This window comes from Xenopus tropicalis, chromosome 3 (assembly GCF_000004195.4).
Source record: "Xenopus tropicalis strain Nigerian chromosome 3, UCB_Xtro_10.0, whole genome shotgun sequence".
In the NCBI taxonomy this organism is placed as follows: domain Eukaryota; kingdom Metazoa; phylum Chordata; class Amphibia; order Anura; family Pipidae; genus Xenopus; species Xenopus tropicalis.
Genome location: NC_030679.2, coordinates 132,479,334 through 132,767,691, shown reverse-complemented (window position 1 = coordinate 132,767,691; position 288,358 = coordinate 132,479,334). Strand labels below are relative to the sequence as shown.

At 43.3% G+C, this 288,358-nt stretch overlaps 7 protein-coding genes, 1 long non-coding RNA gene and 2 other non-coding genes across 14 annotated transcripts; 4 read left to right on the top strand and 6 right to left on the bottom strand.

Annotated features, from left to right (window-relative positions):
• The first annotated feature begins 38,478 nt into the window (after positions 1 to 38,478).
• Positions 38,479 to 38,551, top strand: trnak-uuu. The gene has a single exon. It is a non-coding gene; the product is annotated as a tRNA-Lys (tRNA).
• Positions 38,552 to 39,175: 624 nt separating this feature from the next.
• Positions 39,176 to 39,248, top strand: trnam-cau. The gene has a single exon. It is a non-coding gene; the product is annotated as a tRNA-Met (tRNA).
• A 15,124-nt stretch (positions 39,249 to 54,372) lies between these two features.
• Positions 54,373 to 101,455, top strand: notch3 (notch 3). Its single transcript, XM_018092518.2, has 34 exons — positions 54,373 to 54,520; positions 70,720 to 70,801; positions 81,230 to 81,372; positions 81,857 to 82,192; positions 82,321 to 82,443; positions 82,779 to 83,012; positions 83,213 to 83,368; positions 83,507 to 83,692; positions 83,829 to 83,942; positions 84,062 to 84,175; positions 84,527 to 84,760; positions 85,623 to 85,733; positions 85,995 to 86,202; positions 86,425 to 86,573; positions 86,933 to 87,046; positions 87,248 to 87,367; positions 87,458 to 87,610; positions 87,701 to 87,929; positions 89,086 to 89,287; positions 89,794 to 89,947; positions 90,035 to 90,219; positions 90,311 to 90,443; positions 90,557 to 90,808; positions 91,638 to 91,750; positions 91,843 to 92,402; positions 92,546 to 92,878; positions 93,388 to 93,536; positions 93,661 to 93,868; positions 94,172 to 94,256; positions 94,495 to 94,657; positions 95,450 to 95,748; positions 96,252 to 96,399; positions 96,518 to 96,615; positions 96,822 to 101,455. Exons 1-34 carry the CDS (start codon positions 54,451 to 54,453, stop codon positions 98,103 to 98,105), a joined length of 7,242 nt encoding a protein of 2,413 aa, XP_017948007.1. The 5' UTR covers positions 54,373 to 54,450; the 3' UTR covers positions 98,106 to 101,455.
• Positions 101,456 to 111,159: 9,704 nt separating this feature from the next.
• camsap3 (calmodulin regulated spectrin associated protein family member 3) lies at positions 111,160 to 170,907 on the top strand. Of its 4 annotated transcripts, none has more exons than XM_031899325.1 (19): positions 111,160 to 111,665; positions 141,405 to 141,658; positions 152,066 to 152,194; positions 152,730 to 152,813; positions 153,383 to 153,415; positions 157,021 to 157,068; positions 160,540 to 160,678; positions 160,772 to 160,911; positions 162,014 to 162,089; positions 162,167 to 162,218; positions 162,319 to 162,356; positions 162,445 to 162,517; positions 162,617 to 164,435; positions 164,694 to 164,827; positions 165,780 to 166,015; positions 166,108 to 166,210; positions 167,750 to 167,868; positions 167,993 to 168,111; positions 168,551 to 170,907. In XM_031899325.1, exons 1-19 carry the CDS (start codon positions 111,569 to 111,571, stop codon positions 168,851 to 168,853), a joined length of 3,996 nt encoding a protein of 1,331 aa, XP_031755185.1. In that variant the 5' UTR covers positions 111,160 to 111,568; the 3' UTR covers positions 168,854 to 170,907. The 4 variants fall into 4 exon arrangements, with proteins under 4 accessions (XP_031755185.1, XP_002941532.2, XP_017948006.1 ...); XM_002941486.5 differs by having other exon boundaries at positions 111,164 to 111,665; positions 162,316 to 162,356; XM_018092517.2 differs by lacking the exon at positions 157,021 to 157,068 and having other exon boundaries at positions 111,166 to 111,665; positions 162,316 to 162,356.
• Positions 170,908 to 171,095: 188 nt separating this feature from the next.
• Positions 171,096 to 182,228, bottom strand: xab2 (XPA binding protein 2). Its single transcript, NM_001142132.1, is given in 19 exon segments — positions 171,096 to 171,228; positions 171,728 to 171,834; positions 171,925 to 172,027; positions 172,243 to 172,423; positions 172,817 to 172,939; positions 173,286 to 173,476; positions 173,561 to 173,723; positions 174,312 to 174,425; positions 175,767 to 175,898; positions 176,299 to 176,430; positions 176,576 to 176,695; positions 178,307 to 178,458; positions 178,546 to 178,690; positions 178,798 to 178,962; positions 179,054 to 179,188; positions 179,462 to 179,659; positions 179,824 to 179,947; positions 180,033 to 180,181; positions 182,168 to 182,228. Coding segments are annotated over 19 exon segments (2,520 nt in total). The 5' UTR covers positions 182,192 to 182,228; the 3' UTR covers positions 171,096 to 171,166.
• Positions 182,229 to 184,648: 2,420 nt separating this feature from the next.
• Positions 184,649 to 196,758, bottom strand: pcp2 (Purkinje cell protein 2). Of its 2 annotated transcripts, none has more exons than XM_004912506.3 (4): positions 196,658 to 196,758; positions 192,746 to 192,872; positions 191,665 to 191,825; positions 184,649 to 184,959 (listed from the first exon to the last, which is right to left on the bottom strand). In XM_004912506.3, the coding sequence occupies exons 1-4, from the start codon at positions 196,724 to 196,726 to the stop codon at positions 184,822 to 184,824; spliced, it is 495 nt and encodes a 164-aa protein (XP_004912563.1). In that variant the 5' UTR covers positions 196,727 to 196,758; the 3' UTR covers positions 184,649 to 184,821. The 2 variants fall into 2 exon arrangements, with proteins under 2 accessions (XP_004912563.1, XP_004912564.1); XM_004912507.3 differs by lacking the exon at positions 184,649 to 184,959 and adding an exon at positions 184,970 to 185,344.
• Positions 196,759 to 202,323: 5,565 nt separating this feature from the next.
• stxbp2 (syntaxin binding protein 2) lies at positions 202,324 to 227,971 on the bottom strand. Its single transcript, NM_001005703.1, has 19 exons — positions 227,918 to 227,971; positions 222,892 to 222,941; positions 220,143 to 220,224; positions 217,415 to 217,491; positions 216,206 to 216,284; positions 213,835 to 213,938; positions 213,011 to 213,159; positions 212,161 to 212,245; positions 211,822 to 211,952; positions 211,248 to 211,355; positions 211,101 to 211,158; positions 208,399 to 208,464; positions 208,189 to 208,269; positions 206,081 to 206,219; positions 205,163 to 205,269; positions 203,952 to 204,050; positions 203,665 to 203,753; positions 203,408 to 203,565; positions 202,324 to 202,617 (listed from the first exon to the last, which is right to left on the bottom strand). The coding sequence occupies exons 1-19, from the start codon at positions 227,952 to 227,954 to the stop codon at positions 202,538 to 202,540; spliced, it is 1,779 nt and encodes a 592-aa protein (NP_001005703.1). The 5' UTR covers positions 227,955 to 227,971; the 3' UTR covers positions 202,324 to 202,537.
• Positions 227,972 to 231,444: 3,473 nt separating this feature from the next.
• pet100 (PET100 homolog) lies at positions 231,445 to 241,090 on the bottom strand. The gene is made up of 4 exons (XM_002941484.4): positions 240,995 to 241,090; positions 235,692 to 235,778; positions 233,258 to 233,290; positions 231,445 to 231,747 (listed from the first exon to the last, which is right to left on the bottom strand). Exons 1-4 carry the CDS (start codon positions 241,019 to 241,021, stop codon positions 231,658 to 231,660), a joined length of 237 nt encoding a protein of 78 aa, XP_002941530.1. The 5' UTR covers positions 241,022 to 241,090; the 3' UTR covers positions 231,445 to 231,657.
• Positions 241,091 to 252,063: 10,973 nt separating this feature from the next.
• LOC116409563 lies at positions 252,064 to 258,589 on the bottom strand. Its single transcript, XM_031898239.1, has 6 exons — positions 258,333 to 258,589; positions 256,530 to 257,138; positions 254,751 to 254,909; positions 253,688 to 253,765; positions 252,987 to 253,145; positions 252,064 to 252,077 (listed from the first exon to the last, which is right to left on the bottom strand). Exons 1-6 carry the CDS (start codon positions 258,370 to 258,372, stop codon positions 252,064 to 252,066), a joined length of 1,059 nt encoding a protein of 352 aa, XP_031754099.1. The 5' UTR covers positions 258,373 to 258,589.
• Positions 258,590 to 273,352: 14,763 nt separating this feature from the next.
• Positions 273,353 to 275,365, bottom strand: LOC116409500. Its single transcript, XR_004221881.1, has 2 exons — positions 275,220 to 275,365; positions 273,353 to 273,851 (listed from the first exon to the last, which is right to left on the bottom strand). It is a non-coding gene; the product is annotated as an uncharacterized LOC116409500 (long non-coding RNA).
• Positions 275,366 to 288,358: the final 12,993 nt, after the last annotated feature.

Below are 288,358 nucleotides of genomic sequence, written 5' to 3'. Positions count from 1 at the left end.
TATGGATCTCATTTAGAAGGAATTCTCCCCAAAACGACTTTGGCTTGAATATTGCAATAAAATGAATCCTAAAAATGTCCTTTCTGCACTGTTATAAACAAAGTCGTAGCAACGTCTCGTAGCAACGTCTGCTGAGTCCATTCTGCACTGAGCGGCGGCGCCGGCTTCTGCTACATTGTTTCAAGAGTCGCAGCCAGCGGTGCAGAAAGTACAGCTTTCATTCGCATTAACAAATAACATTAAAACCACTGACATTCTTTTAAAATTCATGTTTAGTGGAAAGTTGCTTAGATCCTATTATTATTTTATCCTATTACATAAAAACAGAAGGCGTTGGTGGAGTTCCTGTTTATTAATAATAATTGGTAACTGATCCCTAGAACTGTTATATGAGAGTCCCACTCCCCCTAGCTAATAGTCAGCAGTGCGAATGGCAGGCAGAAAGATAGAAGAAAAGGGGCATTAGGGGGGGCAAATTATACTGATGGAAATATATTATATATATATACATTATAAGGCTGATGTCCCATGGAGAGATTTAGTCGCCTGCGATAGCAGAACAGTGCTGTGAAATTTGTGACCACGCCCATTGTTTGTGACCACACCCCTAAATACCACTCCCATTTTACAAAAATTGGCAAATCATATAAAGTTTGAACACATTTCTGGGGATTTTTGGGTTTTGTTTTATGTGTTATTACAGTTTTGCTAATGAAGGTGAAATTGCCCTTTAAGCTGCAAGTCTCAGTTCCCCTAAGGGACCTGTTTAGCTTATTAGTTACAATTGTATCTCAGTGCAGGGGGGGCTTTTTACCTTTCTGGGCTCTCTGCCAAAAGCTACTTATCTAATTAAGTTTGAGAAACATTGTATCTTTTTTAGCATTCAGTGCAGGAGATCAAAGGGAAATGAGGGACTTTTCAGTAAGAATCCGGAACTGCGGGCTGAGCTGTTAAAATTGAGAGAGTTGGGAGGTATGGCAGATATCTATTGAGGGCGACTAAAGGTCCCGATACATGTGAAGATTCTCTCGCTTAGCGAGATCGCCAAGTGAGCGGATCTTCACCCGATATCCCCACCTACGGGTGGGCGATATCGGGGAACGTGTAGGCTAATTCGATCGTTTCTCCCTGGTGCCAAACGATCAAATTATATTGGCGGCAATGGGGCAGTCGGTTCGGGGATGGCATCAATCCGCCAATGCTTTCCCCGATCCGACTGAATCTTTTAACCTGCCCGATCGATATCTGCCCAATTTCAGGCCAGATATCGGTTGGGTATGGCCGTCATTTCTGCCCCTACACAGGCCAATAAGCTGCCGAATCAGTCTAAGGGACTGATATCGGCAGCTACAATCGGCCCGTGTATGGGGACCTTTAGTCTCTCCATGGTACAGCCGACTGGGTCCTATGTTCTTCCCCTTCATTCTGACCCAACTAGGGTTGCTACTTGGCCGGGAATTTCCAGCCCAGGGCAGGACCAGCTTTACAAAATTACCAGCAATGTACTTGCTGGTAAACTTGTAATTACTTCATGACATGCTCCGGCCCCTCAATGTGATGATCAATAACCCCACCCACTCTGTCAAAACTCCACCCACTGTGTCACAACCCCACCTACTCTGTGTCACAACCCCACCTACTCTGTGTCACAACCCCACCTACTCTGTCACAACTCCACCCACTGTGTCACAACCCCACCTACTCTGTGTCACAACTCCACCTACTCTGTCACAACTCCACCCACTGTGTCACAACCCCACCTACTCTGTGTCACAACCCCACCTACTCTGTGTCACAACCCCACCTACTCTGTCACAACTCCACCCACTGTGTCACAACCCCACCTACTCTGTGTCACAACTCCACCTACTCTGTCACAACTCCACCCACTGTGTCACAACCCCACCTACTCTGTGTCACAACCCCACCTACTCTGTGTCACAAACCCACCTACTCTGTGCCACAACTCCACCCACTGTGTCACAACCCCACCTACTCTGTGTCACAACTCCACCTACTTGACGTTACGGCCCGCCCCCTTGCAAACATGCCCTCAGCCAGGCCAGTATATTTACTCGTGCTCCTTATTCTACATCTTCTGAAGATTTGGGGTGACATTTCTATGCATTTCAATGGAGCAGGATTTGGTTGCAAATGAATAACCGCGGGTGACAGTCCTATTACTGTGGGTGATTGGGCTAAATCTCAGTGACCCCCACTAAATATAGATGAGTTGACATGTCTGGTTTTATCTAATGAAATATTAATTGTGGGATCACACAACAGTCTGTAACCCACCCTCTTGCCATGATGTCCCCAGGGTGTGACAAATCACCCGAAATACCTTTTAATCCAGAAGGATGGGGATGTAGAGAAACCTGTGTGTGAGGGAAAGGACTCGGCATCAGGACAGCCGGATCATTTCTAATCCTATTACTTATACAATAGGATCCCATCTAATCCTGTTATGCTGCTTGCCGGTAAATCTCAAATCCCCTATCTTTTGTAGGTAAGAGAGGCCGCCACCAAGCCCCTCACTCCTTTCCTGCTGTGACTGCTGTTGCCAAGCAACCACCTTGAGGTATGGGGGAGTTATCCCACGGCGTAGGAAGGGGACCCATGTACATAAATGGGTGATGGAGGGTCACTAAAGTCCAACAGACAGTTAAGTTTGTATTATACGGTAGCACTGAAGGAAGCCAAACCATTCCCCAAGGAGATTATAACACAATAGGAGGGCTAAGTAGTAATATAGAAAAGTCATGCAGCCTAATAAGGGTGAAGACACATGGAGCAACTAGTAGCAGCTACTTGTCATGGCTACAGAAATAGACAACAGACAATTTACTGATAATTGTCTCTACATGTGTTTTAGCAGAGGCAATTCTCAGTCTATGGCAGGGGGTTTTCTGGCATTTAGTAGCTGTGACAAGTAGCTGCTACTAGTAGCCCAGTCTGTCTTCACCCTAAGGGCTCTGGTACACGAGGAGATTAGTCGCCCGCGAGCAGGGAGTTTTGCCGCGGGCGACTAGTCTCCCCGTGTGCCAGAGCCCTAAAACAATGACAACTTGAAATGAAAAAACAGCTTTTTTTTTATATTTTTTTGTTGTTTTATTTTTTTTTTTTTTAAAAAGTGTTAAATGTACATCTAGGTCAGTTCATAAATATATATGTTTAAATTGAGCCTTTATTGAACACAATAGAGTGGGCGTGGCTTTGCTCAGGCAGCTGGGTAAAGATGGCTGCACACAGCAATAATCATTATTATAATATGTGGCTTTTAATGAAGGTGCATAGTGAATACAACAAGCAGGATGGAAGTATTGTGCATAGAACTGACACTTTATTGGTCCTACAATGTGCTCTGGGGTTATTCTACATCAACTTGCCACTTTGTGTCGTAATTTCAGCAGGGCTATATGAGAAATGACCACTGTATTTATACTACCTGGAGTTCTAGGGTAATTATACATGGGATGGGTGCTGTATCAGCCATGTATTCTGGGATGTATTAATATTTTGGACCCCCCCCCCCCCATTTTTCATTTAAGAGGCCCAAACATCCCAATAAATAGTGAGTGTCTGTAGCATATTATAGCAGCCCCTCTGGCCTTTGCCACAATTCCACAGATTGCCAGTCTGGGCATATGGTTCTTTCTCTTTGGGCTCCTCCTGGTGCCATGGTTGGATATGGTGGGGAGCTTGGACGATAAGGCCCATTAAGAAGCTCTGTGCCCTAAGAGGGTCAACTCCTTAGGGAAATTAGGCAATGGGACCCCATTAATGAGGTGCAGTCAGTGGACAGCAAGTCTTGTAATAGCACCTTCTAAGGAATGAGGGGAGCTAAAAAGAGCAGTTTGTGTTCCACTGAGGAGATTCAGTGTTTGGTATTTCCCCAGGTGGAAGGGACATGATTCCTGAAAAATCCAGAGACACCTGGAGACCTGTTGTGTGTGAGTAACACCTCACGAGATCTTAATGTGTGTGTGTGTGGTGCTACTATACCCAGTGTCGGACTGGGACCCCAGGGGCCACCAGAAAACCTAGACCATGGGCCCACTCTCCAAATTATTTTTCCTTCAAACCTCTTTATTCTCCAAGTCTCTTTTATTTACATGCTAGAATCTTTTCTTCCATCTATTTCTCCTCTTTGCTCCCATTCAGAAATAGTAGATTTCCCCTTGTAAGCAAGGAGAGGCATCGCAAAGCAAAACCTTTATGGCTGAATAAAAGTGTTAGTGTCGAGGTTGGTAAGAAAAGATGTGCTTTTAAAGCATCCAAGTTAGCTGGGACAGCAGAAACTTTCATCAGGTACAAGGAAGCAAATAAAGCAGCAAAAAAGCTATCAGGCAAGCTAAAATAGAGATGGAAAGGGATATTGCTGCTAGGAGTAAAAAGAATCCAAAATTATTTTTTAATTATGTGAATAGTAAAAAAATGAAGCAAGAAGGGGTGGGAACTTTATTATCACGGGGGGGTACGTTGGTTGATGAGAACGGGGAAAAAGCAGAAATTTTGAACTCTTATTTTTCATCTGTCTATACATCTGTCTATACATCTGAGGAGCCAGATAATGAAGGCTTCCCTTGTAATATGCCCAGTGCTAGTAATTTAGCTACTGACGCGTGGGTCACTCGGGAGGAAATTCAAAAGAGACTTGAACATGTAAAGGTAAACAAAGGTCCAGGGCCGGATGGGATCATCCCAGGGTATTAAATGAGCTGAGCACTGTGATTGCCAAACCTCTTCACTTAATTTTTCAGGATTCATTGAGGTCTGGTGTGGTGCCGAGAGACTGGCGGATTGCTAATGTGGTGCCGATATTTAAAAAGGGATCCTGTTCTCAGCCTGAAAACTATAGGCCTGTTAGTCTGACATCAGAAGTAGGAAAACTTTTGGAAGGGGTAATAAGGGATAGGATACTTGAATACATTGCAGTTCACAATACTATTAGTTTGTGCCAGCATGGTTTTATGCGTAACAGATCTTGCCAGACTAATTTAGTCGCCTTTTATGAGGAGGTGAGTAGGAACCTTGATGCTGGAATGGCAGTTGATGTCATCTACTTGGACTTTGCTAAAGCGTTTGATACAGTACCTCACAGAAGGTTAATGATCAAATTAAGGAATATTGGCCTAGAACATAATATTTGTAATTGGATAGAGAACTGGCTGAAGGATAGAGTACAAAGAGTGGTGGTAAATGGAACATTTTCTAATTGGGCCAGTGTGGTTAGTGGAGTACCGCAGGGGTCAGTCCTTGGTCCTTTGCTTTTTAACTTGTTTATTAATGACCTGGAGGTGGGCATAGACAGTACTGTTTCTATTTTTGCTGATGACACAAAATTGTGCAAAACTATAAGTTCCATGCAGGATGCTGCCGCTTTGCAGAGCGATTTGATTAAATTGGAAAACTGGGCAGCAAACTGGAAAATGAGGTTCAATGTTGACAAGTGCAAAGTTATGCATTTTGGTAGAAATAATATAAACGCAAACTATCTACTGAATGGGAGTGTGTTGGGGGCATCCTTAATGGAGAAGGATCTGGGGGTTTTTGTTAATAACAAGTTGTCTAATTCCAGGCAGTGTCATTCTGTGGCTACTAAAGCAAATAAAGTGCTGTCTTGTATAAAAAGGGCATTGACTCAAGGGATGAGAACATAATTTTGCCTCTTTATAGGTCCCTGGTAAGGCCTCACCTTGAGTATGGGGGGCAGTTTTGGGCTCCAGTCCTTAAGAAGGATATTAATGAGCTGGAGAGAGTACAGAGACTGCAACTAAACTGGTAAAGGGGATGGAAGGGTTAAACTATGAGATTAGACTGTCAGGGTTGGGGTTGTTTTCTCTGGAAAAGAGGCGCTTGCGAGGGGACATGATTACTCTGTACAAGTACATTAGAGGGGATTATAGGCAGATGGGGATGTTCTTTTTTCCCATAAAAACAATCAGCGCACCAGAGGTCACCCCTTTAGATTAGAGGAACGGAGCTTCCATTTGAAGCAGCGTAGGGGGTTCCTCACGGTGAGGGCAGTGAGGGGGTTGGGGAATGCCCTTCCTAGTGATGGGGTAATGGCAGATTCTGTTAATGCCTATAAGAGGGGCCTAGATGAGTTCTTGAACAATCAGAATATCCAAGGCTATTGTGATACTAATATCTACAGTTAGTATTACTGGTTGTATATATAGTTTATGTATGTGAGTGTATAGATTGGTAGGTGTGGGTTGTGTGTGCTGGGTTTACTTGGAAGGGTTGAACTTGATGGACTCTGGTCTTTTTTCAACCCTATGTAACTATGTAACTATGGAATGACAATACAGTAGGACAAATGGTCGGGAGTAGGAAGTCCCACTTACACCTGGGTCCACCGGGAATTTTCCTGGCATCCTGGTGGGCCAGTTGGACACTGACTATACCAAATAGATTATATTGCTTTAGGACGTACCTTGCTCTTGTTTTATCATTTATCCCAGAGCTGTCCAACTGGAGGCCCATGGGCCGGATGTGGCCCTGCATTGGATTTTTATGGCCCCCAGACTGCTCAGAGCCTCCAAAGACTTTACTGTATGACATCATAATTTTAATCTAATCTAGCCCTTGAACATTCTGTATGAGATATAATTGGCCCGCTACATCTAATAAATTGGACAGCACTGATGTATTCCATTCAGAACCACTAGGGCCTTCCATTGTTTTAAGCAGCTGTGTGTTGAGCATTACGGTTCAACCACATTCCACCCTTCCTCCACCTATTGTCAGGTCTCATCTTAGAGAGTCATAAATGTAACAGTGTTCAACTGCGAGGCAGCTGGATTAAGGTAATACAGCCAAGAAAGGGTTACATACAGGCCCAGACTGGCAATCTGTGGGTTCTGGCAAATGCCAGAGGGGCTGCTGTAAGATGCCATAGACAGTCATTATGTATTGGGTCTGTAGAGGGTTGTTTTGGCCTTGAAATGCCAGGGCCTAATTTGAATCCCAGTTCAGGCCTGGTTACATATACAGGTACGGGATCCCTTATCTGGAAACCCATTATCCAGAAAGCTTAGAATTACGGAAAGCCTGTCTCCCATAGACTCCATTTTAATCAAATAATTCAGAATTTTAAAACTGATTTCCTTTTTCTCTGTAGTAATAAAACAGTAGCTTGTAATTGATCCCAACTAAGATATAATTACCCCTTATTGGGGGCAGAACAGCCCTATTGGGTTTATTTAATGGTTAAATGATTCCCTTTTCTCTGTAATAATAAAACAGTACCTGTACTTGATCCCAACTAAGATATAATTACCCCTTATTGGGGGCAGAACAGCCCTATTGGGTTTATTTAATGGTTAAATGATTCCCTTTTCTCTGTAATAATAAAACAGTACCTGTACTTGATCCCAACTAAGATATAATTACCCCTTATTGGGGGCAGAACAGCCCTATTGGGTTTATTTAATGGTTAAATGATTCCCTTTTCTCTGTAATAATAAAACAGTACCTGTACTTGATCCCAACTAAGATATAATTACCCCTTATTGGGGCAGAACAGCCCTATTGGGTTTATTTAATGGTTAAATGATTCCCTTTTCTCTGTAATAATAAAACAGTACCTGTACTTGATCCCAACTAAGATATAATTACCCCTTATTGGGGCAGAACAATCCTATTGGGTTTAATTAATGTTTTATTGATTTTTTTAGTAGACTTATGGTAAAGGACGGAAAGACCCCTTATCTGGAATACCCTTGGTCCCAAGCATTCTGGATAAGGGGTCCTATACCTTTACATGAAAATGGAACTGCATTTATCCTGCTGGGATTTCTGGGAGGTGCTACATGGAGCGAATCCTGCGATTATCCTGCTGTGTGTTCTGGGGTATTTTACGTAGGAATGGGATGGATACTATGAAGCAGTCTGTGTAGAAAATCTCTTCAGCCTACCTAGTCCCTATACTTATCATAAAGCAGGATCATTTGGAGGTTTATTGGTATCCTCTATGTTTTAAAAAGTTTTGTGCAATGGGCACTCAGAATAAATACAGACTGCAATATTTATAGTGACCACATGGTGTCCGTATTGCTGCAGAACATAAACTTTCTGTAGTTATAAAATATAGCCACAGGGTGTCACCCTCACTCTAGCTTCATATCTATATCCCAACGAATAGGTTTGGGGATGGACACGCATTCTGCCTATTGTTTCAATGGAGACATTTCTCTCATTCATTTGAATGGAAACTGCCTGTTACCAGCATCACGTGTGCCATGGGGTGAAAAGAAAATATTATATTGCCCTTTAAAAGGACCAGTTACTATAAATTGAAAATATGTTTATATGAAAAAGCTTTTATTCTATAGTTCTGTAAAGGCAAAAGTATTATTTTATGTTCTTCCTGTGTCTGTGTGGGTTTCCTCTGGGTACTCTGGTTTCTTCCCACACTCCAAAAACATACAGGTTAACTGGCTTCGGACTAAACTGACCTTTGTGTGTGAATGTGATAGGGACATTAGATTGTAAGCTCCTCTGGGGCAGGGACTGATGGGAATGTGATAGGGACATTAGATTGTAAGCTCCTCTGGGGCAGGGGCTGATGGGAATGTGATAGGGACCTTAGATTGTAAGCTCCGCTGGGGCAGGGACTGATGGGAATGTGATAGGGACATTAGATTGTAAGCTCCTCTGGGGCAGGGGCTGATGGGAATGTGATAGGGACCTTAGATTGTAAGCTCCTCTGGGGCAGGGACTGATGGGAATGTGATAGGGACCTTAGATTGTAAGCTCCACTGGGGCAGGGACTGATGGGAATGTGATAGGGACATTAGATTGTAAGCTCCTCTGGGGCAGGGACTGATGGGAATGTGATAGGGACATTAGATTGTAAGCTCCTCTGGGGCAGGGACTGATGGGAATGTGATAGGGACCTTAGATTGTAAGCTCCTCTGGGGCAGGGACTGATGGGAATGTGATAGGGACATTAGATTGTAAGCTCACTGGGGCAGGGACTGATGGGAATGTGATAGGGACCTTAGACTGTAAGCTCCACTGGGGCAGGGACTGATGGGAATGTGATAGGGACCTTAGACTGTAAGCTCCACTGGGGCAGGGACTGATGGGAATGATAAAAATAATCTCTGTAAAGCGCTGCGGAAATGTGTTGGTGCTATATAAATGATATGAAATAAACTGGAGCTGTATCTTCCTGGTTAAATTGAAATTAATAATAAAATTTTTCAATTTCAGAGCTATTTAATTTTTTAATTACTGTAAATATAATTTTGTAACAACGTCGCCACCTGTCGGTCAGTTCCTGTAACTGTACAGACAGAGAGATATACCTTCAGAAGGGAAACAGAGAAAGGTTCTGATGTTGTTCTGCTCAGGAAGGAGATGGGAAAGGGGCATCTGAGGCTTCTGATCACTTTCCTGAGCAGAACAACATCACAACGCTTCTCTGTTTCCTCCTGAAGGTATATCTCTCTGACTGTACAGTTACAGGAACTGACCAACAGGTGGCGACGTTGTTACAAAATTTGTTATATTTGCAGTAAAAACTTAAATAGTTCTGAAACTAAAAAAAAAAATAAAATAATGTCAATTACAAAAGTGCTTAGAAGAGCACCCTAAACAATTTGACATTTTCTATGGTGCAATTATCCTAAAACCATTGTATTCTGCAGGGCTTATATGACATATGCTGTGGTTTAACGTGAATGCACGGCAGCTTAGTCAGCCATACAGACTCTATTTGAGCCTTTGAAGCAAATACGCCGCTTGTACCACTGACCTGTAACAGCACCTTGTGTTAAAATTCAGAGAAACCCGTTCTTCATTATTTGGTATCGCCGGTCACAGTTCGTGCAGTCAAGACATGGGTAGTGGGTCTGAATGGCGTATTTATATTTGCTGTGTGAAACAAAAGAGTACGGGGAGATGCCTTTGAACTGTACTAAGGGGAGAGCCTTGTAGGAATGCGGAAGTAGGTGAGAAGGGAAATGGAGACAGGGGCAGAATAATATTAGCTTGATAAATACAGTGCTACACAACACACTAAAATATCATTTTTGGCCAACTTCCCCTTTAAAATTGTCTTCCTTGAGTAGGGTCGGACTGGGGGCACAGGGCCCACCGGAGCTTCTGCTTCAGGGGCACCTCACAATGGCCCCCACTGCTGCCTTATTTTACATATGAAAAAACCCAACGCGTTTTGACCCCCATTCAAAAGGAGGTGGGTCTTCGTCAGGGGCACATATAAAAAATATAAAAATATAAATATAAAATATATATAAATAAAATATAAATATAAAAATATAAAAAATCGTTTTGAATGGGGGTCAAAACGCGTTGGGTTTTTTGATATGTAAAATAAAGCTGTAACTTTTTATCATTTGGATGTGCCCTGCTCCTCTCTTATGTCTTGTTTTTTTGGGGGAATCTTAAAGGGGACCCCTGCAGTGAGCACCCACCTTATTGTATTGATTCTGTAGGTGTGCAGCATTACATACTTGAATTCCCACTGCTGCCTTCACACACCTCCCCGCAGGGCCCCCCCCACCCGTCCGCCCCCCCCCCCCCCCCCCGAGTGCACGTAAATGAAGCTTGCCTGCAGCGCACCGGGGTGGAACACTGGAGGATCGGTGGAGCGCCCTGAGGAGATTGGGTCTGGGCAGTCGGGGCCCACCGGGTTTTTTCCTGGCGGCCCAGTCCCACCCTGTCCTTGAGGAAAGTATCAATAATGTATCTTACCTGCCAGTTGTCCCTAATTAGGCATTATAGTTGTAGTTTTAAAAGGGTTAAACTTGGCGGGAAGGGGGTGGGGTTTGGGAAGATTAGGGAGTGGTCACGACGGAGTAGAGGTGTGGCCTAATATGTGCTCCTTTTCCTTACGGGAATGTGGTGTGTTGGTGAAACACCCTGAGAAACTGCAAAGTATATATCTGCAAACATTTTGGAATCCTGACATGTTATATGAATGGCCTATCCTTAGCAACTTTTCAATTGGTCTACATTTTAAATTGTTCTTGAATTATTTGCCTTCCTCTCTTTTCCCGTTTTCAAAAGGGGGTCACTGACCCCGGCAGCCAAAAACTATTGCTGTGGGAGGCTACGATTTTGTTGTTATTGTTACTTTTTATTACTTATCCTGCTATTGAGGCCCTCCTCTGTTCATATTCCTGTCAAACCACTGCCTGGTTGCTAGGTTAAATTGATTGGACCCTAGCAACCAGATATCTGCTGAAATTCCAAACTGGAGAGCTGCTGAACAAAAAACAAAGTAATTAAAAAACTGCAAATAATACAAAATGAAGGCCAATTGCAAAGTCTCAGAATAAGAAAAATACAAGGGGCTCCTGGAATATCTGAGGGCAGACGGATCTGTAAATTGTGATATCACTAATATCTAAAGGCCGGTCCTTTTGTGTAGTCACATGTGTAGTCAGATTTTCTCTGATCCAGTAAAAGTGGCCTTTATTGGCTGACAATTTCATCCCAGATGCAATAAAGGGGCGGTGCCTTTTCCTGGCTATTGGTTTCATATTTTCCTATGGGGTGAACCACATGGACTACAAATTACAGCCTCAACTGTCCCTTGTAAACAATAAAGTTTATTTTATCCTGCAAGTGAACCGCAATCTATTCATGTTACGGGGCCCTTTACCAGACAAAACAAGGAGACGTGTGTTGATCTCCTTCGTGCTGCATTCAGTTTGCTTTTCTCCACCTTCCACCGGATGAGCTTAAAAACATATATAAATGGTTGAAATAATAAAAACATAGGGAGTGAGTGCAGGGTGGAACCTGAAGTACCAGTCTGTTACTAACCGTCAGCAGTTGATCAGGTGGAATTGTGGTTGAACATTGTGATTTTAACATTGTTTTCCCTGTGTGGAAATTCCGGTGATTTTTGACAATCTTATGCTTAATTGAGAACTGACTCAACTTTCGGCAAGCGTGCCTTCCCCTTTATGTGCCTTCCCCTGTATAGGCCTTCCCTTGTGTGTGTCTTCCCTTGTGTGTGCCTTCCCTTGCGTGTGCCTTCCCTTGCGTGTGCCTTGCCCTGCGTGTGCCTTCCCCTGCGTGTGCCTTCCCCTGCGTGTGCCTTCCCCTGCGTGTGCCTTGCCCTGCGTGTGCCTTCCCCTGCGTGTGCCTTGCCCTGCGTGTGCCTTGCCCTGCGTGTGCCTTGCCCTGCGTGTGCCTTCCCCTGCGTGTGCCTTCCCCTGCGTGTGCCTTCCCCTGCGTGTGCCTTCCCCTGCGTGTGCCTTCCCTTGCGTGTGCCTTCCCCTGCGTGTGCCTTCCCCTGTGTGTGCCCACCCTGCGTGCCTTCCCCTGCATATGCCTTCCCCTGTATGTGCCTTCCCCTGTATGTGTCCAACCTTAGTGCCTTCCCCTGTATGTGCCTTCCCCTGTGTGTGCCCACCCTGCGTGCCTTCCCCTGTATGTGCCTTCCCCTGCATATGCCTTCCCCTGTATATGCCCACCCTGTGTCCCATTACAATCAGTGGGAATCAGCGAGGTTATGGCACATGAGGGTGTCTTACTTCACCAATTGTATCCTTAGTTTCCCTTACAGCATTTCCATTGTTGCACAAGGATACGATTATTCCTTCAGGTTGAAGATAGAAATGATAGTTTTCAGGAGAACATTCTACTCATGTGCCTAAGCTTGGTGGTTCCCATTGATTATAGTGGGTAACAATCTGTGGCAATTCCTGTTTTTTTTCTTAAGGGGCTCAAAGCAGGGGATAGGGGTGCCCCACCCAAAAATCACCTATAATGAAATTGGAGAGTGGAGCCCTGAAGCTAGGTTTGGGGGCACCAACGATCCGACTAAATTTTTCAACCTGCCCAATCAATATCTGCCCGATTTCAGGCACTGTATTACAGCAGAAACATGGTGGAGCAATGGTACCATGCAGCTATGGGCTTTTGCTTTCGGGTCAAGCTAAACTGCGCCTAGTGCTTGGGTGTGATTGTGCTAGGATTAGATTGTAAGCTTTGCAGGGACTGATGGGAGCCATCCACTTAATGTAAAACACTATAGAATGTATAGGGGCCATATATACAACAAGGATAATAATACATAACAATGCTGCTATGGGCTAAGAGCTGGTCTAAGGGAGGAGAATAGAAGGCATCTGACCCGGGCCCCCAGCATCAGAGGGAATAAAAAAGAAGGGTGTTGCTGGGAGTTGTAGAATAATAACTCTCTGATTGCTGCCAATTGTAGCGGGCATCTCTGTAAATTTGCCCTCCCTTTGCTGCGTCTGTAGCCACTGCCCATAGAGCGCAAATAGTGAACTTGGGGTCTGCCCAGCGCCATTGAACGGCTTCAAGCATGACCCTATAGAATCTTGATGGGATGCTGGGAGTTGTAGTTGATCAGCAATGGTGGAAAAACATTTGATCATTTTATAAGAACGTGAATCTAGCAAGGAGGGAGAGTAAAAAATGAGTAGTAAAAAAAAATGTAGGGACGGGGCGAGTGGGAAGTGAGGGACATATGGAAAGTGACAGCAAAGGGGGAGAGGGACTGGGAGAGGTTAAAGTCACATTAAGTCACATTTTTCCCCAGATGGAATGTTCTCACAGAGGAGTCCATGAGGGTAAACGCCAAGTTTAGATGGGCAGATAAACAGCTTGGCTGCAGCCCAGAAGCCTCTAACCTCTCCCCCACTGAGTCTCCTACACAACCCCTTCACTGCCAGCCTGCAGGCCCCTCTCAGCACCACATCATGGGGAGTCATATGGCTGAGATGTGGGGGGGGCCCTGGGACATGTCAATTACAGTAACCAACATATCCCTCTGATGGTCACTAATTCTTTTATTGGGTTGGGGGGGGGCAGAGACAAATACCATGTGTGTCTGTCACCATCTTGCCTTACTATATACTCTGCCCCACAGTCACAGCTTCTTGCCAAAATCCAGATAATTTTGTGGTTGTTTTCTCCATATAAAGTTGCTTCTCTGTGGGCCCCACAAAGGGCCGTCGCTGCTCACATCCCATCTCTATTTAGAAAAGAAAATATTTTGCCTTGCATATATCGTATTTTATTTCCAGCCCATAAGGGGTGACACGGAGAGCAAAGAATTATGGGACAGCGCCCCCAGCCTCTGACTAATAAAACAAATACACGGGGGGAACATAAAAATAGGTCCAGGCCAGTGTGCGTGGAGCTTGGAAACAGTTCCAGGGATGCACCTCTGCTTAGGAGTATTTGTAAGGGTGGGTCTCCCATTTGTTCCCATTTATTTATAAGTACATACACTCACGGACACACGTGTGCGCTCCTTTCCGTGGAGACGGCCAGCACTCAGAGCTCTGCCATTGCTTTTCTTTTGGTTCATATTAGTTTACTATTCCTTTATGTTTACTGTGAAATGATTGCTTTTTTCTTTAGGTGCTGTGTTTTTAATCCTAAAGGAGAACTAAACCCTAAAAACCAGTATAGCTAGAAATGCTATTGTTTATATACTGAACTTATTGCACCAGCCTAACGGTTCAGACTCTGTATAAGAGTAATGATCGAGGTAGAGTCAGACTGGGCCAGCAGGGCACCGTGGAAAAACCTGGTGGGCCCCACTTACCCAGACCTGAACCCCGCTGCTGCTGCTGCTGCTTCCTCCTGCCGTTGCTCCCCCATTGCCCTCCCTCTCCCAATCTCAATGAAATATAAGGCACACATGTAAGGGGAAAGAGACTGGTGGTGGGTGAGTGGGTTGTCGGAGACCCCTGAAGGGGTGTGGGCCCCTGAAGTAGCAACCCCAGTGGGCCTCTCACACCCCAGTCTGACCCTGGACCCAGGCCTTCAGAGATGTGCCCCTGAGCACCCCATCTTGGATTTTGTTAGGAGTGTCAGTGACACCGTATATGCTCAGTATGCTCTGGGCAACAGATTTTAGGGGTTGACATGAATCATCAAGGTGAAAACAAAAAAAACCCAGGCCTTTTAGAAACTGATGCTACGGGGCTGATTTTGGAGCTGCCAGGTAATGAGCATCTGAATTAATTACTAATCAAGCTTATATTGTGATATTTATATTTTATATATACAGTATAGTGTGCCATTTATATTCTATATATACAGTATAGTGTGCCATTTATACTCTATATATACAGTATAGTGTGCCATTTATATTCTATATATACAGTATAGTGTGCCATTTATACTCTATATATACAGTATAGTGTGACATTTATATTCTATATATACAGTATAGTGTGCCATTTATATTCTATATATACAGTATAGTGTGCCATTTATATTCTATATATACAGTATAGTGTGCCATTTATATTCTATATATACAGTATATTGTGCCATTTATATTCTATATATACAGTATAGTGTGCCATTTATATTCTATATATACAGTATAGTGTGCCATTTATATTCTATATATACAGTATAGTGTGACATTTATATTCTATATATACAGTATAGTGTGACATTTATATTCTATATATACAGTATATTGTGAGTGGGGCCCTAAGCTCAGGTAAGTGACAGCAGCACAGAGTATGTGCAGGGAATCAGCAAAAAAGAAGATGGGGGCTTCTGGGGCATCTTTGGGGGCACAGATCTTCCCTGCTAAAGGGCTGTGGTTGCCTTGGGCTGGCAGTGGTGGATTTGTGATCCAGGCGCCCCGAGGCCGCCCCCGTTGTTCGCCCCCCCCCCCCCCACGCGCAGCAGGGAGCGCAAGTGCGCATGCGCATACATTTCATCTCCCATATGTAGCAGTGGAGAGAGGTCCCCATTGCTCCGTGTGGGAGCAAAATTTTAAAATTTAGTAGGCTTCTCCACACATCCGGGCCTGTGGGCTGGTACAGATGCCCAAAACATAAAGTTCAGCATTTTTATTCCACTTCTTTGTCAGGTTTTAGTTCTCTTTTAAAATATCCAAAAAGTAAACACACAGCCCTCTTACTCCCATATGTAACAAAATGCACTGTTTGCCCAGGAGCAGTAACCCATAGCAACCAATAAGATGTTTGCTTTTAAACAGGTGACCAGTAAATTCTACCTGGTAATTGGTTGCTATGGGTTACTGCCTCTGGGCAAACATAATTTATATTACATAACCCCCCTTAATCTGATAAAAAGCAGTAGTGCCAGTTTCTGGGGGTATTAAAGGGATTCTCTCATGATTTTTATGATATACTTTTTATTTCTAAATGACACTGTTTGCATAGCAAATAATTCACTCTACCATACAACTTTTATTCTTGACCCAACAAATGTATTTTTAGTTGTAATATTGGTGTGTAGGCGCCATCTCAGTGCATTGTGCCTGAGTCTGAGCTTTCAGCCAGCGCTACACATTAGAACTGCTTTCAGCTAACCTATTGTTTCTCCTACTCCCATGTAACTGGAGGAGTCCCAAGCCGGACTTGGATTTCTTACTATTGAGTGCTATTCTGATACCTACTGGGAGCTTCTATCTTGCTCCCTTCCCATTGTTCTGCTGATCGGCTGCTGGGAGAGGGGGGGATATCACTCCAATTTGCAGCGCAGCAGTAAAGTGTGACTGAAGTTTATCAGAGCACAGGTCACATGGCTGTGGCACCCTGGGAAATGAAGAATATGGCTAGCCCCATGTGAAATTTCAAAATGAAATAGAAAAAAATCAGTTTGTGTTTTTGAAAAACAGATTACAATGCAGGATTCTGCTGGAGAAGCTCTATTAACTGATGGGTTTTGTAAAAAATATGTTTTTCCCATGACTTTTCTTTAAGGAAAAGTGTTTTTCTGTGGTTCATTTTCAAAGAATGCTCCACCTAGTGGTAGGATACAGAATCCGCTTAAGGTGAATGTGTATCTACCTTGCAGAAAAGTGTTCAACTTTATACATGTAGTGGCCTGTGTATAGGGTTGCCACATTTTTCCTGGGGAATATAGGCAGACTAGGTATTAAAATGGACAGAAGGGGTGGGGAAGTGGGCAGGTAGGGTGGGGAAATGGGTGGGGCAGAGGGTGGCCTCTATATATAAAAGACTGTGATCTGCCACGTAAGAGAGTCAGGGAAAGGAGGGATTTTAGGTAGGTTTGCCACCCCTCCAAATTTACCGGCAGCTATATTGGCGGTAAATTTGTAATACCAGCCCGAGCTAGTGATTTGGCCAAATACCGGCTGGCCTACCGGAGTATTTGTCATACCCTGTGTAGGAGGGCAGGATTATATTCAAATGATATCATACACAGAAACCTATGGTGTCCATGAGCAAACTTGGGGGGGGGGGGGGGGTCTTAGAAACTCTTAAAGGGCCACATTCAGTTAGACAGACCTTCTATGGAAAATTATTTTTCTTAAATTTTAATCCTGCTGCAATCAATGTAGCTGTGCTATTGGTTAGTGGCAGATTGCAAGCAATAGTAAATGCACCCTAAAGTGATTTATTGCTGCTCAAGTGGAGTTAGGTGCCTCCGCCCAAAGCCAAAAATTGGTGCTTCTCTGCACGTTTGTGCTTGCTACCCCCACCTCCCTATGTTTTCACCTGCTCAGTAGATGGGAGCCAGGTAAATGATGCAAATTAGCACCGTACAGCAGTGACCACTGACCAGCCAATGCCCCCCCTCTTCCCCAGGCCCTCCCATGGCCACAAGGTGTGCTGTATGGTAGTTACACCACTGTTTGGCTCAGTGTCTGCTGTATGGCAGTTACACCACTGTTTGGCCCAGTGTCTGCTGTATGGCAGTTACACCACTGTTTGGCTCAGTGTCTGCTGTATGATAGTTACACCACTGTTTGGCCCAGTGTCTGCTGTATGGTAGTTACACCACTGTTTTGCTCAGAATCTGCTGTATGGTAGTTACACCACTGTTTGGCTCAGCGTCTGCTGTATGGTAGTTACACCACTGTTTGGCTCAGCGTCTGCTGTATGGTAGTTACACTACTGTTTGGCCCAGTGTCTGCTGTATGGTAGTTACACCACTGTTTGGCCCAGTGTCTGCTGTATGGTAGTTACACCACTGTTTTGCTCAGAATCTGCTGTATGGTAGTTACACCACTGTTTGGCTCAGCGTCTGCTGTATGGTAGTTACACCACTGTTTGGCTCAGTGTCTGCTGTATGGTAGTTACACCACTGTTTTGCTCAGAATCTGCTGTATGGTAGTTACACCACTGTTTGGCTCAGCGTCTGCTGTATGGTAGTTACACCACTGTTTGGCTCAGCGTCTGCTGTATGGTAGTTACACCACTGTTTGGCTCAGTGTCTGCTGTATGGCAGTTACACCACTGTTTGTCTCAGTGTCTGCTGTATGGTAGTTACACCACTGTTTGGCCCAGTGTCTGCTGTATGGTAGTTACACCACTGTTTTGCTCAGAATCTGCTGTATGGTAGTTACACCACTGTTTGGCTCAGCGTCTGCTGTATGATAGTTACACCACTGTTTGGCTCAGCGTCTGCTGTATGGTAGTTACACCACTGTTTGCCTCAGTGTCTGCTGTATGGTAGTTACACCACTGTTTGGCTCAGTGTCTGCTGTATGGTAGTTACACCACTGTTTGGCTCAGTGTCTGCTGTATGGTAGTTACACCACTGTTTGGCTCAGTGTCTGCTGTATGGTAGTTACACCACTGTTTGGCTCAGTGTAGGCCTACAGCTCCCAGCATCCCATGCAGTTAGTTCAGCAGTTGGGCAGCCAAACATTGCGCATTCCTGTTACACACGAGGGCAGGTCTGGCTCAGGTGATTTGCTGCTAGGGGTCACAGGGAGCTGCCATGGGAATAGAAGCAGTGCGGTTTGTACTTTGGGTGTAATGCCTCTCTATAAGTCCCGTGTTGGTGAAGCACCTGCTACTGACTTAGTGCATAAATCCAGCATTTAATAAGCTTTCCTTCAAGCTTTTGTTCTCCTCCTTTTTCTCTTTCTGCTCACACACACACTCCTGAGTCAGAAGGTATCGAATGCCAGGGCAGGTAGTGCCTCTTGTAGGATATTTACCCTTTCCTGCCTTGGAGTCTCTATTCAGCCGCACACGTTTATCAGCCACAGACAAGGCTACCCCTGTCATCATTTGTCACCCTGAGTGCTCCAAGCCTTTGTTCCTATATCTCCCATTTCTTCCCCACGGCATTAATGCTGATAGGCACCGATACCAGGGCCAGGGAACAATGCACTCACGCCTGGGAAACTCTGCCCAGGGCAGGCTGCATGGGAAACTGTGCACCCAGGGGTTGGGCCTCTTCCCCGACACCATCTTGCCTTACTGTACATAGTTCCATACACTGTCCCCAAGTTATTGCCCAACACCATCTTGCCTTACTGTACACAATTCCATACACTGTCCCCAAGTTATTGCCCCAACACCATCTTGCCTTACTGTAGACAATTCCATACACTGTCCCCAAGTTATTGCCCCAACACCATCTTGCCTTACTGTACACAGTTCCATACACTGTCCCCAAGTTATTGCTCCAACACCATCTTGCCTTACTGTACACAGTCCTACAGTTCCATGCACTGGCCCCAAGTTATTGCCCCAGCACCATCTTGCCTTACTGTACACAATTCCATACACTGGCCCCAAGTTATTGCCCCAGCACCATCTTGCCTTACTGTACACAATTCCATACACTGTCCCCAAGTTATTGCCCCAACACCATCTTGCCTTACTGTACACAGTTCCATACACTGTCCCCAAGTTATTGCCCCAGCACCATCTTGCCTTACTGTACACAGTTCCATACATTGTCCCCAAGTTATTGCCCCAACACCATCTTGCCTTACTGTACACAGTTCCATACACTGTCCCCAAGTTATTGCCCCAGCACCATCTTGCCTTACTGTACACAATTCCATACACTGTCCCCAAGTTATTGCCCCAGCACCATCTTGCCTTACTGTACACAGTTCCATACATTGTCCCCAAGTTATTGCCCCAGCACCATCTTGCCTTACTGTACACAGTTCCATACACTGTCCCCAAGTTATTGCCCCAGCACCATCTTGCCTTACTGTACACAATTCCATACACTGTCCCCAAGTTATTGCCCCAACACCATCTTGCCTTACTGTACACAGTTCCATACACTGTCCCCAAGTTATTGCCCCAGCACCATCTTGCCTTACTGTACACAGTTCCATACATTGTCCCCAAGTTATTGCCCCAACACCATCTTGCCTTACTGTACACAGTTCCATACACTGTCCCCAAGTTATTGCCCCAACACCATCTTGCCTTACTGTACACAGTTCCATACATTGTCCCCAAGTTATTGCCCCAACACCATCTTGCCTTACTGTACACAGTTCCATACATTGTCCCCAAGTTATTGCCCCAACACCATCTTGCCTTACTGTACACAGTTCCATACATTGTCCCCAAGTTATTGCCCCAACACCATCTTGCCTTACTGTACACAGTCCCACAGTTCCATACACTGTCCCCAAGTTATTGCCCCAACACCATCTTGCCTTACTGTACACAATTCCATACACTGTCCCCAAGTTAGTGCCCCAACACCATCTTGCCTTACTGTACACAATTCCATACACTGTCCCCAAGTTATTGCCCCAACACCATCTTGCCTTACTGTACACAGTCCCATGGTTCCATACACTGCCCCCAGTTATTACCCCAATACCATCTTGCCTTACTGTTCACAGTCCCACAGTTCCATACACTGCCCCACAAGTTATTGCCCCAACACCATCTTGCCTTACTGTACACAGTCCCACAGTTCCATACACTGCCCCCAGTTATTGCCCTAATACCATCTTGCCTAACTGTTCACAGTCCCACAGTTCCATACACTGCCCCCCAAGTTATTGCCCCAACACCATCTTGCCTTACTGTACACAGTCCCACGGTTCCATACACTGCCACCAGTTATTGCCCCAATACCATCTTGCCTTACTGTTCACCATTGCGACTTTGCAGCCTCTCCCCCATTTACATCTTTCCTTACTATACACACTATGATCCAGTTTAGCTGCTATCCCACAGTTACTGCCCCTTTCTCTAACACCAGCCACACTACCCTGACACCAAGGTTCCTAGGGTGCCCAAATGCACCCGTGCTAATCATTACTGCATCTTGCATTGCCTGTGGAAGCCTATATCAGTCTGCAGGCTGGGTATGTTCCTTGCCCAAGCAGTTGGTTCCTTAGCCCTGCTGATAAGCCTGACCATATTATGGCTATATATTCTCTTGCTGTACATCTTAGTGTTACTGGCCCACTACCTAAACCAATGACTCCGTGGCCAGAACCCTATGCCAGCCAACCATGCAAATAGTCTGTACCATTGGTGCTAAACCTTTTGTGCTGGGTTCAGGGATTTATTACCACTGTTCTCATCCATTCCATATGCTGTGTGAATCCCATAGCCACATTGTGGCATTCCCATGCCTGCTTGGTCTGTTTGCAGTCATCTGCCCTCAGCCCAAGAGGGACCAGTTTGGCTGCCTCTGGTTTAGGGGAAGCAAACACACATATTTTGGGAGAAGATCAGAACATCCTGACCCACAGAATTGCTCCTAAACTGGTTTTCATTAAATGGAACAACATAGCTTATGGCACACAGTAGGGGACATCTGTGTTTTAGGCACAAACCCTTGTGCTTCATAAGACCAGCAATTATCATAGAGTTTGATTGGAAGCAGTTCATGGATTTCAAAGACATTATAATTATGTTTGAGAACAGTGTCTGACTGGGGGTATCCAGGGCCCACTGGGGCAGCCACCTCAGGGGCCCCCCATCCCAGTTAGGACCTTTTCATCTACGCCCAACGGTAGGGGAAGCACTCACAGTTCCCTGGCACATTGGGTATTTTCCCAGTCCAACCCTGCTTGGTAACTCCAAATCATAACACTAAGGGGGTCACAACTCTTATGGAGTCTGTCCAGACAAGGTAAATCTGGGTGCTCAGTGGAGCTCAGACTAGGGTTGCCAACTCTGCTGGCTTTTTTCTCCAGACAGGGGGCAGGCGGTGATGGCACAGTGGGGGGGGGGCAGTGATGGCAAAGTGGGGGGGGCAGTGATAGCACAGTGGGGGGCAGTGATGGCATAGTGGGGGGCAGTGATGGCACGGGGGTGGGGCTATGATGTTCCAATCTGCTATTGGCCTTCCAAAAACCGGCCAGTCCTATTCAGACTCCGACAGGTGGCAACCGTAGCTTAGGGTCATTCTGCGTCATGGGACAGGCAGAATGCCAAACCTGATTTAGCCCAGCACATTGGGGGCCATCGATAGAGGAATAAATCCACATAGCGATATAGTCCTCAGCAGGCTCATACAAGGGTCAGTAAAGGTGGCCATACACAGGCTGATTTCAGCTGCCAATATCGGTCCTTTAGACCAGTTCGGCAGCTTATCTGCCCATGTATGGACACCATCATCAGGCCTCCCCAACCAACATCTGCCCTGAAATTGGGCAGATCTCGATCGGCCAGGTTTGATTTTTCCATTGGATCGGGGACCGCATTGGCTCGTTGATGCAGTCCCCAAACTGACGGCACCTATGCCTGCCATTTTAATTAGCTCAATATCACCCACCCATAGATGGGCGTATCGCCACTCACTTTGCGACCTTGCCTGGGGCCAAACGATCAAATTAGAAAGATGGGTATAGGCCAGGGCCTTCCAGGTTTTTTCCCGGTGCCTTTCCGGCCAAGTCCAACCCTGTAAATGAGCCCTTTTATCTTTTAGAAGGGCATTTAGTGGTGTCATCTGTTATAAATAATGCTTTGTGACATGACTCACTGCTCATAATAGCAAATAAGGTAACCCCTACTTTATAATATAAGGATATTACCTGTCAACTCAGAGTTCCATAACTTGCATAACTCTGCCTTTGATCTAGTGCATTGATGTGGCCATGAAACCCCCTGGTGACATCAAATATACTTATATATTACAACAGAGGGTACATTATTCGCTTTATATTTACTATATAGGAAACAAAGCAATAGGGGGTACCCCAGATCACTCTACTCTAAAGCTGCAGGTGAAATCAAGCCTTGCTGTCACAACCTGTTGTGGGATCAAGCATGACACTCCCTCTTTTTGCTCATTCCCTCCATTTCTCTTTCTCTCCCCCAGGGACTGTCACTTCTGTTGATTGAGCGGATTAATATATTGAACTGTTTATTTTTCCCACTGTTGGAACTAAGCTGTGTGATTAATGGCAGAGAGAGAGAGCAGGGGAGGCAGCAGAGCACCCAGTAACAAATAACAAAATAGGAAGATATGGTAAAGAGAAAAAAAAATTTGATTTTAAGATGATAAGAAATGTGTTAAAATGGTTGAAATTCCCTTATGCGTGAATGGAAATGGAGAATATGCAGGTGAAATCTGCTTCCACTTCAGTTAATTTCAAAGCTTCTTTCATATTTTCTTTGGTTAAAATAGATTTTGATATTAACTCAGGCAGAAATGTAAAATTCCTGAAATCCATGGAATTCTGGTGCAGGTTTACAGCAAGTGGATACTGACGTTAATATGAAATCACATCAAATCCTGCATAATCACACAGCCTGAGATTAGTCATGTAAATGTGTAACGTAGCCCCGGCGCTGCCCCAGGCACTGGCCCTCCCCCTGCTAAACAGCTCACAAGGCAATCCAAGGAGAGAAGGGTTTGTAGATTGTAAGCTCTTTTGGGCAGGGCTCTCTTCACCTCTTGTATCGGTTATTGATTGCTTTATATGTTACTCTGTATGTCCAATGTCTGTAACCCACTTATTGTACAGCGCTGCGGGATATGTTGGCGCTTTATAAATAAATGTTAATAATAATAATACCCGGTTAGGACTGGGATTCAGAATAGCCCTGGCGTTTCAAGTACACAGAGGCCCAAACAGCCCCTCCAGCCCAATAAATAGTGTCTGTCTATGGCATCTTACGGCAGTCCCTCTGGCATTTGCCAGAACCCACAGATTGCCACTCTGGGCCTGAAGGTACACCCTCAGCTTGACCACCAGATTTAGCTGCTGGGCTGGTCAAATTATTTTTATTGCTTTTTACTATAGACACCACTCCACCCTAGGAACATATATGGAAATAGGAACCAGAATTTCAGCACAGACAGAAGCAGTCCAGGTGCTCTATATACTGTTACACTGGGCATGATACCTCATTCACTGCCCCCTGAGTAGCTATATACAGATAGAAGTAGGGTTGCCACATGGCCGGAATATTATTCATCCCCCAGTGATTGTAATCATGTACCTTTTACCCCGGGCTGCTGCTATTAGGAGAAAACTGCACCAGCCGGGGTAACTGCAAGAGAGCGGTCCAATTCCTCCTCTTATCTATCTATGTGCAGTAGAGTAAAAAAGCTGGCTTTTTTTGTTTAAGTTCAACTTTTCACTTTACTGCACATGCGCACGTGGTGCAAAGACAGAAGAAGGAAGAGGGTTGCTCTCTCACAGCTGCCCCGGGCTGGTGCGGTTTTCTCCTAACAGGAGCACCAGCCCGGGGTATAAGGTAAGTGATTACAATCACTGGGGGGGGGGGGGCTAACGCTTAACACCCCCAGTGATTTTTACCTTTCCTTCTCCCTTAAAGACTCTGTCCATTCATTGGCTGAAGGGGCCTAACATGTATGTGTACCTTGGCTTGTTTGTGTGCTCGTGTCATCCCAGAGGGTGGCCCTTACAGCTTAAAATTGTAGTTTTCCATTTAGTTCTCTAAATGCAGGGATTTGTAAATGAACTGTTTTACATGATGTACTTTTTTTAGTTTTCCTTTAAGAAGGGAGCAATCCAACATTGGAGCTATGTACAATTCTGCCCCATGAGCCACCCTGATTCCGCTCCCCCTCTTCTCAAGTACTTACCATTCCTGTGCCGGGGAAGGTCCAAGGGAGGCCAGCACTTTGCCCCCCCCCCTGTGATTATTGCCTGGACCTTGCTAGTGCACACTCGGGTCAGTTGATGACTGAAAAGCCAAAAACCATACTAAATATGGCTATGACTACGTGTTGAAAGACACGAAACACGTCAGGATTATTGTGAATAAAGCTATTTCTTAACCATCTTCACCCGTGTCTGAAGTGAGTACCCATCGAGAAATTGTGCTTGTGAATATTGAATATATTGTCAATAAAGAGCTTGTGTTCCACCTTGATGGACACCCTTGGGCATCCATAAATATTTCAAAACTTGGCCAGACATGAGAATGATCTGCATAGTACTGATCCACAAGCACATCACATTGCTAAGAAGGATTGTAGGCACCCATGCAGTGCCGGGTCAGGTACCAAATCCCTCAGCAGATAATGCAGTTCATGACCCCTCATGACCCCAGTTTTGGTAGTACAGTCCAAAACGGCTTAAGGGGAAGGACTTTGCAAAACGTGGGTGTGGTTTCATACGGATTGGGTGCCTGTCCGGGTGTAAAGGTGGCCATACACGGGCCGATTGTAGCTGCCGATATTGGTCCCTTAGACCGATTCGGCAGCTTATCGGGCCATGTAGGGGCACAAACGACAAGCCTGCACGACCGACATCTGGCCTGAAAACCGACTGCGCCTATTACCGGCATTCTAATTTGATCGTTTCCCCCAGGGCCAAATGACCAAATTAGCCTAAATTCACCCAATATCGTGGATCTTAACGTGTATGGCCACCTTAACTGGATGGGGTTGAGTAGATCAGGGTGGGGGCATATGATACAACACCGTCATTTGGACATAATCAGCTCTAGGATAATTACAAATGGCATACTCATACAATGATATATCTATTTTTAGTGTTTAACAATGCAAAAGAGATCAAAATACACTGCCTAGGGCAGCTCCCTAGACCAGCAGATAGGCATTGCTCAGGAACACAGCATTGCACATGATTGCCACAGAAAGGTATTTATCACAATGCAGAGGTAAGGAATATCTTTGTACATTGCTTCATCTGGATCCCTCCCTCCTCCTCTAATCTCGGCTCCTCAATACATCTAGCACTGTTTACTTACCCTTAAGTGCTTTTGCTCTTTGTTATCTTTAAGACAGGAGCGGCTATCCTGTAAACAAATAGCAGGTGCCTGTTAACTCATTGACTCCCGCTGGCTGGTGGACAGCAGCTGTTTGTGGACTACATTTCCCACCAGCCCCTGGGCATCAGGCTGCAGTGTGCTTCATCGTTCATTAGTGGTGATAGTAGGTCCCCCCTGCTGTTAAGCAGGAAGTATCTCTTGCCTAAAATAAACCCTTTTGCCCCCCCCAGGTCTCCAAAGTAAAGGTGGCCACACCTGGCGATTTTCGATCTTTCGTGTGACCATCGGTTGCACGAAAGATCATTCCAATTGGCCACTAACGTTCAGGGCTGAAAAGGCAGATATGGAGGTAGAAACAATAGGATTTCTACCTCCTTCTGCCGATTCAGCTCTGAAGGCAGATTTTGCTCAGGCGCCTTCTATGGCGCCCAATCAAAATCTTTTAACCCACCAGATCGGCGAGTCGTCCGATATCAGCAGCCTCCTGCGATAACGGTCACCTCGTTGACTTGCCATACATGCACCCAATATCATACGAAACGAGGTTTCGTACAATATTATCGGTACGTGTATGGCCAGTTTTAGTCTTTCTCTGTGACCGGGGGATCTGCTGCCCCTATGGGGGTAAACGATCGGATCTCAATGAGAGGTATACAGGCTGGGGGGATGAGAACTGCATCAACAAGCCAACATTGTCATCGAACTGAAAGAAGACACAAACCTGCCCAGTCGACATCTGGCTGATTTCTGACCAGATCAGTCAGGTAGGACCGTTGGGGGGCCCCATACACGGGCAGATAGGCTGGCAAAATGGTCTGAAGGGGCCAAAATGACAATTTATATTTGCCTGTGTATGGCAACCTTTAGGTTATGATATGTTACACTAGCTTCCCTAGCCCTGAGAAGGTGGACTGCTGGTTAGACCAGGGCCATTATCAGGGGGTACTGGGGGTGGGCAGAGGGGGGCTTGCAGTTTAGTGGGAGGGGTCTGAGTGGAGTTTGGGCACAATAGGGAATGATCAGAGGCATGGATATCACCATGGTATAAAAATTATTGGGACAATAATTCAGAGCCCACACACAGTTCGAAAATTGTATCATACCATTATATCAGTGCGTGTAGGACCAGCTTCATACCCCCAGAACACATTGCACCATAAATACAGTACAATGTCAATTTAATCTATAATATCCCATATCACCACAGTACGTTACAAGAATTAAAAAAAATATAGAGCTGATACCATTTATAATACATCCCAGTACACAAGCCCAGTGCTGATTTGATATACTGAACCCCAGAACACATTGAACAATTAAAACAGTACCAGTTTAATACCTTCCGTGACACATGGCAGGATAAACAAAGGACCAATTCCACGTATAAAAATGGTTTTCTGCCTATGTTCAGACTAGAAGTAATAGGCAGATACAGCAGCTTTGATGTGTCGGGCCTGTTGCACAGCAGCCGCATTGCCTTCTTGTAGCAACAGACAGTCACTAGGGGGCATATCAGGGACATCGTTAGTGACGTCCCATCATCAGTGCCCTTTGACCTGATGCTGATATTCAGTAGCAACACAGACACTATGGAATTCCAGCTTTATCCCAACAACCAAGTTTCTCACGGATAAAAAGACCCTTAAGCCCATACTGCACACATCTGTGGTTCCTAAGCAATTTCCATGCAATCCATCAGGGCCATTTTTCCACTGCAAAGCATTTCCCTTTAAAGCTCAAATTCAATGGCACTGTCATTGTGGGACCGTTGCATTTCAGTTGCAGTGGGAGGTTAATTGCTGATAAATAGGGGGGGGTCTCACAATAAATGCTGTGGGAGCTGTAGTTCATATAGCTAAAGTGCTATAGATAATACAGCTTGAATTAATACAAATTATGGAGCCCCACAAAACTGATTTTTTTTATTTTCCGGGGGTCCTACTACTATTAAAGATGGCCATCCCTGTGATTACAGAATCAAATGGATCTTCAAATCCTCCTTTTAAATACACAACCTACTACACTGAAAGGAATCACTTGGCAACTATATCTTTGGGGTGAATCTATTGGATCTAGTGGCATAACTAGTGTACTTCGGCCCCCCCACAAATAAATCTTCAGAGGGGCTGCCCACCCGCCACTCCCTGTCTGACCATATCTTCCCTCCCCAGCCGCTCTACTACTTGTAAACGGGACGGGAAGACTTTATAGACATTAACTATAGAAGAAGACCTTGCGGTTTGGACCCCTGATCCCCCTATGACTGCAGGGTCTGATTCCTTTATAGTTATGCCATTTTTTTCATCTTTCTCCTCCCTTGGAAAACAAGTTGTGCATGGCTTTAGCACCCAGTAGCCACAATCAGGTACCCATAACAGCGGAAGCAGATGTGACCCCTGGCAGTGCCATTGATGGAAGGTTAGTGGCCAAGCACCACTGAGTATTGTGTGCAGGCCTGGACTGGGATACAAAATAGGTATTTTAAGTACACAGAGGCCCAAACAGCCCCCCACAGGTCCAATAAATAGTGACTGTCTATGGCATCTTGCAACAGCCCCTCTGGCATTTGCCAAAACCTACTAATGGCCAGTCTGGGCCTGACTGTGTGTCTCTTGTGAGACCGATGTAGATGGTATTTCACAAGTTGCTAGTAAGTGTCAGGGTGACACACTCTCAGCAACATTTTCTGAGAGCCACTGGGCAACACCATGAGAAAATTCTACACTTATGTGCCACGTGAACCACATGAGAAAAAAGACATGCCTGTTGGGGACACACAGACAAAGGACAAACAGCCTCTTCCAAAAAATGCAGCCACAGTGTTTACAGATACCACTTGGTTACCATCGGCGTCTGTAGCTACGCCCCATCGAAAAGCAATGGAGCACGTTTTATTCATCTGCATGTTGTCCATCAGTGCATGATAAACACACACACAGGGCGGACGGAGGAGTGAAAGGCATCCATGTGTACGTGGCCTGACACGCAGGCACTGAGCGTAGGGAAAATACGCTTGCACCTATGTTTTTTTCCCAGTTCTAAGGGTGTGATTGAATGTATGTGCGTGTGTGTGTGTGCAAAGACATTGATGGGGTCAGCCCCACAGAGTTCCCTTCCATGTCACTGTCCCCAGCCATTTCTTCCTCCCTCTCCTCCCTGCCTTTGTCCTTTCTCTCCCCTCCCTTGCACTCATACATGCATGGCCAGCGAGCCCATCTGCTGGAGTCCAGGCTCTGCCGCACACTCCTCCCTCCCATTGTGAAACTTTCCTGGGCTGAGCCCTGTTCTCCCAGGGAATGATCTCTCTATATAACCATGCTTGGTGTGGGACGTGAGTGAGAGAGGAATCTGTGAGAGCCCTGAGCCAAGGAACAGCTACTCTCGCCTCGCTATGCGCTCTCTCTGCCCAATTAGTCGGTAATGCTGCTTGTCTGTCTGCGAGCTTATTTACATAATGGTTACTCTCATTAAGCCAGAGGTTTACAATCACATAGACATGCACAGGCAGTTGCTCTTCATTAGTGCTGGGAAGATAACCAGGGAACTGTACAATTGCCACCCCCGTGACTGGTGCGGGGGCCCCCCTCTTCCCCAGTCGTGGGGTCTGCTGTTTGGTAGTTACACCCGGGTGAACACAGAAACTCCTTACCCTTGCTGGAATAAAACCAGGGTCAGACTGGACCAGTGGGGCCCATGAAGGCCAGGGTCCACCAAGTTTATTCATGGTGTCCTGCCGGCTGAGCCTGACCCTGGTTCTGTTCCCAGACCCGATCCCCACAAGCACTCCCACTGATTCCCCCCCCCCAATTGCACCAACGATAAGTGGTTGGGCTGGCAGCAGGGGCCCCTTCAAGGAGACGTAAAGGTGTAAACTAAGTAAGCTTTATCAGAAAGGTCTATGTAATTACAGCCATAAGCACTCACAGAAACGCTGCACTGAGTCCTCTTTCAAAAGAAGCACAGGATTTCTTGTCTTCCTTTGTGTAAACATGATCTTCGGTATCTGACTTCCTCTCCTTTAGGGCTCCTTCATTGCACTTGCACCAATCTGCTCTCTCCGCCTCACTTTTTTGCTCCCTCTCCCATAAGAATTAATAAGTATTCACTCCCCCTCCCATAAGAATGTGTGATCTGAGCTACCAGCAGCAAAAGCTGCAGCACAGAAGCTACTGAGACCAAGCTAACATTTTACAGAGTGGATGTCAAAATAAAACAATTTTGTACTGAACAGTATATATCCATAAAAAGGAAGAATGAAAACGAAAGAAAAAAGGAGAGAAGTGATCCCAAAAATAGACAGAACAAAAAAATTAACTTGATGGTTTTCTTGTGGTTAAGTCCAGTTATCTTTGAAATTTACAGAATGATGTTGCCTTTGAGGTCCCGTATTATAAATGAAATTTAGAAAGGTTAGCATCTGTGGGTTTATGTATAAACCAAATAAAAATTCGCAATGACTCTTATGTGCCTTGACTGTTATTTCAATAATCAGCCTAAGATGCCAATGTGGATAAAGTTTCTGCAGTCAGGAAAGAATAAATATACCAGGGTTCCCATAGCTTCCTGAATTTATCATACTTATCTGTAAGTACACTAGTTAGCCTTTCATTAACCATAATCCAGTTCATTTGGCAGCTGCTATCTTAAACAAATGGAGGGAGCTTCTAGGGCTGTTTACTCAGGTATGGAAATGCTTTCTGCAGAATAAATATAGCGTTCTAGGTGGCACTAATGTGGCTAATCTTTTGGCAGTAAAATGCCAAAATGCTTTTCCGTCTCCTTTAAGGGGTTTGGGGGGCTGCAGCGGGGGCCCCTGGGGTGGAAGCCCCGGTGGGCCCTGCACACCCCAGTCTGACCCTGAATAGAACCCAAACCCCAGTACTGCAAGGCAGCAGTGGGATGATCGTACCACTCTGATCATCAATAAGAAGAAGAAATGCAAAAATCGAAAATATACACAAGATACAAGTCTCATAAGAGATTTATTTACTGGTTGCCAAGGTAACTGACCTTGGGAGCCAAATTCCAGGCTTGGGAAAAGTGGACAAGAGAGAACTAATAACCAACATCCATAACAAACATGAGTACCAACTGCAAAGCTGGTAAGATTGCTTCAGGGTCAGACTGGGCCAATGGGACACCAGGAGAAAACCCAATGGGCCCTGCTGACCCAAACCCACTCCCCACCTAAAACCATGGGGGCTTCCCCTGACCTTCCCCCTGATCTTGGCCACAAGGGAGAATACAAGGACTGATGGACCTCATGACTGGGGTAGGGGGCCCTGAAGTAGCAGCCATATGGGCCTTGAACCCTCAGTCCGATTTCTTTCATCTATAGTGAATGTCTGCATTGAACCAAACTACAGTTTTGAAGCCATTGCAGACTGTAACCATAGCCATGATATTGCACTACAACTGGCAGCAACCACTGACGGCCTATGGCTGCTAGCGGGGTGTAGGAGCTGTAGTATAGCAACCGCTGGAGGGTGGCAGATAGGACTCGCCTACAAGCAACACGAACAATACGCAATGATAATTACACAACTGCCCTTTTAGAAAAAGAGACTTTTTGACAAAGGGCAATTCTGATACTGGTGCTGGCGGGCCCCAGGAAAAAAAATGGATTCCACCCCTCTCACTGTTTTCCATGTAGCTTTTCCCTGCAGCTTATCCATGTTATATAGGAGATGACTTTGGATTGTGTGCATAGGGATGAAGCAAATAGCTCAGAGCTGATGTTCCGTACAATGTGCCAACACACCTACATAACTGAGCGCTCAGTGTGCACGGAACTACACGGCTTAGTTGATTCAGAGTAAAAACGTATGCACTGCATTGTACAACAGTTCTTTCTTATTAGGATCTCGTTAACTCCAAGCTGACCAGTGTTGGAGTGGCCCCACTAAGGTACCAGGAAAACTCTCAATGGTCCCAGGTACCAGGAGGAACTCCATCCAAAACCTGGTATTTTTTGTTGTTGTTGCTTAATAAGAGAAAATGTACAGGTATGGGACCTCTTATCCAGAATGCTCGGGACCTGGGGTTTTCCGGATAAGGGATCTTTCCCTAATTTGGATCTCTAGTCTGCTAAAAAAATTATTTAAATAATGAATAAACCCAATTGGATTAATTAGATCTTAGTTGGGATTAAATACAAGGTACTGTATTATTAAGGAAATCATTTAAAGAAATTAGAATTATTTGCTTATAATGGAGTCTATGGAACACGGCCATTCCGTAATTTGGAACTTTCTGGATAATGGGTTTCGGGATAACGGATCCCACAAGGTCACAAATCTAAGCAACTTTCCAATAGGCATTCATTGCACATTTTTAGTTTGTCACTGACATTTGTACAGATTAAAAGTATTATCTTTCTGCCCCGTTGACATTCTCTGCACTTTTGGCTCTGACTCTTGAAACAATATAGTGGAAGCCAGCTGATTAACAAACCTGGAGGAGAGGCACAAACTGCACAATGCAGTCAGATCATATTCTGGCCCAAATAAACCCTTTCTCTCCACCCCTTACACAATTTCATGCCCATGGCAGTTTTGTTGTTTCTGCCCATGCAGTCAGCATGAAAACCAGAAGAAGCCTCCGGGCATAAAGTGACCCAGCAGGGACTATTTATAAAGCATCACACTTTGGCACATATTGATTTCTCATGAAACATCCATGGAGATAATAGTGAATGATTTTCAGTGATCACAATGTCATGTCCCATGTGTGATTTCTTGTGAATTCCAGTGTAACTTCCAAAACAGTTTCTTGCATAGTAAAAGGAAATGTCATTCTAGGCAACTTTCCAACAGGCCTGGATTTGTAGGCAAGCCACAAAGGCCCAGTCCTAAGGCATAGGGTTGCCATTTGGCTGGTATTTTAATGGCAGCAAAACACCTGCTAAGGCCGGGGCTGGTATTACAAATTTTCCACCAATAAGTTCAGCCTCTGGCCTGCCCCCGATCCGCCCAGTGTGTGCCTCAAACTCACCTTTTCTCTGCCTTTTCCCTTTTCCAGATTCTCTACAGCAGTGATCCCCAACATGTTACTCACCAATCCCTTGGATGTTGCTCCCAGTGGCCTCAAAGCAAGTAGTTATTTTTGAATTCCTTGGGGGCAAGTTTTGGTTGAATTAAAACAAGAGTTACTACCAAATAAAGCCCCCTGTAAGCTGAGCATAGAGGCCCCTAATAGCCAATCGTAGCCCTTATTTGGCACCTCCATGAACTTTTATGGTGCTTGTGTTGCTCTCCAAGTCTTTTCACATTTGACTGTGGCTCCCGAGTAAGAAAGGTTGGGGATCCCTGCCCTACGGGATGTCTGTGATGTCATGGCCACACCCTCTGCATCATTGCCCTGCCCCTTTGATGTCACAGGCCTCCCCTTTTGTCAAAGCTGGCCAGTAGGTTAGTTGTAAAAAGGTGACAACCCTACTTGGGCTGCAAAAATTGGGGGGGCAGCATGGCACTCGCTGGCCAAATCTCCTCTAGGCACTGGGCAGAAAATTTTCACATCCGCCTTTTTGAATCTCCTGCCTTCCCAGTGCCTGAAGGGATTGCACCAGACCAGTGGTGAGGAGAGGACAATGCAAGCAGTTGGTGGGTGAGGGGAGGTGCAAGCGGCGGGGGAAGGGGGTGCGAGTGGTGGTGGGGGGTGCGAGCGCCAAAGGGGCCTAGAGGCACAAAATCGTTAAACCCAGCCCAACTTTCAAATGTACATTCATTACACATTTCCAAGAGCTATACTGTATATCAATACCATTGCTACTGAAAGCTGTCTGGCGGCTTCCATTTTCTGATACAATGTTGCAGAAGCAGCTGATGAAAACCGCAACATTGTTGCAAAAGAAGGACCCACACACACTGCCTTACTACAGCAATTATACATACAAATAACTTTCTAACCACTGGAAGCGTGCAATGAATGTATATTGGAAAGCTGTTTAGAACGACATTGTCTTTCATGATACCCAAAAACTGCTTTAGGTTGCAGTTTCCCTTTAATTATATTTACTGCATCAAAGGTAAATATGGTGGCAAATTCCACACAGGTAATAAAATGTTTTTCAGCCCATGGCCATGCCTGTTATTACTGCAGGGGCGGCAGAAGATGTTTTTGGCCAGGGGGACCAGGAGAGGATTTGCGATGAAATGTTTGGCCATGCCCACCTTTTGTGGCCAAAGAGAGCCCCCCCGAGCCGCCCGCCCCTCCACCTCCATATCTACAAGTCCATGGAAATTTAGCCAAAACTGGGGGGGGGGGCCCTGGGGCACCCCTGGCCCCCCAGTTCCGACGGCTATGTATTACTGTGACAGTCCCTCTGTAGAAGACATTACGCCAGTAACCCCGTAGCATTTGTTCCTATTCTCTCTATTATGTGTGCTGTAGAACGACTAAGCTCCACCAGGGCAGGGACTGCCATGAATGATGTCGAATCTCTGTAAAACACTGCATAAATGTGTCGGCGCTATATAAATACCAGGTAATAATAATAATCTGCGTCTTGCTGATGACGAATAACAACATTAAATAGCGATGTGACCTCATGTCTGCATTCTTTAATTGCCCAACTTTCATTTACATTCAAAGCAAATAAAAGAGTGCGTGGGTGGGGGAGGTTGGATTATAATAAAGTCTGCTGTTACAGGGACAACGGCTTTGCTATTATATATTCTTTAGCTTTGTCTCATAGAAATGTTAAAGGGGAACTAAGCAACTTTCCACTGTACATACAGCAAACATTTTTAGTTGTTCGTTTAAGTGCTATAAATTGTTGTTTAATTGCATATTAAAAGTTAACTTTTAATATGTTATAGAAAGGCCAGCTCTAAACAACTTTTTAACTGGACTTCATTATTTATTTTTTATAGTTTATATATATTATTATTTGCCTTCTTCTTCTGACTCCTTCCAGCTTTCAAATGGGGGGCATTGACCAAAGCAGCCAAAAAATGTTTGCTCTTACAATTTTACTGTTATTGTTATTTTTTATTACTCGTCTTACTATTCAGGTCGTCTTCTGTTCATATTCCAGTCTCTCATTCAAACCACTCCATGGTTGCTAAGGTAATTGGCACCCTAGCAACCTTATAGCTGCTAAAATTCCAAACTGGAGAGTTGCTTAACAAAAAGTAAAAAAACTAAAAATAATGAAAAACGAAGCCCAGTTGCAAATTGTCTTGGAATATTATTCTCTACATCATACTAAAGGTTAACTTTCCTCCTCAATGCTGGTCGTGGCTCCTCAAACAGAGGGGAACCGAAGTCTTGTCTAAAGGCAAGATGGCTCCTGCTATGTTATTTCAACAGTCAGAAGCAATTCAGTATAAAATAACTTTATATTTACAATGTACATTTTGCAATGAATATATATTGGAAAGTTGCTTAACAACAAAATGGGGTAAAGTCCCCTTTTATGGGGTGAATGTATAAATACTGTGTTATTGTGTTATTGCGTTTACAGTTATAATCTTGCCTAAACTACCACAGTTTGCTTGCTTGTCTCCCATAGCTTTCCTATGGTGTTATAACCACCCATACTTTCTTATTAAGAAGCCTGTAGGGGCATGATCCATCAGCATTAGATGTGTTATCCGATGCCAGTGGGATCATGGTCAGCTTAAAAAAAGCCATAAAGTGCACTCTCAATTCCAGGCAGAACTCCCTAGGTGTTCTCATTGCCTGTATAGCCTGTATTCTGTGCCCACCAAACAGTTCTTACTGCTGATGTGCGTCCATTCTAGGCCTTTCTGAAGTTGCCGTTTCTACTGTACAGTTATGTCCCAGTTTAGTCCACTGATCCTCTGGGTCCACTGGGCAGCAACCCTTCCAACTGAATAGAATCAACAAAACATGGGCAACTAAATTCAACACCTATCCATGCTCATAAACCTGGCCAGTGATGCCCCATTACAACCAGAACATGCCCATGACCCACCAAAATTCCATGTGTCACTCATGCTTCATGGACTTCAAAAAAGAACTTTGCATCTCTCTGGGCCTTTTGCCATGGGGCTCCTAATCAAACTCCCCCTTGCTCCCACCCAGATTGGGTGTGACAAAGAGAGATCTGGGCTTTGGGAGGGATGAGCCCAACTGCATAGGGTATGAGCCCTAAACATAAACAGGGGAAAAAAAGCTAGCTGTTGGCTGGAAAATATTCTGGGATTTTTAGTTCAGAAGAGCTGGGTCCCCCAGTGCTGCCCTAAAATAAATATATATTTCTGGGCAGATGAAGTGCCTTTACTGGGATACTGAGCCTCTTTCCCCCACAATCACTTTATTTGTCTGCAAGATAAGAAAACAGAGAATAAACTTATCTCCAAGGCTGTGGATTTTCCCAGTAACAGATGCTGATGGGACAGGCAACCCATTCTGGCTCTTGAGCCGGGAAGACTTCTCAAGGTCAGACACCAGCCACAATAAAAACAGCTCCCCCGTCACAAAAATACCCAGCATCATGGGCACGTGCGATAGGAGGAACAGGCACAGATAAAGTGTATGTGCGCCCTCAGCCTGAGAATGCTCTGGGCTCACAGCTGACACAGATGAGGTCAGGCTCCTAATGCAACATACACAGACTGCTTTGTGGCAGGTAAAAAGGGCCTTTGCTCTGTGCCCCAAGTCCCTTAGGCCCCCCTTGGGTCCCTTGCATCAATGGGTGCAGTTTATGGATACAGGTACCTTTATTAATAGTGTCAATGCCTACTCAATTTTGCATTTTGTTTTACTTGCAATTGTAAATTACATCTGTTATACTGCCTAACACTGAGTAAACTGAATAATACTGATTAACACATTTTACCTGTATGAAAGCGAAGAGGTGAAAATTATTCGGGCCTGAAACAGCTTTGCTCAGCATTTATGGACTAAAAGTGCTCAGTCCTTCACTTTCCCATGCTTTTCATTCAAGTCAATGGGGCCATAGGAGGAGTTCATAAGTACTCTTCAGCCAGCTGAATCCTGTTGGCCCAAAGAGCAATATAAAGCCAATATAAAGTCCAACTCCATCTACCTGCTGTTGCTTTGGGATCTGCTGACAGATGGGATTCTGATCTGATTGTGCAGAGAGTTCCTCACTGATTATTATTCCTCCTTCTTAGAGCTTGTACTAAACGTTCTGGTGCGAAGTTTGAACGCAGGAACTCAGAAGAAAAGCAAAAAGAACCCACTGCCATTTTATAACAGACATACATCGAATCAGTTACTGGGCCCTACAGCAAAACTTTTTTTTTAGTTTTTTTAGTTTTAGTCTCCCTCATAAGCTTTTGGGCAGTTTCATTATTTACTCCCACACTTGCTCTATAAATCTCATGGATTACATTAACTACCCTCCCATTCACTAATCAAATGAACAGCTGAGATTGAGTTGCAATAAAATATGCATCTCCTTTACCAGCCCTTGGGTAGCAGCCTATATCATTGTACTTCATTGTGCATCCAAATGGGGTTCTAACAAAGACCATAGCATCACACACAGCTAATGTCAGTAGGGTTGCCACCCAGCTGGTATTTGACTGAGCTAGCCAGCAATTTGCCAGCTAGGTCCAGGGCTGGGTCCAGCCCTGTTTCCCCATTCCACCTGCCCATTTCCCAACCCATCAACCCATTCCCTTGCCTAGTCCACCCATTTTCCCACCCCCAAGTCACATCACTGCCCACCTCCCAACCAAAAGACCAGTATTAAATGCAAAAAAGTTGACAACCCTACCTATAATTCCTCCCTTTCCGACTCTCTCTGTGGCAGATCAATCCCTTTTATATAGAAGCCAGTCTCTGTCCTAGTCATTTCCTCATCCCACCTGGACATTTTCCCACACCTTCCACCCATTACCATTCCCTATCCACCCACTACCCCTCCCTATCCACCCATTCCCCTGCCTAGCCCACCCATTTCCCTGCCCCCAAGTGACATCTCTGCCCACCCTCTAACCTAAAAGCCGTTATTAAATGCCAAAAAGCTGGCAACCCTAAATGTCAACCATTATGCTATAGGTTAGTTGTGCTCTAGAGAAGATGTTATCGCTATTATGGCACTCAATGCATTCAATCTTAGTGGTGATGAAACTATTTAATGTTTATGGTACTGGGCCCAAAGAGCCCTGTGAGCTGTGCATCAGCATCTAACAGATTTGCCCTGGGGTGTTTGCATTGCTAAGTCATGTTAAAAAGAACTTCTTTATTATTTTATTGAGCAGTGAACACTGGATTTACATACAGTAGAAATGTGTATTTTAAGTACCGTGATCTTGCTTACTTTTCCTTTATTTGGGCTTTTTACTTTCCCACGCTACTTGAAAATATACCTTTCTTGGAGGTACAAGAATGTTCTTAACGTCTCTTGCCACCCCGTGCCATACATTCTTGCTGCCTGCTGTTTGGACACTGGGTTGCTCTGATACCTTGTCAGCCACTAATGTTCCTCCCAACAAATGGATACTATTGCAGGTTTATCTCCTAATGCACACAAGTGCAATAACAAAAAGGTGACAACCCCCCCCATGACTGGGTGGTGTCTGTAACCCAATAGGAGACCGAAAGTAATGCTAGGAGAGCCTGGATAGCTCAGTCGGTAGAGCATCAGACTTTTAATCTGAGGGTCCAGGGTTCAAGTCCCTGTTCAGGCGACCCTGTTATTCTTATGTCTGCATGTGTTGATTTGGGCAACAGCTATAATAATGTCACAGAGTGAAAAGTTTTGGAAGAGCTGAATGTGCGGCCAGTGGTGTAACTAGCGGGGGCCAGGCACCAACATTGGGCTGTTGTACCTAAGGCCCACTGGGTACTTAAGTCAAGGGCCCACCACCCAGCCGCCACTCCTGCCTACCTCCTTTCACCATGCAACTACTTACACTCCAATCAGGCCTCACCTCTAGGAAATATTAAACATGGGCATGTGTTTCACAGTGGAACGTATCTTTAATTTAGTTTGAATCTTCCTGAACTTGGCGGATTTGCAGGCCGGCAGCAAGACCCAACAGGATCAGGGCCCACCAGGATTTTACCCAGTTTCCAAGTGGGCCAGCCTGACCCTGCTGGGGGTGCCCCCACCTTGTAGATGCACGCCCTTCTACTTCCAGATGCTGGCACACAAACAATCCGCTGCAATCTATAGTGGCTTCGACAGGCCCCACCCTTACTTTTAGAGATAAAAATATTTTAAAAGCCCCCCTCATTCTGTTGATGCTATTAGTTGCTACATTTTGTAGTGGATGTATGCAGGAGAGCTCCGGGTTATTTACTAACAACCAGCCTCGTTAGCGCAGTAGGTAGCGCGTCAGTCTCATAATCTGAAGGTCGTGAGTTCGATCCTCACACGGGGCAATGCATTTTGGAAGGCTTTCAACTTCTAACGGGTTTGGCAAGAAAATCATAAAAATCTAGATAAAGGTTCTATGATATTATGCTTGGGCCCTCAAATGCCAGGCATGATTGGATGCTTCCTTTATTCAATCCATAATCCAATCATAATATCTTCGGAGCCACTGATGTTCCTCCCAACAAATCCATCCAGATCTGGGCCATCATCCTTATCTCCTAATGCCCAAATGTGCATTTATGTTGCAGCATCGCACTAATTACAGGGTTACTTGTATATATTCTAATTGGATGAATGAGCCGTACCTGTACTGTACCAATAGCTGCCATAAAGATCTACTGTACTGAGCTTTACTGTGTATAACAAAGCCAGTAGCTGGGGTACAGCTATTAGCTGTTTGCCAGACTGTTATTCCCGTTCTGCAAGCTGCAAAGGAATAAAGTAAATGAGCGATATTGATTGTTAATAAATATTTACCTAGAGCTTAAGCACATATTTATCTCAGTACATATTTAATTGTTGGATGCATAATCTCAGTGCAAACATGCTTCTAATTGCAGAATGCCAGCATTACTATCTCAAAGCAAAGCCTGACATAAATGATGAGAGCCGCATTAATACCACTTAGCAATATAATCATTAACATAAAGCCAAATATATTTGGTGCACCTACCCCTTGCAGCCAATCAGCATCTAGCTTTGCTGCTGCCAATTTGGCCCATTAAGGGAAAACTATACCCCAGAACAATGTAGGTCTCTATAATAACATCTATCTCATAAAACAGCTCATACATAAACCCTGCTTCATACAAATAAACCATTTTCATAAAAATATACTTTTTAGTAGTCATTGGGTAATCATAAACATTTTAAGTACTAAGGGCCACCCCCTGGGATCATGCCATTTACAGGGCACACAAACAAACCAAGGGCACATATAGGGGCATATTTATTATGCTGTGTAAAACATATTCGCAGAAAAAAATGGCGTAAAAAGCTGTGTAAAATAAATGGAAAAGATCGCCGTCCGAACGCCAGATTTCACACGGAAAGAAAAAACGCGTAAAACAATTACGCCGATTTTACGCCTGTTTTTACACAGCGAAGCATTGCGATATGTGGTGAATTTTCTTGCCGTTTTTTACACAGCATAATAAATATGCCCCATACTGTACATGTTAGGTCACATCAGCCAATGAATGGACAGAGTTCTGTCTTTTGCTCCCACACTACTTTCTGTTACAGTTAGAGCTGCATTATTTCCTGTCAGGTGATCCCTGAGGGAGCACACAGCCCATCACTAAATGGCGGCTCAAGGGAAAGGATGTAAAAGGGCAATATTTACTGATATATATTCCAGTTTGGCAAGATTCTTTAATAGGTCACTTAATATGATATAAACTTTCTGTTGCCCAATCAATATCTGCCCAAAAGTTAACTTGTTGACATGGTCCTCGTTGTCAAAGGCCTGCACACTGTTGTTCTGACCCAATTGTTTAGCCCTCTGGACAAATGTTCAGATCAGCCCAATATCATCCACCTTACGGTGGGCATATTGGGGAAAGATTTGCTCGTTTGGTGACCTTGTTGGTAAATGACCCCCGTGGACTTTTGCACTGTTGACAATGAGTCAAGCTTTACTAGAAACAGTTTCTATGATTATTATTGACATAATGCTAATGGCACATGGAGCAGATTTCAAATGGCTGTAAATTTCGAAAATTACCACCCGACCACCACCTTCCATATATCTGAATGGGAAGCAACATTACTACATGAACAGACAATGTGGGCAAAAAGGAGTAGAAACCCCCACAGCATGGCTCAACAGACTTCTGCTTGCATTTGTATCTGATTATAATGAATTAAAATATAAAAACAAACAGAGCATGAGAAAAGCTGCTATTCCTCAGGCCTTAGGCTAATGTCACACACCGGGTGACTTCCCAGCACTGATTAAACACACAGAAGTTGCCCAAGTGTGACATCTCGTAAAGCACTTGCTCATTCTCTCCTGTTAGGAGTAGACAGGCCCAGACTGGCAACCTGGAGACTCTGACAAATGGCTAGAGCTGCTATAAGCCACAGGCTGGTGTTTTATATTAGGTCTACGCAGGGATTCCAGACATAAGAATTAAGGCCTGTGGCACACCACGTGTTTAGCACTGCGCAAGAACCAAGAAGACCGAAACACCATTTCCTCCAGATGTCTCTTTTTTAAATAATTGGGAAAAGTTCCAACTACAAAGATGCTGGTGATGTCTTGCAGCCATTACTTGGCAACACTTGATTGGAATTTCACCACCATTCACCAATATTTGCCGTAGGCAGGCCTTTTCCTAATGAGATGAATAGGAAGTAATGTCAGATGGAAAGGGTGGTTTGACCTCTGTGGTACTCCTTAATAGCACCACAGGGACCAAAGACTCCAGTGTGTCAATGGCCTAGGGCAGGGATCCCCAACCTTTCTTACTCATGAGCCACAGTCAAATGTAAAAAGACTTGAAGAGAAACACAAGCACCATAAAAGTTAATGGAGGTGCCAAATAAGGGCTGTGATTGGCTATTAGGGGCCTCTATGCACACTATCAGCTTACATTGGCTTTATTTGGTAGCAAATCTTGTTTTTATTCAACCAAAACTTGCCCCCAAGTCAGGAATTCAAAAATAACTACCTGCTTTGAGGCCACTGAGAGCAACATCCAAGGGGGTTGGCGAGCAACATGTTGCCCCCGAGCCACTGGTTGGGGATCACTGGCCTAGGGCTACCCTCAAGCTAATAGTACATGTGGTGTTGTGGCAATGTATGGTCCTTCAGCTCTTAGTGAAGCCATATGCCGGCATCAACAACTGTAAGGCTGAGGGTTGACAACACTGATATTAAAGGAGACATATCATATAAAAATTAAGAATGTACCAGTGAATTACACTCTTTTAGATATAGAAGGATTGTGCTTAAAAAAGTTGTGTTTCAGACAGATTTATTGAAGAATTCCACCAAAACCCCATTAGTCCCGTCCATCTGTTCCACTTCCTGCTGGCTGAGATTCTCTGGATGTGCAGGGGAGCCGGCGGCTCTCAGTACAGACACTGTAGGATAGGAACCAATCAGCAGCTAGGCTGACCTGATTGGGAACTGAAGCCTGTTTTTGCTTGTGTGACTGCAGGGCTGTGATTGGCTATCCCCCTCCTACTGTGCTTCTGGCAGGGACTGTTAGGACACGCCCACCCTTCATTTGAAACAAGGACAGAGAAGTGATAGGATCTATAGGGAGCTCCAATAAAGGGGCAATTTTATATACAGGATTCATTTTTAGCCCAAAATGAAACCAGCACCATATATTATCCCTAATTGCCTACAAAATTTGTTTTTTTTTCCATTAATCCAATATATCCAATTAAGTGTTCCTGTCACCTTCTCGTCCTACTGTCTCCATTTTTCTCTGTTCTACTAGCTAGCCCCCACTTATCTCACTCATCATATTTTGGCCCCAGGACAATCCCCCCTCTTATTTAAATAGTTATTCATCCCTCCAACTGGACATGCTGTTTGCTAACCTTGGCCGTGCATAGATTTTTCTACTGGCTCTGATTATAAGTCCCTGAGAACACTGATTTCTGGGCTTTCGTAGTCTTCTTAGTGACATCTGTTAGTATGTGTAATAATAATGTAATAATGCACCAGTGCTCCCAAAATATTTCTGCAGAAAGCAGCAGATCTCAAGTGCAGATACGCGGCTGTTTATTACTCGCGAGCAGTACCTTTATGTTACATACCGTATATCATGTGCTTTGGGAACGGAAAATTCTGTTTTGGGAAATTCCGAAGCAGATGCCTGGGAACGGACAGTATTGACGTGAAAGCCTTGTGTGACCAGAATTGGGGGCACTGAAGCACACATGAGAAAGTAAGATGCTACCGGGGCCAAAGGGGCATATGGAAAAAGAAGTCAGAGGAAGTTATTTGTTGCCTATTTATAAAGTGCCAGGCATGTTTCTTAAAACTGAATGAGAAAGTAAACAACTGCCTGCAATCAAAGATACCAGTGGGGTAGCCATAGTGGGAGCAGACCCCATAGTTCTGAGGGGGAAAGCTGGAAAATAGGGGTCCCATTAAAAATAGGGGAGCATGGACCCCTACAGCACAATAGTAATTTATAGCAACCAATCAACAATTAGCTTATTGTCTTACTGCCATTTCCAACTTATTGGCATTGGCACCACAAGATCAAAAAGTCTTGGATCTCCATGCGATTGGATACACAAGCATGAAAACTGAAAACAGACCCCTCTGGGGCCATGGTGTCTGCTTCCAGTGTCCATGCTTGGGATGCCAATCATGGAAATCCAAGAAGTCAACCGGAATTGGTACTGGTCAAGATACTGGCAGTAAACTCACATCAGCACAGTAAGATATTTTATCTGGTCAATAATGCATTTAGAAGAAACAAAGGGAAAGTTTTGTTCTCCCTTAAGGTTAGCTTGAGGTGAGGATATTCCTACCCTGCAACCAAATAAGACCCCTAGATGTGTATCAGCCATGATCCTCTGTACCACAGCTTTCCATGTAGTGGGTCAGTTACAAAGTCCCTACATGTTGGGGGGGGGGGGGCAGATTATTATGCAGAGAGATGCAGCACTGTTCTACATATGGGTCTGTATGTGCATGAGTGCCTGAGTTTCTGTGTTTTTGCTAAGCTTTACATTTTCTTAAAGGTACTCAGGACTTCCAAACTACTTGTTGTGTCCCTTACTGTAGTAAGTACGCACACTCATGCCCACATAAATCAAGTGCTCACACAAAAGACGCTATAAATGTCTTGCTGTACAATTCAGGCTAATTACTGACCAAGCAATGTCAGCCGGCTTGAAGGACAATCCTAAAAAAAAGGCAAAAATGTGCTGTCAGCGAGATGAGATCTTGAAAGCCTGTCTGTGGGATCATCTGTCACAGCTCTCCTGGCAACAGATACTTGGAAGAAAAAGAATAGGTAGAAATGGACAAGGGGAGTCTGAGCTGCCCTTGAAAGAGCAGACTTGGACCACATAAAAATGATCTGATGCAGCTGTGGGCCCCAATTAGCACAAAATTTTTATTTTGGCAACTGTTGCCAAAGGGTTGGATTTTTTCAAATTGTCGCAAAACAAAAATGGACACCCATATGTAATAAAAGGCAGTAAGTTTGCCTAGGAGCAGTAACCCATAGAAACCAATAAGCAGATAACATTTTCTGGTCGCCTGTTTAAGGGCCAACACACGAGGGGCTATTAGTCGCCGTGACTTTTAAAAAAAATCTGCGCAGTAAGAACTTGCAAGCGATTAGTCGCAGTGACTTCTATTCTATCCTATGGCAGAAAAGTTGCTGCGATTAGTCGGCGCAAAAGACTTATTTAAAAGTTGCTGTAACTAATTGCCTCGTGTGCATTCACCCTAAAAGCTAACATCTTATTGGTTGCTATAGGTTATTGCTCCTGAGCAAATATAGTGCCTTTTATAACATAACTCCCTAAAACTTTAAGACACACGCAGGAGAGCCTTCCAGCAGATCTGGTGCAGTCAAATGCAGTAAACAGCCACAAACAAACCGTGGGATAACTGCAAAGCTATTTTAAGGGCTTTACGCATTTAATGAACTTTCTAAATAGACCAACTGGTTATGTTCGACTTTTAAATTCTGTTTTTCTATGTTTGTCATTCTGTTGATGATTGCTGGAATTTTCAGTCATTCTTTGGTTTTAAATGGCATCTTTACTTCCAACTCGGTGGATTATTTAAAAGCTCCCAGCAAGCATTTAGCACGGGAGAGGGTACATATACTTGACTGTTCTATCTCAGACAAGGGACTGTAATTTTGCCTAGAGGCCCCCGGCACTTCCCTGGTGGATAGAGGGTTATAAGGCCACTGTAATAAAGGTCGACCCTAAACATGCTAGCAACAGGCAGGGGTGCCCACCCCAACTTACTATAATGTCCCAGACTGAAAACTCATTGTATGTCCAGAATACAGTTCTACAGCACACGTCCTGGTGAGGCTCTTGCAAATTCCCTTTGTGCCCATTTATTAAAGAGGCCCTTGTTTTCAAGCTTTCCCAGGCTGCAGGTTTTCTAGATACCCACTCACCCAAATATTTTATTCAAATCTCTATTGTCTTCTTCGCTTCTCCATTCACTGTTTCCTACACTGTTCCCCTTTGGCCCTTACAGTTCTTTATTTTTTTCCCCTTTATCTGCTTTCTTTCGTTTTATTCTTTTCCATACATAAAGACAAGAGCCCCTCTGCACTCACCCATAATCAATATATATATATAGGACATTAAGGGGCACATTTATCAAAGTATAACAGGTCCGATTACAAAAAATTTGTATATTTTCTAAAGTTTACAACTTTTGCGTATTTTCTGCAATATTTTCTTAAATTTCCACTACTTTTTAGTACTTTGCGACAATTTTCGCAACAAAATCATATTTGTCGCAACGAGTACGAAAGTTTCGGATTTATTCAAGGTTCAATAACGTGACTTTCCTTGGGCCAGGTTGGAGCTGCAGAGTGCCACTGAGCCCTATGGGAGGCTTTCCTTGGGCCAGGTTGGAGCTGCAGAGTGCCATTGAGCCCTATGGGAGACTTTCCTTGGGCCAGGTTGGAGCTGCAGAGTGCCATTGAGCCCTATGGGTGACTTTCCTTGGGCCAGGTTGGAGCTGCAGAGTGCCATTGAGCCCTATGGGAGGCTTTCCTTGGGCCGGGTTGGAGCTGCAGAGTGCCATTGAGCCCTATGGGAGACTTTCCTTGGGCCTGGTTGGAACTGCAGAGTGCCATTGAGCCCTATGGGAGACTTTCCTTGGGCCGGGTTGGAGCTGCAGTGTGCCATTGAGCCCTATGGGAGACTTTCCTTGGGCCAGGTTGGAGCTGCAGAGTGCCATTGAGCCCTATGGGAGACTTTCCTTGGGCCGGGTTGGAGCTGCAGAGTGCCATTGAGCCCTATGGGAGACTTTCCTTGGGCCAGGTTGGAGCTGCAGAGTGCCACTGAGTCCTATGGGAGGTTTCCAAAATCATGCACTGAACGTTCAGAAAGGTTTCCCTGCCGTTTACGATCATTCGGATACGAAAATTTTGTGACTATTGGATCAGCATTTGCAAACGATCGTTTCAATACGAAAATTTTGGAACTTTCGGAAATCTTCGTATTCAAATGGAATTTTCATGACTTTTGCAATCATCAGAAATTATTGGATTTCATGATTCAGATTCGTACTTTAATGAATCTGGCCCTAAGATATTCTGTGCATTAAGCTACCAAGAAATGCCCTTCCGTTTAAACAAAACAGGGATTGTTTGTTCATATAATATTATATATTCAAGCTGGCCAACTGCGTCACAGTCATCCCCAGTCTGCCCAGTTCTACACTCACTTTCATCTGATTCATTTTAAGAATTATACTGCTTCATTATACATTCTACAAAGTTTACCTACCACGTGTTTGCTTTCCAAGGTTTAAACTCCCTTTTTTTGACCACCACTGGGATCACCTGACTGAAGCTGGGGAATGATGGAAGCTTGTTCTGCTGTATTAGTCCTTGTGAAAGTAAGCATAGGACTGGCCAGACCGGGGATGACTTTAACGTAGTTGGCCAGCTGAAATATATTTCAATATATGGTCAAACAATTGTACAAAATGTCCTTGATAATGGGTGAGTGTAGAGGACTCTTTTTTCTCTATGAACTTTATGGTCACAGCCTTAATGCACCCCCCACCCAATGGTTTAAAATTTAGTGGTGAGCAAAACTATCCCTCTTTCCATACATTCCCCTGCCAACCTTTACAGCATCCACTGTAGGCCAATGGTTCCATTACTGTGGTGCTGCTACTCAATGGCGGTGGCTCAGCCTAAAGGACAGTTCCTTAAGATTTGAGGAGAAAGCCTATTTGAAGATCTATATAAACCTGAAGGTCAGTTAGGGTGATATCTGGGGAGAAAATGTATTTGCTGTCCTAGATATTTATTAAACTGTGACTGAATAACTGACAATCCAATGTTTTCATATATCTGTGAACTTTTTATGAGCTGAGGAGGTGGGCTTGAACCATAAAAGTCTGATAAACATGGCTGTAGGGACATTTTATCACATTTACTTTAAAGATTTGTCTCTTTATCCATAAGTCAAATAGTCTCTTTACACCACATTGATCTGAACACATCTAGAGTCTTGTGGCTGGTTTTTAAGACCCCATTTGCAAAAGAAAACCAACAAACATGAGAGTATTCACCGAGGGCTACTTCAATGCTTCAAATAAAGCGTATCAAGATGCACTCGAGAAACCTAATACGTCTAGCTTAGAGGGGGGATATATTTCTAAAACCTGTAAATTCATCAAAGGCCCCCATAAAGTTGAGGAGGGTGTATATTTCAGGGGAAGCAGAATTACAGAACAGGAGGTCATGCCCTGAAGATCTTAGGTGGGAAGGTCAGAGGTAATTTTAGAAAGGACTATTTCACTGAAGGATAACGGATGCTTGCAGCTCTCTTTCAACAGGGGTAATATAAACCTGAAGTGTATGAGGCTGCAAAAGGACTGCTTAGGATAAGTATAGCATATGGGTGTAGGGTAAAACTGCTTAGGATTAGTATGCTGTATGGCTATAGGCTGAAATTCTAATGGGCAGAGATCCTCTCCTCTCATCCTTCAGGCATCTCTTATTTAACTGCCAGTCTCTCATCAATATCTAAATCAGGGGTCCCCAACCTTTCTTACTTGGGAGCCACAGCCAATTATAAAAAGGCTTGGGGAGCAACACAAGCATCATAAAAATTCATGGAGGTTCCAAATAAGGGCTGTGATTGGCTATTTTGCTAACCTCAATGCAGACTAAGCTTACAGGAGATCTATACAACCAAAACTTGCCACCAAGCCAGGAATTCAAAAATTAGCACCTGATTTGGGAACACTGGTAGCAACATCCAAGTGGTTGGTGAGCAACATGTTCACTAGCTACTGGTTGGGGATCACTAATCACCTCATGGTGAACCACCCCTTTAGGAATTCTAATATGTCTTTTCTACAGGACTAAATTTTACCTGCAAACAGAGCATGCATGGGGCGCATATTACAGCATTAGATTTTTAAAAAAAGTAAGAGAACAAGTTTGAAATATGTGCAACAGTGTTTGGAATATGTTAAGTAAGGTTATAGGCATGGTTATAGACCCTGTTTTGGTTATGTATTGCAAACTGTAAGAAATCATGCTTGGGATAGGCAAAATATTGGGCTGTAGGTTAAAACAGTAAGTAAAAAGCTTGGAATATGTAAAGTATACTAAATACATGCTTGGGATAGGCATACTATAGGAGTATAGATGATAGAGGCTATAAGCTAGACCTTTAGAGAGTGCTTAGGATATGCATAAGGTAATTCTTTAAAGGAACAGTAACACCAAACATGAAAGTGTTTTAAAGTACATAAAATATAATGTAGTGTTGCCTGTAATAAAACTGGTGTGTTTGCTTCCAAATCACTACTGTAGTTTATATAAATAAGCTGCTGTGCTATCTGCAGATAGCAGATGTAGATAAGCTATGTATAATACAATGGTGTTCTACAGAGCTTATAATTTATCCATATTTGACCTATGCCATTTAAGGTAGCACCATGCGGTGTAGCGTTGGCTTGTTGACCCGGGCCTCACCCCAAAAGCCAGTATTCCTGTTGTGATCCAATCATTTCACTCTAGGGGGCATATCAGGAAAAGATCTGTTTATTTGGTGTCCTCACAAATTGAGAGGATTTTATATTATATAATATATATGCCATATATATAATGTTATATTATATAATATATATTATATATGCCATATTATATTTTATGTATGGGCAGCTTTAGCCCTATTTCAACTGCCTCCATTGCTACACAGTACCTTGTTTAATTTTATATTATATAATATATAATATATATGCCATGTTATATTTAATGTATGGGCAGCTTTAGCCCTATTTCAATTGCCTCCATTGCTACACAGTACCTTGTTTATATAATCTATAGTAGTGTTTTTGAAGAAAACAGATCAGTTTTACCAGTGCAGGGATAGAGTATATTATATTTTATTTACTGTAAAACACTTTCGTTTGAGTTACTGTTCCTTTAAACAAAAGCATGCTTAGAATAGGCACAGTATACAAATATAGGCTAAAACGTTAAGACAGCATGTTTGGGATATATTGGCTTAAACTACCTAAACTAGATCATTTAGGAACGCAGTGCAATGTGCAAAATTTGGACGCAAATCGCTACATTTTTTTACCCATCATGCACCCTAAAGGGGCGCACAGGAACTCCCTGCAAGTTGTAGGAAAGTGCATATGGGAACAAATAACGTTTTTATATAGCATTGTGCCTAATTTTGCATCCTTTTTAGCAATAAGCACTAAGTAAATGAATATGGGTATTCTAAGAGGCAACAGAGTTAATCAGCCTTTGCTAGCAGCACTATTATATGATATTTTGAACTCACATTTTTGCTGGGATCTGTGATGCTTTCCTGCTACGCTGCCATTCTCTGCCATATATAAGTGCAGCAAACTGAGAGAGTGCTTGAAGCAATTTTTCCTGTAAACAAGCAAATGTTTATATGCAGTGCACTCTCTGCGATGCAATTATTTGCTCTGCCACAATTAGATGTACCAACAACACATCTGCCCATTTATCATACATGACTCAAAACCTATCCTGGCCAATGTTCCACATATGTTCATTGGCTTCTGGGTGCCTGCGTGTGGCTACTGTTTTAGAGAGCATATTTTGTAGAAGCAGTTACCTCTCTCAAAGATAATCATATCAGAACCCCCAGTCAATAAAGAGTCAAGCAGAGAGCTTTCATGGTTGATCCTTTTGGACTGGAAGTTAGATCAAACAGGAGGAACATCTCCCTGTTGTTTATGGGTTTTGCTCTAATCTCTTTAGTAGAGAATATCTACAAACCCCCCATGCTGTAGGGTTAGTAACGGCTCTGAGGCATAATGCACTGGTTTTTATGCCGCCATGTACACAAAAGGCTACTCAGAATCAGCATGAGCAAGGCTGCAGAGCACAGGAAGGGGTCTGTGTCATTTTCACTCTGATTCCAGTTTAACCATTATATTCTAATCTACTGGCACATAGCATTGGGAACTGAAGCAATTTTAATAATTCTGAGTTTGGCACAAAGCATGGAGGCATTATAAAAATGCTCTTTGTTGCACAAATTCACAAACCCTTCATTTAACTCAAACGTCTGTGTATGTGATCCCCTTGGGAGATTCTGTCTGATTAATAACTTGCTAAAAATTGCATTGGCACAGTCCTCTCCTAACTGGTGTCTAGGCCCCTGACCAAATCATAATTAACGGCTTATAAAGACCATATAGAAGAATCACACACATGCAGTCATGGCTACCATCATCAACCTTGAGGCCCTATACTACTAAGCTAGCAGCCCCCCCGGGTGCAGGGAATTGCCCCCAATGGGAAAAAAATTATCTGCCCTAGCCCAAAGTCATGTCAGACTCCATCCATGATCTGCCCAGTCACTCCCCAAATATGCGAAATTCTGCCCAAGATCATCACAGCTCTGCACCTTCCGCAACCCATCAATCAAGCTTTTGCATCTGATTCTTGGGGCTACTTTTGCCACAGGGCCCCCTTGTACCCCCCTCATTGCAGCATATGGTCCTTATCTGACCAGTCTCAATAGGTCCCCATTGTAAACTGAACATTTCTCCAAGGGCCAAACAATTAGTTCATCCCAATGTGTAAAGATCGGATAATAAGGTACACCTCACTATAGTGTCAGCACATCTTACCAGGTTGGAAAATCATGCAGCTTTCTAGATGCAATATGAACTACAACTCTTAGCTCAGTCAGTCAGGGTATGCTGGGAGTTTTATTTGCATAACATCTAAAGGACTTTACATTGCTGATTCCTGCTGCAGATTATTTGTATTATCTGACGACCTGGTCAGCTTCAACGTGGACCTTGGCACTCTTGTATTTGCCTTTTTGTTCCACACAAATCCTAAATGTCTTTTTTTATATGTATACTTTTTTTTTTTACTTCTTTTCTAGGCAAAGCCAGCGTTAATTAAGGTTAAGAAAAAAAAACAGCTCATGCATGCCTATGTGAGTTACTAGCATTGTCCCATTTGTGTTTCCTTTCAATAGAACAATCAGGGAGGCAAAGGGCAAAGATTTCTCAGCCAGAAGGGAGTGAGCGCTGCAAGTGAAACTCCGCCACTGCCGATTTCTTCCCTACTTTCTGCTAAAATCGGCACATGAGAAGATTTGCAAAGGGGCTCTCTAAACTATGACTTCCCGCCGACAAAAACAAATGTTCCCAAGACTGATCCATTAATATAACCGGCTTTCTGACCCACATGCACCAAAAAATATATAATATTTTTCTAGAATGTATGTATGTATGTATGTATATTTTTATTTATAAAGCGCTACTTATGTACGCAGCACTGTACAGTAGAATACATTAATACAAACAGGGGGTTAAAAAGATAATAGATAAATACAAAGTATAACAATAAATACAAATAAATACAAGATACAGTTGCAATAAGTTAAGAGTCAAAGACACAAGAGGATGGAGGTCCCTGCCCCGTAGAGCTTACAATCTATATAGAAACTGCAAAGAAATAAGAAAAGTGGGACAGGAATCTCACAGGGGTGGTTTTCGGACCGAGCAAAGAGGACATTTGCTTTCTGCCCAAACCAAGCTCAAAAATGTCCTTGATAAAATGACATATACCAGCCCCACACAAAAGAAGATTCAGCAATAATCCATTTAATGCCAGAACATCAGACAGATCTGTGTTTATTTTATGGTCTTCACTTGGGCACGTAAAAGTTGCCCACTGCTTAAGCGGCCATGCAAATGTAATATAGTTTACATATGAATTAATATTGCACCGAGTTCCCAGTAACAGAAAGTGAACTCGCTGAATCATTAAGGAGGCGGGAGGTGCTGTGTCCCAGTTGGAGTTTGGAGCTATTAAGCTGCAACAGTGTCATGTATCCCTGCAGCCCTGCTCATGAATTGTATATTGTTTGGAGTTCACTTTGAAATCTACCTACTTGGAAAATGCTGCAAAACATTAAAGGGTGATTAAAGTATCTCATGAGGGGAAGCAGTAGCAGGCAGAAAGAATTGCAGGGGAATAAATGGCTGTGCAGGCATAAATACACTACAACGCCAATGGGCGCACCCACAAGCATAAATAAGTGCTGGGGTTCTCATGAGAGGAGGGTAGCATGAGGGTAGTTAGCAGGTGGAAATGGGCATTAGCAAGAAGGAATGTCCTAGGGGGATAGACACCAGTGAAGTCATACGGAGAATGAACATTAGTAAGAAAAGAGGCAGCTCAGCAGGGAATGGACTCTACTTAGGGGCACATTGTGCAAAGGGGAATGGACACTAGTAGTGAGGGGAAGCTGATGAGGGGCAAATAGGTACTAGTGAGAGCTGATGTGGAGTGGGAAATGAGCACTGGGTTGGTTGAAGTATGGTGGGTAGTGGTGCAGAGTTAGAACAAGTGTACACTAATAGGCACATACATTGCTGTGGGGATTGGCAGGGTGAATGAAGGGGGGTGATGGTGAGATGGCAAAGGGGCATAGTATTGGCTTCTTGGGGGAATAGCAGATTAACACTGACAGTAGTGAATGAGATATGGTGAAAAGGGAAAAGCACATTAGTGAGGGGGATAGGATTGACAGTAATGAGTTGGATGATGATGAGGAGGCAAAGGGTACTTTTTTGCTGGGGCTGCTAAGGGTAAGCAATAGTACAGACTGGACGTTGGTGAGGGGGAAGTGCTGCTGAAGGGGAATTTGACACAAGTGGGGGTGATTCTGAGGTGGGGAATGGCCACTTTATTGGCTACTGAGGGTAAGCAGTGGTAAAGGCTGGACGTTGTTGAGAGGAAAGTGCTGCTGAAGGGGAATTTGACACAAGTGGGGGTGATTCTGAGGTGGGGAATGGCCACTTTATTGGCTACTGAGGGTAAGCAGTGGTAAAGGCTGGACGTTGTTGAGAGGAAAGTGCTGCTGAAGGGGAATTTGGCACAAGTGGGGGTGATTCTGAGGTGGGGAATGGCCACTTTATTGGCTACGGAGGGTAAGCAGTGGTAAAGGCTGGACGTTGTTGAGAGGAAAGTGCTGCTGAAGGGGAATTTGGCACAAGTGGGGGTGATTCTGAGGTGGGGAATGGCCACTTTATTGGCTACGGAGGGTAAGCAGTGGTACAGGCTGGACGTTGTTGAGGGGGAGGTGCTGCTGAAGGGGAATTTGGCACAGGTGTTGGCTCCCGGGAGTCAGCAATGGTACAGAATGGACGATGGTGAGGGGAAATACTGCTGAGAGGGGATTTGTTGCCAGTGGGAATAATTTTGTGGTGGGAAATGGGCACTGTATTGGTTGCTGAGGGAGGTGAGCAATGGTGCAGAGGAAACAGGTCCCTAAAAAATGGAGCCATCATTGAGCTACAGCAGATGGGACAATTGTGAACAATAGTGAGCGGGAAGCAGCCAATGCACATACAAACAGCAGTGACCGAGAGAGAAAAGCGAGGGAAAGTTGTAATGGAGAGCAGCACATCACACGCTGCAGGACACATTATAACATGGCTCCCATGGGAGGCCCGGATCTGCTAGTGGACAATAGGTCACAGGCACAGGGCCTTATTCATTCCAGCCAGAACAAATAACTTGCCCCACGTGGTGTCTGTGCTGGAATCCACTCTGGGACTTGCCTCGGTTGCTAGGGAATTGTAGCCCCGCCTATACACTGCCGTCTCATTCCGAGCTGGCTCCTCAGTTTTGATTGGAAGAGTGAATGTCGGATTTGTCAATCATGTCCTTATCTCCCCCCTTCAATCATTCTTAGAGTGATACAGTGCATGAAATGGGGGCGTGGCAAGCATTCTCTGGGCGGAGGGCGCTTCTCAATCACTTCGGAGGCAGAGGGCGTGGCTTCATCTGCTTTAACAGAGCTTGTAGGGGGCGCTAAGCCCCACCCATCACAATTTCTATTGGACGTTGCTTCCACGATGGGTGTGACCAAACCTCCGCTTGCTTCCAGCAGCACTAACCATCTTCAGTGTATCTAAAGCAGCCGGGCCGAGTGGAGTTCCGGGATTGGATTGCACGGGTCCCGGGGGAGGAGAGCATCATGGGCCGGCCGGGGCTGTGTGAACTTATCTGGGTTACCGCTGTACTACTCAGTCGGAAAGGAATTCATGGTATGTCCCTTCTTCACTGCAGAAAAATGCCGATATGTCTGAATCCAGCGCAGGGATGTTCAACCTGCCACCGGGCTACTGCTTAGAGCGGGCTACTGGGGGATTCTGGGAGTTGCAGTTTAACAATGGCATGGGATCGGTGGGGGGATCAGCTTGCTTTTTGGTGTGCACTATGTATTACACTTGATTCTGATATATATAAATGGAGCTGTACCTTGCCCAGAGCATAGTGCAGGAACACGATAGTTACGATGTCATGCAATGTTTATTAAATACCATGTTCATTAACGGCAGCTCTTTCCTACTTACATAAAATAATGTTCATTAATAGCAGCTCATTCCTGCACTGTAAATAAAATAGGCTCAGTAATAGCAGCTTTATTAGTGCCTGTATAAACCCTGTGTAATTAAATGTGTGCTGCTTTAAGAATCCTATCCTCTATCTATCTGTATCTCTGTATCCAATTCTGGATTTATATAATCAATTTCCAGCATAGGTGTTAGAAATTGTGTAGCCATGTATGCATAGTAAATGGCTGGGGTAATTAAATCACACCGTATGGTGACAGCTAAATTGATGGGGATCCAGGCGTGGGAGAGATGCTTTGAATGTAAATACATGTACTTCCTATGTAACACTGGGATTGGGTGTCTCTTTGTATATATAAGAGTTTGGGATTTCTTATTAGGAGTTTTGTTTCTGTTGTAGGGGGTGGCTATAAATGAACTGAATTCAGGGAAATCTTATCACTTCTAAACTGTTTTAATTACAGGTAATTATCTCAACTTTGCCGTGATTTGACTGTATTGGTTGATTGCTAGCATGACTGTGTGTGCGCGGTGTGCGGAGTCGCAGTTAGCAGATTCCATGCATACTGATGGAGGTTACATTGTGTTGGCTGGGGGCTTGGGATGCTCTTGTTTCCTGTTGTCATGGCGTTCCGATTGGACGGTGCAAAGATCAACATTTATACTTTTAAGTATTCATAGTACCCCCTTGTTAAGCAAAATAGTTGCAACATTACAGCCATCCTTGTTCTTGTGCAGAGAGGCATGTAAGTGTAACCGGCAGCGAGGCCGCTGATCCCACACCTTCTTCCCATTCCCGGCAGCATTATTCCTTACCAATAACCACCTGTCTGCACAGACCATATTCTATGGATCCCAAAATTATATATTTGTATATATATATACACTGAAACAGTATAACTAAAGAGTGCTTTGGGACTCTCCGCTGGGTTTTTATGTTCAACTGTGAAATTCTTTGTGTACAGTTGGTACATGTTGTTATGCTGAAAAGCAGTGGGCAGAGTCAGCCCTAAGTTGGCGCAACGAGGGAAGTGGTTACTCATCTCATATCAAACATTTCCTGTTAAATATTTTGATAAGGAACTCAAAAGTTGCTGGAATGGGGTTTTTTCTTTTGTCAATTATATAAACGCTGTCAAAATTTGAATTTTAAATATACTTTATTGCGATGCAGGGCTGTCCCCAGTAGTGGCATGTGCTGGGAAAAACTGAAAGTTGTTATTGTTATAAATCATAATATCAGTATACATTATATACCACAGTACCTATACCACTATGCCACATTCCCTTCCCTGGGGCTATTATCCCTCCACTACTACTTTAAGCACCATCTCTCCCTACTATACCTGCTATCCCACAGCCCCAGTCCCTTCCCTGAGGCTATTATCCCCCCACTGCTACTATAGGCACCATCTCTCCCTACTATACCTGCTATCCCACAGCCCCAGTCCCTTCCCAGAGGCTATTATCCCCCCACTGCTACTATAGGCACCATCTCTCCCTACTATACCTGCTATCCCACAGCCCCAGTCCCTTCCCAGAGGCTATTATCCCCCCACTGCTACTATAGGCACCATCTCTCCCTACTATACCTGCTATCCCACAGCCCCAGTCCCTTCCCTGAGGCTATTATCCCCCCACTGCTACTATAGGCACCATCTCTCCCTACTATACCTGCTATCCCACAGCCCCAGTCCCTTCCCAGAGGCTTTTATCCCCCCACTGCTACTATAGGCACCATCTCTCCCTACTATACCTGCTATCCCACAGCCCCAGTCCCTTCCCAGAGGCTATTATCCCCCCCACTGCTACTATAGGCACCATCTCTCCCTACTATACCTGCTCTCCCACAGCCACAGTCCCTTCCCAGAGGCTATTATCCCACTGCTACTATAGGCACCATCTCTCCCTACTATACCTGCTATCCCACAGCCCCAGTCCCTTCCCAGAGGCTATTATCCCACTGCTACTATAGGCACCATCTCTCCCTACTATACCTGCTATCCCACAGCCCCAGTCCCTTCCCAGAGGCTATTATCCCCCCACTGCTACTATAGGCACCATCTCCTCTTACTATACCTGCTATCCCACAGCCGCAATCTGTTTTATAGAGCTAAACAATAATGTTTAGTGAAGTTGTCATGTTCCACACAAGTTTTATGAGGAATTTAAATCCTTACACATGATTTACTAACATGGTAAAATTGATGCAGGGCAGCTAGCAAGACCTTCCTGTTGGGTTCTGCTTATCTATGTGGGACGTTGATAAAAAGACTATTTAGAAGAGTCTGTAGGTGAATAAGAGGCTACTCTGTGAGATTGCAGGATCAGGTTTTATGTAGAAACCCACAGACTGCATGTTGGCTGTTGGTGTAAAACATCCCCTTTGTACCCTGCATTCCAAAAATAATCCTGACTACCTGTTGAGTTTAGATATGTAGTTTTCCCCCCTGGATTTTCCTAGACAGATCTGCAGCTAATCTGTAGCCACTACAATTATTTCACATGGCAGGACTGGCCAAAATAAGGCCCAGGGGTCGGATGCACCCATTCCCACAATGCTCTCCTGCCCCTTTGTTCCTCCCAGCAATTGGGCAAATGCTTTAATTACTATCCTGCATATCTAATCAGTATTATTTGCTAGAGTAATCTCATTGTCCTGCAGGCTGCTATAATGCTAAATGGACTTTCATTAAAAGGGGCAATTGTTCTACGCCTTTAATAACCTATTAACATTGTAAAAATTACCCCCTTTCCCTTGTTGTAATGCTCTCCTGTTTTTTTTTTATTTATTAGAGAAAGCTTGGAGTAGTGCCTCCAAATTGTGGTCCTCATTTTAAGTATAATTCCCATCATTCTCTGCCATATATAATATAATATGTATATGTATTTTTTTTTTTTTTATAAATGTGGGTATGAATTTAAATTGATGAATCTTTTCTACTTTTAAAGTAGACTCTGTTTATTTGTTAGTAAATAAAAGCCCTGCCACTCACTGTGCCGGTGTGCAACTCCCAGCAACCTTAGCAAGGGTGTTGCAATTACTGCCGTACAGGATTTAGTATGCACAGTGCCTATTACATGGGATTACTCCTTTGCCCGCACTGCTGGGTTTTTTTTTTTCTCTAACAATCCTTTTTCCAAATTTTCCCACCCATCCCCCTCCAGCTCTCCCCCTCCTCCCCCCCCAGGGCAGAGAGAAGGAGTGAGGGGGGGAGGAGAGAGAGAGGAGGAAGAGAGAGACTTTTCTTGTGTGATAACAATTGGGATAAGAGAGTAGGGGGAGGGGGGAGACACTCTACAAACTGCCCCCACAAATCTGTCTGCTGCCTCCTGCAGCTCCCCTCTCTGTCTCTCTCAGCTGCTGCTTGTCTCCCTCTCTCTTGTGCTGTCTCTTCTTTTCCCCCAGCCCATTGTGTTTGCCCCTTTTACGCAGTCCGTTGCACCCTTGTTCTCCCCCCCCCCCTCTCTCTGCCAGTCTTGCACTTTGGCTCCTGGCTCCCCCCACATGCCCACTCATTCACTGGTTCTGTCAGTCTCTCTTGCTTGGTGCCTGATGATTTTCCATACTTTGCTGCCAGTCTAGTAAACTTGGCAGTCTATTTGCTACCCCCTGCGCACTCTCTGTGCCAGTCACTCCCACTCATTTCTGCATTTTGCACTCTGGCAGTCTCTCTCACTCTTCATATGGCTGTCTGTCTCTTCTGTTTGCTTGAAATCTCTTACTTCTGTTCCCAACTCTATGTCTGTTTGCTTGCCTCTTTATTATTTTCTCTTTTTCGTACAAGGTACCTAATGTCCATTAAACTTTGCACACTCTTGGCCCCTTTTTGCCAGTCTTCCCCTCTTTCCATCATTTTACTTTGGCAGTCTCTTTCCATTGCTCATTGGCATTCCTCTGCCAACCTTCTTCTCAGCCTTTGTCTGCTACACTGTAGCTCTTGTTTGTCAGCTCTCTCTGCTAGTCTGTCTCTCTTGGTACCTTGCTGCCACCATGCTCATTGCCTCTCTACTCCTCTGTCCCTCCACTTCTCATCTTGATATGCCAGTCTTTCTCTTGCCATTTCTGCCATTCTCTGAATGCCGGCTGATTGTGTGACTCTTGCCTCCTTGCATTCTCTTTTTGCCACTTTCATACATTTTCAACTCGGTGTTGTTTCCCTATTGAGCTTTCTCTCTCTCTCTGCTATCCTTTTCTCCCTAGATCTCTCTCTCTGCCAGTGTCTCCCCCTCATGCTATCCTTTATTTACTCCCCCTCACATTCATATCCTCTCTCCCTAGCTGCTCTATACCTCCTGCCAGTGTCTTCCCCTGCCAGCTTATTTTCTTTCAGTGTTTCCCCTCCCTTCTTGTCTATTTCTACTTTATTTCTTATTTCTTCCCTCTCTCCATGCCAAACTATCCCCTTCTTACAAAAGACAAAATTCTGCCAGATATGTCCATAGCCTGTGCGAGTGAATTTTCTCTCATCCCATTGTTCTTTCTCAACAACTTCCCTTACTTTTCCTGCCCTGTGCATAAGTTGCCCTTTCTTTTCATTTACATTATTCTCCTCCTCTTCTCTAGCCCAGTGAGTGCCCATCTTGCCAGCCATCTTTCTGCTTGGCTGGTTCATTATTCCTCTGATTGCCTGGTTGGCTCTGTGTTTGTCCTGCTTGGATGGTTCTACTCTATCAACCTACCCGCCTGCTCCTCATGAACTTCTTTTATTTGTACATTGTCTATATAACCCAGTATAAATTTCCATCTGGTTGCCTATATCTGTTTAGCAGGCAACTGCTGCCTGTGTCCAGTTACAATTTAGCCTCCTTGCTTTTTACTACATTCCCAGCAACCAGTATGAGAAGCAGATATAGTGTACTTTCTATGGGGTAGCGACAATATTAATAATTCTGGAATCCAGAAAGCCAACCTGCCACATGACCCCCTTTTTCTCCTTCTGCCTATACCTTCCTCTTGGGTATGAAGAGGTAAATTTAATGAACCCCTGGTGGTGGTGGTTATCTTTAATACTATATTTGCAACTTGGCCATCTGTCCATTACTTGTTCCAACATATGTTATCGAAGCAGCCTAGACCATAACCGGGTGTCCATCACCCTTCCAGGTATCCTTGACCTGCTGCTACCGATAAACCCTGACAACTTAGGACTGTGAATGGACTTGTAGTTCAAAAACTTCTGGTCTACCTCTGGTCATCTGTGCCTTGACTTGTCTTTCACTTGTCTACAACTGTAGGTGAGAAGATGGGATCTGTGGATGAGATGATGGGAACTGTAGTCCAAACAAAGCTGAAGGGTTGCAGTTTAGGGTTTCCTAATTGAGGCCATTGTTGTCCAACTGAAGGCCCATGATAAAGATGGCATCATCCAAGAGAGTTGGTTTTTGCTCAATTATATCACCAGCCAATGAGAGAGCTCCTGGGTGTGTCTGCGTTTCTATTGGTTGGCATGTATGGAGATTCCTTGTATGAATTTTGCTTGGAAGATGTTCTTAAATCTTTTTCCCATCAGATGGATGAGTGAGGCAGGGAGGCACTGAAAATTCAAACCACATTGATGCAGAGGAGAAGAATCATGGTGACTCAAGCCCAGTTTGAATCGGGTCCAACTGTTCTGTTTTTTTTAATCCAGACAAGTCGCTTTACCTCAGGCGTGGGCAATAACGTCTCTAAACAAATTAATTATACTTTGTGACATGCAAAGTATCAATCTGATTGCATAAAGCATTTTTCCTGTGTGTAGGGGTGTTGTTTGTGTAGGGCCAGGGAGCAACATATAAGCTTGGCTTGCGCTGTGTGTTAGAAGAAAATGGTATATGTGATCTATCTATCTATATTTAATTTTATTTAAACTGACAGTTCTAATAAAGACAATATCTAGACACAATGTAAATTACTTTGACCCTTTGCACTTAGAGCACCCCCTTTCTTTTGTGCTCAGTGTCCAGCCTCTCCGTGGCCTTTTTTTTTTTCCTTTTCTGTGACCTTTTTGTTCTCTGCCCCTCCCTGCTGTGCTGTTGCTGCTTTCAGTTGCACATTGTGACCTCATTCCATTGTGACGTTGCTGCTGTATACTTGGCTGTTCTCAGACCCTGTTACTCTAGGACCTGCCTATTGCCTTATAGCATTATAACCTGTGTAGTTATTGCTCAATGCCCTGCACGTGTAGCAAAGTATAACTCTCACAAAATGTCCTTGAGCCAATCTTCTTCTTCATCAAATGTAGGGCAGTTGGGATCTAAGCTCTTTGTTGTGTTTTTTGTGTCTTTTTTTTCTTTGTCAATTAGCTCCCCCCCCCCCTTGCTATTCAAACTAAGCTGTTTTGATGAACCCAAAGGAATAAATATATTTTGTGTCTGGGGAACAACAAAAAGGGAGTGTGGAGCAGCAAGGCAGCTGGGGTGGTGGAGAATAGAGCAGCTGGGGGGGGAGGAGCAACAAGGCCCCAGTATGGGGTACACACTGTTATCAAGCTGTTGGGGGCACCTAGATATTCTACTGTAATAGGGTAGGATGAGTGGCAGGCTGTGGGTATGTAGCAGTGTTTGGACAAATAGAAGGCCCAGTTGAGCTGACGGACTCCCAGGGTGGCAGGATATAGGGTATAGACAGTGAGTAAAATAGGAGGCCTGGTCAGATAAACATATCTCAGAGTGGGAGGGCATTTATGTATACAGACATGGGAAAGAGTGACAAGCTGCTTAGGAGTATTTGCTGTATGTTACCTAATTTTGGGGATCCCAAAACTTTGCTTTACCCATTAGCCACATTCAAATGTAAATAGAGTTGGGGAGCAGCACAAGCATGAAAAATGTTCCTAGGGGTGCCAAATAAGGGCCATGGCTATTTGCTAGCCCCTGTGTGGACTGTCAGCCTAAATGATGTCTCTGTTTGGCAGTACACCAGTTTTTATGCAGCCAAAACTTGCCTCCAAGCCCATAAATAAAAAAAAAAAAAATAAGCCTCTCCTTTAAGGCCACTGGGAGCAACTGCCAAGGGCTGAGTTAGCAACATGTTGCTCACGAGCCACTGGTAGGGGATCACTGACCAATTAAATTAAGGGGATCAGTTTCTCTTGCCAATTTGCTACCCCAGTGTATCTATTTAATGTGATAGAAATAAAAAATAAGACTTTGCATTATCATAATAAACCATGTAAAGGCTATGTCTGCTTGAGGATGCTGGGCTTTGTAGTTCCTGGTCACTAGGGGGCTGAAAGCATGACATCCCTAACCCTGTGGGCATTGTACAGTTTATTGCATTCTGTAAGCAGAGGCTGGTGGCCCTGGTTAGTTGTGCTGAAAGCCAGGAATGCTGCCATATTTAATGTCTTTGGCTGTAAACTGAGCTCTGTGAAGGGTGTAGGTGCAAATTTTCAGGGAACCATAATGGCGTTCTGGGGTTGGGTAACTGGGGCAAATGTACCACTTATCCTGTTAATGTGGTGTAACCTCTGTGATCTTTTGCCCTCCATTCCATGTCCTGTTCTGACCTTCACCTGCTTCTTTCCACTTTTCTTTCTTTGGTCTGAATGCCTCTACTTACAGTTTATTGCACTTTCTGCCATCTTTGTACATTCTCTCTCAAACCCTACATTGAATTGAAATTTCCACCTTTTTTTCTCAAATTGGGTTTGTTCATTATCTAAATACATTCAGTAATATTTTCATTTGCTCCATAGTGTAAATGACAGTTTGTTTTTTTCTGGAAACCAAAACACCAAGGACCATTAAACGTGGAGAAGCTCACACTCCTGATTATGGGTTGCTAGGGGTATTTGCAGGTAACTGTGTGCAGGACCACTTGGGAGGTGCCTCTGGTGGTCCTTTCTACAACACTCCGTATGAAACAATAAATTACATTATGGCACCACTATCAGGGGATCAAAATTTCTAATGTGCCATAACCAGGGAAGAGGGAGGCCGGAACCTGAAGCCACTGTAGAAAAGGTTACCCCTTCTTTGATTTTGGGCAACTGGAATTTTATACTTAATGTGTTGTAAGATGTATAGATTTTCAAACTAGAATTGACTCATGTTTCCAGAAAGTCCTACGTTTCAATGTAATAATTGCTTCATTGGCACTCATTCATAGGCATCTTCCTATAGAAAGCTGGTATTTACTGGGGCCATCTAAAGGCAAGTAAAAGACTTTTAGCAATGAAAGGAACATACAACCAGGAAAAACCCTTCCTTTGTAAAGTTCAGATAGGGGAGGCTGTGTGAGGAACAGAGTGTGGTGGGAACCTATAGGCCAGAAGTTGAGATTAGAAAGTGTTGGATACTGGTTATAGTAAGGCAAGGTTTGCCCAGTCTGTAGCACCTCAACTACTGTTGAAGTCCTGGTATTCACTGACTGCAGGCTAGTGGGCCATAGCTGGATTCCTTTTATGCTACTTAATTAAACTACTAAATGTTCTCTTGCCCTGGCCCCACCACAGCTAAAGATGGCCTGAGAACTAGGAGAAAGAGTTTTCAAAAATCATGTAAGATAGAGTAATATGATTTTTTTGGCAGGCATGGAGTTAATTTAATGCTGGGGACTATTCCCTTATTAATTCCACTCCCTCATTCCCTCCCCCCCAATAGTCTGATGGGGAACAATACACACGTCCCTTTTTCTATGGGAATCTTCCCCTCCCCTATAAAAGCCTGTCTGGGAAAGAAGGAGAAGGGGGAGCGAGGGACTCGAATTTCTCAGGGAGCAGAGGACGGGTTTTATATATGGCTTTTTTTTTTTTTTCTTTAAAGTCCCCTTTCTGGCATTTTAATGAGGGACTTGGGTATAGGGCTAAAGGGCTACTAGAAAAGAAAGGCCCCTATTGAATAAGATGTAAGAGAGAGAAAAAAAATTCTCAAGATGGAAAAGGAATTTTCTAATGCTGTGTGTCTGAGATGCGACAAAGGCAGCAAAAGAAAAATACTATACGGGGCCAAACCCTAGCACCCATCTATAAGGGAATTAGTGCCCCATAAAGACGACCGAAATGAGGTGGTTCTAAAGCCTTGGGCAGTGGCTCTTAAAGCCACGGGAAAAAAATGATACATGGATGCTCTTTAGGTTACCACCCCCCCCCCCCCAAGAAAAGTTTGCACTATTTTTGTAAAATGATATGGAAGCCCTAAATATCAGGGATGGAAAATCTAATGCAAAGTTTTGGAATCTGGAGAGCTAGAAACCTCAACGTGCTCCACTAGCCTTTCACAATTCTTTATTAAAACTTCTTCCACATTTTGGATGCTTTCACCTTTAGAGGGTGCCAGCCTTGTTGTAGCTGGGCGTATGTGCCCAAAGAAAATAAGCAGTCTGCTGGAAGTGGGTGTTTGGCAAACAGCCATTAAGGCTGCAATCTTGGCAGCCAGCCATATACACTGTATATTTGTACATTGCATTTCTCTGCTTCTCCCATTACCTTTTTTCAGATTGTTTGCTTTCCTCTCTCTGCTTGTTTTTCCTCTATTTACACATAGCACCCTGCTCTGTACTCCTGTTATTATCAGAATGTTTACTTTTTGGGCACATATCGTCAAGTTGCTTTATATGGAACCAAAAACTATTGAAACAGGTTGATGTGCTAGTCCCTATGTATGCATAGAAAAACTGTCCATTGCGTTGGGTTTCTATTCCAATTCGTCAGTTGGCAGAAAATGAGGCCACCAGTAAAGAAGTTGTGTATATGGATCTTTCATTAGCCATCTACTAAATTGTCTGCCCTCATTATTTCTACTGTCCTGGTTCTGTCACTCACTCTGGCCCCATCCCATTTCTCCTCCATTCACTGCCTATATAACATTCCTATACACTAAGCGCTCTGTTGTCATTCACTCACTCACGCTCTGTCCAACCCTTGCTCTTTTTGCAGACACATATGCCTTGGCCTTCAACCCCTGTCTCTTTGCACCTCCTCTTGCAAGCTATTTAATTATGCGCTTTTCTTGCTCTTTCACATTTTCCCAAAAGCTCTTTTAGCTGCATCTGTCCTCCCAATGCTGTGTGCCCACTCTCCTAAAACCCCCTAATTTATTTTCTGTATCTGGCATACACACGCAGTCATTTTGTTTGTCTTGTTTCTTTCTCGGGCCCCATTTGCTGTTTTACATTATTAAATCCTTGTGCTCCTCACTTTGGTCTGTTTGTTGGAATGCCATTGAAGTTTATTAGGTACAGTTCTAATAAGTGCAATATTTGCATTTATACATACCAGGTTGACCTGTATATTGCAAGTCTAAAGGAAGCATTTTCAACAGACAGTGTAACATCATAAATTAAACGATAAATGGATTGTGCTGTCCTGTTTAAATTCAAGGGCAAACTAAACCACCTCTCCCAATCATATGTATAAACGCAAATGTGCTGAGTTAGCGTACTCTCTGCCGACACCTGTATTCTTTACTTTAAACATTTGTACAAATTAGATATACTTATTGTACAGCACTGCGGAATATGTTGGTGCTTTATAAATACACGTTAATAATAATAATAATAATAATATCTGCCCTTTTGGTGGCTTGGAGATTCCCTTGCTTCCAATGCTTAGTGAAGCGTTCCTGTTGCTGGAGCAACAGGCTGTAATAGTAGCCGCTTTGGGTCCAGTTCTGTATGATTAGGCAGAGTGTCCCCCTCCCCCCTCCAACCACTTTGTCATGGTATTGCTGTTAGGCAGTCTCTATGTTGGGCTCAGGTCAAGGGCCTCCCGGCATTGTATGGGAGAGGGAATGACTCAATCAGCTTATTCAACATCTCTCTTGCCCCCACTCACACTGGAGATCTTTTCTACTTATCCTCATGTTACTTCCATCTCTTTAGTCTTGCGTTCTGGCTTTGTTTTCCCCTTTTATTCTTCTGTGCCAGGGACGTCAGAACCACAAGAGTTCCTAGATTCTGGGTGCCAGGCCTTAAGGCCCTTGTATTCTAGCTGGAGGTGACCTGCTGAGATACCCAACTTTTTGCTCACATCTACTAAGTAGTTGCGCTGTAGCTTTACAAGCTTTAGTAGGGAAAATGCATGTAACATTTTAGGAGCCCATCAGGTTCATTAGAGTCCTTCTAAGCACTAGTGTATGCAGCATTTTTATGGGTATTGGTCTTATGTGACCTTTGTGCTAGGCTCTAGGTTCAGCTAGTCTGGATGTGGCCTGCCAAAAGTTTAAGGTCTCTAAACTGAAGAACTCCATTGACCTCTTCAGATAGGATTATCATTTTAATATTATCTGGCCTGCAGACAAGCGGTCTAGTAAATAGTCTGCCCATTATATGAAAACGGTTGGACACCACTGTTCTACATGATGATGCCATGAAGTAATAGGATTGTGATAATAAACTTTTAGCCTACAGCTACACAGTTGGCCTCCCCCCCCAGCAACAAAATCTCTAATGTAAATAGATTGATGGCCTTGGGCATGAGTTACGCAAATGATCTTTACTGTGCAGGCTGCCTCTCACCATTGTTCCATTGTTATTAGATGCCTCCCTGCTAGTAACTTGGCCAGTGTAGCCTGTAGCTCAGGGCTACACTATGGCAGACAGTCAACTCTGGATCATATCACTAATGCCAATTAATCTCCCATAGTTGCTTTGGGCAGTTTAGTAATAGCATTTGGACATTTTTCAATAGATGATGGTTCTGAAGAGATCGTAGACTGCACAAACTAACCATTCGGTGGCATCTTTGAATCTCCAGCTTGGCTGCTGAGGTGATTGTAGATAAGCCACAGGCTGTCTATTTTTGATTAATGGTCATGATTGACAGTCACTGAGCATTTAGGAGCTGCAAACTTGTTTGTGGCGGCTAATTGCAGCGATTTATCGTTGTACATTAATATGCGAGTTGCCACTACTAATTGCATGTCGTGGTACGATTAGTCGCTGAGACTTTTTAAAAATTAAATTAATTTGATCAAAAAAAATTTTGTTGGGTCTTCCATTGCTGATGTTGTTAGCCCCTAATTAGTCATGCATTAGATTGGGTTGTTTTGTGTGACCTTGTGTGAACCTACCCCTAAGGAGGCAAGCTGTAGCACCATTCAGTAGCCCTGAGGGCAGTCGAAATGCCTTGCAACTGTGGGTGCAGTCACGTGTCCAGTGATTATTGTTCAAAACACATTTTTGAGTGATGTTGTCTCGCAATTTCCTGCATAGAAATGAATAGGTGTTGATTCTATACGTTTTGTTGATTGCCCTGATATGGTTCCAGTGATAGAACATTCTGAATATCTTTGTGTGCTAGTGTCTAAAGGTGGCTATACGTGGTTGGACAGTTTGGGACATTTTGTCTGACTTGCCTCAGCATTCTTATGTGTATGGGCATTTTGGTGTTAGTTTTAATGGTGCAGTTTGTTTTTACCATCTGTCCAGTTGCAGTTGGTCACTCTGGATAGATTATACAGTTTGCAGGTGTCTTCAAGAAAGGAAAGCACTTGCTTCAACCACTTTCTATTACTGTTAAAAGGAGTCATTTTTAGGGCACATGTAAGAAAGTATAACAAAAACATGCAGTTCCAAGTTTTTGAACAGTTGTTTGAGTGAGAGCATTTTCTTTTACTTTTGAGTTTGATACAGCTCCTGGCTTTTGTCTTTGAGAGAAAAACAAAACAAAAAAAAGATAAATGCCACGTGTGCAATTGCCCCTTCAAATGTGTATTTGTGATTGTTACAAACAGCCGTTTGTGCATTGCGTTTGGCGTTCCTTTAAGTAACTGGACACTTGCCTGTTGGACTGAATATAGAATCTGGGGTTCCTGCTGTTCTTGGAAGGCCAACCTTTGTAGAGATCCCTCTGGTTATATTAACGCAACCTCTTTTTTTAACAAGCACACAATAGGGCTTACGCTCTCATTGTGCCATTTCAATAGCAGGTATGTGTATAGGATTTCAGGTTAACACAAACCACAGAACTAAACCGCCTGTAATATTTTGTATCCCCGTAAATAATCCGAGGAGGTGTGACATTCCCACGGTTCCCCACCCTAAAACACAACAGCAAACCTTACTACCTTATTATCCCATTAACCCTGTCCCAGCTTGGGTTAGTAATTTTCTGATTAATTTGTCAAACCGATTTGTCAAGTTTTTTTTTTTCCCTCCAAAATAGGCAAGTTTCCATATCAAATATAGACGGATATAACTGTAGAAATATATTTTTACAAATGTTACAATTCTCTTTTGTTGTTGCTTCTCATGAAACCAAGGCTACCAGCCTAAAGCCTGTGATGGGTAACCGCAGAAGTGCAACGTAAAGTAGATTATCCCCTCAGGCTGAACGTTCATTCTAAGCAATCATGACTACTCTCATTCCAATCAGTTACCACATGGAAGCTGTTAAATCATGTTCCTCATGTAGAATGTCCTATGACAGTATGCTTTACGGAACCTTAAAGTGAATATAAAAGCTCATTAGTGGGAAGATTGGGCAATCGAAACTTACACAGACCTGCACTCTGCAATGCTGGTTTTTCTAAGCAAAGGGAATAAAATACCTGCAGCTTTATGCTATAGAAGCAGGTGCAGCTCTTAGAAGAAGAATACAATAGAACTCAGTACTTTGTTTTTACTTATCCTGCTATGGTTTGCTGGCACCTTAAAGAATAGGGCATGTATGGTAAGGAGGGGCTATGCTGGGTGGGTTGCTTAGAATGTTATTTCTAAACCCGGAAGCCAAGTACAGGTATGGTATCCCTTATCTGGAAACCCGTTATCCAGGCCCCTCGTTTCTGCCCCTACACTGGCCGATAAGCTGCCGAATCGGTCCAAGGAACTGATGTCGGAAGCTACAATCGGCCCGTGTATGGGGACCTTAAGCAAATAATTCTAATTTTTAAATATGATTTCCTTTTTCTCTGTAATTATAAAACAGTACCTTGTACTTGATTCTATCTAAGATATAATTAATCCTTATTGGAGGCAGAACAAGCCTATTCGGTTTATTCAATATTTAAATGATTTTTAGTAGAATTAGTTACGGAGATCCAAATTACGGAAAGATCCCTTATCTGGAAAACCCCAGGTCCCGAGCATTCTGGATAACAGGCCCCATACCTGTACCACAGTGTGTGGCTTGGATGAAGAATGTGACCACAATCAAATGTAAAAAGTGTTGGGGAGCAACACAAGCACGGAAAAAGTTCTTAGGGGTGCAAATAATAATAATTGGCTATTTGGTAGCCTCTATGTGGACTGGCAGCATATAGAAGGCTCTGTTTTTCTTTACATTGGGTTTTATGCAATCAACTCTTGCCTCCAAGCCAGGAATTCAAAAATGAGCACCTACTTTGAGGCCACTGGGAGCAACATGTTGCTCACGAACCACTGGTTGGGGATCACTGGTCTACAGGGTCCAGCTGAGCAAATTTACACACTAGATATGCTGCAAATTTCTGTTTTCTACCTCCATTTTGAAGGAAGGGTGGTACTTGGACCTCTAAAGGTCCCCATACACTACATCGCCAAGCGAGCGGATCTTTACCCGATATCCCCACCTACGGGTGGGCGATATCGGGTAGCAAGTTGCTTTAAAAAAAAAAATACTTTTGCAGCCATGGGGCAGTCGGTTCGGGGACGGCATCAACGAGCCGATGCAGTCCCCGATCCGACTGGATTTTCTAACCTGGCCGATCGATATCTGGACAATTTCAGGCCAGATATCGGTCGGCCAGGCCGCTCGTTTCTGCCCATACACGGGCCGATTAGCTGCCGAATCGGTCCAAGGGACCGATATCGGCAGCTTCTATCGGCCCGTGTATGGGGGCCTTGAGTTTAAGGCACAGTAATTAGAATCCTGGCACATTTGGTGATTGTCTATGCCAGGGGCATTTGAGTAGCAATCAACAGATATTCATTGGGATAACACAGCTGCTTTGTTTACATTTGTGCTGTAAGATAGCTGAGCAATTTAGCAGAGTGGAAGAGATAACCAGTGTAAACAAAATCCATTCAGTACTAACCGGAACTGCTCTTAAGCTCAAATCTGTAACCTGCTGATGCTTATTGATTCTTTATTCATGCCCTGTGACGTAGTATACAGCTATTATAATAATCACTTCCTGGTTGTCATGTGACTTAAGTTACATTTTTTCCTGTCAGGAGCAGCAGGCCGGACATGTTGAAATGACTGTCAGGGCGTGGCTTTTTTATGTGGGCAATACACCCACATATAATATGTTTTGTTATGTAGGTTTTTTTTTTTTATCACAACAACACAGAAAAGCATGATAGTGACAATATATTCTCAATATATACTACATAACTTAAGTCTGCTAAAAATCATTCAAATATTGAATAAACCCAATAGGTTTGTTTTGCCCCCAAGAAAGATTAATTGTATCTTAGTTGGGATCAAGTACAAGGTTTTATTATTACCGAGAAAAAGGAAATCATTTTTAAAAATTAGAATTATTTCCTTATAATGGAGTCTATGGGAGATGGGCTTTCTGTAATTTGGAACATTCTGGATAACGGGTTTTCACAGTATCGCCACATGCTCAAAACATCCTCAAAACATTCAAATGTGCATTTTTTGGGCCAATGTGAACAAGTGGTTTCAGTTCATGTCCATGACAGGAGGCACAGTGGGGGTATTAGTGGTTTCTCTGCTTGTGGAGGAACGCTATGTGTGTCTTTAAATTAAGGTGCATTGTTTTAATCGACAATTCTTCATTCGCGCCTGATAAGCTGTTCCTTTTGTAATAATTAAACAATGCCCTGTAATTAAGGTTCACTAACTGCATAAATCTGTCTTGACGGCAAAACAATGGATTCAATTTTGTGAATTTTGAATGCATTTTATTGGATTATAGGCATGGTGTTTTAAATTATTACACAAGACATATTTTTAGAGGCAATATTATTGGGCAACTTGATTTCTCAGTAAGGCATTTTCTCCTTGTTTTTCCAGGTTTTCAGTGTCTGGATTCCTACAGACCATGCCAAAATGGAGGCCGATGTACAATGTATTCCAATGGAGAAGCTGCCTGTGTGTAAGTAAATTCTATGCAGATGAAAGATAGATACATTTTAGACCAAACTCGGTCAGTAACCCCCCCAGATGTCTCCAAACATTTCAGGCTCACAATTTACCATTACATATTTGGATAAACCCCACTCCCCCCATCCTATTGGATGTGTTTTTAGAATGCCCAATGTACCTCTTGCTTTCAGGCGTGAGGGCAATACTTTTTTCTATATTATGTGTACCAGCTACACTGTATCTTGTTATATTGTGTCTCGTATCTTCTTATTGTATTTATGATGCAGAACATAGCACTAATCTTGCCATGGCTGTATTCCAGTACTCATTTATGTACATGTATGTGCAAAAGAGGATAGCATTGGTGCTATATATATATAATATATATATATATATATATATATATATATATATATATATATATATATATATATATATATATATATATATATATATATATATATATATATATATATATATATATATATATATATATATATATATATATTGTGTATTTATATGTATATTTATGTGACAACTGCTAGTTTTTTTTGGCAGACTCGACATGTGAGGCTAATTAGTTGTGAAGACTGACACTAAAAATTGACTTTGCATATAGTACAGAGATCCTATAAAGGTTGTACCAGTTAGCCTGGCACCCCAGGCACTTTTGCATATAAGCAGCAGACTGACACTGCCTGTGCGCCAGCTTATTCGCTGGATATGTATATCAGAAGGTGAAGTGCTTTACAATATTTCAAAGGAAAATTACGTAGCACAGGTATGGGATCTCTTATCCCAAAACTTGATATACAGAACTCTTCGATTTACTATCACACATGGACTCCAAATACAAGGATGGGACCCATTATCCAGAATGCTTGGGACCTGGGGTTTTCCAGATAAGGTGTCTTTCTGTAATTTAGATCTCCTAAGTCTTTTAACATTAAATTAACCCAATAGGATTGGTTTGCCTCCAAAAAGAATTAATTATAACTTAGTTGGGATCAAGTACGGTTTTATTACAGAGAAAAAGTACAGAGAAAAAGTACAGAGAAAAAGTACAGAGAAAAAGTACAGAGAAAAAGTACAGAGAAAAAGTACAGAGAAAAAGTACAGAGAAAAAGTACAGAGAAAAAGTACAGAGAAAAAGTACAGAGAAAAATATGAATTATTTGATTCTGTGGGAGATGAGCTTTCCAGATAACGGTTTTCCGGATAATGTATCCCATACCTATAATTTTATATAATAAATGTTTTTAAATGATTTCTTTTTTCTCTGTATCAATAAAATGGTGCATTGTAATTGATCCTAATTAAGATAGCATTCACTTATATTGGTGGAAAAACAATACTGTTGGGTTTAGTAGACTTAAGGTATGCTGATCCAAAGTACGAAAAAAACCCCCAAAAAAACAGGTCCTGAGCACTATCGATAATTGGTCCCTTTCTCTAGTATTTTGTGTAGAAGGGAATTTGCTAGTGCTGCTGGAGCCCGCTCTGTACCTGTATTTATGGTGCCGGAGAAACTGGCACCACTGCAGCGTCCTCTGTTACCTGTATTTATTGAGGGAAAAGTTGGCACACAGCCTTCTCCCATTATACCTATAGATGTGTACAGGATGGGCGCTTCTCACACCTCGGGGCACAACGCTGAGCAAAACAGGTTGGAGTCTCAGGGTGTGAGAATGGGAAGGGGGGGGTGGTTGAGGCGGCAGGAGGGAGCGTCTAACAGGTGCAGGCAAAGCGAAAGCTGAGACTTGAGTGTGTGTGTGTGAGAGACTGAGACAGAGCACTGTATACACACACACGCATGTAGGTATGTAACCCCAAGCCTGGCTCTGTGATTTTTCACAAGCTGATGTTTTCGGTATGTGGACAAACAAAATCATTATAAGTGACGCCTGTGAAAACATATTATGTAAGTGTGGTAACAAATGTCGAATATGTTAAAAATGGTGTTTTTGGCATGTGGCTAGATTTTTTTTTAACACAATTATGTATCAACACCCTCACAAACTGGGCAGAAGAACTGACTCTGGATCCAGAAACATGTATGTCCTCTTCCAATTCATAGGTGGTCTACACATGCGTACCCCAAACCTTGGACCCCGCCCTGTGTACCCTCTAACTCTATTTGGTCACAGAACTCCAGGGGGACCTCTTAAAGCCAGTAGAGGGGTACATCAGCCTTTACATGTTGCATTAGGAACACTGGGGTTAAATCTACACGTCGGCAGCTTGGAGCACACAGGTTAATACACCCTGCCGTGGGAATAAGCTACACACTGAACTTGCCAGACTGGTCTGATCGGTGGCTAAGGGTGCGGAAGAAAGTGTGAGGGGGGGTCTGAGTGCTGTTTTCCAGCCAAGCCACTGACATCGTATGAGTGTAATCGTTCAGTACACCCCTATTTGTGGGGCAGCCCCCCCGTCTTTCTCTGGGTAACTGACAAATACTTGGGTCACTTGATGCCACACGGTTTCTAGAAATTCAGGGGAAATTCTTTCTTTTCTGTGTGTGCAGCCATTAAGTAGGCTGCTTTTAGGGTAGGGCTCTATTTATTCTTGGCCCCCCGCCTCGGAGTGGGGGGTCCCCATATACAAATGTCCAAATGCCTTCTAACTGCGTGCTAGATATTTTTGTGTATCTAAGTTAGGAATCTCTTTTAACCCATAGCCCTGCAACTGTTGCTAAACTGTAACTTTCAACCTTCCACTGTTGGCCTACTGAGAGATGCATCATTACAGCTTGGAAAAGCCAAGCACGTACTGCACCAGTTTTAACATTTTCTCAAAAAAAATTTTCTGGCCATACTTGGGCAGATTTAAATTCTAAGTCAGTCGTTGGCTAATCTGCTTGTGTATGGGTCCTCCCTGACTTTCACCCCAACAGATATCGGCTTGAAAATTGACCAGACTGCATTGGCTGGTTAATGTGCTCCTCTTTCAGTTGCCTTTGTTATAATCTGATCATTGGCCTGAGGGTCAAGTCATTGGATTAGCCCGATATGGCCTAGCACATAGGTGGCCATATAGGACAGAGATCTGCTCGTGGTCATACTGGCCTGCCAGTGTACCAGAGGATCCCCTGGTGGGCCCAGCAGCCCCTTCTTATTTATACCATAGGTCTCTATGTTCTACTGAAAAAGAAAGTGGTCCGCAACCAGATCAAGTACTTTGTTGCCATCTTTGTATGACATCATAATTGTATTATAAGCCACCCTCGCCGTTGTAGATATTTGTCCTACTTAACAGAAATAGAAATTGGGAACCTTGCCAAACCAGTAAGTTTTACTATTTATTTATTAGAAAAGAAATGGGATGCATATTGTCCCTTTAACTCTGTCCCCACCAGTGTACAAAGTAAATAATCCTATATGAGTCAATTATTTACTCTTTTGCAGATTAACAGGCATGGAAAAGCAGTCTCTGGATAATATTCCTTTAAAAATAAACCCTGGCTAACTGGATAATCAGGGAAATGGGAACAGATTGCCTAATGACGGATTGTAGGGTCTGGTTTAAATTGGCACATTTCTAGTGATTCATCCTCGTCCTGTCCCACGCTGGCCTCCCTGGCTGCTTAATGTTCCAATGACAGAACAGCCCTCTGTCGGCCATTTTAAAAGGATGTTTATAATTGAATTTGGGATTCTTTTCTCTTTTTTAAAAAAAAAAATACTCCATCCGGATATCTCTGGTCCCTTGAGAGGTATCAAGGAGTGAGGGGCGAAACTAAAATATTTATCCCCTACTTGTAGAATTATGCTTGGGCCCAGCTGTCTCACGAGGGGGGAGCGGGGACGCTGTAGAGAGGGGATCGTGGGAAATTGGAAACGAGCAGAAACATCTGGTTTTCATCTGGACTCATTTATCCACCTGTCCTTGCCAGTCTGGAGTCTGTCAGAAATCCAGGCTGGGTCCTTTAGTCTTGGTTTCTCTTGTTCTGCTTGGGCTCATTGTTCTGGATTATTAGCTGGCTGACCAACGCAACCTCCACACAGCTGCCCAGATTTCTCAAGCTTTATCCCTGCTTTCTGAATGTAATCGGCGACATATAAATAACATATAATAAATTCATTTGGTGGGGTGCCACGGAATGCGCTGGTCTCTGTGCGGCCATGCAGTGCTCATCTGACCGAATAAGCCTGCAGCGTGGGGATTATTTGTCCTTCTAATATAGTTTTTTTTTTTTTTTATCCTGATCTTTGGACACCCACGAGGGTAGAGGTCGGCTGAGTAAGTCAGAAACTCAGGGTAAGCATACAAGGAATGCGCTTGACGTCCAGAATTGCACACCTAGAAAGGGACTAACTTGTAGGCTATGTACACACAGGTGGCTGAATATCTTGCACGTGCTGCAAAACGGAACACATATTTTCATAATCTCTCTGAATGTGTTAGCATTGCATTTGCAACGGTGCGACACATAAATCATCAAGGGACATATGCCCATGGCCATTGTAAGCTCCCCCCATGGTACAGGGCATTGCATTGATGGGTTTCCTGCAGCCTGGGTTTAGCCTCAGTCCATATTATATTGTAGGTATAGGCTCTGTGTTCTCTCCATGTTCATGGTTCCAGCATCATGGGGCCTAGGTGCAGTGGTTCCATTGCGATATCATTCGCTCCAAATGTGTTTGGAGATGGAGGCATGTGACGGCACAGGCCTCACTGCAAACAAGGCACAGACAAATAAACACGCCTGCAGCTAAATGTATATAACTTAATACCTACTTGCCCTCCTGTATATTATACCATAGAGCAACATGTGTTCACCTGATTTAGCTCTGGTTCTGCATTAGTTCCACACAAGGCCATGGCATTTCATAGTATTCTCCCTCTAATAATTATGAAACATGAGAGGTTAGGCTTGGGGACCATTGTGATCGCTCCTGCCTGGGGTTCTGGGTTCTGAAAGTGCAGAGCATCCTGGGTCCTCCCGACCTGATGTTTCATTGGTTCCAGGGTTTCAGAGCATACGGCTCTCATTATCCCTCTCTTAGTCCTGTTCTGATCTGTAGCAGATTGAAACGTGAGATATTTGGCATGGATTCCTGTAGTGAACCCATCCGTGTGTGATTTTCACTTTTGGGCCAGGAAAGGGTTACAGTGTGCGCTCATAACATTTCCCAGCTGTTCCATGTCTGTCTCTTTCTGCCAGTCTGTCTCTCCATCACCCCTCCCTCTCTCTCTTGTTTACTTTTTTCTCTCCTTTTTTCACACATTTTATTTCCCTCTTGGTTTATTCTTCAGTGAGTGATACATAACCCAGTGCTATAAAGCTATAGGATAAGAACTATAGGGTAATCCCTGGCAAATCTACTGGGGCGCCCCTCTCTGCAGTAACAATTCATTATATCTTACATTTTCAATTATCTTACATTTTCCCTAAACTTTAGAAGCTGAGCTTGCAATTAATTTTTCTGTCCCCTTATTTCCCATTTACTGGCAATGTTACATAGGTCTCTGTTTTTCCTACACGGCCTCAGCTCCTATTACATATCATTAACTGCAATGTTAAAGGTGCTATACATCTTTAAATTAACATTTAGTATGATCGTGAGAGTGCTATTCTGAGGCAGTTTTCAATTGGTCCTTATTTTTTATTTGCAATTTTTGAATTATTTAGCTTTTTGTTCAGCAGCTCTTCAGATTGGAATTTTAGCAGCTATTTTGTTGCTAGAGTCTAATTTAACCTAGCAACCAGGCAGTGGTTTGAAAGTGAGACAGGGCATGAATGGAGGAGGACCTAAATAGAAAGGTAAGTAATAAAAACTAACAACAAAAATAAAGCCTTGCAGAAGATTATCTTTTGGCTGTTGGGGTCAGTGACCCCTATTTGAAGGCTGGATAAAGTGAGAAGAGGAAGGCAAATAATGATAAAACTCTAAAAATTTAAAAAATGAAGACCAATTAAAAAGTTGCTAAGAGTAGGCCATTCTGTAACATATTAAAAGTTATGCTGAAGTTGAACCACCCCTTTATAATCTGCAAGAGGCACTAGTTGTGCCCCTGCTGGAGTGACTGTTACTGCCCATGGCCTAAAATATAATTTGAGAATTTGAGTTCAGCTACCAGTAGGACATTTAGGAGAGAAACACCTATAACCCAGTACGGTATGTGGCAGGTGGCTTTATAACAAGGTAAATCTCTTCTCACCCCACCTCCCAGTACATCTGGCCATGCATTGGCATTCTGCCGTTTTTTGTGATTGACACTAATGCTTTCATATTGACTGGCGTGGATACCTATGTTTTTTAGCCCATTGTTATTGTCACTTCACCCCCTCTGAGAATTTGACCCCACGTAGTTTCATTCCTTCTTCTGCTAAAAAAAATAATAAATTCTTATCTTCTGTCCCCTATGGAATCCTTGTGAAAGGCCCTGCAGTGCTTTAGATAATGACTAGTTACAATACAATGAGCCCTAGCTCCTCCATTCTGGATCCAACAGCCTTTCATATTATTTGAAGGCTGTGCAGCTAAGATATTAAGAGATCCCATTGTGTGATAGCAGCACGTCTATCAAGTCATGTGACCTGACAGTTCTGTATGTATACGGCCTACCTTTCCTATATATTTGGGGAGGTCACTGACCCTGGCAACAGAAGAAAAATATCTGTTGCACTGTAATGCCACAATTTTATTATTGTTACTTATTACTTATATTCAGACATCCTCCTGTTCATCTTATTGTCTGACAGTCAAACTGATCCCTGGTTTCTTGGGTAAATTGGACCCTAGCAACCAGATGGCTGTTAAAAAAAATAAATTAATGAAAACTCTACAGTAGTCTAGCCCTGAGCCAAAAAACCAACTCCTCTGGTTTATGCTTGTTAACCCTTAGTATAACTGTATTGTTCTCTCCTGTGATAGTGGTGGGTACATTTATGGTTTAGGGGCCCCATATTGTATGTCCTTCCACTGTTTAGATTAATGGAATCACAATTTTAGATTTTGAATTATTTTTCTTAAAAATTTCTGAAGAATCAAGAATTGTAGCTGTCACCCCAGCCTTGAGTCACATCATATACTGATGTTTATCAGAGGCTAATTGTGAATTCCAATACCGTCCCTAGATCCTTATCTGGTGCAGCTGTGTCCCAAATCAGCAAGAAAACGTATTATTTTTGGCGTTTTTTTTTTCTTTTTCTGACTTTGAAGTCAGCCTGCTCCTGTGTTAAGACTTGTTTATACAGATAACTTTTGTTTTTGTCACCGTAAGGTTTTTCACAGTAATATGGGTGCAGTTTGGCCTGGCACTGTACTCCACAGCATTGGCTTTTTCTGTTCATCAGCTAGCTTCTACTACATTGTTTCAAAAGTCAGAACCACCATGGCAGGGAACAGAAATGGACGGATGCTGCTTTTGAATGTGTTGGTATATAAGAGTTAGACAGTGGCCCAGAATGACGCTGCTGTTTGTTTTTCTCCATATACGATCCCCATGTAAAATCATGGCATGCTTCTGGGCACGGTCTGCTCGCTTCTGAGCTTTATTATTCCTTGCACTGGGTTTGCCCATGACAACATTGTGTCTGTGACAGTCAGCAGGGGATTATCTGCGTAAAAGGAAATCTTATCTCCTCTCCTGTGCGTTCCGTACGGGTAGAATGTCGGCGTGTGCGGCCAGACCTCGACAATATAGAGCTTTCCCACAGCTCGGATATCTGTTTCAAGGTAACTTTAAGCCATCTGCATCCTCAGCAACTCCACAACAGGGCCGCTTTCCCAAGCAGCCTCGAGTCAGTGCAGATGGGTTAGCCCTCATGGCTATGGCACCACCTCCAATCCCTGGTATCTTAGTTGTTATTGAGCCATACATCCCAGCACTCACTTAAAGGCATACTTTTTTTGCAAAAAATAAAGTGTATCTTAAACTATTCTTTTTATTTCTTTCCACTTTTTATGGTTGCATGGAGGAATCTGTTTTCTGATACTCCTCAGATTTGGTTAGTCAATTGATAAAATATTTTGAGGAGGATTCCATGTTTATTTGCATCCATAGTGATCAGTTCTGTGCATGGCTATTGCTGGCCCCAGACACAGACTCACAGGGGCAGATTAATTGAGTCCTTGGCTTTGGGCTGTGCCCCTCTGGTCCTCTGACCCTTGCTCCTCCCCTGTCATTGCCACACCCCCATTTCACAGCCATGGGCCTGAATGGTAGGCCTAATGGTAATCTGCTTGATGCATACTGATTTACTGGCAAATATTAAATTTAACTAAAACCACTGCATCCCATCCAGCTCCCCCGGCAGGATTACCTATGGACTGCCCATGCAGTAGGGAGATGGGACTTGTCCGACCGAATCCTGGCCACTTAGCGGGTACCCGACTCAATGTAGGACCCTAGGTGGCCAATTGGCAGGCTAATTGTAGGCTGTGTGGTTTTCTCCTAGTTAGTTACATCATTAGTACTGGGGACCTTAAGGTGGCCATACATGTAGCAATTGTTGATCCTTCCCACCCTCCACTGATGTTCAGGTCTGAATCGTCCGATATGGACGATTGAAATTCTTACCTCCTTCTGCCGATTCAGCCCTGAACGTAGATTTTGCTCGGGTGCCTTCAATGGCGCCCGATCAAAATCTTTTAAACTGGGCGATCGGCGAGTTGACCGTTATCTGCAGCCTTTCGCGATATCCGTCGCCTCGTCAAGCCGCCACACACGCACTGAATGAAACGAGGTTTCATACAATACTATCGGTGCATGTATGGCTGGCTTTAAGCCCTGCACAGTACAGAGGCGGTGGTGAAACCACAAAGAAGACCCAGAAGATGGTATGGAGGCGACACAAGGGCTGCAATACTTGGAAATGCCTAAGGCAACCCTGTATTTTCATTCCTGCTGTCCTAGTGTTTCCTTTTATTCATTTGTGTCACAACAATGTTGGATTGTTTCCATTGTATGTAGGTCTAGATGTGTCCGTGCCTCCCTTCCAGCTAGTTAGCTGCCTCCTAAACTGCGGAGAAGCCTTGTCGGACTGGTATTTCTTTTCCTGGCTGTGTTTTTATAACTACAACTCCCTTCTTTACTCCTCCTTGTCTGTGTATCTTATTTAGAAATAAGTTTCATAACTTGGCTAGTTCTTTTTGTCACGCTTGGCTTAAAAAGGAATATTTCCAATACCAGTCATATTTGAGTGTTTATTTCTACAGACAAACAAAGAGCTGGACCGTTTTAACTTGTCCTGTCCGTTATGCTGGGATGTTCATTTATTTAAAATGTAATGCCTCGGGGCCTCGCTCTCTTTCTGGATAAAATGTTTTGTCTGGGTTTTGCCACTTATACCTATGAAATGAAACTGCCACGCTGCTTGCCTCCAGCCTGCTTCATAGCCTTCAACAGCACATCTGCTGTTACAATATTATGTATGGAAAATCCCTCATTTTCTAATAGAGATGAGTGGAGCTGTGATTCCTTGTACATCTAATGGGATAGGATCTTGCTCCATATAGTGAAAACTCCATCTGATGCTTTCAGTCACATGGTATGGTGTGCATCAGCCCACATGAGCCCCATAGGAATGTATTAAAGGGGTAGATATATCCTATTTTTGTTTTATAGGATTTGTGTGAAATTTTGGGGGTGGTGCCTTCCTTGTATTCTTAAGAAGTGAATGAATGGCTGATCTGTGTGCGCTGTTGTGCATATTTTTTCAGCATCATACAGTTTTTTCATGGATGATGAACTGACACTTTTAATAGGATACATTTTGCTTTTCATATATATATATATATTTAAGAGGGTGTTAGTGCTAGAACAGTGGTGAACCTTGGGACTTGTGCATTGTACACTCCCTGTGCTCTAGAACAGTGGTGGACCTTAGTGCTTGTACATTCTTCAGTGGTGAACTTGGTTGCTAGAACAGTGATAGGCCTATACATACATACAGGTAGAGAACCTGTTATCCAGAATGCTCGAGACCAGAGGTTTTTCCAGATTGTTCTGTAATTTGGATCACTTATATCTCAAGTCTGCTAAAAATTCATTTCAATATTAAATAAACCCAATAGGATTGTTTTGCCTCAAATAAATGGTGTCTGTGGGAGATGGCCTTCCTGTAATTCTGAGCATTCTGGATAATGGTTTTGTAGATAACAAAACCCATACCTGTATGTGTAGTATATGTAATGGGTATAGATGTATAGTGTGTGTGTGTGTGTGTGTGTGTGTATATATATATAAGTCCAAATATCGGCACTCGCCAAACTAGTAGCCAATGTCCGGGTGCTAACCATAAATTCATGTACAGTCTCTAAGAAAGCACTCACGGTAAAATATAAAAATAGAATAATTTATTAAACAAAAAAGTCTACGCATTTCGATCCATATAGGATCGTCATCATATATATAATATATATAAATATGCAGTGGTGAGTAGTGTAATGTATGTATAAAATCCATTTTTAATGTGTTTGATTTTTAGCTGTCTCACGTCATGGATTGGGGAGCTGTGCCAATTCAAAGACCCCTGTGTTCCCTCACCCTGTATTAATGGGGGGGCCTGCCAGAGCTCCATCCGAGGCGGCACTGTACAGTATGAATGCAGCTGTGCCAAGGGATTTAGAGGTGAGTGATAACTGGCAAATTTACCTGGTAGATGCCACTATTAATACCCACGCTCCACTAAACACAAGCTTGTAGGAAACCCAGTATTCACATTGCTCAGAGCCAGTGTTGGATTATTTTATATGGATATATAATGTCATTTCTGTTGCATATCTCGCTTTTGTTTTATTTCCAGCCTAATTATTTGTGTGTTTTCTCTGGTGTCATTATTGTTCCCATAACCCTCTCTGTTGCCCCCAAAGCGATCAGTCTGTTGTGAGTGAACATTCTGTGAAACAGATTGGTGGTGTGACTAGATGACCAAGTGCATGCCCTAATGTGGGGGTTTAGGGTGGGTAACGTGTAAATCTAGTGGCCCTTTAAGGTATCTATAGAATAATATTCCTGCTTCTTTACCTGCTAACACAGTAAGCTCGTCTTCATTATGTTTCCCACAGTCATGTTGCCTGCACCCCCTCACCTCTCCCCTCTGTCTCATCATTAGGACAAGATTGTTCCCTCATTGATGCTTGTGCTTCAAACCCCTGTGAGAATGGTGCACGCTGCACTAACTGGAATGGCCGCTATAATTGCACTTGCCCTCCCGGCTATCAGGGCCGCAGCTGCCGTGTGGATATAGATGAATGTCGCACCCCTGGGCTCTGCCAAAATGGAGGACAGTGCGTTAATACCCCTGGTTCCTTCCGCTGCCGCTGCCCCAGTGGTTACACTGGGCAGTTCTGTGAAGCTATTTATGTGCCTTGTGCCCCATCCCAGTGCCAAAATGGGGGAACCTGCAGACAGACTGGAGACCTGACCTACCAGTGTGCCTGCTTGCCTGGTGAGTGAGAGTAGCCGGGACCAATTAGATAGGAAGTACTAAATCCCCCCAATGTGGCTTTACTGAGCCCTGAATGGGACAGGCCTTTAAGATCAGATCTTATCCTCTCAATCGCTGATTTTTTGCAGGTTTTGAAGGACCTAACTGTGAGATAAACGTAGATGATTGCCCAGGACACAAGTGTATGAATGGTGGCACATGTGTGGATGGCGTGAACACCTACAACTGCCAGTGTGCCCCAGAATGGACAGGTAAGTGGTAAATATAACTTTGTAAGGAGCCAAATGTTGCTTCCAGCTTTGTCAAGGCTTCAGTTGGCCCATTGACTAGCCATGCTCTGATTGGTTGGTTGTTATCCTCTGATTGGCTAAATGTAGTTTCTAGACATGTACATTTAAAGTCGGCTTCCAACATATGAGAAACACCGTACTGAAAGTGCTTAAAGTAGATTAAAAGATCTATTTGGAACCATTCAATGCATGGTGGTCATCTTTTTTCAGTTGACCAGTATTCCCTGCTAAGCAAATGCTTAATATAGCCGTGGTGGTGTACTAAGAATATGACATATTTTCTGTCCTTGCAACAGGTCAGTACTGCACAGAGGATGTCGATGAATGCCAGCTTCAGCCCAACGCCTGTCACAATGGAGGCACCTGCTTTAACACCCAGGGGGGCCACACTTGTGTTTGTGTAAATGGCTGGACAGGGGAGAGCTGCAGCGAGAATATTGATGACTGTGCTACAGCTGTGTGCTTCAATGGAGCCACCTGCCATGATCGAGTGGCCTCCTTCTACTGCGAGTGTCCCATGGGCAAAACAGGTGGGTGCTGTAGGAATGACATGGTGGGGACCACACAGCATGGCCTTTTTATAGAGTTGCCCTTCATAGGAATATTCTAAGCAAATACCACATTAACTACGTTATGGGGGTAATGTCATAATAGTCACAGTTTGTACCAAGTCTGTTAACCCATACCAACCATTCAGATGTTTGATCATCTTTCCAACTCTGTTTGATAGGTCTTCTGTGTCATCTGGAAGATGCGTGTGTCAGTAACCCTTGCCACAAGGATGCCATGTGTGATACCAACCCCGTGAATGGGCGAGCTATCTGCACCTGCCCACCTGGATTCACGGGCGGAGCCTGTGATCAGGATGTGGATGAGTGCTCTATAGGTAAATATTAGAAATAGTCTTTTTGTATGTCTTTGTGTTTTTAATGACTTAATTACCACCTTAAGTTGTATTGTGTTGCCAAATTAAAGTAAGCAGAATGAGATTTTTTTTTTTTTTAAATGTTGATTTTGTCCCTAGGTGCTAACCCCTGTGAACACTTTGGACGCTGTGTTAACACTCAGGGCTCCTTCCAGTGTCAGTGTGGGCGGGGCTATACAGGTCCTCGTTGTGAGACCGATGTAAATGAGTGCCTTTCCACCCCGTGTCAAAATGACGCCACCTGTTTAGATCGGATTGGAGAATTTACTTGTATCTGCATGGCTGGTGAGACCTCAGTCCTCTTGTTTTATTGTTATTGTACCAATACATAGGAATCTAGCAAATACAGGTGTGCTGAGTGTTACTGAAGAAAGCAGAGTATTTATGACCTGTATGTAAATATCCTTCTCACCCCTTTCAGGATTCACTGGAACCTTCTGTGAATTAAATATCAATGAGTGTGAGAGCAGCCCATGTGTAAATGGGGGAGTCTGCAAGGATGTGGTTAATGGATTCACTTGCAGCTGTCCAGCCGGTGAGTAGTGGAAAAGAAATGCCAGGCCACAAACTTGAATTGGAATGACTGGCCGTTGGTCAGACAGGGTAATAATGATATACTATACATGAAATAATCCATTGTCTCCTCCCTGGTAGGATTCACCGGCTCCATGTGTCAGATCGATATAGATGAGTGCGCCAGTACGCCATGCAAGAACGGAGCTAAATGCGTGGATAGACCCAATGGGTACGAGTGTCGTTGTGCCGAGGGTGAGTTCTGCGCTCAAGGTTATCTCACTGTAGGTAACCTTACTCCAGGGGTCTATCTCTGATGTTGTATCCTGTTCTCTCTCACGCTCTCTGGATGTTTCTTACTATGTTCAGGGAGGTAAGTCTTTTTCTGTCTTTTTTCCGACCTTGCCTGCCCTTTCCATCTTTCGCTCAATTCCTGCTTTTCTTCTTCCTCTGATGCCCTGGATGTACCCTGCTGTCCTTTGCTTTGGCAATGCCACCTGCCTGCACCACGAGTCCTTGCTTGATTGCTCCCCTTCAGCCATTATCCCCTGCATTCCTGCTGATACTTTTCTCTGTTAAACTCATTTACCTTCTGATCTCCTATAGGTTTTGAGGGGCCACTTTGTGACCGTAATATTGACGACTGCTCCCCTGATCCCTGTCACCATGGAAAATGTCGGGATGGCATTGCCAGTTTCACGTGCACGTGCGAACCAGGGTACACAGGCTACCGGTGTGAAAATCAGATAAACGAGTGCCACAGCAACCCATGTATGCATGGAGGAAAGTGTATTGACCTTGTCAACAAGTACCTCTGTTACTGTCAACAAGGAACCTCTGGTAAGCACATCTAGAGGGACATGATGTGGATTTGGGGCTGTTCAGGAGACATATAATGGTAGCTGACAGTCATTCTTCGAATGTTAGTGTATAGCAAGGTGAAGAATGGATGAAACTACAACTAACTATTATGGTTTAATGTCCATTTAAGGGAGTTGCTTTCTAAGTAGAACACATCTACTGCTATGTGGGCAGGAACTTAATCCAGAACTGAATTACTTGGTTAATTTTACCATTTTAAATTGCCACGTAGAACCCTGTTTAACTGGAGTCTAATAATGATAGTTCATGTCAATCATTTCTAGAAAGGGGATCAGCATATTAAGACATGGGCGTTTCTAGACACTTTTTTAGAAGCACCGTCAATGCTGAGGCTTATTGTGGCTCCCTTTCCACTGACTGATAATAAAAAGACACTGCCCACACCCTGCTCATGGTCACTTGGATACCACATACAGAGGTTCCTTTTGGCCATAAACACACCATGTGCCTTAACCATAAAACTGACATCTGTATGCATAAGAATTATTTTCTTTAATCTTGCCCTAAATATCATTTTTAAGGGCAGTTTAGCATATCCTGTGGGTTTGTCTGCTGGGCTTTAGCAAAGATGTTGAAATGAGATTCAAATCAACATCTCTTCAGCATCCACTTCCTCCCTTCTTATCAACATGCCTTATTATCACTTGTTTGTAACTGCTGTTTTTTTTTATATATATATATATATATATATATATATATATATATATATATATATATATATATATATATATATTTGCATAAAATAAAGATGGTGTAAGACTTTCCCTACAAGGTGTGTCACATGTCATAGCTCACAGATTATTTTTGTCCTGCTTTCTAGGTGTGCACTGTGAGCACAATTATGATGATTGTGCCAGTAACCCATGTGACTACGGGGAGTGCAGAGATGGCATCAACAGATATGACTGCGTGTGCAAGGCAGGGTTCACAGGTAATAACTGATATTGCTATTCATTTAGTGGAGGGATCTAGCAAAGATGCAATAATGGTGGCAGTATTGAAGGTCCATAAAAATCATGCAAGATCAAATGGGAACATTGGTGATGGATATTGGGAAGCTACAAACAGTTTAGAAAAGATTTAACCCAAAAAAACAGCTGCTTTTTTCTTTTAAACAAGAACTAAATGTAATTTTTGGGTCTCTGGTGCCTTTGTATTCTTATGTTCTATTTTTGTGCCCCCCATTTCACAGGTCCTCTCTGCAACATTGAGGTGTCTCCCTGTGCATCCAACCCATGCCGTGCTGGGGGCACCTGCCAGGTTACACAAAATGGCTTCCGATGCCTGTGCCCTGAAGGACGAGGAACACGTGACTTTCTGTGCAACCCCACCCAAGATCCTGATAAAGAGCTCTGTCCACCAGGTTGCGTGCATGGGGTTTGCCGCAGACTTTCAGACGGGTGAGTTCTGTAGTAGAAAACACTACTCCCTAATGTTAAAGAGCTATCCAATGAGAAGCCCTGCCATTGTTTCTTCTCTCTTTTTATGTTTTATTATTTCTTCTTCTTGCTCATATCCTCTAACTGGCACTGAAGTCCCTCAACATATTTACTTTAACTTTATTCCCACGCAACTTCTGCTGATCCTAACGGTTCCGCTGCTTATGTAACCTTTTTCCTCAGATACTCATGTGATTGTAAGGTGGGCTGGACTGGAAGAATGTGTGATCGAAGGGGTAGTGATGTCTGCACTCCCAATCCTTGCCAGAATGGAGGAAATTGTATTGACCACCAAGGAGTGCCTATCTGCCGCTGCAGGGATGGATTTCGAGGTAATTGCTGGTTGGCTATTTTGTGGCTGCTTTAGACGGCACATAATAAGTTGTGTAACATCCAGGGTACAAAATACTTGCACTATCCTTGCAGCTTATTTACAAACACCAGGCAAATTTGCGTAATGTATTAATCGATAGAAACCAATCAAGAATGAGCTGCGATCAATCCACTGGCAGTAAAATATTGAATTCAAATATCTAATTCAGTGCTAGGTGTTTCTCCACTGGGGGCCAAATCTTCCTATTTGTAAAAAATAAGCCCCATGGTCTTAAGTCTTTAATAATGATGATGACGTTGTTGACTTGTTAAGGCCTTTTCAAGCAGAACAGTTTTGTGACAGAATTTCTCCTGCCAGGTCCCACGTGTATGATTGACATTGATGAGTGTGCCTCAGCACCCTGCCTGAATGGAGGGAAGTGTATGGACGGTATCGCAGGATACAGCTGCCTCTGTACTTTGCCCTATACAGGTATGTGGTGGAAAAGGAAGCAGTATTTTATTTTCTTAAACTGGGTACTGGTATTGATGGTGGATTAATATAGTAGATGCTGAAAGCATGGGACCATACATCACATAAATGAAACCACATACACCCATACCCATGGGGACTGCAAGCCGTTTCCACTTTTAGGCTCAAGGCAAATAGCTGATTTTATTTTCCAACCTCCAGGCCAGAAATGTGAAACCATCCTGGACCCTTGTGCTCCTGATCCCTGTCATAATGGTGGCATTTGCTCACCCACCCCTGACTATGAAAGCCACATGTGCCAGTGTTCACCTGGATGGAGAGGTAGGTGGACTTGGGTGTCTAAAGGGTAGCCAATGGCCTTGAGTTTAAGGTCTGCACAGGTTTTTTTGGTAACCACCACTAATCTTACAGGAGAAACTTGTGATGATGACATTGATGAGTGTGCCCGGAGTCCATGCAAGAATGGAGGCTTTTGTACCAACATGCAAGGTGGATACAGTTGTGCGTGCCTCTCTGGATTCAATGGGCAAGACTGTGAAACCGATATTAATGACTGTAATCCCAGTAAGTTACTAATTTAACCAGTGTTCAGAATGGGGAACTGAAAAGCAGCCTCTGATTCCATAGCTGACATTGCCTTGTTTGTGTTCTTAGATCCCTGCCTCAATGGTGGTGCCTGTAAAGATGGAATAAACTCCTTCGCCTGCTCCTGCATTCCGGGCTTCACCGGATCTCGCTGCACAGATGAGATAAACGAGTGCCTGAGCAATCCCTGCCGTAATGGGGCCACCTGCAAAGATTATGTCAACAGCTATGTGTGTTCATGTGCTCCTGGCTACACTGGCCCTATCTGTGAAACCAACATCCAGGACTGCACAGAAAGGTGAGGCAGCTATTTCTCTCTGCAGAATGTAGAGTTCATCCAAAATAATGGGTATTAACTTATTTCCCAGGGAGGAACTGTTTTGCAATGTATGGAACATAGGTAAATGTATAGAGAGAGGATATTCTCTGCCCAAAAAAATGTGTTCCATGCACATAAGTAAATTTTATATTGAAACTAAATATATGGGGTATGTTGTGTAATTACTGGAGAGATTCTGGGAAGGCCAGTTTGCAAAGTTAATCATTTTGGCGTTGGGAAGAGAGGCATTGTGGAGAGTCATCTTGCTAAAGAGGCACCATATTTGGCATAAATGGGTACATTGGCAGCTCTGCCATCACTGCTAGCCTTCTATGGTTATATTTAGATGCAGAGTTAGTCAGAAAAATAGAATTCTGTGTAGATTTATTATATAAGCCCTTTGTGTTAAGCAGCATCCTATTTTTGCTGAAAATCTTCTTTTTTCCTTTTTTTTTTTTTTTTTTTTTTTTTAATTGGTTTTGGCTTTTGCTTTTCCTTAAATAGTTGGCTATGAGGACAGTCTCAATACAAACCCCCTGTTCGTATTAATCTATTCTACTGTACAGTACTGCATACATAAGTAGCGCTTTATAAATAAAGATATACATACATACATACATACATACATACATACATACATACAGTCCCTTCTTGTGGGGGGGAGAGAGTATATATTTTGCATTGGGAGGACCGTAGTCCTACGTACCATGGCCCTTAGGGCTCAGATAGACATAGAGGCTGCAATAAAATCAGGACTTCAGCTTCAAAGAAAACATTTTTTTTCCTTAACAAGCGCAGGAAAGGAATAACTGGCTCGGCATGACTCCATTTACGCTTTTACGGCTCCCGTAAAATCAAAGTTTATTGTTTTGTTTCAGTGTTCAGGGGTCATGAAGTAAAAAAAAAAAAAAAAAGAATCTCCCTGTTCATTTGTTTAAAAGCCCTGATTTGCAAAACATTAAATGTAACAAATGATAAAATCGGTTTACGTGGCATTTAAACCTGACAGCCGTTTGGAGGATTTAACCTTTAAGTACATGTTTCTTACTTCCATTATTATACACATATGCTTAGTGTTGGTGCATTAAGTGCATGGCTGTATCTGTGCTGATGTCCTTCCATTTTCTGCTTGCAGTTCCTGTTTCAATGGCGGCACGTGTGTGGATGGAGTCAACTCTTACACCTGTCGGTGCCGACCTGGCTTTACGGGCTCCCACTGCCAGAATGAAGTTGATGAATGCGCATCAAGGCCCTGCCAGAATGGAGCTATGTGTGTGGATGGAGTGGAGTCTTACCGCTGCATCTGTCCATATGGATACACTGGCGCCCAGTGTCAGGTGAGGCACAGTATTACTAGGGGGATGCCAGTTTGTCTCTGATACTAATGGAATGGATGCAGAGTGGGTTTCTGTAGTTTCTCTAACACGGAAACCATTTTAGAATTACAAGGCAGAACACTTAATGATAATATTAGCTTGACCCCTCCTTTTTTTCTTACATCACTGCACAAAGGCTGGAGCTCACCATACATGGGTCAGTAAAATCTGCTGATATGGCCCCTCCAGACCACATCAGTAGCTTATTGACCCATGTATTGGAACCACCCCACTGGCGCACAGATAAATGTCTGGCTAAAGATTGGGCAGGTTTGAAAATTTAGTTGGGCAAGGACCACATTGGGAAGTTGACTCAGTTATCACCAACTCGTCTGTGCAGTCCTCAGTATGATTGGATAAACCCAGTTTGGTCCAGTGTAGGGCAAATATCTAAGCATATCTCGAGGTAAATGGCCAGATCGTGTATTTACATAGACTAGTTTTACTCACTTTGGCTCTTTCTGCAGAATTTGGTCGATCTCTGCCGGCGCTCCCCTTGCCAGAATGGAGGCCGTTGTACACAAACAGGCCCTTCCTTCCGCTGTGAATGTCCTGCCGGTTGGGCTGGAAGTTACTGCGATGTCCCACGAGTGTCCTGTGAGGTGGCGGCAGCCAGAAGAAGTGAGTGGGGATTGTGTTAGTGAATCTTATTCCTAGACTGTATCAAAAGAAGTTTTTCCTCACTCCCTCTGTTTCCTTCTTTTTCAGATGTACGTGCCGATCAGCTCTGCCACTCTGGTGGGATCTGTATGAATGCTGGGAGCTCCCACCATTGTATCTGCAGAGGGGGTTATACAGGCAGCTACTGTGAGAATCCAATCAACCAGTGCGACCCAGACCCCTGTCACAACGGAGGGGCTTGCCACAGCTATCTCGGTGGCTATGTGTGTGAGGTAAGGGTTACGTTGCAGTCTGTTAACATCAAAGAAATTAGGGCTTTTCCTTATTGAGTTAATATAACCTGTGTTGTGTCCTTCTGTTTAGTGTCCCTCTGGATATGAAGGGAAGAACTGTGAATATGATATAAACGAATGCCAGTCTCACCCATGCCAGAATGGTGGTACATGCATTGATCTAATTGGTCGCTATATATGTTCCTGCCCACCTGGGACACTTGGTAAGTATCCTTACCCCACCTGGCTTTTGGGTGGTTCTGCCGTCTGTCCCTTTTTATTTTCTTTCAGCCCATCTTTGCAATTTTCCACTGACCCATTCATTGCTAAATTATAGGTGTGCTGTGTGAAATTAATGAGGATGACTGCTCTCCGCTCTCAATCTCTGGGCCACCTAAGTGCTTGAATAATGGAACGTGTATAGACAAAGTTGGAGGCTACCGCTGTAACTGCCCACCAGGGTACACAGGCGAGAGGTGCGAGGGCGATATCAACGAATGCCTATCCGGACCCTGTCACGCTCAGAACACCCGTCACTGCGTCCAACTGGCCAATGACTACCAGTGTGTCTGCAAGAGTGGCTATACTGGTAAGGGTACAGCAGGGCTGAAGGCCAATATCTGTCAGGTGACTGACTTTCCACAAGAAGGTCATATTCAAGCTACAACAACATCCAGTTAATAAGGTCTGGAAAGCCTAGGATCAACAGAATCCCCTACATGAAATATGCCTCAATTCTAGTACATATGGGCATGGGCAAACAAGTTGGCATATGCCTGCCCTCTGATCAAATCTCTTAATTTATATCTCTTTAAAAGGGCTGTAAATCTGTTAGGCATTACCATTCTTTCCACTTATTTTCAGCCTTGGATGTGGAATATATTTTAATGCCTAACTAGACTGCTGTTATGTTCCATGTTTGACCTCATACATAATCAATAGAATATTCTTTGCTTTGTTTGTATTCCTTGTAAATCTAAAATTGGGGTCCTTCTGGAAATCTGAAGTTGAGTTCATTGCACTTGCACATGACAGCTGCTCAGTAACAATGGTGCAAATTCAGAGGCAAAGCCTTATTAGAACGAGCTAAAATTTATGAAGGAACTGGAAGTTAAAAGTTCAGGAGTTTCAGAGCTGTGTGACCTTAGAAGCCGAAAGGACAGACTTCTCAGTAGTTAAAAAGCCCATTGATGGCCTTCAGCTCAAGGCTCACAATAGATATGATATCAAGGGAAGGCTTTGAAGCCTTTGTAGGGCAGGGTTTGTTAGGAGCGTGGGGCCTGTTGGCAGAAAGTTTTCACTGATGGGAGTATCCTGTGGAATAAATCAAGTAAAACAGACCCCAGTTTAGGGCCACAACAGTTCATGGAGGTGTTTGAAATGGCTGGCTATAGCACTTTTTTCTTTCTTCTTAACAGGACGACGCTGCCAAAGTGTCATGAACACATGTGAGTCCCGTCCATGCCAGAATGGAGGAGTGTGCAGTGTTACTGTTAACACACCACTTGGCTACACCTGTCGTTGTCCCCTGGTAAATAACTCACTCAATTCCTCTTTTCCCTGGTTTTATTTTGCACTGCAATTAGTCTCATTATTTTTATTTTTTTTCTTAATTTTGTACAGGGTTTCACGGGTCCCTCCTGTGAGCGACCACCACTTTCTTGCCGAGAGCTTTCCTGTCCTTCTGGTTCTACTTGTCTCCCTCCTCCACTAGGCCCTCGTTGTATCTGCCCCCCTGGGGTACTCTGTCGCACACCCAACAACTCCTCCGCTCCAACCCCTGCTCCCTTGCCCTGTTCTAACTCACCTTGTCGTAATGGAGCCACCTGCATTCCCAATATCCATTTCCCCTACTACCAGTGTAAGTGCCATCCTGGAATGATAGGGCCACGATGTGATATAAGGACCCCCCGTATTCTCACCCAAACACCAGCTCCAGGGTGTACACCATCACACTGCCCAGGAAAGGCAGGAGATGGACATTGTGACCGCGAGTGTAATGTTGCCGCTTGCAAGTGGGATGGAGGAGACTGTTCCCTGAGTGTGGATGATCCTTGGAGGAACTGCCCACGTCAAGAATGCCGATCACTTTTCAACAACTCTCAGTGTGATAAAGAGTGTACATCTGCCGACTGCCTGTACGACAACTTTGACTGCCGGGGAAGGGAGGAACGGAGCTGCAAGTAAGTGGTCACGCATGCAGAGAATTGAAATGGACAGGGGGCTAAGCCTAACTAGCACAGAGAAAGCAGAAATAGACACAGGTTTTCTTAAGTAGATGAAATTTCTCACAGTGCTGCACTTCTTCTAATCCTCTCCATTTCAGCCCTGTGTATGAGAAGTACTGTATGGATCATTATGGCGATGGCCGCTGCGACAAGGGATGTAACTCGGAGGAATGTGGCTGGGACGGCCTGGACTGTGCCAAAAACTCAGATAAGGAGGTTTTGGCAGACGGAGTACTGGTCGTGGTTGTGCTGGTTCCACCTAATGAGTTCTTGAAACAGAGCACGGCCTTCCTGCAGCGGCTTAGCTCCCTCCTACATACCAGTTTGCGCTTCTGCACAGATAGCAATGGCAATTACAAGATTAAACCTTACCGGAAGAGCCAAACATGGGATGGGAGGAAGAAGAGGGAACTGGACAGCGATATCATAGGGTAAGATGGGACTAATGTTACAAGTAGTTGGAGGGGTGACAAGGTCTTGGAGAATTCATATGTCTAGAGATAATGCTGGTGGGTCTATATCAGTATTTTCAATCTTAGCTCCTCTATTTGTTGATGATTGGCTGTCTGGTTTATTACAAGGGAGAGCAAAGTCTGGACTAGAGATCAGAGAAAAATCTTCTGTAGATACCTTAGGATCAATCCTAAATATCCTTCAGTCACAGAAACTTAACCACAGTAACCACCTCCATGGGCATATCAATAGGTGGCACTTAGCAGTACTGCCTTCTCACGCCCTAACTTTATATGTGCCGTCAGCTGATTCCGAGGTTCTCTGTGGTTTTGCTTTGCATGGATAGATTCCATGACTTATGAGCCTTCATCTCTCTAGCTCCTGCCAGACTGCCCTCCTTAGCTGATAGACCCTAGGTGCTTGGAAAATATCATGGAGCATCTTTGCAAAATACTTTTGTTTACTATTGGTAATGTTTCCTTTACAGGTCAGAAGTTATGCTGGAGATTGATAACCGAATTTGTGTGAAGGAGATGCCCGACTGCTTCCCGAACACTGAAACTGCAGCTAGATTTCTTGCAGCTTTGAGTGTACTGGAGAGGCTACAGTTTCCCTATCCAATCAAAGCTGTGCGCAGTAAGTCTTGGCACTAGCTTATAGCATAGTTGCTTAGCTAAGGGTTTATTTTATAAAAAGAGGTGTGGGGAGACTAAAAGAAATAAAGGAACACCAGGTAATAAGGGTTACCATCTCTCTCCAGGTGAAAAAATTGAAGAAGTGATAGATAACTTCCGCTTTCTGCCATTATTTGCGGTGGCTGGTGTGCTCATCTTGATCGTCGCAGTACTGGGTGTCATAGTTTCTCGCAGAAAGAGAGCCCACAGCACCCTGTGGTTCCCTGAGGGCTTTATATTGAAGAAAGAACGAGACCGACGTGAGCCTGTGGGACAGGATGCTCTAGGGCTCAAGTAAGTCTCTCTCCCAGCATGACTTTTTCCTCTCAAAACAACGTCCACAAATGCATTCTCTACTTCCTCCCTTATCTTCTGCTTTTGTACCATTCTGTCCTCATTTTATTCACTTTCTCCCTCTGCCTCTCACTGCTGGCCACTCACCCCAACTATCATGCTGTTTAGGGTCCTCATAATGACTCTCCATATTAGAGGTCTGTCTGCTGCTTTCCCTTCCAACCCTGCACTGCTGAGCCCCCCCCCCCCCTCCCCTGGGCTAGACCTTCCTGAAGGTTCATTAACTCCATTTTTTCTCTACAGAAACATTGCTAAAGCAGAACGTCTTATGGAAGACCCTTCAGAAGACTGGACAGAAACAGATTGCCCCGAGACCAAGAAACTAAAGGTAAAGAAAATGTATTATGTTTTTATATAGAAATATTCCTTTGCTTTTAACAGGTCACCCTAGTCATATTGCTTCCTCAAAGAACTTGCCAGGAAGATTGGCTACATAATAAAAAATAGAGAGAAATAAGCAATTTAAGCCAATGACCGCTATATGAAATTCAGCTTCCATCCCAAGGTTTATTTGTGAAGGGAAATACAAACAATAGTAATCAGGCTGCTGCTTCTCTCTTATACAGACTGAGGAGCTTTCTCCGTGCAGACAGGACCCTGTGGACCCACGTCCTTGGACCCAGCATCACCTGGCAGCTGCTGACATCAGGCTTCCTCCTGCCACTGCACTTACCCCACCACAGGGTGACTATGAAAGTGACGGGATGGATGTTAATGTGAGAGGACCAGGTGAGTAAGAGTGTTGCACTATATATGTATGAGCTGCACCACACAACTGTCCCAGTCATACACTCACACCACAGCTGGCCGGCCGCAGGCTGGGAATGACATAGGCAGAAAAAGAGAAAAGTTACATTCTTTTACTCTCTTGCTTTGGCCTAAAGCTAATGAACTTGAGAAGGCAAACAGGCACAGAGCCTCTTGTCACTGACATCCATTATCTAAAATCTGCTATAATAAAACACTCTGAGAAGCAGCTGCTGATTGAGCAAGGATAAATATATTCTGATGGCTTTACTGGGTATTTTCCCATGAGTTTGAGATCTCTCAACCCCCTGTACGAGCAGTATCAGATCTCATTTACTGGAAACTGAAACCAAGACTTGCTTAAGGGTAATGATGCCCAAAGGGATACTAGCTCTGAATATGACTCCCATGATGAGATCTGTAGCCTTTCTGTACCAGTGAAGCATGTGAGAGCAGTTACCGTACTGGGTCTCCTAATTTTTGCCAAAAAATTCAGGCACTGACATGCATACAGGCCACACTTTGACCCCCAGAAACAGCGATTTGCAAGAATGCAAGAACTTTCACAAATTTTACAGTGCAGCCTCTGCAGAACTGCTTGGTCTTGTTTGGTCTGGGAATGATGGCTCCCATTAAAAAGACATGCTTATAGTCTATGTGCCATGCCATGTATAATGCAGCTAGTGACCTCATACCAGTAAGGTCCATAACACAATAGGAAGGCTATGGGAAGTGTTGAGTATTTTTTGTACTTACCTCTGCTCCACTTTGCAGATGGCTTCACACCCTTGATGCTCGCCTCCTTCTTGGGTGGGGGACTGGAACCCGAGTCACAGGAAGAAGAGGAGGAAGGAGAAGCTTCGGCCATTACTGACCTTATCTGCCAGGGGGCATCTCTTGGAGCCCAGACTGATCGTACTGGTGAAACGGCCCTACACCTCGCTGCACGCTATGCCCGAGCTGATGCTGCCAAAAGACTCCTGGATGCTGGTGCAGACCCCAATGCCCAAGATCACACAGGCCGCACCCCACTCCATGCTGCTGTGGCTGCTGATGCACAGGGTGTCTTCCAGGCAAGTGATGTTTTCATTCTCTTATAGCGATGTATAGGCAGTGTATGTTGAACTCTTACCACTGGGAGTCACTGCTGAGGCACAGAAATGCTTCCAGGCAAGTCAGGCACACTCTTACTTTTATAATCTTCTAATGGGAGTAGAGGCTCAGTGGGTTAATGGCTCCCCTAACGGGAGGCACTGGTGATGCACCGGTTACAGAGAAGCAATGCAGGATTCATTTGAATTAATTTCTAGCTAGGAAATCAGCATGTGAGTATAATAAGAATAAAACTAAAAGCCCTGGACTATCCCTGTAATGGGGTCTGTGCCCACGGCTCCACCTCTAATCTCTGCAGGGGGCCCGGTGAGTATTGAATAGCTGCATACTGGCCATTTCTCCTCTATAGGAAAAACTTACTGGAACACACTACTACAGCTGAACATCACTTTTAATGTTATAAGGTATCAGCTCTGTACCCTAAGCGTGGCTACTCCGGTTAACAGTGTCCTCTCCTTTCCAGATTCTGATCCGAAATCGATCCACAGACCTGGATGCACGAATGGGCGACGGTTCTACTGCTCTAATTCTGGCAGCACGATTGGCTGTGGAAGGCATGGTGGAAGAACTGATTACTTGTCATGCTGATGTTAACGCTGTAGATGAGCTCGGTAAGGGCTTTGGTTCCATAAAGGCTGTGACTGCACTGAGTGGCAGGATTGGGGATGGGTGAACACACAATGAACACGCTTAAATATCTAAGACTGCTCACTTCTCTCCCTTCTGCAGGTAAATCGGCTCTTCACTGGGCAGCAGCTGTAAATAACATTGAGGCCACCCTGGCTCTGCTAAAGAACGGAGCCAATAAAGACATGCAGGACAGCAAGGTGAGCGAGTGTGGGCAACAAGGGCAAACAGTGGCTGTATGGGCCATAAATATAGTAGGGTTTTGTCTGTATGGGCCAGTAGAAGATCAGGAATTTGTCTGAATGGGCCAGTAATGCACAAGGGGTTTGTCTGTATAGGTAAATGGTTCATATTTGATCGCTGATAGATTTGTTGGTGGCACATTCTGACTCCTATTTCTCCACAGGAGGAGACCCCACTCTTTCTTGCTGCCCGGGAGGGTAGTTACGAAGCTGCTAAAGTTCTTCTTGACCACTACGCCAACCGGGAGATCACTGACCACATGGACCGGCTTCCTCGTGACATTGCACAAGAGAGGTTACACCATGACATTGTCCAGCTTCTGGAAGAACACAACACTGTCAGGAACTCCCAGGGCCCCATGGGAGGACACACCATGTCACCACTCCTCTGCCCTCCTAATGGCTTCATGGGCAGCGTAAAGCAAACCCCACAAGGCAAGAAGAACCGTAGGGCAAATGCCAAAGCTAACGGAGCAAGCTTGAGCCGGGCAGAAGCAAAGGATGCAAAAGGCAGGGGCAAGAAGTTATCTCTTGACTGTCACCCCGGAAGTGGGGGGTTGTTGGAGAGTTCGGTCACTCTCTCACCCGTTGACTCCCTTGATTCGCCTCGTGCGTATAGTGCCAATCCAGGATCCCCCGTGATGCCTGTCCCAGGGACCTTCAACCTTGGCTCCATGTCCGTGCCCTCCACCCCTCTTGTGAATGGGCTGATGGAAGGGCCCTTTGCCGTGTCCCTGGCAAGGCTCAATGAGTTGGGTGAAATCCAAGGGGGTGGAATGATGGCATTACAGGGCAGAGTTCCTTTGCAGAGAGCCCCAAGCTGTGTGGTGAATGGTCTGAATCTGGGTATGGTGAACACAAACGCCATGCCGTTTATATGGCAGACGGGGGTGCCAACTTCTCACCCCCATCGCAATGTAATGACAGGAGCTCCTGCCGCATCTGTGCCCAACTTGCACCAGCTACACGCCCAGCAGGTGTTAATGCTGCAGAATCAGATGGCCATGCAGAGCCCTGTGAAGATGGCCATGGATCAGCAGTGCCAAATGGTGTCCATGCCTCCCAACCCTGTGCACATGAGGCAGCAGAGTATGCCGCACGTGGCCGAGAGGTCAGTCCAGCCGCTGACGCCCACCGAAGGCAGTTACTTCAAACAGCAGAGCGTGCCCAACGATGTTACCATGCAGACCTCGCCAGCCATGTCTGCTCCACCCCAGCAGACCTTTGCACCCTCTCAAGAGGACACACCCAAACACTATCTGCACATTCCCAACGAGCACCCCTACCTGACACCCTCTCCTGAGTCCCCTGAGCAATGGTCCAGTCCGTCCCCTCACTCTGTGTCGGAGTGGTCCGATGCCACCCCTAGCCCCATGGTGGTGGGGGCAACACATGGACAGGCACCCCACCTACCAGAACAGGGCAGCAACATGCAGGTGTTTGCCTGAGCTGACTCTCTTTGCTTAGCTGGTTTTCATCAACTCCGCCCCTCGTTTTTACCCCCTTTGTCAATTAACCACCATCTCCTTTTCTCTTTTTCCCCGATATTCAAGTCACGCCTGCCCTCTGTGTTTAACCCCTCTTATGCTGTTGGCTACCTCTCTCCCGGCTCACCCCAAAACCAGCCTAGCAATGAAGTCTCACACAACTGAATGTTTTAACAAACGGGACCATGAAGAAAACCCTTTCCTGGACCAATAATGTATTTTTTTTCCCCCTAAAGACATAATTCTCGTAACAATTATTTACTGTATTTTGAAGTTAAACAAAAAAACTGCAAAATATGTATATTTTTTTTCCAGAAAATGTTACAATTCATTGGGGGACGTTTCTGCCTCGCTTTGCCTTTAAGCTGTTATCACTGCCCTTCGTGTTCCATGTTTGGGACACATGGAACAAATACGCATATATTTTTATATATGAAAAAAAGACTTTTTTTTTTTAAAGACTTCCCATACTTTTGCAGCAGCCTGACAATGAACTGTGCTTGGTACAAAATATCGAGAGAAAATTTGTATTTTACTGTAGAAATAATGGACTCTAATCCTGATATTCTACTAGAATTCAATTTCGGTAAGAAAATGTCACTCATGACGGTACGAAATGTTTCAGGAGCAAAATTAGCACCCTCTCTCCTCTTTTTAAAAAAAAGTTTAGCTAGTCTTAAATTAGAAATGGTAAAAATAATAATTTCAGAAACATTTGGGGGTTTTTTTTTCAGATTTTAGCTATTGTTTTAAATGACGATTCCAAAAAAAGAGAACCCCCCCCTCGTTCTACACTGCCACAAATTGCTGTATTTTTGTAGAGAAGAAATTCTTTGTTGTACTAATATTTCAAGGTAGTATTTCTCGTATTAGAGAAAAAATAAATATAGAGTGGGATGGTCGTGGATTTGGCAGCCTAACTGCAATGGTATAGTCCGGGGCAATAGGCGTGCCTATAATGTACGACAATGACCGCATCACTGGAAAAAACACTTGTTGCTTCATAGAGCTTCCTTCCCTCAGCCATTTGCATCCCTGGATATAGCACTGTGGCTTTCTGGGAGGGGAAGCATTTAAATCAAAATGGCTGCCATGTTGAAAGCTTTTCTTAGCTGTGAGGTATCCGTTCACAGAATGACGCACACATAATCAAGGAAACAACCAGTCGTATGGGCTGTAACAGGAGGGAAGCAGCCTTGGCTTTCCAAACTCAAGTCCTGGGTTTGAAAAGAAAAGACAAAGCCTAATGCGTTTTGGGCATATATACTACAAACAAGTCTGCACGGTTGCCTTATATAAGGCTTAAGGCAACCATGCAAGGTTGTCTGTAGCCTATAAGCATGTGCCCAATATAGGCATAAAGCGTGTTAGGCTTTGACATTTCTTGGGTGCGTTTTGTGCCTTTTATTAATTACTTACAAAGTAAAAACCTTTTGCTACTTTTTTTTTGTGCTGTCATTTTAGACATAAGAATCTATGGGTGTTATGCACAAAGCAATAGTACATGCACCTCTATTAGGGTTATGTAATAAAAGGCAATGAGTTTACCCAGGTACAGTAACCTATAGCAACTAATCGGGGGGGTAGCATTTACTGTTCACCTGTTCTTATTGGTTACTATAGTTTACTGGCTGTACCTTGGCTAACTTCGTACCTGACATGACATATGGGTGTTATGCACAAAGCTGCAGCACCATAGAATCTATGGGTGTTATGCGCAATGCAGGAGCACCTTAGAATTTATATGTGTTATGCACAATGCAGGAGCACCTTAGAATCGATGGGTGTTATGCACAATGCAGGAGCACCTTAGAATCGATGGGTGTTATGCACAATGCAGGAGCACCTTAGAATCGATGGGTGTTATGCACAATGCAGGAGCACCTTAGAATCGATGGGTGTTACGCACAATGCAGGAGCACCTTAGGTTCTGTGGGTGTTATGCACAATGCAGCAGCACCTTAGATTCTATGGGTGTTATGCACAATGCAGGAGCACATACGCCAAGACCTTGTAATATGTTGCGTTGTGGGCTAGCAGAGCGAACAGCATGGCTGTGTTTAATCAGATATATGTGCACTCTTGGGTCCCTGCATGATGTGAGTTTTGCAGTTCTGTCCCACTGACAACCCCCCCAAGGGAACCCCTTTTTTTTTTAAGCAATAAGCACTGTATCCATAAGCTTGTTTCTGACGTGATGCATTCCCATGTCAAGCTCCACGGTTATGGGAGAAGAACTTTTGGTGTAACCAATGTTGTAATACTTAAATTGTATTATTTTTTAGGCTGTAGCCATATATATATTTAAATATATATATATATATATTATTTTGTGTACTGGGTATACATAGAAGAAATTAACCTTTTTAAGAACTGACGAAATGCACCGATTTAAAAGAATTATAAAAAAAAATGATTGGTCTGGCAACCCCAAGGATGGAGGGAGGTGTTAATATACAGAATTAATCCTACCTTATTTATACTGTGGTATAAATATATAATGTTATTTTTACACAATGCTAAACCATGACTTGTGTGTAATGGTAACACTACATGGCAAATGTATGGGCTTGTTATAATTGTTATTCCTTATCTGCCAGGCCCCCCACCCCGTCTGTAAGTGTCCCCTTGATGTAAAATATCACTGTATAATACCTGTATGTTAACCAATGTACTGTTTGACCACTAGGTGTCACTGCATGATAAATGGAACATATACACTGCTATGTACACATATCGACAGCGGGCCGCTGCACGGTCACTGCCAGTTACCCATATGGTGTTTGTCACGCTGTATTTACAACGATCATTTCCTGTTAGGACCGCCATTTATAATTGTCAAGAACCTCCAGCAGTACAAACGCCCTTGTCACCTCTCCTTGCGGAGGACCATGGGAAATAAGAAAAAAAAAAAGTAGTGCTTTACGGTACATATAAGTCGGGGGGTGTTGAACCCCCGAAAAGACTGCCCATAAGATAATGTATTTTTTTATATACACAGTCACTCAGTCTTGTGACCAAAATGAGAGTTTTTTTTATATTAAGGTTACATTTTCTAAGGCATTTTTATACACAGAATGTTTCCATGTCATAAAATAGAAGCAGCATTAGATATTTTTTTAATTCACCTATGTATATTTTTTATTATTCGCCAATGTAATGTCTCTCTGTCTCTGTCTTCTGTTTGTTATTTTTTTTTAAAGAAATAATGAAAAAGTGGAAAAAGATTCTGTAGCTTTATACTGTGTAAATAAACAGGTACGGACTCGCTCACATGTAAAGCGTCTAATTCAATAAAAACATTAATAAGATGCCCCTGCTTGGCTTCTATTTGCTCCCTGGGGGCGCATTCCTGAGGGGACATGGATCTAGTTAGGTCTGGAAGTCATAGAATAGACAAGGCATTGTGGGAACTGAAGTCTTGGCTTGGGGCAGTGCTGACTAGCAATACAGAGTTTCTGTTGTAGAATAATACTCAAAATAATGTCAATATGGAACCCACATTGTCCTTTAAAGGGATTCTGCCATGATTTTTATGGGGTACTTTTTATTTCTAAATTACACTGTTTACAAAGCAAACAATTCCCTCTGCCATTTATAATGTTATTCTTGAACCAACAAATGTATTTGTAGCTGTAATATTGGTATGTAGGCGCCATCTCAGTGCATTGTGCCTGAGTCTGAGCTTTCAGAAGGAGCCAGCGCTACTCATTAGAACTGCTTTCAGCTAACCTATTGTTTCTCCTACTCCCATGTAACTGGAGGAGTCCCAAGCTGGACTTGGATTTCTTACTATTGAGTGCTATTCTGATACCTACTGGGGGCTGCTATCTTGCTCCCTTCCCATTGTTCTGCTGATCGGCTGCTGGGAGGGGGGGGGGGATATTGCGCCAACTTGCAGCTCAGCAGTAAAGTGTGACTGTAGTTTATCAGAGCACAGGTCACATGGCTGTGGCACCCTGGGAAATGAAGAATATGGCTAGCCCCATGTGGCATTTCAAAATTAAATATAAAATCATCCGTGGTTTTGAAAAATGCATTATAATGCAGGATTCTGATGTGTTTTGGGGAAAAAAAAAAAAAATGTTTTCCTATGACAATATGGGCATTTGCCCTTGCCCACCAGTATCAGAGACCCTACCCTTACGGGATAAAGGTTTAAATAAATGCACATACGTTTGGGAGATAAAAGGAACCAATGGTGATTTTCAATATTTATATTAGGGATGCCCAACCTGCATCCCTCTGGGCTGTATGCCCCCTACTGAGCATCATGGCCTGGGCACTTAGGCAGTGTCGGACTGGCCTACCAGGAAAACTCCCAGTGGGCCCTCCTGCTTCTGAGCATTTGGCCTGTTTCATGGTCATACCCTGTTTCTGAATGGGAACACAGGAGAAACAGATATGGATACTAACATATAAATAAAAGAGACTAGGAGAATAAAGAGTTTGGGTGAGGAAAGGAAAATAGTTTAGAGAGTGGGCCTATGGTCTAAGGTTTTCTGGTGGGCCCCTGGGGTCCTAGACCAATACTGCACTTAGGAAACAGATGTATGGGTCCCTCTACACCAGTGATCCCCAACCAATGGCTCGTGAGCAACATGTTTACCAGTCTCTGTGATGTTGCTCCCAGTGTCCCCAAAACAAGTGGTTATTTTAGAATTTCTGGTTTGGTGGCAAATTTTGGTTGAATAAAAACAATATGTACTATTAAACAAAGCCTCCTATAGGCTGATAGTGTGCATATAGGCTACCAGATAGCCAATCACAGCCCTTATTTGGCATCCCCCATTAACTTTTATGATGCTTGTGTTGCTCTCCAAGTCTTTTTACATATAAGTGGCTCACAAGTAAGAAAGGTTGGGGACCCCTGCTCTACACCAACCCAAAGCTGCAACACACTTCTGACTGCTGCTCTAGGATAGTTTTAGTATTCACAAGTTTTTTGCCCCTAAATTTGATGTTCCTGTTTGTCCTTTGTTGCTCTCCACCCCTGGCAGGCTGCCCCCCAGTGGCTAATACATGTAACACAAGCTGGAATGCAAAGGGTTACCTTGCTTTATGGTAGGTGTACTGTGCTCTGTGGGAACTGGGACTGCCTCCCTCAGCTGCACTCTGCATAGATTCAATTGGGACAGAATTTATTTCCGTGTTACACTTACCTGGTACTCATTCCTGTTGCCTAGGCACTTATGGACGTATAGTCATACGGGGTGGGCTGGAAAGTAGGTTTGCATGCCTATAAACCAGTTGCTTATAGGGGCAAAGGATCTCATAGGGGAGCAGATGAAACCAAATTATTTAAAAGTTTTCCTTGTTGTTAAACTGTAACTCCCTACAGGTACTGGAAAGTAGGTGAATATACAGCTGTATTGAAAGCTGTGCAATAACAGACAATTCAGAAAACAGACCTCTACCTCCTTATGTAGCTTTGAAAGGGGGGTCATTAGCAGGGTCCTACAGAGCATGCAGCAGGTGGATTGGGGAGGTCTATGGGATCAAGGAACAAAATAATTGGACAGGTAAGGCTGTGTATGTACTTGCCATACATGTATATGGGGAGAAACAGCTGCCTGACTGCATTAAAACTGCATTGGCCACTAATGAGGCCCTCTCCATGATGAAAATAGATGCAGGCCCCTATTTATCCAGTCATTAGCCTGGCAGCCAAATGACAAGATCAGCCCTATGTTTCCCCAATTTGTGTGGCCAAAAGGAGCAGATCTGATTTTGGGAAGCTTTACACCTTTTATATACTGTAAACAAGGGGATCCCTGCAACAGGTACTCGGAACAAATCATTCCAAAGTACATAGAAGGAAAAAGAATGGTTTCACCAATTGTCTGTCTTATGTAGGGAGTTGTAGTTTCATAGCAGCTGGAGGACTATAGATGGGACCACCCTGGTTTAGGGGATGATTCAGTTATGAAGTGGTGGCTTATTATTTGAAACCCTTTGACTCCGGTTACCTATGTTCTCAGAGGCACGGAGGCTGCAAACCTACCCTTGGTCTGAACCTACTGCGTCCTGAGATTTTGGCACCTAAGCCACGTCCAACAAGAACAATAAGAATTCCAAGAAATATCAGTCACGTGACCTCATCACATGGGACAAAGACAGGACTAGGTTACCTTTTAAAATTCCAAGAGACATTAACAATCATGTGACCAATCTTTCCAGAACTTCACAAGAAACTAAGACTTAGGTGGCATTGAGAGAGATTAGGGGCCAAGCCCACTCTCTGCTGGTGCATAAACACAATAGGGCCCCTCTTCTCAGCTTCTCCTTTATCCATTGTGTTTGGATCAGAAAGAAACCTGTTTTACTTCTTTTTCTATAAGGGAATTCCAGATCTTTGCTTGTATAAACAGAGCAGAACCCAAGATCCCAACCTGTGTCATTCCCCCCATAGCCCTACACAGCGTCTTGCAAGTCTTTCAGACCCCTGTGTTTATTCACAAAGTACATAGCTGGTACATACTCACAACAATGCTAAAGTCATGACATTTGGGTTCTGGTAAAAACAAAATGTCAGACTCCAATTTTGCCTTTTCCAGGGGACTGGGGTGGGGGGGAAGTAAAATCCGGTAGAATGTAAAATTAGGAAACTTTTAGTGTAGAATTTGTTCATCAGTAAAAAGAGATAACTGGTTAAGGTGCTGCATACTATTGCAAGGGACATAAAGGTGCCCATACACCTTCAAATCTGCTCGCTTGGTGATGTCGCCAAGCGAGTGGATCTTCTGCCGATATCCCCACCTACGGGTGGGCGATATCGGGAGAATCCAGGCTAATTCGATCGTTTGGCCAAAAAATCATAAATAAACACGGGAGCACTTACCGCTTCTGAGACACGTGTGCTACTCGCAGACCAACTCCCAATGGCCACAAAGAATCAGCAATTTTCCACAAACAGCGGAGCACCACGTGGTTAAAAATATGAACAGTCTTTATTCCATCACATTAAAAAGGCACATGTACATCTCATGGACTTACGCTTAACGCGTTTCGTGGCTCCCGCCACTTCATCAGAAGCATAATTCGATCGTTTGGCCCCAGCCTGGATTCTCCCGATATCGACGGGTATAGGCAAAGTCGGTTGTTGATGCAGTCCCTGATCCGACTAGATTTTTTTAACCTGCCTGATCGGGATCTGGCCGATTTCAGGCCAGATATCGGTTGGGTAGGCCCGTCGGTAGTGCCCGTACAGGGGCCGATTAGCTGCCGAATCTGTCTAAGGGACCGATATCGGCAGCTAGAATCGGCCCGTGTATGGGGACCTTAAGGATGAACTGAACTCAAGCTTCAAGTCTACATCCTCCCTTGAGAAGAAGACGGTGCCCTCTAATACCACTGAGATGTGGTTGTCCAAGCTTTGGACATTAGCACCCATACACGTTAAGGTCTTTTCGTTATCGTAGGGCCAAGTTTATCTTGAAAGGATCTTGTAAAAGTTCGATTTGTCCATCGACGATCACGACCATTTCAAGCGATGTCGGCTAGTTGAAGCTAGAAAAACTACCTGCTTGGTCCTGCAAACTGGATAATGGGCAAATTTCATTGTGAAAGATGAACATTTCTAAACCTGCCCGATTTGATTTTCTGACCAATGTCGGATAAAAGAATCGCCAGATGTGCAGTCAGTCAGGGCCACATGTAGGATGTATTCTGGCTGAGGAGCCTGCTGACTGGCTGAGTAGCTGATGCCACTGACAGATGCCTATACTACTCCTAAGCCCATTTACTAAGCTTATCACACCTGGGGTTGTGTTTGTAAATGGTCTGTGAAGCTTCTCATCCATCCAGCTCATGGTATATCTGTAGTAATAAGTAATAAGTCAGCAAGTCCAGTTGATTTGACTTATTACTTCAGATAGAGCCTTCTAGTAACATTCCTGCAATCCCAGCATCCATTGGGACTCCTCCACACCTATCAAAGCCACCTAACCCCACCTATGCTTCTAGCTTTCGCCTGAATGGCCCTGTATCCAGTTGGTTTTGTACAAGAGCTGCACATCAATTTTAGCTTCATTTTATTCCTGTACCAACCAAACAGGCCTCCCATTCACTGCATGCATTGTGACCCGTATAAAGGTGCTGCCACCCATACCCCTTTGCCATGCTGTTAGCTCGCAGGGTGCCTACACAGATAGAGCACCTACATACAATAAGAGGAGAAAAAGAGTGGTCCATTGTCAACCAATCACAAATGGCGGTGTACCACCTTACTAATCACATGCCCCCAGTGGAACCCCTGAAACCCTCCCAGCTGTGACCTATGACAGGCGTTTTCGTGCCATTGTGCCTTTGCTTTTTACTCGGTGCCATACAAATATAAATCAACATTACAGCCGCATACCTCTCTAATGCTTGTTTTACTACACTGTGTAACTTTGTTCCACATAGCTCCCTGTGCAGTGCATTCCCTTCAACCAAGCTGGATGCATGATCAGCAAACAAGCCTGACTCATCCCTTTGATTGGCTGCACAGAGACACGCCCCCCTCATGTTGGCTTCTGTGCTTGCAAAGAGATTCTGAAAGCTGAAACTTTTGCAGGTGGCGCCAACTGAAACGCAACTAAATGCCTCTAATGACACAAACAGACCGCACACAAACACATCGCTAAACATGTGACCTTTTTTATTACTCACAACTTGTTTATTTGTGTTTGCTCTGCTGTAATAGAGATAGCAACCAATCGCAATGTTTCTTAAATATGGGTTATTGTAGCTGCTGCATCATAGCTGATTGCCCATTTGGCAATACAAGTTTCTATTATAATGTAGAAATGTATCTCCACTCTCCATCCATTCTATTCCCCACACCCTAAAGTTTCCCACATGCAACCACCGTACTTCTCCAATGTTCTAGTTACTCCACTCCCGAGTCCCAACCCAAGCACAAATATATTACCAGTCAGGTTGGTTGGAAAATAAACATCCTTCCGGTCCATCATGTTAAACTCGTGATTCCGAGGAAGGCAAACAACCCTCCCTCCTCCAGGCCCATAAAGAAACAGACATAATATAAATTTACAAACTTTTTGCCTCTAATAAGAACCAACCCTGAAATGCAATGTGACCTGTTGGAAATGTCTGCAATCACCGCCTTGAGCATTAAAGCTTGACAGTTGTTACTCAGCCGGCTTGTCTAAATTTTCCTCTTGTGTTTATGTGCATTCTCTTCTTATTCCATCTCCTCAAGGTTAGAACACAATTCTCCACAGTTATGTTATAAGGAACATTATGGTCTACACTTGACCATGGCCTTTAACCTACTGGTATCTGCCAGCATCACCTTGGTCATTAAAGTTTGACACTTGTTACTCAGCCACTTTCTCTGTATCTTTTTTCCTGTATTTATGTTCATTCTCTTCTTTGTGATGAGGAACATCATGGTCTACTCTTGACTGTGGCCTTCAACCTGCTGGGATCTGCCATGACCACCTTGAGCATTAAAGTTTGACATGTAACTCAGCCGGCTTATCTGTATCTTGTTCTTGTATTTATGTGCATTCTCTTCTTATTCCATCTCCTCAAGGTAAGAACTATTCTCCACAGCTGAGCGATGAGGAACCTTATGGTCTACTCTTCATTGTGACCTTCAACTTACTGGTATCTGCCATGACCACCTTGAGCATTAAAGCTTGACACCTGTAACTCAGCCGGCTTGTCTGTATCTTGTTCTTGTATTTATGTGCATTATCTTCTTATTCCATCTCCTGAAGGTAAGAACGATTCTCCACAGCTGAGCGATAAGGAATCTTATGGTCTACTCTTGACTGTGGCCTTCAACCTATGACCCCATGGCTGTTGTTGATCTTAGCTCCTAGCATTCCAGTGACAACATCAGTAACAGTGACTAAGCCATAAGTGGAAGATCGCCAACTGAAATACCGAAGCAAGAAAGGTCAAAGTCACTATGCAGGGAGGGTCATGAGGGCATCAAACGATGAATTTGGGAGCTATAGTTGTAAGGATATCTGTGCCATGTGGCTACAAATATAACACATCAATGAAGAAAGTAAGGACGCATACAATGTGTTTACTGTCATCTGTTGAAATATCTGAAGAATATTAAGGTACCAATCACCCCACCATGAAGGACATTTACAAACAAAGCAGCAAGTGCAACTGTGCTAAAATGCTGCCCTTATCAATACCATTGACTAAAAGTAATTGTGTCCAAAGACACTCCTTTCACACAGCGGTGCTACTGCAAGTGTGCCTACTGACCCTAAATGTGGCGCTAATTCCACGGTTCCTGCAGAGTGTTGCGTCAATAGTTGCAGTTTACTTGAGCTAAATTGCACACAAGTTCCCTTCTTTTAACTTACACTTGATTGACAACCACATACAAACACAGCGCAATTCTGTCCATTTTAATGCACAGGGGCCAACTCCCTGTGTGGTTGAAATTGTGCTTGAAATCTGGGGAAATTGCTGAATTGTGGATATAAACATGACAATTTCTGTCCAAAAAGTGCACTATGCAAGCTGCATTGCTTTTGTTAATGACCCTTCAGGTTCTGATTTTTATGTACAATTCACCTAACCCTTTTTCTGGACTGGGAGTCCCTGTGGTTATTCACACTGCACTTTGCACCGATACTGTGCTTTTTATGTAAACACAAGTATATTTGATCTCTTTTTTGTTTTTACTCACCTCTGGCTACTTCTGGATGGAAAGTGCAGCGTTCTTCTTTTTGTGTTAATTGGCATACCTACTATTGCACAACCAGTCCCTTCCCAGAAGCTATCCCACTGCTACTATAGGCACCATCTCTCCCTACTATACCTGCTATCCCACAGCCCCAGTCCCTTCCCAGAGGCTATTATCCCCCCACTGCTACTATAGGCACCATCTCTCCCTACTATACCTGCTATCCCACAGCCCCAGTCCCTTCCCAGAGGCTATTATCCCACTGCTACTATAGGCACCATCTCTCCCTACTATACCTGCTATCCCACAGCCCCAGTCCCTTCCCAGAGGCTATTATCCCCCCACTGCTACTATAGGCACCATCTCTCCCTACTATACCTGCTATCCCACAGCCACAGTCCCTTCCCAGAGGCTATTATCCCCCCACTGCTACTATAGGCACCATCTCTCCCTACTATACCTGCTATCCCACAGCCCCAGTCCCTTCCCAGAGGCTATTATCCCCCCACTGCTACTATAGGCACAATCTCTCCCTACTATACCTACTATTGCACAACCAGTCCCTTCCCAGAGGCTATCCCACTGCTACTATAGGCACCATCTCTCCCTACTATACCTGCTATCCAGGGGCGCTTCTGCCATTAGGCGAGTTGAGAAACTCGCCTCAGGCGGCAGAAGCACCCCAGTTACCAGGGGCGGCAAAAAGCCGCTCCTGGTAACTTTCAGAGCCGAATTTCCGTTTTTTAAACCGGAAATTCGGCTCTTCTAGTGCAGAGAGCGCAATTGCACTAGCGATCTCACCGCCCCCGGACCCGCTCCCCGGCGATATGTCCAGAATCGCCCCTGCTGCTATCCCACAGCCCCAATCCCTTCCCAGAGGCTATTATCCCCCCACTACTACTATAGGCACCATCTCTCCCTACTATACCTGCTATCCCACAGCCCCAGTCCCTTCCCAGAGGCTATTATCCCACTGCTACTATAGGCACCATCTCTCCCTACTATACCTGCTATCCCACAGCCCCAGTCCCTTCCCAGAGGCTATTATCCCCCACTGCTACTATAGGCACCATCTTTCCCTACTATACCTGCTATCCCACAGCCCCAGTCCCTTCCCAGAGGCTATTATCCCACTGCTACTATAGGCGCCATCTCTCCCTACTATACCTGCTATACCACAGCCCCAGTCCCTTCCCAGAGGCTATTATCCCACTGCTACTATAGGCGCCATCTCTCCCTACTATACCTGCTATCCCAAAGCCCCAGTCCCTTCCCAGAGGCTATTATCCCACTGCTACTATAGGCACCATCTCTCCCTACTATACCTGCTATCCCACAGCCCCAGTCCCTTCCCAGAGGCTATTATCCCACTGCTACTATAGGCACCATCTCTCCCTACTATACCTGCTATCTCACAGCCCCAGTCCCTTCCCAGAGGCTATTATCCCCCACTGCTACTATAGGCACCATCTCTCCCTACTATACCTGCTATCCCACAGCCCCAGTCCCTTCCCAGAGGCTATTATCCCCCCCACTGTTACTATAGGCACCATCTCTCCCTACTATACCTGCTATCCCACAGCCCCAGTCCCTTCCCAGAGGCTATTATCCCCCCACTGCTACTATAGGCACCATCTCTCCCTACTATACCTGCTATCCCACAGCCCCAGTCCCTTCCCAGAGGCTATTATCCCCCCACTGCTACTATAGGCACCATCTCTTCCTACTATACCTGCTATCCCACAGCCCCAGTCCCTTCCCAGAGGCTATTATCCCACTGCTACTATAGGCACCATCTCTCCCTACTATACCTGCTATCCCACAGCCCCAGTCCCTTCCCAGAGGCTATTATCCCCACTGCTACTATAGGCACCATCTCTCCCTACTATACCTGCTATCCCACAGCCCCAGTCCCTTCCCAGAGGCTATTATCCCCCCACTGCTACTATAGGCACCATCTCTCCCTACTATACCTGCTATCCCACAGCCCCAGTCCCTTCCCAGAGGCTATTATCCCCATAGTTACAGTAGGCACCACCTCTCTATAGTACACCTGCTATGGAATAGCAATTTCCAGCTGTGTCCCTACACAATACCAACAAGACTGTGTGAGTTGCAGTTCAGTGACAGCAGGTTGGATGGAGATACCTGCACAGACTGTATTAGTGAGTAGCCAGGCCAGTTGTGCCGGTGTAGAGGACACAGTGAGTGCCTGTGGGTAAGTGTTGCAGTGATTACACAGCGATTGCACAGCGGCCCCATTGCGCTCTCAGCCCATAGCAATAGAGCAGATTGTATATAGCGCTACAGAGAAGCTGCCGTGAGTCACACAGTGAGATCAGGCCGATCGGGAGGAATTGGCTGACTTCCTCCATTGTCTTTTTCTGAATTACCTGTTAGAAAGAAGAAGAGGCCCCGCCCCATGGTGAGGTCACAGAGGGAAGGAGGGGGAGGGGAGCAGTGAGACAGCCAGTGCACCTGAGACAGCAGCAGCGGGGCGAGAGAGGCCGAGCGAGTGAAGGGACAGAGAAGGGCCCGTCTCCCCTAGAGGAGCCCCCCATTAAGCCGTACGGTGGTGCTGAAGGACAGCTCCGCGCCCCTGGGATACGGGATTGTTTCAGCCGGAGCGCTCAGCCTGTTGTTTGTGTCAGACTGAAGGGTCCCCCCCCCCCGGCTCCATTCACTTTAACCTGCCCCCCCCTTCTACTCATGGATGTAGCGCTGCACTAGCCCGACACTGCGAGGGAGGCCCCTACCCATCATGGTGCCCGTCATTAAAGCCCTGGATGTGTATGATGTACAGCAGGCCCGGATCTCTGCCTCACTCAGCTGGCTCATCTACCGATACTATGGCAAAGGTAAGTGCCCTCCCAGCCTGCCTCTCTCTGACATTGCACCTGAGCACAGCCATATTCCCAATATGTACCCATGGGATTCCCAGTGCCTGTAGTATTCCCTATATGTACCCATGGGATTCCCAGTGCCTGTAGTATTCCCTATATGTACCCATGGGATTCCCAGTGCCTGTAGTATTCCCTATATGTACCCATGGGATTCCCAGTGCCTATAGTATTCCCTATATGTACCCATGGGATTCCCAGTGCCTATAGTATTCCCTATATGTACCCATGGGATTCTCAGTGCCTATAGTATTCCCTATATGTACCCATGGGATTCCCAGTGCCTATAGTATTCCCTATATGTACCCATGGGATTCCCAGTGCCTATAGTATTCCCTATATGTACCCATGGGATTCCCAGTGCCTATAGTATTCCCTATATGTACCCATGGGATTCCCAGTGCCTATAGTATTCCCTATATGTACCCATGGGATTCCCAGTGCCTGTAGTATTCCCTATATGTACCCATGGGATTCCCAGTGCCTATAGTATTCCCTATATGTACCCATGGGATTCCCAGTGTCTGTAGTATTCCCTATATGTACCCATGGGATTCCCAGTGCCTGTAGTATTCCCTATATGTACCCATGGGATTCCCAGTGCCTGTAGTATTCCCTATATGTACCCATGGGATTCCCAGTGCCTGTAGTATTCCCTATATGTACCCATGGTATTCCCAATGCCTGTAGTATTCCCTATATGTACCCATGGTATTCCCAATGCTGTAGTATTCCCTATATGTACCCATGGTATTCCCAATGCCTGTAGTATTCCCTATATGTACCCATGGGATTCCCAGTGCCTGTAGTATTCCCTATATGTACCCATGGTATTCCCAATGCCTGTAGTATTCCCTATATGTACCCATGGTATTCCCAATGCCTGTAGTATTCCCTATATGTACCCATGGGATTCCCAGTGCCTGTAGTATTCCCTATATGTACCCATGGTATTCCCAATGCCTGTAGTATTCCCTATATGTACCCATGGTATTCCCAATGCCTGTAGTATTCCCTATATGTACCCATGGGATTCCCAGTGCCTGTAGTATTCCCTATATGTACCCATGGTATTCCCAATGCCTGTAGTATTCCCTATATGTACCCATGGTATTCCAGTGCCTGTAGTATTCCCTATATGTACCCATGGTATTCCCAGTGCCTGTAGTATTCCCTATATGTACCCATGGTATTCCAGTGCCTGTAGTATTCCCTATATGTACCCATGGTATTCCCAGTGCCTGTAGTATTCCCTATATGTACCCATGGTATTCCCAGTGCCTATATGTGCCTGTAGTATTCCCAGTGCCTATAGTATTTCCTATATGTACCCATGGCATTCCCAGTGCCTATAGTATTCCCAGTGCCTATAGTATTCCCTATATGTACCTACATGTTCCCTATATGTGCCTATAGAACTCCCAGTATGTGCCTATAGTATTCCCTGTATGTGCCTGTAGTATTCCCAGTGCCTATAGTGCTCCCTATATGTGCCTATAGTATTCCCAGTGCTTATAATAATCACAGTGCCTATAGTATTCCCTATATGTGCCTATAGTATTCCCAGTGCCTATAGTGCTCCCTATATGTGCCTATAGTACTCCCAGTATGTGCCTATAGTATTCCCTGTATGTGCCTGTAGTATTCCCAGTGCCTATAGTACTCCCTATATGTGCCTATAGTATTCCCAGTGCTTATAATAATCACAGTGCCTATAGTATTCCCTATATGTGCCTATAGTATTGCCATTGCCGGCCCAGTAGGGCATGCTGGGGGCTGTAGTTTATCCAGGTCAGATCACCACTGACTGATCTCACCGATCTCCCTATTGTCATCTCTAAACTGATACAGTCCTTACCATGAAGCTAAGCATGCTCTAATCCAGTCATTAAAGGCTGTCTCCTCCCAAATCCTTCATGTCTAAATGACAAACCAAGGCTGGGACTATATTTCATATACACATGGTGTCCCTATGAGGGTAGCACTTGTAATGCAACCTGTAATGCCCAACCAAATACCCCCCCCCCCTCAGGTGTTCCCCCCCCTCATCTCTGTAAATATACAATTGAAAGAACGTATAGGGTTAATGCAACTGGAAAGACAATGAACTTCATCTGGCGTGGGGGGGTGAATTAACCCCCCTCCCAAAATATAAATACATAATCCAGTCGGCTGATTAAAAATGCATGGGGGTGCAACAAAAGCAGCTTTATTTATTTATAGGCACCCTTCTGTGTATTCTTTATGGGAGGTTTGTGTATTAACTTGCCCTTTATATGCCATGGAACAGGGTAATAAACATGATGTTACAATGACACGATTGTGCTCACACCCATCTCTGCCCCTCTCAATATGGGTGGGGGCCTCTCCCACCTTCTGAAACACCTGCAGGCTTGTTTGGGAGAAACCACAGTCAAAATGAGGATTTTTGTTTTCCCATGTAGCTGCCTGTGTTTTTTTTAAAGGTGCCTTTGTAAGAATGGAAATGGGGTATCTATTGTTCTTTTGGTTTTGCCATTTTTTGGAGGGTGTGTCTGAGGGATAGAGGGGGGATCAAGCTGTGCTGTAAGGCTGCCAGGCTCTTTATATAGGGATGCAAAGACATTGCTGGGTGTATAGTATAACACAATATATATGTGTGGGGCAGCCCTATTGCTGTTTCATCTCTAACTTCCATTGTGCTCCAAGGCCAAATGCTGTAAGTTGTAGTTTAACCAGAAGTGCAGGTCGAATATCTGTGAATGAGTCCCCTGAGCCCTGACTCATGGAAAGCCTGGCTTGGTCACAAGCTGTCAGTTTACATGGGAGAGCTCTACTGAGCACTGCTGCCCATTCCTACTGCATTCCTACAGCTCGTGCGTTACACCTGCTAATGTCTTGCTTGGTGCAGGGGTACCCCCTGCACCCCACTTTCTCATGTACCCAGAGACCTGCCCCTAAGGCCTCTATATAGTACTGGCTGTTTGTGTAGTTATCTGGATAAACATCATTAATCCTGCAGTCGTCTCTAGATCCCTGTGCAATTATTTATCAGTGATCACTTTACTAGAGTTATATTACTGGCGGCAGTTTGTATAGATACTCAGCATCATTATACAGAGCAGCCTGGTCATTATCAGTGTATAGAGATACTCAGCATCATTATACAGAGCAGCCTGGTCATTACCAGTGTATAGAGATACTCAGCATCATTATACAGAGCAGCCTGGTCATTATCAGCGTATAGAGATACTCATCATCATTATATAGAGCAGCCTGGTCATTATCAGCGTATAGAGATACTCAGCATCATTATACAGAGCAGCCTGGTCATTATCAGCGTATAGAGATACTCAGCATCATTATACAGAGCAGCCTGGTCATTATCAGTGTATAGAGATACTCGTCATCATTATACAGAGCAGCCTGGTCATTATCAGTGTATAGAGATACTCAGTATCATTATACAGAGCAGCCTGGTCATTATCAGTGTATAGAGATACTCATCATCATTATACAGAGCAGCCTGGTCATTATCAGTGTATAGAGATACTCAGCATCATTATACAGAGCAGCCTGGTCATTATCAGTGTATAGAGATACTCAGCATCATTATACAGAGCAGCCTGGTCATTATCAGTGTATAGAGATACTCAGCATCATTATACAGAGCAGCCTGGTCATTATCAGCGTATAGAGATACTCAGCATCATTATACAGAGCAGCCTGGTCATTATCAGGGTATAGAGATACTCAGCATCATTATATAGAGCAGTGTGTTAGAGCAGTACCTTTATAAAGCTCCATTGCTCTGTATTTATAATCTAGTGCAGTACAGCATGTAACTGAATTGTGCTGAGGAAGACTAACTTGCCTTAGATACCATTTGTTACCAGGTAGAGAATAATGAAGAAATATGGAGGCTTAGCCTCCCCAAAAAGATACCAACTGCTATATAATGATGTATAATTATATTAGCTCCAATAGAACGCCTTTGCTAGTAGGCTCCCAAATATAAATGTCACCTTCTGTTTGGTTTATTGCTGTATAATTTATAAGGGGATGCTGGGAGTTGTAGTCCAAGAACACCAGCTGGGCAGCAGACTGCTTATGCCAGCTCTGTGCTGCTATTAGGGGCAGGCTGTGCCCAGCTTATACAGCGTGGCCTGCGGATTATCATGTTTGCCGAGCGTCTCTCCTGCTACCGCCTCTCTTTGTTCTGGCTGCATGAATTAAACATTGCAGAGGAGCATGTGAGGAGAATCCTCTGCGGCTGCAGAGCTGGGACACCGCTGTGTAGCGCCTGCATGCGTCCGCTCCCTCTCTCCATCGCTCTGTCACTGTGACATCATTGTCTTACCGTGGGTGTAACGGTTGGGAAGGGAGGCTGCACGCTTTTGTGCAATACAGGGAGCAAGCACCATGTGTCCTAATGTGCTAGAAACAGAGCTGTGCTTGTGGGCTCACATCTGTGTCTGTGTAAAACAGCTGGCTAAGGGTGCTGGGAGTTGTGTTCCTGCGATAGCTGCTGGGCTGCATGGTGAGAGGCTTGAGATATGCTATATAAAGGTATTTATATGATTATGTAATTACCCTAGGGTGATATCTGAAGGTAAGTCTTCCCACTGCAGGGCAGGAATGGCCAACACCAGTAGGATCATATTAAGGCACACCAGCAGTTCTACCTTTGTAGAGAAGCATATGGAGTCATTGGGCTCTTACTGTGGCCCTTCAAAAAACCCTTGAATGACACCTGTGGCCAGACAATCGTCTGGAGGTTGATGAAATATAAAGGGTTCAGGATCTGAGAGTTGTAGTACAACAATGTTCTTAAGGGTGGCCCCACGCCAGTATGTATATAGTACAGGAGGTGTATTTACTGTAATGCCAAGTTAGCACATCTTGTTGGACATGGTACATCTGCTGACGTTGACGTTGTCTTCATATATGTCCCTGGCCAGGATACCGTATGGTGTTGGAGCTGGAGCCAGGGTCGGACTGGGCCGATGGAACACTGGGAAAAATTCCTTTGGGTCCTGCAGACCCAGGCCCGATCCCTGCTAGCAACTTAGGCCTTCTACCCTCACCCCCTAAGAACATGATGTGGTGTGCCCATGGAGGATGGTTGAGGAGTTCGCCACTGGTGTGGCAGTCCCAGTGGGCCCTGGGCATCCCAGTCCGACACTGGCTGGAGCCACATATAAGAGATGAAACTCTGAATGGGGGTCACACATAATGCTCTTAAAACTCCCATACTACATGCTAGCTGGCCTATAACTCTCACATTACCAGCTCCTATATTATACTTTATGGATACTGAACTAGAGGCTGTTGGGGGCTATGGGTATCCCTCCCAATGATTTGTGTGGCCCAGCTTTCTCAGGGGCTTTTATGAGTGCTTGGCATGAGGGGTCTCAAAAGCACCTGGTGTTGGCAAAGTTCAGCCATAGCATGAAGAAAGAAGAAAGTCAGGTAGCAATGCCGCTGCATGCCAGGCAGGGGGTAGAAGGCTCACCATAGCATAGCCTACTCTACAGTCACCATAGCATAGCCTACTCTACAATCATTTAGAAATGACCGTATGGAGTTTATGCATAAACTGACCTACTGTAGGTACAGCGGGTTTGCTCATAGACTTTGCCCACACCATCATGTTGCCTGATGCCATGGTTATCAGCACCCATAAAGACACCTCCAGACTTGCTCTATGGATTCACCATGGCATCTACTCACTTTCCCTGCACTCAGGCGAGAGCCGTCCCACACACTCTAGTGATAAATAATAGATAGACCTGAGGAAGGGAAAAAGCCTCTACCTATTATGCACAGTGAGTAACAAATACCGATCATTGTAACTGCATGTTAGATGCCACTAAGTGAAATAATGATGATGGTAGATATGGTAGAGTGATGGGGACAGAGCCCAATGTAAAGTCCTACAGCGGCCATTGAACAGGTAGTTAGTCACCAAGTTTGGTTTGCTGGGCCATGGTGCTTGCAGGAAGGGTCTAATAGAGTATTATTCTCTACTTCTCTTAATTCAACTTCTCTGCCTCCCTTTTAGCCTTCTATCTGCCCTTAGGTGACCACACTGGGTAGTTGGTCCAGTTGTAGGTTAAGCTGTTGCATGTTTGATGAAAAAGCAGGCCCTGCCTGGTACAAATGTGTGTTGTGAGCTGCTGTTTGGCACATCTGGGTCAGGGGAAGGTTCATGCAATTGCACCCATGCAGGGCTCTACCCCAGTGTTTAGAGCAGTGGTGGTCTTCCAAGGGGTATAGATGGAACGTGCACCTGTAATCTTTGTATATGGAAGTTATAGAGGGAAAGGATGGGGCACTTGCCGTCTCTATATAAGAAGGTAATGTAGGTATAAAGGAAGGTACACGTGATATATGTATATAAGTGCAGTGGTCTGATAAGTGCTAGTTGCTTTTCCCCATAGATTAGATGTTTGGTGCCTTTTACAGCAGCTTTAGAATAGGAATATGTTTAGTGGAACCCTTCTATAAGCTGCCCATACGCAGGCTGATACGAGTTGACAGCCTATTGGTCCATGGACAGGGTCATGGCAATTATATCTGTTTAGGACTTGATTGAACTAGCCAAAAAAAGTCTTCCGTGTGCGTCTTCTTTGTCTATGGCCCATGGGGCACACAACTTGAGTTAGCAGTTTTGAGCACATATTCACTTGTTTGGTGACCACAGGCTTAGGTATGGCCGGCTAAAGAAAATAATTATATTAAAATAGCATATTAGCTTAGTCATTTTTATTCACGCTGTCCCTGCAGATACAAATATGGTTTATCAGTGTGTGTGTGTGTATATACAGTATATATATATATATATATATATATATATATATATATATATATATATATATATATATAATGTGAGCTCACACTATACAGGCGGATCAGTAACCGGTACAGTGCACCCCCTCCCTGTGCATACGGAAAGCAGAACCAACCGCCAGGAATTTGAATGAACTTTGAATAGAGAGCAAAGTGTTTGGTAAATAGCACCATGCCAGAGCGATCTATACAGTGTCCTGTGTCCTGTACTTCTAGCCAATTGCAGCGCAGGGCTGGAGATACCCACCTGTACAATGGCTGTGTCTATAGTAGTGCCAAGCTTTGACCAACCAGAAGTAAAGCTATCCATGTTATAAAATCTGTTCTGTTCGGTACATGTATGGTTGCTTACTTCTCCTGAATCAATAAATGATTTATTTTCTTTATTACATCATATTCCAACAAGCCAGAACAGTGCAACCTGCGAAGCCTCCGTCCTGTGGTTATTAGTTGCTTATTATGTTCCCTTTACCTTGTTCCTTATCCTAATAACATTGTCTATGGGTTCATTCCTGCCCTATTATTATTCTTAATTTATATACCGTATACATATTCCACAGCACTTTACAGAGAATTTACATCATCCCCATCAGTACTTTACTGAGATTATTCATCATCCCCATCAGTCTCTGCCCCATCAGAGCTTACAGTCTAAGGTCCCTATCACATTCCCAGCGGAGCTTACAGTCTAAGGTCCCTATCACATTCCCATCAGGCCCTGCCCCAGCTGAGTTTATAGTCTAAGGTCCCTATCACATTCCCATCAGGCCCTGCCCCAGCTGAGTTTATAGTCTAAGGTCCCTATCACATTCCCATCGGACCCTGCCCCAGCTGAGCTTACAGTCTAAGGTCCCTATCACATTTATACACTCTAGGGGCAGTTTTATCAGGAACCAATTAACCTTCCTGTATGTTTTTGATGTGTGGGAAGAAACTGGAGTACCAGGAGAAATCCCACAAATATACAAAGAAAACACAAAAACTCTTTGCCTGAAGTATTGAACTATGGAGGTACACCATGCAGTGTTAATGCAGTTGCCCTGGCCTAGAGTTGCCCCATACAGTATGAATGTAGTTGTGTAGGTCGTGAGAAGCACACTGGGGTGTGAATTTAGCTGTGCAGGCTGGGAGATACACTATGCTGTGTTAATGTATTTTTCAAAGCTTGGAGATGCACCATGCAGTTTAAATATAATTCTTCAGTCCTGGAGATCCACAATGTGCAATGAATGTAGTTGTGCAGGCTGGAAGATGCAATATGGAGTGTGAATGTAGCTCTGCAGGCTGAAGATACACTATGTAATGTTACCGTAGTTGTCCAGGCCTGAAGATACATGATATGCAATGAATGTAGTTGTGCAGGCCGTGGGATTGGCTATGTAGTATATAGAATATAGAGATGCAGTATATGAAAAATAGTAGTGTGCAATGGGATTAAAGGGAAAGGGCAGGCTGTATTACCCTGTACATGAAAATCCTATGAACTTTTTCTATAACATGAGTGTTAGGCACTTTGTTGCCCCATTTCTGATGCTTATAAGTTATAAGTTATTTTGCCACAAAACCGAACCATCTGATTTGCCTGTGGGTCTGGGAAGGAGTCGCCCTATAACCAATATTTTTATGGCTTTTTTTTCAATCAGCAACCATTGGAGTAAGCACCACTTCTATAACTTGAACATTGTGAGAAGCAAATTATATTTCTAGCTAAGAGCCAAAACTAAAATTGCTTGTTGGACACAGTGAGATATACAGGTTGCCTACAATGGGGTCATGTGGTGCGCGGCACAGAGACATTCGGAGCAATTAACGAAATCGTTGACCTAGGGTTAATGCGACAGGAATGCTGGGTTAATTGGGGCAAGAGGGAGGGACAGCAGTTATTAGGGAGAACATAAATAGGTTCCCAAGTGCCTTATTGCCTCCATGTGCATTTTTTCTGGGATAATCCAGTTTGTCATAGAAAGTTCCTTGTGTTTGGTGCCTCCCTTTCCTTTTGTGCTGAATGTAGAACACACTTGTGTGGCTCAAGCAACTAATATTTGATTATGTTTAGTAATGTTGCCTTACAGCACTGAGGGCCTGAGTTCCACTCTAAAGGAGGCGCTCTCTGCCTAGGGTAACCCTTATACATAGGAGTAGCCTGGTGTCAGTAGGAGACTCACAGCTTTTATTTAATTAACCCATAATTGATCATTATGTGGTTTTAATGATGGTAGGAGCATTCCTAAGCCTGTTGCCCAGGCATAGGCCTCAGTGTTTATAAATAAGCCCCACTGTGCCCTAAGTATGTCCACATGTATCCCTGAAATCTGTTGGATCGGTGCAGGCTGTGAACTTGGAGAATACTCCATAATCCCGTATGCACTTGGCCCAGTGTCCAAGTCCTCCTTGGCATGGTCACACCAGAACCTGGCTAGTCGAGTCAGTTTATTTTGAAAAACCATGCAATGTGTTTGTACAGTTTGATTGGATGGTTTGGAAGATCCTTAAGCTGGCCATACACGCACCGATAATATCGTACAAAACCATCGCAGGAGGCTGCTGATATTGGTCGACTCGCCGATCGGGCCAGTTAAAAGATTTTGATTGGGCGCCATAGAAGGCTCCTGAGCAAAATCTGCCTTTAGGGCTGAATCGGCAGAAGGAGGTAGAAATCCTATTGTTCCTACCTCCTTATCTGCCGTTTCAGCCCTGAACGGTGAGTGGCTGATTGAACGATCTTTCGCGCGACCGATGGTCGCATGAAAGATAGTAAATCGCCACGTGTTTGGCCACCTTAAGTCCTTAGTTTTTAGTCAAGACCACTGAAGGAGTTATGGGGTGACCTTCTATCTTCCACCTCCCTGCAAAAGTCCACTGACGATGTACAGAGCCCTTAAATGCTGATTGGAAACACTATGGCTAATTATGACCCCAAGCCACATTCCTTTTTTTACCAAATTGTATCTTATGCTCCAGGTTTATTGGACACCCATCCAAATAGCAGTGTTTTCTTAGCTCCATCATGTATGTACATCATGTATGTACCTTGCAGACCCTCTTCTTCACCCAACTGCTGCCTCCTTGGTCTTACATTACACTGGGTGGTGAGTAAATCCACCAGACCTCGGGCAAGGCAGCAGATCAGTTTCCACTGAAAATAGTCCTTAAATGCTGTAATCTTTACAAACTTCAATTTTTTTTAAATGCCACAATAGATTGTCAGCTCTGCAGGGCAGGGAGTTCCCACCTGTGTGTACTATTATGCTGTCTGTATATACTGGCATGTGTGTCAGGGAGGGTTCTGTTTTCTTTCATCACTTATTCCTCTGCTGCTCCTCATTGGCTCCAGATTACCTCAATAAGGGTGTAGCGGCTAAGGTGTCTGCAAATTGAGTAGGGGTTGCTCATAAATTATTTAAGTGGTTGTTTTCCTTTCCATAATAAAAAGGCAGCTTGTTAGGACTCGCAGTGAATATACATAATAGCATTTACATAAGATTTGCTGTCTTTAACATGAATCTTTAGGAATAAAAGGGAAAGCTGGGAAGGCATTTCAGGTGATGTCATGGGGCAAATGGCAGAGAATTGTAACACAAGTACTTGGGTAACACAGAAGCTTTGTACATCCAACATCATGCTTACATTGATAGGTTCTAATATATGGCGCTAGTGTAGAAGTCAGAAAGTGCTTTGGCTGGAAAATTGGTATCTCCTGTCCATTTTAGAAGTGACTTTAGGATGGTGATGGTGCCTGTAGTAGCAGTGCGATAATAGCCTCTGAGAAGGGACTGGGGCTGTGGGATAGCAGGTATAGTAGGGAGAGATGGTGCCTATAGTAGCAGTGGGGGGATAATAGCCTCTGAGAAGGGACTGGGGCTGTGGGATAGCAGGTATAGTAGGGAGAGATGGTGCCTATAGTAGCAGTGGGATAATAGCCTCTGGGAAGGGACTGGGGCTGTGGGATAGCAGGAATAGTAGGGAGAGATGGTGCCTATAGTAGCAGTGGGATAATAGCCTCTGGGAAGGGACTGGGGCTGTGGGATAGCAGGTATAGTAGGGAGAGATGGTGCCTATAGTAGCAGTGGGGGGATAATAGCCTCTGAGAAGGGACTGGGGCTGTGGGATAGCAGGTATAGTAGGGAGAGATGGTGCCTATAGTAGCAGTGGGATAATAGCCTCTGGGAAGGGACTGGGGCTGTGGGATAGCAGGAATAGTAGGGAGAGATGGTGCCTATAGTAGCAGTGGGATAATAGCCTCTGGGAAGGGACTGGGGCTGTGGGATAGCAGGTATAGTAGGGAGAGATGGTGCCTATAGTAGCAGTGGGGGGATAATAGCCTCTGGGAAGGGACTGTGGCTGTGGGAAAGCAGGTATATTTCTCCCTGCACCCTAGTTTTCTCATCCCTCTATCTCACATATACCATGTACTTGTATTGGTTTCAAATATTTGCAGTTATTACTACTTTTACAAAAAGCATATGCCACTGTGCAGCCTAAAGTATTTGTGCTTGAAGTGCCTGGAGTAGAATTTATGCATCACCAGCAATTGGCCAGTTTCCGATTAATGCCGGCACCCATGCCCGATTCCAGCACCCATGCCCGATTCCAGCACCCATGCCCGATTCCAGAACATACCCCCATGAAACATGATCTGTAAGTAATGGTGCACTACACAATCTGCAGAACCAGCACTTCCCAGTGGTTTAATCTCTGTGCACTTTAACAGGCAACTCATCTCCACTCGAGAACCTTTTTACTGGTGCTTCCATTATGTCAGCAGCCATTGACGGTGCAATAAGAGGCATATTGTGTGTTTCTTGGCTGAGGTTCAGCTACATAAAACACTTTTGGGAACTCAAGGGTCTAAGGTTGCCCTGCTGTCAACAACGGGCAGAGACTGCGGAACCTTAAAGGGGAAATGCCGTCAGAATCCAGTTGAAGTGTGGGAACTCGTTAGAAGGCTTCCGTAGTCTTTATTATTTATATGTATTAGTTATTTAAATGATGTTGTCTTGAAACTCCTCAGAAACTGAACTGAGGAGTGTAATATATATATAACGTGCACTCAAAATCTTTATATATAATAAAATGTTTATGAACCATTTTTATGGGCTGCTTTATGCAGCTGCTAGCTTCTACTGTGTTTGTAGCAGCCAGTCAATCACGGGCCCTTGGGATAGCATTGGCAGCTCCACCCGTGACTATACAGATGCCCCACAGGCAGGGAACTGGCACGGTGTTGTATCCTGTCATTCTGAAGTGGAAGTGCCCGTCCTGTATGAACATGTGAGGGAGGAAGGTAGGGTACTTTTGGGCAAGTTCTAGGGGAGTTCTGTCAGTATTTCACAAGGGAGGATATATAATTATCCTAAACTCAGGTTTTGATGAAAGATTACAGGGTGAGAACTATATGTTTTATATTATTACTTGGGTTTTGTTCTCATAATGTAATACTTGCACATGGTGAGAAAGGATGGTTTCCTACCAACCCATAATAAACAGGTGTTTGCTTTCAGCTGAGCATTAAATATCCCACGCTGGTTTGTTGCTATAAGTTACTAGACCTGTAATAAACTTTGCACCTGTTTTTCCTTAACCCTTTATCATCATACCTTGTTCTTTACGTCTAATCCATTGACAACCCATCCCCCTGGAAAGTAGGGTGGCTTAATGCAGTGCCAGGAGAGGTGAATATATGTTTGCAGCCCTAGATATTCATGGTTCTATTTCTACATTACTGTTACATTGCTATCTGTACTATATCTGTACTCATAAACTTAGTAGATCCCTGGCCAAAGTTTGGACCTTCAAAGGGGCCCTTCCCAAAGACTGGACTTTCAAGGGGAGCCCCGACTAAGGGTTGAGCCTTCAAGGGGAACCCTAACCAAAGGCTGGACCTTCAAGGGGAGCCCTGACCAAAGGCTGGACCCTCAAGGGGAGCCCTGACCAATGGCTGGACCTTCAAGGGGAGCCCTGACCAAAGGCTGGACCTTCAAGGGGAGCCCTGACCAAAGGCTGGACCTTCAAGGGGAGCCCTGACCAAAGGCTGGACCTTCAAGGGGAGCCCTGACCAAAGGCTGGACCTTCAAGGGGAGCCCTGACCAATGGCTGGACCTTCAAGGGGAGCCCTGACCAAAGGCTGGACCTTCAAAGGAAGGGTGTTTATTGCTTTAATAAGCATTTACTGTACTAGGATAGGCCAGTGTGCCATAGCTATTTAAGAGACCCATTACACCATGCCCCAGTTACCAGTCTGATAACCACATCAGGTTAGGATAACAATGCAGTAATTATCATGGTGCTTTAATAAAACATATTGTGTTTACATGCAGAGAAGAAAAGGTGCCGCCAATAACAGCATCACATTGTACATACAACTGCTGAGACTTCAGTGTGATGCAGTGATACAGTTGTGCAGCAGGCCGCTCATTGTTTAATAGCAATATCCCTTATGTATCAGGCTCCCACTATCATTGTTTATTTTACTCATAAGAATCAGGCGCACGTGGCACTGCGCTCAGGTATCGGATTCTCAGCAGGTTAGCTTGCGATCCAGAACAATTGGCGTGTCTGTTGGACAGACATGTGACCACATTTGTGCAACTTATTAATTGTATGTTCCATTTGTCCATGGAATGCTTCTAACAATATAGCACCCAGTTCCCATGAGGTGATCCTCTTACCGGCCATGAAAGGGAGATGGAGCTAATCCAGCTTCAACGTTTCATACCATCCAAAACAGAGAACATTTGTGGTAAGTACGGAACAGACTGCAAATCCGTTGCACAATGGGGAAGAAGAATGTCCCTGGCACGGGCATTACCCTCTAATCCACGAATGGGCAAGGACCTACATGATCCACTCCTAGGTACTATGAAATGGGCCTGGATTCTCTCTGTAGATTAGCAATCTGCATCTATTTGGTGGTGAGTTTCATGGACCATATGCATTTCGGCACATAATAGGGCCACAGACGTAGCTAGGAAGAGTCAGAGGAGCAGGTATGTCGGATTAAATGTCTCCGAAAGAAAGAGTGTTGTATAATATATATATATAGGATTCAATTGCCTTGTGACTTACACGAGAAAAGGCTGTACAAAGCACAGGCCTGTGTGATGGATGCTGTAGGGAAGATAAAAGTGGTTTACAACAATTAGACTGTATTAGTTTAATGCAAGGATGGGTGTTAATCTTCAGTCTTCTTTAGAGGAACTTTAATAATCCCATCATGTAGAACAGTCTATAATCTCTGAAGCTTAGTGTCAGGCTACCAGACCCTGGATCAAAAGTTGCTGAGTTACTATATATCTCAGTCAGCTGCAAGGGGGCACAGGCAGCCTTTAAAAACAACTATTATTATTTAATCAGGGATTGTGATGTAAAGAGCTTCACAGTGGCTGTGGGACGGCAGGTATAGGAGTTATAGTAGGGAGAGGTGGTACCTATAGTAGCAGTGGGATAATGGCCTCTGGGAAGGGACTGGGGCTGTGGGATAGCAGGTATAGTAGGGAGAGATGGTGCCTATAGTAGCAGTGGGATAATAGCCTCTGGGAAGGGACTGGGGCTGTGGGATAGCAGGTATAGTAGGGAGAGATGGTGCCTATAGTAGCAGTGGGATAATAGCCTCTGGGAAGGGACTGGGGCTGTGGGATAGCAGGTATAGTAGGGAGAGATGGTGCCTATAGTAGCAGTGGGATAATAACCTCTGGGAAGGGACTGGGGCTGTGGGATAGCAGGTATAGTAGGGAGAGATGGTGCCTATAGTAACAGTGGGGATAATAGCCTCTGGGAAGGGACTGTGGCTGTGGGATAGCAGGTATAGTAGGGAGAGATGGTGCCTATAGTAGCAGTGGGGGATAATAGCCTCTGGGAAGGGACTGTGGCTGTGGGATAGCAGGTATAGTAGGGAGAGATGGTATCTATAGTAGCAGTGGGGGGATAATAGCCTCTGGGAAGGGACTGGGGCTGTGGGATAGCAGGTATAGTAGGGAGAGATGGTGCCTATAGTAGCAGTGGGGGGATAATAGCCTCTGGGAAGGGGCTGTGGGATAGCAGGTATAGTAGGGAGAGATGGTGCCTATAGTAGCAGTGGGGGGATAATAGCCTCTGGGAAGGGACTGTGGCTGTGGGATAGCAGGTATAGTAGGGAGAGATGGTGCCTATAGTAGCAGTGGGGGGATAATAGCCTCTGGGAAGGGACTGGGGCTGTGGGATAGCAGGTATAGTAGGGAGAGATGGTGCCTATAGTAGCAGTGGGGGGATAATAGCCTCTGGGAAGGGACTGGGGCTGTGGGATAGCAGGTATAGTAGGGAGAGATGGTGCCTATAGTAGCAGTGGGGGGATAATAGCCTCTGGGAAGGGACTGGGGCTGGGATAGCAGGTATAGTAGGGAGAGATGGTGCCTATAGTAGCAGTGGGGGGATAATAGCCTCTGGGAAGGGACTGGGGCTGTGGGATAGCAGGTATAGTAGGGAGAGATGGTGCCTATAGTAGCAGTGGGGGGATAATAGCCTCTGGGAAGGGACTGGGGCTGTGGGATAGCAGGTATAGTAGGGAGAGATGGTGCCTATAGTAGCAGTGGGGGGATAATAGCCTCTGGGAAGGGACTGGGGCTGTGGGATAGCAGGTATAGTAGGGAGAGATGGTGCCTATAGTAGCAGTGGGGGGATAATAGCCTCTGGGAAGGGACTGGGGCTGTGGGATAGCAGGTATAGTAGGGAGAGATGGTGCCTATAGTAGCAGTGGGGGGATAATAGCCTCTGGGAAGGGACTGTGGCTGTGGGATAGCAGGTATAGTAGGGAGAGATGGTGCCTATAGTAGCAGTGGGGGGATAATAGCCTCTGGGAAGGGACTGGGGCTGTGGGATAGCAGGTATAGTAGGGAGAGATGGTGCCTATAGTAGCAGTGGGTGGATAATAGCCTCTGGGAAGGGACTGGGGCTGTGGGATAGCAGGTATAGTAGGGAGAGATGGTGCCTATAGTAGCAGTGGGGGATAATAGCCTCTGGGAAGGGACTGTGACAGCCTGTCACTCTAATTCAATTTATGGGACACTTAAGTGCTCCTGTCAGGTGGAAAGCCCTGAGCTCTACAATAATGCACCTGATAACAGAACTTCAATGACAGAGATCCTTAAAGAGATACTGTCATGATTTTTATGGGGTACTTTTTATTTCTAAATTACCCTGTTTACATAGCAAATAATTAATTCTACCATTTAAAATGTTATTCATGAACCAACAAATGTTGTAATATTGGTGTGTAGGCGCCATCTCAGTGCATTGTGCCCGAGTCTGAGCTTTCAGAAGGAGCCAGCGCTACACATTAGAACTGCTTTCAGCTAACCTATTGTTTCTCCTACTCCCATGTAACTGGAGGAGTCCCAAGCCGGACTTGGATTACTTACTATTGAGTGCTATTCTGATACCTACTGGGAGCTGCTATCTTGTTCCCTTCCCATTGTTCTGCTGATCAGCTGCTGGGAGGGGGGGGGATATCACTCCAACTTGCAGCGCAGCAGTAAAGTGTGACTGAAGTTTATCAGAGCACGTGGTTGTGGCACCTTTTGAAAAACAGATTACAATGCAGGATTCTGCTGGAGATGCTCCATTAACTGATGTGTTTTGAAAAAAACATGTTTTCCCATGACAGTATTCTTATGTTTCACAAACCTTGCAGATTTCAAGACCCCTGCATGCCAGTTCATAGCTGGGAGTGCATTTTTAAGGTTGATATGTTGGAGCTATGGATTTAGATATCTTTCATACATATTTCTCTAGTTCCCTGTCACTCTGCAATAACCATAATTGGTTCAGGCCCTGGAGTGTCAAAGACAAATTAAAGACAACAAATCGGGATTGTGAGGCTATCATTTAGCTGGGGACACAGGTCCTTAGGAACTCCTTGTTAATTACAGGAACCGTGGTGCTGGCTGTGGGTGTGTCTGGTAATGCCGGCTTTATGGGTGACACCCTGGAGACAGGTACCACATTGTGACATCTATTGTTCTAGAATAACTTTCCAAGAAGCTGTTTTTTTTCTTCCTCTATCAGTTTTTATTTCCTCTACTGGGTTTGTAAACAATGCAGTACTTGTGAATAATCCATAGAAAACGTGATTCTGCTATAGGTGCTGAGACCCAAGTGCCCTGCTGTTGAGTATACATTGAGGAGCTGCCATAAAGCAAGGAAAGGCTGCTGTTGTTTGCTAGTAAGGAAATCACATAATTAAGGGCTGCATTTATAGAGAACTTTCTGTGCTGTCAGACAAATCCAAAAAGTGCTATGGCATAATATAGCGGTCCCAGTTTGAGCTCTTGTGCCCCCCATCGATGCCTCATAAGGACATGTTTTTCAAGAGATGATACAAATACAAAAACCAAAAACATAATCCAAAATAGCACGACTTTTAGTTGGAATTCTGCTCCCCTCTTAGATTATGGTTTGTAGCTGAAATGCCCATTGACTACAGTGGGAACCACCTAACACCTTTTGTAGGAGTGGATCCCCTTAGGGTGAAGACACATGGAGCTACTGAGTAGCAGCTACTTGTCATGGCTACTAAACACCAGAAAATACCCTGCCATGGACAATAGTGAGAATTGCCTCTGCTAAAACACACATAGAGACAATTATCAGCAAATGATCAGCATTGTCTGTTTTTGTAGCCACGATAATTAGCTGCTACTAGTAGCTCTGTGTGTCTTCACCCTTAAGGGACAGTCCTTGAGAACTTCTGCCACCACCTGAAATACACCAGTGCCTTAGCCCAAAGGGTTCCACGTGTGCCATCTGCTGAGTTATCTAATGGTTTGATTAGGGTTAAGGTTGCCATTGTGGAGAGACTTGAGAGCTGCAGTGGTAGTGCTATGGTGCGGGTTGGGCAAACCTGTTGATTTTTGTAATCAAAGGCAACCGATAGCAGAGCTAGGATATTTACATGAACCTGTTATAGTGCCACAATGTCCGGATACAGAAGAGAAAGTTATATAATAATGTTACTGCCCCCTCAACCCCAGAATATGTGACTTCATCCTATTGATTAAATCCATTGTTCATTGTCTGCTCATGGTGAAGCTTCCCCTATTGGAGACTGCTATGTGATTGGATAGCCCCGGGAGCTTTCTATTATAGATGCCCGCAGAATCCCAGTTTGAGGCCAGAGGGGTGGTGGTGGGAGGGTTGGGGGTGGGGAAGGAGTTGCCCCAGCCCAGGATGAGCCAGTCGGTGAGACCAGAGCTAATGCCTGGGAATGCTCTCTCCTAAGACTTTGATGTTAACATATGTGCTAATAAAAGGGATTGTGGCTGAATAAATAGGGCGGAGGCATCAAAAACAAAGTCAAAGCTATCACAAGAACCTAAATAAACAGATTGTTATTCAACATTGCATTACCAAAACTGCCCTTATTTATTAAACAATCCAAATAACAATGACTGTGAAATGGAAACTACACGCAGAAAATGTCCTTGCTTACGCTGTGCATATTATTATATTGTAATTACTTCATCACTTACACCCAACCCACATTCTATAGCTGTAATCATGCCATAGTAGCCATTTTGTCTGAGAGCACAAGCAGCACAGAGTTAAGGAGACCAGTTCATTATACATAGGCCAGCAGCTCTCTTTGCACTGGAAGAGAGGGAAGAGGAGGCCATTGTGTGCTCAGGAGGAGTGTAATAGAAGGTAAAGGTCCCCATACACGAGGCGATTTCACTCGTTGTGCGACGAACTATTATATCGACAAACGATCGTATGCCGATCGGTACGATCCATACGATATGCCATCCACGGGCAATGATAATTTCCAAAAGATTTTATTGTATCATTATCGTAAAATACGTACGATCGTACATCTACGTACGATCCAATGTCGTGGCGGAAGCAGTATTTACAGGAAACAGGAAGTGATGTAACATTCTTCTTCGCTGAGTATAAAAAAATGTTTTATTACAGATCCAAAAGTTTTCGTATACGAGCCATTCAGTTCTGCAAAGAACAAACGTTTATGCACGTTCATATTGTTCCGTTTATGTTCGTTGACTTCCGCTGCTGGCAATCATGACATGCGCAGAGAACAATTGTTCCAAGACAAATGTCTGACACTCGCACCAACTGGCAGATTTTATCGTTAAACGACTAAAATTTTTAAACCTGGCCGTTCGATTTTGGGGACGATAATGTCGGGTCGATTAGTGGGCCAACGATCGTTCGCACACCAGCAACTATACGATAACTTAACGATAGTATCAGATCGTTCAGGAATCGGTCGTTTGACAGTAAAAAATCGGCCCATGTATGGGGGCCTTTAGGGGTAGAGCTATACAGGACTGCATAGAAGATTAGGGGTAGAGCTATACAGGACTGCATAGAAGATTAGGGGTAGAGCTATACAGGACTGGGTAGAAGGTTCCAGGCAGGTTAGACAGTAACATCCAATGGAGATTGGACTTAAGCTTTACAGGATAGTTTGCAGGGTCATGGCTGGGCTATATACAACATTAAGGCCATATTTATTATAATGTGTAAGCCAACATCACTGGTGATGTTGCTCATAGCAACAAATCAGAGCTTTGCTTTTGTTTTATTACTTGCAGGTGACCATTCAAATCCAATTTAGTTACTATGGGCAACATCACTGGTGATGGAGTGGTTGGTACAGTAGGTCAGGGGATGGCCATGTATGGGAGAGGTTGGTAGGGTAGGTCAGGGGATGGCCATGTATGGGAGAGGTTGGTAGGGTAGGTCAGGGGATGGCCGTGTATGGGAGAGGTTGGTAGGTCAGGGGATGGCCGTGTATGGGAGAGGTTGGTAGGGTAGGTCAGGGGATGGCCGTGTATGGGAGAGGTTGGTAGGTCAGGGGATGGCCGTGTATGGGAGAGGTTGGTAGGGTAGGTCAGGGGATGGCCGTGTATGGGAGAGGTTGGTAGGTCAGGGGATGGCCGTGTATGGGAGAGGTTGGTAGGTCAGGGGATGGCCGTGTATGGGAGAGGTTGGTAGGGTAGGTCAGGGGATGGCCGTGTATGGGAGAGGTTGGTAGGGTAGGTCAGGGGATGGCCGTGTATGGGAGAGGTTGGTAGGGTAGGTCAGAGGATGGCCGTGTATGGGAGAGGTTGGTAGGGTAGGTCAGGGGATGGCCATGTATGGGAGAGGTTGATAGGGTAGGTCAGGGGATGGCCGTGTATGGGAGAGGTTGGTAGGGTAGGTCAGGGGATGGCCGTGTATGGGAGAGGTTGATAGGGTAGGTCAGGGGATGGCCGTGTATGGGAGAGGTTGGTACAGTAGGTCAGGGGATGGCCGTGTATGGGAGAGGTTGGTAGGGTAGGTCAGGGGATGGCCGTGTATGGGAGAGGTTGGTAGGGTAGGTCAGGGTATGACCTCGTATGGGAGAGGTTGGGAGGTCAGTGTTGAGATATACAGGAAGGGTTTCGGTGTAAATATTTACATCAGAGGATAAGACAGGTTCATCCAGTGGAGCTGCACAAATGGGATGCATTTACTTGGCCTAATCAATTGGAATAGATAAAAGGATGTAAAGTGGTCAAACCTGTGTCCCTTCCTGTGACACTAGTACTATTTGTAGCAGACATCAAAAGGCCCGTGACTCACTAGGGCTGGCTCCCCATTGACCGCAGCAAGTAGCCCCTGACTTACTATTATCCCCAGATAAAGTATAGGTTTGTAGTTCAACATCCGCAATTAGGCCAGAGTTTGTTTGTCTGAAACTTGACCACAATTGTAGCCATTCACGTGAATCAACAAACAAACCAAAATGATCCTTCTGCCCACCCCCAGCCCCCCAGTATATTTACTCTCTCCTTACTCTGTAATTGATCAGTATTTTCCCATTGCAGACTAAATACCTTGTTGCTATAATCTGCTACATTCACTCACATTTCCTAAAGTCTTTATGTAACTGACGTGATTTCACACTGTTTGCATTGTGGGGGGATTTAGAGCTGCTGGTACATGTGACGCCCAAGGCAACTGATCCCCCCCCACAGGACAATTCAATTCCATATTCTTAGTGAGCCCACGTGTCTGGGGGACAAGTACCAGCGGGTACAGCCTTATAATGCAGATTAACTGGCTTCTTAGGCCCCACACTCAGATTAGGAAGGATCCTACATATATAATTATAAGCACTGGCGTTTATAATGCTCTGATAATCCTTCCGCAGTATTAAATCTGTTGGATTATCGGGATCATGGGGTGAATATGAAAAGTGTTCCCTTGCGCCTAAAGCAACATGTAACATAATACAGAATGCTTTATATCAGTATCTGTCTACTATGTAGCCATAGGCAGAAGGGGGACTTCCAGTGGTGTAACTAGATGTTACTGGGCACAGGGTTGGGATATCGGATAAAATCCCAGTGGGCTCTGACCCAGTTGGGCCCTGCACCTCCCCGCAGGCTATCCACTACTGCTCCACTGCTGGGCGTTCCACTGTGGAACACACAGCCATCTTTATTTTTTAACAGAGAAGTAAGTAGCTCAATGGAGCTGGGGTGGAGAAGGAGTGAGAATGAATGTGGCTGCGTTGTGGGCCCTTCAGTGGCTGGGCCTTTGAGTTGGGTACCCAGTGAGCCTGGGTACTTTAGTCCGACTCTGACTGGGCCCCACAACATTGCTAAGTTGACCTCTTCTACCAAGATACTGGGCCCCCTACACTCCTGGGGACCCCTTCAACCACAGGATCTGCTTTCCTGTAGTTACACCCCTGGTGACTTCAGCCAACTCCATGTAAAATGCCCTAGAATTAGGGTTGCCACCCAGTGTAGCCAATATAATGCCAGCTAAGGACAGGGCTGGTATTAGAAATTTACAGGCAATGTACTTGTCAGTAAGTTTGTGATACCCTCTTGTTCCGCCCCTAGCCCACTAAGCTCTCAATATACTTTGTTGGGATAGTCTAGAACAAGCAGCAAGTCCTGCCCCTTTATGCCATAATTCTGGCAGTCATGTCGCTAGCCTACCCATTTACTTCATAGACCGACCCGTAAGTCATAGCTCAACCCCCCTACATCACTGGTCACCCCATGCTTCCTGGCTGGTAAGTTTATTTTTGGGGCCCCTTGCATGATTTTGACACGGACAACCTGGTTTTCGGAAGGGCTGGCAATACTTCCAAATAGGAAAAACCAGTCAGGCCATACACGTAATGATTAAAAGCGAACGAAACCTGTGTGATTTTCGGTCCCTGTGTGGGCTCAGTATTATCACCGAGATAATTTTCGTACCATGCTGATCAGTCGTTAGTCGATGGGCCAGGTTAGAAAGTTTCTGCGCATGTATTGAGTATCGGATGATATCATTGGGGGACCTACAATGGAAGTCACTTTCGTATGATTGGTGCCTGCCAACTATTTCATGTTCAGAACATCCACTGATTTGTATATTAAGGGCTTTATCCTACAATTTCATCTGAATGTTAGTTTTAGATTGTTGCACTTAAATGTACGACCAGACTAAAATCTGAACGTGTATGTTGCGTTCGGCCAATCACCAAGTCATTACTTTGCCCCTGACTGCACCCACCCCATGATGTCACTGGCCGCCCCCCTAGCCTGGTCTCACTGAAGCCCAAAGGTGGCAATCCTACCCGCCGGCCCAGCCCAGCTCTGTACACAATGCATGTATAATACCCTGGAATACATGGCAGGATAAATGCATAAATCAATTAAATCTCGCTAATGCCTTTGTGCCGCGAGTCCTAAGGTTTTTGTTGGACTATAACTTGGGGGGTACCCAGATTATTAGCATTCTCCCCACTACTTACTGTATGTAACCTGTACTGCTCCTTTATAAGGCACATATATAATAATTACAGTCAAATATACATATGTTTTGGTTTGCAGTATGTCTGCACTCGGAACGGCGTATTTGCCTTTAGCTGCGAGACATATGTAACGCAGAGGCTTTGCTTGATTGTACAAAGGGAGGGGACGCCACAAGGAGGTTTGTTTGGAAGCACGACTCCTGTGACTCACCAGAGATGCCTAATAGAAAAGCCATAAAATGCTAAACGCAGGGAGTTGCAGCCACAGTGGGTAGTAATTTACTCTAATGAGAAAATAAGGAACGGTTGTCAGGGATGTGCATCCTGGTTCCTTTTATCTAAGTTGTGTCTTTCAGCCCCCATGTGCAGGGGGCTTATTTATTCTTCCCTGATTCTTCCCTTCTACTGTCTAATAATAGCAGAGCACTCCCCTGACGCAAATAGGGGTTACATTATTATATGAAAGCATTTCTCTTTACTTATTTCACTGAAATAAACATTCATATTGATGCATGAAAGGGTCAATATACCACTAACCATGGTAGGAATAGTCACTCCCTAGGGGTCCAGAGATATGACTTTCTGGCTGACCCCCCCCCCCCACCACGCTTCAATTGATTTAGGCCCCAGTTGGAGAACCCCTGCCATACTACAGTGGAACATCTATATTAATATCTATATGGCCCATACCCAGGTATTCACTTATACAACATACTGCTGTAGCCAAGGCAGGTTCAGGGCAAATGAGGCTGAAACATCCCGGTGACAAGTTGCGTGTGTGTGCAGTTTCCCCGTGATTCCTCTGAGATCAATGGTCAACAAAAAAAATTGCAGTGATTGATTGCGCTGCAGGGAAGTTGCGCTGAGCCGAACTCTTTCCTCGCTTTGTTTGCCTGCGCTGGGGTGGGCAGCTGGCGAGAATGGCCTCTGTGTATCACTAGAGCAGCACTACCATCACGGCATCTCATGATTCAAACCAAATTTCGTTGGTCAGTTCTTTCCATCACATTGTGTAGTAGATTCATAGATACGGGGAATAAGCAGAACTGCACCTCTTTTCTGTTTTCCATTTTGTTTGGTCAAGAGGCCAACAGAGGGTGCTATTAATTCAGGGCAATCAAGCTATCTGCAGGCATTGAATCGAATGCAACCCTAAATCCGCTGGTTTATTCAAAAATAGGGCTTGTATTTATTTGCCCTGGGCTGTATTAAGTGGAGAGGCCTGTAGCAAAGTGCTTCTTTAGTTGTTAATAACCACTCCCAGAAACTTCCAACAGGCTGTCAGTGACTGCTAAGAATTTACTTTATTAACATCACCTGGCGGCTCTAGCAATTACTCCCACTGCTGTAGATACCACCCCACCCTACTAAACATCCCACATTAAATCGTCCCCCAGGGGCTATTATCCCACTGCTACTATAGGCACCATCTCTCCCTACTATACCTGCTATCCAACAGCCACAGTCCCTTCCCAGAGGCTATTATCCCACTGCTACTATAGGCACCATCTCTCCCTACTATACCTGCTATCCCACAGCCCCAGTCCCTTCCCAGAGGCTATTATCCCACTGCTACTATAGGCACCATCTCTCCCTACTATACCTGCTATCCCACAGCCACAGTCCCTTCCCAGAGGCTATTATCCCCCCACTGCTACTATAGGCACCATCTCTCCCTACTATACCTGCTATCCCACAGCCACAGTCCCTTCCCAGAGGCTATTATCCCCCCACTGCTACTATAGGCACCATCTCTCCCTACTATACCTGCTATCCCACAGCCCCAGTCCCTTCCCAGAGGCTATTATCCCCCCACTGCTACTATATTCACCATCTCTCCCTACTATATCTGCTATCCCACAGCCCCAGTCCCTTCCCAGAGGCTATTATCCCACTGCTACTATAGGCACCATCTCTCCCTACTATACCTGCTATCCCACAGCCCCAGTCCCTTCCCAGAGGCTATTATCCCACTGCTACTATAGGCACCATCTCTCCCTACTATACCTGCTATCCCACAGCCCCAGTCCCTTCCCAGAGGCTATTATCCCCCACTGCTACTATAGGCACCATCTCTCCCTACTATACCTGCTATGCCACAGCTTTACATATACATTTATCACTCCTGGCTCATAATGCTACACTACTGCACAGGCAAAATTGGTAAAATTATAGTGTTGCTTAAGATTCTCTCACAGTGCAACTCAAAGCAATCATCAGAACTTGGTCCATCCCAAAGGTAGAGCTTATTGCAGATGTTTTGCCACTATAATTCCTGTACTTAATATGAACCTCACTTCAAGCATTAACTGAAATCCATGACCTTTGCAGTATACAGTAAATTTTTTTTGTCAAACTTTTATGGAAGTGGAAAAACAATATTCGGTTTACTTTTACAATGAAGAAGCCAATTTTTTTCTTGTTACAAATACTGGTTAATGTTTTTGACATGCACAACAGACCCTTCACTGTTCTCAAGAGTCACATCAGATGTCCGTGGATATTACTGTGTTGCCAGATTAACAAGGTCGTACATATTTGAATGAGCAGACAATGTAGTACATTCTCTCCAGAGAGGGATGTTGCCAAGTATGCCCAGTTATGCCAATACCGTCTTCAAACAGCTTTAACCCCCCCCCCCCATATGTAATAAGGCACTAAGTTTGCCCAGGAGCAGTTACCCATAACAACCAGTAAAATATGTACTTTTAAGCAGGTAATCATTGAATGCTACCTGCTGATTGGTTGCTGTTGGTTACTGCTCCTGTACAAATGCAGTGGCTTTTATTACATAATGCCATTAATGTCTTAAAGAAAACTGGCAGCAACACAAACAGGTCCATCTCATGTGTCTTGTTACACATATGTTGTTTGTTTGTTTGTTTTATTTTAGGACAGGGGTCCACAAAAGGTAGATGTTGAGATGGTAACCAGTAGATCACGGCAGCCCAGCATTGTCCACCATCATTTCCATTACCCTTCTGGTTTATAAAACATTGAATCAAGAGACAATGGGGGGGGACTCAATTTATACAACACTATTTGTATCTTAGTAACGCAGAGAACGTAACACCTGAGAGGGCTGCCCCTTGTGAGATTTGTCTAGTAGAAGTAGACCGCACAACACAAAGAGAACTAGAAGATCATGAATAAGGTTTTATTTGCATTTCATGTCTCTAATTAGAATGTTCTGGGGAGAAAAAAAAATTACATTATTTGAATAAAATATTCTGTGTCCTACATTCATTTGGGGCAAATAAATATACCTTTGATTTCCATCCTTCATAGTTTCTTCTATGTCGGTGCCGTCCAATGTCATGCAATCAGTGTGTGGAAGGGTGGCATGCTTTTGGCTACTTATTTGTACTATTGTTTCAATTAAGAAATATCTATGGTCTCTCTTATTTCTGACACTAACTAAGAATATGAAGGCAGTCACTTTTTAGTACTTCCTGTCACTTCCTGTCCCGCAGAACATCAGAGGATCTGATACAGATAATTACCAGTCCACTAAAAGGCCTTGATAATAATCTGCTCACGAGATGCTGCATTGAGAAGGCAGGGTAGCTGCTATATACTATTAGATTCAGAGCTCCCTTTGCTGCTTACTTGTTCTCGACTTACCGCGGTCGTCCGCTTTAGGATATAGTGGAATGTTCTTACCATTAGTTATACTCCCTAATTACGGAATATTTGTCATGCAACCCTTTTTATTCTTTTAAAAGGACCAGTTGCCTTAAAGTTAACCTTTATTAACTTTTAAATAATAGGCAAGCTGTTCTTTAAATCAGGGTCAGACTCGACTGGCTGGACACTGGGACAAAAACCCGGTGTGCCCCACCAACCCAGGCCCGCTTCTGTGTATCTGTGCCCCCCTCCATCCCCAATTGTGATCTGAAGGAGAAAGGTGCAGAAGGGAAGGGGGGTGGTGTGAGATTCCAACCCTGGTGGGCCCAGGATACCCCAGTCTCACACGGCTTTATCTGCAAGGTCTGTGTTAGGGATAAGGGGACGTAGGAATGACAGACAGGTTTGTCTACAGCTCCTCCTATTCCAATCATTCATGCCCAGCCTGAACAATACAAGGGAATGAATATTCTGCAGAAACTTGTCAGACTTAATGGATGTTTTCATTGTTTGGCTTATAATAACTAGAAAATTGCCTTAGTAACAAAAAAATAACGTCATCGATATAACGTTCGACTATTAAGGTGTGTTCCACCTGCAGTTCTCAGATTAATTGGTAAAACCCAATTATGACACATTATAAATGAATATATTTAATGAAGCCATAGTTAAGTGCACACCCTTATACACCAGCAATTCCGTTTTGTAGATTTTGCCCAACAAAAGTTGCATGCAACTGAGGCAGATCTATTAAAGGCTCTGCTATAGAATTAACTGATTATTGGGGTAAACAGGCTGGGCACATTGGTACTGTACAAAGCTGCCCAGTAAATGCCCATTCCTCTAATTTGGCCAGTGGAAAATGTTGGCAGGACATATTCGCAGATATCATGGATTTGGCAAAAGAGATTGCCCCGGTTATAGCACGACACAGGGTAAAGTGTGCCAATTTGAGGATTGCTAAAGGCTGCAATTCTCTAAGCAATTTATGACCCAAATATTTCCTTTATTACCCACTTGCTGGAATGAGTTATTGCCTTCTGAAGTCAAACCGGTTCGGTAAGGTTCCTTGTCATAAATAACAGAACTTGTTTTGTATATGGGTTAAATTATTTGACCTTAACATTCTGGGTGATGCATTCTGTGCCAAGACGATTTCTATGTCATAAAAGTTTTTTGTTTTATTGTAAGCAGTTGGGCATTTTTTGGAGTGTCTCTAATTTTAATCTAATTTAAAAATGAAACAGATTGCTGGGCTCCCTGTTCCTAGCAACTGTACATACTACTTTAGTCCAGTCTGAATGAGACTAGGCCCCTTTATTCTTACACTGTTTCACCAGGTCCTTCAGCATTTTCTTTCCCTTAGTGAATATCATAAGGTTATCTCTCAGTTTACAGAAGTGCTGTAGGGCCTGATATGCGCCTGACAAGGGCCCTGCAAGTCACCTGAAGTGTGTGGAGTTTTCCACGTCAGGTAAACTATAAAGTTTAAAAATAAACTCTGAACTGGTTTTTCTAGTCAGACTGGTTAAATTGGCCATTAGAGCTTACTAGAAAAGGTGACAGAAAAATAAAAGTTAGATTTCCTTGTGCTGCTGTCACCTTGCTGGGGGGAGGGTCGTGTCCTTCCACTAAAGTTTGCTCTTGTGTTTGCTTTGCCCTGATCCTGTCAGGCAGCGGCTCCAGGTGACTTGGGGTCCCTTTGTTGTGCTCCGTGTCATTGCCTTGTTATTTGAGGAGGTTTATAAATCAGTAACTCACTCGGCTTTTACTTCTTTCCTCTATTCCCTACAGTCTAAATCAGGGGGGGTTATAAATTCCTTCTACGTAGCAACTTTATTTCTGTCAGCTGACCATGACTGTCAAGCAGCAACGCTGTATTCGCTGTGTGTTCTATATCTCCTCATTCTCAGTGATATATGTAAGGGGATTGAAGCATAAATAGTAGGGAGAGATGGTGCCTATAGTAGCAGTGGGATAATAGCCTCTGGGAAGGGACTGTGGCTGTGGGATAGCAGGTATAGTAGGGAGAGATGGTGCCTATAGTAGCAGTGGGATAATAGCCTCTGGGAAGGGACTGTGGCTGTGGGATAGCAGGTATAGTAGGGAGAGATGGTGCCTATAGTAGCAGTGGGGGGATAATAGCCTCTGGGAAGGGACTGGGGCTGTGGGATAGCAGTTATAGTAGGGAGAGATGGTGCCTATAGTAGCAGTGGGATAATAGCCTCTGGGAAGGGACTGGGGCTGTGGGATAGCAGGTATAGTAGGGAGAGATGGTGCCTATAGTAGCAGTGGGATAATAGCCTCTGGGAAGGGACTGGGGGCTGTGGGGATAGCAGGTATAGTAGGGAGAGATGGTGCCTATAGTAGCAGTGGGGGAATAATAGCCTCTGGGAAGGGACTGTGGCTGTGGGATAGCAGGTATAGTAGGGAGAGATGGTGCCTATAGTATCAGTGGGGATAATAGCCTCTGGGAAGGGACTGGGGCTGTGGGATAGCAGGTAAAGTAGGGAGAGATGGTGCCTATAGTAGCAGTGGGGAGATAATAGCCTCTGGGAAGGGACTGTGGCTGTGGGATAGCAGGTATAGTAGGGAGAGATGGTGCCTATAGTAGCAGTGGGATAATAGCCTCTGGGAAGGGACTGGGGCTGTGGGCTAGCAGGTATAGTAGGGAGAGATGGTGCCTATAGTAGCAGTGGGGGAATAATAACCTCTGGGAAGGGACTGTGGCTGTGGGATAGCAGGTATAGTAGGGAGAGATGGTGCCTATAGTAACAGTGGGGGATAATAGCCTCTGGGAAGGGACTGTGGCTGTGGGATAGCAGGTATAATAGGGAGAGATGGTGCCTATAGTAGCAGTGGGGGATAATAGCCTCTGGGAAGGGACTGGGGCTGTGGGATAGCAGGTATAGTAGGGAGAGATGGTGCCTATAGTAGCAGTGGGGGGATAATGGCCTTCTGGGAAGGGACTGGGGCTGTGGGATAGCAGGTATAGTAGGGAGAGATGGTGCCTATAGTAGCAGTGGGGGGATAATAGCCTCTGGGAAGGGACTGTGGCTGTGGGATAGCAGGTATAGTAGGGAGAGATGGTGCCTATAGTAGCAGTGGGATAATAGCCTCTGGGAAGGGACTGGGGCTGTGGGATAGCAGGTATAGTAGGGAGAGATGGTGCCTATAGTAACAGTGGGATAATAGCCTCTGGGAAGGGACTGGGGCTGTGGGATAGCAGGTATAGTAGGGAGAGATGGTGCCTATAGTAGCAGTGGGATAATAGCCTCTGGGAAGGGACCAAGCCATAGTTGTTTTATGTACCATATGTTACTACATGTGTTGTATTGGAGTGTTCTTGTCGCAGAGGCAGTGCCAGTTCCTGATTTCTGACTATATACAGCAGAGGAACTACACTTGCACTTTCTTCCACCTATGTACTAACTATATACTAACTATATTTTCCCTCTTTCTCCATTCAGAGGTCCCTGCAGAGCTGTGCTCCCCCTGCTACACAGACCAGTATGAACAAGAACACGTAAAGCCGGCAGCGATCGCCCTCCTCTTGTCCGCTGATATCTACTGCAGAGCTTACCGCAGAGCACTGCCCCATGACAGCTCCCCACCCCGGGACAATGCCGGCCTTCTCCTTATGTTGGCACGGAAGGGCTTGGCACCAACAAACCAGGGAGAGCCCGTGAAAACCTCAGATCTGAGAGAGAAGCCTATCCGCATGGTAGGTGTAGTGATTGGGGCTACAGTCATATTGTTGATGTTTTATATGGAGTTATGTGCTTGTAAATATAATTGGCCAGGAAGTAATTGCAGTGTACAATATGGAATCCCCCACCTTATTGCTAAACTACATCTCCCACCATCCCCTGATATATGAGTGCAACCACTCATATATTATAAGCAGTGCTGTACCTTAAACTAGTTAATCTAGGATTTGATTCAGGATTTAGCTAAATACCAGCATTGCTTGGAAGATTTAGATTAAGTTCCTTTGTTTAAGCCCAAGCCGTAAAGCCACATGCCATTAAAATATAGGAAAGTGAGACACACTTGGGGGTGACAATTTGTTAGGCACCCCCCCATCCCCAGTAAATACAATTGCTGGCATTTGCACCCAGATTGTAAGCTCTACGGGGCAGGGACCTCCTTCCTACTGTGTCTCATACCACATGGCACTTATATATATATATATATATATATATATATATGTATTTATTGTATTTATTTATTATATCACCTGTCCTCCCTGTGTGTAATTTTGTATTCTGTAAGACTGTACAGCGCTGCGTACCCTTGTGGCGATTTATAAATAAAGTTATACATACATACATACCCCTGATTGACACTCCTTGTGCAGGCCCTTGCTATTGCACAGAAATGTGCAATTATATTCACTGGGTGTACTTAACCTTCAGTTTAATGGTAGGTAAATATAACTAACCCACATGCTACTTACCTTTGCTGAATTACAGCTCCCAGCATTCTATGATCTGTGATGCCCTTAAGGGCAATGACAGACAGGGCTAGTATCTGTGGATTCCAGCAAATGCCAGAGGGGCTGCTGTAAGATGCCATAGACACTATTTATTGGACTGGTGGGGGCGCTGTTTGGGCCTCTGTGTAGTTGAAATGCCAGGGCCTAATTGAATCTCAGTCCGAGCCTGTTTTGTGCATTGTTGCCCCCATGAGAGACGGTTACTTGCGGGGGACAAAGTTATGCGTGCCATTGCTCTAATAATCTAGTCTCTGTTGACCCATCTTAATTGGGCTACTATATGTTGCCAGAGGGAACAGTTAGGGTAAGAACCCACAGAGTGTTTGTGGCGCCCGCGATTGAGCTCTACTATCGCAGGCGACAAACCGCTCCGAAAAGGCCTTCCACCAGCAACAACAGGAGTCGCCAGAAGAAAGCCCTTTGCATCGCTTTGTTTTTCAAAGTCACGCAAAGTTGCCTGCAGGAGGAATTACCGCAGTGATGCGAAGAACTTTCCACTGGCGACTCCAGCAGATGCCTTTTCGGAGCAGTTTGTCGCCCCCATAGTAGAGATCTTTCATGGGCGACACAACGGCTCATTGGGTTCTGACCCTTACAATATAGTATGGATATGGGACCCATTATACGAAAACCCGTTATCCAGAAAGTTACAGCTATCTCCCATAGACTCCATTTTTTACAAAATATTCCCATTTTCTCTGTTATTATAAAACAGCACCTTGTACTTGATCCCAACTAAGATATAATTAATCCTTATTGGAAGCCAAACAATCCTATTGCGTTTATTTAATTTTTAAATGATTTTTTAGCAGACTTAAGGTAGTGAGATCCAAATTACAGAAAGAACCCTTATCTGGGAAAATCCCAGGTCCCGAGCATTCTGGATAACAGGTCCCATATACTGTAGTGTAAAGTATTTATTTGGTACTCACTTTGGACCCCACACACACACACTTCTTGTCCTCAGACAATGAATACAGGACAAGATAGGACCGGTCTATTGTTTGTATTATACATACATACATACATACATTAACCATACAATCTAATTAGCTAATGGCACAAGGGATAGATTTCTAAGAAGTGGTTTTTAGGGGGTTGCAAAATCACCCCAAAATGCGTCTCATAGGGACCTTAAGTTGTAAGCTCCATTTGGACAGGGGCTGATGGGAATGATAGAGAATCTCTGTAAAGCACTGCAGAAATGTGTTTATGATATATATAATAAACAGATCATAATAATAAACTCATATCAATGTAGAGAATACCAAAGGATAGAATACTCCCTGTCTGCAGGAAATCTGTGTGCTGCCCACACTCCTAAATGCTCATTCCCACATGCACCCCCATTAATGCCAAAATGTGTGTTAATGTGCGTTGCCCCCTTTAGGGCTGTTTTTCTTTCATTTAGGTCTTTCATTATAGGCTTCAATCTTTCCAACATTGGCCCCTAGGTTCCAGTGCCCCAGTGTGGTCCTAACTCCTGTATACAGTATCTGAGTCTAGGGGGCTGATTTACTAACCCACGAATCCGACCCGAATTGGAAAAGTTCCGACTTGAAAACGAACATTTTGCGACTTTTTCGTATGTTTTGCGATTTTTTCGGATTCTTTACGAATTTTTCGTTACCAATACGATTTTTGCGTAAAAACGCGAGTTTTTCGTATCCATTACGAAAGTTGCGTAAAAAGTTGCGCATTTTTCGTAGCGTTAAAACTTACGCGAAAAATGCGCAACTTTTCGCGTAAGTTTTAACGCTACGAAAAATGCGCAACTTTTTACGCAACTTTCGTAATGGATACGAAAACTCGCGTTTTTACGCAAAAATCGTATTGGTAACGAAAAATTCGTAAAGAATCCGAAAAAATACGAAAAAATCGCAAAATACCGATCATTACGAAAAAAACGCAATCGGACTCCATTCGACCCGTTCGTGGGTAAGTAAATCAGCCCCTAGGGCTGTGTTTCTGCCATGTTACAGGTATGGATATCATGTGTTCGTTGACTTTCAAAGCTCAAAGGTTTGTTTGTTCTGCCTTTGCCAAGTTTTTATCTTTTCTACTGTGTGAGCTAAATTTAGTGAAGACCACTGCAGACAGCAGTGCAGTAAATGTGAGTAAAGCTGGCTATACCATGTCGCCAAACTAACTGATTATTTTTGGCAATTTGGCCACCCATGAAAAGTTCTGTGATCAGATCATATGGCCCATTTGGAAAGGAGTGCAGAAATGGAGGGTGAGAAAATTGCTCGGGGCTGCGGGCAGCCCTCATGAATCACCAGGGTAGTGAGTTTCTGTGGGGGTGCAGAATCAGCTGATAAAGATATCCCCATTAGCTGAGAGGGTATCTAGGTATATCCTCATTTCCTCTCACTGAGATTCAATCTGCCTCTTGAAATAGTAGCAGCGAGTGTCTGCTGTCTGACCCATATATGTTAAGTCCCATGGTTCTCTAAGTAAGCTAGTTACTCTTACCAGGCAGCCTTGTATTGAGCTATAGGTCAGAGCAGTTGAATTTATTTGCCTGTATGTGTATGAGTCCTTTGGCCGGCTCGCTGTACCTAGTGATACTCCTGCCAGACATCGTTGGAATCTGCTCCCTGCAACCAGATCCAGGGCTCAGGCTAAGTAGGAACTTTCGATAAGATCCAGTAACTCTAGACTCGTGCGCTCCTTACACTCTAACAAGCGGATTATTGAGCGATCTCTCATGGCCATGGGGAAATTGGAACTGGCTGGTAGCTAGGATTTACCCTTTGTTTATTTAGCTTTTAAAAAGACAGCAACATAAAGAACATAAAATTCAGTGTTGTGGCCCTCTAGTTAATATAGAATAGAGATCCCCAACCTTTTATACCCATGAGCCACATTCAAATAGAAAAAGTGTTTGGGAGCAACACAGGCATGAAAAAAATTCCTAGAGGTGCCAATAAGAGCTATAATTGGCTATTTGATAGCACCTGTGTTGACTGGAAGCCTACAGAAAGCTCTGGGTGGCAATAAAGCTGGCCATACACGGGCAGATCCCTGGGGCCAAACGATCGAATTCTACACGCGGCAATGGGACAGTCGGTTCGGGACCGCATCAATGAGCCGATGCAGTCCCCAATCCGACTGGACTTTTCTAACCTGGCCGATCGATATCTGCCCAATTTCATGCCAGATATCGGTCGGCCAGGCCCCTTGCTTCTGTCCCTACACGGGCCGATAACCTGCCGAGTCGGTCCAAGGGACCGATATTGGCAGCTATAATCGGCCCGTGTATGGGGACCTTTACACTGGGTTTTATGCAACCAAAACTTGCCTCCTAACCAGAAATTCAGAAATAAGCCCCTGCTTTGAGGCAACTGGGAGCAACATCCAAGGGGTTGGCGAGCAACATGTTGCTCCTCAGCCACTGTTTGGGGATCCCTGATATAGAACAATATCCCCCAGTGTCCCACAGACAGCTGTGCAGGTCATACACACAAAGGCTGGATGGGGGGTGCCCAGTTTTTAGGTTTTTGATTTGTACTAGGGATGCACCGAATCTACTATTTTCAGGATTTGGACGAATCCCAAATCCTTTGTAAGAGATTCGGCCAACTACTGAGCTTAATCCTAATTTGCATATGTAAATTAGGATATGGAAGGGTTAAAGAGCTGCGGTACGCTGTGAAAAATTTTCTATTTCCATGTTTGGGACAAAAAGCCATGTGATTTTATGGAATCAGATTTGGTTCGGCACTTGGGCGGGTTCTCCCCGCTGTGTGGTCATTTTAGACCCTGGGCCACATCCCTGCTGGCTATGTATTTGGGCATTATAATACTTAGGGGGGCATTATAGATATACTTAGTGACAAATAAAGGTATGTATGCAGAAAGTAAGTGCAGGAGAATCCACTCAGTGACAAAGTGAAAGTCAAACGTTGTTATATAAATAAAGCATATTTGCCTTGTGAAGTTCCGGGAGCAAAGGTGCCATGAAGATCCCTGTAGCTGCTCCGTGTGTGTCATGGCTGTACAGCCTGATATAGTCTGTATGAATCATTGCTTATGTAAACTCAAGCCTTCCCAGTATGCACTCCAACATTATTTAGCATATCCTTTGTTGATCCAGTGGAGATCAAGGCACAACCTTGGCTGAATCAGGGGGAGAGTGAGTGCTCCTGTGCTTAGGTGTCGCTCTGTGCCCTGGGGCTAAGGACATGGCTAGCACAAGCCCTGATCAAATCCACGGCCAAGGTTTAATCAAGATCCCCCCTGGATATGATCTGTATTCTGATGAAACAACAAAATCCCATTTCCTGATGGGTGGGTGTCACACTATGGCAATACTTGTTATCATTTAGCTGTGATGTAGACTGTAATATAAACACAAAAATGTATTGTTTTTGTTTAGCAGCTCTTCAGTTTGCGATTTCAGCAGTTTAAACATGGAATCAATGGGAAGATAGATAATGAAGTGTTTTGGTTGCTGGGTTCATTAACCCCCCCCCCAATAATCTGCATTTTTAATTGCAAGATGGAAAGTCTAATGGAAAATTTGCTAAGAACAGGATATTGTATAACCTACTCAAAGTTAAGCTAGTTAAAGTTAAGGGGTGAACCAGCCCTTTAGGGTGAAGACACACAGGGAGATTAGTCGCCGCAACTTTTAATTAACCTGGTCGCTGCGATTTTTAGCCTATATCTTATAAATGCGTCACTGCAACAAATCGCGCGTGCATTTTCATCGCTCGGTTTAGTCGCCGCGACTTTTTAAAATGTTGCGGCGACTAAACCGAGCGATGAATCACCCCGTGTGTCTTCGCCCTTAAACCTGGGTACACGTGCAAACATTTTTTTGTACCATTTCTGACTGGCCTGTACAACAGTCGGTGTGAATATTTCCCACCAGAACTAGACCTTAGCCTGGTCAGCCTTTGATGGGACTGTAATAGAGGCCAACCGCACACTGTACAGGCTGCACTTGGATCAAATGGGCCAAATGACTAATATCTGATTAGTGGCCAACAATACTCCTCATTTCAGATTCAGCATGCCAGCCAAAAAAACTATTGGGTGTAAAATACCATGGGGGGCAAGGACCACATTGCTGTAGTTCTCCCCCGAACAGTCTCTGTAAGCCCACATTATGATGTGTATGCCTTTACAAATACCAGCTTGATCGTTTCCCTTATGCCTGGGCCACTCATTCTGCCAAACAAGCAATTTAACATCCAGTTTATCAAGGAATGTTAATGTGGGGGAAATTATTTGCCAATTTTTTTATTTTTTATTTTTCCTATCCTTGGCAGTAGCCTACTGGCATTGAGAAGACTCCCTCTGTCATATCCATGTATCCAACATCCTTCTGCAGATGCTCAAAGTGGCTGCTGAGAAGCGCCGTGGGCAAAAGGAATAAATAGATGTAGAATAAATGACCACAGTGTTTATTAAATAGATTTTCTGGAAACCTAAGTTATACATATCAAAAACCAACAGATATATTTCTTATTGCAAAAAGCCCAAGGGTTTCAGCTAAAGTGACAAATACTAATAACCGTGACACAAACCTATAAAGAACTATTGTGGCCCTAATTAACATAGTTAAAATGTATAACCTGAACAGCCCGCACCTCCCATATTATTATTGCTATTAGGCTTTATTCTTTTTTAATAGCCCCAACCTTTATAAAGAATGTTTATTCACTGGAACTAGGGTTACACTCCTTGCTCCAGCAGAGATTGCAATCTAATATCTTAAAAACAGGTATGGGTATGGGATCCCTTATCCAGAAACCCGTTATCCAGAAAGTTCTAAATTACAGAAAGGCCATCTCCCATAGACTCCATTATAAGCAAATAATTCTAATTTTTAAAAATAATTTAATTTTTCTCTGTAATAATAAAACAGTACCTGTACTTGATCCCAACTAAGATATAATTACCCCTTATTGGGGGCAGAACAATCCTATTGGGTTTATTTAATGGTTAAATGATTCCCTTTTCTCTGTAATAATAAAACAGTACCTGTACTTGATCCCAACTAAGATATAATTACCCCTTATTGGGGCAGAACAGCCCTATTGGGTTTATTTAATGGTTAAATGATTCCCTTTTTCTCTGTAATAATAAAACAGTACCTGTACTTGATCCCAACTAAGATATAAATAATCCTCATTGGATGCAAAATAATCCTATTGGGTTTAATTAATGTTTTATTGATTTTTTAGTAGACTTAAGGTATGAAGATCCAAATTACAGAAAGACCCTTTATCCAGAATACCCTTGGTCCCGAGCATTCTGGATAACGGGTTCTATACCTGTGCTGTTTTATAATTAGAGAGAAAAAGGAAATCATTTCTAAAAATGTTTTTATTTTGATTAAAATAGAGTTTATGGGAGATGGCCTTTCCGTAATTCGGAACTTTCTGGATAATGGGTTTCCGGATAAGGGGTCAGGATACCTGTACCGCGTGCTCATATGTGTCTGTATAGACATTTGCTATGCAATGACTGCTGAGCCTGGGGCTGGGGGCAGTAGTACATACCTCAGTGCGGCTGGAACAGGTATATTATTTATTCTTTTCCTGCAAGGGCTTGTGTTACTAGCAGAACCTCGGCAGCCTTGCCAGCTGTGGGAAGGTGGATAGATTTAGGGGTGGTAGGCTGTAGCAGTTCAATTTGACATGTCATCCATAAAATATAGCTCTTATAATTTGCTTAAACACGTCTTCCAGTAGTGATGGTGATCAGGGTGTTCCTAAAACACCTTCAGGAATTTGCCCAAATCCCTTTCAAATGCTCAGATAAGAAAAGGCTTAGGGAAATGGTTCTTTGAGGATTTTGGCGTGAGTAGGTCGCTAAGGAGCTTCTTGGCTCCCATGAGCCTTGGGTATGGGCTCATAGTGGGCAGGAGTACCTAGGCCAGTGCACTGAGTACATGTTGCATCAAGTCATCAGTCATAGGTGTGTGTTTGGCTGAAGTCATACTTGAATCAACGGATGAAGGGTTACGTGATGTTCTTGTGCTTGCCTGGCTAGTGGCGAGTTGTGTTTGTATTTATAATTATGTTGGGAAACTGTCACTGTGCCTGATGGGTCTAAACTTGGTGCAGGAACTATGGTGTACCAGGTCTGATAGTATGATTGCCCTGCAGTTATTTCCTATTAATATCAAATATCACAAATGCCTAGCTCAGCGCTGTCCAACTTCTGTGGTACCGAGGGACGGAATTTTTCCGACCTACACGGTGGAGGGCCGATAATGGAAGCCAGTTTTGACCACTCCCCCTTTTGAAACCGCACCCACTTGAAACCTCACCCGTGTTATCACATGACCATACCCATATTAATGGTTGTAGTACAGCAAAAATCTGCCATACTCTGCCTTCCCTACCCTACCTGTGTGTGCCCTACCCTGCCTGCCCTACCCTGCCTGTGTGTGCCATACCCTGCCTGCCCTACCCTGCCTGTGTGTGCCATACTCTGCCTGCCCTACCCTGCCTGCGTGTGCCATACTCTGCCTGCACTACCCTTCCTGTGTGTGCCATACTCTGCTTGCCCTACCCTGCCTGTGTGTGCCATACTCTGCTTGCCCTACCCTGCCTGTGTGTGCCATACTCTGCTTGCCCTATGCTGTATTGCACACACAGGCAGCATACAGTGACACAATGCTGGCACAGCTCCTACAGTCTGCACAATAACTATATATTAAAAAAAACTTTTTAATTGCAGTACCACCTAAGTATATATTCTTTTTGTAGGGTGAAGGGATTATTTGTGTGTTTCTACTGCTCCTGAGGTGTGAACACGGGAACAATGGGGGTGATTACAGCCTGAGCCTGAGGTGTGAACATTGCAGGGGGGGAACAATGCAGAGATTAAAAGGTGTGAACAGTACAGGGGGATTACATATTTAAACAATACAGAGGGATTACAGCCTGAATCTGAGGTGAGAACCATGCAGGGGGGCAGTTAATCTCAGTACTGATACCATTTAATGCTTACTCAAAGGTAAGACATCAAAGCAGCCAGACAGGTGGGGGGCCACACAGAGGGGGGTCGCGGGCCGCCAGTTGGACAGCACTGGCCTAGCTTATTGTGGTAGAGCTCCTTCTTCCTCTGTGTATTGGCATTTATACAAAGACATGGAGGCCGCCATATTTCTTCACTTGTTTTCTGTAGCAGTGAATCAAAGCATTGCCATCTAGTGTCTGAGTCGAAGTGTGGAACAAGGCTTTTATATCAGAGGATTAAAACTCTTTATGAGTAGTCTGAACCTGCATATTGCAAGTGTCTACACCTTATATAAAGTGTGGTGGTGCCTGAGGGTTTATCTTGTGTCTGTGCCAGCGCAATGAGTGGGTGCCGTGTTTCCAGCTTGGTGCATATAATATCGCTGAATGTATACTCGTGAAGATCACACGGATAAGCCAAGCTTATAAACATGAGATGAAGTTCCCTCTTTGCTTGGGAAAAGACATCCTTGGATAATTTTGGAAAGTGTCCCTGGGAAAAGAAAAACATTTCAACATTGGCAACTCTGTATTATGTGAGAAGGAAGGAGGCCAAAACGGGAGGTCAGGCTCCGTATGTGCATGGCAGAACACCCAAGGGTAACATCTTGTCCCGTGTCACGGGAATGGCACAGACACACACGGGCCAACAGCAATAGAGATGGATTCCATGTTCCAAAGTTTGTTTCTATTATACAAAGCCTTTTTTTTTTTTTTACTTTATCTTTCTTTTCTAGTGTTAAATGCAGTCACCCACCCACACCCCATGATCATAATAACCTATAAAAACCTTGTTGTCAAGTTCTAGAAATTTTCAGCTTCTAACCTATAACATCTCCCTCCAAATTCCACCCTGTTAAAGTTACCCCAATTACTTGCTTTGGGCACCTCAAGATATTCTTTGCAAGGGGTAGGGGGCAGCCACTCAGAAGTCATCTCTGACTAGTCAACTTTAGTAAGACGAATACAAATCCAACATTTGATTGGTAGCTGTGATTTACCATTCTGGAATAAAATGTATATCTGTTACCCCCACCCACACACAAACACACAACATTCCCAGCTGGAAAACTGAGAAGTTTTATGGCTGAGACACATCCCTTCTATGCCCAGTTAATCCACTTTTTCACCAAATCAATTCTAAATCAAGCTCACTTTCACTAAGCCCAGTCCCTTTAGGAAAGTGATGGGAGGGTTGGCCTGAAATTCATAAGATCAGTGGGTCATTTGGGTGGTGGGGCAAATTTAAAGCAGGGCCTTTTGTCCCATACTTGCGCCAATTCTTCCCAGGGATGTAACCATGCCAGCACATTTGTGGAGGGGTCAAGCTGTGGGTTACAGAGCACGTTAGGGGCAAGTTGGGCGTGGCTAGCAAGGTGTTGGTTAGGGTGAGAAATTTTCAGACCCACCTATCTCTGCTTTGGGGTCCACAAATTGGGACAGTTTAAATAAGGATAACTGGAAATAGCGTGTATATAACAGGGCAGTCATTTTACAGCTGTAGGTTCATAAATTTCAACTTAAGTAGATACTTGCGGAGCTTCTACAGCAGCCATATAAAAATCTTTCCTGAGTCCTGAGCTGACCTAATGCTATTGATTGCATGGGAATGGAGAATGCAGCTATTTACTCTAATCTCTGCTCCTCACAGGCTGCCCACCTCGCTCTGATTGACTCTCTGATGACTCTCTACTCAATCCACTGCACTGCGCCCCTCCCTCCTGATGCAGAGATTAGCCTGACCAGCGTGGAGACTAAGCTTCTTGATTGGATAGATAAGGTATGTATGTGAATACAGACTCACTGCGGGTCATGGCTACAAATCAGCCCTGTCTTTTCCTACCCCACCCTATCTATCTCAACATGGCGCACCTTAATTGTTTATTTGGTGACTTTTCTGTAGATTTTAGAAACTAAAACTGGTTATACACAGTAATATCCGTTGGGTTGCTTAGGCCACACAAGAGGTTCATAGTTTGTCCCGTGACCCATGCAGAGCTCTCCGAAGAGAACCATATTCTCAGCAAGATGTAGTCCCAAAACCCTTTATCAATATGAGGTTGAGCCCCGACCAATGTTTGGGGCTCAACATTTGGTCAGTGCTCAACCTCAGTCAAGAGTAGCCCATTCCCGATCAAGTATTGGCCACTAATTGGGCTTTATATTATGTTCCAGTGATCTAAAAAAAAACCCCAAATAATTGGGTTAGCAACCCTGCTGCAAATCACCCCTGGTTCTGACTTCTATCTTTCTAGAGTATTAATGTACAGTCTTTGTTTGCCTTCTGTGTAAATGTAACACTGGTCTGTCACCAGGTAAATAACCATCTTCTTGATGAAGCTGAAAGGGAGCAAGGGAAGAAACAGATGTCCGCCCCAGAGGGGCAGAACCAGGCCGGGGTAAGTACATAGACTTTTTAATTGCTGTGTTTTATATAGGTTCTTTTCAACAAATCCCACTCTCCCCAGTCATAAACCAGTTGCTAAACTGTACGTCCCTGCTAATGCTTTTCACTGCCCTTTTCTGTTCTAGACATGTTGGGTTTTGTCTGACTCCACTGGTTCCCAGGTAGAGGCCAAGTCAGTGTATGCACCCCACCGCCACACAGGCTTCTATGCACATTATGTTTCTTTTTGACACCCACATGTCCTGGTCTATATGTGCACCCTTAGATAGAGGCCCTGTTGTACCCTTCGAGCCTACACTGTGTACCTGTACAGAGTACCATATACCTGGTTCTGCCACTTTGTCTCTGGCTTCTCCATGTTCCCGTCAGTTCCAAGAGCCAGTAGCTAGATGTGATATATCCCTATATTATCTGCTGTGTATCACAATGCCTTTTTCTACCACTCTATCAATCTCTGCTCTCTCTGCCCTTGGTTTCCAACAACTTATCTGTCTTTTACCCCTTTCTCACCTCCTTGCCCCTCTTTCTCTACCGTTCCCTCCTTTTTTTCTCTTTCTCCAGTGCCCCTCCCGCTGGTACTGGAAACTGGTCCCTGTAAGTGGCTTTTCATGTTTTCTTTCCATTATGCCCACCATTCTTACCCCAACCCTCTCCTGCTTGCTCATTTATGTTTTCTCCTTGCCACTGCCCATTACTGTGGTACTGTTAGTTACAGAATGACTTGCATGCAAATATAAACAGCCTTAAGCTTGGCCATTACAAAGAGCAAAGGTTTATGGGATAGGATTTTGCTTACATTTCTCTGCCTGTCTGTATGTCTTTGTTTATACCTGTGAGTGAGCCTCTGTTTATCTGCTGTCAGTTCCTGGGGTTAAGTATCTGTATCTGTGCCTTGTCTGTGTGTATGTATCTGGTGTATTTGTGTGTCGGCACTGCTGGGTGTGTTGGGTATAACGGTGTATATTCCTGCTGGCGTGTGTGACGTTCCTGGATGTAACACTGTGCGTGTCCTTTCTGGTACATTGGCATGTTTGTGAGGTGCACTGGACATCATCATGTTCTGTGCTTCTTCTATGAAAGCTTCTTTGTGGGCCATAGGCACAGGCCACTTTATCATCTATACAGGAAGGGGTTGGTGTACACTTTTGGAGCCCATGGATTTCTAAAAAGTGAAAATATTAGATATTTTATCGTAAAGTTAATTTTATGTGGACCACAAATTGATATTATGTGGTCTAAAATTCCCAGCATCCCACTAGCAGCCAAAGTATCTCTGTTTTGGGGCCTTCTCCATCTTATTCCATCCCTGGTTAGGGCCCAGTTAAACCTATTCTGTGTATGTGAATTTAAACACTGTTGTGATTGGGCCAGACATGTCAACTTCAGGAGTCACCCTGAATTCCCCCCACCCACGTCACATGGTCACCCAGAGTAACAGGCCTGTCACCTGCTGTAATTTGCACCTGACTTTGACCATAATCTTTAAAATTGTCACCCAATCATAACCTGCAGTAGCTGGGAGCACATTTGGTGGGCGGGGCATGGGCAGAAACATGGTGGAGCATAAACTTAAAGCTGACGTCTAATATCCTTCCATTCAAAATCCAGTGAATGCGAGCGCAGTGTGATTAGGGGCCCATATCTCGGTGTGTGTGTGTCTCTCTAACCCTGTCTTAGGACTACCATTCAGTGTTTGGTATGACTTGTATCTAGCATCTTATTCTATCTTCTACTCTCGTTGCTTGTTAAGTGTTTTTATATTTTATATATATATTTTTCAACTCCTTAATTCTTTATTTTGCTATATCCCATAACCCTTTGCAAACCACCTGCTCAACCTCTTAGACCATGGTGTGTAGGGCTAGCTTTATTGTTCTAAACAATCCATGTTACTGGGCCCTAGAACCCTTGGCTAAATGACTATGAGTTGTCCATTCATCATGGCTCTGGCTTAGAAGATATATAAATATATATATTAGATATCCCCCTCCAACCCATGGACTAAGAAGTGATGTTTTTTCTGCAGTATGTTTTAATCTCAGCCCCATTCTGTGAAGTCTGTATGGGTGTCCCACCTTAGCACCCACCTTAGCACCGGCAGGCTGGGGTGTCCCCATGGGACTGAGGTTTAAAAACTTTGTTTTAGGAAACTTGTCCCTCTTACTGGTCAGTTCCATTGCAGCATGTCTTGCAGTTGGTGAAATTGTCTTCTGTTTCCTCATTGTTAGTATTTTTTTTATTTAATTTTTTATTTTTTAAATTCATGTTTTCCATCATTCTGTAAGAGGATGGGCCAGTGCCGGAGGTGCTAAAGCAGCCATCTCTTTATATGCAGGAGGTTTACAAATCTCCAAAAACCTTCAGCCTGAGAGTGTATCAAGTTCTGTTCCTGGAATGAAACCCAAACTCAATATACCAGTCTATCCGCCGAACACGTGAAGTGCAACATGACCGCACTTTAACTGAGCATATATATACTTTTTATATAACGGTCTTCCATTTTTTGCCTTAAATAATCAGGATATAGGAGGCTTGTTATGTTGACAGGCATTCTAGCAAGAGATTCAGTTGAGAAAGTACAGACCAGTTCTTGTAGCCTTTGCATTTGCATTAGACGTCCATTAAGGCAGCCATTAGGCGTCTGACAGAGCTTGTGATTGAATGCGTATCTCAAGGCAATATGTATAATCCCAGTGGAAGCCAGTATGGCTGCCTCTGCTGTGCAATCATTTTCTAAAGTGGGTTGGGTTTCCAATCAGCAGCACTGGGATTCTACTTTAGAAGAGCCGATGGGATCTTTTCACCTCTGGAAAGGGTCTTCTTATTCCTTTTGTGTTGATTTTTTTTCTATAGGAACCTGTTGGCCTGTTTCAGCTCCCCGTGGCCTCCAATGAGGTCATTTCTTTGGATAGTTTCCTAATAATTGGGAAATGATGCCAGTGATGGACTAGCGACGGCAAAATGGGGCTACAGGGTGGTTTAGCAATGCTTACAGATATATCTGTGCACATAGGAACCAGCGGACATGTATATATATCAGGATCGGCTGTTGGTGTGGAAATCCCAGTGCTTAATTATGGACTGCTGTTAGCTGTGCCTTTTTGTGCTCTTATTGGCCTGGGATTGGAAAGGCAATACAGGAAAACTAGGTCTAAAAAATCTGTTCAGTTAATTCATATCCCTTATGTAAGCAAGAGAATCTTTCTGGTCAAGAGGTCCTCTCTAAAGCTTGAGATCTAGTGCACATATTCCTTTTTTCCCTTATAAATTGTGCCCTGAAGCAATCATGGAACTCGTTTTAGGCCAATACATGGATAGCCCAACAACAAAAATAATGGGCTAGATGTTAGCCATGCAGGTGGCCTATTCTGATGGTCAAAATCGGTAGCCTTCAGGATAATGAGATATGAAACTCTGATGTGATCACAACTTTTTTATGTAACATCTGGTTGTAGATGAACCACATCGTGACTTAGCCAGTTCTTAGCCCTTCTCATCTGAATGGACCTTAAGCACGACAGCTGGATCACTCTGTATGTGGCCAACTCTATGCAGATCATTTGGGAAAGGCAACCATTTTAGTGCTTAGCATGGGCTTGATGGTATGCAAAGCCAGAAAGGCCAGATTTGTGACTTTTTTCCCCCCATGTGACGGCATGTTTGGAAAGGAAATAAAAAATTGGCCTGAAATTGGCCAAATCTCAATTGCGCAGGTTTGATTTTCGTCAGGACTGCGTCTGCTCGTTTATGCGGCCTCTGAACTGACTGCAACTATATGCGCCGTTCTAATTTGATCGTTTGGCCCCAGGGCCCAATGACCAAATTAGCCCAATATCGCTCCACCTGTAGGTCTGGCCACTGTGTGGCCCCCTTTACATTCCAAATTGACTTGAATCAAAAAATTATATTAGGCAAAAAAAATGCTGATCTCCTTTTTCGTGTATTTGTAAAGTGCTCTTTGCAACCAATCAGCAATTAGCTTTTAATAGTATAGTCTAACTAGATTTCTAAAAGCAAATAACTGATTGGCTGCATTGAGTTATACAGGGCAGGGGCCAATGCACTCATCGGAGGCACAGAATAGGAACTGCTTTAGCCCCCAGCACTGTCCGTCCCCACCTCTGTGTCTGTCATTCTGTCCCCCCTTCCTATATGAAGACGCCCTGACACTCTCCGTTGCTCTTTTCCGTTGCATTTAGCATGCCATCGCTTTTTGTTTAAAGGAGTCTGGGAATAAGCCTCCCGTGGTAACGTATTGTGCACGCCAGCATTATCAACTATTTCACCTGTGTTTTCCCCTTTTTCAGATATAGATAGATTTATTTCTTCTGTAACACATCTTTTAACCTTACCAAACCTGTATTTCTTCCTTGTTATTACGATTCCGGGTGGGGGGGAAAGGCCATAGCTTATCCAGTGCTCAGTTCATTCCTGCTCTTTATGTCAATTTAAACATTATAATATTATAGTCCCTTTCCTGCTTGCACAGGGAAATATAATCAAATTTGTCCTTCCTTCCCCTGACAAAGCAGCACTTGTTCCGTGCTTTATGGCTGAGAATCAAGCCATCCTAAGCAGAGCGGAGATCCTTCTCATTGTTTATATCACAGGAAAATACTTTAAGTTTTTTATTTGATAAGGCCTTATCAGTTGAAACTCATACATACAGGACCTTGTTTCTTTATAGGAACCAGAGGGCACATGTCTAGGATGGCAGCTCTAGGGGGCCAGCCCCCCACTTTATACTCCCTATCCCACTGCCCGACACTTGCAGCTGAATCCAGGGGAACTACCCATCTTTTCTGCAAATGGCGCATTCACAAAGAATGTCCTGATTGAGGTGGAGGGCCTGGGACAGTGCCCTGGATACATAATTACATAATAATTGTGCACATTAATAGACAAAGGCTGGAACAGAAATGTTTTTTTAATAATTGGGACTCAATAGTATCCCAGCAGAGCTCCATACATTAACCTCCTCCTGGGAGTGATGGGCAGGCTGGTCTGATATCTTATGGGTGACTTATGGGACAGGCAGGTTTGGGCTGCAGCCTGGGCTACCTAGGGTTGGGCTTGGGAACGGGTCACATTGGGCAGCTCACAGAAACATTCAGCAGTTTGGACTTTAGGTCCGTAGCTGCTTGTGATGATGGGATAGGGGTGCTGCAGAGCCTGCCCCTAGTGGTAACTGCAGAGTAGGGGTGTCAGTCATGGATAGTGTGGGGGTGGGGTGCAACTCTACCCCTAGGCTATTAGTTTGTCTGCTGTGAGATTCAATATAAGCCCTGGTATTTCAAAACAAAGGCCCCAACAGCCCCCACACACACTTTCCTCTTATTACGTTTTTCTGCAAAAAAATACCAAGAGCAGCCAATATATGCATCATTTAATTAAAAAAACAAAAATATTATTTGCCTTCTGGATGATTCTGTATAAGAATCTGCTCTGTGCCAAACAGTGAGGGGACAGGGACACCTTGTGGCTGCTTTTGCCACTACATGAGCCCCCTCAGATAATGGCACAGCCAAGTTCATTAATTAGGGCCGAACTATAGTTGTGTTGCTGGGGGTGCTGGAAAGTCACATCCCACCATCTTGTCTGCCCTAGTTTCATTCTAGTATTTTGGGGGGATAATGTCATAAAAGTTACAAATCTGGCACTAGTTCTACTACCCATAGTAACCAGTCAGGAGGTGAAATACTGGACCCACTAAGTTCAAACCCTTCCCTAGCACGCCCAGGCACACGTCAGATTACTCGCTCACGGTTAAAAGATCAAATACAGAAGTTAAAGGGCTCTTTGAAAACTTGCAGAACCTGAACATTTCACACTTTATTGCCCCACACATCTGCCCTTTAAAGAAGCCAGCAGAACAACATTTTTTGTTATCTTGTTTTCCCTCTGACATTTGCTTTGCTGTGAGATAAAAACAACAATTCCAATATCTGCTGGATAACCTAAACAGTTGACTCCCTCACCCCTTTAACATCTGCCTATTAAGGAAAAATGACAGCATTCAAGGCTAATTGACTGCATGGCTGCTTAGAAACCAGTGATGCCCGCAGTGTGAATCTGTGCTGGTTACAGCAGCCATAAGGATATATGATGCAACCGGTTGCTAAGGGTACTACAGGGGGTGCAACAGATGTGACTGCTCCAAGGACCTCCAGGGAGGGGGGGGTCATGGGCAGAAAGAATCCAGTCTGTCCCATTAGGCACACAGGGGTCAAGGGATGTAAGTGGATAGAGGGCCTGGGATGAACAATGTAGAGTTTGGGTGCAAACAGTGGTGTAAATATATGGGAAGTGAATGTGCTGGGCTGTGTTGGGGCCCAGGTCAGTTGGGGTGAAATGCTGTCCTAGATACCCCTAAAAGCCCAGCTCGAAGGTCAGTTGGGGTGACATTTTGGGAGCCATGCTGTCCTAGATACCCCTAAAAGCCCAGCTTGAAGGTCAGTTAGGGAAACATTTGGGGAGCCACGCTGTCCTAGATACCTCTAAAAGCCCAGCTTGAGGGTCAGTTAGGGAGACATTTGGGGAGCCTGCTGTCCTAGATACCCCTAAAAGCCCAGCTCGAAGGTCAGTTAGGGAGACATTTGGGGGAGCCTGCTGTCCTAGATACCCCTAAAAGCCCAGTTCGAAGGTCAGTTATGGAGACATTTGGGGGAGCCTGCTGTCCTAGATACCCCTAAAAGCCCAGCTCGAAGGTCAGTTATGGAGACATTTGGGGGAGCCTGCTGTCCTAGATACCCCTAAAAGCCCAGCTTGAAGGTCAGTTATGGAGACATTTGGGGGAGCCATGCTGCCCTAGATACCCCTAAAAGCTCAGCTCGAAGGTCAGTTATGGAGACATTTGGGGGAGCCATGCTGCCCTAGATACCCCTAAAAGCCCAGCTCGAAGGTCAGTTATGGAGACATTTGGGGGAGCCATGCTGCCCTAGATACCCCTAAAAACCCAGCTTGAAGGCCAGTAAGAGTGTGACTTGGGGTGCAGACTTATTTGCTGCCCCCGATATTCCAGGCTCTATGGGGTAATGACTGAGATGCCAATGTTTCCCTATATCTGTAACCCTGCTATGAGCTTAGGGGGGTCCTGACCAAAAGTTGGACTTCTAAGGGGATAAGGGTTGAAATGAAAAACCAAGTCCCACCAGAATCAGGGGTCACTATTGTGGGCTGCTGGGAATTCATGGCTGGAAAGGGAAGAAAAGCAGATTTGCTGTACGGTTTTATTCTGATTTTGGATGCACCGTTATCCCCCCCTTTCTGTTTAATGAGCCCTCACAGTTTTGTAGCCATACTTTCCCTTTCTGTTTGCAGCTTGCCTGCCGTGTTTGTGTTTGCGCCCCCCCGTAGTGTGTGCATGTTCGATTCCAGGCAGCACCTCGCACAGTGTAGTTTCTTTATCATAGGAAATGTAAATGTGCCGAAATATCCATCCATAAACCTTTGCCCTTTTACAAAGCAAGGATGTCCAATCTGTGTCCCACCGGCTCATGTTGAACTATAACCTTCACCCTCCCTTGGAAGCCACAAGCTGGGTGTTTCAGTTCCACAGCACCTGTGGGGATGCAGGTTGGACGGCGCTGCCGTAAAGCATTGTGGTTGTGATATTAACGCCAGTGAGAGAATGCAAGGTGCTAACAGACATCCTCCTGTGTATGGAAGCGCCAGCCCGCGGATGAGGGATGTCTAACCCCATTTTGTTTTTCTGGTAGATTCGCTATCGGAAGGATAAAGCTCTCTCCAGGCAGACGCCCTGCTTCACTGCTGTCTCATCACTGAGGGACCTGTCTAACGGGAGCGCTCTCGCTGCCACTGTACATTACTATTGCCCCGCGCAGCTCAGGCTACAGGGTAAGTGGCTCTTCCTACCAAGTGATGAGGGGCAGGTGTTGTACCAAGGTACCAAGGCTTGACATCAGCTCTTTTCTCTGTTCTTCTCCATAGATATCTGCTTGAAGGACACCATGTCAGTGGCCGACAGTCTCTATAACCTGCAACTCCTGAGAGAGTTTTATGCTCAGCACTTGCCTCCCTCCTGCCCCCTCTCCTTGGAGGATCTACTGTACGTGCCCTCTGCCCTAAAGGTGAGACATCACACTCTTCCTCATATATCTGTCTTCTACCCCCATGTCTCATCATTATCCCTCTATTATTATTACTATGATACACTTCCACTTCCATCTCTCTTCTGGTGCTAGCTCTTCAGTTCATTTCTCCCTCTCTTTTCTTTCTCCTAAGGGGGTTGTTCACCTTTAGGCTGATGGCCCACGGAGTGAGTTAGTCGCCCGCAATAGATCTCTGCTACCGCGGGTGACTAACTCGCAGTAGGAAACTTCACATGACTTTGAAAAGCCGAAGCCAAGCATAGGCCCTGCCACAGGTGGCTCCTATTGTTACGGTGGAAAGGCATATTGGAGCAGTCACCTGTAGTAGCAGAGATCTATCGCAGGCGAGCAACTCGCTCCGTGGGATGTCAGCCTTAAGTTAACTTTGGTATATTATAGAATGGCCAATTCTAAACAATGTTGGTCTTCAATATTTATTTTGTATTTTTATTTTTAATTTTTTTGTTTACCTTCTTTTTACTCTTTCCAACATTCAAATGGGTCACTGACCCCAGCAGCTAAAAACTATTACTCTCTAAGGTTACAATATTATTGTTATTTTTTGTTACTTCATTTTCTATTCAGCCCCTCTCCTATTTATATAGCTGTCTCTCATTCAGACCATTCCCTGGTCGCTATCATCTCGCATTCTACCTTCTTCTGTTACTCTCCATCTTCCCTTTCTCCACGTGTACCTTCATCCACCCATTCCTCACACTGTCACTTTAAACTAACCATCAGTCCCTCTTACTTCATTTATATCTACTTCTCTTCCTCGGCCAAACCACCCAACCTTCTCCTGTCCATTCTCCCATTCCTTCCTCAATCGCCATCTCTTCATTGATTTCTTGCTTCACATGTCCACCCATTCCTCTTTTCCATCACCTGTCCATTCTTGCATTCCTCCATCCCTCTACTCCCTTCATCCATTCTGTCCTCCACAAACCTTTACCCTCGCCCCCCGACTTAATCGATACCTCCCTTCATCATTCCTTCCTTCCCTCTTTTCCTCTCTTTCTCTCTCCAAATCAGTTCATTCACCAAAGCCATTTCTCCTGTTAATATATTTATTTCCATGCAGGTTAATCTTGTAGCTCTCCTGGCTGATCTCTACCTGTGCTTTGAAGTGGCCAAACCTGACTTTGTGCAGCCCAAAGGTTGGTCTATTTCCCCTATATACACATGACTATATACAACTGACTGTGTGTAGTTCTTACATGACTTTCTCTTGCAGATGTGTACCTGCACAGTGAGAGTGCAACGCCTTCCAGTGCACACAGTGGGGGGTATGTATCCAAAATCTTTTTATATTTCATACCATCCACTATCCTCACCATTTTGTGTTTGATCAGCCTTTTAATCATTTCATTCTTCTCTTTGCAGCAGGTCCCCAGTCTTCAACTTCAACCGGCCTGGCAACACGGGTAAGGCAATTCATCCAAGATGCTGTAGGAAGTGAGCTACATGTGTATTTCTTTTCTTGAGTTCATCATTTCTCCTTCTGATTCCCAGGCTCCCTTCCTCATTCCTCTTCAATGTCCCACATGGAAGGATTTGGAAAGGCGTGGGTAAAAAACCCTCTGAGGTAAGTTTGCCGAGGCTGCAGTGCAATAACTGAGTGGTGTTTCTTTGTATTGTATTCCATTTTCTGATCTTTTGTTTTTTTTATCTGTTCCCTTTACAGTCATCCGCTGTCTCAAGCAGTCTCCTTCAGCATTCCCTTTGGCTTGGACAGTGATGTAGACATTGTGATGGGGAATCCTGTAAACATCATGCGCTCTGTCAGCTCTGACAGCCTCAATCCTCCAGCTTTCCCCCCAAAGTCTCCCAGCTGTGTCAGCCGGGCCACCTACACCCCACCTGAGGATGCTGCTGAACTTCGCACGTTAAAGAAGGTTCCGGGGAAAGTGACCTCTGATCTGAATTCTCAGGATAAAACTGCTGGGAGCCCAGGGGTGCAGTCGGACCTCCCCACAATTGAGGAAGCCCTACAAATTATTCATAGCTCAGAGGCACGTCATCTGCCAGATGGAGCACCAGATGGATTTTATCTTCACTCTCCTGAGGAGGCAAAGCCCCCCAAAGTTGAAGAGTTAGTGGTTACCCCAAATGTGGGTGTCTACAGGACACATAATGCTTCCAGGAGGCTCTCCCGGGATGATGACTCTGTTCTAAGGGACAACAGCCTGGACTCGGATGCAGAGGAGACTAAACCCGCTCAGGATTCTAGCCGGAGCTCTCTCAGCTCACAAGCAGATTCTAGTACAGGACCAGGGACAAAAATGACCAGTTTTGCTGAGAAAAAAAAGAAAATAAATGCCAAAGCGACTCCAGAAGGTTCTCCCTCATCTTTGCCTTTGAACTCTCCCAATACCACCACATGGGCTCAGAAGGCTGAGGAGTCTCCTGTGAAGAGTCCAGCCTTAAATTCAGAGATGAACCAGCTGAGTGCCCGGCTTGAAGAGAAACGGAAGGCCATTGAGGCACAAAAGAAAAGAATTGAAGCCATCTTTGCTAAGCACCGCCAACGGCTAGGCAAAAGTGCGTTCCTTCAGCTTAACAAAAAAGATGGAGAGGAAGGAGAGGTGGAAGAAGGGAAACTATCTCCAGATGAAGGTCTCCCCAAGGAGCTAGATGATGAAGGAAGGAGGAAGCAATTCTCAGAAGATGAAAACAATGATGAAAAATCAGATGTTGTGATGCGACCCCGAGTTGAGAAACAAGTCAGCTTCTCACCTGATGTGGCAAAAGAAGGTCTGGATAACAATCTGGGGGATTATAACCGTGCTGTAGCTAAACTGAACAATGCACTGTCCTCCCTCCAGTCAGATATGAAAAGGTTGTCTGATCAGCAGGACAAGATGATGAAAAAGGAAAGCAAGGCCTGGGTCATTCCAGCCCCAAAAGCCTCACCACCTCCACATCGACCCAAATCTTCACCTCCTGTTCGCCTCACACGAGAAATTCAGGCTCCTCGTTCCTCCTTACCTGCATCCCCCTCACATTCCCCATCCCGTTTTGTTCCAAAGTCTCCCCAGCCCAATGCAAGGAGGTCTTACCAACCTGTGCCTATAACACCCAAAAGTCCCAAGACTAATCGGCCAGTTGAACTTAAGCTCCCTCCCGTAAACAGAGTCCTCACTCTTCCACATAATGTTGATACCATACCTCATCTGCGCAAGTTCTCCCCAAGCAAAGTGCCAGATCAGACAAAGACATCCATATATGTTACTCATAAGGGACTAGAGGGAGAAGAGGATGGAGAGACTGTCCCAGCTGTAGAAGGCCATGGTAACATGCGGCCTGTTGCTTCTGTGGTGCCACAGAGTAGTGGAGTGGCCCCTTGGACTGAAGAGACAGAGTCAAAGAGAAGCAGTTTGATAGAAATACCACTGTCAGATTTAAGGGCTGCAGAAGATTCTGAGACTGAAGGCCCAGACTCACTGGAGGGAACACCAGGAGAAGACGAACTGCAGAGAGGGGGAGTTGGATTCTTTTTTAAGGTTAGTGATGACTACATCTACTCAACCACACTACCGCTTCGGTCATTCCTTTTGGCCCTGTTATTGCGGCAACAGAAGATGTATCCAATCCCCAAAAATATCAGATGTTTGGAATTATAGACCGTTTTTCCACTACTTCCATTCACTTGACATTTTAGTCTCAGTCGAGCTTGACTTTGGAGCCATCACTCCAGCATAGAACAAGTGCTTAGTTAGCTAGGAGTAGAGCTGACGGCTCCCATCTGCTTTTACCTGCAGGGCGAGGAGCGGACAGAAGATGAGATGGCACAGAGAAGGGCAGCTCTCTTGGAAAAGCAACAGAAGAGGACAGAGGAAGCAAAGAAAAGGAAACAGTGGCAAGAAGAAGAGAAGGAGAAGAAGGAGGAGGCAAGGTATGTGTCTATGGCAGCTATGTGTTGGGGAAGAATGTATTACAGGGGATATAACTTGCACTGTATAAATCCCATAGGGAACATCTACTATAATAAGGGGGGTCATTTATAAACACTGGTTGCTATGGGCTGCTGCCCAAGTGCTTAGTGCCCAATCAGTAATTGCTTTTTTCAGCCAGCTGCAGGTTGAACAACAAAAGCAAACATTTGACTGGTTTCCATGGGTTACTGCCCAGGTGCAGATTTGCCCAGTGTTTATAAATGAGCCCCAGTGATTGCAGTTATTCAGACGTGGCGATTTACGATCTTTGGTCGCACGAAAGATCGTACAATCAGCCAATAACAGTTCAGGGCTGAAATGGCAGATAAGGAGGTAGAAACAATAGGATTTCTACCTCCTTCTGCCGATTCAGCCCTGAAGGCAGATTTTGATCAGGCGCCTTCTATGGCGCCCAATCAAAATCTTTTAACCTGGCTGATCGGCGAATCGACCAATATCAGCAGCCTCCTGCGATATCAGTCAACTTGCCATACACGCACCGAATATCGTACGAAACGGGGTTTCGTACGATATTATTGGTGTGTGTATGGCCAGCTTAACACTTAACTTCCCAGCTGCAGCCAACTCATGTGGTCACTCACGGACAGATTATCCCCCACCCCCTCTAATTGGCTGATTCCAGCATCAGTCCATCAGTCAGCCATTCGCAGAGCACTTGTGGCATGGATTAGTTCTTTGTAGTAAGAGAAAAATGTTACGTTGCGGAAACACAAATAAACCATTTTTATCTCTAAAACTACATAAAAATGAATGAACCCTATTCTTATACCCACTAGTGGATGTTTTTGTAACGCCCCACACTGTGTGCCTTATATAAGTCAGGCCCTGCAAGAATACAAAGAGATACTGTGTGTATCATCCACTAAATTCCTTTATATTCTCTTTCCAAAGCCGCCAGCAGCAGCAGCAGGAGGAGCAGAAGCGCAAAGAGGAGGAAGTAGTGGCACGGAGGGGCGACTTCACCAGGAAGGAGTATGAACGCCGGCTGCAGCTAAAGATCATGGAGGATTTGGATAAAGTTCTACGGCAGAAGCCCATGACAGTTCGGGCAGTTAAAAAGCCGCGCCCAAAGACTGTCTTCCGAGACGACTCTGTCATTTCCCGGAGTCCAGTTCGAGGCCTACTAGGTACGAGTGGGAAAGACCTGAGAAATGTTGGGTCTGGCCCTGCGTAGGGCACCTTCAGTTCTGTAACCAGAGTCTCTGTGCTTTGCTTTCAGGTTCCAAGCTCAGTAAAGTCTATTCCCAGTCCACAATGTCTCTGTCCACTGTTGGCAATGAAAGTGGTTTTAGCACTATGAAAAAATCTCCTAAATCCCCAAGGTGAGGCTGAGAAAGATGTTGGCCACTTTGCATTGTACCATTGAAGGATATTAATGAGCTGGAGAGAGTGCAGGGACTGGAGTGCAACTAAACTGGTAAAGGGGATGGAAGGGTTAAACTATGAGGTGAGACTGTCGAGGTTGGGGTTGTTTTCTCTGGAAAAGAGGTGCTTGCGAGGGGACATGATTACTCTGTACAAGTACATTAGAGAGGATTATAGGCAGATGGGGGATGTTCTTTTTTCCCATAAAAACAATCAACGCACCAGAGGCCCCCCCTTTAGATTAGAGGAACGGAGCTTCCATTTGAAGCAGCGTAGGGGGTTCCTCACGGTGAGGGCAGTGAGGTTGGGGAATGCCCTTCCTAGTGATGGGGTAATGGCAGGTTCTGTTAATGCCTATAAGAGGGGCCTGGATGAGTTCTTGAACAAGCAGAATATCCAAGGCTATTGTGATACTAATATCTACAGTTAGTATTAGTGGTTGTATTTATAGTTTATGTATGTGAGTGGATAGATTGGTAGGTGTGGGTTTGTGGGTGCTGGGTTTACTTGGAAGGGTTGAGCCTGATGGACTCTGGTCTTTTTTCAACCCTATGTAACTTACAAATGAGTAAGGATCCTTGTTTCAAACCCCTAGTCATCTGCCCAACTTTTCACATGCAATAAGCCAGTAATCCAATGTAAAACACACCTGTAGACCAAACTATAATTGTAGTCCATAAAAAGTTTTTTTTGCTAGACACAAAATGGTGTCTAATGTTCTACTGAAAGGGAGGTCCATATTGGCACCAATGATGAGACAGCGTGAGAGCGGTGTCAATGGCAGAAACTTTGGCTTTCATGTTTTTAAAGGTATACTGCCATGGGAAATACATTTTTAAAAAACACAGATTTTTTTTTAAATGTCACATGGGGCTAGCCATATTCTTCATTTCCCAAGGTGCCGCAGCCATGTGACCTGTGTTCTGATAAACTTCAGTCACACTTTACTGCTGCGCTGCAAGTTGGAGTGATATCCCCCCCCCCTCCCAGCAGCCGATCAGCAGAACAATGGGAAGGGAGCAAGATAGCAGCTCCCAGTAGGTATCAGAATAGCACTCAATAGTAAGAAATCCAAGTCCGGCTTGGGACTCCTCCAGTTACATGGGAGTATGAGAAACAATAGGTTAGCTGAAAGCAGTTCTAATGTGTAGCGCTGGCTCCTTCTGAAAGCTCAGACTCCATGTAAATGGTAGAGTGAATTATTTGCTTTTAGAAATAAAAAATATACCATAAAATCAAGCAGAATTTTTGCACGAACACAGTGAACGATGGATGAATGGGTGGTGCCTGTAGTGATAAACATTAATGTATCAGACTTAGTTGGTCTATGGCACCCTACTATCACCGCTGACCCTTATCCACCTGTCACCTCTACTAATGGTGAATGAGTCCCTTATTACTCTGCCCTAACAGTAACATAATGACGTTAATAATCACAGCCTTTGCTTCTCATCCCCATGATACAAATATATATTTGGTCTGTCTCGTTCCTGCAGAGCCATGTCACCTTGTGGCCCAATGTCTCCAATTAAAGGTACCTTTGCTCAGAATGGGGACAAGGACTGGGACGCTGCATCCACCGCATCATCTCCCGCGTCTATCCCAGAATATACTGGTAAATATCATTTTACAGTCTGGATCTTTAATGCTTTGGTTCCGTATAAGCCCAGAGAATTCGCTCATGGCCCATGCCCTTTAGTGCTAGGGACTGATTGTTGTATTCTATTTGAATCACTCAGGTCCCCGTCTCTACAAAGAGCCAAGCGCTAAATCAAACAAGTTTATCATACACAATGCTTTATCTCACTGCTGCCTCGCTGGCAAGGTCAACGAATCCCAGAAGATCAAGGTTCTAGAGGTAAGTGTGCAGCAAACCTTTCCCATAGTGATTGGCTATAATGATTCAAACCCCTTTCTTACTGGATTATTACACAGTCCAGGAAATAAAGTATTGTTTTTAAAATAACTTGATGAGCAGTTCATCCCCATGTTCATGTCCAAGACGTTCTATGCATGGAAAGCCCTAAAATGAGCCTCTGTATGATAGATACCACTTGTAACCTATATATGATTGGTGCTGCTGGTGTTTGCACCCAAGAGTGGGGTGCAGGGAAATTAGGACCAGGGAGGAGTGGCTGAATAATGTATTGCATTGGGCAGGTGTTCATGGGAACATAAACTTGTAAATCTGGGATTTTCAGTAGTAGTGGGCATTTAACAAAACACCAGAATGGGATTAGCCCTACACCGTTCCTTGCTCTTCTTCCCTTACATTGTCTCTGTCTGCCATGTTTCAGGATATGGAGAAAAGCCCAGCCAACCACTTCCTGATTCTCTTCCGTGACAACAGCTGTCAGTTCCGGGCAGTCTATGCCTTTTCCGCAGAGACGGAAGAGCTAAGCCGCTTGGCCGGCATCGGTCCTCGTACGATCAGCTTGGCTATGATAGAAGACATCTACAAATACAGCTCAGACCGAAAGCGCTTTACGCAGATACCAAGCAAGACCATGTCCATGAGCGTCGATGCCTTCACTATACAGGGCCATCACTGGCAGAGCAAAAGGCCAACGACTCCCAAGAAGGCAGGCACGCCAAAGTGAATACATCCTCAGTCGTCTTCATCTGGGTACCAATGTGTGGTGCTGCCCGGGCTCTTCAGACTGGCACAAATACCACCTTTTCAGTTGCGGTCTATTAGCTGTCCTGTGTTGAGTTTTTGCTCAAGTGGTGCCTGTTTTGAATTGAGTATGGTCAGGCTGGTGTTCACTTTTGCTTGGGCCCAACTGTTTTCATTCGGACCTCTCCTAGTTCCTTTACTTCATCTCAGCCCCACTGGATCTAAAGAAGCCGGTGACCACTGCCTCCTAAGGTGGTGCCCACTTTGCCCTCCTTCCTCAGGGTGGACTGGCTTCATATTGACTTTTTCTCTGTTATGGAATGTTATTACATGATGGGCTTGGGTAGAACTTTCTCTCTGCATTTATTAGTCGAGCTGTCCTACAGCCCCCTTTTCTTTTTAACCCCCCTCCCTTATTGCTACTCACTGCCCCCCTACTAATGTGCCAAGCTGTTATTCACTGCCCATTCTAATTTAAACAAAGCTATTGCCCACTTAGGCCAGTGTTACCCATGTCTCTTTTTTAGTTTCTGCTGAAATGGTGCCTTCTGTCTGTTGGTGGCCAAGGTGCAATTCACGGCCCCTAGACTTAGTAGAAAGGAGGTCTTCTTACTTAAGGCACAATATTCTGCCATTATCTCTGGTTAATTGGAATCTTTTTCTTCTGAAGGTAAAGATGAAGGTTACTTTGTATATCATGTATAGGTTTTGCCTTTATGAAGATGGACATGGCCTCAGACCCTATTATTATTATGTGTCCACACATACTTGTTATGGGGTATTATGCTTATAACCATCCTTTCATCCTCCCAAATACCAGAAACCCCACTGCCTGACTTGATACTGCCCATTAGGCTATTTAGCTGCCCCGTCCTTCTTTCCCTACAACTATGACATCCTTCGACATTACGTGCTTGCCTACACTATTTGTTTGAGTGAATACTGGGTGTATAAGAAGCTAATGTGTATTTATATTATGTGCTGTATAGCAAGGGATCAAAGAATATATTTTATAGAATGAAAAGTCTGTGTGTGCTTGGGGCATTTGGCAGGCCTTTGTGGTTGTTTCTGAATGAGCATCGGATACACAGTGCCACTTCTCATCTGCTATTCACGTGCCTGCTACAGCAAACAAACTGGGTCAATACAATATAAACGTTTTTTTTTTTTTTTAATTTTGCCTTACACTAAGATTTTCTACCTTCTCTTATAGTTGGTGGAGAATGCGCCTTTTTCTGTTTTGGATTAAACCTTCTAAGCAGTGGTAGAAGCTAAAAGGTGGAGAGCTGGGGTCGTTGCAATGAGTTGGACTGCAGATCTGACATAGTACAAATATCCAGATCTTCAAATTAAAGTCATGGGCAGAGAGGGTTCTTCCATGTGTGGAGAGATCTGTTAGCCAGGAGACCCTTCTTGGCACCCCCTCAATGAATTAAAGTGAGCTTTATTATTAAGTAAGCTATGACTAACTGTGGGAAATAGTGGGTTTACTGTATAGTCATTAGCCTTCTGCTAATGACAACTCGGCTCTGGTCAAAGTGATCAACGGTGAGATCAAGCACATTCATGTGCCATCTTTCAAGGAGAGCACAACTCCTCTACTGTTCATATGGAAGTCTTGTCTTCTTTATGGGGCTTTACTTTGTAGTTACTTGTGCGCTTAAAGCAAAGCCATCACTGAAACTGGCTTATTCCCCTCCCCATAACTACAGCGCACAAGTTACTACTGCTGTTTCCTACAGAGCCTGGTTCCTGATGGGCTTTCATGGTTTTCTTCAGCATCACACAAGCTGCACCCTGTAACAATCTATATTAGGAGGGGGGGGTTATTTTTTTTTCCACAAAACTCTTCTATACACCCAATCCCCTGGAGAAGTCTACCTGAACCACTACCCCATTCTTAATTCCCCAACAGAGAAAAATATAAAATGGCATATATTCACTTCATTTACCTTCTGCTAATATATATCAAGATTGTCCCCAGCCCTGCCCCCGAGGACTTATCCACACCCCCCAAGAGTACAAGCTACATCTCTACACTATTTATAATACTGCTACAGATTAATACTAAAGTGCTAGGTGGACCCGTCAGTGAGTCTGGACTCCACTTCTGACAATACGCGGCCCCAACACTCGTCTTGTATTTATAAATATACATAGATTTATTATAAATATCTATATTAATGATTTTGCAATTATTTGTATATAAAAAGAATCAACGAGAATGGAAAAAAAAGAATGGTCTGTGTTTTATTTGCAGTTCGTGTGGTTGATGTTGTGGGGGGTGGGGGGGGGGTCAGTCGTCGCTAATGCCAGAGAAAACAGAGGCTGGAACAGATTTCTGCTCGAGTTGAACTTCTGTGGGCGAAAAGGAAAAAAGAACCTCAGGTTAAAACATGTACACAGTGATCAATCCTCTCCTTGAGGTGAAAATACTCATCAGGCAGCAGTAGCCAGAAGCAGATGTAGCCTGTCACTTCCTGGTCAGGGCACATAGACCTGTCCCAGTCAGCTACAAGCTAGTAAGTTTGCAGCGATTTTGGGAAAACTGACCTGATCAAAAACAGCCAATGAGGTTGCTTTGAGTATAGCCAGCCTTCCCCATGTAACAGCACTGTATAATATGCTGGTACTACTAGTTAATAATGCACCTACACACCTGGTATAGGCAACATTCCCACTACAGCCATTATAAGGCTACAGTTCCTACCCCTCCTGATAGATACTGGGAGCTGCAACAATATAAAGTTCCCATGCATGATCAATACTGTGGCATCCAAAATATATGCCAGGCCCTATGCCCTGCCCGGATACCAGTCTCCCAGCATGATTAGTGCAACGCTCCAGGAGTACTTACCGTCCGGCTCAAGTTCCTCCTCCGACTCGTCGTCTTCCCCTATGTTAATCTCGTCTGGATTGGACTGACGCGTTAGCTCTGCCAGTTCTGAGCGGGAGGCGTCTGACCTGTGATGGGAAAAGCAGGGTTCGGCTTAGCACAAGGTAAGGTGGATCCCTGCCACATGGGTGCAATATGAATATCAGAGTATCACCAACCTGACAAATAGGATCTTCTCCTTCATTTGAGGCTTATCTTTCTCAGCCTCAGCTGCAATGACCGCTGCTCTCTGCTCCAGCGCCTGCATTTCATCTGCTGGCTCTGTAACAGAAATCATTGTTAATTAGGAAACTAACAAGCTGCAGCCCAATGATAAGGGGCAGACTCTGAAGCCCAGGACTGCTGGGGGCCCTGCCATTCTTTGAGCCTATAGAAACAGTTTTATTCTACTCAGTATGGGGCTCTGGGAGAAAATGGGTTTCTGATGGCAGCCCTACCAGCATATACACAATGCCCCTGGATCCTTATAAATATACCATTAATCCCTTCGCTGGCTCCTCCTTCTGCTGCTCGCAGTTTCTGGGACACAAGGAATGTGCCCTGAGTGTTGTACTTGGCCTGCACGCTTCTTTTCACACGCAACATCTCCCTCAGAGTGTCTTCATTCCCGTGCCGCACTTCAAAGTCCCTCCATGTCTGCCAGAACCCAGCTGTGAGCTGCAGAGATAGGATCACCAAGGGCCTCAAACATTACAGTCATTACACTGGGTCCCACAATGTGTGTGTTATACAGAGATAGGAAGAGACATTACCAGTAACAGATAAATCGCTGGTAATATCCCTTTGATTAAAAAATATGCATTAAGAACTCTAACAAGGAAGTCATGCTTTAGGGTTTTAGGGTGTAACTTCAGCAGGAAGAATTAAAGTAATGCACATCGGCTTTAGCTCCAAGTAATGCTTGGTACAGATATACACACAGTAGCTACAGCTCCTAGAGGCTACATGGTTGTCCTTCTATTACTTAGATTAAGTAGCTTGGAGGGATAGCAACTGCTGCTCTGAGCTGTATAAAAAGGGCTGAATATGAAGAGGCTGAATCCCACTCACCCGCGGATCACACATCTGGGAGCAGTAGGAGTAGATGGCTCTGGCTCTGTCAATCTCTCCCAGTTTGCACTCCATGTCAGCAAATCGCAAGCACATCTCCCGGGACTGCTCATCAGTTAACAGCTAAGGAAGCACAAAGAGTTCAAGATTCACAGTGATGAACTGATTAAGCAAAATAAAAGTTAGGCCACGGGTGTGCATCTTATCCCAGGTCACATGTCCAGCATGAAGCAGCCATTACTCCTAAAGCAAAGGGTTTTATGGATCAAGTTCCCCCTTCTGTCAATGCTTTCTTGGGAAGGGAAACCTCATTACTATTGGAGGGCAATGGGAACATTTGAAGGGGTACAGGCTGCCCATTACTGGCACGGCTAAAGCTCTGCTAGATGCTGGAGTTCTGCTACAAGCGGAACAGGAAACGATGCCCAACCTGCCCAAGTATGAAAGTATAACTGAGAGAAATGGGTACCTCAATGGCGCGCTCGTAGATACTGCGTGTGTGGGTGACCCCGTAGATTTCTGCAGCTCTCTTGATGTAAATATTGAACATCTCGTACTGTTCCCCTGTCTCCACAGCCTGGGTTGCTCGCTCATATAAGGCCATGGCATGGCGGGCTAATCCATGCTCTTCTTCCAGTTTGGCGTAGAGAAGGAAAATATCTGCCAGAGACCAAACGTAGATTAGTGCCAGTTCCACGCTCTTCAATCTACCCTACCAAGCAAAGACACCCATACTGATCTTACTTTTGGCAAACTTGCGCGGGCAGCCGTCCAGGGATTGCTCAAACAGATCCCGAGCTCGCTCCAGCTTTTTCCCTCCATAACGAGCAATGAACTTGGAGAGGTAAGTACTCCATATGTCATAGACATTGGGCCACCGGAACAAGGCGATACCACGTTCATAGGCCTGGTTAATAAGAACAGGGTGATAAATGAGACCGTCTCTTTAAATGACCGTCATACCCACCCCTTGTATTGAATTTATAATTATCTGTGCTTTGTTATCCTGTAGCTTTTAGGAAGGTGTTGTCTAAACTGATGCTATGCCCTCATATAGGCCTCCTAGTATTATATTCCCTATTTTTGCTGAATATGTAGCCTTATGGGCAAGGAGAGGAGTTTTCTGACATTATTACGGGTGTGACCAGTTGAAAAGTAGTGATACAGGGCATTCCCCTTGCTTTCTCATAGAGAAATCACACTATACGTATTGCCCTGTACTAAGCACAACTCACAAGGGAAACATAAGTGTGTAGTCGTGCTTGTAATGTCCCAGGATGAGCTGCACCCAAGGAAAAAATGATCAATAAAGCTTTAAATTAAAGGCCAGTAACACCATGAAATGAATACAAATTCCTTACATTTATAGTGTATATCAGTCTCTCCATATTTCTTCCATACTGAGACTTGCATGCCGGCCCATACTTACCCCTAAATAATAAATGGCACTTGGCACAGGGCATTGGCTTAATGGCTGTATAGAAGCTGCACGTACCTTAAAACTCTCCTCGAAGTAGTTGTGCTCCTCCAGGAACAAAGCATAATTGATGATAATCTGTGGCGTTGCAATGCGCAGGTCAATTATCCGATCGTACACGGCTTTCGTGGACTGCAGGATAAAGATATTTACGTTAATCTCCTTTTTTCCCATTTGATTTTTAGGCTACAGCCCAGTCGCTGAAGCAGGACAACATTAATAAGGAATTGCATGTAGCACCGTATAGCAGTTAACTACAAATCCCAGCATCCTCTGATAGCTATTAGCAATAATATCCAAAGAACAAATGGGTCTCTCCCCCCCCCCCATTTTAACATGAGCTCATTCATTTGGGGTTATGTAGAAAGGTGCACAAGCACTATCTAAACTGCAACACATATAGATTTTATTTTATACAGACATACCTGATTCCACAGACTAAAAAGAGACCATGTTACTTACAAGAACCATTTCCTAAGCCCATATAAAGTCCCAGAATCCATCACTTGCCAAAAGAACAAAGTGAAGGAAGGGTTGGATAACTGTGTGAGCCTAAAGTGTGCTGGGCAAACAGTACCTGCAGCACAGACCATCATGGTTTCCTTTCAATTTGTGGAATTGGATTTGTCTGGGTAAAAAAAAATATACATATTTATATTGATTTCTGGAAGCTCAGACAGTGTTAAATGCACTGAATGGGCTCATGTCAAAAAGAACGGAGTGTACAAATGGGGTATTAACCTGGGGTATTAACGTGGGAATACTGTCAGGCACAACCCAGCAGGGAATAAAACACAAGTTATTAAACCTAGTAAAAAATGGGGAACTCCACCCAAAAATGCATAAAGAGAAGAACATTCTCAGCAACTGCGTTTGCATTAATTCTATGTTTGGTTATAAAGTTATTTGGGAAGGTAATTGCTACTAAAAGCCGCCGCTGTTTATACTTGCACTGTATGTTATGACTAGGGATGCACCAAATACACTTTTTTGGATTCTGAAGAACCCCCGAATCCTTCGTAAAGGATTTGGGCAAATACAAAACCGAATCCGAATTAGCATGTGCTAATTAGGTTTTGGAAGGGTTAAATGAAAAATTTTCAATTTCCCTGTTTACATGACAAAAATTCACGTAATCTTTTTGGATACAATTCGATTCGGCCGAATCCTGCCGAAAAAGGCAGAAGCTTGCCCCAATACCGAACAGAATCCTGGATTCGGTGCATCCCTAGTTGTGACTCTTGAAACAAGCTAGAAGCCAGAAAATCCTCCCGCAATGTACCAGCAATGTAGTAAAAAGAAAAAAAATACTTTCAATAGAAATAACAGTTGTTCTGCACTTATATTGGAGATGCAGTTGCCCGCCACACTCGGCAAGTACCGCATACTGGTCACATGACTGTGCCTCTCACAGCAATTTCTTATCCAGGAAATCTAAATAATAGATAGATCAAAACTGATTATAGTCAATACCTTAAAAGTGCCCAGACTCTCCTCTAAGTCTGCCAACATGGACCAGACTCGCAGGGACTTGTACAATCGGTTCTGGACAGGCTCTGATGAATCAAAATATTCAGCCTTCCGTGCTGGCACAGCTGTAGCTTTCTGTAGAAAAGAGAAGATTATTCAGCTAAAGGCACATAATACAGAAGCTAATCCCTAGTATCTACAAGCAGGGACTTCCTGACCCATCAGGATCATAACACACAGTATCTGCACTCAGATACCCAATAGGCAGTAACCTCTGTATCCATAATGGCACAGGCTCTGCTCACATGGTATCTGCCCCCCTGAAATAGCAGGAGCAAAGCCAAGACAGGCAGAATCGATGTAGGAACATCTGGGAACTATCAGGGGACACCCTCAGGGATATCTGTCGGCCATGATCCCATAAGCATTGAGATATATGGAGCCATCAGGTAAGACATCTCGCTGGGACAGCATCTCCTGACAAACCATCTTTCCTGAAACCTCAGTTCTTACACCTCATTTATTTATCTCGTACCCGTAGTATATTAAGCGCTTGTTCATAGTTCTCATGTCTCAGTTCCATCTCGCCAAACTGGCACCAGACTGAGGCCAACTCGTCCACATGTGTGTACTGTACCAAGGTTGCTCTTTGTAGGATGGCCCGAGCCTGGCAAATCCAAAACAAAAGGGTGTTAATAAGTTGTATTAGGAACCAATTAATTGTTTTATATAAGAATATAAATCTTGGTCAAGATACAATATTACTTATGGCTGCTAAAACTTTATTAATCAAACAAAAAAAATAAACTCACATCTTCGATCTGCCCATTGTCCTCATAGAATTTAGCGAATGCTACCCAGAGACTGTGCGGTTTCCCAGTTGCTTTTGCAGGATTCACAGTCTGAACAGCTTCTGTGTACGTGTTTATTATCTGCAATAAGTTAATATTGTCAGCATGTTCTAAAACATCTCATGCTACTAAATCTGCTATCCCACAGCCCCAGTTCCTTCCCAGAGGCTATTATCCCCCCACTGCTACTATAGGCACCATCTCCCCCTACTATACCTGCTATCCCACAGCCCCAGTCCCTTCCCAGAGGCTATTATCCCCCCACTGCTACTATAGGCACCATCTCTCCCTACTATACCTGCTATCCCACAGCCCCAGTCCCTTCCCAGAGGCTATTATCCCCCCACTGCTACTATAGGCACCATCTCTCCCTACTATACCTGCTATCCCACAGCCCCAGTCCCTTCCCAGAGGCTATTATCCCACTGCTACTATAGGCACCATCTCTCCCTACTATACCTGCTATCCCACAGCCCCAGTCCCTTCCCAGAGGCTATTATCCCCCCACTGCTACTATAGGCACCATCTCTCCCTACTATACCTGCTATCCCACAGCCCCAGTCCCTTCCAGAGGCTATTATCCCCCACTGCTATTATAGGCACCATCTCTCCCTACTATACCTGCTATCCCACAGCCACAGTCCCTTCCCAGAGGTTATTATCCCCCCACTGCTATTATAGGCACCATCTCTCCCTACTATACCTGCTATCCCACAGCCCCAGTCCCTTCCCAGAGGCTATTATCCCCCCACTGCTACTATAGGCACCATCTCTCCCTACTATACCTGCTATCCCACAGCCACAGTCCCTCTTCCCAGAGGCTATTATCCCCCACTGCTACTATAGGCACCATCTCTCCCTACTATACCTGCTATCCCACAGCCCCAGTCCCTTCCCAGAGGCTATTATCCCCCCACTGCTACTATAGGCACCATCTCTCCCTACTATACCTGCTATCCCACAGCCACAGTCCCTTCCCAGAGGCTATTATCCCACTGCTACTATAGGCACCATCTCTCCCTACTATACCTGCTATCCCACAGCCACAGTCCCTTCCCAGAGGCTATTATCCCCCCACTGCTACTATAGGCACCATCTCTCCCTAATATACCTGCTATCCCACAGCCAGAGTCCCTTCCCAGAGGCTATTATCCCACTGCTACTATAGGCACCATCTCTCCCTACTATACCTGCTATCCCACAGCCCCAGTCCCTTCCCAGAGGCTATTATCCCCCCACTGCTACTATAGGCACCATCTCTCCCTACTATACCTGCTATCCCACAGCCCCAGTCCCTTCCCAGAGGCTATTATGCCCCCACTGCTACTATAGGCACCATCTCTCCCTACTATACCTGCTATCCCACAGCCCCAGTCCCTTCCCAGAGGCTATTATCCCACTGCTACTATAGGCACAATCGCTCCCTAATACACCTGATTTCCCAATAAGCCGATGCTTTACCTAGGGTGAGGTTATCAGATGCCAGCACATAACCAAAGTTATGCTTAAAAACCCAGCAGGTGAGCATCAGCCTGTAGGTTATACCACAAAATGCAGAATTTGGAAACAACTTGATACGTCCCCAGATTTTGCATATAAATGAGGTAAAGCTGTAGTTCACTCTCCCTGCTAGAAATATGTGGTGCATGAGTTCAGTGAATAAATAAAGGAGAAAACAAACAAACGGCATACCTCGTGAGGCTTGTCTTGGTATAGTTGTACCCGCTTGTGCCACTCATGTATATTGTGTGGGTTCTGCCGCAGTAACACAGCATTGAGTAAGAGCGGCCTGCGTTCTATCAGCTGCTCGAAACGAGCCAGTCTCAGTTCAAGATCCAAGTCATCTGATCAGAGAGCAAAAGGCACATAATGTGTAAGAGTGAAGGATGAAAGGTGCTAATGGGCATACACAGTCATGGATTGTTTCTTACCATCGTCTTCTTTACCCAGATCACTGACTGTCTCCATCTTAGCAGCAATGACGCTCTCTTCAAACTGAGCATAGCTGTCAAACACTTGAGTGAAGTCTCGCACCGTCGTAACTGTCTGAATTGACTCCTCATAGACATCTCGCGCCTTGGAGTACATAGTAATCAGTTACAGAGGGAATAAAGCAGAAACATTTAAAAAGATCACAAAGGGATCTCAGAAGGACCAATGCCAAGTAGGCATGAAATAGTTACCTTCTCAAAGTGGCCACTGCGAGTGTGATATTCAGCCAGGGCGCACCACAGCTTGCCCCTCTGGTCTGTAAATCGCGTAAGTCCCCCTCTAATAATGGCTGCAGCGTCCAATGATCGAACAGAGCCGGGATGCTGGGAGAGAAGTGTGCACAGCTCCTGCCACAGCTATAGGGTATAAGGGCACCAATGTCAGCATTGCTTCTTAATTAAAGATGTAAAAAAATCTCTTGCTGTTAGGAATACCGTTCTGACTGACCTGGTAATTGGACTTCCCTTCCTTGGAGACAAAGCCATCTTGATTTACAATAGTTGCCAGTCGGGAAGCTGCTTCATCCAGTCTGTCAATGGAACGGAGGTACTCTATATACTCCTCTGCATTCTCTGGTGACAGCTGGGATATAAAGGTGCATAAGTGAGCACATTAATATCTGGCTTCTGTCAATATTACCATACCGCAATGTGGGGGTCTATTGTTATTCATCCTAACACAGAGATGTTTTTACAAGGCTGTTGCTTATTTACATTATAAGGACCACTCGGTGCCAATGATACTCTCAGTCCGAAGAGGTGAATAGCAATAAAATGAAACAGCAAACTACAATGTCCAAAGGGAGATCTATGAAAAACATAATGAGATACAAACAGCACATGGGGTGTCACATACCTTGAGATATCTCCTATACACCCTGACAGCGGTCTCGGGCAGTGGATGGGCTCTTACAAAACGCAAGTAGAGGGGCCAGATGCGGTGGTGCTGTGTGATGGGTAGTGCGCGCAACGCTCGATCAAACGTCCTCCTGGTGCGGGTAATTTTACACTGATCCATAAGAAACTGGCAATAATCCAACCAGATCCTGGGCATCTACATAGAAACGACATTACTAAGAATCAGAGAGCAAATGTCCAGGGGGTATGGAAGAAGTTAACTTATGACAAATGCCCATATAGGCCAGAAGATGCCTGGCAAAATGGACCAGAACAAGGAAGCCTGGGATTAGCCCTGTTACAGAGGGAGGGGTTTCTCACCTTGTGCATGAAGACGAGGGCTCGCTCATGGCAGTTATTCACTTCCTCAAAGGCTGGGTCGGTGACACATCTCCTCTTGACTTGCCTGCGCCGCTGCTTCAGGTAAGCGTACCAAAGCTTGTAGCTGCAGGACAAACAGCCGCAGCATTGGTAGGTGGATACAGCAAATAATCTTATTCTGTGATCTGCGCCAACGCCCAGATACTCACCTTCCCGGCAGCTCCTTCAGTGCTCTCTCATACACCAGGTTGAGTGCCTGCGATGGGCCAGAAAGCTTGTTCTCTAGGTAGCGCATCCAGCACTTGACCGAATAGGGGTTGCGTAGGATTTCCTCTTCATATTGCAAGTCATCTTCCTCCTGTGGGTGCAGTGCAGCTGTGAGTATAACATGCCCTTACACATAATTCCCAAACATATATATACACACAGTCAGGCAGGTCAGTCCATATACCGTTATGGGATCCCTTATCCGGAAACCCATTATTCAGAATTACAGAAAGGCCATCTCCCATAGACTCCATTATAAGCAAATAATTCTAATTTGAGAATTAGATGATTTCCTTTTTCTCTGTAATAATAAAACAGTACCTGTACTTGATCCCAACTAAGATATAATTACCCCTTATTGGGGGCAGAACAGCCCTATTGGGTTTATTTAATGGTTAAATGATTCCCTTTTCTCTGTAATAATAAAACAGTACCTGTACTTGATCCCAACTAAGATATAATTACCCCTTATTGGGGGCAGAAGAGCCCTATTGGGTTTATTTAATGGTTAAATGATTCCCTTTTCTCTGTAATAATAAAACAGTACCTGTACTTGATCCCAACTAAGATATAATTACCCCTTATTGGGGGCAGAACAGCCCTATTGGGTTTATTTAATGGTTAAATGATTCCCTTTTCTCTGTAATAATAAAACAGTACCTGTACTTGATCCCAACTAAGATATAATTACCCCTTATTGGGGGCAGAACAGCCCTATTGGGTTTATTTCATGGTTAAATGATTCCCTTTTCTCTGTAATAATAAAACAGTACCTGTACTTGATCCCAACTAAGATTTAATTAATCCTTATTGGAGGCAAAACTAGCCTATTGGCTTTAATTAATATTAAATTGATTTTTAGTAGAGTTATGGAGTTCCAAATTACAGAAAGATTCCTTATCCGGAAACACCCCAGGTACCAAGCATTCTGGATAACAGGTTTGACATCAGCACAATAAGAACTGGGGAAGGATCCCTGCCTTGATCTGCTGTTGAACTGCAACTCCCAAACATTCAACATACAGGTAGCTGCCCGTGCACAATGGCAAGAGTCCCTTCTTTTTTAGCGTTGCCGTTAAAGTAGGGGGTGCATACAAATAATTGTGATTTGGTGTACACAGATGTATACACACACACAAACACACACACAGCAGCCTTTGGGGGGGTTGGTCCAAGCACAGATAACAGGCTGATGATAACAGTGAAAAGGAGCAGGTTAATTGCTTCAAATCTGATGCTTCATTGCCAGCAGAAATGTGGTTACTAAGGGCTTAAGGTGGCCATACACGCACCGATATTATCGTACGAAACCTCGTTTCGTACGATAATCGGTGCGTGTATGGCATGTCAGCGAGCCGACCGATATCGCAGGAAGCTGCTGAAATCGGTCGGCTCGCCGATCGGCCAAGTTAGAAAATTTTGATCGGGCGCCATAGAAGGCGCCTGACCAAAATTCTCCCTTCAGAGCTGAATCGGCAGAAGGAGGTAGAAATCCTATTGTTTCTACCTCCTTACCTGCCGATTCAGCCCTGAATGGTGTGTGGCGGATCTGACGATGTTTCGTGCGACCGATGGTCGTACGAAACATCGTCGGATCGCCACGTGTATGGCCAGCTTTACTGGTCCCATCAGATTGCGAGCCTTGCTGCCCAGCGCTGTCACTTTTTAAAACTATAAAGTAAAGTTATTGAAACCTATAGCAACAAATTACCCCATAATAATCGTATAGAGTTTCAGCTGAGAGTTAGAGCTACAGTGGTGTGAAATATAGCTAGACTCTCAGCCATAAAGCAAGACCGAACTGCTGCTTTGTACAAGTGCCACCCCTACTTCAGTTTAATAAGGACTACAGCTCCCAACACCCCCTTAGAAAATGCATATCAGAAATCAATTTAAGTCATTTAGCACATAAGCGTTTTCCCGAACTGGTGCCTTTAGTTATATCAGTGCCAGTGTATAGAACATATATAACTTGTACTGATGGGACACCCGGAAGCAGGCGGTACCCCGGAATCAGGTGCCTTTCCTGCTGTCTCAGAATGAACACAAACAGGGCTCAGGGGCACCGTATACTTACTATTAATAAGTGTTGATCCGGCATCTCCGTTTCACAGCTCCAGACACACGGTGTAAAATCGTCCCAGCCGGAATTTGGTGCTGCCGGCGCGTCGTAGTGACGTCATCCCAAGCGTTTGCGCGCTTTTTCCTCAGGCAGCAGCTCGGCCGCCATGTTGGTTGAGGGCAGCAGTTAGGGTGTAGAGAAGGGATTGTTGGGAAAGTGTACATTTTCTTATTCTGTGGCAACTAAGCTGTTTTACGTTATGATAAATCTCGATCTCTGGCCCGTACCTCACATTGAGGATATATATATATATATGTAGAGCCAAAACACACTTTGAATTATCAGTAGACCTGGGTCACTGGCCCTAATAAGTTTGGGGAAATGTGGTAAAAGTTGTTAAGTTTGCTATTTTTCTGGTGATCCATTGGAATCTATCAGTGGGAAGCATGTAGGGGCCACAAATATCTGGTTGGTTGCTATGGGTTACCAGAACTGGGCCCATTTTGCAGTCTTTTAGGTCAGCATCACCTTTATAGGGCAAAAATTCACACGGAATGGCAGCTTGGCCATTGGGGTATAACTCCCCCATTTTGACAGCTCAGCCTACAGTCCCAGATTCTTTCTGAAAAGTCCCTCATTTCCCTTTGATCTCCAAAAGATGCAATGGTTTGCAAACTTAATTAAATAAGTAGCTTTTGGCAGAGAGCCCAGAAAGTTAACAAGCCCCCCCTGCACTGAGATACAATTGTAACTAATAAGCTAAACAGGTCCCTTGGGGGAACTGAGACTCACAGCTTAATGAGCAATTTCACCTTTTTCAGCAGAACTGTAATAACACATAAAACCTGCCAAATTTTGTAAAATGGGAATGGTATTTAGGGTGTGGTCAACAAACATTTCCCCGCGGTATTTCTTTTTGTCCCTCTTTCCATTTTTCAACTGTTGGGAGGTACCTGTATGTTATAATGTGCTATGTGCATCATAGTAATTTGCTTATACTCATGCATTTGATTTAAAAGGGAGTTAACCCTAACTTGTGTTTAGCCTCTAGCACAGTGACCCCCAACCAGTGGCTCAGGGGCAACATGTTGGATGTTGCTCTCAGTGCCCCCAAACCAGGGAGTTATTTTTGAATTCCTGACTTGGGGGCAAGTTTTGGTTGAATAAAAACAAGATTTCCTACCAAATAAAGCCCCTGTAAGCTGATAGTGTGCATAGAGGCCCCTAATAGCCAATCACAGCCCTTATTTGGCACCTCCATGAACTTTTATGGTGCTTGTGTTGCTCCCCAAGTCTTTTTACATTTAACTGTGGCTCACGGGTAAGAAAGGTTGGGGACCCCTGCCCTAGCACCCTGTCCCCTCCTGAATTGCAGAATATCCCCCACCCCATGTGTTAGTAGCAAATTTCACAGCATCAGTGTACATTGCACATAACCCTGTTCCCTGTAGGCAGTACATTGCATATCCCCCACTTTCACTCTATACATTCCCTGCCATTAGGGTTGTCACATTTTCTATTAATAAGAGTGAAATTGGCATCGAGCATCATTTTTACAGGCCAGGTGGCAACCCTACCTTCTGCTCAAGATGTATTTTGCTAATGCACTGTAACCTCTGCACACAGCCCCAGAGCTCTTTCAGTACAGGTATGGGACCTGTTATCCAGAATGCTCGGGACCTGGGGTTTTCTGGATAAGGGGTCTTTCCATAATTTGGATCTCCATAACTTAAGCCTGCTAAAAATCATTTAAATATCAAATAAACCCAATAGGACTGTTCTGTCCCCAATAAGGGGTAATTATATCTTAGTTGGGATCAAGTACAGGTACTGTTTTATTATTACAGAGAAAAGGGAATCATTTAACCATTAAATAAACCCAATAGGGCTGTTCTGCCCCCAATAAGGGGTAATTATATCTTAGTTGGGATCAAGTACAGGTACTGTTTTATTATTACAGAGAAAAGGGAATCATTTAACCATTAAATAAACCCAATAGGGCTGTTCTGCCCCCAATAAGGGGTAATTATATCTTAGTTGGGATCAAGTACAGGTACTGTTTTATTATTACAGAGAAAAGGGAATCATTTAACCATTAAATAAACCCAATAGGGCTGTTCTGCCCCCAATAAGGGGTAATTATATCTTAGTCTTTACGAGATGGGCTTTCTGTAATTCAGAACTTTCTGGATAATGGGTTTCTGGATAAGGTATCCCATACCTGTACCCAACACTACCTCCCCCTCTCTTTTCTACTTCTCATACTAAATTACTGTATGTTTGTTTGGTAATTTTTTGGTTTTATAAACTCAATAAAAATACATTAAAAAAAATGATGAATAAGAGTCCTGTAATCCATTTGTAATCTGTATATAATTTGCACAGTATGTTTGTTACAGCCTCCTAATATGTTGCCTCCTTATAAATACATGTTTATAATAATAATAATGATAATACTCCAGCCTAGTGAACAACAGCAAACGCAGAAGTGTTCTCTACGTATATATACAGACTTTAGTAAAGATATAAATAAAAAATAGCATTGACCCTTCCTTGATGAAAATCTTAAATCCCTATAAATAGTGACACTTGGGTTCTTCGTTCTTCCCATATGAAGTTTTTGACAATTTTTTTTTTTTTTGAAACTGAAATTTTTGCTGATTTTATTCTTATGGTTTGTTTGCCTGGCCTCCCGGACTCTTAAGAAGCTTTCCAAGGTGGTGGCTGTGTACTTGATTGATGAAGCTGAAATAATCGTCACCGATAGAGATAGGGGTATCCGTCTGGGATCCTGGGGTGTCTGCGTCCTGGGGAAAGAAGTAACTAGTGGGTGGCAGGCTCACTTACCAAGTCCCTCCCATGGCCACTCAGTATTATATACAGTATTCACGTCCCTGCAAGACCAGTGTTTTACCTGGCTGTTTTTATTTGCCCCACCTGGAGACAAAAACATGTATTTTTATGCATGACGGTCCCTTTGCCCACTGCAATTGAGGCACAGTTACAGACGAGCTTAGAAGAGCTGAAAAAGATTTATTAAATTGCAGATCTCAGCACTAAACTAATAGAGATGTTGCTCGGGTATTGTAAGAGTTGGAAAGTCATCTTGAAGGTTCTTGAGTATTCATATTATCTTCCATGTGATGGGTGCACAGTGGGGAAATCAGGTGGATGAAGGGGTTATGGTTGGTTCTAAAGGAAAACAAAAATGATGGAGGGTGAAGACATCTCATTAAAAGACTTTAATGCAGCAGCCGCTTGAAGGACACAATGGATTAGACCCAGCGACCATGGTTGTCCAGAAAGTCAACTGTTCCTTGAGACAATTAAATGGCTACTGAAAGGTTAGTTATTATATCACAGCATGGCATGGTCACGACAGAGATGTTACATTATGGCAGATAGACAAATCAAAGCATTAGTAGTGACACAACAGTACATTGCAGAGGTATTCAAATTGGTGCTTAACTAAAAAAGTTCAGAATTTAGTGGGGAAAAGGGGATATCCCAATGCAGTCCCATAGCTGTTAGTAAATAGTTGTAGTTTAACAAAAGCTGGAGGGGAGCTGAGGTCCAGTAGGGCAGGGCAAGAAGGCCAACAAAATAACATCTGTATTAGGGAATTTAATTATAAAACATTTTCACTTGTTGGAAGTGTGGTAAGAACTGTAGTACCAATGAGGATAATAGCCTCTGGGAAGGGACTGTGGCTGTGGGATAGCAGGTATAGTAGGGAGAGATGGTGCCTATAGTAGCAGTGGGGGGATAATAGCCTCTGGGAAGGGACTGGGGCTGTGGGATAGCAGGTATAGTAGGGAGAGATGGTGCCTATAGTAGCAGTGGGGGGATAATAGCCTCTGGGAAGGGACTGGGACTGTGGGATAGCAGGTATAGTAGGGAGAGATGGTGCCTATAGTAGCAGTGGGGGTATAATAGCCTCTGGGAAGGGACTGGGGCTGTGGGATAGCAGGTATAGTAGGGAGAGATGGTGCCTATAGTAGCAGTGGGGGGATAATAGCCTCTGGGAAGGGACTGGGGCTGTGGGATAGCAGGTATAGTAGGGAGAGATGGTGCCTATAGTAGCAGTGGGGGGATAATAGCCTCTGGGAAGGGACTGGGGCTGTGGGATAGCAGGTATAGTAGGGAGAGATGGTGCCTATAGTAGCAGTGGGGGGATAATAGCCTCTGGGAAGGGACTGGGACTGTGGGATAGCAGGTATAGTAGGGAGAGATGGTGCCTATAGTAGCAGTGGGGGTATAATAGCCTCTGGGAAGGGACTGGGGCTGTGGGATAGCAGGTATAGTAGGGAGAGATGGTGCCTATAGTAGCAGTGGGATAATAGCCTCTGGGAAGGGACTGGGGCTGTGGGATAGCAGGTATAGTAGGGAGAGATGGTGCCTATAGTAGCAGTGGGATAATAGCCTCTGGGAAGGGACTGTGGCTGTGGGATAGCAGGTATAGTAGGGAGAGATGGTGCCTATAGTAGCAGTGGGGGGGGGGGGGGGATAATAGCCTCTGGGAAGGGACTGGGGCTGTGGGATAGCAGGTATAGTAGGGAGAGATGGTGCCTATAGTAGCAGTGGGATAATAGCCTCTGGGAAGGGACTGTGGCTGTGGGATAGCAGGTATAGTAGGGGGAGATGGTGCCTATAGTAGCAGTGGGGGGGGGGGGGGGGGATAATAGCCTCTGGGAAGGGACTGGGGCTGTGGGATAGCAGGTATAGTAGGGAGAGATGGTGCCTATAGTAGCAGTGGGGAAAATAGCCTCTGGGAAGGGACTGTGGCTGTGGGGTAGCAGGTATAGTAGGGAGAGATGGTGCCTATAGTAGCAGTGGGGGGATAAAAGCCTCTGGGAAGGGACTGTGGCTGTGGGACAGCAGGTATAGTAGGGAGAGATGGTGCCTATAGTAGCAGTGGGGGGATAATAGCCTCTGGGAAGGGACTGGGGCTGTGGGATAGCAGGTATAGTAGGGAGAGATGGTGCCTATAGTAGCAGTGGGGGGATAATAGCCTCTGGGAAGGGACTGGGGCTGTGGGATAGCAGGTATAGTAGGGAGAGATGGTGCCTATAGTAGCAGTGGGGGGATAATAGCCTCTGGGAAGGGACTGTGGCTGTGGGATAGCAGGTATAGTAGGGAGAGATGGTGCCTATAGTAGCAGTGGGGGGGGGGGGGATAATAGCCTCTGGGAAGGGACTGGGGCTGTGGGATAGCAGGTATAGTAGGGAGAGATGGTGCCTATAGTAGCAGTGGGATAATAGCCTCTGGGAAGGGACTGTGGCTGTGGGATAGCAGGTATAGTAGGGGGAGATGGTGCCTATAGTAGCAGTGGGGGGGGGGGGGGATAATAGCCTCTGGGAAGGGACTGGGGCTGTGGGATAGCAGGTATAGTAGGGAGAGATGGTGCCTATAGTAGCAGTGGGGAAAATAGCCTCTGGGAAGGGACTGTGGCTGTGGGGTAGCAGGTATAGTAGGGAGAGATGGTGCCTATAGTAGCAGTGGGGGGATAAAAGCCTCTGGGAAGGGACTGTGGCTGTGGGACAGCAGGTATAGTAGGGAGAGATGGTGCCTATAGTAGCAGTGGGGGGATAATAGCCTCTGGGAAGGGACTGGGGCTGTGGGATAGCAGGTATAGTAGGGAGAGATGGTGCCTATAGTAGCAGTGGGGGGATAATAGCCTCTGGGAAGGGACTGGGGCTGTGGGATAGCAGGTATAGTAGGGAGAGATGGTGCCTATAGTAGCAGTGGGATAATAGCCTCTGGGAAGGGACTGGGGCTGTGGGATAGCAGGTATAGTAGGGAGAGATGGTGCCTATAGTAGCAGTGGGGGGATAATAGCCTCTGGGTGTTAGTTCCATGAGACAATTACAAATCATATTTTAACTGAAAATATGTTGGGGACAGAGACAGTGTGACAGTAGAACATTCTAACCAGTGACAATCCAAGCTCCCATTGCTCTCGTATGATTTAATGACTTCCTTATAAAAGGATTGTCTCCCAAGCTTGTGCTTGAGTTTTTATAGGCGGTTGGGCCGTGCTGATTTTGTTAAATTATAGGGCCTTAGTTTTAAAAGGCTGAAATAATAAAATTATATATGACATTTGTTCTTCGATGTAGAGCAGGAGATATCCATTGTTTCCTATTAGAAACATAGTTTTGGGGGAAAATATCATCAAACATATCATTTTATTGCCCATTGTTTCTGTAAAATTCCTACTTTACTGTATTTTCATCTATGTAAAATCTCAGCAAATATTAACTGCAAATATAATTAATTCTGTAACAACAGCACCACCTGCTGGTCAGTTGCTGTAACTGTACAGACAGAGAGATATACCTTCACAAGGGAAACAGAGAGTGTTCTGATGTTGTTCTGCTCAGGAAGGAGATGGGAAAGGGGCATCTGAGGCTTCTGATCTCTTGTTATAATTACAGTCATTATATCATTATATATACACAATATCATATATAATTATATCGGCAGTTGATGGAAGCTTTAATAGCTCTGAAACGGAAAAAAAATTATGTTAATTGCAAAAGTGCTTAGGAAAGCTCCCGGAGCAATTTCACATTAACATTTAAGCTGTACTTATGCTTTGATATATAACTAGGGGATTTTAGAGGCTGCATTATATTTTTTACATTTAAAAGTATAAAGAAGCACTATCATAACTAAGCAATGGATTGTCATCATGAAGATACATCTTTTGGCCTTAAAGTAGAAGGAAAGGTAAAAACTAAGTAAGCTTTATCAGAAAAGTCTATGTAAATACAGCCATAAGCACTCACAGAGTCCTCTATCAAAAGAAACACAGGATTTCGTATCTCCTTGTTTGTAAACATGGTGTTCCAGTGTCTGACTTCCTCTCTCAGAAACAGCCTTAATTCCCTTGGCCAGAGTCTGTGCAGCACTTACAGTAATGCTGCACTGAGTCCTCTATCAGAAGAAACACAGGATTTTGTGTCTCCTTTTTTGTAAACATGGTGTTCCAGTGTCTGACTTCCTCTCTCAGAAACAGCCTTAATTCCCTTGGCCAGAGTCTGTGCAGCACTTACAGTAATGCTGCACTGAGTCCTCTATCAGAAGAAACACAGGATTTTGTGTCTCCTTTTTTGTAAACATGATGTTCCAGTGTCTGACTTCCTCTCTCAGAAACAGTCTTAATTCCCTTGGCCAGAGTCTGCGCAGCACTTACAGTAATGCTGCACTGAGTCCTCTATCAAAAGAAACACAGGATTTATTGTCTCCTTTTTTGTAAACATGTTCTTCAGTATCAGACTTCCTCTCTCCCTTCTCCTGCACCCCGCTCCCAAAAATAACCCACTGGGAATTGTCTCACATTGTGTTGCTCACATTAAAACCCAAACCTTTACTTTTATTATTCTCATTATTTTTAACTGGAAGCAATGACAGATCAATATTTTGGGGGGGCTGTTTGTTGCCCCGATTTTTTAAAACAAAATTTCAATATACAAACGTTAGACTGTATGCCAGGCACCACAGCTGCCATTCACACCATATCTTTCTGCCTCCTACTGGATAAAGTCATTAGCAGCACAAGTATAATACAAATATAAGAAGCTATTGCACAACAAGAAAATAAAGCATGTCAACTTAATTATGTAATTATTATACTCAAGAGCCGTGAATTACCTGTAACATTAACCCCTATATTTAACAAGGCCCTTAGTTTGTCCAGGAGCAGTAACCCAGAGCTACCAATAAGATGTTTGCTTTTAAACAGATGACTAGTAAATGCTACCTGCTGATTGGTTGCTATGGGTTACTGCTCTTGGGCAAACTGTTTGCCTTTTATTACATAACCCCCATCTTATAAATGATGCTTAGTGATGTCCAGGGCTGCCACCTCAGGGTCCCACCACCACCCCCTTAGGGCCCCCCCACCTTAGTTGCAAGCTCCTCTCCACGTCGAAACCTGACTCCACCCCCGTGTTCATGCTCACCACTTACCTTTTAATTCCTCCATGCAGAAATGATCAGAATTGAGGGGGAAGCATCCACAGTTCCCAGTGGGGTTCAGGCCTGGGTGGCTAGGGGCCACCGGGTTTCTTCCTGTTGTCCCACTGGCCCAGTCCAACCTTTGCTACCCCTAGTTCCGGCTCACTTTTGACATTCATGACCTCTAATAAAGCACTCAGCCTGCAGTCTCATGCATTTATATGGCCATGCAGCATCAGAGAGGGTCCCTGGGGCCCATTGGCACTGCCCCCGCCAACCCTAATCCAAACTCTCCCAACTCAGACCCAGCCCAAAATTGACATGCTGTGATCTTTTATACGGCAGCACTACCCCCACATCTCAACTACCAGCTTTCAGGTAGGAGAGCGGTCAGGAAGGGGGTTCACTAACGCTATAGAGGAAGCAGACCTAGGCCCCCCCTATCCCCCAGGGCTGATTGTGGGGTCTGCCAGCTCTATAGTTACGCCACTGGTCTGACTTATTTGTGTTTGACTGGGGTACAGGGAGGGCCCAGGTAAATGAAAGATCATGGCCGCCAAGTTGAGTTGGGGGACTTTCGGCCATAATAGCCCACAAGGACCGGGGGTCAACAGGGGTTTTCCCAGTATCACAGGGTCAGTCCAACTCTGTGGTTATATACATTCTCAGGGACTGCAGTAGGTATATAATTCCCTGTGTAACTGGCTATACAGGTATAGAGCCCAAGCAAGTCCCCATAGTAATAAGTACAGCACTGCTGGCCCTGATTGTGAACTGTTTCTCACTGCCAGCTCTCTTCTCCAGCGGCAAAGAAGGTTGTATATTGATAAATGAGATATATATTCTCTACATATACAGTCAGCAGGCACTGGGCTCATGTGTGGACTCACCACAATGCCAGATTTGCAACTGGTAAAGCGATGAAGATAATAAGTGGTTTCCAGTGACTTCAAATAATGGCGGGATTAGGTGTAACTGTCGGCTTTTAAGACTTTACAGGCAATAGTTCCGGACAAATTAATTTCACATGCATAAGTTAGTAGGCAGCGCAGATGCTCATACAGGGAATATTTTGACAAAAGCATGTGAATTTTTTTTACTGCCGTTATCACTGCCATCAGATCTGCAATAAAGTCCCATGATTCTTTTACAAGAAGTGGCAGTTATTTGTCTATATGCAGAATATAACGCCTGTCCCTACATGTATTCTATACATACCATACCCATACCAAAAAGTACCACAGACTCTTGCTAGTCATACAATTATATTTGATGTCTGCCATGGCAATGAAATAATTCATTAGGAAGACTTGCTCGTTATACAGAACATGGACATCTATGAGATGGGACTGACGGCTAGGACATCTTGCTCCTCCATACTTGTAGACATTTTTAGAAACTATAACATGCCCAGAATGAATGTTTGACATTGGTGCCCCCTACACAGCCATGTTTGTTGCCCTTGGTGCTATCACTTATTAGCCAACTATATTAACCGGCACTATCTCACAACATTGTATTTAGCAGACTCTCCCATTTCTGCGGCTCACCTTCAACCCTCCATTATCATGGGACTCCCTGCGGTTTGGCATGGTGTCTGGGAACCCCGACAGCTGGGTGAGTTCTGCTCTTTGGTCGTCCAGCCTCCGGCTCTGTGACTGTGCCAACATGTCCATCAGAACATTCATTTCAGGAGGTGGTGTGACTGGTGCTGTAGGAAGGATACAAACTTATATTGATTAGACGGATTGGTATTATAATTACCATAGGGTGGGGTTCCACCCATCATAATAAAGTGAAAGAAAGAATAAGTTTCAATATCTAGCTTTGTAGGGTCACAGCACACAGAGGGAACATTGCTCCCCACCCCCTTTGATGTTGCTCCCAGTGGCCTCAAAGTAGGTGCCGTTTTTACACCTCTGGCTTGGAGGCAAGTTTTGGAAGCACAAAGACACAGTTTTACTCCAAGCAGAGCTCCTGGAGGCTAGCAGCCCCCTTGGGGCTACCAAATAGCTGATCAGAGTCCCTATTTGGCATCCCAAAAACATTTTTAAAGCTTATGTGGCTTAGACATACAAAAGGTTGGGAATTCCTGCCCTAGGGTATGTATTAAGGCAGGGATCCCCTACTTTTTTTTTACTCGTGGGCTACACACAGATGTAAAAAGTGTTGGTGAGCCACACAAGCATGCAAAAAGTTCTTTGGGGATGCCAAATAAAGGCTGTGATTGGCTATTTGGTAGCCCCATGGGGACTGCTGGCCTGCAGGAGGCTCTGCTTGGAGTAAAACTGTGCTTCCAAAACTTGTCTCTAAGCCAGAGATGTAAAAATGGCACCTACTTTGAGGCCACTGGCAGCAACATCCAAGGGAATGGTGAGCAACATGCTGCTCCTGAGTCACTGGTTGGGAATCACTGCATTAAGGCTTCTGCAGACAAAAATATTGGTGGACATCTAAGGACAAATAGGATTGTATTGACCCCTAAATTTGAAAAAGAGCACAACAAGTGCTGCCAGAACAGAGGATCATTCTCCTTATTATGTCCCATAGAAACCCACTTATGGCTGCTTGGTTGGTTGTCCATACTACACCTGGGGGGTAAGTGATCAGCAGATAGTTTGTTGCACTTACAGCTGTCTTTGTTCTCCTGCTCTCCTTTGTTGTGTACGATTTGGATGCTACATCTCTGCTCATCCAATCGTGCCCCTTGGACATGGGTGAGAAGGTTAAAAAAGCATTCTTGTTCCGTGGAGGTTTCCTGCAGGGGAGGGGGCAGTAAAAGTAACAAAAAAAAATTCATATTCAACATTCTGGCAGTTTTACATAAGGGAAGATAAGTCTTCAAAGGGCAAATAAGCAATGCACATACGTCAGAGACAGCTGAAGAGATCCCGGTTCTGAGATATGATGCTAAGCGCCTATAAGCTGCGGATGACCCAACAGTCTCTGTATAACGGCGCTGAGTGCTTAGAAACTGGGGATGGCCCAGCATATTCTGTATAATGATGCTAAGTGCTTATAAGCCGATAATGACCCACCATATTGTATGAATGATGATAAGTCACCCTAAGCTGCTAATGGCCCATCATGAGGCTATATATATTTTCTAAAGCCTAAAATGTATAGCGTCTTATAGCACCAGTACTGATATCATTCCAAGTTTAGCTGTTAATCCCAACAAGATACCCCATACTGGCAATTCCAACCAGTACTTATTTGTGCCTAATGGCTTCCCTCCTCCTGCTTTCACTCTTCTTTCCAGCTCTTTCATTTGGTTGAAAGATTCCTTCTCACTCTATACAGATTTATCATTATCTTAACAGTTTATTTTTGGTTCTTAAACCATTTTCCCCTGGTGATATCATAATTGTGATGCCATAAAAGTGGGTCTCTATTTAATTACTATTTTTTTCTTGAAAGAAAAGTAAACCCACTTTCCCAATACAGGGTCCCTACAAGGCTTTGTTCCCGAACTGCCACAACCTTGTTCCCCAACATGGCCCTGCCGGCTGGTAACAGTTTTCCTAAGGCAGAGTTAGGCAGTGTGCCAAGGTGCACGAGGCAGAAGCAGGTAAACATGAGGATTATTAGCTCTGCCTTAGAAAGCCTGGGAAAGGGCAATTTTCAGGTGGGAGGTAGGTAGGAGTCAGAATCAGTAGTGGAAGGAATATAAACAGCCACTAGGGATGTCCCAGGCAGGAGTGCCAGAGCACTAAGCGGCACAACAACATGGCCCTTATTGTTCATGCATGGAGCCCGTGTGTCCGGGGGAATAGCTGCGCTCTGCACCTCGTGGCAGATAAAAACCAGGGCAGGCAGGGAGGACAGGGCCCCATTATTGCCATCCTAATCATAACTAAACCCAACTGCTTCCAATAGCAAAGATATTTTCAAATAACTTTCCAGCCACTGAATTGAATGTATTGTGACAGGTTAGAATTACATTTTCTTTTATTAAGTAAAAAACAGAACAAAACACTTTTTGGACAGAGGATCTGTTTCTTGTGCCTGTTTCAATAATGCAGCAAAGTAGCAGTAAATCCCCTACACTTAGTTTTTGGCCAGCCAGGGGCCCATCCAGCTGCCAGTAGTGTGTGCAATGGGCTAGCTTGCCTCTGTAATGTAAGGAGGGCCAATGGCCTAGCTAGCCAGATCATTGCAGCAATAGGGATATAGGGATATATTATATCTACCTATACTGTCTGCATCGGAACTCATATAGACTCATTTTGTATTATAAATAGACTAATATAACTACCCCTGCCCCCATGCCCTGAACAGTGTGCATTATTTGAGCCTCTGGGGGTGCCCTAGGCAGGTCTATGGACATTGGCATCACTTGGGAACCTGGAATGATTCAGCCTTATACAACACTTTACCATTGCATTATACCCCTCTATATCAGGGATGCACCAACACTGGATTTGGTTCGGGATTCAGTCAAATCTAAGTGCCTGGGCAAATGGAGTGCAAATCATTAAAATCACATGACTTTAGACTAACTATAAATATAGCCAATTACTTTCTGCGCGCTTCGATCATTATTTTTTTTTTTGTCATGATTTTACTAATATGGATATAAAAATAAGGATTTGATTCAGGATTTAGCCAAGATACAAAAAATGTGGTTTGGGTACATCCCTAGTGTAGATATAATAGGAATGTGCTTAGAACAACTGTACTAGCCACGCCCATCTGGTCCACTTCCTGTTGGCTGGTTTCCCAGGCTGTGCAGGGGGGATGGTGGCTCTTTGGACTGTAGGACAGAAACCAATCAGCAGCTAGGCTGACCTGATAGGGAACCAAAGCCATCTTTGCATGTATGGCTGCAGGGCTGTGATTGGCTTTCCCTCTCCTATTGTTCTTCTGGCAGGGAGTTTTGGACACGCCCACCCCTCATTTGAAACACAGACAGGGACCATAGCAGATCTATGGGGAGCTCCAATAAAGGGATCCTTTTTAAACATAACAATCATATTTAGACTGAAACCAGCACCATATATCATTCATTATTCCCTACAAGATTAGGGGGGTTTGGAGTAATGCAATTTGACCCCTTCAAGTGGCAACTGATCTTAGGGAGCAGCCACTGCGAACTGAGCCTTTAGATTGTAAGCTCTTATGAGCAGGGCCCTGTGATCCTATTTTGACTCTCTAACCCTTATTTGTTGAATGATTGTAAAACCCCTGTTTGTTATAAATTCATGTAACATGCTGGCACTATATAAATAAATGATGATGATGTATGGGTATATTGCTATTAAATTACTTCTGTGCAGATGGTCAGCTTTAAAAACCAGGGACATTTCCAGGGACAGTGATTAGACTGGGAATGGGGAGTAGCAGGAGACTACACACAAGTCTAGCCCTTATAGAAATATATAGAAGGTATGTCATACATAAACTGGCAGTATATATATATACAGGTATAGGACCTGTTATCCAGAATGCTTGGGACCATGGGCTTTCCGGATAAGGGATCTTTCTGTAAATTGGATCTCCATACCTTAAGTCTACTAAAAAATCATATAAACATTAAATAAACCCAATAGGATTGTTTTGGCTCCAATAGCTTGGTTGGGATCAAGTACAAGGTTTTCTTATAATGGAGTCTATGGGAGATGGCCATTCCGTAATTTGGAACTTTCTGGATAATGGGTTTCCGGATAATGGATCCCATACCTGTATATACCTTTTATACACTGGCTGAAAGCCTTTAAAGGGGAAGTTTACCTCCAGGTTAACTGTTATGTTATAGGAGGTCCTATTCTAAGCAATGTTTCAAGTGTTTTTTTTTATAGTTTTAGATTATTTGCCTTTCTCTTCTGCCTCTTTCCAGCTTTCAAATGGGGGTCACTGACCCCGGCAGCCAAAACTTTATCAATGTCTGAGGCTACAGTTTTATTGTTATTGTTACTTTTTATTCCTTATATTTCTGTTCAGGCCCTCTCCTTTTCATATTCCAGTCTGCCATTCCCACTACTACCTGGTTGTTAGCGTAAACTGGACCCTAGCAACCAGACAGCTGCTGACATTCCAAACTGCAGAGATGCTGAACAAATCGCTTATTAAAGAATAAAAGCATAATTGCAAACTGTATGAGAATTGAACCTTTTTACATAATACAGGTATGGGATCTGTTATCTGGAATGTTATCCAGAAAGCTCAGAATTTTGGGAAGGTTGTCTCCTATTGGCTCCAATTTATTCAAATAATTCAGATTCTCAGAAATGATTTTAAGGCAAAGCCAGAAGAGATGAGGGCTAGTGGAGGCTGCAGGGCGCCGGATACCTGTAGAGATGGGAGATGGATTATCCCAATTCTTAATAAACAGGATGGATTCAATCTGAAGACTAAGAACAGAGAGAAGGACAGAAGGACTTTTATCTGCTGTCTACACACAAAATTACAGTGGGATTCTTAGTTCTCTGAACTTGGAACTATAACTCTCTGCTATAAAATGTTCCCCAGAGCATGCAGGGGGGGGGGGGGGGGGGGTACAGAATGAAACCTATAGAAGAAACTGATAAATTCAGCCCTTACCGCCAGTTCAGCCTGGTTTATGGAGTCTCTCCTGGCCTGGTCCTCACCTGACACCTGTACAGAGTCCATCCCGTAGCCCCGAGCAATCTCTGTGTGCTGCCCAAGTGCCCAGCTCAGCCCTATAATATAACCTGCGGGGTCACCCCTCCCTCGCTCCCTCCGCCCCGGCTGCAGGATCATTAAAATCATTTCATAATAAAGGAGGCCCCATCTGCAGCAAGGAGCCGCTTAATCCCCCATTAAGATTATCTGGGATAATTGTTAGTGGAGAAGGGGATAATTTTCTACATATTTGTATTTTGACCGTATCTATGGATATTCACTCTATGCCAGGCAGCGGTGTTTGTGTATAAAGGGGCAGGTATGGGCAATTGTGCTCCTGTTGGTGCTTTAATGAGAATCCTGCGCGCAGGAAAATAATAGCAGGGAGGCGGAATGTTCAGCTTAGTGTAAATCCCTTTTAAATGAGGACAAATTCTGTAGTCGCTTCAATTCAGTGTGTGTGATAGGTCTGAAGAGCTCAATAGGAAGGCAGCAAGGCTTCAGCCTAATATGTTCCTCAGTCCCAACATGTTTCCTGTATGGCTCTCCTTGCTTATTATATAGATTAAAATACACAGAAACGATGAATAATCTGTAAAATATACAGGAAATAATGTATTACTATTGTAAAATAAGGTATAAGAAGGGGTTAGTGGGGTTTTTACCATGGGGGATGAGGGGCGTGGATGGGGCCAATATGGTGCCCCCTTTGCCAGGCTGTATACTGTATGTGTATATGAATATGGCAGACTCCTGTGTGTTTGGGCTGAAGGTGAGCCCTGTGGTTTCACACACGTCGATAGAAGATATATTAATCTGCTTATTGTTTTGAGCGGCACCAAACATGAACTTGTTATGTTAAGTAATAGAAAAACTGAGTTGACTTTATATTATATGATAGTAGGGCCGTTATCATAAATGACGTGTGGGTCCAGGGCTGGTCCTAGCAATCCAAGTGCACTTGGTGCCCAAACAGCCCAATAAATAGTGAGCGTCTATGGCATCTTACAGCAGCCCCCTGGCATTAGCCAGAACCCACCAATTACCAGTCAGGCCTGTGTGGGTCAGAGATGTTTCGTCCCTCGCCTGACCCCAACCCAAGAGTGACCCGGCCTGCTGCTCTATTTATATATCTGCCTGCCCCAGCTTTGTTGTTATGAGAGGAGGCGGGGCATGCACGAGTATATAATTAATGGGCGGCCCCTTTAGATTAAGTTGGCAGCTTATCTACCTACGCATGGGATCTACCAACAGGCCAACTTGGCCAGATATCAATTAGGGGGGTTGAAAATCCCATCTGACAAGGACAGCACCACTATGTTGATACAGCCTTTGTCCAACAGGTCTCCATATGCCCCAATGGATAAGTTAATCGTTTAGCCCTGGGTTAGCCCTAGCACGTGGCTGTCCAAATTGGGCACAGATCTGCTTGTTTGGCAACTTTACCAAATGGGGGTCTTTTTAATTGTTTGGGGTTTAACTTCACACAGGGTTATTATTCAATCCAGACAGCCATGGAGGACCTTAATATCACACCATGATAAAAAGCCCCATGGTATCAATGTTTTGAAATAATCCTTACCCTTATTGAATTTGGTTTCTGCTGCTGTCCAAACCCCCATCCCTCTTCTATTTAGCTAACAATATGGCCGATTGTCCCAGTATTCCCCGGTCACCTTGGCATGGAGGTGCCCTTCCTACAGCACTTTGGGCAGAGACCTTCTGGCTCTGGATCACGGGAGGCAGCTGCCCATCCTTTCTGCCGGTGGCTGGGCTCCAGTAATTAATAGATGTATAATATTTGGCAGTTATGCCTGGAAACACATTTATACCCAGGAAACAGTAATATTTTAAGAGGATTAAACTTATACATGAGATGACATTTGCTAAGTACATTGCACAGAACTCCAGCGGTGCTTGCGGTCATAGTGATCTCCAAATAACCAATGAGGCCCTCCTCTCTGTACAGGCACCATGGGTTATTCCTCACTCCTAGCAACAGGCTTTGCTCTGCCACTGGACGACGTAAGTTGTGTGCAGTTGGATGATAATTTTTGGCAGCCAGGAAAGATACAGATGGTAGTCAGCATGCTCAATGTTAATCCAAAGGAGCGATAATCTGCAGAGGGGTATCAAGTGCCATGTTCCTGGTACAAGGTTACCAACCACTGAAATAGCAACAGCCCTGAGACACATCACAGCATCGTTATCTTTCTATTCCCATCAAGGACCATCTTAACCTTTAGATACCTTGCTTCCACCACTATAGGACCTCTACTCAGCCAATGGTTAGACAAGAACTGAAGCATTGGAAGCCAGCAGGTTGAATAGAAGACCATCTGTACATGTTTGTCTTTTCATTATCTCATTTTCATTACTAAGGCAGCCTTCTCCATTTTGGACCACCTACTGAGGACCTTCCCTTAGGTAGCACTCCTACTGGTTGACAGAGCCACCCATTGATCAAATGAATTGCTCTTCCACGGTAACATTGAGGCTATTGGCACATGGGGCATCGTGATAATAGCAGTGGTCAAAACATCCGTCCACCTGTCACTGCTCCTAATAGTATTTACGTACAACGCCCTGTTGGATGCACATTGAGTGATAGAGAAGGTCCATGGTGCCAAAATGCTCAAGCAGGGAGTTTAGGCCAATGTCCATCTGTCACAAGGTACCAAAGGGACAAGTTTCCACTTTTAAATAGTTACGGAGATTTAGAGTCCAGCAGAATGCCGACTACCTTTTCTCTCAGTCCTGAATGGAAGAACTGGCCATACATGTATAGTGGTCCAATGATCCCAGCTGATATTCGTGTATTTTGGACATTGACTGGTTCTTTGATCTCACAAGTTTGGAAATATTAGCAAGGGCATGGAACACTGGCGGACGAGGAAGTCAAGAAGAGTAACAAATGGTCTTTTCTTCCCAGTTATATGGATCCCATACACGGCAGGCCCATGTGTAGACTTTAAATGGGAGGGGTGGAGGAAGCAGGTGGGTGATGAGGCTAAGGGGTGGCAGGATGGGGTCAGGCACTGCTGGTTCAGGTCACACACAGGCTGGGTTGCCCTGCAGAAAGTGTTGCATGTTGTTGTACTACAGTGTTGAATATACATATCATCTACGTACCCACCAGGTACAGTCGGCTTATTATACAGGAATACAGATTTGTTGAGAATAATATCCCAAAGCAGGAAAGATCCAGTCACTCTTCCTCCTCCAACCCTGTGTACTGTGTAACCAGACTGTACAAATGCACCAAGAACACTGATTTGAGCGTTGTTTATTCAATTCTTATTCCAATAATCTCACTGTATAAAGCATTTTACATTCCAGTCAAAATCACTTGATAAAAGCTATAACTGAAGCCATGTCATTAACCCAGACTATCCCTAGCGGGGTAAGAAACCTTCTGCAATATGTACCTGTAGACTACCCTTGCCCCTGACTGTGGGATTCTGGGAGTGCAGTCAGACACCTAGAGATGTTTAGCCTGGATGGTTCTGTACAGGGGAGTCTGGATGCACTTCCCTGAGCAGAGCCCAGTCGCTCACACTAAGGATACAACAAATCCATCATTTACACATTCATCCAATCAGAATAAAGCTCCTCAGTTCTGTTCCCTAACATAACCCTGATAATAGGACAAATCCCCCCAAATGAAATCCTGGATTTGGTGCATCCTTGGTAACCAGAGTGATGATGTGCGGGAAAGTGTATCCTTATCATTTATTCCATCAGAAAGGCAAACAGTCACAAAGAGACAAACAATTGGCAATGGCACCAATAGACACTGCACAATCGCACATGGAACGACAGAAGAACATACTGAGCATGGAAGATACTGGCCCCCTGTGGGGCGGGAACAGGATGAAACATTCAAAGGCACCTTCCCTGAAGGACCCCAATCATTGGTAGAGTACTGATACTTATCATTCCGACTATGTCATACAAGATGCAGATTACATGGGATTGGCTGAAATATTTAGGTATCATGGCCACCATATATATTCTACACAAAGTGATGAAATATGCAATTTGTAACAAAGGCCTACTACAATGCGCTAGTGTTTCTCAGTACAGATCCTATGGAGCTGGAACTAGTCATATGCCTGGTCCTCTATACAAATTAATGAAAAATTGCTCCTGACATTGTTTTTATAAACCACAAGTGTCAGAATTCCCTGCATACAATGAGCCTAAAGGGCCAGTTAACCCGACATTTCTCTTAATACCTTGTAGACTAGCGCAAGCTAAGCAAATCTGTACAATTGGAGAGACCCTAGGAACCCCCAGTTTAAATGTAAACCTGATACATGGGGTACAAATATTTTTATTTCATAAAAGGTCTAGGTGATTCCATTTAAGGCTAATGTCCCCTTTAAAGCTTTGCCGCAACACATTTTTGCAATGCCCTGGAATCGTTACATTTCCATTTAGCCAGTGTTCCCTCCAATCACTTGTATATGATACAAATTCATACATATTACAAGCTGCAATGCAAAGACACGCGTGTATATGCACTTTATTTAAATAGACACTTCTGTATATATATATATATAAAAATACTATATAAATATATCTAACCTATAACTGAATCACTACCCACTTCATAATACAGATCTCAGGCAGGTCCTGTTGCCTTATCTCTAGCCATCGCATTTCATATCTGTCCCCCATAATCAGTAGCAGAGGTGCCGCCATGTTGGAAGAGACCATATAAAGCACACTTATGAGCTCTAGCACTGGCTGAGGAAGGCAGAACCATCATGGCCGCAACACAAAATGGAAAGCGCAAATAGCAAGTGACCTATTACCAAATGATGTGGCTATGCTAAATGATATTATAATAAGTCTTTTTTTATTTTAAAAATTGTCCACATGATGCAAGACGGCAGCAATATTGAAATGTCTATGGAATGAAACTTCATACACCTGTTATTATATAATGTGGCCCCAGAGCATTCTTCCCAACGTACTTTACACTCCAGCACTTAAAGGGGCAGTGATGCCGCTGGTTTCTATTTTGGGAATTGTCTGGATTCCAACAATACCTGTAATCATTACTAATACAAAGCAATATCCCCCGTTAAATCCTTCTACTTCATTAAATCATTTACCGTCAAACAGCGATAACCATAACCAGACTGTGTAACACATTTATTCAATTAAATGATTGTAATGTCAATTACTCTTATGAGCACTTTTGCAATTTACATTGTATTGGATATTATCATTTTCTAGTGAGACATCAGAAGATGCTTCACTGCTCAATAACATTTTTCTGATGACGGGATAACTTAACAGAACAGCAGGGGGCGCTGCTGTTTTACATCTCTATATTAGTAGTGTAAAACTGCTAATATCTTGATAACCAGATATTATGGTTACGTTGCAAAAGTGTACGTTGCAAAAGTGCTCTGAACTATTTTACAGTCCTTTGTTCTGTGTTGTTTCATTCCATTTTATCAATAATTTAGGAAACGGAATTAGGGAGTATAACTGATCGGCAAATGGCGTTTAAACTAAATTTCTAGTAAATCTAAGATTCTGCAAAACAAGACATAATGATTGTAATGTACTGTAGCACCTCACAGCAACCAAATATTAGTCTGTAAGAGTTTGTTGGAAGATGTGCGTGTATTTTTGGTCCTGATGACTTTACAGTAAACATGGAAAAACAGTTGTGAAATGAGAGGGGTCTCTGACTCTATTAAAGTTAAAAAAGGGTGGCAGTTTTGCTTTGGTAGCAGAGAGGTCCATCTGTTGGTTTTGGTAGAAGCTGTGGGGTTCTTGGGCACAGCAAGAGCCAGAAAGCAGGAAAGGAAGAGCTGTTTATTGACTGCCAGTTGCCTGCTGATCCAGGGTCTTCAGCTGGTTAAGGAAGTTGGTTGGTGTGAGGATGTCAGTAGATCCTGGAGAAGAACAGGGTAAAGTAATACATTTTACTCAAAGGAAGGTAGGAAGAGAAAACTATTAGCTATATATAAAGGCCACTATAACCTACAATATCCCGCTATGAATAACACAGGGGAATCCCAAGGTTGGCATATTTTTACAGTCTCTCTCTGTTTGGTCCATAAGCAAACATAGCGGCTTGTTCCTTCTACTGGTATGGGCGAGGCTTTCCATTATCAGCAACTTTTGACTGGCAAAACCCGCTATGATATCAGACTTGACCCACTGCTCTCTAGGCTATGCCCTCTGCCAGCCTCTTGTAAGGGCATTATAGAGATTAGCCTAAAGGATAATGGACTTTATGTAGGACTCCAGGGGAATCAATAACACCTTCTCAGAAGCTGCAGATAACAAACTGAGAGAAATATATACCTATATAATAATATTTTGTACAGATATAAAGGGAAAAGTATAATGAACAGAGAACAGCGTATAATTCAAATATAATATAAAAGTGAAGGTAAAAAAAAGCAGAGATGAGGTGGGAGCAAGGTCAGGACTGAGAGCCCTTTCTGCTCTACACTTAATTATTTGCTATCTGCACTAGAAGGGACAAATTTCTATTATAAAAATTGAAATTTGACTGTTAAAGGGGCGTTTTACCACCCCTGATAACTGGCCACTCGCTGCCACCTGAGGCAAGGTTCTCATCACACCTTATGGTGGGAGTGGCCCTGCAAATATTAAAAAAAGTAGGACAAAAAGAGAAACAACCAAAAATCAGCCAGAGAGGTACCATGAACTGACCTATAACGGCCTCCCACTTGGAGTCTGTCGCTTTCGTCAACTCATAGGCACATCTCATCTCAGACATGGACACACCACCGAGTATGTAAATTAAAAGGCGAGGGCCTGCCCGGTATTCTGCAGCGCTCCGTGTTTTGTGCCAGTGGCCGAAGCGGGCACTGTAAGGCAAGAGAAAGTGAGAAACCAAAGAAAAAGGAGCTAATAAATCAGAAGAGGTTATGAGAGAAGCAGCTAGAACACAAATCCAGATGTCTCACCTCACTACAGGCTGGGCTGGCCCAGTGGTCTTGAGAGGTTCAGAGACAAATGGCCACTGTTTCCTGTCCAGTTTATCTTCTATGGCATCCTACAGAATACAGGGGGACACAAGCAGAACTATATCTAGTTACATCATGTAAGCACACACGTGTAGCCCAACCTGCCCCACATGAATAGAACTTTAATTTTACTCATTTTATTAATATATTGTCATTTTGGAAAGAAATCTCCTGGTGGCGTAGAGCTATGTTTGCATGTACCCCGATACACCCACAATGCTTATTACCTCCATGATGTCCCTCAGTACTGGTGTCCAGCGGGAGAGCTGATAGGTGGGCTCTGGACGCAGTTTCCTCTCTGGTCTGTTGGAATTTGTTGGCTGTTGCTGCAGGGAAGAGATGTAACACAAGGAAATGTCAGATCACATGAAAACAAAATTAATATTTTTTTCCTTGGCATTCCACATTAATGGGGCTGTGTAGTGTATCGTGGAATTCCTTGAATGGAACACCAACATAATAGGATCTTCAAACCTTCCTGATAGACACCTGTATGATTTTTGGCCAGATATCAGTCGGGCAGGCTCCATACATGGGGCAACATTTAACCATGGTCCTTCATAATGAGAGACCACTAAGTTGTTTATTGGGCCAGTGACATTCTTTTAAATCAGAGGCAGAGATTAGCTTAAATTTGCACTTACAGCCTGAGATGGAAAGGTATGGTTGGTGGGTACAATAGAAAAATTGTTACACCAGCACACCCTTACCTCCTCCAACAAGTTAACTCCTTGGTGCACGGCCCAGAGAGTCGGCACTCTCAGCAAAGTCCAGTAAAAATTATTTCAGCCGACACAACAAGTAGAGTGCAAGCGGGGCAAAACCCCTGCGTTTTTATTCAAAATGCAACGTTTCGGGGGCGTACCCCTTCATCAGGCCAGACGAAGGGGTACACCACCGAAACGTTGCATTTTGAATAAAAACGCAGGGGTTTTGCCCCGCTTGCACTTTACTTGAGCCGTCTGAAATAATTTTTAATGGTTGGTGGGTAAACTGGTGCCCCTTAGGGGAGGGACCTGCTAACATAGTAGTATGGGGCCCCATGATTACCGACGGTGGCCCTGTACAGCCTCTGTACACACTCCTCTGTAAATGCAGCTCTTTAACAGCGGCTAGGGAAGAATACTGATTACGGCACAGTCAGCTTTGTCAAGTGAATCGGAAGGTTGGAGGGTTGAAGGTTGTATCATTACAACATTTTAACCTGAGACAGTGTGCAGAGTACACAATACTGTTATAGAGAAACTTGAGGAGTTCCTGGCTATTTGGACAAGGTATAGTCTCTGTCATACTATGGTGATATTTCCAGCAATTTTTGTACTTGCAGACTGTTCCGATCTTAAACTCCTTCCCACCTGACAGCCATGCTAGTAGCTGTAGTTTGATATAAAGTGCTGACTGGGTACTGTTGTTCCAAGTAGGAAATGAGATAGCATACCCCTGTAACCACCCGCGTGCCCAGGTAATGCAGGTTCCGTATGATGTTGCTCTCATTCTGGATATTGGCGTGCTGTATTAGCTTGGTAAGGTTTTCATCTGTGATACCTGCACATACAAAGGGAAAGTGTGACTTTCATTGTTACAAAGCATTTTCCTGGGGACAAGGTCTCTGGTACTGTTAAATCCAAAGCTACTGGAAAAGCTATGTAATCCTGAAATGAGCAGATGAGGGATAAAACATTTTAAAGATTCCTCGGCAAGTCCAGCAGCTGTACACACTGTATATTATGACCTGGATAAATGAAAACCGTCATACAGGCGAGATTGTGGGTTTACCTGAACCAAACAGGCCAGACCAGTAGAACTATAAACTGGTTAAAGCATTGTTTATTTACTTGTATTAATAGGGATGGATGTCAGGCACCTGTAACCCAAGGCCGGCTACCAGCTGATATCCATGTGTGTTATATATATTAAAGTAGATTATATTGATATTTGCAAATGTATATTTGATTGGGTAAAAGAGATAAAGGAAAAGTGGCTGGAAGAGAAAATCAGCTCTGCTTATCAGTAGGATTAAGAACACTCAGTAGGATCAAAGGTGCAAAGTACACAGCTTTATCTGCATTTATACATATGGCTGGCAAGTGCTAATAGCATTTCAGGATTCTAGGAATTCTATATATACTGAAGCCGCACAGTACTGCGTGGGATTCTCCCTTTGTTATTATGTAATATAAACTTCATGTTTAAACCTGCCTGATAGACGAACCAACCGATATCAGTTGCTCAAATGTATCAGCCGGAATTGATGGCCTAACATTTTATCAGGACATGTATGAGCAGATTGATACATTTAAACTGGAAAGAAGCGGGATGGGAGAATCATTTAGTGAAGGTGAAAGGGAGTGCTCACCATTCCTTAGGTAGATATACAAAATGATGATGCGGATTTTATCATAGGGTTTGATAGAGGGATCGAGCAGGTGCGGCACAATAATCTTCATCGGGTCCTTCAGTTTCTCCCCCTCTACATCTGAGCCCATGGCGAGGTCCTGAGGAACAGCAGAAAGAGAAATATATTAGCCCTTTGTGTTTAAGGTTGTAGGCTGATGCCACACGTGGGGAACCGCTTGCTGAGAATCAGCCCCTGCGCCTCCTACCTTTTCTGCACCCGGAACCTTACAAATATCAGCTACAACACAAGTCGTGTAAGCAGAAATGTAAATTTTAGGAAAACAGTCACTTAACCAACCTCATCACTATCAATTGCTTTAGCTTGTTAGACAACCAATAGGGCCTTCTAAAACAGACTTTGTTGCTCGCTTTGCTTTAGCTGTAATCTTAAAGGAACAGTAACACCAAAAAATGAAAGTGTATAAAAGTAACTAAAATATAATGTGCTGCTGCCCTGCACTGGTAAAAGTTGTGTGTTTACTTCAGAAAGTCTACTATAATTTATATAAATAAGCTGCTATGTAGCCATGGGGGCAGCCATTCAAAGGAGAAAAGGCACAGGCACAGATAACAGATAAAACACTATTGTATTCTACAGAACTTATCGGTTATCTGCTATGTAACCTGTGCCTTTTCCCCTTTTTCCCAGCTTGAAAGGCTGCCCCCGTGGCTACACAGCAGCTTATTATATAAATTATAGTAGTGTTACTGTAGCAAACACACCAGTTTTACCAGTGCAGGGCAACAGTGCATTATATTTTTATTACTTTAAAGCGCTTTCATTTTTTGGTGTTACTGTTCCTTTAAAGGGGTGGTTCACCTTTAAGTTAACTTTTAGTATGTAACAGAATAACCAATTCTAGGCAACTTTTCAGTTGAAGATTGGTCATCATCATTATAGTTTTTGAATTATTTGCCTTCTTCTAACTCTTTGCACAGCCAAAAAACGATTGCTTAGCGAAACTACAGTTTGTTATTGTTACTTCTTGGTACTTATTTTTCCTATTCATATTATCAGTCCTTTCCTATTCATATATCAGTGTTTCATTCAAACTACACCCTGGTTGCTAAGGTAATTTGGATTCAAGCAACCAGATAGCTGCTGAAACTCCAAACGGGAGAGCTGCTGGACAAAAACTACTGGTAAATTGATTAAAAAACTACAAATGATAAAAAATGAAGAACAATTGCAAATTGCCTCAGAATATCACTCTCTACATCATACTACAAGTTAACTCAAAGGTGAACAACCCCCTTAAGGGAAAAGGAAAGGTACAATCACTGGAGGTTTCAAAATATTAGGCAATTTTGCAATCACTTATCTAGTACCCCGGGCCAGTGCCCGTCAGCAGAAAACTGCACCCGGTTGGGGTGAAAAAGCCAGCTTTTTTGTTTAAGTTAGCAGGTACCCCGGGCTGATGCAGGAGCACCAACCTGAGCATAAGGTAAGTAATTACAATCATGGGGTGGGCCCTAACATTTTGAAACTCCTCAGTGAATATACCTTTCCTTCTCCTTTAATATACAGTAACATTTGCATTCTAAAACAGAATGTTACAGCCACTATAGGATGGAATAGAATACAAGTTTTATTCTGGGGTTCTGTTTTGTGGCGAGTGTATTTTAGGGGGATGTGAGCTTTTTGCCTTTGCCAGCCAGCAACAATATCTCTCAATTATTCTCCTCGCTTCACTTACTCTCATTTTATCTCCTTTCCCTATTGCTACACTCTGGAGTCCATCTTCTCCACTTCCTGCCATCTCTTTATTTTCTCCTCTACCTGCTTCCCTTTATGTTCTCCAAGAGTTCATGCTAATTAAAAAGGATAAAATTACTGGATTTTAAAGTTTTCTCTCAATATATACCGTAGGACGATGGTACCTTGAGCCTTTTGAACATCCAATCAGCATACTGTACTGACTGTAACCTAGGTTAGTCATATACACATCAGCTGCCTGTGTAGTGAGCAACATGTGTATAATATAATGTTTACAGAAACATTTATACATCCTTACTGTAAGGTAAAGACAAGAGAGAAGTCATGCATTCATATAAAGAATCACTTACCTGCTCCACTGCACACAGTTTCTCTATTGTCCCTTTAAAATGTTTCATGCAGTCTTCTGCCAGGTTGAGGTGTGTGGCGTACTGAGAGCAAGAGAGTATCAGCATCAGTGTAACAGGTTTAGTCCTACAATTATCTGTACACAAATGCTCCCTGTATATCTGGACCTCTCCTCTCTCCCATTCAGATTACTAACACACAAAATGACTTACTTTATTTAACTCCTTCTGGTACTGAGGCATCTTTTTCAATATCTGGGACAAATCTTTAATGTTGGCCTTAAAAGAAAGGAAAAAAAGAAAAATCAGTAAATACCCTGTAACAGCTATCGTACACACTGCACTTTGTTGCTGCTTGTGCTTATATTGCAATTTAAATGTAATGATAAGGTTGAGTGCTATAACTTAAGATGGCTGTACATGGACTGATAAAAGCCGCTAAAGGTGTAAGATTAAAGTTGTGTGTTTGCTTCAGAAACCCTAATATAGTTTATAAGGAGATTTATGTACTTATCATTTAATCATTTTCTCTCCAGTCATCGGGGGACACAAGGACGGTGGGGTAAAGGGTCCCTCCCATCAGGAAAATGATAACATCAGAGTTAAGGGCCCTCCTCCTCTCCCTTTATCCCCTGCCACCCCCCAAGGGGCGTCAGTTCATAACCACGAACCACTTTGTAACTAACCAGTACATACTATTAACAAGACTGAAAATAATAGAACAAGAGTTTAGGTAAGGAAGCCCTGTGTCCCCCTTACAAGTGGAAAGAAAAGGATTTAATGGCAAGTACATAAATCTCCTTTTCTCCAACGGGGTCTGAGATGAATCTCTGCACTTGAATAAATGTCTTAGGGGTACTTGGTGAAATTCTAGTCGATAACCAGTAGAGACGGCCTAAGCCAACCAAGGTCATCGATGTATCTGCAAACAAAAGAAGGAGGCCTAGCACAAATATAAGTTTGCAACAATATACAGCTGTCTATACATTCATTTATGCAAAGGCCTTATACTTTCATAACACAACAATGTAAGGAAACTGAATGCCTGTACTGATTTGTTACATGAGGACGTCATTGTTCAGACTGACTGTATTAAGAAATATGACATGAGGTTTTATCTTTCTTTCTACTCTTTCCTATCTTCTTTTGCTTCTTCTTTCTTCTCTTTATGTTAAATAAAAGTCAATACCAAACAATTTAAAAAAGAAAAAAAAAAAGGAGGCCTCCTACGATGCTAGCGTTTTGTTGCCCCACGAGCATAGTCAGGAGGAGTAATCCTTGCAAAAGGAATGCCCCCTTCTGGAAGAAAAAGCAGATATGGTTTTGCTCTGGGGCAGTGTGCAGGCGTGCTCTTGTTCCCTGTGGCTTATGAAATTTTTTTGTCTAGCTTGTCCCCAAACAGTTTGGAGTCCTAAAATTGGAAGGAGATCAAGGATTTCTTGGAGCTAAGGTCAGCTGACCAAAGCTTCTGCTGTAGGGCCCTGCGAGCTGCAACTAATAGTGCTGAGGTCCTTGCTATGCATCGGTCAGGAACTGAATGGCCTTCTGAATGTAGGATGTGCTCTACTTCTCAGGGTACTGCTTTGTAAATGGGTACTGTTTTGAGAAGTGTTTGGTAACATGAAATTTCTTGTCAGATGCCTGCCATTCTTCCTTTACTAAAGCCAGCATTTGTTCATGAACTGGATAAACCAGAGACAACTTACGTTAAGGCCTTTCTCTGTGATACCTCCTCCTCCTCCTGTATCTGCAAAACCTTTAAAACTGCTGTCTGAAGATTCTCATTCATCCAGGTCATGATATACAGTATTTAGTAGAATTAATTCTAAAAACAACTGGACTTTTCTGAGTTTTTCTTGAAAACCTTTCACCACCCATCCGAGTGGCTTCTTAAGTTCAAATGACTGGTAGGGAATTCCCCGGTATTTAAACCCTTGATTGTAGTTCAGACACAGACATCCAATCATACCAGATCATACCTTCTTACACCTGTCAGTTTCAGCTAACACCTAACTGAATAAGTTCAATGGAACCATTGTGATTGGATGTCTGTGTCTGAACTACCATGAAGGGTTTAAATGCCAGGGAATTCCCTACCAGTCATTTGAACTGAAGAAGCCATTCGGATGAGTGATAAAACATTTTCAAGAAAAACTCAGAAAAGTCCAATTGTTTTTAGAATTAATTCTACTAGATACTTTAGAACTGCTCTAATGAGACTTTTCACTTATCTCCTTGTCAGACAAGCAAATAAGTGCTAGTGCTATTTACTAAGCAAAGGACTCGCGAGTCTTTTTCAGCGATTTCCCGAAATCGCCTCGCCGCGTCTGCCATCCCACCAAAACTTACATGTTCGCCGGTGGGATGGCAGGGGGAAGGCAACACGGGGAGGTTAGTCGCCCGCGAACAGGGAGTTTTGCCGCGGGCGACTAATCTCCCCGTGTGCCAGAGCCCTTAGATGGTCCTACCTAGAGGCCAGCCTGACCTCCTGCATGAAGGACACTTAAAAAACTGATGCCCGTTGGTTGGTGGCAGCGGATAAAGAAAGAGGAGGAGGTTCCTCAACTCTGATATCATCAGTGTCCTGCCTCCTGATGGCAGGAATCCAAAAGTCCATGATCTCTGTATCCCCATAGACGTGGGAGAAATAAAGTCTTTTTCAGCTTAAAAGGCTCTGTGGCTTCACAGCAGCCTATTTGTAAAAACTATAGAAGTCTTTTTGAAGCAAAACATAAAACTTTTACTAGTGCAGGGCAACAGTATATAATATTTTAGTTCCTTTTTTTGGTGTTACTGTTCCTTTAAATACAGAGCTGAGAGTACATCTATATGATTTGTGGAATACACACAGCAGCAGCGCTAAAGGGATTAGGGCTCGGTCTGCCTATTGCATTTACAGAATGCCATATGTTTACCTTGTCTGTAGTCATTCTTTTACTTTCACAGAATGATTTAAGCAGCTCTGTGACCTTCCTGCAAGAGAAAAGGAGATTATGAAGCAGTGATACAAGAAAAGGCAATTTGCTTCTGTCGGGTTAAATAGCTCCAAACAGGCAGCTTACTTGGAAACATCAGCAATGTGCATATGTCGAAGCTCCACCCAAAGGTCATCATCTTCATCCAAAAGGACCTGCTTTTCCCGTGATTCTCCAATACCTGTCGTCTCATAGCTAGAAAGTGGGAAAGGAAGCAGTCATTGACATGGACAGATAATAATAACAGAGGACAGAAAAGGCATGAAGAATGGTTATGCATAACAGAAAAACATTGATGGTGAAATAAAGCAGATGAAAACAGAGTGGAAAAAGGAAAGGATGAGAGAATTAAAGAATAAAAAAAGGGTGTGAGATATACATGAATAAAACAGCCTAAACATACTGTGCGCAGACACTGACAAACATGCATGCAGGACAAACACAGAAATTTATATAGAGTAGCTAAAACAAACATATGGGCCAAATACATCTGTAGAAAGAGACAAGGAACAACAGCTAGAAAACAGGCAGTAACAGACTGCTTAAGCATTATGGAGGATGAGAGGAACAGAGAGAAGAGAGAGACAGAGGAGCAGTGAAGGAAAATTATATCTCTGCACTATAAACATCTATGTAGGATGGTTATTACTAGGGTACCTACTTGTATATGTCTTTTTGGATATCTAGGAGGTCATAAGCCATGGCTTGGAAGGTAAGCTCGTGCATGATTGGGGATACAGGGTCAAATCCACGATCAAAAATCAGAAGCTGGGATCGGCTCTTGTCTGGACCCTAAGGAAAAGAAAAGAGAAGAGCCACATGGAATATGATATGGAGGCCTGTAAGAAGAAGCAGGAGATTCAGAAAAATAGGGAAATGTATGGATGCAATAAGTAGAGGGGACTGGGAAAGAGAAAAGATTAACCAATGCCTCCACTTGTGTATGAATTCCATTTCATCATTCCCAACACAAAGTGCTGCATTTGCCCCGAAAGCTCACCTCGCCCATGCTGGGGTTATCTGCTTTAAATGCATTGAGACGGTCCACCACCATCTGTGCTAATGTGTAATTGTCTTCGTAGCCACTGGGGAGAGAAAAGCACTGTCAGTTCATCTGATGACACCCCCTGACATTTTAGGTTCTCACAACTGTTAGAGTAAAGACTTGACAGGTTGAAGTCATAAGTTAGAAGACATGATATCCCTCATGTGTGTTGAAAGGGTTAACTTCAAGAATGAAGACATAGTATAGTAACCAGAGAGAGATAGGGTAGGAGCACGGAGCTGCAATGATTTAAAAAGGAGAGAAGCGAAAACATTTTTAGATGGTTAACCCCCACCTGTGGGCCAAAGCTGCAAACACAGTATAAAGAGTATTCTCAGTGTGAGGAATCATAAAGGAGAAATATCTATTTTAATTTTCAAGAGAGACACATTATAGAGTTTGTCCAGCTGATTCTAATGAGTGGTCTACCCTTACTGAGAATTTAATTTTATTTGAGTTTATTAGTTAAAACAACACAGTGCTGTAGCAGGGAATGACACTAATTTGTTCTGCTGCAGTCTACAGAAAGGCTCTGCTTCTTACAAAGAGTCACACACGGATGTTTAAACCACTATACCCTTTGAGATAAGCACCTCCTAGAAATGTATGTGGTGCTTCCCATTTAAGTAAGATCCTGAATGAAATTTTATATGGAGAGAAGTGATTAGGAAGAAGCAGACTGTTGTCAGGTAAGAGCGAGACAAAGGTAAATTGAAGGAAGAGCGTGGCTAGAGCAGTTTTGATTGGCAGATGCAGCTAGAAAATGTAGAAGAGGAGAAACGAAGACCAGAGGTCTACGGGTCACCTCCGGTATCTGACGGCAGGGTACTCTTTCAGGGTTTCACAAAGGGTGGCGATCTGCTCTGCCAACATCTCCAGGCATTTGTTTTTCTCTTGCTTTCCATACTGGCTGAACAGGGTGTGAAAAGAGTCCTTTGCATCATGGCAATAGACCTAGAGGTGCGGAGCGTATGCAACATCTACATCACTATGTTGTAATGGTTACATGGTGTCATGGTCCAGCAATTCAGTAGTCAACAAAAAGGTTGTCTGCAGATAGGCCCAACTGTGGCATACAGTTATAGTAATTACTACTTACGTTCTACTTTAATATCTATGTTATTGTAAACTGTATCTGGCAGACATGTTAGGGCCGATAGCCATGCCTACAGGCATTAACATTGACTCACCATACATTATATAGGATAATTTAACCCTATTGAATATAAAAGGCTTTTAGAAGCCACCCATGGAGTTCTGTGACCTTTATAAAAGGACTTGGTCTTCACCCTTGTTCTTTCCATGGTCACAGAACTCTGTGGGAGTCTTTTACATTTTAGATAAAAAGCAAAATGTCACAACAAAAAAATACAAAAACGCCAAGTATTAAAAATCTCTCAGTTATACCAGTCATTTTATCACAGAACTACAGAACATGGGAGAGCTATCAAGTACCGAGGGCAGACAAGCAGTGAATATAACACAACGAATGAACTAGAATATGCAGAATAAGAAGCTGTTCATTGTATTCCTGAGGGCTATATACCCAGTTCATGCCATACATTTTACAGCCCCTTTTTATATGAAAGCCTTTATAATATTGGAACTCGGTGTAAGAAAGTTGATTACCTGCGATTCATATGGAAGGAAGGCCAGGTTGATTTCTTTAAGGGTCTTTATCACCTTTGGGACCTTCGACTTTCCTAGCTCCGCAAACAGCTGATCAGAACAGGCTGTAGAGAGGGAAAAATAGATATATTGAGTATTGGATTCTGTGTTAGGTTCCTCATTCCACTGCTTAGGCCTGTCCATCTTTAGTATGTTGGGCACCCACAATATCTTTTCCCAGCACATATGTAGCTCTCATATTCTTGGCTTGGGCTTCTGAAATGTTTATTCCCTGCCCAAATGCAATGTTTGGAGGCCTTACAGTCAACTCTCATTTCTATATTCCATCCTCTACTTTCTCACACATACTTCATTATATCTATTAATTCCATGTCTAGCGCTAGCTATACTTGTTGTTAATGGCAGGTATACCCAGCACTAGAAGTCAGCTCATTTCAGGGCCTTAAAGATACTCATCTACCCAGTTCGAGTGTCTACCAACCCTCTTCAGCTCTATGCCATATATTCCACCCTATACAGCCAGTGCCTCCCAGCTGTTGATCAGGGAATGCCTGTCCAGCACCCACATCCCATGTTTGCTTTTGTTATTCTAACTGAACCATTCCAGTAAGCATCTTCTGGTTTATAGTAACCAAGAGTAAGTTAGGCTGAAGACTTACATTCACTGAGTAGAATGTTTACAACTTACAGTTAGGGTAGTTATTTGGCAAGGGAAGGGGGGGGTAAATGTTTGCTATTACTATGTAACCTAGGTAGAGCTCTAGATTTCAGATAACAGAATTCACGAGGCAACACAGTAGAATATACAACATGTGCTATTTTATTGCTGTGATTCTGCTGGATTTTTCTGGTATCTCCAGTTCCTGCAGCTCAAATTTATGGCTCCAAAGCCCACTTCCATGCTTGTGATTTAGGTATACCCACCCCCCTCCTATATATGCCACAGTGCCCCGGGTATATACCTCAAGGTATATCAAAGTGGCCCAGCAGTATACATCACAGTATATCACAGTTGCCCATGCAATATACATCACAGTAGCCCAGCAATATAGGTTCACAGTGGCCCATGCAATATGAGTAACAGTAGACCTAGCACGTTGGCACGCAGCTGAAGAGGCTGCTTGCTGCATATAAACTCTGACCTCTGTGCAAGCATTTTCTGTTAAATGGCTCACTGCAGGAAGATTTAAAGTTCTCTGGAGGTGCTCCCAGTATCACAGTATTTACTATTAGCAGCAAGCAAGTACGTTTTCCTGGTGTGAAGTGATATGTTTCTTGTTATGTGCCAAAGCACATATAGGAAGTCTGCTCTAGAATGGGTTGCACCCTCTGCTCTTCACTGCCCCATTGTCAAGAACACAGGCACAAGGCAGAAGAGTCTGCACATCTGTCCCATATAGCCAAGACCCAGTGCCACACATGGATGGGCCGTGCTGGCCAAAGGGAACCCTACAAGTAGCTCTATTCCCGGCTGCATAATGCTAGCAAGATACACACATCTGTCTGACTGAACTTTTTTTAAAAAAAAAAAAAGTATTTTACAACATCCTACAATGTTGTGGTCCTTTGTGAAATGCACTCACCACCAGAGTGCTTTTATTAACTTCTCGCCCACAGTGTCCCAGCATCAAGAACCTCTTACTCTATACTTTTTTTTTTTAACAATTCTTTTATTGAGCATCACAGAAAGGAAAATTATTACATTTATAAAAGTGTAGTTACATTGCGTTGCCCAGTTTTACATTGAAATAAAGAAAATATAAGAGATAATAAAAATTTATATAAAACAAACTAACAAATGAACAATGATGGTGTCCTTTTTCCCTTTTGTTTCTGAGTTTTTTTTTTTTTTGTTTTATTTTTTGCCTCTCTCGTGTGTTCATACCTAGTCTATTTAGGAGGAGTTTCGGAGGTATAGTAAGTATATATCTTCTGATTCGGTGTAATTGTCATGCTAGGGTCTAATCAGCAATTGGGTCTGTTCCTATCCAGGGTTCCCATACTTTGTAAAATTTATCTGGGCACCCTCTTCTCATATAGGTGAGTTTGTATAGCGGGATTGCCTTCTCTACCAATTGTTCCCAAGAGTGTGATGATGGTCCACCTCTAGACTTCCAGTGGATCGCTATTGCTTTTTTGGCATACATACACAGTATAGATAAAAGTGTGTTTTGTGCCCTTCTTGGAGTTATTTCCCCAAGTTGGTTAAGGAGTATAGTTATAGGATCCATTGGGAGTGTTATATCAGATTTTTCTTCTATCTGTTGTATAACCTCACTCCAGTAGGTTTTAATTGTGGGGCATTCCCATACCATATGTATAAAGTTTGCAGGCGTATATTGACATCTTGGGCCTCTTACTCTATACTTACTGTCTGTGAAGAATATATGTGCTGCTTTGTACATAGGGGCACCCATGTCCTTGAAGTCAGATATAATCGCGCGGACGGACTAGAAAAGAAAAAGTGCATTAATGGCATGTTAGCTTCTTACATTAATCACTAGCACACAATATCCCCTAAGCTGTGCGCTTGTGCACACGTACACACATTTTAAAGGCCAGCGCACACAACAAATGTGGTGCACACAAAGAATTGTGTGAAAACCACATTTTGTATTTATTCGGACCTGTGAACACAGTTTTTTAAAAATGTACACACAACAATTTTTTTGCACACATGTTGGAGAAGGAATTAAAGGGAACATTGCCAGTACAGTCATTCCTAGAACAGAAACACATGCAAACTGAACACTGTACTATAGGCACCATCTCTCCCTACTATACCTGCTATCCCACAGCCCTAGTCCCTTCCCAGAGGCTATTATCCCACTGCTACTATAGGCACCATCTCTCCCTACTATACCTGCTATCCCACAGCCACAGTCCCTTCCCAGAGGCTATTATCCCCCCACTGCTACTATAGGCACCATCTCTCCCTACTATACCTGCTATCCCACAGCCCCAGTCCCTTCCCAGAGGCTATTATCCCCCCACTGCTACTATAGGCACCATCTCTCCCTACTATACCTGCTATCCCACAGCCCCAGTCCCTTCCCAGAGGCTATTATCCCCCCACTGCTACTATAGGCACCATCTCTCCCTACTATACCTGCTATCCCACAGCCCCAGTCCCTTCCCAGAGGCTATTATCCCCCCACTGCTACTATAGGCACCATCTCTCCCTACTATACCTGCTATCCCACAGCCCCAGTCCCTTCCCAGAGGCTATTATCCCCACTGCTACTATAGGCACCACCATTACCCACTATTCACTAAATCTGTCAGGTTTGGCTGAAAATGAAACTGAATGCCAAATCTGAAAAAGCATAGTTCTGCATTTCTGCTCTGAAATTTGCCACTGTGCGCACTGAACAGGCTGATGTTGTGTCTGTGTGTCACTTGCCTTTGCCACACTTGGCACCCTATAATTAACTCAACAATAAGAATTACTTGGAAGCTATAAAGAATGAAAATGTTTACACATAATAATCACAAGCTGCATGCTAATTAAAGGTAAGCTGCATCTATAGGGAGATAAAGGGACACAACAGAACCAGTTATTAAACAAACTGTAATTTACCTTCTCACATGGGGTGATGAAGTAAATGGCTTCCAGACTAGGAATTGGCTCTCTTCTCTTATTAACATCTTCAACAACTGCAAAATTGAAAGAAGGAGATATTACCATCAATTTAAGACTAATCCAGTCAGTAACTATAAGCCATAAAGATAAATGCCTTTAATAAATGAAGACCTAAGAATGTGCCCTAGGAACACTTTGCATTACTGTACATGGCATTTAAGCCTCTGAAGTCAACTTATTCTTAATGGTCGATTATCTAAATATAGTTATCCATATCTATATTTGGTCAAGCTTTAGGCAAATGGCATATGTAGTGTTTTCCCCGGCATATATCAGCGGGAAGAGAAAGCTTGAGGCTTCCTGTCATTGCCATGAATGGAAATATCCTGTCACTACTGGAAACTGGTGTTTTTTTCTGCCCAAACATGCTAAAATGTGGATATACAGACCAAGCAATGCTTTTGACAAGTAGTGACGGTACTTTCCATTCATATCAACGCCAGGAGGCTGTGACATATGCCAATGGAAAAACCATACGTGTGCTTTTAGCCTTGAGATTTGATGGGGTTTGTGTCAAATCATATGAAGTAAAACAGTCAAACCTGTGGCCCTAGCGCTGTTTAGAAACTACAACTAACAGTAGCCAGTGGCTGCTGGGACTTTAATTTGAGCAACAACTGAAAGGCTGCAAATTGGGCAACACATATTTAAACTGAAACTGCCATCTTGCCCTCCTCTTGCCATATTGCTCTGCTCTATCAGTTATCCCATACTCCATCTAAACAGATAGCAGACCAGACTCCAAGTAGGGCTCTAACAAGACGTGGCTTGTCATGTTAAACGAACAGTAATGACAAAAAGTAAAAGTGTTTTTAAATAATGAAACTATAATGTACTGTTGTCCTGCGCTGGTACAGCTGGGGTGTTTGCTACAGAAACCCTACTATAGTTTATATAAATACCCTGCTGTGTAGCCCCGGGGGCAGCCATTCTTGCACTGGTACAGCTGGGGTGTTTGCTACAGAAACCCTACTATAGTTTATATAAATACCCCGCTGTGTAGCCCCGGGGGCAGCCATTCCTGCACTGGTACAGCTGGGGTGTTTGCTACAGAAACCCTACTATAGTTTATATAAATACCCTGCTGTGTAGCCCTGGGGGCAGCCATTCCTGCACTGGTACAGCTGGGGTGTTTGCTACAGAAACCCTACTATAGTTTATATAAATACCCTGCTGTGTAGCCCCGGGGGCAGCCATTCCTGCACTGGTACAGCTGGGGTGTTTGCTACAGAAACCCTACTATAGTTTATATAGATACCCCGCTGTGTAGCCCCGGGGGCAGCCATTCCTGCACTGGTACAGCTGGGGTGTTTGCTACAGAAACCCTACTATAGTTTATATAGATACCCCGCTGTGTAGCCCCGGGGGCAGCCATTCCTGCACTGGTACAGCTGGGGTGTTTGCTACAGAAACCCTACTATAGTTTATATAGATACCCCGCTGTGTAGCCCCGGGGGCAGCCATTCCTGCACTGGTACAGCTGGGGTGTTTGCTACAGAAACCCTACTAAAGTTTATATAAATACCCTGCTGTGTAGCCCCGGGGGCAGCCATTCCTGCACTGGTACAGCTGGGGTGTTTGCTTCAGAAACCCTACTATAGTTTATATAAATACCCTGCTGTGTAGCCCCGGGGGCAGCCATTCCTGCACTGGTACAGCTGGGGTGTTTGCTACAGAAACCCTACTATAGTTTATATAAATACCCCGCTGTGTAGCCCCGGGGGCAGCCGTTCCTGCACTGGTACGGCTGGGGTGTTTGCTACAGAAACCCTACTATAGTTTATATAAATACCCTGCTGTGTAGCCCCGGGGGCAGCCATTCCTGCACTGGAACAGCTGGGGTGTTTGCTACAGAAACCCTACTATAGTTTATATAAATACCCCGCTGTGTAGCCCCGGGGGCAGCCATTCCTGCACTGTTACAGCTGGGGTGTTTGCTACAGAAACCCTACTATAGTTTATATAAATACCCTGCTGTGTAGCCCCGGGGGCAGCCAGGCTGGAAAATAGTAAAAAAGGCACAGGTTACATAGCGAATAACAGAAATCTCTGTAGAATATAATGAGGCTTTATCTTGTATCTGCTATGTAACCTGTGCCTTTTCTCTTTTAAATGGCTGCCCCCATGGCTACAAAGTAGCTTTGTTTATATAAACTATAGTAGTGTTTCTGAGGCAAACACACTAGTTGTACCAGTGCAGGGCAACAGTGCCTTATAGTGTAATTACTTTTATGCAATTTATTTTTTGGCCTTCCTGTACCGTTCAAGATAACTGGCCTGCCGTGTTATACTTGTGTTGTCCTTGTTATAAGGTTTTCTGGGAATTAGTCCTTCTAAAATAGATTATAAACTATCTGCTAACATCCTTGTGTAACATCTTCCTAAACAGAAACTCTTCATGTAAGGTCTCCGTCTCCAGACACAGAACAAGGGACTTTATGGTGTGAACCCACACAGGGAAAAAGGCTCAGAATAAAAGGCTGATTTTCCCTGCTAAGTAAAAGTCACCACAGCATTTGGTACTGGCAAAAAACTTGTGGAAAATCTGTATTTCTCGTGGTAGTACCAGTGGAACCATCACACTATAAATAAAACTGATTATTAACCATAACAAAGCCAGGCTATTATAATGCCATACTGCAGTGTGCTGTGACATGGGACTTACTTGTGATGCCTTCATCCAGCATATCAGACATTTTGCAGCAAGAGGAGAGAATACGCATGCTGGTGTGATCGACAAGCAGCACCTAAGAATATAGTTGCACTGGTTAAACAGAGAGAAGCAGTGACAGTAAATTGATATATCTTCTCTAGAGGCACAATGTCCAACACAGGGAACATTAGTCTTTCCATGAAGTGCATGGAAAGTACTAAATGTGGCCATACACGGCCCGATAAAAGCTGCTGACAGTCTGAGTTGGCAGTTTATCTGTTCGTATATCTGGCCAGAAATCATCCAGATGTCGATCGTGCAGGTTTGTAGCAAGAGACTTTATGGCAGGGATGCCAGATACAGCGCATATACAGAATTAGAGAAATCGTTTTACTAGACATGCCCTTAAAGAAATGTTTGTTTATCAGAAAGGTCAGAAATAACAGCGCTGGTGGCTTGAGAAACCTGTAAGAGTTAACTTGGAAAGTGGAAGAAGTTAGAGATAATAGAGGAAGAGCATGAAAATGTTTTTTTTCCTGTTTCCCAGAAGCAGCTCAGTAAGCCAAAATGAAGTGTTACAATTGATACATCTTTCAGCAGTCACAGCCCCTACTGAGAATGCTTCATGGGCTGCAATAAAGTCTGTTACACTTCTTACATTAGTTGCTGGTTGTTATCTGACACTACAGAGCAATATATCAACTGATTTACACAGTTTTATTTATAGAACTTGTCCAAGAAGGAGGAAAAATGAAACTAATAATTAAAACCTAACTTTCAAAAAATAAGAGAAAACAAAAATCAACTAAGCCATTATTTACTATCAGAAACTTAACTACCCCTTTAAATCCTTCCCTGTTAAGGCCCTTAGGGTGAAGACACACATAGCTACTCAGTAGCAACTACTTGTCACAGCTACTAAACATCAAAAAATACCCTGCCTTAGACAATAGTGAGCATTACCTCTGCTGACAAGTAGCTGCTACTAGTAGCTCAGTGTGTCTTTACCCTTAAAAGGAGAAGGAAAGTCATTTTGGCATTTTACTGCCATTAGATTCGCCACATTAGTGCCACCTAGAACAATATATTTAGTCTGCAGAAAGCTTTACCATACCTAAGTAAACAGCCCTAGAGGCTCCCTCTGTTTGTTTAAGATAGCAGGTGCCATTTTAGCTTGGTATCAGTAGCTTCCTCCTGCAGCTCTAGCCTTTGGTAGCTCAGATCACACATTTTTATGGGAGGGGGAGTAGATTTTTATCGGAAAGGGAGCAAAAAAAGGGAGGGGAAGAGGGAGAGAGCTGAGCAGACTCTGGCTCAGGAAATGAAGGAAGTCTGATACTAAAGAACATGTTTACACAAAAAAAAGACAAGAAATCCTGTGTTTCTTTTGATAGAGGACTCAGTGCAGCGTTTCTGTGAGTGCTTATGGCTGTATTTACACAGACCTTTCTGATAAAGCTTACTTAGTTTTTACCTTTACTTATCCTTTTAAAAATTTAGCTGCTTAGGCTTAAATAGCAAAGAAAAGGCAATATGAATGACAGGATCTGCTCTGTACACTATGCACTATACGCTATGAAGATCCTCTTGTTTGGCGAGGTGGCCAAAGGTGGGCAATATCAGAGTAATCCAATTATTTGGCGGATCAGTTTGGTGCTGATGCAGTTATCAATGTGACGGGCAACTCAAACCAGCCCAATCCACATCTGCCCATTATTTGATCAGATATCGGTTGGGTAGTCCCGTCATAGGTCCCATACACGGGCAGATAACCTGCCAGGTTGGTATAAATGTCAGAAATTGGCAGCTTAAATCTGCCTGTGTATGGCCACATTAACTGCATGGGAAAAGTACAAAGTAGTGACTGTACAGTGGCAAGCCTTCTACTTTCCAGGAACAGACAAAAGCAGAAAATTGTGTTTATTGGCCAAATATGTTTCCAACTCTGACTCTTTATCAAGTGTAACAACCCGTGGAGAAACACATTTTAGGCTACACGCAGGAAGTGCATATTCTAAAACCACACAAACATAGGTTTCACTTAAATGCAGCAGAAGCCTTCTTGTAGAATGTCCACTGTCCAACACCAGTAACCAACACCCAAAACGACAGGGATTAAACATGTGTTAGAAAACAAGCTGCATGAACCTGCAATGGTCGCCCAAATTTCAACCCTAATCCACCCAAGGGTAAACCCATGGGTCCCAACCCGCACATCACTAAACCACAGATCCTGGCATGGTCCCCCCACCCTTATGCCCCAACAGCACCACAGTGAGCCCCCTGAATGGCCCTGCTCTCCTGTTACTATACTAACATAAACAGAGCTGCTCCATGGTGCCATGGCCGGCTGCTACCGTGTCTGCCCACCAACAAGTCACACGTACAACTGAGTAAGGATCGGCTTCTACTGGTTGAAACAATCTACACATGCAATTGCTCTCCAGTGACTATTCCCCAGTCCCCAGCACTAACAGGGGTATTCATGGACCAGACCTATATAAGCATCAACACCCAACATTTACCAATGCACAATGTACATATGTGTTTTTTTTTTTCTTCTTCTTCTTGTTTAATAAAGACATTATTTGGGGAAAAAAAACAAAAAACAGTCGACATAACCATCATCAAAATAACACAAACACATATAATAATAACTGCAGTATAAGCATAAAGGCACCCAATGCAATTTTTATTCTTTCATTTCTGCCATTCCAAGTATTTCAAATCCTGAGCAAAAAGTAATCCTACCAGTGCTTACCTTCCATTCCCCATCCTTCTTTACGCTGGTGATCACCCCCGCCACGATTTCTGTTGGAAACAGAAAATGAATAAGTCAGTTTTGCAAAAAAAAAATTAAAAACAAATATAGATTACATATTTATGATCACCTATATATATATATATATATAATAAAGATTATATATAATAGAGAAACCCCAACTTTAACCTTGTGTGCCCCCCCCCCCATTGCAGATGTTGTAAACTAAAAGGTTATGAAATGCGTTTTACTTCTAAATATAAATATATGCTCTGCTATTCAAATGCACGGAGAGTACGCCAGATTGAAAGCCTGTAGTGGTTCACATGCTAAATAAAATTTGTGGTACTTTCCATCCAATTGTTTGGCTTGTGATCCTGACTGCTTGAGCCTAGTGGCGGAATGTAGCCATGCAAATGTATTTTATGGCCCCCGGACTCCCCAAAGGACATCTACTTTTATCTACTTCCCCCCCACCACCTCTCATCAAACTATGCTACCCCAGCAATTCTTACATTGGCTTATTTTAACCCCCATCTCCTTCATTCACCCTCAATTATGTAGTCCCCTCACTGTATTATCCATTTCCTCCATTCATTGGATTATCCATCTCCTTTATTCACCCCTCATCTATGCAGTCCCCTCACTGTATTATCCACCTCCTCCATCTTTTTCTTCACCTGCCATCTAATTATAAGCTGACTCTATCAGCTGATTCTATCATTCATATCACCCTATGCCCCTTATCTATGATCTTTAACTGGTCTACAAAGCGCTCCTTATCTATCTTATCCTCATTTGCTTCACTAATCACTGATCTTGCCTGAACGGTCAGGCTCTCTATCTTACCAAACATTCATATTAATAACAGCCAACTAGGGTTGCCACCATTTCATCTGGCTTTTACCTGCCGATGATGGAGCGGGGTGGGGTCATGCTGTCATTGGGCAGGGTTGTGACGTAGCAGCTGGGGGGCCAGCCTGATTTCAGTAGGTAGGCAGGGTTTGGCGGAGGAGGAGGGAAGTGAGGTTATTAGCATGGTTTGTAGGTGGGCTGGGGTTAAACACATTTATTGCTGGTAAATTTGTAATAATGGCCCTGATATTTTACAGTCTAGAAATGTGAAATACCGTCCAAACGGTAACCCTACGGCTAATTCAGGACATGGAAGTTTTCTAGTATTGCTCAGGAACAGAAGTCTCAGCCATTCTTACAATCTGCAAGTCTTTATTTATTACAATATTAATAGATTTGTAGAAAAATACCACAACAAAGAAGATGACAAAAAATAAATACAAGCTGACTTTTCACGTTAGAGTAGAACCCTGTTTTTACATTTTCTCTGAATTGCTGCGGTCTTAGCTTGCCTGTATGGGCCCATGGAGAGTTTTTTCCCCCACACACATTTTATGTTTTTTTGGAATTTTCGTTTTGTTGCCTGAGAAATATAAGGATTCTACTGTATTTAAGTTCTGCAAATGAAGTAAAATGCATGATTGGTCATAAGAAACCGGCACTGAAGGAGTGCAGAAAAAAAGGAAGTTTTTGCTGAGCATATGTAACAGTTTTAGGAAATCCTGTGCCGATGTGTTTAGATAAGTGGGGCGTGCCGCTGCTGTGATACTAAATGAAGGGGAAAGATAACAAGCAAGTTGTTTTTAAATAAAGTTGACACGTTGTTCAGAGATTAACCAAGAAACCTACTAAAGTCCCCGAGCCAGCCTAGAGGCTGTGCCCTATGGCACAGGAAAATATGGGACTAATGAGCAATTATGGACTTAGGAAAGAACACATGTTGCTTGGCAGGGCTCAGAGATGCTTTGCTCACAAGCAATTGCTCATATAGCCAGGTACATTCACTATGTCAAACCACTGTAGACCCATTTGTTAGGATGCTGTATTACTGGCACTCCTTATACCTGCATAGGGGCTCCAGTTTTGCTTTTTGGCAGGGATCACAACCATTGTCCCACAGGACAAAGCAGGGTCAATGGCCTTTATTTAATGGCTAATTACAAAGTTATTACATTGTGGCTTGGGGATACCTGTTGCAGATTTCACAGTGAAAATGAAGATGATAAGATACTGTCAGTGGGCACATTTCAATAGGCTCAATGGTTTCTGCACATTCTTGTACAGAAGCAGAGAAGCTCATTCTCCTCACTTCATTTCTCGCGTACTCTCTCCCTTTCTAAATATATTGGGTCAATTCAATGGCACTTAAACGAGAGCTGGTCACTGCAGAAGCACTTCCCTTATTGGGGAACTATTATATTATATATATATGCTAGACATATCATTAGTTCAAGGGGCTGGAGCCTGAAGGCAGACACACAAACCATTTTCTCTAATGCCATCAAATAACTGCTGTTTAAAGGAGAAGGAAAGGTAAAAACTAAGTAAGCTTTATCAGAAAGGTCTATGTAAATACAGCCATAAGCACTTACAGTCCTCTATCAAAAGAAACACAGGATTTCTTGTCTCTTTTTTTTTTTTTGTAAACATGATGTTCCAGTGTCTGACTTACTCTCTCAGAAAAATCCTTAATTCCCGGGGCCAGAGTCTGCGCAGCTCTCTCCCCTCTCCTGCTCCATCCCCCCACCCTTAGGAATGTGTGTTCTGAGCTATAACGACTAGAGCTGCAGGAAGGAAGCTACTTAAAATGGCAGCTGCTATCTCAAGCAAACAGAGGGAGCTTCTAAAGCTCTTTACTCAGGTATCCTAAAGCTTTCTGCAGAATAGATATAGAGTTCTAGGTGGCACTAATGTGGCAAATCTACTGGCAGTAATATGCCAAAATGACTTTCCTTCTCCATTAAAACAGAACAAAAATCCTCACCAAATATCCATAAATATGGCCATTTGGTAAGGAATATGTGCCTGTGGCCACGGGTAAAGCTTCAGCAGTGCGACACAAATAACTTCTCTTTTATACTGTTGCTAAAACAGATACATTTCACAGAGTTATTTCCACAATCTATTTAGAAGAAATTAGCAGTACAAGAGAAATCAGCTCTCTGAGAAAACTGCATTGCTGCAACCATAGCCATTATGCAACATGTATATAGTGGGGAGTTTTTAAAGGGGCGGTTCAACCTTTATGTTAAAGGACATGTCAACCCCAAAAATAAGTTTTTGCCTAATAAAAGAAAACATAATTCTAAGCAAGTTTCCAATGTGAATTTATTACAAATTTTCAGTGCTTTGTATTCGTATATGTAATTGCTATTTAAAGCAGCATTTGCTGAACTCCTGGTTGTTACTTTTTAAACAAAGGTCAGTCTCCTCCAGCAAGACAGGTCTGTCAGTCTGCCATAGCCACCAGGGCAGAGAATAGAAAAGGACAGACAATTGCTTCTAATAGCAGTTATATATACAAATAACTGTTACAAATTCATAATGTATGTATATTGCAAATTTGCTTAGAATTTTGTTTTCTTGTATTATTAGGCAAAAAATTATATTCTGGGTTTACTTGTCCTTTAACGTTTGGTATGTTAAAGAATGTCCTATTCTTAGCAACTTTTCAATTGCAATTCATTTACTGTACTTTTTAAACTATTTATTTCATTGTTTTCTGCCTGTTTCCAGATTTCAAACGGGCGTCAGTGACCACAACATGATTTTTATTACTAATCTTTCTATTCTATTCTCATCTTCCCTCCTCCCACTCAAGCCGCTGCCTGGTTGCCGGAGTAAATCGAACCCAAGCAACCAGATAACTGCTGAAACTGGAGAGATGCAGGAACAAAAAGCTAAATCATTTAAATAAAGACTCACATACACAAAACACGAAGATGATTTGCAGATTATCTCAGAATATTGCTGTCAACGTCATTATAAAATGTAATAGAAAGGTAAACTAAGCCTTCCTTAAAGGAAAAGGAAAGGTAAAAACTCAGTAAGCTTTATCAGAAAGGTCTATGTACATACAGCCATAAGCACTTGCAGAAACGCTGCACTGACTTCTCTGTCAAAAGAAGCAGGATTTGTTGTCTCTGTTTCCCTGTGCCAGAGACACGCAGCTCTCTCCTGCTCCCCCCTCCCTCAAGAATGATAAGAACATCCCCCCCTTAGGAATGTGTGATCTGAGCCAATCAGCAGGAAGCTTCCTCATAGTCTTACTAACTGAGCATGTACAGGGGTCTTGGTCTTGGTGAAGGAGTGAGGCATTATGGGAACTTTCTTTACACAGCTCAGCGTTTTTTTTCAGCATAAGGCTTCTGATCATCTGAACAGGAGAAATATGGGGAGACTTAAGGGCACTATTGAGAGAACTGAAGGTATGCCTGCAGCTTGAGATTAACTCTTTATTAGCCTTTCCTTATCCTTTAAACTAGCGTTGCCACTTAACTATATTTTATCCGTCGTATTGTTCCGACTCCCAATTTTAATGGTAGGAAGAGCAGACAAGGGAAATAATAAGGACGGTGCTTGTTTTCAGCCAATAGGCAACCCTAGATATCAAGTAGCACCAAACAAAACACGTTATCATACACAACACCATTTCTCATAGCGTCCGCTGGACTGGGTTAAAATAACCACATCTATTCATCTGGCCTAACTGAGCATTAATGACTCAAATACATGGCCCCTGTTTTTACACACACAGGATGGATACCCAGTCTGTGGCCCCCCAGCTGTTGTTAAACTACAACTCCCAGCCTGCAGTGCAGCAACTAGAGGGTTGGATTGGGGCCCTATCCTCCCTACAGTACTTTGGCCAAAGGTCTCCTAATTCTACATTTCTTACTGAAAAAGCAGAACTTTCCTCCCAATAGGAACTCAGGAAGGCAGGCTCCCCTGCACGTAGGGAGAATGGTACAGCCCACACACAAATACGTCACCCCACCTAAGCACCTCAGAAGTTATAGGGCCTCTGCCTGCTTACAGTCTACGTAAACAAAAAAAACTAGTACGTCATACATTGGACAAACCGCCCTGCAGCGTGACGTCACTACTGTAGCCCCGGGTGCCCAAGGCAAGTGCAACACGTCACACCTGCAAGACATGAAGCGCAACTTACTATCTCCCACTACAGCTTTCAGCCCGGACGGCGACATCTTGTCCTAGCCCTGCGCCTCCAACCCGGTTACGGTGCCCGAAGCATCGGCAACTTCCGTGTTCTGACGCTGGAGTTACAAGTGACAATACGGAAGAAGCAGGAAGTCCGTTGCTAAGGGGCGGCTAGCGGAGGTTGTCAAGGACGGGCGGTTTTACCCAATCACAAGATTCCTTTGTGAATCCGGGGCGGGGTCGAGAAGAATCAGCTGCTGCTACAGGCGTGGCTACCAATTGCACATGTGGTGCCGCTTGTTAGGAACGGAATACAGTATCACATGACTTAAGTTCCCTGTAGTTATGGGTGTAGCAGGATGAGGGGAGGGGCTTGTCCTGTCATGGGGTGGCAGCTGGCTCATAACTGGGTTATATAATGGCTGGTGAAAGAATCTTCGAAATACTGAGCTGCAAAGGGGGTTATACAGCACAAAACAACATATAAACCACAAAAGCCATATATATCCTGTAAACTATAGCTCAATAAATGGTTTTTAATGCTATTTGTCACATCTCACTGAAGCTTGTGTGGTATAAAAATAATTTTCCTCAGTAGATATTTTGTAGAGAAACATTATATAGATTTGACAGATCTAGGGTTGCTGCCTCGCCCCTTTAATATTGGTCACTCATTAAACCCACATCCTGGATGACTAATTAGCAATTAAGTTAGATGCATGCTGCATAGAAATCAGTTCAGTCTGCAGCATGCAGCTAAATTAATTGCTAATTAGCCATGCAGGATATTGGTTTATTATTTGGCCAGTATTAAAGGGTTAAGGTAGCAACTCTAGAAAGATCCATTGTTAGTGTATAAAACTGCACAACACTAAACACTAAAAATATAAGGAATTTAAGTTAGGATAAGCTTTAAATCTTGCTTGATAGAGACGGTATAATTACGGCCTTGTCAGAAGCACCCCAGTCTGCACACATTTCTGTGGCTTTCCCTCTATTTACTTAGGGTTATTACCTTTCCCACACTGCTAATTAGATTGTCACAGCTGAAACATAGGAAAATAACACTCAGTAACGCTTTCCTGTTGGGCTTATGCATCATGTGAGGTTGGCTGTAAGTGGGGCTAATATTGCACCACACCCACTATTCACAACATGCCTATTAGATATTATTTCTGCTGTTGTTTAAATCCTCCCGTAGGATAATTATAGTTTACGGAGTGAAAACAGGCACAAATAATGGATTTCTGAACTAAATTGCAACTAGCTGGTTCTATAAAATAGTGGTGCATGTGACAAAGGCCAAATTGTGCCCGTCTTGGTCGCTCCATCCCTTTTGTATGATTTCACACACAGTTTAAAACACTTAAGAGGCATTACAGTAGTAACAACTAAGGCAGGTATTATTAAATACACTGAGAAGACAGGCAGCTTCTTTGCACTCTCTATAGGCACTATCAATAACCATCATAGCCATTGCCCAAATAATTGCCCATAAGGACACAAGGGCAGAATTGTCAAAGTTTAGGATGTAAATTTTATTTGCTCAAAGAAAAAAAATTGCTTTCTTTAGCAGACTATATTTCTATTATCAGTTTTTCTTACTTTTTTCTCCTGTTTTATTTATTTTTTTAGCTAAAAGATTTGCAAGCTCAGACATACAAAAGTTAATGATTTAACATGCCCTGCATGCACTTACCCTGTGTGACGGTGAAGGTTCTGTGGAATCATTTCATATTTAAGTTAACCTTTAGTATAATATGGTCAGTTCTGAACAACTTTGCAATTAGTCTTCATTACTTATTATTTTATAGTTTTTTAATAATTTACCTTCTTTTTGATTCTTTCCAACTTTCAAACGGGGTCACCGAGTAGCCAGAAAACAATTGCTCCATAAGGCTATAATTGTATTGTTATCATCACATTTTATTACTTATTTTTCTATTCAGGTCCTCTCCTATTCAAATACCCAATCTGTGCAGCCCTTCTAGCTGGATTTTCTAGACATGTCCCTGAATTTTCTGATCTGATAACCCGCACTTTCAAATAGAAGGCTGTTGTCAGAAAGATAAAGAGATTAATGAAATCTTATGCAAGTATCCAAGACATGTATCTGTTCCTGTGCAACATCTCTCTTTTCACAATGTCATGAGCAACCAGAATTTAATGGGCTTGACACCCATGTGCAGAACGGTTAACTAACCTCATGAGGGAAATAATGTTCCAGTCCTGTTTTCACTGAATGAAACATGAAATAAGGTCCCAAAAAAGGCCTGGAGTGGATCAATTTCTCCCTCATGACATAGGGTTGGTTGACAACTCTGCATGTGGTGCCTAAGAACCTGCAGAGGTTATGGTACTGCTAGTTTCAATTTCAATCTCTATTTGCTTTTTTGGGTATTGTAAAGAAGAGTTAAAGGTACTCTTTCATATGAAACATAACTGAAGGATCATCCTTCTCAGCCAGGGTCTTTATTTAGAATCCCAAGTACTACCTTTTTTTATGCTAGGCGGGAAATAGAGTAAAGGTGGCCATATATGTTAAGGTCCGCTCACTTGGCAAGGTTGCCAAGCGAGTGGATATTCTCCCTACGGGTGGGGGATATCAAGAAAATGTAGGCTAATTATAACGGGAGCAATGGGCGCAGATGGTTCGGGGACCACATCAATGAGCTGATGCGGTCCCCAATCCGACTAAATCTTTTAACCAAATAGCCAGATATCGGTGGGGCATGCCCCTCGTTCCTCCCCCTACATGGGCAGATTAGCTGCTGAATCGGCAGCTACAATCGGCCCATGTATGGCCACCTTAAAGGGGAAGGAAAGGCAAAGTCACTTGGGGGTGCCAAAATGTTAAGCACCCCCAAGTGACTTTAACCGCTTACCTTGTACCCCGGGCTGGTGCCCCTGTTCGGAGAAAATAGCACCAGCCCGGGGCACCTGGAGCGCAGCACTTCCTCCTTCCGCCTTCCACTTCCTAAACTGCCGGTGGCCGGGCATGCACAGTAGAGCGAAAAAGCCGACTTAAATGTTTAAGTTCAGCTTTTCACTCTACTGCGCATGCGCGCGCAGCGAAGCCGGAAGGAGGAAGCGCAGGCAGCTACCCCGGGCTGGTGCTATTTTCTCCTGACAGCGGCACCAGCCCGGGGTAAAAGGTAGGCGGTTAAAGTCACTTGGGGGTGCCTAACATTTTGGCACCCCCAAGTGACTTTACCTTTCTTTTTCCTTTAAGTGAAAGAATGCCAGTATAAGTACTTAAGGACCAAAAAACCCATCCCCTGCTATGATTGGGCACCAGGTGGCATGAAACAAGCAACACTGTTGGCCAGTAATGTCATCTCACTCAATACTGTTACTTTTAATATCTATGGAACAAATAAAGATAATTTGCATGCATTCATATATCAAGTCTTTCCAATATGATGCTATTTTACACAATACCATTTTTGTCCTTTTCATGTTTGCTTTGTAGCCATTTGTCGTTGTAATTTCATCTTAATAGTTTTCTTAAAAGAATGGTCAATTCACTAGTTCCCACACAGTTTTTAAACTATTTTATTTTCCCTACCCTGGATTCATCACATTGTGTCCAAAATGGAAATGGAAACAGGGATAGACAAATCACAAATTCCAGCCTGTAACATAATATATATGTAATCATATTGTATAATACAAAAAAAAAACATTATCACACACTGTGTTATAGAGTGCAAGGACCCAATGGCTTACAGGTTCCCCCTGGTAAAACAGTTATATTTGTTTGATGTTCTCTTCTTCTGCCAGAAGCCTCTCCTCTCTCCTTCTCCTCATCTTCTCCTGGAATGCCTCCAGCTCTATCCTCTGCAGGGAAACACACACACTTACTTATTTAACAAGCAATACGCACAGTCCGGGAATACCAGGATACAAAATACTGATGCTTGGTACATACAACAAAGGACAGACTTCAACATATTAAGCTAATGGAATGGCTGCCATTTAGCCTTTAGGGCTCGTACTCACCTGGATCTGTTGCTGCGGCAGCATTCTCCTGTGTTCCACCACAGGGGAGCGCAGGAACAAATGCAGTTGAGTACAAGCCCTTAAAAGAAGGACTATTTAAAGGTGTATGTTAATAACTAGGGACGCATAGCTCCTTGCCTAGACCTCCTGAGTAAAGTGTAACTGCAACTTAGTCTTTTTGGTCTTACTACTCAGTCACACTGTTTGCTGAGGGACATGTGATTTTAAATGCACTGATATAGGTATAGGACCTGTTATTCAGAATGCTTGGAACCAGTGGTTTTCCGGATAAGGGGTATTTCCATTATTTGGATCTCCATATATTAAGTCAAGTGAAAAATCATTTGAAGAACAATTAAACCCAACAGGATTGTTTTGCTTTAAATAAGGATTAATTATATCTTAGTTGGGAACTATAGCAGAAAAGGGAAAGTTGTGCTCACCACTAAATTATAAACCATTAGGCGGGGGTGCAATGACTGTGACCACAAAATTCATATAGACAACAGGAGCCCCTCTGCCCTCACCCATTATCAATATATATAGGACATTAAGACATTCTGTGCATTAAGCTACCAAAAAATACCCTCCTCTTTAAACAACAGGGATTGTTTGTCCATATTGCAATATACACTGGCCAACTACGTCAATCATCCCCGGTCTGGCCAGTCCCACACCTGACTGTAGCTGGGAAGGGTGGGAGCTACAACATGGAGCTTGAAGTATATAGCAATATATGGACAAACAATCCCTGTTTTGCTTAAAGCAGAGGGCATTTATTGGTAGCTCAATGTACATAATGTATCAATGTCCAATATACTGATAATGGGCGAGAGCAGAGGATCTCTTGTTGCTGTGTATATATCTTAGTTTGGATCAAATACACAATACTGTCTTATTATTCCAGGGAAAAAAGCTAATCATCTTTAAAAATCAGAATTATTTGCTTATTATGGAGTCTATTGGAGACGGCCTTCCCGTAATTCAGAACATTATATATAATGGGTTTCCAGATAAAAGATCCCATACCTGTAATGGGCAGTGTAGGACTCACGTACAATGAGGGGCTTTGCTGTGGCACGTGAGCTTACATATTTTGGGCAAAGTGTGGTAGCAACACCTCATTTTTAAAGGCAAACTGGGCATTAGCAATCCTTCTTTTTGTGTACAAATAATGGCTTTGAATTGTATCTAGCAGCTGGTCAACTGCAGAATGTAGGTTAGACTGAGCACTGGCACAAGGGTGTTTCTACCAGCTGGTCGGTGCTACAGCGTGGGTTAGATCAAGCACTAGTGATTTGTTTCCCAACAATGTGCCCTGCAGTAAGTAGCCCCACTTCACTCTTACCTGGTGCTCACGTTCTGGGGGACAGATTTCTCTCTGTTAGAAAAATAAAAAGTAGAATGTAAATAAATTTGTTTGGTCTTACACTGGTTTGTTGTACACAGAATACTTTTGAAGTAGATGATAGCAGTGAGATGACGATACCGGTGAAGTTAGCACATGTATCATTCTCCTACTTGTTTCATTTGCATTTTCTGGCTAAAATCCGCCACATGGGTGCAGTGAAAAGTGGATCACATTTATTCTTGCCACTACTCACACATGATCGGTGCCAATGGGGTTGGCCTTCAACCCTGGTGGGGAAAACACTATAGAGTTTTGTAATAAAAGGCACTAAGTTTGCCCAGGAGCAGGAACTCATAGCAACATCTTAATGGTTGCTATGGGTTACTGCTCCTGGGCAAACTTAGTGCCTTTTCTTACATATGGGGTAATATGTATTAGGTCGCAACGACTTGTCACAGTGGAAAGATTAAACTCAATTAACATCTACATTAGTAGATGAACAGAGAGCAGCTAGCAAAATCCAAATACAAGGAAAACAGGGAAAGGCAGAAAGGCGGAAAAATGGAAAGAAGTAATAAAAGGGAAGAGCAAAAGGGTAAGGGAAGAACAGTGAGGAAATAGAGGAAAAGAGGAGCAGAAAGAGAAAAGTTGAGGGTATTATAAAGGGGAAAGAGGAGAGCACAATGGAGCTGGGGAATGAACTGGAGATCAGGAGAGAATGGAAGGGCATAAAGCTGGCCAAGCTGGTCTTCTTCCGACAAGCATTCTGTTATAAACACAGTGATCCAAAACTAACCTTCAGACTGAAATTGTAGGATAAAGTACTTATATAACAAACCGGAGGATGTTCTGAACATAAATTAATTGGCAGACACCAATTGTACGAAAGCGACTTCCTGGAAATGCATTGGCCCCCATGTGCAGTTTTTTTTTTGTTACCAGACTGAAATTTTCTAGCCTGTCCAATCGACTAAATGACCGATCACCATGGTACTAAAACTGAGACAATAATTTGGTGCCCAAATACGGTCTGAAAATCGTACGAAATGTAGTTTCCTACAATTATACTGGTGCGTGCATAGCCAGATTAAATGAAATTACGGAGCAAAATAGGTGAAATGGGATAGAAACAATGCAAGAAAAGGAACAGCAGAAGGGGAGATTTGTATAGAGGGGAACAGAAGGGACACAGAACGGAAAGGAGAGATCAGGAAGAGGAAGATAGCGATACAGATAAAAATGTACAAAGAGCTAAACTAAAAGAACTGATGGGATGCTAGAAGTTGCAGTTTAACAATGGCTGGAGCCCTACAGGATGGACTATTGCTACACTATATACAGTACATATATGTACTTTCATATATTTTCTCCCCTCCCGAGAGACCATTCTGATAAAGAGGCCCAGGACATAAGCCTTTCAGCCCTACCCTATAACTGCAATTACGCCTGCATCATATATGAATGCAACAATATTTATCAAGATTATGACATATGGAAAAGTCTGAGGACTGTGCACGAGTTGCATTTAAACCTTGCATTAGTAATTGCATCTCCCAGTAATTGCAAAGCATTATTTGTATTACTCAATGTAATTGGCAAAGCCAGCCCCATTAGTCCCGAGGCACGTTTCCTGGATTAGTACAGGAGTCAGTACTGGAGTGATTATTACTGATCCACCATTTCTCATTCTTAGTATCTGGAATTGCTTGGGTTTAGTAATAACTAGTTCGCCATTCTTTAAAGGAGAAGGAATGGTAAAATCACTGGGGGATGGCAAAATGTTAGTCACCTCCCCCAGTGATTGTTATTGCTTACCTTATACCCCGAGTTGGTGTTACTGTTAGGAGAAAACCACACCAGCCTGGGGTAGGTGCAAGAGAGCGGCCCTCTTCCTTCTCTCCTCTATATTCTAAATCCCAGGGCCGGCATACCATTTAGTAATGGGCCGGAGCACACAGCCCATCACTAAATGGTGGATCAAGGGAAAGGATGTAAAAGGGCAATATGAACTGATATATATATGCCACCAGATCCCAAAGCTCCTGTCCAATTTGAGCACCATGCCACCATCATTATTTGTATGCCAGGGACACAGTATGTGAACTAGCAGCCTACAGGAGGCTCTGATTGGTAGAACACCTGGTATTTTTGCAACCAAAACTTGCCTCCAAGTCAGGAATCAAAACTAAGCACCTGCTTTGAGGCCACTGGGAGCAACATCCAAGGGATTGTGGAGCAACATGTTGCCCCTGAGCCACTGGTTAAAGACTACTGCCATAGAAGATGCCTAATTTTGGAAAAAAGGTATGGTTTTCCTAGATGCAAAAGTGGATTTCCTTATGAGAACACCATGTTATTTGCATTTATTATGTACAGTCAGTAAGAAGCTATGTAAGTCCATGGAATAGAATGGGAGAGTGGAGATACTCACCTTTCGTTTCACAACATACTCCTCAAAGTACTCTGCTTGATTAGAGATCCAGAACATTGTGACAGGGAAGGTCAGGTAGAGGACCATCTGGGGGACACACACAGGAATTGTAAGATGGTGGGACTATGGGTAGGGAAATACAGCAACAAAGCAAACAGTAGAAGGGGGTCTGCAGTTATTCGGAGTCGGTCAGGAGGAAACGTACAGACATACTGAAAGGATGGTCTGTGGGATTCAAAATTGAGAATGCTAATGAAATGAGAGGGTAGTTATCAGAAATATGGAATGAGGGTAGAGATGGAGAAAGAGGGTTACTTGTCACTCGTAATCTGCAAGCGGATTGCAGCCATGGGGAGAGGACAGTCAGTAGTAATCTAGAACCAGCATGCACCCATCGGGAGAGGACTGTCAACAGTAACCTGGAAGCAGCATGCACCCATGGGGAGAGGACAGTCAGTAGTAATCTAGAAGCAGCATGCACCCATGGGGAAAGGACAGTTAACAGAAACCTGAAAGCTACATGGATAATTGGAAGCAGTACAGTCAGAAGTAATCTGGAAGCAGCATGCAGACATGGACAGAAGGCAGTCAGGAAAGATCTGAAGGCAGCACGGAGACATGGAGATAGGGTGGTCATTAGAAGTGCTGAAACTACATGGAGACTTGGAAAGATGACAGTCAGTAGTAATCTCGAGGTAACATACAGACTCAGAAAAAGGGCAGTTAGAAGCAATCTAGAGGTAGCAAACATGAACAGTGAGAGGAAAATCAGTAGCATTTGGGCAGCAGCATACAGATAGAGAGACAGGGAAGTCAGCAGTGAGCTGGTAGAAGCATGCATGATGGGAAAGTGAGATGACAGTCAATGGTAATCTGGAAGTAGAATGCAGATGGAAAGCAGACAGTCAATAGCCATCTGGAAGGTCTACTACATTAATAGTAAAATGGCAGGAATTACTAATCCAGAATGCTCCAAATCACAGAAAAGCCATCTCATATAGAGTCAAATAATATGAATGCATATTTCCTGTAATAATAAAACTATAGCTTGTACTTGATCCCAACAAAGATAAAAATGAATCCTTATTATAGGCTAAACAATCCTATTGGGTTTATTTAATGTTTCCATGATTTTTTAGTAGACAAAGTATAGAAATCCAAATTACCGAAAGACCTCTTATCTGGTAAACCCCAGGTCCCGAGCATTCTGGAAAATAGGTCCCATAACTCTGTTATATTACAGTATGATGAGTAACATGCACATTACTTTATAAAGCTGAAGAGCAAACTTTAGCTGTAAAGATAGTAACTGTGGGTGTGAGTGTCTGGCTGCTTAGAAAGGTAATCAAGAGAAGCCAATGTCTTTGGTGACCATTGCCTCCAAGCAGCTCATCTTCCCACCACTTGTAAGCAAATTAGATGCTTAACTAATGAACAATATCTCCCCAGCACCTACAAGTGCTCCACATATTCCCACTACCTTTCATCAACATCTTCCCATTGCCTCCATGCTAATCATTTGGTCCTTATTTCCCATCACCTACAAGCAGCTCAAGTGTTCCACATCTTCTCACTGCCTGTAAACAAATGATTTGATCCCTATATTCCTATCACCTGCAAGTAAGTCAAGAGCTCCACCTACTCCTAACCTACAAGTGCTCCTCATGTTCCAAACTGATACAAGCAGGTTAAGTTATTCGCCTGCAGGCAAATACAGTGATTCAATTGCTACTTATCTTCCCAACACCAACAAGCAACCAACAAGTGTTCCATATCTTCAAGAAAATCAGCTGATCGATTACTTCCTATCACATGTAAGTGCTCTACATCTTCCCAACACCTACACGCAGATCAAGTCATATTCCATAAAAAACCTGAGCTAAAAAAGCAGAGCAGCCCAGTATAGTATCTAGGCGCCATCTTCTGTCCATTAGTAAATGCTTTGGGTCTCACTGCCAACACGGACCCTGCACGTGTTCCTGTAGGGTCCATATCGGCAGCGAGACCCGAACTGTTTTCTAACGGACAGCGCGCCTAGGTACTCTGCTGCGCTGATTTTTTTAGCTCAGGTTTTTTAAAAAGGGTCACTTTTCAATGTAATAGGCTGTGCGAGAATGGAGAGGTGAAGGGGGGCGATGGAGGGCAGGTAAGGGGGGCTGTTGTACCTAGAAGGGTTTAGTTCTCCTTTAAACAATTCTTTTTTTTTATTGAATTCAGCCTCTAATCTCCTTTGCAATTAAGAACTCCATCCTAAAGGTCTTGGTCATGTAACCTACTGACTTCCTAGGTCTGGCCATGGTTTATGGTCATTGGTGGATGTTGATAACTGGCTTGAATATGGCAAATACAGGAGCAATAAACCTATGTGGAACTCGAGGAATGTCAGCAATGCCCAATGCATTCTTCATGGGTTTGCCCATGGCCAATAAAAGTGAGGCATGTCGCCAATATTATTAATAGTGAAAAATCAAAACAGAGATAGCAAGGCAGGATTTTTTTTTTTTTTTAAAGGTCATAATTTATCTGTACTTCAGGTACAGGTATGGGACCCCTTATCCAGAAAAGTCCATCTCCCATAGACTCCATTATAAACAAATAATTCTAATTTTTAAAAATGATTTCCTTTTTCTCTGTAATAATAAAACAGTACCTGTACTTGATCCCAACTAAGATATAATTACCCCTTATTGGGGCAGAACAGTCCTATTGGGTTTATTTAATGGTTAAATGATTCCCTTTTCTCTGTAATAATAAAACAGTACCTGTACTTGATCCCAACTAAGATATAATTACCCCTTATTGGGGGCAGAACAGCCCTATTGGGTTTATTTAATGGTTAAATGTTCCCTTTTCTCTGTAATAATAAAACAGTACCTGTACTTGATCCCAACTAAGATATAATTACCCCTTATTGGGGCAGAACAGTCCTATTGGGTTTATTTAATGGTTAAATGTTCCCTTTTCTCTGTAATAATAAAACAGTACCTGTACTTGATCCCAACTAAGATATAATTACCCCTTATTGGGGGCAGAACAATCCTATTGGGTTTATTTAATGGTTAAATGATTCCCTTTTCTCTGTAATAATAAAACAGTACCTGTACTTGATCCCAACTAAGATATAATTACACCTTATTGGGGCAGAACAGCCCTATTGGGTTTATTTAATGGTTAAATGATTCCCTTTTCTCTGTAATAATAAAACAGTACCTGTACTTGATCCCAACTAAGATATAATTACCCCTTATTGGGGGCAGAACAGCCCTATTGGGTTTATTTAATGGTTAAATGATTCCCTTTTCTCTGTAATAATAAAACAGTACCTGTACTTGATCCCAACTAAGATATAATTACCCCTTATTGGGACAGAACAGCCCTATTGGGTTTATTTAATGGTTAAATGATTCCCTTTTCTCTGTAATAATAAAACAGTACCTGTACTTGATCCCAACTAAGATATAATTACCCCTTATTGGGGGCAGAACAGCCCTATTGGGTTTATTTAATGGTTAAATGATTCCCTTTTCTCTGTAATAATAAAACAGTACCTGTACTTGATCCCAACTAAGATATAATTACCCCTTATTGGGGCAGAACAGCCCTATTGGGTTTATTTAATGGTTAAATGATTCCCTTTTCTCTGTAATAATAAAATAGTACCTGTACTTGATCCCAACTAAGATATAATTACCCCTTATTGGGGGCAGAACAGCCCTATTGGGTTTATTTAATGGTTAAATGATTCCCTTTTCTCTGTAATAATAAAACAGTACCTGTACTTGATCCCAACTAAGATATAATTACCCCTTATTGGGGGCAGAACAGCCCTATTGGGTTTATTTAATGGTTAAATGATTCCCTTTTCTCTGTAATAATAAAACAGTACCTGTACTTGATCCCAACTAAGATATAATTACCCCTTATTGGGGGCAGAACAGCCCTATTGGGTTTATTTAATGGTTAAATGATTCCCTTTTCTCTGTAATAATAAAACAGTACCTGTACTTGATCCCAACTAAGATATAATTACCCCTTATTGGGGGCAGAACAGCCCTATTGGGTTTATTTAATGGTTAAATGATTCCCTTTTCTCTGTAATAATAAAACAGTACCTGTACTTGATCCCAACTAAGATATAATTACCCCTTATTGGGGCAGAACAGCCCTATTGGGTTTATTTAATGGTTAAATGATTCCCTTTTCTCTGTAATAATAAAACAGTACCTGTACTTGATCCCAACTAAGATATAATTACCCCTTATTGGGGCAGAACAGCCCTATTGGGTTTATTTAATGGTTAAATGATTCCCTTTTCTCTGTAATAATAAAACAGTACCTGTACTTGATCCCAACTAAGATATAATTACCCCTTATTGGGGGCAGAACAGCCCTATTGGGTTTATTTAATGGTTAAATGATTCCCTTTTCTCTATAATAATAAAACAGTACCTGTACTTGATCCCAACTAAGATATAATTACCCCTTATTGGGGGCAGAACAGCCCTATTGGGTTTATTTAATGGTTAAATGATTCTCTTTTCTCTGTAATAATAAAACAGTACCTGTACTTGATCCTAACTAAGATATAATTAATCCTTATTGGGGCAGAACAGCCCTATTGGGTTTATTTAATGGTTAAATGATTCCCTTTTCTCTATAATAATAAAACAGTACCTGTACTTGATCCCAACTAAGATATAATTACCCCTTATTGGGGCAGAACAGCCCTATTGGGTTTATTTCATGGTTAAATGATTCCCTTTTCTCTGTAATAATAAAACAGTACCTGTACTTGATCCCAACTAAGATATAATTACCCCTTATTGGGGGCAGAACAGTCCTATTGGGAAAGACCCCTTATCAGGGAAACCCCGGGTCCCGAGCATTCTGGATAACAGGTCCTATACCTGTACTACCATAAAGCACAAGTTAATTGACAGACCTGTGAAAAAGCATGTTGACTTCTGATACATTGTTTAAAGACTCAGAACCAGCAGTGCAGAAAGAGACAGACAAATCCTACCTGCAATTGCAATTCCATTTACATAAGATCTTAAAACAATTGCATATGTTCTTTAAAATGACATTTTCTTTCATAAGCCAGAACAGTTTTTGGATGGCTTTCCCATATACGCTATAAAGTGGGGTAAAGGGTTCATAAACCCCCAAGCGGCCCAAGGGATAATAATGATGTCAATAACAGATCTGAGAGGTGCAAACACTATAATGCCGCGACGACTACAGCATTTGCCGCACCCTGGTACACTGGCCCCACATCCCAATAAAGCTGCGCTCATAGTTACCCTGAAAACTTCCAGCTTCACCCCCATATTCAGCACGCTAGCCTCCAGCCACACCTCCTCAAATCTTATTGGTCGGAGCGCTTGGCCGTCTTCTGAAACGCTATACCGTGATTGGTTAATGTAAGCAGCAACTTCCGGAAAGCGAGTCCTTATTTTGCCCTTCATTTTTGCTTTGTGATTCCTGGTAATGTGAGACTGTCGCCATTTTTATTTCTGGCAAGCCATAATTTTTTTTTCCTTATTTTTCCAATAAAACTGATTTCAAAGTCTTAGTGCTGTTAAATGCTTGTTAAAAATGTTTGGGAGCAGCTGCTGATATATAAAAAATGATACTTGTCACGGAATCTGACAGGCATAGTTGGTTCTATGAAATTTACACTTCACTGTTGGGAAATAGGGGGTTTGTGGATAATAACCTAATAGTAAATTACGGAGGGTTATGCTCTGCCTTTAACCATTTGCAAAAGAGCAGACAAATACTAATCTGGATATTCCCTGTATTGATATATTTATTCTTTATATTGTATTTATTTTTCTTCGTATATTGAGCATTATTTCACATGCAAGCGGTGTAGCTACATGATACTGGGCCCTAAAGCTACATTTTTAATGAGAAAACACTAGGCAAAATCATTTTATGGCTTCTCTAAACTTTTGAAATAAAGGTGGCCAACATTTAGATTGAAATTGTAGGAGTAAAGTCAGAAAAAAACAAATTGGACAAAGTTCTGACCATTAATAATTGGCAAATAACAATCATACAAAAGTTATGTACTGGAAGTACATTGTAGGTCACCCAAGGATATCGTCAGATAGGTGACATTTGTCCTGAAAGGTGTCCTGGGAGGTATCTTGCAGGAAATTGCCTTAGCATTTATCTTGCCCAATGCTCTGGGATATTATACATGGAACAGGCCCTAGGATAGATCATTGCTCAGACAGGTATCATTGGGGCTGGGAATATACTGCTACTACTGCATAGGGCAGTTGAAGCTGTCCGTGGCCAACAGAGCTGTACGGGGCTCCCTTATCTGATCCAACTGGTGACCATCGCTAAACAAACTGATCTTCCCCTGTATGGCCAGCCTGTAATAGCCATATCCATGCCAAACTTGCCATTATCTGGCTAATTGGCCTGTGGGGCAAATGGTCCAATATTGTGAGAATTGGCTATGTGCAATGATTTAAGAGAAGGGTCTGTTTGAAGTGCTCTCCAGGATGATGTAAAGAATCATGGCCATGACTGGCCAGACTACCCTTACCCTAAATCTGGGCAAGCTTTTCCACCATAACTCTAGCTGCAACGTCAAACCAAAGCGATTCTTGGCTGCAATTGTTAAAGCTCTGTATTTAAATAGCTTCATAGTTTGGGGGAATTCGTAAGTGTTGGCTGATATTCTAGTAAGGGTTGCCACAAAGCTGATATTTGACCAGCCTAACTGGCAAATCTGTTCCTATAGATCTCTCCGTTGTCTGACTCTCTCTGTGGTGATCACCACCCTTTTAAGTAGATGCCCAACTCTGCCCCACCTATTACCCCATCCCAAGTGACATCACTGCCTGTCCCCCATCATGAAGGCCAGTATTAACGCTGAGAATGCGTTGCCACCAAGCAGGTACTTCACCAGCCTAACTGCAGGTATTACAACCCTTCCTATCAATCCCTTTCTTCCCTGACCCTCTTCTTGGAGATCGCTCCCCTTTTAAGTCGATGTCCACCTCTGCCCCGCCCATTTTCCCACCCCAAGTGATGTCACTGCCTGTCCCCCATCCCAAAGACTGGCATTAAAGCCGAAGAAAGGGGGCAACCCTAATTCCAAGCTACACACTGAATTAGACCGTTGGCTTCATCCCCTTTTCGGCTCTGTTACCATTGAACCAAATTAATCATTTAGGGATGTCCCTAGGATAGACTAATTGACTGGTTCACAGGATGAATGGCTGAACAATTATGTTACTGGTCAGATCTGACCCTTTCTGTACACTTTACTGCATTTGGATAATATGTCAAGAGCAGTGCAGTGGCCACAATACCAGCTTGGAACCAATGGTGTGCTGGGATGCAATGGCGCATTAACAGAACTAGGTACATTTTATGAATACAAATGCCATATTTATTTTGCGCTCTGTATATTTTGCAATCACATACCTATAAATTGAGTGACAAATGTGTTTTATTTCATATTTTGCAATCACGGTTGCACTAGAACTACTTTTGTATGTTATATTAAAGCCTTGGAGCACTTTGACCAATAATCCTGTATTACCACTAGCATACCGAGAATTTCTTTGTGTTATAGGAATGAAGGAAGTTGTTGCTTTGAAAAGAAATCATTTATAAACAAGTGTACAGAAGATTTTTAAAAGTTAACATAAAACCTGCAAAACAGGAAAGAATTCCTCAATTACAATAGCACAAAGGTTATTTAGGGTACCTGATATAAAGCAGCTGAGGAGGTGGCCCCAAGTCACTCTAAATCACTCTCCCATTGCCTACTGTAGTCCACTGACTATGTTTTTAATATGCAGACTGCCACATTTCCAGAACAAGCACCTGACAAGTACTTATACAAGTGCATTTGCCATATGGGAGTAATGGGGGTAATTTATAACCGCCTTCCAGGCTACTAAATGCATTGGGCAACAAGCCACCGAATCTGGGTACTACTGTATGTCTTAGATCAGGGTGAGACTGGGGTGTGTGGGGCCCACCGGTGCTGCCACCCCACGGGCCCCGTGGCAGCCCCCCCAAGGGGCCCTCTGTGCCATACCACTGCCACTTGCCTATCCCAGTGGGCATAGCTCATACACAGGCACGATTGGGGGAGGAAGGTCAGCAGGAAAGCTGACTAGGTCAGGGCCCATCTGTTTTTTTCCCCGTGTCCCACTGGTTCAAAAAAAAAAAAGTTATGCAGTGTGTGATAGCCTAAACACCAATGCCAGTAGGAAAGTAATCGGATGTTTTGTGACCTGCTCTGGGACACAAATGTCCCATCTGCCAACACCCTGTTTGAAGGTGTTGATTGTGTGTTTGTGTTGCATGTTTTTTCTGTAAATGATCAATAGGTGGCAGTAGAGCCGTGTTAAGAAAGGTGTTACTTGTTCTTTTAGCCAACAGATTGCAGTATAGTTAAAAAATAATGCCTAACCCCAGCCATTATGTGCACTATAGGCAAAAGGGTATAAAAGGCAACCTCACCCATATTCAGGGTCTTTGTTGGGGGGGGCATGGTGATGGACAAAGCTGGAGGAAGAGAAGAAGACCAAACAGAATTGTAGCAGGCTAAAATAGGTAAGAGGAAAGCGGAGCAGGCACTAGGTGTCTGACATAGGTTAGTTAGTATGGGCCGCTAACGAGGAGGGAAATGGGAATAGCTTCACAGTGGATCAGGGTGGACAGGAATAGGCTAGTGGGAGGGGTTGTTTGGCTTGGGGCCAGAGGTCTGCCAGTAGGAAAATGCCTGGTCAGAATAGCAAAGGGACACAGCAGGGGGTGTCAGATTGCTGAGACAGGTGGGGGACAGGGATTCTTTACTCTTGACTGTAGACAAGAGTAAAAACCCAGCCTAGCTATCCCTGAGTCCTCTGGACAATATTTAACCATGTAGGCAGCCTGTATGGGATGTTGTACAAATGTGACTGTGTGCCTATTTGGAAATATCTGAATGGTTGCCTGGATGTTGTAACCCTGGATATGTGAATAAAGTTGTGTCACTGGTTCAACTGGAGTCAGCGTGCCATTCATACGGAGACGTGTGTGAACTGCTGCTTGCCCTCGCTACAACCCCAAAGCGCTCACTGTAGCTCCTATTAATTAGGTAATGTACCAGATTATTCATCATTCCCATCAGCCATATGGATGACTTTTAATTCCACCCAGTGTCTGGCTCATATAGGAGTGGGCCGGCCTGCTGTACTTGTGTGGTGAGGCCTGGGAACATCTTGCACCTTTTAATTTAAACATAAAAAGGTGATCAGAACCTGGTTATGTAAGTTTACTACTTAGTTATGTTACAGCTAGTACAGTAAGAAACTAGAAATAGTGAGAATTCCATTCCTAGCTCATAGCTGTGTTTATAATATGTGCTGAAACAGAATTCTCTATGTTCTACTACATCACTGTAATGAGTGTTATCAAAGTTTTTTTTTTAAAAAAAGCTGATCAGTCACATTCAACATAAATTATTTGGGAGACCACAATATTTATATCCTCTGAAAATTCTGCATTCATCAGGATATATTCCAAGAGACAATTTTCTAGCCATTTGTAAAGGGATACTATCATGAGTTTTATGGTATAGTTTTTATTACTATATTACACTGTTTACAATGCAAATAATTGATTCTACTACTGAAAATGGTATAAATGTATCTTTTATAGCTGTAATTGGTGTGTAGGCGCCATCTCAGTGCATTGTGCCTGAGTCTGAGCTTTCAGAAGGAGCCAGTGCTACAGGTAACCTATTGTTTCTCCTACTCCCATGTAACTGGAGGAGTCCCAAGCCGGACTTGGATTTCTTACTATTGAGTGCTATTCTGATACCTACTGGGAGCTGCTATCTTGCTCCCTTCCCATTGTTCTGCTGATCGGCTGCTGGGAGGGGGGGGATATCACTCCAACTTGCAGCGCAGCAGTAAAGTGTGACTGAAGTTTATCAGAGCACAGGTCACATGGCTGTGGCACCCTGGAAAATGAAGAATATGGCTAGCCCCTTGTGAAATTTCAAAATGAAATATAGAAAAATCTGTGAGTGGTTAGTGTTGCACGTTAATCTAACCCTTTTTGTTCCTATTTGACAACTCGTGTGTAAGCAGAGCAGCGTGTAAATAAGGCATTTGTATTTGTCTAATTATAGCCAATATCCATCCGCAGCCATAACAAACACTAGTATGCCACAAGCGCATTGCTATTCATTATCCTGTAAATGATGGCACCGACTTATTATCTCTAAAAACAGCCAACGGTATATTTGTAAGAAGTAAAGGTGCATGGACTATAGCAGGGGTGGGCAAACTTTTTGGCTCAGAGGCCACATTGACTTTTAAAATTTGACAGACGGGCCAGCACCAGATGCGTAACAACGCGCTTTGCGTCGCAGCGCAATCCTCTGTTTGTAGCAGCCACAACCCTAATAAATTCAAATATGTACAAAAATGGTTATCTGTGCAAATAACCTTTTGTCAATTTGCAGGGATATTGGAGTATATTTTCTATGGCTTTCTCTTATCTTTATTTATTCACAGCACACTAAATTAATAAATTCACAGTGCTGCTGCTGTACTACTATATCTAAATCAAACTGCAAATACCCATAAAAAACCTTGTGTTTATATTGGATCTCTAGATAAAAAAAAAACATGTGCACAGACTTAATGCTTACATTTATCGCTTATTTACTCTAAAGGAGATCTCCTTCACAGGGGCTGTGCGTGCTTGGTCTGCCTTAGGACGGTAAGTGCAGAGGTTCAAAGTTACACACTCTCTGTTCTGGGCATGGAAACCTGTGAGAATTCAGAACAGGGCAGGACAGGGTGCAAAATGCACCCTTTTTTTGAACTTTGCATCCTGCCCTGCACTTTATAAATGAGCCATTTAAATTTTTTAGCTACTTGCGCCACAGCCCAAACCACCATGGGACCTGCTGTTCAGAATACAATGCAGAAATGCAGAACTCTGCGTATGGCATACTGAAACTTCCTTGCCAACAATATAGACTGTTTGAAGATGTCAGTTTTTTTCCATTATCATATCATAATCTAAAATATAATTCCAAAACCACAAACTACAAACAAAATTAAATGTTGATATAAGTAGTGACACCTAGTGGCTATTTGTGGGCAGTGCTATCCACATTTTCCAAGCAGCTGGGCAATTATTTGATATGTATGTATGTAAATATAGATCACAGGCAGGGGTAGGATTATAACAAAATGATTTCCATATACAACAAAGAATTAAGTGAAACACACTGATAGTCTGTAGGTCATACTAATTGCTTGGAGTGCAATAATTTGCCTGCACATAGACAATGCTGCCCTGCAGTAATACTGTACAATTAAACAGGCAGAGTAATTGGCTGCTAATAAAACTGACCCTGCTGTGTGTGTGTGTGTGTGTGATAGGGACCTTAGATTGTAAGCTCTGGTGCCGGGACTGATGGCAATGATATATAATCTCTGTGAGTTTCTAACATGCACTACAATCAGTTAGATCAGTGCTGTCCAACTTCTGTGGTGCCAGAATTTCTCTAGCATACATAGTGAAGGGCCGCTAATGGAAGCTAGTTTTGACCACTCTCCTTTTTAAACCACATCCATGTTATCACAAGAGCTTGCCCACATTAATGGTGGTAGCGCAGCAAAAACCCAAATGCTTGGTGCTCACTGCGGGGATATCAACCATCATTCATATGTGAAAGGATTATATTATGTCAAATTAAGACACACCCTTAAATTCAAATGCTTTCTCCTCCCCTGTGGATAGCACAGCAACCGCCAGCATATAATTACACACCTTAACGACCATTTAATGGCTATATCCAACTGCTAACAAACTCCCAGAACAAACCCCTGCAAGGTTCACCTCCCACAGGCAGCATAGGGCAGGCAGAGTATGGCGCACACAGGCAGCATAGGGCAGGCAGAGTATGGCACACACAGGCAGGGTAGGGTACACACAGGCAGCATAGGGCAGGCAGAGTATGGCACACATAGGCAGCATAGGGCAGGCAGAGTATGGCACACACAGGCAGCATAGGGCAGGCAGAGTATGGCACACACAGGCAGCATAGGGCAGGCAGAGTATGGCACACACAGGCAGGGTAGGGCAGGCAGAGTATGGCACACACAGGCAGGGTAGGGCAGGCAGAGTATGGCACACACATGCAGCATAGGGCAGGCAGAGTATGGCACACACATGCAGCATAGGGCAGGCAGAGTATGGCACACACAGGCAGCATAGGGCAGGCAGAGTATGGCACACACAGGCAGCATAGGGCAGGCAGAGTATGGCACACACAAGCAGCATAGGGCAGGCAGAGTATGGCACACACAGGCAGGGTAGGGTACACAAAGGCAGCATAGGGCAGGCAGAGTATGGCACACATAGGCAGCATAGGGCAGGCAGAGTATGGCACACACAGGCAGCATAGGGCAGGCAGAGTATGGCACACACAGGCAGCATAGGGCAGGCAGCAGAGTACGGCACACACAGGCAGCATAGGGCAGGCAGAGTATGGCACACACAGGCAGCATAGGGCAGACAGAGTATGGCACACACAGGCAGGGTAGGACAGGCAGAGTATGACACACACAGGCAGGGTAGGGCAGGCAGATTACGGCACGCACAGGCAGGCTAGGGCAGAGAGATTATGGCACATATGGGCAGCATAGGGCAGGCAGAGTATGGCACACACAGGCAGCATAGGGCAGGCAGAGTATGGCACACACAGGCAGTACTCTGCCGGCCCTATGCTGCCCATGTGTGCCAAAATCTATCTGCCATACCCTGCCTGTGTGTGCCATTCTCTGCCTGCCCTATGCTGCCTGTATGTGCCATGCTCTGCCTGTCCTACCCTGCCTGTGTGTGCCATACTCTGCCTGCTCTACCCTGCCTGTGTACGTCATACTCTGCCTCCCCTATGCTGCCTGTGTGTGCCATTCTCTGCCTGCTCTATGCTGCCTGTGTGTGCCATACTCTGCCTGCCCTATCCTGCCTGTGTGTGCCATTCTCTGCCTGCCCTATGCTGCCTGTGTGTGCCATACTCTGCCTGCCCTATGCTGCCTGTGTGTGCCATACTCTGCCTGCCCTATGCTGCCTGTGTGTACCCTACCCTGCCTGTGTGTGCCATACTCTGCCTGCCCTATGCTGCCTGTTGCCATACTCTGCCTGCCCTATGCTGTCTGTGTGTGCCATACTCTGCCTGCCCTATGCTGCCTGTGTGGGCCATACTCTGCCTACCCTACCCTGCCTGTGTGTGCCATACTCTGCCTGCCCTATGCTGCCTGTGTGTGCCATACTCTGCCTGCCCTATGCTACCTGTGTGTGCCATACTCTGCCTGCCCTATGCTACCTGTGTGTGCCATTCACTGCCTGCCCTATGCTGTCTGTGTGTGCCATACACTGCCTGTCCTATGCTGCCTGTATGTGCCATACTGAGGTGTGAAGAGGTGAACAATGTGGGGGCTTACAGTCTGAGCCTGAGGTGTGAACACTTCAGGGGTTGAACAATGCAGAGAATAAAAGGTGTGAACAGTACAGAAGATTACATGTTTAAACAATACAGGGGAATTGCAGCCTGAATCTGAGGTGTGAACCATGCAGTTAATCTCAGTACTGATACCATTTAAAGTTTACACAGGTAAGCCATGAAAGCAGCCAGACAGAGTTAGATGCATGATCCCATTTACAGCCCCCAGTTGGTCATTAGGGGTGTTACACTGTGCATGCATTTGGAAATTCTCCTATACTAATGTATGTTCTGTAATTTGGGCAGAGAAGACTAAGAAAACCAGGAAGAAGTTTACTTTAGAGTAACTTAAAATTATCTGTAATCATTGTCTTCTGATATAGCTGGCCATCCAGCTGTGCTTTTTATAGCTAAGTAAGTATAAGGTATTTTGGATTATTTCATGTAGGACAGCCTTGATCCTAAAGTGCCAGGTGTGATTATAGTATGTGATACATGTGTGCTCTAATGAGGAAATGATGATACAAGAGGCAGGGGGAACCCCATCTCTTATCCTTTGGACTTTCAGGTTGAGATATCTGTGGTCTTTGGATTATGATAAGAGGACAAGATTATCCTGAATAATTAAAGTACAATAAATACTCGGTGTCAGCATGCAGAGTATATTGGCCTATTTATTCTTCATTTCTGAAAGCAACGTGCAACGTCTAGTAAAAAAAAAAAGGTACAAAACAATGTAAAGTTATAGTCGTTTAGTTGAGGCTTAGGGTAGTGTAATAAAGTGGTTATCTTTCCATCTGTTTCTATTTACAGCCAGAGTATTCAGACCACAGTGGTCCATAAAGAGAAGCAGATTGATTGTATTTAGAAAGGTCTTTATTTCCAAGAGATTACGATCAGATTCTATTCTAATTATTGCAATTGTAGTCTTTTAAAAGATGAAAATTTCCAGCAGAAATGAAACATGCTTTTAAAACATTCTCATTTGATAGTATTCCTTTATTTTTTTTACAAAATAAAAACATAAAAAATCATCTACATTTGACTTTATTTTGTTATATATTTCACACTTATGGCAACACACATTTGGCAGCATCACAGGCTTTCAAGTGACATCTAATTACATAAAAAATAACAATAAACACTGGATTCGCACTTTCTGGGCACCGTTAATACAGGACACAGTTCATTCATACAGCACCAAATGGACATATAACTTAAATACAAGTAATTAGCTTATTAAATAACATCTCAATACTTTCATGGCCATTAATGAAACTCCCCCCCCCCCTTGAATCTGTACACTACATAAATTATATTTGCAGAAATTGGAGAAAAGCATTTTCTTGACTTGAGTTTACATCATTATGATAAAAGGCATGTCATTATAGAAAAAGTGGTTCCTAACATTCTAGTATTCATGAAATACAGTACATACAGTAATGGCTATTTACTAAGCGCTAAGGAGGGATCACACATGTACACAGTGTATGTACCACGGTGCTGGGGCTGCAATGTACATTCTCCTGCAGAATGGGGGGCTGACACCACCGGCACCGGCACCACTACACTTGTTTATCCAGCAATGAACATGCACAAAGTGTTTCGAAAGGAGGCATTCACATTGGAGAAACTGGACAAAGCCTCAGAAAAAGGACCCATCACCACCGCTTTACAACAAATAATAAAAAACTGGACACACCAGTAGGTAAACATTGGAATAGTTCTAACCACAGTCTGGGTAACTTCAAAATCTCTGTTCTCAAAGACAATTTTAAAACAGAAAATGAATGAAAAGTGTGGGAATACAAACTTATGCACCTTCTAGAGTCTGGGGACAGGACTGAATTTAGGCAATGGAGTTAAGGCTAACTACTTAGACTAGGAACTGATGCACAATTAAAAAAAAACAAAACTGTGGAGACAACAAACTACTATAGTAGTTTATGCCTCTGTACCAGCCCAAGGCAACCACAGGCCTTAAGCAGGGAAGATCTGTGCCTTCAATGTCCACCCCCCCCCCAGGAGCCCCCCATCTTCTTTTCTGCTGATAAACTGGGCTGATATCAATTACCTGAGAATATACAGTATATATAACATAAATGTCATGATATATGGATGATGCCCTTCTATTTTAGATTCATATTGCATGGCAGCATAGAACCCACGGTATTCCATTTATATAATCAATAAATAATCAATCTGTTAATGTTTTGATGATTTCTCACAACCCCTAAGCTTAGCTTCTCAATAGTAGCCCAAAGCGCACTGAGCATGTGCAGTGTCACTGACACTTAATAGATGTGGCCTAACAAGAACACAAAAAAGAAGCTGCTGTAAACAACTTTGAAGGTTTAAGGCAGTGATCCCCAACCAGTGACTCGGGGGCAACATGTTGCTCACCAACCCCTTGGATGTTGCTCCCAGTGCCCCCAAACCAGGTAGTTATTTTTTAATTCCTGACTTGGGGGCAAGTTTTGATTGAATAAAAACAAGACTTACTACCAAATAAAGCCCCCTGTAAGCTGATAGGGTGCATAGAGGCTCCTAATAGCCAATCACAGCCCTTATTTGGCTCCTCCATGAACTTTTATGGTGCTTGTGTTGCTCCCCAAGTCTTTTTACATTTGACTGTGGCTCCCGAGTAAGAAGGGTTGGGGACCCCTGGTCTAAGGAAACAGAATTCTAATTCCCCACAAGCATATTCTATTACATGTTTAAAGAATAAAATCTCTCCCAATGTCATATATTTTAGTTTTCTGAGATATAAATACATTTGTTTGCTTTCTTCTTTATGTAGGAAGCCAAGACCTGGGTGTGTTCTTAAGGGATGAGAGAGGAAGGTTCTTAACAGGAGCCCCATTAGCTCAGAGTGGGAGATTACTCTTTTGTATCTGTGGGAAAAGAGAAGGTAAAAACAAAGTGTTTAGTTTTGGTTTATCTATAGGGGGTAAGTATTACACTATTTAATGTCATTTTAATGCGGAACTGTTACTTATTAATATAAAAACTTAATAAATCTGTGTCACAAATAGTATTTATTGCTTCTCAGCTGTTTTCCTGATGCAACCAACACAATCATGCTGTAAGTCACTGACTCTTTTCTCTAGTCTTACTGGCTGATCACACACAGCACGGTTACGTTGTTTGTAGTAGAAAAAAAAGTCAAGTTGAAGAGGTGTGCAATTAAATAATTTATATTTCTAATATTATAAGCAGAACCAAAAAAAAAATCTTCCACTACTTAATGTTTTTATTAACTTTTGTGCTAATAAAGGAAAACTAAACCCCCAAACAATGTAGGTCCCTATATAAATATATTACATAAAACCCTGCTTTATCTAAATAAACCATTTTCATAAAAATATACTTTTTTTTAGTAGTATGTGCCATTGGGTAATCCTAAATAGAAAATTGCCATTTCAAGTACTAAGGGCCACCTACTGGGATCATTCACAGTGCACACAAACAAGCCAAGGGCAAATATATATGTTAAGGCACATGAGCCAATGAATGGACAGAGTTCAGCCTTTTGCTCCCACACTACTTCCTGTTACAGTTAGAGCTACATTACTTCCTGTCAGCTGATCTCTGAGGGAGCACACAGCCCATCACTAAATGGCGGCTCAAGGGAAAGGATGTAAAAGTGCAATATTTACTGATATACATGTATATATATTCCAATTTGGTGAGATTCTTTAGTAGGTCATCTAACAAAATATAATCTATCTGTTGGTTAAGTAATTATTATGGGGTTATTCTATGGTTTTCTTCTGAAACAGATTATTGAGTTGTTGCTTTACCTAATGCGGCTGCAAGTTCAGCACCAGACTGGACCACTTCAATGGTTGACTGTGCAAGATCCACTGCATCGCTTACTAAATCTCCTACATTTATTTCTTCTCCGGCAGCAGCACTTTCTATCACATTAAATAAATTTTTGAAGCAACCACACATGGCACCTAGATTAAAACAAAACAACAACAAATAAACACATAAAAGTGTAAGTTACTGGGTTTCATATTTTCTGGGCTCAACTCTGCCTTTGTGATGTGACATTTGTTCAGTCCCCATAAAGCATAACAAGTAAATAGCTTAACAGGCGGCCCACTATAATGTTCCAAGGCTATTCAGAAGAACGTATTAGCATCAAAGGGATATTGTGCACTGGACCAACTGACCTATCAACTCTATAGCATACTGCAGACTGCACTGGTTTCTGTATACCAGTGGGGGTCCAAACCGCGGGGTCTGCTGCTCCACGCCAGCTATCAGGTAGGAGAACAGGTGGGAAGCAGAGATTTATATGCGAGTGGGGCACAAGTCAGGGCGGGGGGGGGGCTAGGAGAGTCTTCTCTGTGCCAGGCCCCTCCAAAGATTTTTTTGAAGGGGGGGCCCACAACAGCCCAGTCCTTAACACACTTTTTAGTATTTTATGTGTTTTCATGTGTTTTATATGGAACTAAGTTGGCAAAGCAAAATGCAAAGTAACCAAATTACTCACATGCTAAATTCCCTGCGGTACGACCTGTATCTGCACCAGATTCTGGCGCTGTCTCTGCTCCGGATTCTTGATTATTTCCTGTATTCAGATTTAGCAAAAAAAAAACCAAAAACAAATTATCTCCCAAATTCAGAAAAACTGATGTATATTTCATGGATAATCTGGAGACAGATTTCTCTCATTACATCTGGCTCATTATTTTCTAAATCTTATTACCCAATGTAATGTACAAAGGGATATCTGAATGTGGCCCCTTATCAACTTCACATCTGAGGTGTGTGCCTGCCCCCCCCACCCATATTTCCACGTTACAAGCTTTTGTATATGTCCTGCACAGACCTGATTTTTGAAACCTAGACCTGACCCAGAATTTTTAAAGCCGATTGGACCTGCTACTCAACCTGCAACCCACAACTTTACAAGTTAAACTGTGGCTTGAAATAAAGGGCAAGGCCTATAATATATATGAGTGCCATTCCCATTCCTTCATGTTCATTCATGCTACAAGGTGCTTAAAAAAAAGTAAAACTTGCTTAAAATGAGACCTGGGACCCATACTGCTACCCCCAAACCTGCACCCATACCTGCATTTATAAGTCCTACCATCAATGTGGGTAGCCCATGGGTACTCAACCTGATGCAGGATTCTAGCATATGTATTACTATATAAAATTATTTATTGCACTGGGTTCATAGCTTGTTAACATGTAACAGAATTTCACAGCAGAGAATAGGTTGCTGTTGGGACACATAGTAAATCATGAGTGCTCTGTTGAAACACGAAACCATACATGACAAATGTTGCTTCAATAGAGGGTAACAATGTAAAGGGAGGCCATTTAGAATAATAATCCCCAGAACCAATGATCCTATAGATATTTCTTCCTTCAAAAAAATTAATTCAGTTTTATTGGTGGTACAGCTGTGGCTGCTTTAAAACCCGGTGCTAGTCTGGCTGTTGACACCCCAAGAAAGTGGCCACCCAACATCTATCACTTCTATTGGTTTTGATTATATTTTGTGCAAATTTGACATTTTATAAGCAGCAGGGTCATCTGTTTACCTCTTGCTTCTGAAACTTCGACAGCCGCTTCGACCACATCAATGGTTGATTGTGCAAGATCCACTGCATTACCTGCTATATCGGCTAGATTTAGGTCTTCTCCACCTGCAGCATTTTGTATCAACTCAATTAAATTGGGGAGGCAATCACACAAGGCACCTGGATTTTAAAAGAAAATGTAAGAAAAAAACCTTTCTCCCCAGAGAACTAAGAGGCAGCCACATTACATTACTAAAGACACAATAAGATATCCCTTACTACATAAACCATAATGGCTCCTGTGCAAACTTGTTCTTCATTTCAGACCTAGGAAGGGGTGGGATTAAAGCTCCAGTTCAGCTCCTAAATTTGCTGAAGATACAACCCGAAGTAAGGTTCTCAGAAAGGCCTTGGAAACTTCTATCCCTTTAGGCTGGATGTGGTCTTCCAAGAGGTTTTTATAGCCCTCAGCTTGGCCAAGGGCTTCACAAACCAGTTAGTATGACACTATCATGTTCATAGTACCTGGGCTTGTATACACATGCTATTATAGATACCTGGTCATCGGCATTGAGAAGAAATATGTACTCATGCAAACAATGACAACTGAAGACAATAGCTACCAGTCTTCTATACATTATATTTATATTGAGTTTCTTTTTGATTTATTTAACCTCTTATTATGTAGATCCTCATTCTGGTGTTTACTCTGGTATTTACAGTCAATGGCCCTAATGAAAAGGCACTTGTTCACTTGTTAAAGGATGACTAGCAGAATGCCTGGACAGAATGCCATAGAAATACCCATTCAGTGTTTTTTCTAGTTGCTTCATTCACTGCAACCACTAGTTCTGTGTGCAGCCTTTTGCACTCAAGTTTCAGCTCCAAAAGTAACTTTGGAGCAACAATCACAGGCATCAATTCAACCTGCCTCCCATGGCTGTGAGTGGGAGAAACCAGAGGTAATTTCAAATACTTTCATTGCTACTACATATGGGTAATCCCTATTATAAAGCCCTATTATACTTTAGCTCCATATTATCCCTGTACCAGACTAAATACAAGCTGTATTATTCAGTACATACACGGGTTAAGGTGGCAATACACGCTAAGATCCACTCGCCTGGTGAGGTCACCAAGCGAGCAGATCTTCTCTCGATATCCCCACCTACGGGTGTGCAATAATCAAATTAGAATGACGGGTATAGGCGTCCCTCGGTTCAGGGACCACATCAACGAGCCGATGCGCCCCCCTATCCGACTAATTTACAAACCTGCCCGATTGAGATTTGCCCGATTTCAGGCCAGATATCAGTCGGGCAGGCCCGTCATTAGTGCCCATACACAGGCTGATAAGCTGCCGAATCGATCTAAGGGACTGATATCGGCAGCTAGAATCGGCCCGTGTATGGCCCCCTTAACTTGCATCAGTTAGACAAAAATTTAAATTCTCTGTGCTTAACTATATTAAAGGAGAAGGAAAGGTACAATCAATAGGGGGTGGCAAAATGTCAGGTACCTCCCCCCCAGTGATTATAATCTCTTACCTTAAACCTCTGGCTAGTGCTCCTGTTAGGCCTAACATTTTGTAATCCTCCAGTGATTTTACCTTTCTTTCTCCTTTAATATATTCAAAGAATGTTTGTGCAAAAAGCTACTAATGAAATACCCCTCCCTATAAAGAAAACGGGGATTGTTTGTCCATATATTGCAATATATTAATGCAAGTCAACTACTTTTTACCCGGTCTGGCCAGTCCTAAGGTACAAAGCAGAAATTTGAAGAAACCAGATGACTTACATAGCAATTCCCGTATGGTACGATTCCTCTCTTCATTAGATTCCTTATTATCCTCTGTGCCAGACTCCTGCTTATTCTTTGTTCCAGACTCCTGCTTATTCTCTGTTCCAGACTCCTGCTTATTCTCTGTTACAGACTCCTGCTTATTCTCTGTTCCAGACTCCTGCTTATTCTCTGTTCCAGATTCCTGATTATTCTCTGTTCCAGATTCCTGATTATTTTCCGCATCCCGCTGCTGCTCATTGGCTGTGTCAGATTCATAAGATGTTATTGCACTACACTGTTGCACATTGGCTGTGTCACATTCATAAGGTGTTACTGCACTACACTGTTGCACATTGGCTGTCTCATATTCATGGGGTGTTACTGGGCCCCATTCCTGCACATTGACTTTGTCAGATTCACAAGGCCTTACTGTACGCCACTGACTTAAAATGATTGGGTCAGATTGTTCAGGTCTTACTGGGTCCCATTTGGCTGTGTCAGATTCATGAGGTTTCACTGCATCCCATTGTGGAACATTGGCTCTGTTGGATTTGTGAGGGCCGACCACATCCCGTTGCCGCAAAACATCACACAGTTTTATTGTATACCATTGCCGCCCATTGGCTGTGTCAGATTTAATAAAATGACATAATTTAACACCAAATTCAACACAAATGGACAGATTTATAAAAATGTGAGTTTAGAGCTTGATACATAAAAACATCCATGTTGTATTCATTCCTATGGGATCTTTAGAAGCGTATTTATCAATGGGTGAAAGAAAGAAAGTATTTGATACACTTTACATGACGCCTAAGAAAAACAAATAATATTTAGTAAATCTTACTGATAATTCATACTTAGAATTGATATTGGATTGTACCCACTAATCAACTTCACATCTGAGGTGTATACCTGCACTTCCCCCCAAATATCCCAATGTTGCCAAATCCCATTTATGTTGCTTTTACATATAAAACATAAGGGAACATTTATTGCATTGGACTCTGGGCTTGTCTGAGTGTCACAGAATCCCAGCAGGACACTGGCTGTATATGAGGCATGTATAGCAAACTTTCACAACAGGGGATTGGCTCTTAAATAATATAAATTTTTAGTCATTTTGAATGAAATATACCTTAAAATATCATCATTTTTTACAGGTAAATATGCTATGTCTTAATATTACTTTTAATATTACAAACTGTGCAAGCCTTGAGTAGGCTTGGGTATCTGGCACTCTTCGTGCAGTTAATGTTTGCTACAAACATCCTTGACCTATGAGTGTTGTTACATAATGTTGCATTAAATAATTGGCATAATATTTAATCGTTGGGTGGATGGCACCAGCTGCCATGCAGATAATGCTTGATAAAAAAAATCCTTGACCTAAGAGTCTAGTTATGTCTTGTTCCGGTAAGGGTGGTGCTGCCTGTGAGAAAACATACTCATTGTGTTTAACGAAATGCCCAAAAATACCTGTGCATGGGTGGGGATTGGATTCACTTTGTCTAAAACAGCGGTTTCACATAATCGGGTGAAAATATTACACAATATTTCTGTTTTAGGCTAATGCTAGACGAGGCGTAGGGCGGATATTTTCGCTTGGGTGCAGGCACATGTAGCCGATATACGCATAAAATCACGAGACTTTGCATTATCTCACGTTTTCATGCGTTTATCGGCTACATGTGCCTGCACCCAAGCGTATCTCCGAGGATATACTGAGTAATATGGAAATCATTTCACAGACGGTAACAGTTTCTACAAGAAGGAGAGGTAGGATATATCTAAACATATAGAGATACATGTACTCACTAGGGATATGTCTGCCATTTGTACCAAGTTCGCTTGGCATGCTGATCTTTAGCTCTTCAACAATCTACAAAAACTGAACACAACAGAGTTATTATTACTCATTGTGTAGAAACATAAATATAAAATATGAAAACTGAAAATTGTAATATGATTTCCCAGCGTCCCCTGTCTACACAAACACTAAATAGGTTCAATTATTAAACTATCATTATTTATTAATGCGGTAAACTCGTTCAAATAAAAAAGCTCGAATACCTTGAATTTTCGGGTTTACAAACACAAATAAAACTCGAATTTCTTGAATTAAAAATATGGCTTGACTTTGCCAAGGAGAAACCCCACTGAGAAACTCTCAAGCTTTTAGATGGCAAAGTTTTACATTCCAGTTTTCTGAGTTTTTGCACTTATACCAGACATTCGAGTTTATGAACCATAATTACATAGTAACATAGTAACATAGAAGTTGAGTTGAAAAAAGACATACGTCCATCACGTTCAACCATAATGCCTATATATAACCTGCCTAACTGCTAGTTAATCCAGAGGAAGGCAAAAACCCCATCTGAAGCCTCTCTAATTTGCCGCAGAGGGGAAAAAATTCCTTCCTGACTCCAAGATGGCAATCGGACCAGTCCCTGGATCAACTTGTACTGAGAGCTATCTCCCATAACCGTGTATTCCCTCACTTGTACTGAGAGCTATCTCCCCTACCCCTGTATTCCCTCACTTGTACTGAGAGCTATCTCCCCTACCCCTGTATTCCCTCACTTGTACTGAGAGCTATCTCCCATACCCCTGTATTCCCTCACTTGTACTGAGAGCTATCTCCCCTACCCCTGTATTCCCTCACTTGTACTGAGAGCTATCTCCCCTACCCCTGTATTCCCTCACTTGTACTGAGAGCTATCCCCCCTACCCCTGTATTCCCTCACTTGTACTGAGAGCTATCCCCCCTACCCCTGTATTCCCTCACTTGTACTGAGAGCTATCTCCCCTACCCCTGTATTCCCTCACTTGTACTGAGAGCTATCCCCCCTACCCCTGTATTCCCTCACTTGTACTGAGAGCTATCTCCCCTACCCCTGTATTCCCTCACTTGTACTGAGAGCTATCTCCCATAACCCCGTATTCCCTCACTTGTACTGAGAGCTATCTCCCATAACCCCGTATTCCCTCACTTGTACTGAGAGCTATCCCCCCTACCCCTGTATTCCCTCACTTGTACTGAGAGCTATCTCCCATACCCCTGTATTCCCTCACTTGTACTGAGAGCTATCTCCCATAACCCTATATTCCCTCACTTGTACTGAGAGCTATCTCCCATACCCCTGTATTCCCTCACTTGTACTGAGAGCTATCTCCCCTACCCCTGTATTCCCTCACTTGTACTGAGAGCTATCTCCCATAACCCTATATTCCCTCACTTGTACTGAGAGCTATCTCCCATAACCCTGTATTCCCTCATTTGTACTGAGAGCTATCTCCCCTACCCCTGTATTCCCTCACTTGTACTGAGAGCTATCTCCCCTACCCCTGTATTCCCTCACTTGTACTGAGAGCTATCTCCCCTACCCCTGTATTCCCTCACTTGTACTGAGAGCTATCTCCCATACCCCTGTATTCCCTCACTTGTACTGAGAGCTATCTCCCCTACCCCTGTATTCCCTCACTTGTACTGAGAGCTATCTCCCCTACCCCTGTATTCCCTCACTTGTACTGAGAGCTATCTCCCCTACCCCTGTATTCCCTCACTTGTACTGAGAGCTATCTCCCCTACCCCTGTATTCCCTCACTTGTACTGAGAGCTATCTCCCCTACCCCTGTATTCCCTCACTTGTACTGAGAGCTATCTCCCATACCCCTGTATTCCCTCACTTGTACTGAGAGCTATCCCCCCTACCCCTGTATTCCCTCACTTGTACTGAGAGCTATCTCCCCTACCCCTGTATTCCCTCACTTGTACTGAGAGCTATCTCCCCTACCCCTGTATTCCCTCACTTGTACTAAGAGCTATCTCCCATACCCCTGTATTCCCTCACTTGTACTGAGAGCTATAATTCGAATTAGACTGCAAAATAAATTGATAAATCACCCCCTTCATGAAATTTTGTAGCTAACAAAGTTTGCCCTCAGTAATTATGTCCTTCAGCTTTAGGATAATGTATTATAGGTAGGACATGGGAAGGGAATAATATCATGGGAATAATAATAAATGCTGTAGTTTGTTTTCATGTAAACAATATTCTTTCATGATAATCTAATGCTCGATAATTATGCAAGTCAAGATCAAAAGAACTTAAAAAGAAAAAAAAACCCTCCCTCTGAATTGCAGACAAGTGCACAGTAATGAGCAGATTTAGTCCCAACTTGAAACCTTCCGTCACCTTTTTAACTCTTTCCTGGCAGGGCAAATAAAGTGCATTAAAGTTTTTTTTTTCACTAAGTGAAAGCATTTTCTGCTTTCGGTGTCAGTTATTCTCAACACGACTTTCCCATAGGAGTCCATTGTGAGAAATTAGCCAGCAGAAACCAATATCTTCCCACATTTCTGTTTAAATGTGCAACAGTTGTGCCCATAGAATACATTAGCTTTTACATCTCAGACTTACCCAAAAATATTGTATAAAAAAAAGATGAAAGTAAAGGAGAAGGAATGGTCACATTGCAGGGGTGTGCCAAATGTTAGGTATCCCCCGTGATTATAATCACTTACCTGATACCCCGGGCTGTTAGCAGGAAACTGCACCAGTCCGGGGTTTTTCTCAGCAAGCACCATGGAGCGATCCTCTTGTTCTGCTTCCTTGCGCAGGTTTGTACGCACAGTATAGTGGAAAGCTGAACTTAAATAAAAAAGCCGTCCCTTTCACTCTATTGCGCACGCGTCAGCCCCGGGGAATACGAGGATCGCTCCATGGGGCTCAGAGATGTACCCCCGGCCGGTGCAGTTTTCTGCTAAGAGGAGCACTAGCCTAGTGTATCAGCTAAGTGATAATAACCACTGGGGGGAGGGGGGCTAATATTGGCACCCCCAGTGCTTTAGACTTTCCTTCTCCTTTAAAACATTTGTGAGTAAACCAATAGCAACTTTATGCTGTTTTTACTCATATAAAATGCTCATTTCTGTTGCTAATAAAGTAACTGTACTCACCAGGATTCTCTCACCTCACAGCCGCTCTGGAATCTCTGGATACTGCTGCCTGAATTTATTCGTCAGTGTCATAAACCAATGATTATTCCCACACATCCTGTTATAGTGTCTCCCATTTGCCATGCTAGTGGTTTACTAGTGAAAGTGAAACTTATATTCAACAACAAATATATCTGTGCTGGCTAACTGGTTACCTTTTAGTAGATGTTGGCCACCACAAGTATAAAGTGTTCCTGGCACCATGGTGACCTACTGTTGCCATCTTGCCCGACTACATGTGCTAACCCACCCCACCAATGTTACCCCTAAGTCAAGCTGGAGTCACACATATTATGACATAATAAACAGTGGAACACCCTTTTTATTGCACAGATCAATCCCTATATTCCCCAATGCTTGTGTTTCAAAAGCATGAAATAGGTATCCGCACACTCCCATAGTAAAAATTTAAATTTATTGTATACGGGATCCCTATACGCTATCATGGCTAGATAGAATTGCTACAGTTAAGATGGTTACCCTCCCTAGGCTCCTCTACTACTTTGGGACATTACCAGTACAGATCCCTCTCCCTATACTCAAAACGATACAGAAGAGAATAACAAAATTCATCTGGGGCTCCAAAAACATAAAATCACTCATAAAATCCTAAGCTCCCCCATTTCATGTGGGGGCCTAGGCGCCCCTGATATACATAAATATTATTTAGCATCTCACCTGCGCCAAGCTGCAGCATGGTCAAACAGGGTACAATGTGGGAAATGGGTGACTGTGGAAAATGACAATGTGCAACCATATAATATCTCCTCACTGCTATGGAATACAAATATTCCCCGGACATTAATGGAAAGCTCCTAAATTCCATAAAACTGACTCTCTCAATATGGAAACAGGCAAAAACTCTATACAGAAACCATAAAGGTTAACCCCAGTATTCGGAAATCCATACTTCCCTCCGTATATGGTCAAATAATACACTATACCATGAAAAAACCTTGGCCTAACACAACTTAGGGACTTCTACGATGACTTAACCCGCAAACTATATACATTTCAAGATCTTCAGAAAAAATTTGGTACTGCCAACAGCCTGTCATACCACTGCAACGTTCTCCATTTGATTCTATTGTTACCGCCCAAACTTCCAGAAGAGGTCTCATATACAGCATATATGGCTTACTCACTAACCCCTCTGAAAAGGACTTTGTTAAACATAACTATATGCTCAGATGGGAACACATCATAGAAAAAGAACTACCACTCATCACATGGAGTAAGATATGGGACAACCTTAGGATAGCCTCAGCCTGTGTTATACACACAGTAACAAACTATAAAATCCCAATGCATTGGTGTATGACCCCTGTAAGGCTGCATGCCATATATCCAAACACACCCTCCACATGCTGGAGAAGAGAATGCGGAGAAGAAGGCACAATAGATCATATATTCTGGAAATGCTCGGCTATAAGAGACTACTGGAAAATGGTATCAGCTCTCTTGGAATCACTACTAGGGAGAAATCTGCAACTAGATCCTTTAACATTTCTACTGGGTCTTCCATTCCCAAAACTCAAAAACCATGCCCAGAAATTAGTCAATCTAATACTAACAGCAGCCAAAAGACTACTTCCATAAAACTGACTCTCTCAATATGGAAACAGGCAAAAACTCACTACAACTTTATACAGAAACCATATAGGTTAACCCCAGTATTCGGAAATCCATGCTTCCCTCCGGGTATGGTCAAATCATACACTATACCATGGAAAAAACGTGGCCTAACACAACTTAGGGACTTCTACAGCCTGTCATACCAATACACCCAGATCCACCATTTCATACAGCAACTAGGTGGTACCCAACTACCACTGGAACATTCTCCATTCTATTGTTACCACCCAAACTTCCAGAAGAGGTCTCATATCCAGCATATACGGCTCACTCATTACCCCCTCTGAAAAGGACTTTGTTAAACATAACTATATGCTCAGATGGGAACACATCATAGAAAAAGAACTACCACTCATCACATGGAGTAAGATGGGACAACCTTAGGATAGCCTCAGCCTGTGTTATACACACAGTAACAAACTATAAAATCCTAATGCATTGGTATATGACCCCTGTAAGGCTGCATGCCATATATCCAAACACACCCTCCACATGAGACAATGCTGTGAAGAAGGCACAATAGATCATTTATTCTGGAAATGCTCAGCTATAAGAGACTACTGGAAAATGGTATCAGCTGTCTTGGAATCACTAATAGGGAGAAATCTGCAGCTAGATCCTCTAAAATTTTAGCAGCCCTCCATCAATCCCAAACTGTGATCTTTAACAAAATCTGGTTATCTTGGGATTTACTATACCCACTAGCTGGGCAAACGATTACCCCAGACTCTTCATCTGGCACAGATGACTACAAAGATACAAATAGGTGTAACACCCTCTTTAACAAGCCGACTACAGTCAAAGTAGATATGAACCCCCGGACCTACCTATAAATATTTGATATCTTTTATTTTGTCCATGCAGATTTAATTTTTATTGTTCCCCCCTTTCCTCTTTCTTTCCTCTTTCCTCTCCCCTCTGAGCCCCTCTCCTTCCTTATTTCCTACTTCAGCAATCTACTGAATTGCGACAATCTGTTTAACTTATTAAAAAATACAAATAAAGAGTTAAAAAAATGTTTTTATTGTATACAAACCAAATACATAACAAAGAAAACCCAACGCATTTTGATCCATAAAGAGTCTTCATCAGCGGCTTTCATCTGGCCCTTTTTTTAACTTTTTAACCCCTGATGAAGACCATTTATGGGAAACACTTGGCTTTTGTTTTTCTTTGTTATGTATTTGGTTTGTATACAATAAATTTGAATTTTTTTACTATGGGAGCGTCCGGATACCTTTTTCATTCATTTATATATTTATGGAGTAACTAAATAGGTGAACTCCTGGGTGCGCTCTGATATTTTGTGATGTTTCAAACACAAGCACAGGTACTTGACCTACAGGACATTGAAAGGAATATTTCCAATATTCAATATAATTGCTCCATCTGCATGTTAGTACATTTACCTTGTTTATCTTCACAAAAAAAGCACTTTTTTTCAGTCATTCTAGGTATTTTCCCTGTCTCTCATTGTGATTCATTCAAACTATTTTTGCTAGAAGGCAGCTGTTTTATGACTGCTTGTAGTGTAATAAATATTCTAGATCAGTGCTGTCCAACTTCTGTTGTACCGAGGGCCGGAATTTTTCCGACCTACGTGGTGGAGGGCCGATAATGGAAGCCAGTTTTGACCACTCCCCTTTTTGAAAACGCACCCACTTGAAACCACACCTATGTTATCACATGACCATACCCATATTAATGGTTGTAGTACAGCAAAAACCTGCCATACTCTGCCTGCCCTACCCTGCCTGTGTACCATACTCTGCCTGCCCTACCCTGCCTGTGTGTGCCATACTCTGCCTTCCCTACCCTGCCTGTGTGTGCCATACTCTGCCTTCCCTACCCCTCCTGTGTGTGCCATACTCTGCCTTTCCTACCCTGCCTGTGTGTGCCATACTCTGCCTTCCCTACCCTGCCTGTGTGCCATACTTGGCTGGTTTGTGCCATACTTGGCCTGTGTGTGCTATACTCTGCCTGCCCTACCCTGCCTGTGTGTGCCATACTCTGCCTTCCCTACCCTGCCTGCGTGTGCCATACTTTCACTGTGTTTGCCATTCTTGGTTGGTTTGTGCCATACTCTGCCTGTGTGTGCCATACTCTGCCTTCCCTACCCTGCCTGTGTGTGCCATACTCTGCTTGCCCTATGATGCCTGTGTGTATGGCACACACAGGCAGCATACAGTGACACAATGCTGGCACTGCTCCTACAGTCTGCACAATAACTATATATTAAAAAACTTTTTAATTGCAGTACCACCTCAGTATATGTTCTTTTTGTAGTGTGCAGGGATTATTTGTGGGTTTCTACTGCTCCTGAGGTGTGAACAGGGGAACAATGGGGGTGATTACAGCCTGAGCCTGAGGTGTGAACACTGCAGGGGGGGAACAATGCAGAGATTAAAAGGTGTGAAAAATACAGGGAATTACTTATTTAAACAATACAGCCTGATTACAGCCTGAATCTGAGGTATGAACCATGCAGGGGGGGCAGTTAATCACAGTACTGATACCATTCAAAGCTTACACAAGAGTAAGCCATCAAAGCAGCCAGACAGGTGGGGGGCCACACAGAGGGGGGCCGCCACTTGGACAGCACTGTTCTAGATAAACGTAAATTTTCAGTATTTGTTTCCTCTTTCATTTTAAAAAGCGAAAATTAACTATAGGTGGCTTTTTTACTACATCTCCCAACAGAGGTCATTCTATCTCCATTGTCTGCACACGATTTAGGTTTTGAAGTTGTTCCTGAGACAAGTTACCATCCTCATTAGCGATGTAGTGTAATTTTCCTTTTGGGTTAACCCCTCTCCACAAAACACTTGCTTAAATCATTGGCTGTCCTTCTATATAAAAAATAATTTGCTGCAATTTTATATGCACATATGAATTGGCCCTTAGTAGTCGTTTTCAGAATAAAGAAAAGTCAAAAACTAAGTAAGCTTTATCAGAAAGGTCTATCTGTCAAAAGAAACACAGGATTTCTTGTCTCCATTTTTGTAAACATGTTCTTCGGTATCAGACTTCCTCTCCTTTAGGGCTCCTTCAAGTTTGGTGTATGAGTCTGCTCAGTTCTCTCCTCTCTCCCCCTCCCTTCTCCTGCTCCCCCCTCCCATAAGAATTCATAAGAACTCACTCCCCCCTCCCTTAGGAATGTGTGATCTGAGCTACCAGGCTAGAGCTGCAGCAGGAAGCTTCCAAGACCAAGCTAAAATGGCAGCTGCTATCTTAAACAGAGAGAAAAGTGAGGGAGCTCCTAGGGGTCTTTACTCAGGTATGGTAACGCTTTCTGCAGAATAAATATAGAGTTCTAGGTGGCACTAATGTGGCTATCTATTGGCAGTAAAATGCAAAAATGACTTTTCTTCTCCTTTAAGTGGGTTGTGGCCACTGCTAATAGGTAAGAGGTTGTTCCTGATTATCTTTTGTGTTTTGTACACTTGATAAAGGGCACTGACCTGAAACCACTACCTTGAATAAATTCACTTGCAGTTGGCCTGCAGCCTTTGTTTTTTGATTGGTAACAGAGACCTCTAGTACTCCAAGGCAGAAGCATCCAAACTGTCGGTTCTCCCCTTAAGGCAGGGGGCTGACAGTGACAATTGAGGGGCATGCTGATTTGCTGCTCTGGCTAGTTCTGGTACTACAACAGGGTTACTGTTATCGTGTCTATATTACCCTTGCAAGGAGCCCACCTAAATTCTAAGCTGCAAAGAGGGGCTCAATATGCTTGAAACTTCTACTTGTAGGAAAAAAGGCACTGCCTTTGTTTAATGTATTAGGGGTTTTAAGGTTTATCACTTGAAAGCCTATGGACGAGATTCAATTTGAGATGCAATTCAATTCAGAAAAACTTATCTCACAGTTTATCACGTGAAAACTCTATTTAAGTCTATGAGAAGAAAACACCTGAATTAGGAAAAAAGCTTATTAACCATGAGATCATTTTTTCTCACAGAATTGAATTTGGCCCAATGTCTGTTATTTATGTATATAATTGGTATTGTTTGTTCCATTGCCACCAAGGGGTAGAGTTCCTGTGATTGTGTTGTTTGTGTTTCTATTTTTACTGACGATACTGAATTGTGCAAAACTATAAGTTCCATGCAGGATGCTGCCGCTTTGCAGAGCGATTTGACAAAATTGTTAAACTGGGCAGCAAACTGGAAAATGAGGTTCAATGTTGATAAGTGCAAAGTTATGCATTTTGGTAGAAATAATATAAACGCGAACTATCTACTGAATGGTAGTGTGTTGGGGGTTTCCTTAATGGAGAAGGATCTGGGGGTTTTTGTAGATAACAAGTTGTCTAATTCCAGGCAGTGTCATTCTGTGGCTACTAAAGCAAATAAAGTGCTGTCTTGTATAAAAAAGGGCATTGACTCAAGGGATGAAAACATAATTTTGCCTCTTTATAGGTCCCTGGTAAGGCCTCACCTTGAGTATGCAGTGCAGTTTTGGGCTCCAGTCCTTAAGAAGGATATTAATGAGCTGGAGAGAGTGCAGAGACTGCAACTAAACTGGTAAAGGGGATGGAAGGGTTAAGCTATGAGGTTAGACTGTCAGGGTTGGGGTTGTTTTCTCTGGGAAAAAGGGGCTTGCGAGGGGACATGATTACTCTGTACAAGTACATAAGAGTGGAATACAGGCAGATAAGGGGTGTTCTTTTTCCCTTAAAAACAATCAGCGCACCAAAGGCCCCCCCTTTAAATTATAGGAACGGAGCTTCCATTTGAAGCAGCGTAGGGGGTTCCTCACGGTGAGGGCAGTGAGGTTGGGGAATGCCCTTCCTAGTGATGTTGTAATGGCAGATTCTGTTAATGCCTATAAGAGGGGCCTGGATGAGTTCTTCAACAAGCATAGTATCCAAGGTTATTGTGATACTAATATCTACAGTTAGTATTAGTGTTTGTATTTATATGTATGTGAGTGGATAGATAGGTCAGTGTGGGTCTGTATGTGAGTGGATAGATAGGTCAGTATGGGTCTGTATGTGAGTGGATAGATAGGTCAGTATGGGTCTGTATGTGAGTGGATAGATAGGTCAGTATGGGTCTGTATGTGAGTGGATAGATAGGTCAGTGTGGGTCTGTATGTGAGTGTATAGATAGGTCAGTATGGGTTTGTATGTGAGTGGATAGATAGGTCAGTGTGGGTCTGTATGTGAGTGGATAGATGGGTCAGTATGGGTCTGTATGTGAGTGGATAGATAGAACAGTGTGGGTCTGTATGTGAGTGGATAGATAGGTCAGTGTGGGTCTGTATGTGAGTGGATAGATGGGTCAGTATGGGTCTGTATGTGAGTGGATAGATAGAACAGTGTGGGTCTGTATGTGAGTGGATAGATAGGTCAGTGTGGGTCTGTATGTGAGTGTATAGATAGGTCAGTGTGGGTCTGTATCTGAGTGGATAGATAGGTCAGTGTGGGTCTGTATGTGAGTGGATAGATAGGTCAGTGTGGGTCTGTATGTGAGTGTATAGATAGGTCAGTGTGGGTCTGTATGTGAGTGGATAGATAGGTCAGTGTGGGTCTGTATGTGAGTGTATAGATAGGTCAGTGTGGGTCTGTATGTGAGTGGATAGATAGGTCAGTGTGGGTCTGTATGTGAGTGGATAGATAGGTCAGTATGGGTCTGTATGTGAGTGGATAGATAGGTCAGTGTGGGTCTGTATGTGAGTGGATAGATAGGTCAGTGTGGGTCTGTATGTGAGTGGATAGATAGGTCAGTGTGGGTCTGTATGTGAGTGGATAGATAGGTAAGTATGGGTCTGTATGTGAGTGGATAGATAGGTCAGTGTGGGTCTGTATGTGAGTGGATAGATAGGTCAGTATGGGTCTGTATGTGAGTGTATAGATAGGTCAGTGTGGGTCTGTATGTGAGTGGATAGATAGGTCAGTATGGGTCTGTATGTGAGTGGATAGATAGGTAAGTATGGGTCTGTATGTGAGTGGATAGATAGGTCAGTATGTGAGTGTATAGATAGGTCAGTGTGGGTCTGTATGTGAGTGGATAGATAGGTCAGTGTGGGTCTGTATGTGAGTGGATAGATAGGTCAGTATGGGTCTGTATCTGAGTGGATAGATAGGTCAGTATGGGTCTGTATGTGAGTGGATAGATAGGTCAGTATGGGTCTGTATGTGAGTGGATAGATAGGTCAGTATGGGTCTGTATGTGAGTGGATAGATAGGTAAGTATGGGTCTGTATGTGAGTGGATAGATAGGTCAGTATGTGAGTGTATAGATAGGTCAGTGTGGGTCTGTATGTGAGTGGATAGATAGGTCAGTGTGGGTCTGTATGTGAGTGGATAGATAGGTCAGTATGTGAGTGTATAGATAGGTCAGTGTGGGTCTGTATGTGAGTGGATAGATAGGTCAGTATGTGAGTGTATAGATAGGTCAGTGTGGGTCTGTATGTGAGTGTATAGATAGGTCAGTGTGGGTCTGTATGTGAGTGGATAGATAGGTCAGTATGGGTCTGTATGTGAGTGGATAGATAGGTAAGTATGGGTCTGTATGTGAGTGGATAGATAGGTCAGTATGTGAGTGTATAGATAGGTCAGTGTGGGTCTGTATGTGAGTGGATAGATAGGTCAGTGTGGGTCTGTATGTGAGTGGATAGATAGGTCAGTATGGGTCTGTATGTGAGTGGATAGATAGGTCAGTGTGGGTCTGTATGTGAGTGTATAGATAGGTCAGTATGGGTCTGTATGTGAGTGTATAGATAGGTCAGTATGGGTCTGTATGTGAGTGTATAGATAGGTCAGTGTGGGTCTGTATGTGAGTGGATAGATAGGTCAGTATGGGTCTGTATGTGAGTGTATAGATAGGTCAGTATGGGTCTGTATGTGAGTGGATAGATAGGTCAGTGTGGGTCTGTATGTGAGTGGATAGATAGGTCAGTATGGGTCTGTATGTGAGTGGATAGATAGGTCAGTGTGGGTCTGTATGTGAGTTGATAGATAGGTCAGTGTGGGTCTTTATGTGAGTGGATAGATAGGTCAGTATGGGTCTGTATGTGAGTGGATAGATAGGTCAGTATGGGTCTGTATGTGAGTGGATAGATAGGTCAGTATGGGTCTGTATGTGAGTGGATAGATAGGTCAGTATGGGTCTGTATGTGAGTGTATAGATAGGTCAGTATGGGTCTGTATGTGAGTGTATAGATCGGTCAGTGTGGGTTTGTATGTGAGTGTATAGATAGGCCAGTGTGGGTCTGTATGTGAGTGTATAGATCGGTCAGTGTGGGTTTTTATGTGAGTGTATAGATAGGTCAGTATGGGTCTGTATGTGAGTGGATAGATAGGTCAGTATGGGTCTGTATGTGAGTGGATAGATAGGTCAGTATGGGTCTGTATGTGAGTGGATAGATAGGTCAGTATGGGTCTGTATGTGAGTGGATAGATAGGTCAGTATGGGTCTGTATGTGAGTGGATAGGTCAGTATGGGTCTGTATGTGAGTGTATAGATAGGTCAGTATGGGTCTGTATGTGAGTGTATAGATAGGTCAGTATGGGTCTGTATGTGAGTGGATAGATAGGTCAGTGTGGGTCTGTATGTGAGTGTATAGATAGGTCAGTATGGGTCTGTATGTGAGTGGATAGATAGGTCAGTATGGGTCTGTATGTGAGTGTATAGATAGGTCAGTATGGGTCTGTATGTGAGTGTATAGATAGGTCAGTATGGGTCTGTATGTGAGTGGATAGATAGGTCAGTATGGGTCTGTATGTGAGTGGATAGATAGGTCAGTATGGGTCTGTATGTGAGTGGATAGATAGGTCAGTATGGGTCTGTATGTGAGTGTATAGATAGGCCAGTATAGGTTTGTGTGTGCTGGGTTTACTTGGTTGAACTTGATGGGTGTTTTTTCAACCCATGTAACTATATGTAACTGTTGTTTTCAAAGAAATTACACACAAAGATTAGTTTATGGCTTTTAGCCTCATTGTAAGTTAGCAGTACTCACACCCACAGTGAAGTTCAGTTAAGGTAATTCACTATCACACCATCTATTTACAGTATATTGGGGCTGTCCTTGTGAGGCACCAGAAGGTTTCAGGGATGTATCTATGGTCTTTGGAATATGATAAGAGTGTATCTGTTTGTTGGCAGAGTTTATGAGTGGCTTTCGTGACTCATTAGTGATAAGTGACTCTGTCCTGTTTCTTACAAAAATTCACAAAAGTGCAAAAAAATTTGCAAAATGCATTGAAGTCAATAGGTGTTTTTTTCAAAGCTACTGTGCAACTTTTTTATTTGCACTTTTTTCACTCCTTCAGGCTATGAGTCTATGAGTAAGTGCTGGGTAAGCATGAAACGCGTTAGGCTTTGTATATGGGGTTTATTTTAATGGACTGTAATGAAGTTACTAATTTTTAACTTTGGTATTGGTGCGGATTCCTATATTTTTTGTGGGTGGTTCCCTCTTCGGCCACTAGAGGGTTTACTTTGCACCTTGTATAGTTTTGACTTATACAGGTATAGGACCCGTTATCCAGAATGCTCGGGACCAAGGGTATTCCGGATTAGGGGTCTTTCTGTAATTTGGATCTCCATACCGTATTGATACTAAAAAATCAATAAAACATTAACTAAACCCAATAGGATTGTTTTGCCTCCAATAGGAATTAATTATATCTTAGTTGGGAACAAATAAAAGGCACTTTTTTATTATTACAGAGAAAAAGGAAATCAATTTTAAAAATCTGAATTATTTGATTTAAATGGAGTCTATGGGAGAAAGGCTTTACTTAATTTGGGTGTTTCTGGATAATGGGTTTCCGAATAACGGATCCCATACCTGTAGTGATATTAAAGCAATTGATTATCCCATGTTCTGACCTGTACCTGTACGTGATCCCAACTAAGATATAATTACCCCTTATTGGGGGCTGAACAGCCCTATTGGGTTTATTTAATGGTTAAATGATTCCCTTTTCTCTGTAATAATAAAACAGTACCTGTACTTGATCCCAACTAAGATATAATTACCCCTTATTGGGGGCAGAACAGCCCTATTGGGTTTATTTAATGGTTAAATGATTCCCTTTTCTCTGTAATAATAAAACAGTACCTTGTACTTGATCCCAACTAAGATATAATTACCCCTTATTGGGGGCAGAACAGCCCTATTGGGTTTATTTAATGGTTAAATGATTCCCTTTTCTCTGTAATAATAAAACAGTACCTGTACTTGATCCCAACTAAGATATAATTACCCCTTATTGGGGGCAGAACAGTCCTATTGGGTTTATTTAATGGTTAAATGATTCCCTTTTCTCTGTAATAATAAAACAGTACCTGTACTTGATCCCAACTAAGATATAATTACCCCTTATTGGGGGCAGAACAGCCCTATTGGGTTTATTTAATGGTTAAATGATTCCCTTTTCTCTGTAATAATAAAACAGTACCTGTACTTGATCCCAACTAAGATATAATTACCCCTTATTGGGGGCAGAACAGCCCTATTGGGTTTATTTAATGGATAAATGATTCCCTTTTCTCTGTAATAATAAAACAGTACCTGTACTTGATCCCAACTAAGATATAATTAATCCTTACTGAAGGCAAAAAAAGTCCATTAGGTTTATTTACTATTTAAATGATTTTTAGCAGACTTAAGTTATGGAGATCCAAATTACGGAAAAATCCCTTATCCAGAAAACCCCAGGTCCCAAGCATTCTCGATAACAGTTCCCATACCTGTACCTGAATCCAGAAAACCCCAGGTCCCGAGCATTTTGGATAACAGGTCCCATACCTGTACCATACCATACCTGAATAGATTGGGAATATGAGAGCAGACTTTCCCCAGTAGTATTTGCTGCCACCATGTAAGGGGTGACATGCGCTAGGCAGGGTCCCCTTTCTTGACCCTACTTGGTCACACCCCATGACACACTTTTCTATTCATTCCCAGGGATTTTCAGAAGCGTATTTATCATATGCTGAACTCTAACTTTCACCCATTGATATATAAATTTCTAAAAAACCCGCAGGAATGGATAGAAAGTGGGCAGTTTTTTGTGGTGAGCTCTAATGTCACATTTTGATAAATCTGCCCTGTGGTGTTGGGCAGTTTATGAGTTTTAATAAAAAGGATTATGCAATTGTCATATAGAGATGGCCATAGCTCATGGCCTCCAACCATAGAGAAACATTTAGAGAATATATACTGTGAGCTTAAATATAACTTGTTTAGAAAGTGTTTTAATGCCCAGATGGTTTTGAAGTGCATGTATCTCTTGAAGGGACATATTTAGCAGAGGTTGAAGATACATATCCTTCTAACATTCCGTGAAGTGTTCTCCACCCGGTTTTACAAAGACTTTTGCAGATTGTAACCTCTTGATAATTATGTGTTCTTAGAGTGGAAGTGATGGGGAAACTGGAAATGTGTTGATGGATTGGACAGTATCTTAAATACTCCAGGCTTCTGTAGCTGAGCAATAGATGATTTTTCTTCAAAATATGGTTCCAGAGGAAAAAAAAAAGGATGCCGAGGAGGGCCATGATTATAAAATATTATCTTCATAATCAATAAAATTCTTATACTTGAGTCTTCTAAGATATAAATAAGTCTGTTCACTTTGCTTCTTAGACAGGGAACCAATACCTGGGGTATTCAATGAAATGAGAGAGGAACATCTTACGAGGACTCCATGTTGGGTGGGATTTCTTCTTCTTTTTTATCTGTGGGAAAAGAAATGGTAACAATTGAATTTTTGTGTTTGAGTCTATCTACATGTAGAGATGGAGCAGCTAGTGTCACTGATTCCATTCATTTAAACACAAACTGTCACTTTAAAAAAAAAATGATAGTGGCTGTTTTATAAATCTGTTTTGCAAATAGTCTTTACTATTATTATTTTTCTTTCTTTGTTTATATATTTACCTATTTATTTGTGAGTTCCTCAAACTAACTTTTTTTTGTTGCTGCAAACAACAATCATGCTGTGAGTCACTAACTAATATCCCCTGCTTTAATTGGCTGATCACCAGTTGGCAATGTTGTTATGTATAAAGTTATGTTACAGGGTAACCCTTTTGAAATAAAAAATGATAGAAGAGGTATAAAGGTGATATCTTATTGGTAACTAAGATAATCATAACAAGCTTTCAGAACATTTAAGTTATTTTTTTCAAGCTGAATACAATGAAATTGTGGTGCTCTCTGATATATATACAACTTTCAGCCCATAGATAAAATAACCAGCAAAAAGGGATATCCATCTGTGTGCGATGCTAACAAAGTCATATACAAGGAGGCCTGCAAGGGACAAACAGATACGGTACAGGATAATGTGAATCAAAGTGGCTGAATATAAATTAGAGCTTAGTTAGTGAAGTGTGAAATAAAAGGAATTCCATATGATCAATTAGTCCAGTTTCTCCACATATTTCTGACATGGTACAGACCCTTCTTAATAATAAGTTATAGTGAAATTACAGTGAAGTGGTGGTGTGTATTTCTCCTTCTCAGGATTTGACCAGACTCTCCTACATACAGTCATCCTGTTGGGCACCTAGTGCTTTGTATTAAGTACACCACATTGGAAGATGAACAGTTGTACTGGCCATGGATGCTGTATTCCTTTAATGCGCCTGGAATCGGTATTTTGTCTGGAATCAAGGTGTGTGGGCAGGTTAGGTTAAGGAAGCACAGTGCGCCACTAATACATTATTGATATTGTGAAAAGTATGAGAGAAATAAAATCTGTTTGTGGAATTATCAGTTCTGCTTAGGGCTGCCACCTTCTGCTGTTCCTATCTCTGTTCAGGGGGCGGGGTTTGATGTCACTGGGTGGGACAGTGATATCACATGGGCGGGGTGGTGATGGCACTGGGGCGGACTGTGATGTGGTGATTGGACAGGATAGGCAGTTTTGACCCGAAAAGCCCTTCTGAAAACCAGGCTGTCTGGGTCAAAACTGGACATGGCAACCCTAGTTCTGCTTCTTGTGCTGCTTTGGGGTTGTCAGACAACACGCAGCACAGTATATGTCAAATATGTGTTATTAACACTTTGAGATGTTATAAGTCATGGAGTTTTCATACTACCTTTTGTGGCAGCAACTTCTACAGCAGTGACTATCACTTTGTGGGATGCTTTTCCAACCTTCATTGCATCCATTGCTCTATCTTGTAGGTAATCTACATCTGTTTGTTTGATTAATTCGGTTGCTATATCCCCAGCAACAGTTATCATTTCCCCAGCTCCAGCCACTAAATCTTCATCAATATTAACTCCTGCTGCTGCAGTAGCTGCTACAGTAGCATTAGTAATCATGCCTGTTAATTTCGGGAGGCAACAACATACGGCACCTACAATTAAAAAGAAAGTGAAAAACATTTAGTTTTAGGTCAGTGATTTTCAACTTTGGGTTCAAACCTTCCTAGTGGTTCAATATCCATAACAAATACTGTAAATAGTTGTCTTAAAATGTTCCAATAGGATTTAGCAGAACAAATTAGCATTAAAGGGTAGCTAAACAAACAAAAAGAAATGTGCCATAAGTTTTTACTGAACCAGCCCAGAGGTACAGCCTATGGTACCAGTAACAATTCATTGTACTACTGCCCCATATTTCCCACCTGCTACAGCCAAACCAAATTTAGTGATATTTGTAAATCATCAAAAATATTAGCAGAAAGTGAGCTTCTCAGATAAATAAATCCAGCGGGCACACTGTTTTATTGGTTCAGTGCCATCCTATTAATACATTACTCATACAGAAGGCAGGAGTCAATTAATTCCTATGTGGCTTTTTGTATGTTAAACTGCACAAGAATGGACTAATTTGTGTGCATAATGGAATCATTTGTGTGCATTTAAGTAAAATAATTGCACAGCTTTATAAATACAGGTATGGGATCCCTTATCCGGAAACCTCTGAATTACGGAAAGCCCGTCTCCCATAGACTCCATTTTAATCAAATAATTCAGAATTTTAAAACTGATTTCCTTTTTCTCTGTAGTATAAAAACAGTACCTTGTAATTGATCCCAACTAAGATATAATTACCCCTTATTGGGGCAGAACAGCCCTATTGGGTTTATTTAATGGTTAAATGATTCCCTTTTCTCTGTAATAATAAAACAGTACCTTGTAATTGATCCCAACTAAGATATAATTAATCCTTATTGGATGCAAAACAATCCTACTGGGTTTAATTAATGTTTTATTAATTTTTTAGTAGACTTAAGGTATGGAGATCCAAATTATCCAAAAAGACCCCTTATCCGGAATACCCTTGGTCCCGAGCATTCTGGATAACGGGTCCTATACCTGTACGTGTGATTTTACACATTGTAACGTGGAATTAAAGTGACAATATAAATTGTATTCTATCCCCACTTAATATGGCCCAAAGTGACCCTGGTAAATGGGTTGATTTTGGTTTTATATAAAACATACACACTGGTAATTGCTAAGCAGTAATCAGGGCAGTGAAGTGGTGGATAAAATAATAGCTCATTGGGTTTAGTTTTAAATAAAATTTTGGAATTCTGTGGATTAATGTTATTGGCGTTCTAATTAGTTCAAGTGTGTGTTTCATGGCTGAAGAGGAGCTAGTGCAGTCATCATTATGTATCAGAAATGAGTTTTCAGGAGTACTATGTATAATTATTATTACGCATCTCTAAGCCCTGCTAAAAAAACAAATGTTCGATATTAAGTACAAAAACTCAAATGCATCTAAAATCTTCAGCATATAAAAGCTTGTGGGTTTACATAGAAGTCCTGGAGTTTGTAAACTTACAAATTCGAGGTACTCAAGTTTTTAAGCCCATTAATCTTCTCCTCAGGGAACTGGGAGCCAGTCACTTTACAGTACAGGTATGGGATCCATTATTCGGAAACCCGATATCCAGAAAGCTCCGAATTACGGAAAACCTGTTTCCCATAGACTCCATTTTAATCAAATAACTCACATTTTTAAAACTGATCTCCTTTTTCTCTGTAAAAATAAAACAGTACCTTGTACTTCATCCCAACTAAGATATAATTACCCCTTATTGAGGGCAGAACAGCCCTATTGGGTTTATTTAATGGTTAAATGATTCCCTTTTCTCTGTAATAATAAAACAGTACCTGTACTTGATCCCAACTAAGATATAATTACCCCTTATTGGGGGCAGAACAATCCTATTGGGTTTATTTAATGGTTAAATGATTCCCTTTTCTCTGTAATAATAAAACAGTACCTTGTACTTGATCCCAACTAAGATATAATTACCTCTTATTGGGGCAGAACAGCCCTATTGGGTTTATTTAATGGTTAAATGATTCCCTTTTCTCTGTAATAATAAAACAGTACCTGTACTTGATCCCAACTAAGATATAATTACCCCTTATTGGGGGCAGAACAGCCCTATTGGATTTATTTAATGGTTAAATGATTCCCTTTTCTCTGTAATAATAAAACAGTACCTTGTACTTGATCCCAACTAAGGTATAATTAATCCCTTTTGGGAGCAGAACAATCCTATTGGGTTTAATTAATGTTTTATTGATTTTTTAGTAGACTTAAGGTATGAAGATCCAAATTATGGAAAGACCCCTTATCCAGAATACCCTTGGTCCCGAGCATTCTGGATAACAGGTCCTATACCTGTACTAAACAGAGAGTGTATGACCAGGGTATGCTGGAATCCCCTACTATAGGAGCCAGAATGCCCCCCTGTGCTAAGATCTCCTTTGTCTATGGTCTAGGAAGGGATGGGTGGGTGTTAATGTCAAGATTATAATAAACTTCCGGGACACCAGCCTCTCTCGTAGTGGTGGGGAGGAGAGAAGGCTAGGTATAACCAGATTGTGGTTACAGGGGATTCAATTATTAGGAGAGCAGGGTAATCTGTTGTCCAAATGACTACAACTAAACAGCTTGTTGTACCCCTAGTTTATCCCTGGTAACCCTAGTTTGGCAGGTGGTTGATAAGGTAGACAAATTATTGGCTGAGGCTGAGAATGACCCAAGCTGTCTTGGTGGATATTGGTACTAATGAAAAAATGAATGGTAGATGGAGGATCTTAAAGAGTGAGTTTAGTGTGAGATCTAAGGTTAAAGCAAGGTCTTCCAATGTAATTTTTTTTTGGAAATTTTGCCTGTGTCATGTGCAACTTTAAGAATTCAGTGGAATTTTACTGATCTTAATACAGGGCTAAAGGCTCTGTGCAGTATAGGAAGGTTTGAGCTAGTGTAGATACGACTGTTAGACTAGAATGGGGTAAAGGGGAAGGAGTGAAGTATATGTTAAGGAGATTCCACAGTTACAATGAGATCTGTCTAACAGTAACTATAGCTATAACCCTCCATTCATTTATGTAAGAGGGTAGTAGTAACCTCCAGGTTCTGCTGGTAAATGCACAGAGCTTGTCAGGTAAACTGGGAGAGCATTTACAGAAAATAATATATTTGGTGGGCTGCAAAATGTGGCTGAGCTGTGAGTTTACATGGTTACACCCTTTGTATGAAGGACAGAGGGATTAAAAAGGCAGAGGTGTTCTAGCAGGACTTAAGGTTATAAGAAGAATTATTATTTGTGTCTGCTACAAATAAAAACAAAAGGTAAGTGGAAAATGCCCTCCCCATATAAAAAACAGGGATTGTTCGTGCATATCCTGCAGTATATTTAAGACAGCAAAAATGTCAGTCATAGATGCAAAGTAACCATATTACTTACATGCTAGTTTTCCCACGGGACGTTTGTTTCCCTTATTATCTTCAGCTTGAGCCTCCTCATTATTCTCCGTTTCAGCTTTTTGATTTTTTTCTTTATTTTGTTCCTGGCTATTTCCTGTGCCAGATTCGTCCAATTGTTGAACATTGTCTGAGTCAGATATAGCAAAATAGTATGATATTAGGGTTTTAGGTAAATATTTGATTTACAAACATAACTACTTATCAGTTCTCCATATAAAATTACTGGCAAACCATTTAAGCCTTGGGCGGTTGGCACCCTTCTGTCATGCAGTTAATATATTGTTTTATTTTAGTCCACATTCTAGATGGTGGAAACAATACAATTTTGGGCAAAAAATACTCCTAACGGTCATCAGCAACAGGAGGGAGCTCCCAGTGGGGGCAGCCACATTGTGACACTAACATGCAAATGATACTTAGTGCCCCAGTTTGCTCATTATACACATGCTCTCCAGCAGCTGCATTAATAGGCAAAATAATCATCCAATCAGAATCCCTTCAGATCTGTGTAAATCTGACTCCATGAGCAAACTGGGGCACTAAGTATGATTTGCATGTTAGTGTCCCAAAATGGCCGCCCCCACTGGGAGCTCCTTCCTGTTGATGGTGGCATAGTTTTTGCAGAAAATGGTACTGTTTCCCCTAATCAAAGTGTGGACTCTATTCAGCCATACTTCCAGAGGGGTAAACAAATTTCCACCAACAGGTGCCCTTTAAGGTTAGGAGCTTTCTTCTTAGCAGTGCATTGACTATAAGTTAGTGGGCTCGGCAGCAAAATCGTTTTAGGTACCCTTAACACTAGGGGGCACATTTACTAAAATCCGATTTATTGGGGGCTTAGAACACGATGTGGTAAAAATTCAGAGTAACCACGATAATTTCTGATGTTCCAAAATGTCACGAAAATGCTTTTATCGGTTGTACGAAAATTTTGAGTTTACTTCCCGCCAAATCCAGAATTTTTCGTAAAATTTGAGTTTAAACGGACATTCGTTTCCATGAATCCTTTTCATTTTTCCCAAACAGGAAGTGCTCCAGCAGCCATTTTAGGAGCATTGGTGCTCATTCTTGGAAAACAATAATGTGTTTAAATTTCAGTTGAAACTGGGTGAATCTGAAAACAATTAACTTTCCCTTGAAAGGTGTAAAACTGAAAACAATGAGGGGATTAAATTCCCCTGTGAAGATGAGTGAAACTGAAAACAATTAGGGGATTAACTTGTCCTTTAAGGACAGGCTGTCTCTGACTATTCTATTCCTCTGCTATTCTAAGCCTCCATAAGATTCAATGGTACTTGAAAGATAAAACCTGTCGAATTTTTACTTTACAAAAAACATGAACTAAACATTAAGATAAATCACGAATTATGGGAGTTATTTTCGAAAAACTCAATTTTTTCTGGGAATAATAACGAAAAAATCAAGTTATGGTGAAAACCCCACTTGTAAATCAGAATTTATCTCATAATTGCATAGTAAATGTGCCCCTAGGTAGATGATCTTGATTGGTCTTTTAAGGCTCCACTGGACCCCTGAGTATGTGCAGGGCATGCACCCTTCAGTTGTTACATGACTGATTTTTAACTAATACCAAACCATATTGTTATATACTGGCTAGAGTATCATTTCCCCAGACTGTAACATTTACAGGATAGAAGGGATGGATATCACTAAACATATATTTGAGATACATGTTCTCACCATAGATGTGTTCTGCAGAGGTATTGGCATCTACTTTCGTTCCCATGATGCTGTTTATCTCTTGAACAATCTACAAAAACTGAACACAGCAGGTTTTTATTATTATTATCCATTATTTATAAATGCCTAGATATCTACATGTAATACTTTGGTGCATGTGCCTTGTTCCATATTATACATTGTGCCCAGTCTAAATGTAATCAAAAATATCTGATTCATCAAGAATAGTTCTTGCATATTTCATGCAATTACAGAATTTGTGTAGCTAACAAAATATGTGAGGTCTCTGCATGGCCTGTATATACATCCATCAAATTTAGGGTAATGTATAAAAGGTGGAAAATGAATGAAAAAAATAATAGCATCCATATACAGGTATGAGACCCATTATCCAGAATGCTTGGGACCTGGGGTTTTCTGGATAGGGATTTTTCCATAATTCAGATCTCCTACATTAAGTCTGTCAATAAAATTATTTAAACATTAACCCTTTAAGTGCCAGCCGAATTCGTCATTTCGGTTCCCCCCAGTGCCAGACGTTTTTTAAGCATTTTGTACTCATTCACTTTAACAATGTTTTTTGGTAGAAAAACCTCCATGAAACTAGGGAAATTATATATCGTTTTTTTCGTCACTAATTGGGCTTCGACATACATACCAAATTTTATAACTTTTCTGGAGATATGATGTGTATTTTGGGTGAAATATGTAAAAAAAAAATAAAATTATGAAAAATTTCTGTATATTTTGAGTTTTTTTTCCATAGAAAAGTTAATTTTACACACTTTTTTTTGTTGTTTGTAAAAGCCCTGATACTCCCAAGTCCAACGATACCAAATATGTGGTGGTACCCCACAGTTCCTGTCCAGAAGTAACCCCCAAACTAAAGCAATACTTTGTACAATATCACACCAGAACAAAGCAGAAAAGCGCTTGTAACAGTTAATGCAGCATAACTTATATGTAAATCTAAAATATCCCCTCATGTTTGGTATCTTTAGAAACTACAGACCTTCAGGTTTCTAGGTGCAATGTAGTTTTCACTCAAAAGCCAAATACCTTTTGTCAGTGCATTGTGAAATTTGGAACTTTTTATGACATTTTTTTTTTTTTTCTAAAACGTAAACTTGGACGCATGATCAAATGTGGATTTGACAAAAAAAAATCTCATAAAAATTTTCTAACAAAGGCATATTTGAAAGACAAACTTCTCCTGAATAAAATGATGCCCCATATGTATGGGTGCACATAAAGACATGGGCACCAAACACTCCAAAGCAGGGGCAATGCACAAGGGCAATTACAGCTAAAAATGTGGGGGCTGCGCTCTATATGCACTTCCTGCAGTTTTTCAGTGTTAACCCCCCTACCTGTGAAATAACCCCCACAAACTATATATTTCTGAAAAGTGCACACCTTCAGCTATTCAGAGACACCACTCTTCTCTTTCTACATGGAAAATTGTGGCCGCAGTCCCTTGCAGAAGTCAGCGCTTTGGTCAGAAATCAAGGAAAAACCAGATAAAAAACCTAGATTTCTCCCCAAAATCTCCATGGCAACTACCAAAAACTTACTAAACATCAATCTGCAAGTTCCCCTGAATAAAACGATACCCCATATGTATGGGTGCACATAAAGACGTGGCCACCAAATGCCCCAAAACAGGGGCAATGCATAAGGGCAATTTCAGTTGAAATTTTGGGGGCTGCGCTCTATGTGCACTACCTGCAGTTTTTCAGTGTTAACCCCCCCTAATTGTGAAATAACCCTCACAAACTATATATTTCTGAAAAGTGCACACCTTCAGCTATTCAGAGACGCCACTCTCCTCTTTCTACATGGAAAATTGTGGCCGTAGTTCCTTGCAGAAGTCAGCGCTTTGGTCAGAAATCAAGGAAAAAACAGATACAAACCTAGATTTCTCCCCAAAATCTCTATGGCAACTACCAAAAACTTACTAAACATCAATCTGCAAGTTCCCCTGAATAAAACGATACCCCATATGTATGGGTGCACATAAAGACGTGGCCACCAAATGCCCCAAAACAGAGGCAATGCAAAAGGGCAATTTCAGTAGAAATTTTGGGGGCTGCGCTCTATGTGCACTACCTGCAGTTTTTCAGTGTTAACCCCCCCTAATTGTGAAATAACCCTCACAAACTATATATTTCTGAAAAGTGCACACCTTCAGCTATTCAGAGACACCACTCTTCTCTTTCTACATGGAAAATTGTGGCCGCAGTCCCTTGCAGAAGTCAGCGCTTTGGTCAGAAATCAAGGAAAAACCAGATAAAAAACCTAGATTTCTCCCCAAAATCTCCATGGCAACTACCAAAAACTTACTAAACATCAATCTGCAAGTTCCCCTGAATAAAACGATACCCCATATGTATGGGTGCACATAAAGACGTGGCCACCAAATGCCCCAAAACAGGGGCAATGCATAAGGGCAATTTCAGTTGAAATTTTGGGGGCTGCGCTCTATGTGCACTACCTGCAGTTTTTCAGTGTTAACCCCCCCTAATTGTGAAATAACCCTCACAAACTATATATTTCTGAAAAGTGCACACCTTCAGCTATTCAGAGACGCCACTCTCCTCTTTCTACATGGAAAATTGTGGCCGTAGTTCCTTGCAGAAGTCAGCGCTTTGGTCAGAAATCAAGGAAAAAACAGATACAAACCTAGATTTCTCCCCAAAATCTCTATGGCAACTACCAAAAACTTACTAAACATCAATCTGCAAGTTCCCCTGAATAAAACGATACCCCATATGTATGGGTGCACATAAAGACGTGGCCACCAAATGCCCCAAAACAGAGGCAATGCAAAAGGGCAATTTCAGTAGAAATTTTGGGGGCTGCGCTCTATGTGCACTACCTGCAGTTTTTCAGTGTTAACCCCCCCTAATTGTGAAATAACCCTCACAAACTATATATTTCTGAAAAGTGCACACCTTCAGCTATTCAGAGACACCACTCTTCTCTTTCTACATGGAAAATTGTGGCCGCAGTCCCTTGCAGAAGTCAGCGCTTTGGTCAGAAATCAAGGAAAAACCAGATAAAAAACCTAGATTTCTCCCCAAAATCTCCATGGCAACTACCAAAAACTTACTAAACATCAATCTGCAAGTTCCCTTGAATAAAACGATACCCCATATGTATGGGTGCACATAAAGACGTGGCCACCAAATGCCCCAAAACAGGGGCAATGCATAAGGGCAATTTCAGTTGAAATTTTGGGGGCTGCGCTCTATGTGCACTACCTGCAGTTTTTCAGTGTTAATCCCCCCTAATTGTGAAATAACCCTCACAAACTATATATTTCTGAAAAGTGCACACCTTCAGCTATTCAGAGACACCACTCTCCTCTTTCTACATGGAAAATTGTGGCCGTAGTTCCTTGCAGAAGTCAGCGCTTTGGTCAGAAATCAAGGAAAAAACAGATACAAACCTAGATTTCTCCCCAAAATCTCCATGGCAACTACCAAAAACTTACTAAACATCAATCTGCAAGTTCCCCTGAATAAAACGATACCCCCCATGTATGGGTGCACATAAAGACGTGGCCACCAAATGCCCCAAAACAGGGGCAATGCAAAAGGGCAATTTCAGTTGAAATTTTGGGGGCTGCGCTCTATGTGCACTTCCTGCAGTTTTTCAGTGTTAACCCCCCATACCTGTAAAAAAACCCCCACAAACTATATATTTCTGAAAAGTGCACACCATTAGCTATTCAGAGACGCCACTCTCCTCTTTCTACATGGAAAATTGCGGCCGCAGTCCCTTGCAGAAGTCAGCGCTTTGGTCAGAAATCAAGGAAAAAACAGATACAAACCTAGATTTCTCCCCAAAATCTCTATGGCAACTACCAAAAACTTACTAAACATCAATCTGCAAGTTCCCCTGAATAAAACGATACCCCCTATGTATGGGTGCACATAAAGACGTGGCCACCAAATGCCCCAAAACAGGGGCAATGCAAAAGGGCAATTTCAGTTGAAATTTTGGGGGCTGCGCTCTATGTGCACTTCCTGCAGTTTTTCAGTGTTAACCCCCCATACCTGTAAAAAAACCCCCACAAACTATATATTTCTGAAAAGTGCACACCATTAGCTATTCAGAGACGCCACTCTCCTCTTTCTACATGGAAAATTGCGGCCGCAGTCCCTTGCAGAAGTCAGCGCTTTGGTCAGAAATCAAGGAAAAAACAGATACAAACCTAGATTTCTTCCCAAAATCTCTATGGCAACTACCAAAAACTTACTAAACATCAATTTGCAAGTTCCCCTGAATAAAACGATACCCCATATGTATGGGTGCACATAAAGACGTGGCCACCAAATGCCCCAAAACAGGGGCAATGCAAAAGGGCAATTTCACTGAGCTCTATGTGCACTTCCTGCAGTTTTTCAGTGTTAACCCCCCATACCTGTAAAATAACCCCCACAAACTATATATTTCTGAAAAGTGCACACCATCAGCTATTCAGAGACGCCACTCTCCTCTTTCTACATGGAAAATTGCGGCCGCAGTCCCTTGCAGAAGTCGGTGCTTTGGTCAGAAATCAAGGAAAAAACAGATACAAACCTAGATTTCTCCCCAAAATCTCTATAGCAACTACCAAAAACTTACTAAACATCAATCTGCAAGTTCCCCTGAATAAAACGATACCCCATATGTATGGGTGCACATAAAGACGTGGCCACCAAATGCCCCAAAACAGGGGCAATGCATAATAATGGGGCTGCAATTTATGTGCACATCTCAAAGTTTTTCAGACAAAATTGCCCCTTAACTGTAAAAAAACCCATATAAACTATACATTGATTAAAAATAGACAACTTCAGCTATTTAGAGACACCATTCTTGGTCTGAAAAAAAATATAAAGTTAGATTTCTCCCCAAAATCTCAACGGCAACTATCAAAAAACTTGCTCAGTATCAATTAGCAAGTTACCCTGAATAAAATTACACCCCATATGTCTGGTTGCACATAAGTACATGGCCGCCAAACCTGAAAATGCACTCTATGCACCCCTTGCAGTTTTTTACTTTACCCCCCCCCCCCAATAAACCCCTAAATTGTACTTTACTCACCTATTTCTGTTTTGTGGAGCATCTTTGATTTGAGTTCCATCTTTCCTGTGGTGTTATGATACCAGTTTTTTGCTTCTTCCTACACTACTTTAGAAATGACAAAATCTGCACCACATTTAGAAGGATATTTGCCAAAAAATCCATAGTAATTTGGCCCATAAATGATGCAAATGTCCTTAGAAGTTGCACTAAAGGTTAGGAATTTAGGTGCCAACAATAAAGCTTGGGGCATTAGCATCAGAGATAAAATTATGTGCACCATTACGTGCCGTGCAGCAGTCACCAGTGGCACACCAGTATTACGCAAAGTTTTTATATTTAGAGAGCCACTGCAACTTGTGTAACCTAACCAGAACATACAGTAGATATTCAATTTGTACTACAAGCACAAAAAACCATAATGTATCTGTCATCCTGTGCTCAAGAACCTTTGCAAAAAACTCAAGGCCTACACTTACAGTAGTTAAATGCTGCCCAGAAATGCAAAGTAATATACAAAACTATGCACAGATAACTGCGCTGACAGGCAAGCTTTTGAGGTGCCAGTAAAAGGACTTGTGGCATCAGCTTTAGAGATAAAAATATCTCATTGATTCATCACACACCACAAGTTTTATCATGCGCCCTGTCAGTCACCCAGCACCTCAGTTCGCTATACCAACAGCACAATATAAGTCCTACCCCATAACCAAAGAAACACTGCAACTAGCCTGAATAACCATAGCTCAAACACAAAAATCTGAATGCCCAAGAACAAGTCTAAACAACCACAAGCTACAAGCACACTTTGTTTTTCTGACAACCTGTGCAAAAAACAAAATCACACACCATAAATCCCTACTTTACTAAAAAAAAAACAACACTTTTGCCAATATGACACACCTTACCAAACTTTTCATCACATATATCTATAACCTAGTTATAAGTAAAGTACGGACCTGCCAGAATAGATAAACTCAATAAATAAAAAACAGCGTCACTTTGCCAGCACAGCTAAGTTTGGAGTCCTGAAACCTTGTGCATAAAAACCTAGAACATGCCAAGTTCACTATTCTGATATGCTAAATCCTTATTCCACCAACAAACCCAGAGAACCATAACCTACCTATAAAAACACAAAATTCAAGTCCTCTCATAGTGTACCACAGTATGGTACACTTCAAAACATGGGTGGAAACACAAAGCAGGCTTGCTAGGACACTTGGGACAATAATACCGGACATCTCGCCTAACACCCTTGGAACGGCAAACCTTACATTTTCTCTGGGCATATGTTTTTTTAGGTGTTGGTGGAATTTGTGCAATAAAATGCTTACCCACCATTCGGGCAACATTGTCATTACCTGGCATGTCAGGAACCTCCTCTACATCACCAAACAACAAGGCAGGGAACAACTGCAGCAAATAATTGTAATAAGACAATCTGGGGCCTGGTACTGCCGCCTTGTAAACGACATAAGAATTATAAAGGGCCATTTGGATCATATAAATTGCTGCTTTTTTGTACCAGGCCCTGGTTTTTCGGGTGGCATTATAATAATGTTGTATTTGGTCGGATTTATCAACACCACCCATATGCTTACTATATTCTTTACTACACAGTGGCTTTGTTTTTGAGGGCCTACCGCCACTTCTGTGTTGGACAATCATGGTCTCATCGTGGATAGTAGTAAGCATAAAAACAACTTTGGTGTCTGAATATTTTATGGCCAAGAGCTCATTGCTTCTTAGAGCATGTACTTCTCCACGTTTCAGTTTCTTATCCAGCAATTCCCTGGGCAGTCCTTTGCGGTTACGGTTGACTGTGCCGCAGGCTGGGGTGTCCAAAGAATTTAGGGCTCTAAATAAAGGGATGCTTGTGTAAAAGTTATCCACGTATAAGTGGTAACCTCGGCTCAGCAGTGGAGTTATGAGCTCCCAAACAATTTTACCACTGGTAGTCAAGTCAGTGGGACAACCGGGGGGGTCCAAATTAGTGTCCTTTCCCTCATACAGCATGAAATAACTAGTGTAGCCCGTGCTGCTTTCACAGAGTTTGTAAAATTTCATCCCATAGCGAGAACGCTTACTTGGGATATATTGGCGAAATTTTAGGCGCCCTTTGAAGAGCAAAAGGGACTCATCAACACAGACATTTTGGGAGGGGGTGTAAACCTCTGCGAAGCGCTGAGACAGGCTATCTATAAGGGGCCTCAATTTATAAAGCCTGTCATAACCGGGCTCATTAGGGGCAACAGCCGTTGTGTTGTTGTTAAAGTGAAGAAACCGCAATAAAATTTGATAACGGTTTCTTGGCATAACGGCTGAAAAAAGAGGGATGGAAAGGACTGTATTGGTATCCCAGTAGGAAGCTAAAGAATTACGTTCTACGAGTCCCATTGCCAATGTAAGAGCCAGGAATCTTTTTATTTCGTTTATATTTGTGGGATACCATGCCTGGGCTCTTGAAAAACCCGGTAAAGGGTTGCTGGCAAGATACTGCTCAGCATACAAATTTGTGTAACGGACCATGTCCTGTAGGATGGCCTCTGTAATATAGAGATTAAAAAAATCTATAATTTCAAAATTAGTGGTGTCCACACTGAGGCCAGGGACTGCAGTGAAAGGGGGAATTTCAGGGACATAATTACAGGGAGGCCCCCACGCAGGCTCTCCAACTGCTGCATCAGTGCTACCCTCACCCTCTTCTACTTC

What these genes read in the sequence shown, in the direction of transcription:
- notch3 (XM_018092518.2), top strand. Translation starts at nt 54,451, where the DNA reads ATGGGCCGGCCGGGGCTGTGTGAACTTATCTGGGTTACCGCTGTACTA. An exon ending in CTGTGCCAAGGGATTTAGAG is followed by an intron (nt 81,373 to 81,856) that starts GTGAGTGATAAC and finishes TCTCATCATTAG; the next exon opens with GACAAGATTGTTCCCTCATT. An exon ending in AGGGAGGAACGGAGCTGCAA is followed by an intron (nt 92,403 to 92,545) that starts GTAAGTGGTCAC and finishes TCTCCATTTCAG; the next exon opens with CCCTGTGTATGAGAAGTACT.
- camsap3 (XM_002941486.5), top strand. Translation starts at nt 111,569, where the DNA reads ATGGTGCCCGTCATTAAAGCCCTGGATGTGTATGATGTACAGCAGGCC. An exon ending in ACGTGCCCTCTGCCCTAAAG is followed by an intron (nt 160,912 to 162,013) that starts GTGAGACATCAC and finishes ATTTCCATGCAG; the next exon opens with GTTAATCTTGTAGCTCTCCT. An exon ending in GTCTATCCCAGAATATACTG is followed by an intron (nt 167,869 to 167,992) that starts GTAAATATCATT and finishes TGAATCACTCAG; the next exon opens with GTCCCCGTCTCTACAAAGAG.
- pcp2 (XM_004912506.3), bottom strand. Translation starts at nt 196,726, where the DNA reads ATGGACTCTGTACAGGTGTCAGGTGAGGACCAGGCCAGGAGAGACTCC. An exon ending in GCAGGAGAACAAAGACAGCT is followed by an intron (nt 191,826 to 192,745) that starts GTAAGTGCAACA and finishes TCCTTCCTACAG; the next exon opens with CACCAGTCACACCACCTCCT. An exon ending in ATGATAATGGAGGGTTGAAG is followed by an intron (nt 184,960 to 191,664) that starts GTGAGCCGCAGA and finishes TTCTTTCCCCAG; the next exon opens with GACGCAGACACCCCAGGATC.
- stxbp2 (NM_001005703.1), bottom strand. Translation starts at nt 227,954, where the DNA reads ATGTCGCCGTCCGGGCTGAAAGCTGTAGTGGGAGATA. An exon ending in TACTGAGGGACATCATGGAG is followed by an intron (nt 203,754 to 203,951) that starts GTAATAAGCATT and finishes TGTATTCTGTAG; the next exon opens with GATGCCATAGAAGATAAACT. An exon ending in CAAGTGGGAGGCCGTTATAG is followed by an intron (nt 202,618 to 203,407) that starts GTCAGTTCATGG and finishes GTTCTTCTCCAG; the next exon opens with GATCTACTGACATCCTCACA.
- pet100 (XM_002941484.4), bottom strand. Translation starts at nt 241,021, where the DNA reads ATGGGGGTGAAGCTGGAAGTTTTCAGG. An exon ending in TGAAGCTGGAAGTTTTCAGG is followed by an intron (nt 235,779 to 240,994) that starts GTAACTATGAGC and finishes TGTGTCCCCCAG; the next exon opens with ATGGTCCTCTACCTGACCTT. An exon ending in AGTATGTTGTGAAACGAAAG is followed by an intron (nt 233,291 to 235,691) that starts GTGAGTATCTCC and finishes TTTTTCTAACAG; the next exon opens with AGAGAAATCTGTCCCCCAGA.
- LOC116409563 (XM_031898239.1), bottom strand. Translation starts at nt 258,372, where the DNA reads ATGCCAAGCGAACTTGGTACAAATGGCAGACATATCCCTA. An exon ending in TACCATACGGGAATTGCTAT is followed by an intron (nt 254,910 to 256,529) that starts GTAAGTCATCTG and finishes TTTAAAATCCAG; the next exon opens with GTGCCTTGTGTGATTGCCTC. An exon ending in TACCGCAGGGAATTTAGCAT is followed by an intron (nt 253,146 to 253,687) that starts GTGAGTAATTTG and finishes GTTTTAATCTAG; the next exon opens with GTGCCATGTGTGGTTGCTTC.